Raw genomic sequence first — 234,612 nt, 5'->3', positions numbered from 1 at the left:
AGACAGAGGGTAAACTAACCTAGACTCAGATTACTCACTTTATTTGTAGAGCAGTTTACCACCCACCACTTGTCCAATGTTGATTTCCTACATTCTGACTGCACCATCATTCAAATAAATGGCGAGAGAATAGGTGAATGAGGAGGTAACACATTAAAGCTGCTCTCTAATGGAATTTACTTTTATATTAGTGTTTTTAAAGTGCCATTACCTCAGGGGATAATTTATATTCCTTTTAGTTTGCGGCTGTGGCACTGATAGAAGGCACAGGGGAAAATGCAACACATTTTAGGTCATGCCACACTAATTAATCACATGGCACTGAAATATATCAATGCTGCATCAAACTCCTAATTCTTTTTAGCATGTGATAGCCATTTAAATACCAAATAGTGTTTTTTTTTATCACACTCAAAGCCTAATGCAGAGCATCAGTCACACATCATGTCACCTTTTCCATCCATCATTCCATCGTTGAAACACACACTGCAGAAGCACTTATTGCAAAAATGATTCTGCATTAATTATGTGCAGATAATCGTCCATTTATCAGAAAGCATCCACCACGATCATTAAATCATCATCATCAGCACCGGGGCATCATTAAATGCCCCTGCAGCGTCTTTGCATCACCGTGATATGCTGACATATGCTAAAACAGCTGGGCGGCTACAGGAAGAGAGCCTCAGCCTGGAGAATGTCTGTATATTTTGTTGTGCCACCGAGTTTCAGCGCCGTCAGTGTTACATTACAGGCTGGAAAGTCATCATCTCAGAGCTGACAATACAGCATCAACACCATATTTGTCTTAATTAGCAGAGGGAACACAAACAAGGGAGTGAAAGCTCCATCAGCGGGCGGAAATATTCTCTTGTTTACAGATTTTCCTATATTACAACTTAACAAGCGAGACGTTCGTACATAAACAAAGCACATAACGACTGAGAGAAGCATCCATATGCTTGAAAAACGGATGTTACGAGGCCATTTTGGTGATATTTTTATGTGTGGCTGTAACTTTGATTCAACATCTGATCCATCATTGTGGCAGGTTTATAAATAGTCATTTACTTAGCTTTGAACAGAAATGCAGCTTCAGTCCGTCAGACATGAAAAGTGTGCTAGATTTAGCCAAGACCTTCTGGTTGTAGTAGCAACTGATAACTCGCAAGATACGAAAGGACTGCCAAGCCAAGAGATTCAATTATTTCATTATTCAGTCTGTCAGTGTGTGTGCCTAGTAAGCAAGATTTGCATTTCAGCTTCTAAAATTAATATCCTTAATCCCCCCCACCCCAAACAAATACTTTAAATTTTGAGGATTAATGCTCATCCTCCATAAAAAAAAAACAAAAACAGACATGAAGAGTTCAGGTAATGGACTGTCATAAAAAGGCAGGTGAACATTTATAGCTGTTGAACTCATAAATCTTTACAAGCATGTGACAGATGGACGGAATGACAAAGAGCAGCAGATGAACGAGAATCCTTTTATGTGGGAGCCAGAGCCACTCTACATAAATGCTTCTCAGAGTGAAACACTGAGAGGTGGGGCTTCACAATTATCCAAATCTCTATCCGAAAATGAGTGACGTGCCATTTGAAAGGACTCTAATTCTAGTTTCTGACAGTAAAATCACATGAAGGATGTGGAACGACAACGTGACAAATATCTAACAGAGCAATCAGGTTCCTGCAGGCTTCCTCCCACTTCACTAACTGCAACCAAACAATATTTTCTTGAGGCATCATCTGTTGTGCCCACTTGAGTATCCCATATGGCTAGATATATATAATTTAGGACATCATAAATATACAATCCCTGCCCTCCTCTGAGCAAAAAGACATGGGTATGAGGATCCAAAAACACTTATCACAGTCTGGTGTGCTCGGTAAATCCAGCATGGCATTGAGGTTTTAGTGGAGCACCAGTGTCTGTGACACCCAGCTGTTAATTCAGACGGACAACATTCAGATATCTGGCAGACTAATGGCAGATGGGGTTTGAATCCGAGCTTTGTGCAGATAAACCGTTCCCCCTCAGGAAGGAAAGGGGATGGAGAGGACCAGAAAGAGAAGAAGGTGGGGGTCATTCACTGTTTTGCAGGATGAAACAACATTTTAGAGCTTTTTAAAATGTAGAACAAATTATTTTTATGCCTGGACATTTGGATAATTTTGCAGCCAATGACACCTGAAGGGCCCAGTTTTTCCTGTATTTGTATCATCCAAAGGCATAGAAAGTAGTAAAGCATAAGGACATCTTTAGAGTTACTTTCCTGCCACATCAGTATTCTTAAAAGGCACTGTTAATAGTTGAATCTAGAGAGAAAAGCTACTCATCTAGCTCAGTTTAAACTTTAAAGGAAAGTAATTATAGCTGCGACTCAGAAAAAAAAAGGCTTGTCAATTATAGCTTTAATTTTGTTGTTCTATTGTTTCCACAGTGAATCTTCTGCCTGCCAGATAAGCAATTTAGTGTCGGTTTTACGCCTGTCATGAACTTAAGGGATGTTATTTGTTACATTCTTGTGGAGGAGCCTCCTGCACTTCTGCTCCCTCCCAGCCAGTTTCTACTCATCCACAGGATCGTGTCTGCCCTCCAATGGCTGAAACAGGAAACAACAACACACACAATTATTTATTATAATTGCAGAGGGATTAATTTGGCTGTGCTTGCGGCTGTGAAAGGTCTAAATATAACTATGGGAGGATCTGAAGGTGGATTCTGGTTTCTAAATAAAGCACAGCAGCTCCAGAACTGATTGTGTTCCATCATCAGAACATTTCAGATATAAAAAGTCTTCATGGATTATAAAAGTTTTGGGTTGTTTTTTTTTTTGCTCAATGATGAAAGGCATGAAGTAACACAAATTAGTCATAACACACACTAAAAAAGGCCAACCAATCGGATCTGTCCTCTTGGTCCCAGATCTGAAGGGTAAAAAAAAACAGCAAATGACGTGTGACTGTCATCAACTTTGTCCCTTCTGTTTGCATAAACACATGTAGTCATACACTCGTGGCGGGGCTCTGAGTAGGAGGATCACATACTGTCCTGGTATTAAAGCAGAGCAGGTAGACACACAGGAAGAGGCGAAACATGCTTTTTATGACTCTGTTCTGTCTGGTTTTGCTGCGGCCTGGCTTCAGCGCCCTAATGAGTTCTCCATTGGACGAGGTAGGTGGAAAGCTGCGGGTGAACAGGAGCACTGTGGTTAGTAATTCCACTGCTCGGGACTTCTGCAAAGTACATTGAACTCTTCAACTTTAAACTGTTTATCATCCTGTGAAAACCCACATCCTACAGGGAGACATAGCTAGGTTTTACTGGCTTTACATGATGACCATTAACAAGCAAAAGATTCTGATTTTTATGTAGTATTTGGGCCACATATCTAAATTTAGTTACAGTGGGTCAAAGTTGCTGTTTTAAAGGAAGTAAAAAATGTCCTTTGTTCCCTACAAAAGCTTTTTCATCACTCCGCCAGTCAAAGACACATAGTTTCCTATCGTGGTTCTTCTCCTGATACCTCAGGTATGTGTTTCAATTGCAGTTTGAAGACACATAATGGAATAAGAGCTGTCTTCTCTCTCTCATGGTGTAATAAATACAGTAAAATATCATCAAATAGTGCTTTTTTAAGGTTTTAAAACAGTTGTAATGCACATGCTGAGGTTATCCATGTGTCTTCTTCTTGCTCATAGTTAGTGGGCGGCTGCGTCGGTCGGCTCTGGTGCCTGATATCACACATCTGGAACTCCTGGTGGTAGTAGGCCCTGATGTGCAGCAGGTCCACAAGCAGGATACAGAAAAATACATCCTCACTAACCTCAACATTGTAAGTCTGAACTCAAATGTGCAGTAAGGGCATCTAAGCTGGATGCTATGACAAACTATGGATGGATAATCAATAAACAATGCATAAAAATCTGTTGAGATGTTGTTCAAAGTATGTCAAAATGTTTCCATAACTAGCTCTAGAGTGCAGTGCAGTACTATAGTCTTGTTACATGCTGAACATGGTGAAATATAATAATCTGGCACATATTCTAATTTCCACCCAGGCCTCAGAGCTGTTGAGAGACATGACCCTGGGCGCCAACATGAGGGTGCACCTGGTCCGCATGATCATCCTGTCGGAGCCAGAGGTAAGTGGTTTCCTGCTGTAACTCAAATTTCAGGAAGGAATATAGTTTTGTGCAGCAATCAAAAAGTCTTATAGTTGTGGCAGTTAAACATTGTGCTACTGCAGTTATTCAATCAGAGCAGAAATTGATTTTTACATCTTGTTCATGTGTTCGTTCTTCTAGCCAGAGATCCAAATGTCTACCAACATCACCTCTTCTCTCAGAAGTGTGTGTGACTGGGGCAGAAGAATCAACCCCACCAATGACACAGATCCGCTACATGCTGATCTTCTGCTGTACATTACAAGGTATGCTAGGTGCATGAATCTGGCTGAGTCATAAGTAGGTGTTTTATATTTTATGAATGTGCTGTTTTGTGTTTACTATGACTAACAGGTATGACCTGGTGCTGCCTAATGGGAACAAGCAGGTCAGAGGTGTAGCCCAGCTGGGTGGAGCCTGCTCCAGTGAATGGAGCTGTGTGATCACCGAGGACACAGGCTTCGACCTGGGGATCACCATCGCTCATGAAATTGGCCACAGGTAAAACACAGTCAAACAAACGATCAGCAAAGAACCTGTAGTGCACACGATATCTGTTTAAAGCTTTATTTGCATATCTTGATTTATGTGTTTGCAAGTTTTAACTAATTGTTAAGTAATTTAGTAATTATGAGGAAAGCAGAAACAGTGTTAAGTGAGTACACTCGCAATTGCTTAACCCACATTAATTGCTTCCATAACCTTTTAATCAGTTCACAGCAAGTCAGGTAAGCAAGCAAAATGATAATTTCATCCTCATTTATGTGGATGATTAGCAAATATAGAAAAACAATGCTCAATAATATAGTAAATAAGTAAAACTTCACTTGCTTTAATTGAAGGTAAGATAATGATAATTTGGATATGCAGATCACAATAATCAGTGGCATTATTGGACCCTGATTAACTGCTCAAATAAAGCAAAACTCACTTTTCATTTTTATCCCTGTAACAGCAGGTACAGGACTGGTTGGAAATGTGTTGCAGCTGGGGTGAAAATTTGAAAATATTTGTAAATGTCATCAGTCATCTTTAACAGCTTCAGGACAGAAGCGTCCCACAATAAGACTACTTCAATATATTTCACACTTTATTTCCTTTCACCCAGTTTTGGAATCAACCACGACGGTGTCGGAAACACCTGCAGCAGGAGCGGCTTCATGATGGCCTCTGACGGAGGCTACAACAGTGTGGATCTGACCTGGTCCCCCTGCAGCAGGCAGCAACTTCTCACATTCTTCAGGTGAGCTCAGAGCAGCTGTGCATGAAAATCTCTTTCATTCATCATGCAGACATGGCACTGTTGACAGGACATTTCATCTATTAGTCATAATGTTTTCACCTTAGATTAGTAGAGTTGCTGGCCTTTTCACATTATGAAGGATTTCCTTTTGATTTGAGGCCCTTTAAAGTCTAATTTCATGCTAAATGTAGAAAACCTGGCTAAATCTTTGAGTGTGATAGAATGGGATGTCACATGTATTGGTGTTCCCAGTGAAGGGAAAGCTGAGTGTGTAAAAGATCTGCCTGCAATGGGAGGCTCCCTACAGGACTGGAAGCCTGGACTGTATTATGGTGTTGATGACCAGTGTCGTATAGCTTTTGGTAAAACTGCCAGAGCATGCTCCTTCACCAATCCAGACCTGGTATGTCGCCTGTAATATGAGCTTGAAACCACCAGGTGGCATTTCATATCCAAAACATACAATATTAACACATTTCCAATCACGTTTTTAATATTGGCCTCCTTTCCCATCAGCCAGCTTGTCGTGTTCTGTCCTGTCACATTAATCCTGATGATGACAGCTCCTGCAAACGCCTTCTTGTTCCTCTTCTGGATGGGACAGAGTGTGCTCCTAATCAGGTACTGCTGTGAGATCAATGAACAATTTTGGTGCAATAATTTTCCCGGGCCTTCATGAGTTGCAATCCTCTCTTGCAGTGGTGTCTCAAGGGTCGTTGTGTGTCTCCACATGACCTCAGCTCTCCTGTTGTGGTCCACGGTTCCTGGTCCAGCTGGTCTGAGTTCTCTTCCTGTTCACGGACGTGTGGTGGAGGAGTTACACTCCGCACACGGCAATGCAACAACCCAAGGTAACAGATGTGACGCAAGCATCAGTCAGACACAGTGTTCAAGATCTTTGTTTGGAAAATGTCTGCCATGTCTAAATTGCAGACCTGCATTTGGAGGGAATGCCTGTGGAGGTCCAGATATTGAGGCTGAACTTTGTCACCAGCAGGTAAGCTCTCCCTGGGTATGTTGACAGTGGGCCTCCATACAGTAGGTCAGTGTTATTTACTCAGTGGATCACTGTACTCAGAATTCTTCCAGTTCTAAGGATCTATTGGTAGTAGTTCACAGCCTGTGCTCCTATTAGAAGCCTCAAAAGCATAAGCAATGATTGAATGATTTAGAATTAGAGGCAAAGAAGTCATTTAAAAGCAGGAGGATGCACTGCACTCAGTGTCTCTACTGCTGTTTGATTCTAGGGTTGCAAACTAGTCAGTGATTGATTCAGACATATTCAACGACAAGCCATACATTTCTGTATTTTTAAATCCTATTTTGTCACTAACTATGTTGCTGTAGCCTTGTGAGTGCACCCAGCTGGATTTCATGGCAGAGCAGTGCTCGAAAACAAACCTCCAACCCCTCTACCTGCAGCCACACACCGCCTCCTTCTACACCTGGATCCCAGCTCTAGGCTTTGCACGAGGTGGGTTTAAAGAACATTTTTTTGATGCGTAAAGAGACATAACCGAGATCTATAACACTATTAGAGAATGCTTTCTCTGTGTCAAAACCAGGGGATGAGCAGTGCAGATATATGTGCCAGTCAGATGGAGAAAGCTTCATAGTGAGCCGTGGCTCTCAGTTTGTGGATGGGACTCGCTGTGAGTCAGACACACCAACACCTTTTGGCACCACAGCTGCTTGTCTCAGAGGCAAATGCAAGGTAGAGATGGCTAAATGAGACGACACACGAGAGAACAGATGCAGTTTTACTCTTAATCACTTTTTAAAAATTTTTTTACGCTTAATATGTTGTCTGGTCAGCTGTTTGGCTGTGACGGTGTGCTGCACTCTGGGAAAGTGAGGGATGTGTGTGGAGTGTGTGGTGGGGATGGATCCTCCTGCAGTTTGACATCTGACTCCTACACTGGTGGTCAGGCTAAAGGTAATACACGGTGTAGAATTACTGAACATGCTCATATAAGTAATTTATGAAGAAAATATGCCAAACACCGTCTAATTCTTGCTTCTGACATACGATCATTTACTTCTGTTTTCAATGTTTTGAGACAATAAATCTATCTTTAGGGCATTGGGCTGTTTGCAAGAAAAAGATTTGTGTTTGTTATTGATTGTAAAAAATAATTAACTGTCCTTCACGAGTTATAACTCAGGTTTTCTGTTTCAGAGTACACCACCTTTCTCTCTCTGCCAGTAAATGCAACACAGGTTCATGTTGTCAACAGAGCACCTCTCTTCACTCATATGGGTGAGTGGCATCACTGCACAAGAGATTTCATTTCTGCAGCACCACATTAACAGGATTAAAAGTTGGAGTTATTTTTTTGGCCTTTGCAGCTGTAATGGTTGGAGATCAGTATATTGTGTCTGGAATGGGCAGCATGGCGCTGAATGTGACTCACCCCTCCCTGCTGGATGAGAACCGCTTAGAGTACCGCCTCCACCTCACACCTGACCTTTTGCCTGCGATGGAGGAGCTGCTTCTGCCCGGTCCACTGCAGCAGGAGATGAATGTACAGGTCAGGAGAGGAAAACATATATTTTGAAAGAAATATTTAAAGCTGCAATAGGCAGAAATCTGAAACAGAACAGCCCGGAATTGAAAATTCCGCCCTTTTCACCCATATTGGACAGATTTTTCCCTTCTCTATCCAACAGTCAAGCCAAAAGTCAGCATCATTTTCAGCCTCACTACGGACTCAAATCCCAATTTATCTGAGTAAAGTTTTCTGTTGAACCCATTCATCCACTTGATACTACCACTATTGTGGATTTTGTTGCTCTTTATACTATCTATAATATATACTATTATTATCTAAAAAGGCTTGTGATTATGAGAAGTCTTCCTATTATGGGCAACATTTCCTGAAGCCTGAAAACAGGAACAATAAGAAGTGCATGAGTCCAGTTTCTTTTCAGACCTTTTGAATTGCAATATGCTGGAAGATTATTATGGAATTTTCACCAATAATGGCATAAAAATACAACCTACACAAGCCTTTAGAACTGATCTCACACTTCAATTCAAGCGCGGACAATATTCAAACAGCAATAATGTAGCTTTCACATGTTACAGCTTAGATATTAATCAATTTGATATCTAACATGATATTAATTGAATAGAAACTGCAAGAAAATACAGGTGCGTGTGAAGCAACTGGCATTTCTGAATGTTTTTCTGATTGCAGATTTATCGCAAATATGGAAAAGACTATGGAGAGAAAACAAATCCAAACATTAGCTACCAGTTCTATGTCCCTAGCAGAAGAAGCGACTTGACAGACATCACACCTAAAGGCAAATGGACCATTTTTACAACACCCTGCTCAGTGTCTTGTGGATCAGGTCAGTAACTTAATGCTGAAAATATATATATATTATTTTAGAAACAGACTGACTACACATTGCATCATTGTATTTTTTGTTTAAGAAGCTGATGGCAGTTATGAGATTACAAATGAGTATTGCACATAGCTGCCCTCTCTTACAGGTGTACAGAAGCAAATGTATGCCTGTGTAGATGAAGCTACCAACAACCATTTGGAGGAAAACAACTGTGAAACATCTCCTCCAACCACACCTCCCCACACAACCTGTCAGCTCTCACCCTGTCCCCCCAGGTAAGGTTCACACTCTTTTTTCCCCCTCTCCTCTGACATACAGCTCAGCACAAATGAGTACACATGAATAATTTACTATTTTCCAGATGGGATGCAGGGAAGTTTGGGCCTTGTAGTGCCTCCTGTGGTGGGGGAGAGAGAGTGCGTCCTGTAAAATGTGTTCAGAAACATGGATCCGATGTGGTAACGGTTCCAGATTCTGAATGCCCACCTGATACCACTCCACACACAGCTGAAAAATGTAACCTGCAACACTGCCCTGCCAGGTATATACCCTACACACTACTCTTCACATTACTTACTAATTACAGCACATGTGATCCTGTGTGCACAGAATATGAGGGCCTTGCTGTGTTATTCTCCTGCCTCAGATTGAGTTCTTATGTGCGTTCACAGATGGCATGTGTCTGAGCCAGGGGATTGTTCAGCGGTGTGTGGGCCAGGGGAAGCCAAACGAGTCGTGTCATGTGTCCGGCCAGAAAATGATCAAGATGTTGAAGTGGATCAAAGCTTCTGTTCAAAGCAGATCAAACCACTTGATTCTGTGCCGTGCGTGGTGGATGTCTGTCCCATTGGGTGGGAATCTAAAGGAGAGGTAAAGTCAAAAATAACTCAAATCTCACTGTCATGTCAGAACACTATGCATCTCTAAACACTGTCTTTGCTGACCAGGAACAGCCCATTCTAAAGTCTGGTTTGTTACCGCGCTCTAGACAGGCTCCGGTGTATGTGTGGAGCCCTGTTATTAGCCACTGTTCAAAGACCTGTGGCAATGGTATGTTAAAAAAAATTAAAAAACCAACACATTCACTTATGATATACTAACTCAAGGCTCAATGCTTCTGTACTGTAGGAACCCTGCAGGTGTGGTTTTCATGCGTGGACCACCAGACCAGACAGGGAGCGCCCGACTTCCACTGTGATGCTTCTACTAAACCTCATCCTCAGTCTGAGATATGCAACACTTCTCCCTGCCCTGCTATGTGAGAAACCATACTAAACATGTACTTAAGATACAGGATGTTTGTATGATATGATGCAGCATTTCTACATGTTTGTATGCAACAAATAGGCTGTGACGTCTATCTGTTTTAGAGAAACAAGTTGTGTTGCAGCAGTGTATTTTTTCCAACAACCAGGTGGCGCTCTAAGCAAGGAGTCTGCAGTGTAACGTGTGGAGGAGGGGTGGCCAACAGGGTGCTGTACTGTGCAGGAGAAGCAGAAGGGGAGGAGGTGGTTGTGGAGGATTCAGAGTGCAGTGACTTTCCCAAACCTTCAGCAGTGGTTTCATGTAACACTCACAGCTGCCCAGCAAGGTAAACCACATACACACAAGAAAAAAACACGCAAAAAGGTCTGAAATCAAAGGCAAAATCTTCTCACCACCACTGTCACTTGTCCAGGTGGAAGGTAGTCAGGTCGTTGCCCTGCTCTGCATCCTGTGACCTGGGTGTAGCTCAGAGGATTGTGTCTTGCGTCCAGTTTGTCCATGGCAAGGAGAGTGTGGTGTCAGAGGAACTCTGCCATGCAGCCATGAAACCAGCCACCACAGTGCCCTGTTTGGTGCAAGTGTGCACCTTCAGGTGGGAGGTGAAGCCGTGGAGCCAGGTACATTTCACAGAACAAAGAATGGAAAATGAAGATAAGATTAAATCAGATTAGAACACATTGGACAATGAATAGATACAAGCTGAGATGGTTTATTGAATAGCTCTCTAAGCAGTTTTTAACCTTCTGCAAGGGCATGCAACCCTGTTTTATTTTTCATCTACCCACTGCCTACCTGAACTTTGTTAATTTTGTCATACACTACCAGTCAATCAAAAACCAAATCAAATCAAAAATCGAAAGTTTGGACACACCTTCTAATTCAGTGGTTTTATCTAATTATTTTATACATTTTAGATTAATACTGAAAACATCAAAACTATTAAAAAATTTTTTATGGAATTATGTTGTAAACAAAAAAGTGTTCCTCTTCAGTATTAATCTACAATGTAGAAAATAATACAAATAAATAAAAAGCACTGAATGAGAAGATGTGTCCCAACTTTTGACTGGTAGTGTATATTATCTGTTTATGCATGTTGCGACTGAATCACCTGTCTTTGTGTTCCTCTTCAGTGTTCAGTACCCTGTGGATATGGGATCCAGTCCAGAGCTGTGTCCTGCATGGGCCCCTCTAAGCCTGATCCCCTCAGCCCCCTGTTCTGCATGCACATGCCCAAGCCAATCACTATTCAGGGCTGCAACATGGGAGTCTGCAGTGATGTGCTGTCCAAGTCAGATGTGGCCTCTGATAATACCACTGCAATAAATACGGTCATGAGGGTTAATCTCACAGAAAGGCCTCTCCTGTCTCCAACCGTGACCAATAAAGATACAACACAGAGTCCGACAGAGGCCATCAACATCCCACAGACCACCACAGCAACCCCAACACCTAAATCCAGTTAGTAGGCATAGATTCTTTGAGTGCTCATCAAGAGCTGAAGCAGAGAGTGATTGTAATAACAGAGTGTGCTCTTTTCAGGTGCATGTGGACAGCTACTCCTGGAGGAATCAGGCACGGTGGATTTGAAACATGTAACCAGCCGCTGCACGGTATCCATAGGTCGACCCCTAGATGAGGTCATTCACATCAGAGTGCTATCTAGCTCCTTGGACTGCACAAAAAGTATGTTGCAATCAATATGTAAATGATGCCATTTCCTAGGGAATGGCTACTCCAGCAAATTAATGTCTGTAACTCTGTGTTCTTACAGAGGAATACGTGGCATTTTTTGACCGACTGGCATTCTTGAGGAAGTGTGTGCAGGTAGCTGGTAGTGAACTGATCAGCAGAACAAATGTCCTGCTGGTGCGTCAACATCTTCTCCCAGCTGGGAACGGGATTGTTTTTACCTACAGTTCACAGAAAAACATGAAGAGGAGCCATCACCGGGGTAAAACGGCTTGTTTGGTTATCATATGGGATTTATGGGTTGTATACTGTCTCAAAAGATAAATTTATTGTCACTAAAAAGATGCCTCACTTGCTATTTAAATGAATCCAATCGTAAGAGAACTGAGAGAAATGTTAAGAGACTATTGCAACACAAAGGCTCAGAATCAAATTTTCAGAGATGTATGAAATAGTGTGAAGACATTCACAATCTAATGCAATTCAATACAAAAGCCCTGCAATCAACTCAGTGAAGCTGAACAGATTTTTTTGGGTTGGTAGAGTGGTATTGTTCGATTAGACTTTCAGCTGTACATGTTGTGATGTTTTACCCCTGCTCCATCTTAATATAGCAAAAAGAATACCCTAGAACTGAATCTGCAGCTGACAGAGTCTCAACAAATGTTCCACATTTTCTGCTGTAATATTCTCTGCTGGGCATTTACACTAAACTGTATTTGATTGTGCAGGTGAGGTGAATTAAATGTACCTCATATTTGCCCCACAGACTGCGACATTCAGCTGTTTTCCCCCAGCGGTGTCTTTGAAAATCCCATAATGTCCAGCACTAACCACACCTGTCGAGTGCTCATCAACGCCCCTCCCTCAGTGAAGATCAGAATCCAAGCGCAGCACATAGGATTAGTATTCAACGCCACCAACTCCCAGTCTACATACATTATGGTGCGATCAAGCTTTTCAACACGTGCTGTTTCAGTACGCTGCACACTTAATAGGAAATAAGTGTAATAACTCCTGCAATATTCTTCTGTTTTCTGTTCAGATCCGGGACATGGATGTCCTAAAGACCAATGTGTTTAAAGGCCAACAGCTGTTTCTGTGGCACTCCTCTGGAAATATGGCCGAGATTGAATTTCATGGAGACTACCTGCATTCCAAAGGGAGCTTTAGAGCAGAATATTCCTTTCTGCGTCGCTGATGAGAAATATTAACTATTTTGAAGAGGTTTTAATCGATGTGTATGTTAAGTTTATGATACTTAAGTTTTTGTCACAGCGACTAACTTCTGCTCTGATGAGCAAGAAAGACTTAAGATCCCTTATCATGTGATTGTCATACCTATGTGTGAATAGTTCTGACCTGAAATAAATCATAAACACATCAAAGCACTCAAAATCTTTAAGTCATTATGAAGACCGCACCAGGAACTGTTTAAGTATAAACAAAGAAAAAATTGTTTATACTATTACAATTCTCCATTTTATATATATTTATATATATATATATGAACACAATATATTCAAATGTAAATTGCTTGAGAATTGCTTCTCATCTCAAAGGCAGTGCATTGACAGTCACATATTACATTTCCCACATCCCCTTTGGTAACCAGTTTCCCCTCAGCTCAAACACACTCAGTACATTGTGCGTTTATGCCAGCGTGGCATTCAGCCAACGACTCCGGCAACGACTCGGTTCGGTTCCAGCTCCCATGCAGCCTGGTGGGACACGAACACCACGCCAGGCTCCTGCGTGAGATCACTGCTTGGCTGTAGCTGTGTCTTCCAGGAGAGCTCTCATGTCCAACAGCGCATCCTCTACAGCCTGGGCAAACTTGGCAGCATTCGTCTCCTCACAGCTGTTGAAGGCTGTGATGGCGATGTTGATGTGCTCATCCATGGGATTGTAACAAACTCCATAGCCATCTGGCACCATTGGACCAAAGCACATCACACAGTCTGTCTTGGAGCCGACCTGGACAAGGCAGAGATGAGGGCAAATACACAAGTAAACGAATAATGACGGCAAAAAATCATTTGCTCTGTAATAATAGACTGTTGGTTTTGTTAGATGCAAATATACCTGGCTGGTGGAGAGGTTATAATGATGAGCCACCGCAAAGGAGGTATCCATGAATATCTCAGGCATAGAGGTCAAGTCTTCAATGCTCTGCCTCTTCAGCCCGAGGAGGTGTCTGTCTATGGCCTGTCCATGAATTGCCTAAAAAAAAGAAAAGTTGAATGTGTAGAACTGAAATTAATCAGATATTTAAAAAATATACTATTTCTGATGAACTACAGCTCTCACATCGTATGTCATCTGCTTATGTGTCTGAACAGCCTTTTCCAGCAGTGCCAGCCTCTCTGTGTTCTGTGGGAAACATTTACTGCTCAGTCAGACATCTTACATGTTGCACACACCGCAACTGTTGGGGAAAAAAGCGGTTGAACATTACCTGTTTAGCTGGGTCCTGCATTGCCTGGACAAAGTGCAATGATTCGACAGTAGTTGAACGGATTGCATCTGTTCGCCCATACTTAAACATTCTTAAAGATGCGCTCTCATAGGTAGCACAGCAAATATTATACATCCTAGAATATAAAAAACAGCACAACAGGAATAAAACACAATACTACTTATAATATATGTCTAGCATAAGTTTCATTACAAGAAAAGGGTCATTACCTGAAGTAGCCAAGTTGAAGAGCCATTTGTACAAATGCATCTGGACTTAGCTTATATTGCTTTGGCACATTTTTCCCAAAATGAGAAAACATAAGAACCTTCACATCCAAGTCATGTACCATTCTAAGAAGACAAACAAAAGAGGGAGTTAAATTAAATGTCTGAGTCAGAATCTGAGGCACTAATACCAATCATCAAAACTGTACTTTACATACATGTTCATATTCTGTTTGGCTTTCTCAATGTCTCTCTTGACCTCGGGTGTGATGTTAAAACGCAGTTTCTGAGGCATGGACAAGGGAACCATGGGAGAGCGAACTACTTCATTCCTCTGCCTGTTGAGAAAATGGGAACCACTGAGTCCATTTGAATGTATTTAAAAACAGGCAAAACGCTTCTAAAAACTGAAAAAAAAAACAACTTACATGTATTTAACAACGTAATCGATGAGAAACACAATGGGTGGACCCTCAGCAGGTGCATGCTCATACACCAGTCCACATGTACCGTCTTCCCCAACAATGAACTGAGGACGATTTGTAAGTACATTCAAATTCTCAACCACTGCTAAAGTCCTGTTTATTATTTTTAATGTTAAGTCATTTCTCTTAAACTTACCTGTAACGTCTTATCAAACCAGCGGTTGCCGCTGTTCCACCGAGCTCCTCCTCCATGTAGCATCTGAGCAGCCACACGGCTCTGATAAAGCTCATCTGACACTCGTGGCATTGGAGCATCTAAACAAACTGTGAAGATACTTTTCTGGATGGCACGGACTGATTCCTTATTCGTCTTATCTGACAAGAAAAAGAAAGACATTGACCATCAGCTATTATCTCTAGAATACCGAGAAAATGTACATCATGCTGATACTGAAGCGTCTTCCCCTCTGCTGCTCACCTTTAATCAGGTTGTTATAGGCTTTTCCCCAGGTGTTGCGATGCTGTGATGTAAGGATGCCAATCGGTTCCTTGTTAGTCTGCAAAGAGGAGTTCCAGATCTTCTCCAGCTGCATGTAAATCTGATCTACTGTTAGTCGACTTCCATCGCTGTTGTACACATCCAAGACAAAGAACTAGGGAAGAAAGGCCAGGTTCATTTAGCCACAGATCCAGTGTTTCTTCAGCAACTACACAAATGATAATACATTGTACTATCAAAGTGTCTTTCTGGGATATTGAGAAGTGCAAAAATGAGGAACAGTAGTGCCATCTAGAGTACCTGGAAGTTGTGGACCACAGTGATGTGGGTGGGAGGTGTTTTTCCTATGGCGTGATTGACAATGCTATCTCTCTTTGGTCCAGGAATACGACAGGAGGACAGGATCTGGTAATACTGGTCCATGCACAGCGGCTTCCCACTCAGATACTCTACAGGCAGGGTCTCACTGTGACACAATAGCTCACATTATTTATGTGTAGTTTTGTAAACCAACGGCCATTTACGTTGATAATGAGCTCTCTATGACAGCAGTAAAATGGCTGTGATAAAGTAAGGCAAACTCACGTGTCAATCATTTTTTTAAAGTCCAAAACTCCTGCAATTAGTTTGGCAGCAAACCTGAAAATAAGAATCATGTGCATATGGTGACTCAGCTTGTGTATTTGGATTAAAGCTCCAAAGAGTGCATACGGGTGGTGAACAGAGATCACAAAATCCAGTTACTAGTAATCAACTCTGAATAGAGGCATTCACGAGTAAATACTAGAAATATTGACGACAGTATTCTGGAAATTCATTCTTTTAATAACACCATAATAGAGAAAGTGCAACACTATAAATATTGAGGCATTTATGTCAATGAAAACTTCCTTTTGGAGTGCATATTGACTAGCTGTTATCAAAGCTGGGATTCAATTTTGGCATTCTTTTGAGAAATAAATCAGGTTTTCCTTTATTTTATTTTTAGAAAAATGATTGTTGAAGCAGTTTTCCTCTTGGTGTTGGAATATGGGTTTGTTATTTATGACCAGGCAGCCAGTTCCTCTCCCAAACCTTTATATACAGTATATCAGTCCACCTTTAGATTGATCACTGCAGATAGCTACAGAACGCACCGTTGCCTACCATATCAAAAAACCTGGCTTGTCTGCCCTGTCAGTGAAGAGAGATCAAGCATTTGTTTTCATCTATTTATAAAGCTTTTTCTTTTTTTTTTTTTTTTTTTTCAAAAGCTCCCTCCCCGTCTCTTAGCTCTGCTCTCTTGGAATGTTGGTAGCCATCGTACTCGCTCACAAACATGGCTCACCTTGCAGGTGTCAAAAATTTAGTCCAGAGTTCAAAAGCCCTGCTTTCAGGGGCTGTGCCCTTCATACTTGGAATATGTTTCAACAAGACAAAAAGGCAGACCTCATTAATAGCAGTGAGACAGTTCCACGGTTTAGTTGCTGCTCTTAGTGAGTCTAACTGCTGTTGCTTTATAATATTCAACTGTAATTCCTACACTAGTTAGCATTGTTAAATTTGGTTTTACAGACTGTACCATGTGTCCATCTTTTATCGCTATTTGATTTTTAAAGTGTCTGTATTTATTGTCTGTCTTCACACCATTGTCTTTCAACGTACTCTCTGAGGTTTTAAATAATATTAATGAATGATCTAATGGTACCACTGCAGCCCTAAAACTCTAGCACTTCCTTCACTAGAGCACCATGTATTCTACATGTATTAAATTCTTATGATGCATTATATCTCTATGCACCCACTATGTTGACTGCATATCCCATGGGTCGCAGTGGTCAAAAACAGCTGAGCCATGGTATGAGCAGCCAAATGGCTTTAAATAGCCAGCATGTGGAGGGAAGACTTTGCAAAGGTCAGTTTGAAACTCCAGCTTCATACGAGCCTATTTACACTCTACTTCAACACAAAGTAAATCACAGCTTTATGACTGTGCATATAATCAGACAATTAAGGTTTATAACTGATGGCGGCAGAACCCAGATAATTTACAGCATCATTAGAACTCTTCTTTTATGTGACGATAGAGATGTGTTTAATTTAAGAAAAGCGGTTTCGATGGTTTGTGTGACTGGTTTTACAGTGGATGCTGGATTCTCACCTCATCTGTCCTTGGCGATCGTGAAAGCGCATCTGAGGCAGGACAACCCCGGGACTGGTGTAAACTGCCACGGGCATACGGCAGTCTAGATAGGCTGATTGCATCCACCATTCTGACAGCTACACATAAACAGCAGTAGAAGAAAATGGGATATTATATGGTTGAATATTTTACGACACGGAGGCACAAAGATGTCTAATACAGTTAAAGATTGAGATAAAAAAGAATGGCCTGCCACACAGAATTAAGGCCAGATTAGTCTTTGTTAGTGCTTGCAATTACAAAGGACCTTGATTCACACTGAGCAGCAAGTGGCCTCTAGTTTATTTAATCAAGACACTTCAAACATTTACTTTCTGCCACAGAGGACTTTTACCCTCAGCTTGTCCACCTCAATAAATAAAAGTTAAATAAAAACAAATATATACCCAGTTATCTGTCTTGCGTGCACGCCGTTCCAGGCCCTTCTGAATCCTTTCTCCCACGCCACCCTTGAGGAGCTCCTGGACCAGCTGCCGGGTGTGTTCCAGCTCCTCCTCGCTGACGATGGGCTCTAGAGCAGCCAGGTAACGCTCACACGTTTGCTTCAAGGGTGGCACGGGCAGCTTAGGTAAACCCTCCTGGTGCACCAGCGACCTTTCTTGGATCTGCGTTACCGGTCTCACCAGGCGACATGGCTTCACCGAGCCTGGCCGCAGCTATAGGACACAAATGTGTTAAATGCAATCAATCCTCTGCAATTACAGATTACAGAGGCAATGTATTGGAGTGTCTGGAATCTAAAAAGTATCACAAATGTCCAACTGTGGTCAAATAACAGAACTGACTACACAACTATAAATGACTCACTGGGTTGATACAAAACAGTAGGGTGACCAAACATCTGGTTTCCCAGGACATGTCCTGTCCTGGCCGTCCTGATTGTTTTGTATAAAGTGATGAAAATTTCTTGGTTTTCATTTGTTTTTCGTTGGGCCACTAAACTGAACTAAGTTTTTGTACATTTGTGAGAGCTATTTAGTTAAAGATGGATTGCTAATATAGCAGAGGTATTTTGTAGTTGTTTTTTTTCCCAACACAGAAAAGACATTATTTCTATCATTATTCCATTCGTTATTTTTGAAACTTGTCATTACAAAACATGTTGAGCAACCTCTGAGAAACCTGTCTAAATGTGTGTCTTTGGTTATAGATAGTATTTGGTAATATAACAATTTTCTATCCATACAGAGGAGGCATACTTTAAAAATATTGAAATTTTAAGGCATCTTCGAGTAAACTTTGAGTATATTTGAGTATCTCATTGCCAGGCCGAGTGTCTTGGTTTTCTGTAATCAAAATATGGTCACCCTTGAATAAGAAGATTAATTGCACCACAGATGTCAGTGGCCTCACAAATCTCAGTTGTCAACATGTTGCTAAGTGCATGCAATGGAAGAGTGGAACAGTAATAGGTTTAAGAGTATTTCAGAGTGTTAAACTAAATTTCTAATTATTTACAAGGGCATATATTTCACAGTCAGCTCCAAAGCTAGAACTAAAACAGCTGAATGAGGCAGTTACTATTTGTTTGGACCCACAGGTGAAGACTCTGCCAGCTTATAAATAGAAGGTTGACACAGCTGAACCTTTGGGGATGGCAGCTCAAACAAATATACAGGCAAGAAATCTGTACGTGCACTTGTGGCAATTAAAATTAACTCGTCATCTGATCATACTCAAGTGAGAATGAACGCAGAAGCTGTGGTAAATAAATGCTACATCATTAATGGACATGAGTTTGAGCTGCATGTGAATACACAGCAACCTTCAGGGAACACTGTGTTCACAACAAACTGCGACTTTCTGCAAAAGACAGCCGTCAGGGAACGTTCAGTAAACGTTATTATTACTACATATCACGCCAAAGAATAAGTATAAACCCTGATAACAGTGAGAGTGGATTCTGTACCGACTAAAACAGCTTCTATATTAAGCTACTGTCCTTCCAGCAACATTAAGCTAACGTCAACACATGCTAACGGCTACATTAAGCTAACATGTTGCAAAATGTCACGCTGCGGAGCTGCTAAAAACGCACAATTTAACCTCTGCCGAAGCAAATAACGTGCATTTGAACACCATGCATTAAAAAAAATAGCTCTATATGAGTCTAATGTTGTTGCTGGTGTCCTGTGCAGCGCCCCACCCCTTTACTAGGTCCCATGCCCAACAAGCAAACGCTACGTTACTGCGCTCCTGGCTAATACGCACTTAAAATACATGTTAAAAAACACAACAGCAGACTCACCACGGCTCTGACAAAAACGCCCAACATGTTGTCAGAGAGACGCGCTGAAGTGTTTGACTGTCCTGGATGTATGGATGGGAAACCTTCGGGCAGTCATTTCTCAAGGACAAGCTCACCGTCTATTCTCAGCTGTCCGCCCCCCCCCGGACCCACCGAGCACAGACAAGCGTGATCTTGGCTGCGCTAAAAGTCCTGTTTTTTTGACTGGACTTTGGTGCAGCTGAAACTTGCACTTTAAACAATTATATTCAGCCCATATTTTTCAAAAGGCTTCCCCATTTCATTATTTTATTATTTTATCAGAGGAATTAAAGCCCTAGAAACATCAATTAACGTGTATTTTTTTACTTTAAATATTAATAGATTTTAAAATTATAAATAATAACCAATAAGAGCGACGAAATAATAGCAAATTTTACAAAATAAGCCTACATGGTCACTATAAAGTCCACATATATAAGTTAAGCACGTGTGCACACTTGAGAAGAGGCCCAAAATCAAAAAATAAAAGCCCAGACTCAGTGATCAGGAGCAGAAGTTTCAATTTAAAGTCAATACATCAGTGTTTCTTTTAAATTCTGTTAGTTTTATTGATTACTCAAAGCAGGCCCTGATATAAATAATACATTTACAGACTGATACTCTGTGTGGAGCTGGAGCATGAGGCTGTACAGATCTTTACTGGCCACATGATGGTGCTCGTCCAACATCTTTCCAGAGAAATAACTCATTTCTTCAGGAAACACAAACCAAAGACAGACTCCAGTTCCCCCCAACAAACGAATCACCAGAAAAATAAGATACAATGAATTTATACTGAGTGAGAAAAATAGATAAATTGGCACGAGAAATTGTCAGTGTGCAAAGGTAATCCTAAATGGATATGAAGCTCTCACATTTCAGCAATATTTTTCAATAACAGAGCAGAGAGAGAGGATTGCAGTCGTGTCATGGTTTATTTTCAAAGCAATAAAATAAAACGATACAAAGAAAAAACAGTCATACAAATCAAAATGCTTCGATTGCTCTGGTCCAGCCGCTGCCTGTTAACAGTGTATGTTTTAAACAAATTGTCTGAGCGGCGAATATTTGCTCAAGGTCCGTCTGCTGCCAACTCACAAACTCAGATAGTCCACCTGAACCCAACACTGAGATCAGGTTGGAGATGTTTGTGCTGTCCAACTGCTCCGAGTCTGAATGTGAATCATCCTCACTCCTCATCCTTTTGCACGGCACCGGCCCAAAGTCTGGCAAATAAAACTCTGGATCAACAATATGATAACTTGTGTCCATCTTTCGCTTCTTTGCGTAGCACTGCGCGCCCTGCGGCTGTTTTGGCTGCGCGCAACAGTCTGAGTGGAAGTATCCATTCGTGACAGTTGTCACCACATGGGTGTCCAAGTCCAGGACAGTCTTTTGGTTGGCTTGCGTGTTCGGGATAGGTAACTCCCAGGAGGATTTGTCCGCACAGCTCCAACAGGCTTCCGAAACCATGAGGTCAGAGTCACTTGGTGCGACCATTGCGCAGGCAGATGCGTCTTGGTGCGCCACCTCTGCAGGCTGGCCGTGGGGTTGGTGCGCTCCGCAGTGCCAAGTGTCCGACTCAGCCCCAGTAAAGTTGCAGTAGAAGTCATCAGCCAACTCCGTAAAGCTCCCAGTCAATTCAAGGTATTCTTGCCTCTCGCGGACCGCCGCTACATCCTCATACGGATGCGTCCTCTGCGTCTGCGACAAGTTTTTGCTCATATAAAACTGCCTGGCGTTTCTCAGTACGTACGTTACCAGTAAGTTCTTGTGGAGCTTGATGCCTCCTCTCTGCGTCCTGGAGCTTTGGATTTTCCTCAAAGAAATGGAGATCAGATTCTGTGCGTCAAATGCACACTCCATCCTCAACCGGGCCACCCGTTCTTTCCTCTCAGTCTCTCAAATCAGTTGTTTCCTAACTGAAGAAATATTTAAGCCTTTAGTTGAGATTCCTACTAGATTCGTGTAGACTGTGTCCATAGCGCTCCATGTCTTCCCAGTAAGGGCATGGATTTGCAACTCTCATCTTTCCTTGCCACGCCCTCACGGAGACATTGTCCAATGGGAGGGAGGCGGTGCTTCTGTTATACGCAAATATCACTACTAGCCTCATTCAAAATGCACGTAGGAGCGGGCTGCATGCTGCATTTCACTAAATGTGTTCTGATCTTTAAAAAATATATCTCAGTGCGCACTAAAATCGTCGGACTTTATTGTCCATGTAGAAAAGAAGAGAAGAGAAACAGAGGAATGGAAAAGAATAGAGCAGAATACAACAGAACAGAATGGAAGATAGAAAGTAAGAGAACAGCAGAGCAGTAGAACATAGAGGAACCGTGTTATAGAATAGAATGTATCAGACAAGAACGTGTAGTAAGAGAAAAGTTTAAAACTGAATAAAACACAACGCAGTTTAGGAAAGAGCAGTGAAAGAATAGAAGGGAATCAGCAGATAATCGAATATGGAAAAGGAGAATTTGACGGAACAGATCAGAGTAGAACATCCTGTATGAAAGAGTCATAGAATAAAGTAGAACAGAATAGAATAGAACAGAGTAATACAGTAGAATAGAACTCACTGTAAAATAGAGTGAAATAGAGAAACAAGACTTAACAGACAAAAAAGTTGAACATAATATAATATACCACAGTACAAATTAAAGAACAGAATCACCTGATAGAGAGAACATCAGAGTTGAATAGAATTTATACCATATTATAGAGGAATAGAACAGAACATACTATAATACAAATAGAGAATAGAACACACTGTAAAACAGAGTAATCGAATAGAGTACGAAAGAGTAAAAAGACTTAACATTCAAAAGAACCTAACAGAATAGAAGATACCATCGTACAAAGTAATAGAATATGGCAACATGACTTTACAGAGTAGAACAGACTAGAAAAGAACACAATATAGAAGAGAGTGAAGGGATTTAACAGAGAACATTATAGAATTGAATAGAATAGAACATATGGTAGTACAGCGTAATAGAATAGAACAGAAATTATACTACATTATAGAGAAATAGAACACAATAGCAAGAGATGTAGAGTAACAGGATTAAACACAGAACAGAATAGAATAGAATAGAATAGAATAGAATAGAATAGAATAGAATAGAACATGCAACAGTACAGACTAACAGAATAAAACAGAACATACTATGATATAAGAAGAGAATAGAACACACTGTAAAGCTGAATAATCAAACAGAGTAGGATAGGGCAGCAAGACTTAACAGGCAAAGGAACTGAACAGAACAGAAGATGCCATAGTACAAAGGAATAGAATAGAATAGAATAGAATAGAATAGAATAGAATAGAATATGGTAACATGAATTTACAGAGTAGAATAGACCTGAAAAGAACACAATATGGAAGGGAGTGAATGGATTCGCAGAAAACATTATAGAACTGAATTTAATAGAACATACTATAGTACAGAGTAACAGAACAGAACAGAAATTATACTATATTATAGAGAAATAGAATAGAAATTATTCTCTATTATAGAGTAAGAGACTAGAATAGCAAGAAATATAGAGTAACAGCATATAACAGAATAGAACAGAATATAACATACAATAGTATAGACAAACAGAACATACGATAATACAAGTAGAGAATAGAGCACACTGTAAAACAAAATAAAAAAATTAAGTAGAATAGGGAACAAGATTTAACAGGCAAAAGAACTGAACAGAATAGAAGATACCATAGTAAAAAGTAATAGAATAGAATAGAATAGGGTAACATGACTTTACAGAGTAGAATAGACTAGAAAAGAACACAATATAGAAGAAGGTTACAGGATTTGACAGAACACATTATAGAATTGAATAGAATAGAACATACTACAGTATGGAGGAATAGGATAGAATTCAGAGTAACAAACCAGAGTAGAAGAACAGAATAGAAAAAATAGTAATAGTATATACTAAAAAATGATGAATATAAAATAGTCAAATATAAAGTAAGACAGCAGAAGTAGTACAAATAGAACTGAAACAGCTTTCTAGATCCATAAATGACAGAAACATTAAGAAAGTTGAATATAAATAATAGAGAATAAACAAGAAAACGGGGCATTCAGAATAACAAGGTAGACTTCAAGCTTGCACTTGAGAATGTCAGTATTTCCCCTTTACTTAGATCATCTGGATGACTGTTCCTTAAAGGCAGGGCTGGTGAGTACAGCTTTTCTAAAAGGTATATCATTGTTTTACACTCATCTATACAATATAGTACCATCCATCCTACAGTATATAGGAACTTTTATATGTATTTTATCTTGCACCACAGCCCACTACGTTGTACACTACCCTCAATAGTTTATGAAATACTATACTATGGTATGCCATGGCATGCCATGCCATACCATACCATACCATACCATACCATACCATACCATACCATACCATACCATACCATACCATACCATACCATACCATACCATACCATACCATACCATACACTATACACTATACACTATACTATACTATACTATACTATACTATACTATACTATACTATACTATACTATACTATACTATACTATACTATACTATACTATACTATACTATACTATACTATACTATAGGTTAGCCATACACAAATATAGGCTTAATTTACACACACACCTTCAGTAAATGCACTGTCTAAAAGTGACAATTATGTCATTAGGACTACTTCTGACAACAGAAATACTGTCAGTGCACTCAGAGGTGTGTAAAAGCTCTTTGTAGAGAGATTATCTGTCATCTGTGTCCCACATCTGTTTGTATGTACACACACACACACACAGATGGCTGACATCATACTGAACACCTGGATACGACTTTGATTTCCTGCCAAATAGGTGAATAAGGGGGACAGTCACTATTATGGTTATCATGCTCTGATAATACTGTAAATTGGAGTCTGACACGTGCACTCTCTCTGGAATTTGGTTTTAAATGACAGAGAGCAGATTGATGTTGTGTTTTATGTTACAGAATGGCACAGGGATTGTAATAATGACAATAATGATAATAATCAATTTTATCTGCTCTTGAGCACCTTTCAAAACCAGAGTTACAAGGATTAAAAAAAATCACAGTGTGTTGCAATGCAACACCACAGTGTTGCATTGCATGACATTTATGATGGTATAAACTGGCATTTTAGATTACAGACTTATTTTGTTAAATATCATGGAGCATCTACAGAAGTATAATCTATAAAACAAACTTATGGTAAAATATATACATGTCTAAATAAAACAAATGTGTAGGGTAAAGCTGAAGGTATATAGTGATGTTCTTAAGACATACCTGATGGATGAAAGATCTGTAAGGAACATTATCAGTGTACAGTTTGTTTGTTTTGTCTTGTTCATTAACTGTGTATTACTCCATAATTTAACCCTATTCAGCTTGTTGTAATACTATTTAGGCTAATACATAAATAAAAAGATAACGTATGTTAGCATATGACAAAACTATTAATACATGCTGAATGTGTTTAAATATAAATACATGTTCTTCTACTGTCTTTAAAACTTTTAGAAACTTCTCAAAATTTAATTGAGAAAATGAATCATATTGTTATATTACAAGACAGGGTCTTCATCTTCCTTTTTACAAGACAAGCACGGCCAGTATGCCCTCAGATGTCACAGTGCAGAGATATGGAGTTACACACTAAACATTATTAAGAGTTCACTATCAACTGACATTTTTAAACAAAATTGTCGTCACACGTATTATTTTTCCCTTTCACATTTCTTTAGTTTTAAATTATCCACAGATTTGGGTGCTCTATTATTGTCATCAATTTCCTCTTGTTGCATTTCTTTCTTTTTCTTACTTCTTCTCTGTTCTTTGTTTGTAAGTCGACCATAGGAAGGAGTTTGCTTCATTTCTTTAACCTGAGGTTTATGCTGTTTTATACAGTTACAAATTGTTTAAAAAACTCTTTCCTAATGTTGTGATACAGTACACCCATAATGAAACTATTTCATCATCATCAATTAACAATGAAGCAAAGGATATAAAACAAAGACTCTTAATTGTTAAAACCAACTCAGTTAATCAGTTACAGGTAATAGGTTTAGTAGAGACTGCAGTTGAAGTAGAATGAAACTGATGCTGTATGGTGCAGCTCAGTGTGTAGTTAGGTATAATATATTGTACAATGGAGCGGCTTTAGCATCAGAGCAAGGCTTGAAATGAAGTATCATTTAACACTTTAATGTAATTATTGTAACAGCATAAATCGAGAGAAAACAAGTAACTACACAGGTGGGAGCTATATGTTACACTGAGATCAAAAAAAGATGCAAGTGCATCAGGTTTCACATTAAATGGTACATTATGGATGTCTGGCTAAATGGCCATATGAGCAAATTGCTTGAGGGGGAAAAAAAACGTAAGGTGGATGTGCCAGAATGTCATGCTGAGGAAAAAACAATAAGTGCAGAGCTCATTTTACTGAGCATCAGTGGCAAGAAACCACAACCTACAATCAGCAAGAAAGAGTCAAACCCAAAGGTCAGACCAAATGTCAAATGGGCCCAGTATCAGTTTTGAAGACATCACTGTACTTGCACACTCTCATGTTAACTTAAGTGTAAAAAGTCATGAATGTAAAAAGTCACTATAATTTCTTGCTATTAATGCTGATCAAGTGGACCTCTCAGTGTGCATACAAAATCACCTTGCCATTTTAAGGGTGAATAGAGGGGAGAATTCTTTACATGTTAGTGCATTAAATGTGGAAAATCAACTAAAACTATCAACATGTATTACTTTTGGACATTATTTAGACCTTTAATTATGCAGACATGATTCCAAATCTCCAAAACATAGATGTCATTGTAACTCTGTGATGTGTTTTTAATGAAAAAATGATGCTGGCAGCTTTTATACTGCAGTACAGTCTAGCATGGGTATTATGCAACAGTATAATTTTTCGGATGAGGCAAAGATGAGGTGAAATGTCTTGCTGTTTTCTCTCCATATGACCACATTCTGGTCCGATTACCACTGAGACTAACTGAAACTGAAACAAAAACTGTCAATCAGTTTTTGTAATAAGTAAATGATGATAGTCGTGCTAGGAATGACCACAAGTTTACGCTGCATGTTGTAATGCCTGCCAGTGGAAAAGTTCAGCAATAATATTATGAGGTTGTGAATTTTTCAGTCATTGAATAAAGATGTTGATTTATATCTATGCTGCTTTAAAAGTTGCAGGTTTCATTGTATTTTAAAACTGAATTTCTGATTTTTTTTCCTTTCAGTTCTACAAATGATACAGACAAAAAACCAAAAATTAGAAACACCTTCCATAATGCCATTTAATACACTGACCACAAATTACAGTCTGAAAATATGCAAGTAAACACTAAAGTATAAACCTCATCAAAAACTAACAATAATGTAGGCATTACTTTACATGACATCATATATGCTGTTGCATTTTTTTCTGGTTACTACATACAGTAAAACTGTTGACGCAGTACAGTACAGTGTTGTGTTTCGGTTACTATCTGAGTTTGTAAACATTATCTAAACAGCATTTTGTTGAAGGACGACCCTGAAATTAAAACAGCTCAGGGATCCAGTGGTGCTTCTGCAGTCAGTATGGTACTGATAAATAAAATAAACTTTGTTGCTCAAAAAAGACGAAGTCTGTTTTTTTAAACCACACATGGACCACACTTACAACAACAGAGTTTTTTCATATATAGTTGTGTATTTTAGATTGATGTGGACTAAGATCTTCAAGTACTCCCAGATTTTATTTCCCTCTTCACTGAAATGGTGATTTTTGTTTTTGCATCTCCTTCCATTGCTACGTTCTGGAGTTTTGTAAATACAAGAAATATCACTGCAACTTTGAACAATAAATTCATCTGATAATTAAAATAACTGAACTCTGTGCTAAAATGAAACAAAACTGCTAACATCTCACATTTTTAAATATATTTACACATGTATGAATCCTTAAAAAAACATATTATAGCTGCTTTAGCATCTCTTTGTTAATAAATGACTGTCAGCATCTTAAATTCCAGATATCCCAGACAAGAGATCCGGCCCCGCCCATGACCAACTCTTTCTGAACTACAAGAAGCTGAAACAGAGCGATATAAGACTGCACTTGCGATGCTTTGCTTATCAATCAAGGTATAGTTTTTGTGGTTTGTGGACGAGCCCAAACAGAAAAGAATCACTGCTAAACAAAGAGAATTCAGCCTCTCCATAGTGCTTCTTCTTAAACACATAGCTGAGATATGCAGCTCTGGAGAAGATGCACACAATTACTTCAGAGGCGGGGTGCTTTATTTACATATGCAATATGCATAAGCAAGGTTACTGTGAGGGTGAAATAACCGCGAGATAGAAGGAAAAGAAAGAAGGAGGGGTTTAGTTTGTGTGTGTGTTTGTGTGTCTGATGTGTGTACGTGCTTGTGTGTGTGCCGGTGATGGAGAGAGAGAGAAAGTGTGTGGGGTAAAGGGGGGGAGGCAGAAAATTGGTGTTATCAATATTTAACCAACCCTTCCAGCATATTTATGGCAGACAATAGAGCAGACATGCAACTGTCTCATATGAGTGGAAGTGTATTTATTACAGACTGAAATAGAGGCTGTAAATAGGGTGTTCATTGATATATCCCTGCTACACTTGCATGGAATCAATGAGGAGCCCACGTCTCGGTGCGCAACTTTAACCAAAAGAAACTATTAATATATCCGCTAATTGCACGTCCCAATCGTTGAGAGCATCACAAATATTCATTAAGGAGATATTTCTACATGTGGCAAGCAGATGTATGTAATTCAATCAGTTTGAGAGAGAGGGAAAAAAATAGAAGAACCTAAAAAAAAGCTATGAAAAGAGGGAGAAGAAATAAAATGTCTGGTGCTTTTTTTTCACAGACCCATGGCCTCTCAGAAAATGTTTCCATGTGTTGTGTCTGAGCACACAGAGAGCAAAGAAGGAAAACATTCTCTCCTCCAAACCACATGCAACAGATTCTTTCTGAAGCCAAATAAATCAACCCTGTGTTTCAGATCATGTGACACTTTTTGTGCTTTGTGTTATTCCCAACATATCCTGTTTCACCCCCCCGCCCACCCCCCCCACAACACACACACGCGCACACGCGCACACACACACACACACACACACACACACACACACACACACACACACACACACACACACACACACACACACACACACACGACACGCACATTCAGAGTTTCCATATCCTGTGCGTAAGATCACCTGTACAGACAGAATGGCGTGCTTCAATGCGACATGTTCAGGCAGGAAAACAGGAAAGGGAGTTCAAGGGTGTCCAACATGAAATACTCACAGAGTTAGGGGAAACCCAAAGCTCATGGCAGCACTCCAGTTTCTGAAGACACTAAGTAAAAAGTTTCACTAGTGCACTTTTTTTTTTTTTTTTTTTGCTTTAACACTGCCATCATGCGCTCTACTTTTGCTTGTGCAAAAATGTTCCAGAAGTGTAAAGCATCTGCCTGTTCGGGGACAACACGTACTGTATGTTTCGGTGCAAGTTAATTGGATCGTGCAGCAGTTCAGTATGCTTTAGGAACTTTGTATCCGTTGCCTCTTAAGGGAAAAGTTTTACTTTTTACAAAACACTTTTTTTTTTTGCTTTCTTGCAGTAAGTTGGATCTCAGAGCCTAGCTCTTCACTACTGTAATGTCAGTGTGATAACTATGTTCCCAACAGATGGTTAGCTTAGCTTTGCATTACAATTGCAAACAAGACTTAGGAGGCATTCCAATATCCATACCATCATACCATATAGTTTGCTCGAAAGACAGCCAGTATCTTCCATTATATAGTACGTCAAATGTAGTATGTCAAAAAGACCTGAATGTCCAAGTACGTCTGGTCGGACTATACAGCATACAAACCTGCTCGCTTTTCTGGCCATTCTGACCCACAATCCTCTGTGTAGTTACGCCACTTACGCCACTGTGTCTTGCACGAATATGAACAGGCTTGAGCCACTGACAGTGTGCAAACAGATGAAAGCTCATTTCACATGACAGCTTTGAGTCAAATAGTATGATGAAGAACTATGTCCCAATTATAAGCATATGCATGAAAACAGTATCTTCTTTGTTAGAGCTGCTGAATTACGTACTTAAAGTAAAACGAAAAAGTATGTGATTTGAAAAGCAGCCTAAGAGTCTATTATAGACTGTATATAAAAGATGGATGCAGCCTCTGGTTCTGAAAAGTAAAGCCAATGGAGAAGTGCCTTAAACCTGTGTTCTTTCTAACAGCAAGCAGGGAGAAAATCCATTAGCTGCATCAGGAAGTTTGATTGTATAGAAGTCCATGAAAAAATTACTTACTTTTCATTTGATTTGTTTGTCCAACCATCCATCCATCCATCCATCCATCTTCTATACGATGCTTTATCCTCTGTAGGCTCACTGAGAGGCTGGAGTTTATCCCAGCTGACTTAGGGTGAAGGCAGGGGACACCCTGGACAGGTCACCAGTCTATCACATGGCCACACATAGAGACCAAACAACCAAACAAGCTCACATTCACACCAAAGGACAATTTAGAATCACCAATTAACCTCAGCTTTGGACTGTGGGAGGAAGCCAGAGAACCAAATGAGAACCCATGCAGGCACAAGGAGAACATGCAAACTCCACACAGACAGACCCTAGGCTGCGAAGCAAACCAGGGATCTTCTAGCTGTGAGGCAACAGTGCTAACCACACAATGTTCATTTGATAAATTTTGATCTCATTGAGAACAAGAAAAGCACTCAGAGAGTGCAGTACTCCACCAAGGTTGTTCATTCTCTCATATACCATTGTCAGAAATGCAGCATATTTTTGTAGAAATGCAGCATTTTTTTTGCATTTTGTTGTTGATCATCAGAAATCACGGCAACATAGAATGTAGCCATTTAATACCGATGATAACCGAACTACATAGTTTTGGTGCCAAATCTAACCAAACAGTAAAAGAAAACCAAAAGTAAACAACAAATGAAAGCAAGAAAAGCACTCAGAGAGCGTTGTACTCTGCCAAGGCTGCTCAGTCGTGTCATTTTCAGCGGCTGAAATCTTGAAAAAATTTGTGCCAGAAATCATGGCACCATAGAATGTGGCCATTTAATATAGATGTACCCACAAACAAAATGACCTTGTGCTGAGCACAGGCATGTGTTATGAATGTGTACGTTATGTATGGATACCGAATTGCATGACTTAAATATGAAGCGGGCGGCGGGAATTGATGGAACTCGGAAAAACCCCCACAATTGAATCAACTGTACCTTGTATCATTTCCGACGGATAAGTTCCGATAAGTCCGCAGCGGTCGATTTGTAGTAGGATCGCAATCATGTGATCGTCATCGGGCAGCTGACGTAGCGTTCTCTTGTAGACATAGTAACAGTGACACCATACCGCTATCTCAAAATAAGAAATCCTTAACAAATCCGTGGATCCAGGCTATAAGCCGCATCATTGCAAAAATCTAATCAATTGGTGTTTGTGTCATTTCTGACCTTCCTGAAAATTTCACCCAAATCCTTTAGTCCGTTTTTAAGTAATGTTGTGCACAGACAGACAGATTCACATACGCCAATTGTCACATAACTCCACCATGGTGGAGTAATAAAAAACACAGTAAAACAGTGTACGTTTTAGAGCAGTTCACCTTGTGTTTCACTGGTCAGTGTTGTACTGGAAGATGAAGAGTCCTCAAGTTCTCAGACGGCAACAGCCAGATTGCAAACTTGAGGGCCAAAACAGTAGTTCATGAACTAATGGGTGACATCACTTTTATATACAGCCTTTAGAGTCTGTGCAGTTTGGTGCAGCTGTACTCTAACTCTGATTTTTAGCTAAATGCTAATGTAGGCGTACACCGGTACTCTCAGTGACAGCACTAACATGCATATGTCCAGCAAGTGTAGCATTTAGATGCTCTTGATAGCAGTATCTCCATATACTATGTAGTAAAAAACATTTACTGTCAGCTATGTTGTTAATCGTGTAACTATACATAACGCACTCAAAAATTCCACAAATATGTAAAAATACCCCATAACCCAGATTCCAAACTTTGCTTTTACTTTTAGTATGCTCTGCTGTACTCCTTACAAAGTTGAAGTCAGTATGCATACAACTGGGACATACTAATTCATCATAATATTGTACCTTAAGCTTTGACCATCTTGGTCATACATCCATCACAGTCTGTCTTATGAAATGAGATGTCACCTGTCTGTGCTCTCGGCAGCTTAAACTTGCTTGTACTTGTGTGAGACACCTTGACATATGTGACGGATCTTGTGCAGAGGATTGTGGGTTTGAATGGCCAGTAAACCATGCTGGCTTACATGCTGAAAAGTGTATGCTGCAAAAATATTGGGACTTACTGAATCTTTCTCTAACATAAAAAACAGTAAGGTAGTAAGCCTGGGTGATAAAACAACATCAACATGCACCAGTGACAGACATTTTATTGAGAATATAATAGCAAAATTGTTTGATAGTGTCTTCAGCAGCTACATTTAAAAGCATTAGAGGCAAACTTCCACTGAAAGTGAAAGCACATAGCAAAAATGCTAAGTTTGGTTGCATAAACAAACTCTAAGCGTGCTCACACCCTGACTCATAACCAGCTATTGTATCTTGATGATACAGACCCTTCACCCTTTATTACTCTTTCTGTTGGCTTCTGTGCAGGTTTCCCAAGGCACGCTAGTCCGTGACACCTTGGACTGCTCTCAACCTTACTCCATTCGAGTTCGCAGACCTGCTCTGGCACAGGTTGCACCCAGCAGGGACAGGCTTCACAGTTAAACCCCAACACTTCAACCCAAGTAACACACTCCTGGCAGCCTGCTCTGAGGGCTGATGGACTTAACTTGAAGGTGCTTGCAGAGACTGGTACGGGGTTCTATATCCTGTGATTCCCGGGCGTGGCCAGCTAATACAAACCTTAACATCTGTACAGCAGCTTCACCCTGTTCACTGTCCGTACAACTGCAAGTTTTAATAGTTTTCTTTATTTAATGTGTATTTAAGTGAGATGATCCCTTGATCCTTATTTATGTGTAAATACATTTATGCATTTTTCATTGTTGTGTGAACATACTACTATAACTATTACCTGGAAACCTTGATAAAAAGGTAAAAGAGGTTAGGAACTTAAAAGAGGTTTTCTCCTGGTCTTTATCAAACATAGGTCATTAAAATTATCACTAATTATAAATACAGACTGAAAAAAACACATTTCATTATGATAAACTTTTCAGTTATATTGTCCAGCCCTATATGGTTGCATGGTTATTGTAACATACCCATAATATCTTTGCACTCCAACAATCTCACATTGCAACACGTGCATTTCACAGATGCCAAAATGACTGCTGTGGTGATGGTGATGATGTAAAATGACAGTAATTAGTGTATGTTTGTGTGTCTTCTTGCCGAATTAGATGAGGAGATTGATAAAACTGGTAAATATTAAAACTGGAGCCAACAGCCACCCCTTAGCTTAGCTTAGCAATACTGGAAATGGGCAAAAATAGGCAGCCATGCTCTGTTAAAAGATAACAAAATGTGCTTACCAGCATCTGTAAAATTTACTAATCACTACATTTTATTTAATTGACTACAACATACAAAAGCCAAACAGGAAACCAGGGTTTTGGCCAAAATGTTAAATATTTCATATTTTCCATATTAACATACATTACCATTTACTCCTCATTTTTCGTTCTCTGATCCGATCCATAGGTTTTACTTAGTATGCACTATTGTAACCTTGTAGTTCTTGCTATATGTGACATGCCATACTGATCAATCGCCGCTGTTCTCAGTGGGGTAACACAGTGTTCCCCAGTGCATCTGACAGCCATCCCCAGCCCATTTACTGTCAAATGGGCTCTGCTCTCTTTGCCGGAGCTCAGATGCAGATTTATGCCAGAGCGATGCCGGTTCTTGCATATTAGATGAAAGCCTTGTTTGCATATACCCGCTCTCTCTCTCCCCCCCTTCTCCTCTCCTCCTTCCCCGTTCCCCCCTCTTTCTCTCTCTTCCTTTTTTCTGAGGCGTCACTTTAATATGTATGCAAATGGGCTGCGCTCCACGGGCAGATATGTGTGGAGTCCTGTCCTGCAGTCAGGAGGTGTAGGAGAGATTGTGTTTGTATTTATGAGGCATGGGCCCTGCCGCTCTTGGGAGAGAAAACGCTGCAAGTAGTGTGGTGGAGGCTCTGCAGTGCAGGCAGAATGCAGATATGCCAATAACAGAGGTCATGGTTGTCACTAATGATAAGAGGAGACAATTAGACAATAGCATAGCTGTAATGTAACCCCCCCTTACACCCTCTTATACACACACAAACAACCACCTAAGCTATCGTATCCCTGCTCTGGTATGAAGCGAGTGAACAGACTCTTCTGGAATGTTCTATATATATTGCAGCAGCAGCAGCAACAGCAGCAGCTCTCCTCCTCAGCTGTGCCCGAGTTGGATGGGGAGTGCTGGGTGATTGGTGCGGGTAAAAGACCAATCTATTGATCCTGTGCATCCCTCAAGGGGGTGAGGATCACTGTCGGGGGCTGAGGCAGAGGAGACAAGGTCAGGTCACCTATGAGAGAGGCACCCCTAACCCATTTCATCAGTCTGATGCTTCCCAGACAGGCCTCCAAAGACAGTGATCAATAATGTCTCGGTAACAGCAGAAACGGGAATAAATGAACAAAATAAGGGCTCGGAGTCCGTGACTGGGACTAGCGTGTGTTGTGTAAAATTTCCTGTTACATGTATCACAAAATCATGGGAGAGATCTAGTTTCAAATAAAAGGAATTCATTTCACATGAGTGTTGTAAAATTACACTGAAAACTGAATGAAAATAACAATGAATGCCTAGTATTATGTTCAAGACATAATAATATCTTGGCTTGGTGCCAATCAGTGATCTACTAAGGCAACACACATAAACGTACACGTACACACAGAACTGTGTGCAAATCAAATGTCTGTTTCCTCTCTCTCTCTCTCTCTCTCTCTCTCTCTCTCTCTCTCTCTCTCTCTCTCTCACACACACACACACACACACACACACACACACACACACACACACACACACACACACACACACACACACACACACACACACACACATCCCCTTCCTCCATCATGAATAAACCATACTGTGTCTATGAGTCATATACCACCCCCACATCTCTCTCTAACCCACTCCCCCTATTCGCTGCTGCAAGAGTAAAAACGCTAATTAACGTGATGGCTAGCTCCAGCTCCTGTCAGCAGCTTGTGGGGGCCTCTCAACCAGCCAGGCTCCACTGGTCTCTGGTTTTAGCAGCTCTCTCCCCAGCCGCCATCTCTGGAGAACCGGGGCCCCTCATTCATATTCAGCCCCAGTCACAGGCACCTGGAAGCCGCCAGCACCACCTCCACCAGCGCCACACAACCCCCATGTAGTGTCTATCACCAGCCCCCCAGTTGAGCCCACCTCCTGTCAGTGCTGGGGTGTCCCCCCCCGACCCCCCGACCCCCCACCGCCACCCCTTACCGCTGGTAAGACACCCACAAAATCCACCCATTAGCCCCACCCACACACAGAGACAATTATTCCATTTTCTCAGACTGGAATCCAACTGGAACACAAGCCCAAACTGAGAAACTCCATTTAGGAGATGTGGGAGCTTGAAACTCCATCTAGGAGATGACACAACCCAACTGATGGGTTGAATCACCCAACGGTGGAGAGGGAGAGGGCGAGAGAGAGAGAGAGAAAGAGAGAGAGACAGAGAGAGAGAGAGAGAGAGAGAGAGAGAGAGAGAAGAGCTGCGTGCCTTGGTGGACTAGCTCGGTAACCATGACAACGCAGCCGGGAGAGCAAGAAACAGGAACATACAGAATCTGTTTCTGCTGAGACTTGCACATGTGGCACAGTACTTCTTTTCCTCCGAGAAGAAATGAAGGGGAGGCGTGTGTGTGTGTGTGTGTGTGTGTGTGTGTGTGTGTGTGTGTGTGTGTGTGTGTGTGTGTGTGTGTGTGTGTGTGTGTGTGTGTGTGTGTGTGTGCTGGCCCTTATGAAACATGCATGCCTGCTGTCTCTCTAACCAAACTCACTTTCCTACCCTAGTCACCGAATGAGTCACTACACAAAAGATATTATGGTGAAACTCAAGCACACAACCCAGTGTTTAGTGGCAGGCTTTTGTCTTTTCTCTTTTTTTTCCCAGCTACTGACTACACTCAGTTATTGGTTGGCCTGTAGTAAGAAGACAAAAAGATAAAACACAAATAATGTAAGCAAGAAAGGGCAAAATTTTCCCTCTACAGCCGTTGTTTTTGCCGATTTTCCTTCCCTGTGCCTCTCCGCCGCTCCCCTTCTGCCTGTCTTTTCTCTTTCCTCTTGCTCCCTCTTTCTACAGGCTCAGTCTAACCTCCCCCTCCCCTTTCCTCAAGGGAATAAAGGTCGTAACGCAAATGATTACTCAAACCCGAGTTGCCATAGAAACGCAGTCATGTGACTCGAGCAGGCATGCATAGACCACAACAAAGAGGTGGATCAGGAACCAGCGCTGGAAAGAGCTGTAGCTCGCCTTACTGGTGCCTCAGTGCATTTCACTCAAATTCAAGCTTTTTTAAAAATAGGCGAGCAGCATGAAACGCAAGGGGGAGAAAAGCAGAGAAAAACGACACTGAAAAGAGCTAGGAGCTAGGACGAGAAGCTGTAATGAATCTAGGCTGTAACACTGCAGTGTGCCATATATTCTACCATTCACTAGCATACCAAGGGTGTGTCCTATTCATCATGTCCTTCTTGGAGGCAGAGCTCAGGCGCCAGTTGTCTGGAATTTCTGTGAAATGGCGTCAGTTGTAGAAATGTAGAGGGTGGTGGATTTTGTGTGCTTCTAAAATAGGAGTTGGAGTATGGAACTGCAACTTTTTGCCGTGCTACATTTTCAAATTAGTCTCCACTGAGAGAACAAAAACAGATTTGTCCTAATACTTGTATACGGCAGTATGGTTGCGTTGCTTGTCAGAGCTAGTTGCCGGAGACACATATGCTTAACAAAAAAACACCAGATTTTAATGGCATCTATGCAAAATAGCATCCAAGAAATACTTTTAAATCTGAACATATTCTGTATCCAAAAGTACCAAACAAAAAAAATCTACAAATCCCCCTCAATTTAATCATACAGCTTTAAGCTAAATCTGTACCGGCTGCTGAACACAACAATCAGTAGGCCGATGTGTCAACTAGAAGCAGGAACCAACACCTGGAGCAGAATGAGAAGGTGGCCTGCCCCAACAGGATTCAGTTATCCTGCATCCAATCCACCCCCACTGAGATTAGTCGCTGCCCTGGATGAACCTGGCGACCTGCGACCATCTCTCAGAGACCAACCAACCCCCCCCCCCCCCCCCCCGACAGAACACACGCGTGCACACAAACACACACACACATCCTCACACCCAGTGAAAGCTCCACATTTAAAAGTGCTCCAAACAACCATATTCTTGCTGGAGGTAAAATTATACTGCATGGAAGCAAGTATAAGTGCAGAATGTGTTCCAGATTCGTCTGAATGTTAACAGCCATTAATTTTGGTGCGCTCCATCAACACTAGCGGAGCTAAAAGGACGGGGTACATTTTTTTCTGATGAAGTCACCACATCTGCGGTTATGAGCACTGTGTGTTTCAATGTCTACGCTCCCTTTCTCTCTCTCTCCCACACACATCTGAATCCATGCTTGCCTTCACACCAGCGCGCACACATACATTACAGAGATGTATGGGCAAACACATAAACTCGCAATCTGGAGAGGGGTGTGAGCGCTCAGTGTGACCCCCTCACTGACTGCTGGCCATTTCCCTCCAAAGTCCACCTCAACTCCCATGAGGCTTCAGGCAGCAGCTGAGCGTTCAGTGATGTCTGCAATTATCCCGTGTCTAGACAATGTCTAGTGAAAGACAAGGAGATGCACATTCTGCCCGGGCTGCGCTCTATAGAAGAAAAGGCCTGGAATAGACCACACTGTCTTTCAGTTGGTGACGTAGTTGTTAATGAAAAGGTTAAGGCCGGACTAGGAACTCAGCCAACAAGCGCAGACATAAACAACAACAACACAAAAAAACCCCCAGCATTCATATGTAATTTTAATGAATTCCAAATGATTCTTTTATATGCTCATTGCTCCTGGCAGGCAGCATGTAGAATAGCCAGCTAGTTCTTTAGTTTATTTTTTTACCTTGCTCACAAAAGCCTGGTTTTATTTTACTTTTATGAATTTATATCCTTAAAATGAGTGCTATCTGGAGTGACATAAACAAAATCAATTTCATGTGGGTTTATCCTTCAAAACATCTACTCTACTGTGCAATGTCTTGTCCTTGTATTTTGTGTTACTTAAATGTAACATTGATCAAGCTTCTGTAGTCTTTAGCCTGTTGTGCAGAAGATAATGAGCTGAAAACAAAAATAATATAATGGTTAAGTAGAAGACACGGAAAAACATAATAATTAGCATAGACAATGTATTTTAAATAAAGAGGGAAACATACTAAGCATTGAATATAAGGTTTCTTCATTTAACATGCTGTACGTTAGTTTTGATATAATTCCTATCACTTTGCAGACTATAAGGGATGTCGTAGTCTTATTTTGTGTTTCCTGCCTTCAAAAAAAACACTTACTTCTTAACTTTCTAGTAGAGACGATCAAGATTTCATTCTGGAATAACATCACCATAAGACAAAATAATCTCAAGTAAATAAAAGACACACAAAACAAGCAGAAGCACGCAGAAGCTTGAAGCAAAGGTTGAAAGATACAATGGGCTGTGGTGAAAGAAAAGGCTATGAGAGAATGAGCAGGTGTGGTGGGAAAGACCCATGGGCTTCAGGGAGAGAATAGATCAATAACTAATTTCAGTACAGAGCTTCACTCGCACTGTTTTCCAATAAATGCTGGATGGAGAGTTCTGGCTTAGCCCTCCCCCCCACTATCTCTATTCTATCACCTTCTACTAGCAGCGATTGGGCTCTATGGAAGAAGCCTGTTTTTTTTTTCTCCACTGTTGAGGTTGTTGGTTGGGTGGATTATGTTCCTACAGCTAGTGTGTAGTATAAATGTAATCCAACGTTGCCATTTCCGTGTGTCATCCATGAGCGCTCTCGCAAACCATTCGACATATGCCGTGTCTGTTTTTTTTTTTTTTTTTTAAATTCACTGTTCTGCCTCCTGCAACCCCCTCCCCTCCATTCCCCTCCCTCCTTGATTCGACCAGGGCCAGTGTTGAGGTTTTGTCAAGAGTATGCAGGGAGATTCAGACAGACAGGAGAGTGAAGCGTGTGTCATGCAGAGCTGCTGCTGCTGCTGCTGCTGCTGCTGAGGCTCTTCTCCTCAGAGGCTGTGACCTACATAACCAACAGGAGCTGGAGCGCCTGCAAGCCTTGGAGCCACTCCAGCTTCAGCAATGTCAGGAAGGGGTTAGTTGTGTAACACAATGTCCTATTTAGTTTGCTCGTCACACACACACACACACACACACACGGACGCAAACACATATGTACCCTGTGCCATTGTAACACGCTTCTTTAAAGCACTGTTTGCCTGTTACTAAAGCTAGGATGAGCAGAAATGGGTTTTGCACATGTGAGAGAGTGGAAGGGGGAACGACAGGGCCCCTAAATTCATCAGAATTTAAACATAAGCATTAAGAATGCTTGGGAAAACTTTCTACTCCACCAGCCACTGCAGCTACATTATGTCACACTAAAACCATGTCAAAACATCTAGAGGCAAACTCTCCCTGCTGTGCCGGAGCATTTTATTCCCGCTGCTTTATTCCAGCATTCACGCAACTGATGTTTGGTACACGAACACAACCATGAGGTAAATATGTGGCATCAATTATTCCCTCATTACAGGTAGCCTGTGAGTGGGGAAGCCACATTCAGCGCTGCACTGCCACTGCCTGGACAATTATAAGCAGGAACACGTTGGCAAAAGCAAAATAATGTCAAACTGCTACAAATAATAGGTTATCAGGACACCGTGTGTGAAACACACACCGTTTTATTATTCCACCTTCATGTTAAGTAAGGAGATGCACACATTCCACAATTCACCACCATCATGTTGAGGAGATAAAATATAGATGGACCCGAGTGTGCTGGAACAACTTTAATAGGCTGCACTGTGAATAACTAAATTTTGACCCTGACATCTGAGCTACTTCTCATATGCAGGAGCAACACTGCCATCTGGTGGCTCGCTTTTTTATTGCAAGCATCCTTTATGAAGTCATTTGGTTCACAGTAATCCATCCATCCATTATCTATGCAACGATTAATCCTCATTAGGGTTGGTGGGGGGGCTGGAGTCTATTCCAGCTGACTTAGGGCAAAGGCAGGGAACAGCCTGGACATTGGTGTCTACTGTCACTCGTCCGTCACAGGTTGACATGTGGAGACAAACAAGCACCCTCACATTCACACCTACAGACAATTTAGAATGATCAATTAACCTCAGTATGCTTTTGGACAGTGGGAGGAAGCCGGAGTACCTAGAGAAAAGCCACACAGACACAGGGGAGAACATGCAAACTCCATGCAGAAAGATCCCAGGCCCAGGTCGGGGATCTTCAAGCTGCAAGACCGAATCACTGTGCAGCCCCCGGTTCACAATAATAGAGCAGTTATAATCATAACAGTGAACAAGGGCTTACTACTCAAACACTCATTTGTACAAAATAAATGTCAATTTGGCACAGACAAAACAGAACAAGAATTCAACAAAGGCCTCGATGGTAAGTTCGATTTAGCTTCATTTATGGTCAAATATTTCACATAAATTATTTCAAGTATGTTCAGTCTTTTATTTCAGATTTTAGGGTAGCACAGAAACTAGCCAGCAGTTCGTCAGCGCTGGCTCTGCTGGGGCTTGAAGCAATCCCAGCCAGGCTTTGGGGTATATGTGTGCTCGGGATGAAGAAAGTCTTTCAGTATGTGTGGTAAAGGCAAGGCTTTGACTCTGTCTTCCAGGGGCCAGGGCTGTAGGTAGCGCCTTATGCATACCCTACAAAGGCATTGAAGAGTTGGAGGGCTTGCTTCATGCTCTACTTCACGTTCATGGAGGTCTACCAGAGCCTGAGCATGTGGGTGAGGGTCCTGACCGGGCACGGGGAGCTCCAGCCTGCGAGGGACATGCAGCTTGGGGAAGTTTACCCTCGCTAGGTCGAGCAACATCTCAGCTTGCTCCAGCAGCTCAGTGGCTTGACTTTGATCAGAGCACTGCTTCAGGACCGTTTGGAGCCTCTGGAAAAGGAGTCTGTAACCCGACCAACAGGGGTAGCTGTGATAGACGCAAACCAAACCAACTCCGCTCTGCATTAAGAGCACAGCCAGAGGGAAGAGCAGGTCAAAGTGCTCCAGGCTCGTCTGCGTCAAGGAGGGCTCACCGTGATGATTCAGACAGCAGCTGGGGTCCCCACCGTGAGCCAGCAGAAGACGTGTGACTTTCAAGCAGAAGGCACCGATCTCAGCAGCCTCCTCCGCACTGGCCTTCAGAGCCTCCTTTACCAGAAACACCAACGAGGACCGAACTGTTTCACCGTCTGCAGTTGCAGCATTAATGTTGGCACCTTTAGAGAAGGAAGCATCACTCAGAACCGTATGTGTGACCAATTCTAAAACAGCTGGAAGCTGTGCACATCAGGGCTTATGTATTTAAATAGTGTAAATGAAATAATGAAACAGTTGGCAAATGGACAGTATTATATCAATGACGACTGAGTTGCTGCTTGGGTCATTTATAAAAACCGTAAAAGATTTCTCGTCACAGCCTTTAAAATGAGCTTTTGCTGCTTACATTATTTATTTAAACAAATTTGGTATTGTTTTTCCATAAAGTTGTGGGTCCAGATAGATATGTTTTATCAAATGCAAAATTAAAGACAGAGCACTGATATGACTCACTAGATTCGACATTTCCTTTCCTCTCACAGATGCTTGTTTTGGGAAGACACACATACGCACCTTTTGGATGATTTCTCATATTTCTGACAAAAGGTGTCATGTGAACGATAAGATTCTTTGTCGCTGTTTAGAAGCTATTTTCTTGTTGCCTATTAACGTAGAGGCAGCTCTTGTGTTTTGGTTGGTCACAACTAAGAAACTTATGCCAGATCACTGGAAAAAATCAGTCTTTGATCAGTAGATGAACAAAATGCCCTCCTCATTATGCTTAGAGAAAAATTGCTATGACAGAATTGGCTGTAACAAAAATTACAGTAACATCTGGAGGGCTTTTTTTAAGTGGACAAAGATATCTTGCTTTGTTAAGAATATGAAGGTAATTATCTTATGTGTAACTCATCAGGTCCTGTTTAGTCTTTTGGTGTGAGAACCTGGTGTTTGTTACAATTCTTTGGAAACACTTGAAACCTAAAGGACCTCAAAGCAAAGCCCCCTCTGTAATCACACTGTATATGAATGTCAGTAGACTATAGAGACGTACGACAAGCTTAACATTCTGCAGACATAAGGTAATACATTTTATGTTCTCATCATCCTTGTTAAAAAACTTCATCAGTCAGTTGCTTCATGCCTGAATCACAGGACTGTTTATAATTCATTTTCAGTTGTGGTAAAAACTGTATGTGCATACTTTAGCCTGACACGGGCCGCTTACTTTGGTGTTAAAAGCGTGCAGGTGGCGATAAGATTCTGAATGTAGCGCTTTAGTTGTGATGTTGTTTAAGGAAATATTTGAATGACCAAAAGCAGACAAGAATGCAAAGTAAAGATGAAGGGCATTTTAAAGTCAGTACCTCTCTCAAGAAGAAGCTCGATGTTCTCTGTGTTGCGCTCAGTCAGTCCACAACTGTTTGCCAAGGCATGGAACAAAGGTGTTTTTCCTTTTTAGACAAAACCAAAGCATTCACCTTTCAGAATTAATGAAGGAGTGTATGAATTAACATTTTACCTATTAGGTGGACCAGTTCAATTATACCATGTTTATCTCTTGCATTCACAGCAGCTCCGAGGTCCAGCAAGGTGAGCAGGCAGGGGAGTCGCTCTGACGTCTCACTAGCAAGGTCCAAGGCACTGTTCTCACGGATCTGAAAAATAACATAGAGTACATAGTATTAATACCTAAAAATAGAGAAAACATCAGTTGATTGAATGAGAGGACAGAGACATGCATTAATTTACCCTGTCCCTCTTTTCAATGTCAGCTCCATGTCCAACCAGCAGCTTCACCATGTTTGGTCTGTTCCTTAAAACTGCTACATGTAGTGGATTGTAGAAAGACACTGGGTCTATAGAATGGAAAAAAAATATCTATTATTATTATTATTAACCAGAGTCCTCATGATAGAGATGAAATATATCAGACAGATGAAGATTTGACAATAGAGCATATGTCATTTCATGTGATTAGGCAAAGCTACACAAGCGACTGCACAAAGGCACTAACGCTGTGGCTACACTGAACACGTCATGCATGCAGACCATTGATGGAGCAGCTGCTCCAACACTATACTTCCATGAAAACCAATGAAACTGGCTACACCACACATGGGAGCAGCATGTAAGCAGTACATATGTGACATGGAGATCAACTCTACAAACATCAATGTGGGCCTTGCTTAAATTTATATTTTCTACATGACATGTCTTTGGCCTATTTTTATATAAAAGCACATGAAACATACTTTTTAAAATTTACCTACCAGCATACATGAAATCACAACTTTGAATCATAAAGGGCTTCCACTTTGGGGTCTTGATCATCCCATCTGTATTTATTTAGCCAGTATCAGCTGTCGGTTTCTGAGTAACTTTATCTTACTTGTCCATATTACACAAACTTGGTGAAAAATTTATAAAGTTTCACAGCGCTGTGCTGGCTTAAACAGCAAAAGACAAAGTAATCCCAGGACCAAAGCTCAGTGTCATGTCTGTACGTGTGCTGCAGGTGTAGAAAGTAACACGATGACTCCACGGCACATCCGCTCTGCAAGCGGTCCGCATACGTTACATGTTCAGACTAGCTAGACCCCTGCAATGTTCTTGAGAAAACACTATCTAATTAAGAAAATACCCACATAAGCTGAACGTAAATACATATTACAATTACAGAAAAAGCCAAAGACATACAGAAACACTAATAGACCAACACTACATAAGGTCAGAGCGGTTTCTAAAGGAATGAGTAGTAAGTGCATGTGTCTATACATATGTCACTGACACACTGTCTTTTCTGTAAAGACTGTGATCCGAGTCCATAGAGTGCCATATAAAGTACAAGTATTGTCATTATATAAGCACTTGCAAACAAGTGCCTGTTAGATAGCTGATAGACTGAAGTATAACCTAAAAGAAAAGAAAGAATGGCAAAGGCTTTAAAAAGTGAAACTGGAGTGGTTTTTGCATGCTATGTGGACCATTTGTCAGTGTTAACTTTCTGGAAAGAGGCATTCAAGAAATGTGAAAGATGAAAGAAGCAGCCTCTGCCAGAATCCTCTAATTATGTCCCTGGGGAAACACGTCTAAAATCACCAGAGGTCACCACAGCAGAGTTTGGCTGAGTTCTGGCAGGTTTCATCTTAGTAGCAATACGTGCTGCACTTTGCATGGCAATTTCCTACAGGGAGACTTACTCTCTCGTGTATATCGGTGACAACTTGCTCATTATACATATGCATTTACTTCTGTAAAGTAGAGAAAAAGCAGTCCTCTCATGCTTCAAAGTACAATCTGTCATTAAATGTTCATTACAAATGTAGAGCATTAACAGTTATGCATGTCGCTAGGTCCCAGCATCATGCATAAAAAGATGGAACAAGATGAATGTTCGAGAACTAATTATCTTCCATACTGAGCACACACAAAAACACATTTACCTTTGAAAATAATTTGTAACAGCTGGCGAACCTATTCATCACCAACATAATATAGAGCATGAGAGTCACAATTTCATTATTTTCTTTCCCTTTGAAATCAGTGTGCCATTATGTTGTTCATTTGGTGTAAATGCACTGCAAGGGACAAAGAATTATAAAGCTCCAATTCCATGAAATTACTTTTTTCTAAATATAAATTGACATTTTGAGCTGTAATTTGGCTTCCACCCAACCTCTACCAGGTCCTCCAAGATTGAAAGTCAGCTTAAATGTATACATCTGATGTAATCAGCTAAAGTTTCAGCTTTAGAACAATGACTTGGAGGCTTCATAAAACAATAAAAAAACTAAGACTTAGAGTTAAAAAATACTGGCAGTATTAGCTAATATTACTACTAGAGTTCCTCATTCTAACAAATAAAACTGGCAACAAATAAAGCAATCATGTAAACATACAGGCTGCACCTAACTCCCAGTTTTGAAGTCTGCTAGGCTGACCACACCTAATGCTATTCTTTTTTATCAAATCAATAACACCCTCTACACAAGCTACTGGTCAGACTACAGATTGCCTTCAGTCGGAGGTAAATTGTTGCCACCCGCTGCAATAGCAACTCACATTAACTGCTCTCTGTGAGAGGAGTCTACGCAAATTAACTCTCTGTGTAGCAATACACATTGTGTACAATTTGCATTGAAGTTTGCACATTAATGGCAACATCTACCTTTTACTCAACAAGTCTATTTTCATTCTTCTTCGATATTTTAACGTAGTGTAGTAGTTTTTGAGGCATCACAGTGGTGCAGTAGTGAGCAAGAAAGGTCTGGGTTTGAACCTGCAGGTCAGCTAAGGCCTTTCTGTGGGTGCTCAAGCCTCCGACCACAGTCCAAAAGTAATGCAAGGTAGTTTAATTAGTGATTTTAAATTTGCCAGGGGTGAGTGTGACTGTGCACGGTTGTCTGTCACTTAGTGTTACCACTGTGGTGGGGTAGTGACCTGGTCAGGGTATTTACACCACCTTCTGCCCACCATCAGCTAAGTCAACCCTCCACAGGACAAAGTAACTAAGTAGCTACAACTAATGAATGGATTTATGGCAGCTTCTGTATTTTAAAATGAGTCATTTATGTGGATTGCTGCTGCAACGCTGTTATTTCCCCTTGGGGATGAATAAAATACTCTGTCTATCCATCTACCAGCAGTTGTTAAAAATGACACATTTTTGTCACATGGGTATCATTAAAATTAATATACCAGTGTTGTAGAGTCAGGAAAGCATCTGTCTGAAACATCCAAGTCTGTTTACAATTTTGAAAGCCCATATGCCATCCCAGATGTGTGATTGGCCCTTAACTCTTGTAAAATCAAGGTGTACCACTGAATACTACACATACATAGCAGCGCTTTACTGATACTACTGATAAGAGTACTGACACTGAAAATGGTGTAAGATACCTGTGGAATAAATAAGTCAACCATGTTTTCAATGATTGCAGTGCAGATAATTTGTAAAGAGAAAAAAAGTTTAAAGTCATAACACCAACTGTTCAAATGAACATAAAACTTAATTTACAAATAAGCCTTATAAGCCACACAGCTGTTACTCTATGAATGATGCATTATAGAACACATGAAATTAGGCACAGACACAGTAATATTACACTACTCACACTTTAGTAAAAGTTGTAGAAAATACTGTAGAATGTGAAGTAAAAAACATATATTAAAAGTGCAATAACAAATGATTACTCACCTTGAAAGTTTAGATCAGCTCCAAAGCGTAGAAGGACTTCAGCTGCGTAGACCAGGCCCTGCTCTGCCACTTTAAACAGGGCACAGCTGATACCTTCCACAAACACTTCTGACTTTGACTCTCGCTCCAGAAGCTCCACCAGAGAGTTACACACCCTGGACTCATCCTCCAGACCTCTGATATGAGTAGAAAAACAGCTGCTCTGTTTCATACAAACTGTATGAAATGACACCTGTGTTTCAACCAAATGCAGTGTGCACTAGTAATGGGTGTTATACCACAGAATATGTACAACAAATCGGCCACTGAAAATGAAAATGTAGACATTATGAGCTACATTTCCTACACACAATGTACATCACAGAAGTGGTTACTTTGTTGTTGAAAACTATGAAGTGGGGATGTAACTAACGATTAGTTTCATTGTTGATAATTTCCCAATTGATTGATTAGCTGTTTAGTCTATAAAATGTGAGAAACTGGTGAAAAAAACGATCAGCATTTCTCAAAAACCAGGAGGACGTACTGGTGTCTTATTTCCTCCGCGGCCCAAAGATATTCAGTTGACTGGGGTAAAGTTTAGGAAGCTGGAATAAGTGAATTTTGAGCTTTCTTTCTCAAACTGATTCATCGACCAGTGAAGTAGTTTACGATTAAAAGTCAACAACTATTCATCATTGCAACTCTACTGCGAAATAAATTTTGCATTTGAAAGTCACCTCTGTGAGGAAGCAATTAGTTGTTGCAGTGAGAGAATAACAGAATATGGTGGGAACTGAACTACCAATCAGACAAAATGTATAGCTCCAGTATTACCTGTCCTGTTGACTACCATCGGCTTCCTCCAGTCCAACGACACGCATCACGGCATCCACCAGCGGCTGGTACTCGTAGATGATACTTCTAAACCTGTAGGGAAAAGGCATGGCTCTCATGCTCTTGTGAGTGCGTAACTGTAAAAACACCAGAAAGTTGTAGCATCAGGGTGCGTCGTAAACAGCCGACGTGTATTTTCAAAACGGGTGAACAGTAACGGTAACTTAATAACGTTCTGCGCTTTTTACAGAACGTTGTAATAATTAACTGTTATTCAGTCAGCGGCAAAGTGAAGCTGTCGGATGTTACCAATACAGGAAGGAACGAAAGGTAAATCTCACATTTTTTCTGCATAGAAACTGTGACATTACCGGATAAGTGATTTATGTACACCTATATTGTTTTTTAGGGAGACGGGTTTTTCTATATGGAGTTTTATTAAATTATATATATTCTGTTGGAGCCATTTTAATCAGCAACCAGTGAGTGGTGCTGTGAACTAGATACCTGTTTATTTGAAGGCCACACTAATTGACACAGGTGTGGCGCATACGGGAGGTGTATTGTGGCGTGGACTGTCGGGAAGACATTGCTCTTTTTTGGTATTGGTGAACTCCAGACGGTAAATAAATTGGTTTCATATATCCATTCATAGTTATGAGTGTGGACATTTACTTTTTGTAAATATAGAAACATAAACTCTATTGGCGTTATTTTTGCCACGACGAAGTACAAGAGCACGTCAGAGCAGCCAGAAGCCACGCGTTATTAATTAATATTCCACAGCCTGCAGGCCATGAGGTCAGCGCATAATCAATATAGTTAATTGGCTGAGAGAAAAAAGAAATGTGACTTCGAAGAGGATGCAGAAGAAGGTGACTGTGTTTGAAAATCCAATATACATTAGACTGAAACAAGACTGAAAAAAGACTTGATTTGGAAAATTAATTTTATGTGAAAAATTGAACATACTGATAACCCAAACTATGGAATGCATAGACTGTACATGGCGGTGCTTTGGGAATAACGAAGGGGTTGGACATTTCAATCTGTCCAGGTCTTAAAAGGGGTCTGATTCACTCCTCAAACGGTGGGTTTTTGAGAGGAGATTAAGCTATTACATTTGCCATTTGGAAAGAAGTCAGAGAGTGAACACATTTAGGTAGAATTAAGTTTAGATAGATTTATTTACATTTCATACACTAAATAACACTCATAGATACATACACATAGATTCACACATACACAACACATATTCATTCATTCATAGAAACACACTACACATATAGTAGAATAGGTTATAGATAGGTACATAGAGAGTAGTTTGAGTGGTTGAAAGAGTGTGTTGTGAGTTGTGAGAGTGCAAGGTGTCTATCTGAGCCCTACCTCTCCAGAGGAGAAGACCCGCTCACCTACTGGGCATCACGTTAAACTGTATCCAAACCTCTTCAGGATGGCCAGAAAATATCTCCACATGCCAGCAACATCTGTGCCATGTGAGCGGGTCTTCTCCAAAGCTGGAGAGGTAGTCAGCCACAAAAGAAACAGACTGAAACCATGCACTCCCTGGTTTACACCCCATTTATACTGCCACAGTGGCAAAGTTGCAGAAGCACTACTATTGACTTCCACATCACATAATACTAGTGTCCCACACAAAGTAGCACAAGCACTTTCCTGTCCCCCAGTACCTCTATACACACCATATGCATGTATATCTACACACACACACGCACGCACACATTTAAATATATCTATATTTACATACAAAAACACATATACATGCATGCAAACAAACATATATACCGTTTTAAAACATTTATTGCAAGTACAAAGCAGTGTGAGACAAGCAGTCCTGAGGCTTTTTCAGTTTTCTCCACTTAGATGCAGTTCTGACACAGAGCCAGCAGATGTCACTCTTCTGGTTGTGTCAAATGCTTCGAAGCGGTGTGTCGTTCTTGATGCAGTTGTGTCAAAGTGGTTCATTGCTTCATGAAGCTTCGATTTCACCATCACTATGTCACAGTCAATATTAGCATTGCTGGCTATTTTTTTTTGTACCCACTGACCTGGTTAAATATCAATAAATGCGAATAGAAGAAACTCATTTATTTGCAGACAACTGACGCCAACGACTCTCCCTCCACACAGGAAGCCTTCACCGAAGCCACATCAGTCCGCCGCTGTTTACATTCCCAGGTAAAACACACGACTGACAAAGGTTCCTATTTAAACAACTGACAAACGACAAATTGACAAATTTTTGGATATGTTGGATTTTTCAGGTATGATGTTGTAGGGTCTGGTCTTTCATTTTAAATTAGTCATGTCATTTGGTAGCATACATTAGACCTTAATATTTCAGTTAGTTGGGTACATTTGTATGGAGGACTAAAAGTGCCAAAATTAAATAAATAAATACATCATTAAATAATTAATTAAATATGTCATTAATTAATTAAAATTGGAATTAAATATTTCATTAATTAATTAAAATTGGAATTAAATATGTCATTAATTAATTAAAATTGGAATTAAATACTTAAATGTGTTATTAAATAAATATATCATTAAATAATTAAATATGTCATTAATTAGTTAAAATTGGAATTAAATATGTCATTAATTAATTAAAATTGGAATTAAATACATAAATGTGTTATTAAATATGTCATTAATTTATTAAAATAACAATTATTTTAAGTAAAAAACATATTTCATTATTTCACGATTTAATTAATTATTTCATGGTCCTTGTGTTGCAGTGGATCATGAATTAATTTTATCTGTCAACCTCGCCCGTCAAAGTCCATGGGCGGGACTAACGTGAATCTAGTCTAATCCACTGCTTTTGTCTGCCTTGAAACCGGAAGTAGAAGTCTTTCTAAACATGGAGGCTGTGTAGAGGGAGAGTCGCTGTGAACTTTCTAGAGAGTTGGTGAGAGATATTTTAGACCTTGCAGAGTATGTGGAAGCAGGACCTGCTGACCGCGAGCATGTAGCGTGTAAAGCAGAGGAATTTATTGAAGTTGTTGAAGTTATTTCCGCACTTTCCGACCAAGATGTTGACCGTAGAGTGACTGCAAATTTAGAGGAAGTACTCCGCCGGTTTTCTGGTACCAGGGTGCAACAGGAGCACACACAGGGACCAGGGCGTTTGGCATACCGAGGGAAGTTCTGGAACATCACGTTCTTTGTGGATTACCAGCCTGTCAAATTGCAGCGATGCTCGGAGTGTCGAGCGCTTTTCCTTTAGGACCTACTCGGCGCGGCACGGCTCCGCTCGTCTTTGTTTAGCCGCGATTCCACAAGCATCTACTCGGCACGGTACGGCTCGTCTCATCTTTGTTAGCGAGCGTTTCCATACGGACTAATTTTCAGCACCTTCTCGGCTGAGGTTCCCAGCGAGCTGAGATGAGCCGATAATGTGGCGTTTACATAGTGCAGGCCACTGATTGGACAGGGAGTGACGACACAGAGCAACTTCAGCACGAAAACAAAATCCTGCATTAAAAAATGACTGTAAACAGCGACGGTGTGCATTGCTCTTCACGAAACTCTCTGTTCTTCATAATTTTAATATGACAGCCAGACCTGTACCGTGGGTGAATGAAGAGGTCGAGACTTTGTCTTTGGTGGCGGACCAAAGAATACAGAGAGAGCTGGACGGAGAAAGTTTATCAGGAGGTCTCTGAGCGGATGGCCGCTCACATATACAGTAGACTGTATATAAAGAGGACAGAAGCAGTGTAGGGAGAAGCTGAAAAAGCTCAAAAATGACTATCGGTCCACCCAGGACCACAACGGCCGGCGTGGGTCAACCAGGAGGTGTTGGAAGAGGTTTAATGGAAGCTATTTACTGGCACCGCACCGGCGAGCAACAGGAGGGAGACTCAGCTGCTGCATTATTGGAGACGTTCGAGGACGGTGAGTGTTTTGTGACTTCAAGAAACTTATACATCATTTATTCCATTGGTGGCAAGCTTTTTTTAAGCAAACAAGTATTTTTAGAAAGTAACGTCGTTGTCTCCTGTAGCAGACAATAAGATAGCTAGTTAGCCATCGGCGCTAACTCCGTGCTCTGCTTGTATTTCGTGCTGCTGTTTCTAACGTTTAGCTCTCAGAAGCTAATACTTCAGTCAGCATGCCGTGTTTTTCTTGTACTTAGAGTGAGTGTTTATTTCTGTTCAAGAATCCCTTTCCACATGCGAAGCCTACTCCAGCTCCGTCGCGGAGCCCCCGGCTGCCCTGTCTCCTCTCCACCACCAGCAGCAGCTCCTCTCCAGCACCAGCTTCGACACCGACCCTGTCAACAGCAACGTCTTATCACCGGTAAGACACGGTAAACAGAGAGCATGGTTGATTTTCGCATTATTATTATTACTACAGGTGTAAATGCCTGCAAGCATGATCAGAACAGTGAGACCAACGACCAAGAATTGAGGCAGGTGTAAATGCAAACTGTGCAGCAGCCAGCTCAGGAACGCCTGATGAAAGCTACATGTAGCTACAGTGACACATAAACAGAACACATTCAGCTGCATTTATTTTCCATTGACTTAACAAGTAAGTCACTCTAATTAATTTACGTTCTGGTGCAGTGTAGTATTGCAACCATTCTTCTTATAGTCACTAGGTAGCTGTGAAACTGAATGAAAATATACATAAAAATGAGAAAACACAGCTCTTCTTAGCAACTCCAAAATGTGCACAGGATGAAGTGAAGTTCACACCACGTCGTTTTTGTTTGTGGTGGAGGAGTTACTGCTTGTGCTTTGGTTAAAGCAAAGAGTGCCAGAAGTTTATTAAAGTATCAAAGACATGATCATGATTGAAAATGGATGGACGGGTGGCTAAACACATCACATCATAGCTGTGGAGTCCTTCCAGCTCCTGGGGACTACAATCTCTCAGGACCTCCTGAAAAAGGCTCAGCAGAGGATGTATTTCCTACAACAGCTGAGGAGACATGGCCTGCCACATGAGCTGTTGATCCAGTTCTACACTGCAGTCATCCGATCTGTCCTGTGCACCTCTGGATCAACCACACAGCAGGACAGAAACAGACTACAGCCCATAGTACGGACTGCAGAAAACATCATCAGAGACCCCACTCACCCTGGACATTTGGACTACAGAGCCCTGTACACAAAAATCACCACTACTGTGTTTATAGCAATTACCATTTTGCTAATGTGTTCATACATTCCAGTCTAGCTGTACATTTATGTTTATATTGTGTTCTATTTTACTATTTCTTTTTCCTCCCTGTTCCTCTTTCTATTGTTTATTTTTTATTATTCTCTTCCATATTCCTAGGATGACACCAACAGCCGAAACCAAATTCCGTGTATATTGTGTACTTACTTGGCCATTAAAGCTGACTCTGATCACTTTTCTGTCTTTGGTCTAGGCAAGAGGAAAGGGGGCCACAGAAAACTGGACCTTCCTAGCGTACTTGTGGAGATGCAGGCTGAGGAGGAGTGGAGTCATGCCCAGCATGATGAGAACATCTGGTTGCTCCTCAGCGAGGCAAGAGAGAATGAAGCGGCCTTGCAGCGGGAGGAGATGGCCCAGAATACTGCCTTCAACCAGTCATTCCTGGGTGTGCTGGGGTAGCTGGGTAGGCAGTGGGCAGCCGGCGAGTGTGAGCGAGTCCACCTCCCATAGACTTGAGATTTACAAGTGCTGGTCATATAATTAGAATATCATGAAAAAGCTCGTCTTTTGGACAACTGTCAGGTCAGCAGTCTTCCCCATGATTGTGTAGCCTACAGAACTAGGCTGAGAGACCATATAAAGGCCTTTGCAGGTGTTTTGAGTTAATTAGCTGATTAGAGGTGTCTTCAATATTGAACCTTTCTACAATATTCTAATTTTCAGAGATACCAAATTTGAGATTTTTGTTAGTATTCAGGTATAATCATCAAAGTTAAGAGAAATAAACATTTGAAATATATCAGTCTGTGTAATGAATGAGTATAATATACAAGTTTCACTTTTTGAATGGAATTACTGAAATAATGAACAACTTTTTTCATGATATTCTAATTATATGACCAGCACCTGTAGTTGTATATAGTTTTACTTTTAGTCCTCCACTGTAGGAGAGGCCCACCACAGTTTGTACTTTGCACATTGTAAATAGTTTTGATTTTGCTGCTGACTAATAAACTATTTTGTGACTTATGTGACTGCATCATAACTTCTCATTTTGTCTGTTAAGACACTGGTAGAAAAAGAGTCAACAGTCTGAACCAAACAATTCTATATTCCCTAATAATGTATTTGTGTTTAATGGGATTTAACATGTTTTAACACAAACTCCTTTATGGTTCATAATTCTGGTGACTGAATTACACCAAAGCAATACTGATTTATCAAACTGGAATTTTCTTAAAACAGCTGTTTTAATGTTTTGGCGTTTAATTTTTTATTTAATCTTGCTAACCTTCACAAACAAACAATAGTATAGACACATCTACAAAAGTTTATTGTCAGAATTGCATTAAAGAAAACAATAGCGGTCCGGGGACCGAAAAACAGAAGTATAACAAGAAGAATGTCTAACTTCTGCATGACACGTAGTGCATCAGTGCATCCTGTACATCTCTGCCCTCCTCCTCTACACCTTGTGCTACTGCAGGCTCATGTGCTGCTGCTTCAGGTAAATCCCATGAAGTCTCATCAGAGAGCCATCTGAAACACATACACAGCATACATATTTTAATACCTAATAGCGACAAACTGCAGCCATTACAGGGTCGTTCACAGGACTGATACACGATAGCTAGCGAACTAGCATTAGCTTACCCTCATATGTCGTCTAGTTCATATCCTCTTGTCTTCGGCTTGATACTGCTGCATCGCCTCCCAAACTCTCCTGTGTGTCTCCCCAGTGTTTCGACTCGTCGCTCTCAGCTTTCTCCGACTCTTCTATTACTCTGAATCTGACAGAAAGCCACAGACCGAGCAGCAGGCGTACTATCGCCTCCATGTACATTGTTGCATTGCGTTTGTGTCGCACAGAAATGACGGTAAGGGACTTTCGGGCCACCGTGCTATGACGACTCCACCCACGATGAGGTGGTTCTCAATGTAATGGAAAAACAACTAAACCGAGACGAGCCGTGGCGCGCCGAGTAGATGCTAAAGGAAACGCTAAAGGAAAATTTGTCTTGCACCGCATGTATCAACATTTGGGAAAGAGGACCGAGTCTTTAGCGGTTGCTAATAAAGTTTTGTTTTATTGAGTATCCAAACCAACGTAGAGGTGAATAGCGCCACCCAGTGTATCGGAATGTGTTCACAAGCTCTGCGTCAATCCATTATCTGGAATCGATTTGCCTTGACTTGATGTGCAGGGTAACCAATCAGGTGTTAGGATCCGCCCACCGACTTTGACGGGCGAGGTTGACAGATAAAATTAATTCATGATCCACTGCAACACAAGGACCATGAAATAATTAATTAAATCGTGAAATAATGAAATATGTTTTTTACTTAAAATAATTGTTATTTTAATAAATTAATGACATATTTAATAACACATTTATGTATTTAATTCCAATTTTAATTAATTAATGACATATTTAATTCCAATTTTAACTAATTAATGACATATTTAATTATTTAATGATATATTTATTTAATAACACATTTAAGTATTTAATTCCAATTTTAATTAATTAATGACATATTTAATTCCAATTTTAATTAATTAATGAAATATTTAATTCCAATTTTAATTAATTAATGAAATATTTAATTCCAATTTTAATTAATTAATGACATATTTAATTAATTATTTAATGATGTATTTATTTATTTAATTTTGGCACTTTTAGTCCTCCATACATTTGTATTTTATTTATTATCGTAGGATTTTAATTGTAACATTTACATCAGTCAAGGAAATTCACAAAAAAAAAAAATATTGTAGGGTCTTAACCTTAATATCGGTCTATTCAGGCAACACCAATCTTATAAAGCGTCTAATCTTAGAAAGCGTTTTGCCTCAATGGCTGTTGCTGTCAATATGCTGTATCAATAAATGTAACCTGATGTGACCACTGAGTATTTTTTTAATGAACATTTGAGCACTCCATGGACTCTTTAGTTTTTCTTTGTGCATCATGTGTATTTTATTGAGCATATTCAGTGAAAAAATATTTTAACAATTCACTCTCAATTTGGTCTCAATAATATGAATATTTAGTCAGCGTTGTTTGCTGTGAGTAGCTTGGAATGAAGTATGCAGTTGTCCTAAAACAACAGTGCTGACCAATTCAACAGCATCTGGCAGATAGCACAAAATATGGGACTTATACAGTGGATTGTCAGCTACACAGTTAAAGTAGTGCTATATATGTAGTATATACAGTGATGCTTGAAAATTTGTGAACCCCTTGAGTAATATTGTATTTTTTTCTTCTAGAAGGAGAAAATATTTATATCTATGCACTGTCCATTGTGTGCTGCTCTCCTTTTTATTCGGTTCTATTTACTGCTGTTACATTGTAAATTTCCCCGCTGTGGGATCCATAAAGGTTTAATCTATCTATCTATCTATCTAATCTATCTATCTATCTATCTATCTATCTATCTATCTATCTATCTATCTATCTATCTATCTATCTATCTATCTATCTATCTATCTATCTATCTATCTATCTATCTATCTATCTATCTATCTATCTATCTATCTATCTATCTATCTATCTATCTAGTTTAGATGTTTCTCTTGTTTTTCCATGATGTCCTTTTTATATCACCACCAGTCAGGTTTATGTTTATCAATTCCACGTAGTTGTTCTGAGGGAACTGTGTCAGTAGCCAGTAGGTTATGCACAAAAGTAAGTGAACCCCACGTGCACTGGTAAAATCAAGTAGGTAACAGTCTCAGGCAAAACATATGTGTGTGCTCAAGTAATCATTTAAGCAGACCAATCAAATGAGACATCCTTAGGAAAGGTTTTGAGCAGCACCGATTAAAAGAGAGGGGAAACTAACGAAAGCACCGTCGTACCAAGGCATAAGGCACAGAGATCAACAATGCCAAGAGGAATGGAGACATCCGAGAGCATCAGGAAGAAGGTGGTGACAGCCCATCAGTCTGGGGAAAGTAACAAGACCATCGCCGAAAGATTCCAGCTCCATCCATCCACTGTAAGACAAATCAGTTTGAAATGGAGGGCACTAAGCATGACTGCAACTCTGCCGAGAAGTGGACGGCCATCAAAACTTTCACCAAGAAGCACCACAAAAATAATAAATCAGATAAATCCAACCCACACATCTCCTCTAGAGAGTTACAGATCTCTCTGGCAGCATCTGTAGTGAATGTAGATGCGTCTACAATCAGGCAAAAATGAATAGACATGGCATTCATGGGAGAGTTGCTTGAAGGAAGCCTCTGCTCTCAAGCAAGAACAAAGTTGCCCATTTAAACATGGTCAGACAGCACTTGGACAAACCAGAGACCTTCTGGAAGTCCATTCTCTGGACAGATGAGTCCAAAATTGAATTCTTTTTTGCCATAATCACAGGCGCCATGTTTGGAGAAAAGTCAGCACTGCATGTCAAGAAAAGAAACTCCTCCCAACAGTGAAGCATTTTGGTAGAAATGTGAAGGTCTGGGCCTGCTTTTCTGCACAACTTCATATTATCCAAGGAACCATGAATGCCCAGGCTTATCAACAAATTCTTGACCAGACTCTCCCGCCATCGGTCAGGGAGTTGAAGCTGGCACAGAAATGGAGGATGAAACAAGCAAAATTACTAAGGAATGACTTAAGAGAGAAGAGAAGAGATTTGCACTCTGGATTGGAAAATCTGGACCTCAATCTCATAGAAATGATGTGGCAAGATCTGAAGTGGGCGGTATATGCCAGATGTTCCTACAGCCTCTCTCAACTGGCTGAGTTCTGCAAGGAGGAGGGTGCAAAAATCCCCATAAGCAGATGTGAGACACGGGTTAGTGGTTACAGAAGACGTTTGGTTGAAGTAACGGCTGCAAGAGGGGGTGCCACAAGCTACCAACTAAAGTTAAAAGTTCACATACTTTTGCACATAGCAGTTTTCAGGTTTTAGAGAAATAAATTACTTTTGTTGAATAAATAATGAAAATATAGCTTTTTTTCTGCATGTTCCTTATTTGGGACATCTGCATTACAGATTGTGATTTAGATGTTCATTTCATACAGACAGCTAACAAATTTTAAAGAATTATCTGAATCCGATCACCCTTAAAGTGAATCGATCTGGTGCCCCTGTCATGCTGTGGTGGGCAGTTTGCTGCCAGAATATGGGTCCACTTGTTCCTTTAGAGGCAAGCATCACTACAAATCAATAGAAAGATGTGGTGAGTGATCACCTGCATCCCAAGATGAAACGTATCTATCCTGATAGTAGTGATCGCTTCCAGAGTGATAATGCTCCCATCTATAGGGCACAAGGGGTCATTGACGGGTTTGATGAAAATGATGTGAATCGTGCTGCTGCCTTTACAGCCACCAGACCTCAGCCCATTTGACCACCTTTAGAAGATTTTTAACTAAAGTGTTAGATGGTGCTGTCCACCAGCATCATCCAAGGACCAAATGAGGAAATATGTTATGGAAGAATGAAGTTCATCCCTCCAGTAGAGTTCCATAGACTTAGAGAACCTATGCTAGTCCTTGTTGGTTTTTATATAATTTGTCACCAATGTCAGGCAAAATGAATATGCTCTATTAATACTCACAACACAATCAGCAAGTATTGTCTTTAAAATCTTTTTTTTTTTTTTGCCTGCATCACATAATGTATTATATGGCAATAGGTAGAACAGACAATTCACAGATCATAATTCTTAATGCATTCTTAAGTATTTGACAGTCTCCACAATGTATTTGTCAAACCATAGTACTGAACAATGTTTCAATATGTTAATTTCATACACACCTTTAGTCATTAATTCGCATTTGGCATGTTTAGTTTGAGTTACTTAATGACCAAGAAAATATTTTAACACCAAGACAAAGAGTAATAACTAGCCTTCTTTGGTCCATATGGCACATTAGTCCAAGATAGCAGCTTTCAGATTATTTAATTTTTTTGACAACTTCTCCAACATGCCAACAGCATCTGGTTCTAACCGTCGCCTTTGTCCTGTTTAGCAAATAAACCCCTGTGGTGTCTGAGTTTGGTGACAGATGGCTCGCTTTGAGAACCACTGAGGAGGGCTCTCTTACAAGAGTCCATTTTTTATCATGCATGTGTCTGATTTTAAACATAACCTGGGTTAATGTCAGTGCAGCTTGACATAAGTTCTTACTGACATAGTGTGTAATTTATCACGTGGAGCAAATGTCTTATGAGGAAGACAAATGAGTTGAACTGATTCATCTTTTTCAGGACTTCAAGAACACAAATGGAAAGAAAACATGTTTTCTTTCCTTGAATGGTGAACTGTAGGAAAACTGAGAGGCTATAGAGGCTTTCAAACAGACTTTTTTGAACTTGCATGAAAAAATATAAAATATCCAGTTTCACTTTGCAGCTATTTTGGTGACTGTAATGCTGTGCTGTACGAAGAGAGTGTGAAAACTAAAATCTTTGGATTGTCTGGTTCTCTGCTCTTTGTTTAAAGCTCGTGAGGTCTTCACCTTATTATGTGAAGTGCTATGAGATGACATGTGTTGTGAATTGGCGCTATATAAATAAAATTGAATTGAACTGAAAAATCTGTTGGGATGACTCCTTAATTTGAATATTTACAGCACCGTTTGCTGTATGATTGCTGACTGAAATGGTCAATTCAAACTCTGTCTTTAGGTGGCAGCATTGCAGCACTGACGCATAAATGACAGCCTGGAATAAGCAGAGCACAACAGTTATTCCACACCACATGCATGAGCGAATGGTTCTACATGCATGAAAGCAAACATAACCCATCATGTAAATGTGGACATGGGCAGAATGTCAAACAAACAGCACTGGGAGAATCTATTTTTCACACTGAGAGCACCTCCTTTGGAGTGGAAAACAGAATGCAGTCATTTAATCAAATAATGATTAATTCTAATTTTGTCACTTTCAAGACAATTGCTATTTTCACATCCAAGTAACCTGATCAACCCACCCGTTGTTCCCTCAACGGATGACAGCTTGCTCATAATCTCTCTAACGTGGATGAGGTGCTATTTCCAACCACTTTTAATCTACCCATGATTTTGGAGCCATGTGCTCATGAATAATCTACTTTACCTTTCCTTTTTTACAAAACTGCCAGTGGTAAGTTCTTAAGTCTTTGTACACACACCTCTCAGGGCTCCCCGGTGAAGCAGACAATCTCTTTGTCCAACTGTCGCCATGTGTGCACAGAGCGTAGTGTTTCTCGTTAGTCGACAGTAACAGCAGGTGGCACAACACATCCAGCATTAGACCATGAAAAAAAAGGTGTATTTCAGCTGCAGGGCCTCCTCCCAGGTCTCAGGCTCAGCGTTAATGCAGTTTCCCGAGGAAGTTTACAAACCTCACTGTAGCACAGCAAGCATCACTGTTTTTCACAAAAGCGCTGCATGTCAACTCCCTGCAGGCATCAACATGTGAGATTTAAAGTGATGGTTATTTTAATTAGAGCTGCTTTCTTGGTTTACTTATTTATTAGGTTTTGAGCTTAAAATGTGATGCCACAAGCAAAGAATTCATTTACAAAATCACAACCATTTCACAGTGACACAGTAATGGAACCTTTCTATATATTGTTTGCTTGCGGTGGAACACCTCACCAGGATTATAGGTACTGGAGAGTAATGGTGGTAGTTAAGAGGGAAGCTTTGTCAAAAATATCACCCTTTGCGCTGTTTGTCCTCTTCCTGACGTCTAATTTTGAGGCGGATTGTCGGATGGAGGCAAAGAGGGGAAAAAAGAAGGAAGATAACGGCCGTTCCATTCCTATACGCCATACAAGTAAATTGGCTCTATATTAAATTTTGACCTCATCCATCAATACAAAGAATGGTATCGAAATTACTTTGTTGGCCACAAATCGCTGGCAACAGATTGAGCCTCTCTTGAAACAAGGCCATCATTTATCTGGTTCACATTTCCTCCTGAGGTGAAAGGAAGCAGGACACAATAAGACTTTTATTTGTTCCCTGGGTGATAGATGTGACCCCCCTTGAACCTCTGATTACGAGATTACCACAAGTAAAATAAGAATCTATTAAACATTTAGACCTGTTGGTTCTCTTTGGATTCCCTCTTTTTTCATAATATAGTGCTGTCAGGGGAGCTGGAGGCGTGGGAGTCTCCTCACACCGAGGAGATTTACACAGCTACAGTATTCTGGGCTATGCAAATCTGTGTAATTTGTCCCAGGAGGGTGATGCATAAAAGAAAAGTTAATTACCATGGACACAAAGTACTTTTAAGATGTAATAGAACAGAACACACCGAGAACTTTCCAGCTCCTGTGAAGGTACACCTTCTAAGGGGAAAGGTTATAGAAAACCTGTGGTAAAGGTGAAGATGGAGGCAGTGAAATGATAATAGAGTGGTGCTGCATTGTGGTTTTGGTTCCCTCAGCACCATATACAGAGAGCTGGAATTATCAGAGCAGCAGGTCTGGGCCTAATATCCTTTTGTGCTGGCAGCATATTGCTGAGTGAAGATTGTGGATGGAAATAATCAGCCCTTTTAAAGGTCAGAGGAAGTTAAGCACACCCAAAGTAGACCATGACACATTCTAGCAGATAAGAAATAACTATCTGTTTATAGAAGAATGAGGAGAGTTCACCTTGTCCCATTTATGCTATCGTGATTGCTCAGCTGTCAGTCAAATGTACTGGCACGTATGCAGTTAACCCAGCTGCAACTATGGAAAACGCTTCATTCAGACCCAGCGTACTTTGAGGCAAACAGCATTGATAATGCATTGAGGTACTAGAAGTGTGGTCACTGCAGCTCAAAAGCATTTTGTCTTTTAAGTGTTACAGAATGGCAGAACAGTCTAAAACCATCTACATAAATTGCAGAGGTGATGGGAGCTATAATAACCGTCAACACAACAATGATTTACTTCTTTTTACGGCTGCAGGCTATTCTTTTTTTTTTTTTCCACTTGGGGGTTACAGGAACATATCAGGTGATACAGTCATGCACTTCATTTGCATTTTCAAATATTTGTTTGCACTTGATGCAGATATGAAGCAGCATTAGCATTCAGATGGAGCGATGTTTCTGTGTAAATTTCTAAGGCTTTTTAAAAAAAAAATAAAACACTAAGTGTCCTAAAAACTGGGCTTATTGAGGTTTTTGTAAAGGTTTGTTCTTCTTCATTCATAAAAAATGCTTAAAAGTAATAAATAAGATGCTAAAAAAATAAAATTTAAAATATACAACTCTGAAATTGAGTTTTGATTAAAAATTTGTAGTGCTCTTTATTACATGGTTTTATGTGATGGTGAATAGCAGGTCACATGACCACAGGTTAATTAAGGGTCACACTTGTGGCATTATTGGTCAGATGCAAAACGGCTGCAATGCTAGAGAGGAAAACTCTACGGTCCTCAAGTAACTATTCTACATTCGTCCGAGAGTTGCACATGGTGATTTGGGATTTTTTTTTAACTTTTACTAGTTTCATATTTGTTTGTCGAAGTGCTTTGTATGGACGCCTTAATACAGTTGTCGTTGCAAGCTAGCATATTTGGACCTGTCTATCAACTGGAACTAGCTTGAAAGACTTACTGTTTGAATCCGTCTAATTACAGACGCTTTCTTGGGAAAGAACTGAACAATATATCTTTGAAATTATTGTTGCATGTCCTTTATTTTGGTAGTTTTCACGTTGTCTCCTGACAAGAAGGGAACATACATGTTCAAAAGACATCTGTATTATGTGTGGCATTTATTTCATCTTAAAAAAATAAAGTGTCGTATAACTTTTGTAAAGGTTAAATAAATAAGTCTTCGTGCTAAGCTAACCTGCTGCTAGCATTCATAGTGAATATTTCCAAAAATGCTTAACTGCTCCTTAACTCCTTTGAAGAAACATCCTCTTATGTCTTGTTCTATTTTCAGAGTTATTAAAGTGTCATTGAAAGGTGCTAACTCTGCTTTCAGTAGAGTTCAGGCAGCAAAATAAAGCGCAGATCATTTGGGACCGGTGACTTACAGCACTGTAGGCTGTGGGAAGGTCACTCTTTGCCTTCCCTTTGGGCATCAGTCTTGAAAAACAGAGTGACGGCCCCAGAGAGGCTGATAAGTAAATACAGTTTTAATGGGCTGTGAATGGCTGGTGGTAATCTGCGCTGGCCAGGAAGTGGGCAAGGCACAGAGGGCGACGGGGCATTCTGCAGCCGTTATTATTAATGCTATCATAGATCAGATAGGCCAGAGGAGGGGAATGAAAGGTGGTGATGAATTTGGGCCTCCTGTCTACCAAGTGAGTGGAGGACAAGCTACTGAAGCTGGTTAAGGTCATAGATGAAGGATACCATCCAAAAGAAGGCACAAGGGACGATTCATTATGTATAATATTGAGGGCAGGATGGTATATGTCCCAGGGGACTGCATCAAGGTCATGGGGTGGCAATGTGAAACTAAAGAATCACTGCCTCTAGTCTGCTTCTGCTCAGCCGTTGTGCATTCTAAATATCTGAATATCCAACATATTTTCTATACAGAACTCTGACTAACAATATTCATAATGAACTGTGACTACTGTTGGCCTCGAAAGCAGAATTCATTCTTCCAGGTAGACTTTTTAAAGGTGCTTAGCAGGAAGGTTGTTCTGCAGTTCTGTGGATTTAGGTTGTCTCAGCTGCTTTCTTCTCTTCGTGTAATCCCAAACTGACTCCAAGATGTTGAGATCAGAGCTCAGTGGGGACTATATCATCTGTCACAGGACCTTTTCTTCTTCTTGTCACTGAAGATAGTTCTTTTTTTTATCTGTGGCTGTGTGTTTGGGGTCGTCAAGCTGCAGAATGAATCTCAGACCAGTCAGACCCTCCTCTGATGATAAGAATCTAACCATCTAAAGTAGCTACAATGTTTGTGCAGTGCTGTATATTATACATCGGTAACTGTGTTATGTGTGTGTTTGTGTGTGGATTCTCGTGTGAAATTCTTTGCCCTTGCAGAGAGCAAAACTGCTTAACATTCCGAAGTAAAATGTGTTGATAGGTGTCTGAATGTGAAAATACAGTTTGTTGTATCCGAACGTGTCTGGCATTTCAGTCTTCGGTCTATTTTCAAGGCATGAAAGCTTCCAGATCCTTTTTGAGACATCAAAGCCTTGAGACCTTTTTCCAGACATCAAAGTCTTAAGACCTGTCCTCGGAGAGGTCTGCAGATCTAAACGGCACATCTGTCAAGACACAATCACTTGCATTTTTTGCCTCCTAGACATGTCTTCAAATAATGCCTGCAATAGTTCTACCTGTTTTTAAAAGTCCCACATTTCCAAATGTTATGCGTCTTGCCGTCTTTAAGCAAAGGAGATGGATGGTGTGTGAGTTTTTACAGCAGTCAATGTTTTGGTCATTTAGCCCGGGAAATGGTCTTACCATGTGCAGAACTGAGAGGGGTTCAGCTTTTTTTTAATGACTCGCAGCTACAGGCGATGTAACCAAAGCCACCCCGGGTCTGTCTGGTGCTTGCTCTGATTTCCAGCAGCTGAACGGACTGCAGTGTAATGTGGGCTTCAAGGGATTTGACTGAGTGTCGGGCTCTAGAAGGGGCTACTTTTGGACGGCTACCAACCATTGTATGAGTGATGTTCCAGCCCACCGTTACATCTTGGGCAGTGACTGCTCTACATCAACACTTTTGTCCTCCCTCACCTCTCTGATGCTTTTTGCAGCTATATGAGAGTGAACTTGTTTCCAGGATCAAATGGCACACATTTAGGGGGAAGTTGAAGCTTGGTGCCTTAAGGAGAAAAATGGAACTCGAAGTGGACCAGAAAGGCTGGTTTTAAAATTAGGACAAATCTAGAGGCTGTAACTATTACTTAGTGGTCAAAGGGTTTGTAGACTCACTCTTACTATTGAAAACACAGCAACTAACTAGACCAGCATCTAAACACTGTGTGAGTGTTATCCTGATGTCACTGTTTCTTTTTGCCAGGCCTTTCTCATGCATACACACCATATAGAGTCACTTTTGTTTATGGCGCCACTTTAAGACCACAGCTTACTTTGCCGGTGCATTTTAGGTTTGCCTTTTAGTTCTCTCAGCTGCAACGTTATGTGACATATGTGCTAATCTGACTGACAGCATGTGACGGGAGGCTAAATGTGGAGCCTGAAAGCTCCAAAACTCAAAGAGCGTATATTGAAATTACATAAAAAGGGTGCTTTGTGGTAAACAGAATGCAGTGTTCCTGTAGTCAGTCTATCTGTCTCTATATAAAGTGTTGTTATATATTTTATTGTTAATTCTGTCTGTATTTAAACAATTAAATGATTGAGTGTTGATTACTAATATTGACTTTCTTTATCAAAAATTCCCAATTGTTAAATTAATTCCATCCCAAAATGACACAGATGTTTTTTCCTACAATCAAAATACCAAACAAATTAGTGTTAGGTTCTGTCATACATGCATCACAGAACTGTGGCAGCTTATATAAAAGAAAGATTAGACTTTGGGTGACTCATCTGATATTTCTGTTCACCTTTATCTGTCTGCGTTAACACCATGAGACCTGCTCAGGAGAAAAAAAAATCTGCAGTGAAGCTCCTGGTTTAATCAGTTACCAGATTACAGTAATAACCCAGATGTAAATTAATTTTTAAAAATCTGTTTCAGTTGGGACGAATCCATCAGCAGCCACAATTACATTTAACAGTCCCAACAACCACAACAGTATCAAATATGACCCAATACTTGATATAATACTATTAAAACTAATATGATCATGCTTATTTTTCCTCCACTGCAGTGCTTTGGGAATAGTATTTGTAATCTTATAGGGAGGTCCGTTTTTATTATATTAGAAGGCTGCTATATAGACAAAGAAAGACTGCGGTGGAACAGACCATATGTCCCTCATGGCCTTGAAAAGGAATAAGAATGGAAAGTAGAATGAATAAATGAATAAAGATGGCTCAGTAGAAATTGTCTGAAAATGCAACAAAGGCGCTAGAAAGTCGCTGAGCACCGCAGCCAGAACTGAACCTACTGCAGTGATTGAACGCATCTCTCTCAGGATAACCTGGCAGAGTCGAGGCACAGTCATCTGAATGCTTTAATTAATCTTGTGGTTGTTTTTCCACTGTCATTTACTTTGCAATTTGTATTAGTATTCCTTTGTCTAATTTGCTATCCTCGTTATTGTCCACAGTAGTAGGCCTACATGCATAGATACACATTTATTCCAGTACACAATTATTAAAACGAGCAAAACAAAGGTATCCAGTTCGGGTCTGGGTCCACACGGGGTCGCTCGTGCCTGCCAAGTGGCGCAGTCATGCAATCAATTGGACATGTCCGGTAACAACTTTTAAAGTCATTCTTTGTGTACGCAGAGGGCAGCTGTGTCAGTGGGGAACTATATATTTAGTAAAGGTGTAAAGATGTGTCTTTGATTTAACGGGGGAAAAGGCTCTCTGGCAGTCTTGTTGTGGCGTGAGCAGTTCTCAGAAGAAAATGCCTTTGGGCTTAATGTGAATATAGTTGGTTAAAAGTGAGTGTTTGATGAAAATATCAGAGCATATCCTGACATCAGTGAGGTCTGATGCCAACTGCCTCCCGAAGTGTGCCAGTGGCAGTTACTGTCATTGCTACAGGCTTTCTACCCCTCTGCTTCTCTCGACGCGCATTGGACGGACAGACAATGCGTAAGCTCCACTGAAACTGCAGCCCCGTAGTACATAAACACAGAAAGATCGGAGCCGGAAACCGGACCTTCGCAGAATATGTGAACCACCTGGTGCTCATCTAATTAGAAGTGGCAGCTGAACACTTGGCTGCGCGCACAGAGCTCTGCGCGCTCCGCTGTGGCTGCTGCTGCCGCGTTCCTCTGGAGTTGCGCTCAGGACTTCACGGAGCGATAAGGTTTCCAGGGTGTCGATGTACATGCTTGACCTTCCTTGTTGACTTGAACTTTTCTACTTTTTCTGCGTTTCGTCATACATGATGCCGGGCGGGAAGTGCTTCCGTTCGTCCCAAGGTGTCGGACTTTACGCACTACACAGCAGCCAACTTCAGGAACCTGGTGATGCAGCAGATACAGAGCAGGCAAACTGAATAACTGAGGAGAGAGGATTGAGACTGTTTTCAATTTGGTTATTTTTTTCTTTTTGTTGTTTTTGGATGAAATTGATTTAGTTTTCATTGGGAACCGCTGTATCACAACAGTGCTTTTACGCATTTTACGACTCATCCAAGCGTCTAATCACCAAAAATGCTGGAAAGAGTGATGCAAAGCTGCGCGCAAGTTCCTTCGCTGCAATTCTCGAATTTTCGCTACAAAAACAAGTAGATTAGACCTTTATGAAAGAGGCTTTTAAAACTGTTCACTGGAACTATGACTGTTCAGCATTTTGCAAATCTCTGGATGAGGCATGGCATTTTCACCAGAAGAGATGCGTTTTGATTTTTCATTAACGATGCTGCATGTAGGATTTTTTTCTTTGAACTGGGAAGTTTTGGCTTGAATACTCATTTTGAAGGATTTCTTGTTTTTCTGACAGCTCCAAGAAACATGTTGCATATCCTTGTGCTTCAGTCGGTGGCGTTACTTCTGGGAGGTAAGCACAATTTCAACCCATTCACCCATGTGTCTGCTGGTCCACTCTTTCAACTAAGAAATGTATTTTCTTAGAAATAATGTACAGAAGTTGAACAGAACTATAGCCGTTTATCACACATCTTCAAGTGTGTCTTTGTCACATCTAAGGGATAAATCCCACCTGAGACACACAGGGATGCGGGCAGTTATCATCCTGTGAGTCACCGCTGTGTGAAGGTGTCTGTCTGCTATATCTGAACAATTCTATACTGCATGATATTTAATTAGCTCATACGTCCTGACAAGAATTAGAGTTTATATCTGTTTAGTCGTATAATATATATTCTGAAGTGCCCACTGCTTTGGCTTTGCACCTGTGCAACATACCCAGAGCAGGTCTGGCCTTAAATAACATTTATCTCATGAATATTTCAATATGACAGGGATTCTCTTGTGCAACAGAAGCATTGGGGTTTTATTACCGCTTGGCTTGTCAAGTTATTAGGCTAAACTAAAGTTCATCTTGGAGCCCATAATTATTTAATGAGAAAACTTGGGAGTTGCAGTTAGGAGAGATTTTCATAGCTCAAGTCACAACATGACAGTGACAAAATACCTGTGAGTTGTAAACAAATACCTGCTTTTGGCAAGAATCGGTCCTTCTACATGAGTTTTTGCTAAATTAGAGCTAATGTAAATTTCACTTTCTATGCACATGACATTGCATTAGGCAGCTCTGTCCTGGGGAGGAAAAGAGCATCTACTGTGGCTGCCCTGTAGCCGGGATCTGAGGCCAGCTGGTGGTCTGGCTAATGAATCTCTTTTGTCTTGTGGGAAAAGGGTTTAACCTAAAATGCTATTTGGAAATTATATCCTGCCTGTGAACATTTACTCCAGATGATACCTGCATTTAGCAGCTTTCTGTCTCATCAAACACAAGGAACTTTTAATGTTATGTCTTTAATTTTAAAAACAGAACGCTTAGTTTTGCAGCTGCAAATAATCAGCAGTGAAAGAACAAGCAAATTTGTATTTTAGTCTGTATCCTTGACATCAAGAATTATCATCTGATTGTATTCACATAAACGCCTACAGCCAATCATGTACCAATTATGCTCTAAATAAAAGAAATGCACTGATTTCTCAGAGAATATAAGGTCATACATTATCAGAATAATTCTCTAACACTATAATAAGCATTCTCAAAGTGCACCTTATGCCTCCATTGTGCGTGTCCACCTTCATGTTCCTTCTTTCTTGGTGCTCAAAAGGATGAGAGCGCCGCCTCACTGGCTTGAAGTGTGCGGTAATGTTGTTTGCCATATGTCAAGGCCTTCTCAGTAACCATACACAGTATGATCCTAATTGAGCGTTGTGTGCCATAAACCTGCAGGACACTGCTGCTCACTGTGAATAGTGATGAAAATGGACAAGACACTCCAGGAAATGAGAGGATCAGATCTGTGCTAGAAAAATGTCTGCACAGCATAATGAAGCCATAATTTAAAGGGAAATCTTGTATTCTGGTGTGACGGTGACCATCGCCTTTGTTGGGAAGTATAAATGTTATCAAGGTTACTGGGGTCTAAAATATTACTTCAAAATCTGTTGAATAAAATGTCACTGTGATAAAGTGAGGATAAAGACTGAAGATCTTTTTCTGTTTTCAGAGATCTGGCTTTTTTTCCCCTTATATTTGAAAAAGTCTGTCCTCGCTTCTATTAATTGAAGCCGCTAGGTGTGTTCCAGTGAGACACCTCAGTGGGATTCCTGAGAGGAATATCCAATCTTCCCTCCCTTCGTCTTATCCTTGAGCTTAACAAGATCCAAAAGGGGATCAAGCAAGGCTAGCCTTCAGTCTACATCTTTAAGTACTAAGCACACAGCCCATGCTGTCTTGTCTCCGCCATGTGTCTGTCCTCATGCGTCTATATCCCTATCATGGGGATGTGACTTGTCCTGTAGGATTTATTTTTTTAGGGGAGGTGGGGGCAGGAAACACCAACATTTTATCAACCCCTCAGAGACTCTGAGGCTCTTTCTCAGTGGAGAGTTTTTATCTGTAGTTGTCTTCAGAGAGATCCACTGCTGTGGTCCCTCACCCCAGTGCAATGGCACACTTCCAGCTCCACTTAGTTTGCCCCTGGCAGTCCTTTAAGCCCTGCAATTCATGTCCTTGAGCAGGCAAGGACCAAGAAATAAGAGAGAGAGGGCGAGAGAGACCACATACTGGGTGCACACAAAATGGGGTGTTTTTAAAACAGAAAGGGGGAGTCCAAATGTCAATTGTGCAAAACATGCTATCAGATTGATAGACTAATATTATGTGTGTGTCGTATTCATTTAGGCTGAACATCGTGTAATTGAAATTAAACTATAAGCTGGACTGTAGAATTAAAAAGGGTGACTACTCAAGCAAGGCGCCTGATTTCATCAACGGTCGGTGGATATTTTCATTTTAACTTAACTCTGAATCATACTGTGTCAATACACCACAAGATTTTAAATCACGTCCAGGAAGTCTCACTGAGAACTTCTATTCGTAAATTCCGTTTCAGACCTCTGACAGCTCATTAATTACACTCCTGTATCAGGAGCATATGGTCGTTAAGTTTTAAATGAGCCTGTGTCTTAAATGAGCTCGCATTGGATAAAGACCTGTAATGTAATTTTGTTGGTGTTAGCTCAGTTATAGTGTTTATTTATGGATCAGAGAACATGAAAAGAGCCGTAGAAATCCCTGGCTTGGTGGTATTTTTATCAGGGCTATCTTGCAGCTGTGCTTTGGGCTCATTTTGGCGCACTTCTGAGATTTGCGACAGAGGACACTGATAAAAAGAGGCGATTTTTTTCCTTCTCGCAAATGCAATTTGTGGTGGTTTGGGTGGTTTCAGTAGTTTTCCTTCATGGAAGGAGAAAGGAAGAGAAAATCGCAGCAGCAGCAGCTTGGCATAAGCTGTGAGTCGAACTTCTCTGCTGTTAAATTTCCGACAATCACAAATGTTTTATACCATATATTTGCATGTCAAACTGTGCACCTTTGTTTGCTTAATGAGCATTTTTGAAACACACCGAGTAGGTGGACTCTCATCTAAATCCCTTGCGCTGCTCTTTCATACTCATTATACTTAAAGTGTGTGTGGGAGGCATACATTGTAGCTTTCCAATCAGTGAGTCAAAAGAGGGTTTTTGCCCCTGTATATTCAAATATCATCAGTATAATGTCCTGTAATATTTCCACAAAGCATGTCTGCCCCGTGTTAATTGGCTGTTTGTATCTGCTGTGATCCCACATTCAATTTAATCAAATTTCATAATTAGGGGAGGTGAATAGGGGAAATCTGTGTAAAAGCTTTAAGGGGAGGGGATGTGAATGTGTGTGTGCTCGAGGAGGGGCATCATTGTAGTAATTGACAAACATGCTGATGCAGTGTTTGCGTGTTCTCTCATCAGTGGATAGTTGTGTCTGAACAGGGGGCCTCTTCCTCATAAATCTGTCAGGGAACTTTCTGTGAGGTTCTAGCTGTGGTGCAGTGAAGGGAAAACATTATAAACTGCTTATGTCAGACTGCACACCGTTCCAAAGTCATTTTTTAATGTAAAGGAAATAATTTACTTTCCACCATGAACCCAGGCTGCGATTTCAATTTAGAATGGAGCTTTTTTAAGGCTGTACTTAGACACTGTGGTGTTTTGGGCTAAATGCTAATATTATCATGCCAACAAGCTCTCAATGACAGTGCTTATGTGTTGATGTTAAACAGGCAGTGTTTACCGTGTTCAGCATCTCATCAAGTTTAGCCTGTAATTTACTAATTAACACTAAACACAAAGTGCAGCCAAGGCTGACCAAATGTCATTAGTTTTGCATGCATTCTGTTTTAAACCAAAGAAACTACAGGTCAGGAGGCTTTAAAATAGTGACAGTTCATTGTTACAGCATAACAAATATGTGCATCAGTAGCTATTAAGAGATTTCACTCAAAACCACAAATCTTGACCTTATTGCTGGACTATAGGAAAAATCTAGGGATCACCAGAGTTGGTTGGAGTCATCAAAGGGGCCATGAATGAAAATTTAACATTTTATGCTAATCTAGCAATTGGATGTAGAGATATTTGACTGGATGAATGTAAACCTATGGGAAGAGACCTTTTAATTCAGAGGATTAATAATATATATATCAATAATTGATCAGGAGTCATTGTCCGGGGACTATGAATGTCTCTACCCTAGTTGGTGATAATTTTTGGCAAGGGTGGGCTTAGCTCACCCAAACATGCATCTCCTCTCTTAAAACAGACAGTTGAAAAAACAGCAGTACCGTTTCTAACGTCTGATTGAATTAGCAGGTTATCGCCAACATCCCCTCCTGCAGAGTGTCTATCAGAGCATGCAAAGCAGGTAAAACCACAAGAATCATCCCACTGTGCATGGAAAATCTCACACTCAAGCACATAACCTGCTCTAAGTCGTGCACGGATTGGAACAAATCGGTATTCTAAATGTTAGTTTAAGTTTTTGCTTGTCAGACATTCTTCTGTCAGGGATCATATATAACCACTAATTTCAAAGGAGAAGATGTCAGCTTCTGGCCTCAAACCTCCAAAATGTTGGTTCAATCTCTTCTCTAACTTCTCAACTACCTTCAGTCCAAGTTGCTCTCTCATTATTTCTTCCAGCTCACTGTAATACAACAGACACAAGAAGTCATTGTTATCCATCCATTAGACTTTCTCCTTAAAGGGTCACATTAAACATTTGATTCATCCTCTGGATTCCACATTGAGTGTCTGTACCTGGATTAAAGCACGACTGCGACCCCCAGAGCTTCACCACAGACAAGTTGCTTAACCAATATCATTTTCAGTTTCCTCTTCATATGCTTGTAATCCTGAACACCAGAATAAAATTAGAACTTTGTCCCCCTAGTTCTCCTCATCTTTCTGAGGTTCACTAAGCAACAGCAGTGGTTCTCTGGCAGCCATGACTCCCTTCTTAAGTGACCCCCTCCTGTGGTCACATAAGCGCTGGATCAAGTGCATACTTGCAAATGATGTAATATTTCTGTAACACAAGAACTGATGCTTTAACAGTGCTTACTCAGAGAAGAGTCAAATCATAGACAGTTCATTAGTAATGATTTCAGCTCAAGACATACGCCTTGATGTTTCCTTTTTTTTTTTTTTTTTTTACTTTGCTCAGTGGACTTTAATACAAACGCAACAGCGTAACTATAAAAAACGTTTTATAACTAAGTGCTGAGAAACTCCCTCTCAGTTTCTCCCATGGCCACTGCTAAGACATCTTAACAGTGTTGACATATACTTTATCCCCTGCACATAAAATCCCTTAAATAAACACAATGCATTTACTGTTTTTATACTCTAACCTGCTTTCTTCCTGCAAATGTTTTGCCACTATTTTTTAAGAGCTCAACATTTTTATTTTGCTTTAATGGGAAGGAGGGAAAAATATTTTGCACTGTTTACTGAAATGTGAAAGCTACTGAATCATAGGTTATTCAAAAACACTAGACCAAGAAATGGATTATGGTTTTATTCAATACATTAATAAAATGTCATTAGCCTGGGAGCTTTCTCTGGAAACAAAAACTGCCACGACAGCATCCCACAGTATTAGATATTTATGTAATATATCCTGCATTAAGGCTTAAACAATATGAACACAATGAGGAACTTTATTTCCTTGCAAGCACAAATGTGAGAACAAAAATAGCATGAATGGTTTTGCAAAAACTTCAATTACAAACTCGAAATATGTATAATGCGGATCAAATTTTCATTTCCTAGTCGTTTGTGATATGGACTGTTTCTTTGCAGAGTCTTTCTTCTTTTCTGTCAGCCTGGTGATGCATCCATAACGCTGATTGGTTATGCATTTTTGATTTGAATAATCAGAGGTAGGTTGCTGGACAAAGAGCTGTCACTCGCTCTGAGAGACTGTAGCACTTGGTTATGTGTGGAGCTGTCGCTGCCTATCAGGGGCATCAGACCTTAATGCATTAGAGGCAATGATCTGACAGGTACATATTGTCAAGGCCCATTGACTTCTTTGTGGTGTGGCTGATTGATTGTTGAGATTATATTAAAATGGGAGTCGTGCGCCTCTTTGTGATTCAGAGTGGTGTGCTCATGCGGTAGAATACTGAACAGCTGCTTTAAAACTACCATTGAATTTTAATTTTAAAACATATTAGTTTTATCCCTTGAGCAGTCCGTTCTGTTTGTGAATAATCACTGTTGTCTGCAGCGGCTGGAACAGACCGAGGAGTTTGTTGTGCCCTCTCATGTATGACAGAAAACCAATGTACAGCTGTATGACGAATGAATTATGGTGGATGGAAAGGTGCTTCTGACACAGCACATTTTATAACTCAAAACAAAGAGCATTAGTCTAATATAAGCCTCTCTTGATATGAAAAAAATCCCCCTAAGAAATCAGCATATTTATTGTCTGTGAGGCGGCTGGGTTTTGTCTTTAGTGTGGCATTGCAGATTAACATTTTAGCTCTGTGTTGACTAACTTTGACTTTTGTTCAAAATAATGACTGTTATTATATCTCAGACACATTGATATTATATTTCCCTGTCTCTTGTTACCACCAATAGCAGTGACCTGAAGCTAATATTTTATTATTTATTCATGTGAAGCAACAAAACACCATTGAAGTCCCTCTCTGGTCGTTGATTAATCCCTGTAAAACTCAGCTCTGTGTATCAAAGTTCATATTTAGAATTAATTTTTTCCACTAAAATGATCACTCCTGATTTTTGTAATGGGTTAATTGCAGCTCTACACTTTGCTTTATTTTAGAATTCACGGATACATGAAGATACTGCTTCTACCCAGTCATGAATCCATGTTTTTGACATGGTCATAAATACGCTGTAGTTTCATCAACTGCTTATTTCACACACAATGTGTCTTTCAAAAAAAAAAGATTTTCACCATAGTCCTCCTTTAACCCCCAGAGCTTGATGGATGCAATTTAAGTCCAAATTGCCATCACTTTACCTCCATTCAGTTGCTCTCAAAATCTTTGTATCAAATGAAACTGCACAACTGATGTTTGAAACAACTGCAGTTTCTTATCTGTGCGATAAAGTGTCAGCGAGAAAAAATAGTTTTGAATTCACATCTAATTTAGTCGTATTTACAATCTGCCTGCAGCTCTGCATTCATCTTCACATTCATTACTCTTGAATTATTCGAATTAGTTTTTCATTAGTTTGCATTACTCATGAACTCGTCATTGCGTAGTTATGTTAATATGTATGCAATGTTTATCATTGCATACATATTATAAAACATAAACATTTGCCTGTTTTTTCACCTTTGCAAGCAGATTAGGAATGAATATGCACATGCCAGTTATTTCTGCACATATTTTTCACAATTCTGAAAAAATATAACAATATATTGCCAGTATTTTATGGTGAGACACACAGGGACGTGGCTATTTTATGGTGAGAGACATGTACAGTAACAATTTCCCAATATGACATTTTTCTATTGATAGAAAGACTAAGCAAGCATATCATATCTAATGATGGAGATCTGGATAGTCTAGACTGTTCTGAAAAATACAAGATGTAGCATGTATTGCTTATAGGGTTAAGACAGTAAAAAAAATGCAGTAGAGAAAGGTCACATAATGAGAAAATATCTTTATATTACATATTACACATGTCCACCAGAGAAACTTTACAGAGCTATGCACAAAATACAACATCCTCAGAACGTGCATTCAAATTGGAGCAACTGAGGGAGAGTTGAAATCACTTGTGTGGAACTCATTATGGGATGTTTCTGTGCTCCTTTGATTTTAAAGACAATACTCAACAGAAATACCTCTGCAGAACAATCATTTGTTCATCCAATACAACTCAGTTAAATGTAAATGACCTGAAGTACACTTTGACCATTGGCTAGATGGTGCTTGGTGTAATTGGAATGCCAGTGTATGTGTGCATCTCCAATCAGTCTTGACACAATCACTGGTTCCTAATCAGTGTGAATGTAATGGCCACCGCAGCGTACAATCAGTGTACAAGTTAGTCTGGCAGGAGTGGCTGTAACTTAATGAAGTCCCTTGAGTGAACTCACTGAGTCAGCGTGACTGTGTAGTCAGAGAGCACAAAAGTCCTTGTAGGAACATTAATTTTAAAGATCTAAAAAACATTGTCCTGGTATGTATTTGTTCTCGTCTACAGATGTAGCAGAGGCATGTTTTCATGTTGTCAGTTTGCCCTTGCTGGTGTCCAGAAGCCTCCAGTTGTCAGTGTTTGGCAGCCTGGAGCATTAATGTTGCTTTGTTTTTCCCACGACAAGGCACAGTGAGCTGATGACGAGTGAGGATTAGAGATGTCCAGGCACAACACAGACAGTGTGACAATATTGAGTCATTGGTCCTGTGGTGCTCAGTGGTGTCACCCTGGCCAGGAGGGGAAACACTCGCTGTTAGCACATTCTGCAACAGCTTGTTCTGAATCACATCTGTGCCTGCAGATTCTCCTCTTAACCCCAAGGCCCTCAATTTCACACAAATTGGAAAGAGCCACACCAGGCTGAGACAGAATGACCCCAATGATAACGAAGGATTAGCCCAAAAAATACTACAGTTTAATTCAAATTGGGAATAAAACTATATAATGATTTTAATGGAACACGGAATGGTGTCTTTTCTGCCTGCTCAGAATTTTGATTAGTCGTATCATACTTTTCCTCCGATGGCAGGCGAGCCGTCATGCACCTTGCATGACAACTGTGCTGCCTTTTGTGTGTGAACGGGTGAATAAGAAAAACATTTAGGGCTGCAACTAACGATTATTTTAATAATCTATTAATTGGTCAATTATTTTTTCGATTAATCGATGAATTGGATAAAAAAAATAACACATTTTTAATTTCCGCCTCTTTATTCAGAAATAGAAGATTTGGACTGACAGCGCAAATAAGATCATTGTAGTGAAGAATTTGTCTTCAACCATCGACAGAGGCCTCATGTCAGTGACCATCATGTTGAGGATGCTGTCAGTCAGGACAGCTGCTTGCTGTGATGTCTTTCTAATCATGAAGCCTGTCATTTTTTGCTGTTGATGAAATGAGAAAGATAGTATAGTATGAGTATGTATTATAGTACAATTTACAACAACTCAATAATTATCTTGTTTTACAAGCACCATAAAAATATTTCATTACATAAATTGAGGTGTAAGAAATTACTTTAACCCCTGTTTCAATGCTAAATGCAATTCATCCTGCCTCACTCCAACACAGACCAGTGTCTTCACTCAGACTTTGCCAGAAAATTAAAACTTGAGGCTTAATCTTTAAATTATTACCACCATTGTGTGCAAGTTGTGTTTATTTATAAATCATATTCAAACCCTGCTTAAGCTGATTAAAGTGAAATACAAAGTATCACACACACGTGCCCTATCACTGTCATTAATCAGCTAACAAAGGCTAGCATCAGACAAGCTACCAGAGAGACTAACGTTATGTTTCCTCACTTTAAAAGGAACAAACATAGGATATTGTCATGACTTACGTGCTGTTGAGCTCCGTTCATCCTCATTGGCGACTCCAACGTGTTTCCGTATCATCGTCATGGTGCTCCTGTGCCATCTTGTATCACTTTTGTAAAGGTTGCATGTTACGCATGTTTTTTGTTTTGCGAAGCATGACATGCTCCCACACTTCTGAGGACTTTGGTCAAACCGTTTTCTCCGTGTCGGTCACGTTTCATTTGTTGAATTTGCTTTTCCTTTGAAAATACCGCCTCCACTCCACCTCGCTCTGTTCAACTCGCTCTGCAAGTGGAGTTTTTTTTTTTTAAAACTTTATTTCAGTTAGCAAGCATTGACAAAGCTCTGCAGGTGAAGTAGACGGCTCCGCGACATGGCAAGTGATGCATGAATCGCGCGACACAACGAATCAATAATGAAATTCATTGCCAATGCTTTTAATAATCGATTTTAATCCATTTAATCGATTCGTTGTTGCAGCCCTAAAAACATTGTAATGTGTAATCTTTGTAGAACCTAGCTAAGGTTAACTCTTTGATGCACATGGGTCAAGAGATAACCATTTTCCATTGAATATGAGTCACTTCTGACCCATGTTGTGCATCAAAGGGTTAAAAGGCGCTATATATGTGCAGATCATTAACCATCATTATTTTAACCCGTGTGGGTTATTAAGTTAAGGCAGTGTTGGCTGGTCTGGACTGAAATATCTCATCAATCTTTGTACAGGCTTTCATGGTCTTCAGATGATGAATCCCAATGACTTTGATGATCCTCGAACTTTGGTTAAGTGCCAACAGCAGGTTAAAATGTCCATTAAATCAGTGAAATTTCAATGTCTAGTGGATGAGTTGACAGCATTTACAGACATTTGCCCTGTCATTTAGAGGATGAATCCTAAGGGTTTATGTGAAATGTCTCTGCAGCCATTGTTTTTCATTTAGGGCCATCATCCTGTCAACAAAGAACCTGCAAAAAACATCACATTCCCATCAGCTTCAGCTATACTTTGTGTTTAGTTACCAGACGTTATCACACTAACACACTGAACTAGCAATGTAAACATTATCCGTGTTAAACATCAGCATGTTGCACAGCCTCACAGACGTACTAGCAGACTTATAATCTCAATAAGCATTTTTCTACAAGAGTTGCGCCATGTCATGATGTGACTGAACTCTGATAACTTTAAGTCCCTCTCCTGGCATTGATTAAACCCCTAGAATGCATTGCTTTTACATGAACATAACCCATTACTGCCATAAACGGGCTTAGATGTATCTTTACCTCATTTAGAATGTATAGATCTACGAAGTCTCTGCCTCTATCTCCATCCACCTCTCCACTATTCACTGCAGCTAAAGCATACATATGCTTACCTTAAACTCTGCTCAAACACTGTAGTACCACTCTAGCTACACAGTAGTACATACAAGTAGTATACTAGGTGGAACTGCTCAGCCATGGTGCTGAATGTTCATTGTGCTCATGATGTGTCTTCTAGTGTATGAAAACACCATGTAGACACTGAAGAAATAAAGAAGCATCATTTTCACTGGAGGGGGTCTTTAAGGTTTATATACTGACAGTCCTACAGGTGACTGTTACTAGGTGCCATATAAGTGCAGACCATTTATTATTTACTGTTGTTTTTAAAGCCTGCATGGTTTAAGGGAAGGCGATGTTACATATTAAGAGTGTTTTTACATGAAAATAATCCCTTCCTGCTGTCATATGTCTTAGGTATGACATTACACCGTTGCTTCGTTGAGAATGTTCAAAACTATGAAACCTATCCTAACCTGAATCGGTGTTTTGTGGCTGTCATCAATACACTGCAGTTTTAAATTGCAAAAAACTCTTATGACTGCTTATTTGGCTTTCTACATCCAGCAGAAAGCAACACCATGAGGAAATGTTAGCAAGGTAAAAACACCTAATTTTTACTGCAGGGGGTCTTTAAAGTTTGACAGACTCAAAAGGAAATCCTAATTTGTACAACAAAACTTCCACAAATTAAGCTGGAGGAAAATTGACTGTGCTGAAAGTGAGTAAAACATCAGAATTTACTCTAAGCAGTGAACCGATAGCTGAGTGGTTAAATTGTAACACTGCAATCTCCCATCTATCTTGTGTTTTTCATTTACAATGACCTTTTCAATTCCTCATGCTAAAACAGTGGAAAACAGCTGCCCTCTCATTCAACCTCCTCCATTTCTGGCTTGGATCCACTGACAAGGATGGAGGTCTTGATATGCTTCGCTCCAAGGACATGTTAACTATCCCTTGTAGAAAACCGAGATAAGTGCAAACAAGCAGTTGGAAAGTGATTTTTTGCCCTGCTGGGCTGTATTTGATTTCTATTGCTGTCTTGTTTCATGCTGTTTTTGTGCAGTCTCGCAGAACCTTGAAGATTGTTGTGCGAAGGCCCTGTAATTAGATGTTCTGGGACTATGGCAACTGCTGAAATTCAGAGTGATGTAATCTGCTCTCCATCCTTAATTGCACATGCCATGTGTAGGATGGCTAATTTAGCCTGCAAGAGTGAAGAAACCACAAGCTTTTTCTTTCCTCCCCAAAATCATACCAAATATGGGATTTTTCTGTCTTGTTTTGTACAGAATGTCTGGAACTAACAGTAGCATATAGTGCTATCTCACAAACAATGTGTTCTTGCAGCAGGCGTGACCGCTCATACACTATACATGCTAAATGACAGGGAAAAACAGTGAGAAAACACCGAGCGTAATAACGATAAACAGACTTATGGAACTATGAGCACATCAGGTTTTGTACTTACAGTGTGTGTTTTTTTTTCATACAAGGAAGTCTGTGTCATTCATTCAAAGCAGCGTTCAGGATCTGACCTGCATATCGACAAGGCTACTTCAGTTCAAATGAGAAATATGTCTGAAAGTGTATTGTGAGCTGACCAGCGCAGACAGGTGGGCTGATCTTTGAGACAGCAGCCTCCTGTGAATGAAGACAGATGAGAAGTGAAGAATCACTCTCTGTTGCTGCAATATGACACAGCAAACACAAAGTCACTCCTGAGACAAACACTAAGAAAACTAAACACATAAGTAGGGCTTGTCTCTCACACAAAACACATACACAGTACATAAAACCTGAAAACGTAGGATATGGGAGAATTCTATCAATTATTTGATAAGGGATCTAGAGTCGTGCACAATTTCACAGAGGGAACTGGGAAGTGAACTTGTGATTTATTTCTGGTATATCTCTTCATGTAAGAAATAAAGCTATGCTGTAACACCTGGGCAGCGGCGATACAGAGCAGCAGAAACCCAGTGTTGAAGCAGAGTTTAATCATATTAATGGCAGTGGTATGACTGAACCAAGCGTGCATGTTTATATGTGCTCTGGTTAGAAAATCTTCAACATGTTTCCTTTTATCTGCTGAGTCTGTGGAACACTTTGCAGTTTCTTATTCAACTCACACCATCAAAATACATCTAATGAAAAGTGGGTTGGAAACTTTCATTATCCGTTTTTGTTGATTAATTCACAAATGGATAATTGTCTCCCAGATAATTTTTAAAATTTTCACATTTGGGTTGCTTCACAATTACATTTTGGAACAACATTAAAAGATTCATTTTCCTTTTCTACTTTTTTGCACCTGTGGTTGGACTGTACCATGAACGTTTTGGGGAGTCAGCCCTGAAATCAGCATTGTATATAGTATGTAGGTTATCATTTGACCGTGCAATGATTTATCAGCTAGGGTTTGGTGATGTGCATTGCTATTGTTGTTCAGATTAGAGTAACAAATACATATGTGAGTCTGCAATATTGCCTAAAGCATTTTATTACTGTCTAGTGTAGCTGATAAATTATTGCATGGTTGGGTTCACCACATAATAGGCTATATAATGTTGTTGCACCACTGGATTTGTGGTTGTTTGTAGACTCCCCTGGGAACTAATGGTACAGTCCAACCTCAAGCACAAAACACAGAAACAGGAAATTAGTATGCTGAGTCATTTTGTTTTTTTTTCATTCAGAATGAAATTTTCAGATTTGAATATTCAAAAGTTAAACTGAGAGAAAATTTATTGTGAACTAATCAGCACAAATGAATAATGGAAGTTTCAGTCCCATTTTTTATTTGATTTATTTTGATGGTGTGAATTGAACAAAGCACCCCTTAACCACAGATTCAAATGACTCTCTCACCTGAATAAAAAACAAACACATCAAAAACAGCACCATCCTAACCTGCTCTGATGCTGCTGTCGATTTAATTAGGTTCATTTAGACTTAAATTTAATTTGAGCTGGAGTGCAGGATAAAACAACCCCCAGCAAAAGTATGGCCTGATCCATTTTCAGTTGAACTGTGTTGTGATGTGGTGATGCAAAGCTAAATTCCTTGTTCTGGTGAATGGAAACCAAATGACAGTACTGCTAACAGATCCAAATAGCTGCTGCATTTAATAAGTTAATGTTCCAGGAGGTGATTGTTGCATCTTCTCAAACATTATCTATTTCACTATTACTTTTAATAGGATTTCACTGTCTTCTCTTGTGTGCAATAGTCATAAAGATTTTTGGCAATGCTGAGACTGTTTTTATAGCATGATTTGGGAAATGGATGTGCAAAATTATGCACTTAGACATAACCTATTTTAGCCCTGGAAGCGCTCTCACCACAGATCATGAGTGACTCGGGAGAAGTAACCTATAAAGTTGATAAGGAATAGGTAATAACATACTCTCCCACTTGGTTATTTACAGTTTTCCAGGAATGACGGAGCATTTGGAATGCTGTTTTATGCATTTTCTATGACTTGATTTTTTTGAAAATACATTTTGGGGTTTCCTCTGACTGATGCAGACACATAAAAAGCTTTGGGTAAAGATCTGTGATTAAAGAACTCCAAATGTTTTCAAAAGAACTTATATGTGTAGTACTACACACTGAGGTTTATTACAATTAGGTCGGGGTGTTGATTTTGTTACTTCACTGTTTAGGGATAGTTATGTTTTCTCTTCTTCACTGATTAACTTTTTAAATCACAATTGTCTTCATCAGTCAATCTGACCTTCATATTGCAGATAAAATCTCCTGCTTCTTACAAGCAAAGCAGCTCCTGAATTAGAGGAAATTTCTTTGGTTGAGTCTCTTGTTGAACCTGGCTGAATCTCAGTGGGTGAAGTTGGCTGACCATAACGAAAGGACAAACTGTTCAGAACACATGTTAGTTAAATGAGAAACTTCAATGGCAGAGATGGGTCTCTATTGAGAGTAAAGGCAGAAACTATACTGTAAGGTGACAGACTTTCCTTCCTCCTGGCTGACCCCCGCATTCATTATCTTAAAAGAAAAGCTTGGATGAACCTGACAGGTAAGATATGTGTAATGGCTCACAGGGTTAATTGAATATGCCAAGTCTACCGTACTTTTTCTTCCCTTTTTCACAGCAGGAGTGTAAGGCTTCATGATAGCGGCTGTCCCCTCCCTTCTGAGCTTGTCACTTGAACATTACTTAGCAGGGAAAAACCATGCTGTTTAAGCTCAGCCTATAGAGGATAATTCAAACGGTGCTTTTTATTTTTACCTGCAGAGCTGCTCGTGCATCCAAGAAATTTTTGTAGAAGTAAATTTCTAATTAGCTTCTGCATTGTTACCTGTTTTCAACACATTAGAAAGCCTGTATAGTTGGCTCAAGAGGAATTGTTTAGTCTTCAAGGATACCATCACTCTAGCTGGAGTGGGGAGTGAGTTGCTGTCAATCACCGGAATAAAGTTCAGCTTGGCAACTGGACAGGAAGGCTTTGAAAACAAAATGCACCCCGCATAACTATTTGGAAATGTTTCTTTCAAACAAACAGCATTTGTCAGCGGTGTGAAAGCTGCACTGCTAAAATCTGAAATCTGAAATAGAAACATTTCTCTCCCTTTGCTTTAATAGCTTTCTTTCCTTGGACCCAAAATAGAGCAATTTGTTCATGGAGTTAGTTCCCACTTTGACAGGTTTTAGGTTAAACTGCAGATTTAAAGCCGGTCCATCTGGAGCCGCAGTAAAAGCTCTTTTCAGAAGGGAACCAGGCAGTGTGGGGTGAATGGACACTTCTCCTACAGAGGGAGAGGGAGATCATCATATTTTATTTTATAGGGTCACAGGATTAATAGTTTTAGTATAGAACTAGTTACTAGCACTGACTTTGCTATATTTTCAGTAATGTGTACACAACCCACTGGAGACCAAAACTCACTTATGTTACAAAAAGAATGACGATGGTTTTCGATGTACATGCATTAGGTTTACATGTGCACATAAAGAGCCATACCTCGATATAGCATTGTTAAGGTAATTTAATGCTGATACCTAAGTGGCCTTCTCTTCTCTCTGTCGGTACAGTTTAGTGGAGAATGTACAGCACTGAGAAAGGACCTTGACCTGTTTTCAGAGGTGAAAGACAAGAACAGAGTCATATGGCATCTTTGCAGAGAGCTTTACTACTGTTGTAGTCACTACAGTCCTGAAATAATAAGGATAACGTATCATTGCAACACATATGTTTTTCCACAGGAATGCACTGCACACTCACAGTGCAGAATTAGTATGTGCTGTAATTGTTGGAAACAGCTTGTGTTGTTTGGCTGCCAACTGTCAAATCTCAGAAGATGGAGGTTTACACAATCACTTGAATGCACCAGCAGGACAGATGGTTCGAAGTAGTCCATAGTTTGATGTGATTGTATGTATACAAAACTGAACCATTTTTTTCTCTATATGTATCAGTTCACACACTGTTTTTGCTGTTATTAGCAGTAAACACCCAGCAGATGTTTCTTTCCTGAAGCATTACAGTTTAGTCGTGGCTGTAGCAGCATAAACCAAACTGTTTTCATAACATACCCAGAACTCTTCAGTAGTTTTACTTATTTTCCACCAAAATAATTCAGTCCTGCTGTCTGTCTTTGTGCATTCCAGAAGTGGTAACATATAATTTAGGATTGCAATGAATTTCTGACTCCAGCTGAAATATTTTCAAATTAAGCAGGCAAATCTTCTCCTCAGTCTGCAGCATCCAGAGTGAATCTGCACCTGTTCTCCTCTCAGTCTTTCAGTGAATGCGTTTGTACTGCCTCCAAATATTGCTTGGCAATTCATCTGAATGCAGCAATCACCCATAGTAAGGCTGCAGTATGTAGAAATCCGGAAAAGGCCATAAAAACCCACTAGAATTTGAATATACAGCCCTCCACTTGAAACTTCATACGTGTTTCATATGGATGCACAACACTAACTTAACAATACTGCTTAATACAGTAACCTGACATGAATACTTGTCATTTATTTCAGCCACCCTGACTGACCATGATTGCTGTCCTAGTGCCAAGATATTAGGTTCCATCAAGTATGTACTAGACTGTGCCAATACAAAATCCACTTCTAAGTAATTCCTTGTGCTCCTGCCACATTTGGAATGCTCTCTGAAAATCCGTCTCTCACCACTTGCAGACGTGCATTTGCGATTTTATCATGGATTGATCTGTCATTGATAGAAACCACGATTTAGCAATGTTCCCTTAACACACGAGCAAGCTCTCATAGACAATAGGTGGTGACTTAATACATCCCACAGAACTTGAACCAATGTAACCAAACATTACTTTGAAAAAAGTGAAATAAGGTGTTGTATATGTAGGATTTCTCCAAGCTGAAATCAAATAGTTTTGTCTACATGGCCTGTTTTTGAATGAGTAGTTTTCTATGAGTTGAGCATGCGTCGTAGATATCAATATTGCAGTTGATTATTTTCACTTAACTTTGGAAAGCTAAAATCGTGATTGTGATTAATATTGTAATCGTTGTGCAGCCGTCCATGTGCCTTTACTTGTCCAGGAGAAGAATGACAAGCTCAGAATCCAGCTTGAAGCCGATGTATTCGTGAAGTTCTCTGCATCTCTGAAACTCTTATTTCTAAGCTTACTTTTTGATAAGTCTTCCTATTTTGGGTTGCTTTGCAGGCTAGAAAAGGCAACTTTTTCTGCAGAAATGTCTTTCATCAAATCAGGCTTTCCACTGTCCGGACATGCACACATCTACATTTGTTGAACAGCTGATAGGAACGATGCCCTTCCTCTAAAAAGCCTATCACTGGCCAAAGCCTCCTGCCACAGACTACATTTTCTAAAGCTTGAAAACATCTAAGGAAAGGTGCAGAATCTAGTTTCCTCCGAGGCCACTTGAATTTCCATTTTCTGAAAGGCTATTATTTTGGCCCAATGGTGGCATAAAAATACTGCCTACATCATCTTTAAGTACCCATAATAAGTACTACAAGGTATTATCCAGTTAAGAGCAATTATCTGCATTATCTTGTACAATGAAACATGAGAAAGAAAAAGCTTATGTGGTATTCATCACACCCTGTACCCATTGCTCTGTGGCTGCATTTATAGAAAGTGAGCCTTGTCAGGAGAGCTACAGGCAGAATTTATCATCCCATATGTGGGTGACCTTGGGGAGAGGTTTACCAGTAGATTTGGGGAGGGAGCAGGCCGGATAAGGAGGCACTTAAGCATGCAGAGACACTGTGCTACAGAACTCTTTCATTTACTGACTCAGTTCTTCACACCTTGCTGAAAAATAAAGGGATTTAGTAGAAAATCTTCCCTCTGTACTGACTATATATACTGATTTAATTAACTTACTGGATTTTACTGCTATCATCCCTCGGTTCCTGAGCAAACCCCTCTAAAGCTTCACGATTTTGGCTGTAAGTATTAACAGTTCATTAGGAGATTTTTGGAGTGGACAACAGTTGAACTCTAAAGTTACATTTGCTGGGCCTGTAAAACTTTTTTTTATTAATGTGTCTTGACCCTGGGAGAAGAAAACATGTTTTGGCTCGATTCACACCCACTTTCATTATCAGTAGTGGCCTCTTATTCCTCACAGTGATCAGAGAGACACAGTGCTTTATTCTCAAGCAGCAGTATCACAGACAGGCGTCACCATCCATAATCAGTCTCCTTTACTTGTGTTGAATATTCACTTGGTTTCCTTTGGTCCTCTGTTTGGTGCAGTGTTAACATGATTACTGGGTAATCACATTTTGAGTGAACTGCATTAGTGCAGAAGAACACGGGGATGCAAATTACAGGAATGCATTTTTATTTTTCAGTGATACACTGATTGTTATAAATGACCAGATAATCACACGCAATATTTGCCGTGTAATTGTTGTATAGGAAAAAGTCCTTGCTGGATTTGTGTTCACTCGCTCCTCTGTCCTTTCAGGGCTAACTCACCATTAAACGTCCCTCTGCACTCACAAAGAGGCCGACTGACTCTGACCTGCGAATGCCTCTGTATTTAGACTGATTTACGATATCGTTTTGCAATAAAGGCCAGTGTGAGGGGGAAAAGATTCATTAAGGAGCCCAGTTTATGTTTTAGAGAAGTCCGGAGGGGCCATGGGAATACTGATTGGCACACAGATATGCGCTTGTCTCATCCTCAAGACTGAAGCCAAAAGCTCTCAGGCCCTTTCCCCTCGAGCCATGTGCACGGGATGGCACAAAGGAGGTGTTGTTCGCTGCCAGTAGGATACCCAGAGTTCTTGCCACTCAGTCTGCAGTCTCCTGCTGTGATAACACTGTTCCAGCCTCCTTGCAGCACCTAGAGGCCCTCCTCAGCATCCCTTAATGACATCCCCACTGACCTTCCCTGCCACTAACAGCAGCACCTCCTTGAGTTCATCTTTTCCATCCACAACTTTACCAAATAGGCCAGCGGCACGGCATTGCAGTGTTTACTCTTCATCGGTCGATACTCTTTAATCCCCGAGATGATGCTTTCTCTCATGAACTCAAAATAGCTCTTCCTCCTCCCCAGCGAAGCCACAGGCCCATTACTCTTTATTAGCTCTTAGCGTCTTAAATGTGGCCATCCATTAGAAGCGTGGCAACAAACATCCCCAACCGGTCCCTCAGTAGGCTGCCAGCATGCACACACACAAGCATACACTAATTTAAATTGACCTTTAATCAAGATCAATTATTCTGCATTGAATTTAGCTCATATTAAAGATAAAGAGTCACCTGAATAGCCTGTTCTCTTTGAAGATATCCAAACTGTGCTGTGCCTTCCTCCTCCATGACTCTTACTTACCAGCGAGGCAGACTCCACAGACCTCTATCTGCCTGAATGATTTCTTTTCTATGGAGGATGACATGAAGTAATACCATACTGTGTCATGTATTGATTCCTTTTCCAGTCCTTCTTTCTTGAATTTCTGTGTGGCTCAAAAGCATAAATCATCTGCAAATGATCCTTGAAGGAAATATTGTATTTATTATTCTTGACGCATGGTCACAAATTCAATAGCCCTTATTAATTGAACATGGTGAGAAATATGATGTGGGTAATTCAATGGGACTGGAAAGCTCACTCTCATCCCTCATATTTAGGACTGTCCTGTTTGGCATTCATGGCAGAGTCCAACAATGATTCAGGGTCACAGTGAGGGTCAAAGAGAGTGTAATCATAAGCCTCGACAAAAAGTGTTTCTCTGTCGTATTTGCAGTGTTATTCGCTGTTTTCTGTTCTTACAAATCTACACGAAGACTATCAATCTCTGAAAACCCTTTTGTATGTGAGGCTTTATTAAAAATCTTATATTATAAACTGAATTTCGAAGCAAATTCAGGCGGCACAGCAACACTAACATTTTCTCTATGACTTTGTTCATTGTTGCTCACGATGTACTTTTTGAGCTCTCTGTCCTTGCTCTTATTTCTTGTCTGTTTTGACATGTGTGATGAAGCAAAAAGACAGGCAGCTGAGCAGCCAGCCACCCAGGCAGCCATTCACTGCTGTGTCCACCCATACTATTACAGCCAGGAGTGGGCAGCAGGAGCGTGGCCTCTCCTTCCCCGGTGTCCTCTATTGTGGCTGTTCATTTACTCAGCCTCTGTGAGTGTGAAGGCTGCTCTCCGCTCCGCCAGTCCTATTCCACCTCTACATGTCCTCGTATGGAGCCTCAGTGGTAGGATGAGTGAACCTGTATGAGGCAGGGTATAGGAGGGGTGTTGCTTGGCTAGTTAGCACACATCTGGGACCTGCCATTTTCCTCTGCACACCTCTACACCGACACACAGTCACACACAAAATCTCTCTGGCTGGTCACCTCAGAAACTGAAACTGGAATTCTTAAATTGACTGTAGTGCAGGAGTGGCATCAGATATTCTGACAACCAAAGTAATTGGAACCGAAACGTTTTGTAAGGCTATTACATGCTGCATGCTTGTATACTGCCTTAGAAACTAGATCACGCAGAGAATAGACCAGTGCTGACACAGATTCTAAATCCATTTCTTCTGAGCAACTTTAAGATTGTCTTCTGCTAAACTCTGGTATGTCTGACTTTATCAGTAATACATCTTGGTTTAGGCGACTGTGGCGGTCTGCAGGTGACAAGTGAAATCTGTACCTGAACAAAACCTGAACCATCTATAGCAGCTTCAGCCACTAGCTGTGTTAACATACTGTAGTTGTCATGTTCTACTTCAGCGTTTCAGCATGCTGAGTTGTGTCCTACAGTACCACGTTAATGGGTTGGGGAGGTATGTGGAGCCTAAAGCCAGAGTTTTCAGTGCTTATTTAACCTGCTAGATCATTGTAGTAACTTATGCTGTAAGAAAACAGCAGCTTTTCAGCAGTTCTCTTCCTGAAGATATTGTCTATTAGTCGCTCGGTTACCCTGATGCAAATTGTATGCAACATGGATCCAGAGGAACCAACATGCATTTAACTGGTGATGCAGAAAATGCCTAAATAATTTTAGATGCTTCCAATTCCATTTTATACTGCTGGTATTGCAACTGACACAGATTAGAAAATGAATTAGTCTATTGGTATTTATCATACTGAACATTCAATCACATTCATTTTACTTTGATTTGGTCAAAAACTAAAGTAATTTACATGTATTCTTCTTTATGGGACAGTGTCAGACATGAATGCACTTCTTGAGTATCATGTTTCCATTACATTTTTAATGTTTTTAATTATATACTGCCTGATCCCGGAATGGTAAATTCTCTTTTTGTATATTCCAGCTTGTTTGGAAGTTGGGGTCAGAGTACAGGGTCAGCCACACTAAGGCGCCCCTGGAACAGATCGAGCTAGGTGGCCCAAATCCTTAACCACTGCGCCACTACTACCTATAAATACATGAAGTTTAAATTAAAGAGCTCTAATGTACATTGGAAATTAGCAGCAGGCATTGAGAGTGCACTGAGTGCAGCTTTCTACCAGCCTTCCTCTCTGGCCTTCTCTGCAGTTACATTGCATTTTGCTGCAATAATTTTATGTTCTTTACACCTCTCCATTAAAACAATCAGTTCCTTTTGCGTGAACTAGGCAGCATGTGATTAGTCAATTTTGTGCAGAAGAAGGGTCAAATGACGGCCATTTAATGGGAGTGCTTCACAAAAAAATTTATAACCATACCTATTTTCTCTGATTAGATATGGCAAAGCAAGCCTAGCTTTGTTAAACTTGCTTTTTATTATACCTCTCTGCGGTGTCCTAATCAACACTAAACGTGAAGTACAGAACATTTTATTAGTTTTGCAAACATTTAAAGTATTGAACAATATTTGAACTTGAGGATGGTGAAAAATACAGTTCTCATCAAAGTTTTACATTTATCCCAGAGAGAGATTTAAATAATTGTAGCAAATTCGATGATGTTCCAGCTAATAGTTGTTCAGTAATTTTACTCAAAACCAGAAATGCCAGCCTGCAGGTGATGCAAGAGGAAAAATCATGCACATACCAAAATCATTACCATGATACATCACTTTAGAACCAAGAAGGTTTATCAGATTTTATGGTAAGCAACCACGTTGGTGAGTTTTTTGCACTTAATGAAAATATCTAGATTATTAGACCATCATCTGGACATTGTGTACGTTTCTACCAAATTATAAGCAAAGTATTTAAAAGCTGCTGAGATACTTCACTAAAAGCTAGAAATATCAGACAAGTCAGACGTATACAAAGTCATCAGAATGAATGTCTGCACAGAATTCCATGACAATACATCCATTAGTTGTTGAGATATTTCAGTCCAACTGTCCCCAGAGCAAATCATTTTTTAGAGCTGCTAGTGTGGCTAATATTGTAATACCTGCTTTTGAGCAGACATATACTGCGTTTTAATGCCCACTCACGTGTAACAAAATGAAGCAACCTTTGCATTTATTGATTGCGCCAATCACCAAGGTCTCATCAGCGAGCAGTCCTTTTCCATGAGCCAAACTCTCAACTGTGTTTCCATGTAGAGAAGGGGAAGGGAATACATTTTTTATTAAAAACTGGAAATGAAGAAAGATTCAAACATTTGAATTTATCAGGCTCAGCAGAATGTGGGCTATCCGTTTACAGTTTAATGCCACATTATAGGGAGTTTTAATTATACATGATGTGGATCATAAAGTGTATGCTGAAACAGACATTTTTCTCAGTTGAATTATCATTATTTTTCTTTTGTCTTTGCATTTCTCTGCCAGCTCAAAGTTCTTTGTATCCCTCACACACTCCACCCTAAGAAATATGATTTGAAAATTTTATATCTTTCCATATTAATAGAACAATTACTGCAGAACAACTGCAGTTAGCAGTGCAGCTGTCGGATTCTGTATTAAAGACCGACAAAGAGCATGAGACAGCCAACCCACATTTTAGCATTATTTATTAACCACCAACAGCTAGCTTAATGTTAGCCCCAGTGAATGCACACAACCATTTACAGCAGCTCCGAACACATCTAGGCCATTCTTAAATGTAGCCTGACATGACTTTTGTTTGAGGTTAACCACTTATTCAGCCTCCAGTTCCTCCTACTAGTCTGTAAACTGCAGGCAACAAGATCAGGTGGATAACAACCCTCCTCCAAACTGGTGTGAAAAGTAAAACTAATGTGTCATACTTACAGCCAGCAGGGGGCGACTCCCGAAGTCAGCTTGTGTAGAACTCTATGAGAAAATGAGCCAATTTCTCACTTGATTTGTTCCCTCAGTAAAACCTTCTCTAGTGAGTTTATGGTCTCAATTGTTTTTTTTCCAAGTCTAATTTAGTACAGCATGTTCATTTTTGTAACGTTTGCTCCCCTTTAGAGTAAAATAGATGATAAAATCAATGATGGCGTGCTTTAGAGCAGGTCCAACTCATGACCAACAGGTTCCTACAGCACTGTTGTGTCCTGGAGTTATTGCTGAGATCCACCCATTGCTCATCATACACTGTTTCCAAAGAGCAAGATGGCAATGAGGAAAGGCCAAACTGGGGGCTTCAAAATTGCAGTCTACAAACCAGTGGGTGAAGTCATGTCACTAGGTTCATCTTTTACATACAGTTTATGATAAACCTCCAAACTGTCAAAGTAGTAAAGTGTTTGTGGGATTATGAATTCAAATTTAAAGTCATTAATAATGTTTAAAGTTTTTTTTTTTTGTTTTGTTTTTTTAAAGTTTTTATTTTTTATTGTTTATCTTGAAAACGCGTTATTTATGTTATACTTGATTTAATTTGTTACATAAGATTATGGGCTGGAGTAAGGCATTACAGTTTCTAGCATAAAGCGAAAAAGATGAAGGGCTAGTATGCTTTACAAATGTAAAAAAATCAATTCAGTTCAATTCAGTTATATTTATATAGTGCCAATTCACAACATATATCATCTCACATTACTTAGCCTTGTAAAGTGAAGACCTTTCAAATTTTAAATGGAGAACCCAACAATCAAACGTTCTCTTTAGATTCCCTATGAGCAAGCAGTTTGCGACAGTGGGAAAGAACCAAGGAAAAACATCCCAAAAACAAACCCTTTCACAGGGAGGAAAAATAAACCTCTGACAGAACCAGGCTTTGGGAAGGCGGCCATCTGCCTCGACGGTTATGGGTGAGAATGGAGATGGAGAACAGACAAACAATACAAAAAGAATAAAAAATGTACTCCTGAACCTCTAAAAATAGCAACTAGCATTTTTTATATTTCAGTTTTTGTAAGCAATAAACAGATTAGATTAGTGAGTTTAGGTCTGGGTGAATGAGACAGACAGAACCAGGCTTCAGCATTATTATAACCATATACGAGTATGTATGAGTCTTCTCAGCTAACGCTTTGAAAGAAAGCTAATGTCTAATATCCATACATTCTTCTATTATCTGTACCTGCTTTATCTTGTAGAGGGTTGCAAGGGCCTGGAGCTTATCGCAGCTGACGTGTGGCGAGAGACGGGGTATAACCTGGACAGGTTGCCTGTCCATCACATGGCTAACACAAGGAAACAGGCAACCCAACCATGCACACTCACACTTACACCTACAGCCAATTTAGAAGCAGCAGTGGAGCTACCAGGCATGCCTTTGGACTGTGGGAGGAAGAACCTGGAAAAAACCCACACAGGCACAGGGACATCATGCAAACTCACACAGAAAAGCCCAGAAGCTTCTTTCCATGAGGCAGCAGCGCTAATAGCTGCAGCATCAAGCCACCAAAATGTCAAACGTCTGTGTTAGAATACTTTTAACACAGGTAATTCTGTTGCACACCACTGTTAAAGTGCTAATACTGTGTGAAGTGAAAAGTGGCCTGTCAGGGACATTTCAGTGGCAAAGCACAAATAGGCATCAGCAGGCCTTCATATAATCATTGCTGCTTATCATAGAGTCAAGAGGCAAGATACTATGACAACTACAGCATGCTGTAATTATTGTGCGAAGCTTTTACTGTGCGGTTTTATGATGTTATTTCCATCACAGCTTCTCAGTTCCTAATTATACCCAGATCTTAAGACAAATGCGGAAAGCATTCTTCCTGTGGCCTTTACAGTGAGACAGGATTACCGCATTAATGTATTTCAAAAGACAAAAAAAATCAAATGAAACCTCACTGGAATCTTTTAAAGTTCTATCCGAGAGTGAAGGTAAAGTAGTTTGTAGTGCTACTTGATACTGTTGCATGACAAGCAGTGCTATGAAGCTTTTCAAACTTCACATCATAATCAAGGAGAAGTATTAAGCTCCTTATAAACAGAAAAGTCAGGATTAGACCCTGCTGTCAACATCACACTGACTGATGGGTCTAAATACAGGCAGTATTAACTTTTCTGATGCAGCTGAAGGTTTATTTCCATCAGTAAAAGTCATCAGAACAATAGAACAGTAACGATATTTCAAAATGTATTGCAAGTAGGGTTATGGTGACATACTGGTACTAATGATTACTATGATATTTAAGAAATCAAATATTGATATCATGTTGTGCACTCATGATAATATCAGAAATAATGTCAATAATACACCAGTAACTATATGGATGGTATATCAGTATCATGCAGTACAGTTACAAATTCTCTCCACCTCCCTAAATCCCATTTTTTTAGTATAGAGAGACAAAACTCTCAAAAAACTAAATTAAAGAAGAATTTGATTGCTGCCATATTTTTTTCTTCAAATTGCCTGCAGATGTTGCAAAATTATTGTCATCCTGAAGTGTTTTGATCAAGATAAAGTTGTATAGTAAAAACCTGGTATTGCCATAGTCCCAGTTTCAAGCATCTTAACATTTCAACAATTTAAATGATATTGCACAATTCTCAGAATGCGCAGTATGACTACCTGTTTTTTGTTTGAAAACCCATTTCACAGTGTGAACTTTTCCAAATGGATGCTTGAAATGACTGTAAGTAGCCATCTGTCACCTCTCAGAGGGGTGCAAGCCGCTCAGAAGCTCGAATATTGTTTTAGATGCAAGATACAAGTCAGTTAAACAATCTTTGCAACCAACAATAACATTAGCATGTTGTGCTGGTAACTGTAAACATTTTTTAAATTCTAGGCTTTGTGAAGACCCTTCCCATGTTGAACCCCATAGTATTTTCACCCTCACTAGAATGTCCCTCGATATTATAAATAGAGTAAATTCTGTAAATTCAGGAATTTTGAATAAGCTCATGTAAAATGGAAGACTTGTATATCCCATTGGATTTACAGTACCTGAGAAATTGTGACTGTCCCTGTTATTATTGCATCAAGTCCGGTCTCTGTTGCAAAGCAGTGGAATTTCTAGTGGGTGGAAATGGTGACGGTTGTGCGGGTTGCAGCTCATGGAGGGCCCACACAGATTCAAAAGGAATCATTTTATTAAAAACGAGGGCCTTAAGCAATAGTTTCTCCGGGGGTCCAGATATGTGAGTTACATCCCCGCTTCACAGAAAAACAAGGAAGTGCTGGAATTGGAAAAGTAGGTTTGAAATGTGCTGTTCAATTTCTCTTCCCCAGAACAAAGGAACAAGTTATTCATCTTGAAATAGCTTTGCATGATTTATTAATTCCAATCCATAACACAGACTTGCTGATTCTGATTATTTTGGATTTGCTTTTGGAGACTTCTAGGCTTTGTTTGGATTTAGACAGGATTATTTTCCAGTTCATGAATTCAGTGTCAGTTCCCAGACACTCGTCCTAAACAAGGTTTGCATGCTCATGCTTACACTAGGTGAAGTGGCTCTCAAATATTTGTTCACATGCAGACACTGAAATACACTGCAAAGACTGCTTGCATTATAAAACTCCCTGATTTGACTGTCTTCATTAAAAGTAGTGCAAGAGTTAGAGACGATGTTAAATGCCATGCGAGTCAATGTTATTTAAACCTTGTTCATCCCTGATTGTCTAGTTCAGTAATTACTACTCACACTTCGTGTTCCTGACACAGTAAGAGTTTGGTGCAGACATACTGAGGTAGTAATTTGTATTGGATTTTCCATTTTCTGTCCCATTTCCTCCTTTCCACTAGACTAGCTACTCATTTTATTAAGAGATGACTGCGCTGTTAGATTTTGTTTGTACACAACGTGTGCCACATTGATTTTCTTTAAATAGAATTCAGTTACTTGGTAGGTATGCTGAGTAGTTTGGCTAAAGTATGTCTTGGGCAAGGTCTTGCTTCACATATTTTTATTCAGTCTCTTTAACTTGCTCTTATGTTGCACTTGTAAAGAGTTACAGACTCATTCATTGTGTCTGGTTCTTGTTTTTTTGTCATTTGCTAGTGTTAGATACTATCAGTGCAGCCTTGCAGAGATTCATAAAATCATTCAACCTTTTAGAATCGTTGTAATGTTTAGATCACATGCTAAATAATGGACCTTTTGATGCCAGTCGATGTAGTGTTTTTTTTTACAGCAAAAAGAAAATGTTTTATTGTCATTATTTTTGTTTTATTTGGTGTATTTTGCTGCACGATGTAAAATATAGAAGTCATGTAAATACAATGCTATAGCAAGTAAAAAATTTGTATTTTTTTCATGGTCTATAATGAGACGTGAGCAGTGATCTGTGTATGTAATCTTATGTTTTCCATCTTGCGTACATCAGCACGTTTTAATCCTTTCTGTCAACTGTGAAGACAATAAATCACATTTCAACCACATTTCACAGAGACTGAGGTGCTCAGTGGTGAAAGCACTTAGCTTTCACCTCAGTCGACACATGAGGGCTCCGTCACCAGAGTGAGAGTAATGCTACTACCCAGGAACCCCGAGATCAATTTGTTGCTGACTGTTCTGTCTTTCTGGGCGATAAAGCTATTCATTTGCCAGCAGCGTAATGCCACATATATAACAATACCTCATGCCAACATTCAACACAAAGCTCCCGCTTGTTCTGGAAAAATACAAATTACCCTGCGCTGTTCTGCTGCTCAGAAGGCCATGTTGCTTGTCGAAAAGACAAAGTCTGTATCTGCACTCAAAAGCAGCTAAGTGATTCTTCAAGTCAGGCCAGCTCTGTACATGGTTTGAGGTTTGGACTTTTTCTGCTCCCTTATATCCCTCAGTGGGACAGCAGCACTGAGGCCAGGAGGAGCATGAATCACAAATCCTCGTCTGATTGGGAACCTGTTTCGACATTGATTTACAAGTGTGATCAGAGGAAAGAAATCCTCCAGCAGCTAGCATGAAAATGGGAGTGTGCAGAGGGAGTGTAATCACATAGCAGATTGCTCTTGAGAAGAAGGTCAAAGCCCACTCTTATTGCGATTAAAAGTCTTTTTATGCATGCTGTGCAGTTCTTCAACCAGTAGGGTCGTAGGTGATAACAAAGGAATTATCAGTGTGTACCGTGAACATGTTTCTTGTGCTTTGAAGGGCAAAGCTACACAGTGGTTTTAATTGTAATTCTGATTTTGCCTGTAGTTTCCCTGTAATTTCATTACCAGCCATACTGATAACATCTCCTCCTTGTGTTTGAACATTTACATAGTATATAAGACTGATAAACCAAGAATTTACTGCTTCATATTCCTAAATAACTCAGACAATTACCCTACAGCTTATGTAGTATTATAGTAGAATTATGGCAACAAAATCCGGAAATGTGAACACACAACGACACTGCAGAAAATGAAGAGCTGGAACCAGGGAATACACTTAATTAACTGGTTGAAAATGCTGCTGATTATTTTTTGTGGATCAATTAATTACTTCATTGTTTTAGCATTAGTTGTAACAAGTTGCAGATTCAGACAATGGAAAATCTCAGTCTCTGTAATCTTTCCAGATGCCTGCGTCTCCTCGTTGTCCTTTTTATTTAGGATTTTTTTAATTATAGCATGCAGCCACTTATATAACTCCACAACCTACAGTAATCCCATTGTTGATTGCCAACAATGCATACAATGGAATGAGTCAGAGATTATAAATGGCATACAAACACATCCATAATAATCCATCTTAAATAGAACGCCATGCTACACTGTAAAACTCAGGAAATTAGTGCAATTAACTAATGTTTTCTCATTAACTTAAGGTAAATGTATAGCCATTTGTAATTTTCAAGGTGTTTTCCTGAAGATACTATATTTTTTTCAGTTGTTCTTACATCTACTAACTGTATTGACTGAAAATGAGGAGTTTAATGAAGGTATTCTTTGAGTTCACTGATTGAGCAAATGTCCCAGCATGCATTTCTTTCCAGGGTGAAAATTCTCGAGAGACCCCCCTGTTGTGTAGTCTGAAGAAAAAAATTATCATGATCACTTGCTGCATGCCTATATAAATACATATTTAATTAGTCATGTTGTTTCTTCTAAAAATAATGTTAACCATGACTAAATTTACTGAATTCAGTCCCTCTGTGCCTCACATGTGGTCTTTCAACGGATTCTGTTGCAAAGTGCTTCAAACTAGAACAGCCACATCTGTGAGTTCATTTCAAATGATGAATAAACTCATCAAACTGAGAAAATGGAAAATATGTCTGTCTTTACCATTCAGTTACACTGAGTAGTTGTTGATTTAGCCTAATAATTAGTTCAAATGAAGTTAGCTCTACTGGTTTTACATAAAAAACAAAACAAAGAAAACAAATCAAAACACCTTTGGACTGACGCTTGAAATGATTGAGTTGAATGCAGTAAGAATGTGTGCAAAGGTGCAAAACAGGAGGAATCTGAAGTCGCACTTCCTCTATGCGTGTTTGTGTGTTATAGTGTGTTGTTGAGTTTAATGCATGTGAATCCCTCCCTCTGAAACTGTTGGTCCTCCCCACACTTTAAATCAGACCCAGAGTGACCTTCCACACCACTTAGAAGATCAAAAATGCAATTCAGTACTTAGCTGGTGCCCCAAACGACCAAAATCAAAGCATTTTTTACATGTTATTTATCTAATTTATATGCACTTATTTCACTTTAGTTCAGTATTAGCAGGTGCTTTCCAGTTGTCTTCTGCTCCTCCCTCTCCACTTGTACCTGTTTGGCTCTGGTCTTTGTGTGTCTGTTTCCACTCATGGGTCTGCTCCCGTCAGACAAAACCGTGGAAACAAACATATATGGAGTGGAACGGACACGAGTTGAAAGAGGGAATGGCAGGTGAAGTGAAGCTGACATTACTCTTTGGCCAGTCAGTGTTCTTCACAATTCTAATTGTGGCCAATGTGCCTGGTTGTTTAACTCTGAGATGCAGATACTCAGTGCAATGTCCAGTGGTTCTGAATGTTGGACAAAGAACTTTTAAATAGTTTCCTGCAGCCTCATATGGTTGTCACTTACTACAAGACTATAGTTTGCTTAAAGTCTTGATAAACAAAGTGGTGTTTGACAAAGTATGTTATAAAAAGTGATTCGATGGTGAACCTACCCTGACCAGGCTTTTCTCTTTTGTCTTTTATTAGCCGACTGTCGAGTCTTAGAGGGATTGCAGCGATATTCCGCCTTCCCCACATACCTGCCTGTCAACTATCAACTGCTCAACGTGGATTTGGCATTTTTCCTGAAGGAAGCCAACCAGGACTTCATGAGGAACTCTAGCCTGATGTCACGAACTGAGGCCTTCTTCATCTACCAGGCCAGAAGTTTGCCCTCTGTGAACACTAGCTATGGGCCTCTCTCTGTGGAGCAGCCTGTCCCATTAGAGCTCCTACAGAGCCCAGGGACATTTCCTGCCTCTTCTGTTTTTACCTTCAACTGGAAGGTGCAGACCTTTATCATGAACACCCGGATTCACTTGGCCAAGCCTAAAGTCCAGGTGCTGTTTTATGTTGCAGGCAGAGACTGGGATGACTACAGTGCCATCGACAAGCTGCCATGTGTGCATATGTTTGCTTTCCATGAAACCCAGGAGGTACGTGGCGCTTGCCAGCTGAGGGGGGAACTAGGGTTGTGTGTGGCGGAGTTGCAGCCGCTTGGCAGCTGGTTCAGTCCCCCTAGCGTAGTGCCAGGACGCCAGAGGAACCTCGAAGTGTCCGAGGGGACCCCGGTGGAGCTCTACTACGTGCTGCAGTCCACGGAGGCAGGAGAGTGCCACTCAGAGGAGTCCAGGAAGGACAACTTCATCCGCTCAAGTCAGGAAGGGCTGTTTGGTTCCTACACTTCAACTCCACTGAGGAGGATTGGAGGTGTGAGGCTCTACCAGAACCCTACTGAGCCCCCTCTAGCTGAACACAGACTGGATAATAACTTCATGGTCATGGTGCCAGCCACACCCACAAGACAGAGGGAAACTGTGTCTGCTTTTATCACGGTGTCGCCATACTCTCCTGTGGAGATGTTTACTCTACGGTAAGAATTCATCTCTTTTTTGCTCTTCAATAAAGTGTCTGGCTGCAGTCTTTTTCTGTCAGTCTTAGACGGTGGAATTCTGCATTCAGAATCTGACATTCGCATATTCTTCTGTCATTATAGACTTTCATAAGATTTCGACAGTATCCTCACAAAAGATTAAAGAAAAAATGTCCACATTGAAACACTAAAACAAAAGGAACATGATTTCATCCCTTCTATCTTCTATTGCAACGTCTGATTCCAGCTGGTTAAACTTTGTTCTTTCCCATCATGCTTTGCACAGTCACCTATATTGTGTTTCAATACAATTTATCCTTTTTTTCATTCATTCTTTAAAGTCAGAGTCCAACATAACGATTTGAACACCTCCATTTAATCAAGGTGAACAGTAATTGCTCTGCTGCTACACTGAGTTGGAACAAATAATTATTGACTGTGAAGTTGACTGACAACATAAATGTAAAACACAGGTTAATGACAACAGCTTTACTGTGTGACCAGTTGGGTTGGAGTTTAAAGAGTTAGAGGGAAGCTGGCTTGTTAACTTTACTGCCACACAACACACAACAAATGTCTGTGAATGCTGTGGTAGGAGAGTAACAAAACTCCACCCCTGCACTCTGGCAACACTCACTGATGCTCTAACTATTTAACAGTAAAGTGGAAAGCTCTAAATTGTAATATAAAAAAAGGTGCAGTTTTATAGAGAATTGTGAGCTCGACAATGTTTTGCATAGAACTGATTAAAAAGAAACCAAGGCAGGAAGCTACTGTTGTTTTTGTTGTTTTTGCAGAAAGGTAACAATCTAATGGAAAACCTGAACTTTTGACCAGTAGATTGAGGTGATCCAGTAGCTCTGTTATTTTTATTTGCTGACATAGTTTGGGTCCACATGTCCCCTTAGAGAGAAGGATTCCTCCAAATCAATATAAAGTTGTTGTGAATGATGCTTTTTATCTTGTGAACAAATATTTCTATCCAATGGGACAGTGCTCCCATCCATAGGGCATACGGGGTCTCTGAATGGTTTGATGGGAATGAAAATAGTGTAAATCATACGCTACAACCCTCACAGTCACCAGATCTCAACCCAACTGAGATTTTGTACTGATGTGTTAGACAGTGCTCTCCACCGCCATCATCAAATCAACAAATAAAGGAATATCTTTTGGAAAAAGGGTTGTTCATCCCTCCAGTAAAGCTGCAAACACTCAGAGGATCAATACTAAGGCATATGGAAGCTGTTCTAGCAACACACAGTGGCTCAACACCTTACTAAGACACTTTATGCCGTTTTTTTTCAGTTAGCAAATTTATTATTTTGTCACCTGCATGCAAATAACATATAATCTGATCTTAAAAAGTCTCAAATATATAAGCCTAAAGTAGCATATTTCACTTAACTGGTAACAAAATTTAGCACTATACATCCCACTCCTACTATACAAGTTATGTTCTTATGGTTTTAGTAGATTATAGGCTGTAAAAAATTAAGATTTATTGTCATAGTAACTTGATTATAAAATTACTATAACATTACGAAAGCAGCAAACAACTCTCTGCAGTGTGAGATATGATGGAGTAATGGCATCTTTAGCAGAGACTGAAGTCACATTACCAAGCAACCAAGTAAGTAACCAAACATTTCTTCAGTAGTAAAATACAGGAAGCGTTATCTCTCGGAAATATTCAGTGAAGCTGCTGATAGGTGCTAATTACAGTGAACAGATGAGACAAAATGATTTAGACAATTAACATGCGATGCAAATGAGGGTGTCATTAATTAAAATGCATGTCCATTAGTGTAATGACTGAAGCCGATCTTAATCACACCAGTTTAGAACATTTATAAACCTTCGGAGACGCTCAAATGCGGGGTCAAACCAATTCATCAACCTGTGTAAAAGGCAAAACAAGCTGAACGCTGAACTCAAGTGTTTTCTGCTTAGGCAAGGTGAAAAACACAGAAGCAATTTTAAAAATGAAACATAGTGTTTATATCATGTTGTACCACCCTTACTTTTCTTTTCCAGTTGTTTACTAATGAAGGTAATTTTCCCAGCTTACAAAAAAGATGCACAGAATGTGCTTCAGGCTCAAAATTGGAACCAAAGTAAACAAGTTAACAATAGCTGTGAAGTTTTAACAGCCCAAACAAATTCTCCAGTCTTGTCCTTCCTGTGCTTCATTTAATTACCGACTAGTTGTCCTGAAGTGATAAGGCATTGAAAACTTTTTCGTTTTCCAAACTGAGAATGATTTCTTTCATCAGTCAAATTAACAGGCCAGGCTGGCCACAGAGGCGATGCCTGTGGTGTTTTTATTTGGCAGCGCAGCACATGGCAGGCGCAGGTTGGCCATCTGAGAGCGACAGATATGGAAAGGCCTCTGTGTGCTCCTAGGTGATAAGGCTGTCCTCATACATGCATTTGTTAGGACGCTTAATCACCAGAGCGAGAAGACTTTGATCTCTATATTCACAACATCATTATCATCTGTGTGCTACACACTTCTGTGTCAGCCATTGTTGGCTGTGTCCATGGATGCAGGATGAGCTTATGATCCTGTGAAATCTGTCAAACAGACCTTCCGCTACTTTAGTTTATTAGATCCGTGATTTTTAATAACAAAGTCCAAGGCCAAGTTCTTCATTTTCAGTTTCTTAGATATATAGATTATTCAGCGTGAGCGTGAATAAACAACGTATCTTTTAATAAAATCCTCACTCTCTTCATATACATGCATGAAAAAGGGTAAATTTAAAAGAAAGTTAAAGCCGGCCACTGAGCCCTTCAGTAATTCTTTCCTCTCCTTCAATTCACTTTTCACCTTCGTCTGATCCATTATGCTGAAAGGCTCATACTGTGATAGATGTTATGCAATGAAAGCTAATTTCACATATTTTTAATAGCCAATCATCCGGCCAATTTATTGCATTGTGGCTGCCCAGCAGGGTATAGCTTGCTGGGGTATTTCTGTGTTGACATGCTACTTTTAATTTGATGGCTTCTGATTTGATTTGACCTCCTCTGCGTTAATAGGCTCTGTCACTCAGGAACGAAGAAGTTTTGCTTATTTTCACTGTAGTTTGCTTTCCTCAAATGTTGAGAGATGCTGCTGTGGAGCATTAAATAGTTGCTACTTTGAGTCAGTGGATGAGTCATCCTGACATATGAGTACATTTCTATTTACTGTCTTAGTTCTCTTTGATAAGCCATCACCCACTTTGGAAGAAATGACAAGATTTAAATGTGATGTCAGTGTGGGTACAGCCTGAATTATTATAGAAAATGACTATTGTGTTCAACATTTTTAAATGCAGCATCACCATCTTCTACGTGAGCAAGCTGGATGGATCCAGTTTAGAGGCGCTCATGTTTGAAAACATGCCCCTGGTATTGCAATTTATTTTGGAATTAAAGAGTGTTCACCAAATGCTCATAAGAGGATGTTTTTTTTTAATTAGATAATTTCTCATTTTACTCTGACTGTTTCTTGAGATGTGTTTGCCCACTGCATTAAAAAATCATTTCAGGAAGCCATATGTCCTTGAACAGTCTAATCTGTGATTGTGAACATGTTTGTGAAGATTTGCTGCCATATGAGCTTTAGTTTGTAGCACCATCTGAGCTCTCCATTCAAAATTTAGACTAATATATATTAAAAAGAGATAGAAGTTGTTCTTTTTTTAAGTGCTACCTATTTAAATATGTAGTGAAAATATTAGGTGTCCAATTAAACCACACAAGTTCTCACCAGTTTCCAAAGAAATAGGGAAATTGGTGGGTATGGCATAATTTACTGCACTCTTGTAAAGCAGAAGTGGAAGACACTGATTGAAACAAAGACTACAGCTATTAGTATAATATACTGTATAGCTTTATGATATAAATCATTAACCTTCAGCAGAGGTGCTATTTAAAGTCCTCCTCTGGCTTTGATTAAAATTCTAAAAGCTCATCACTGTGTATCAAAATGACATATTTACAAATTTTTCCCCATGAAAATAATTCCTTCCTGCCTTAAAATGGCGTACATATATAGCACCATGCAAAAGTATTTACACCCCAACAGGAATTTTACATTGTTGCATATTTCTCGAACTTAAATGTTCCTGATCATTAACCTAATGTTTCTATTTATTTAATGTTAGAGATAACCCACAAAACTCAAAGTACTGTTTTTAAATTATATTTTTTTTGAAGAATTATGGAAAATCTATATTACCCCTGTGAAAAAGTAATTGAACCTAATAACTGATTGGTCCGTTGGCAGCAACAACTGCAGCTAAATGTTTGTGATAGCTTGTGATCAGTCTTTTACATCTCCATGGAGGAATTCTAACCCACTCTTCTCTGCAGAACAGTTTGTCGGCCACATTAGATGATTTCTGAGCATGAACAGCCCTTTTAAGGTTTTGCAACAGCATCTGAATTGAATTCATGTCCAGACTTTGACTCGGCCACTCCAAAACCTTAATTTTGTTCTTTTTGAGCCCCTCAGAGGTGGACTTGCTTGTGTGCTTCTGGTCATTGTCATGCTGTAGAACCCATTGGTGTTGAGCTTTAGGTCATGAACTGATGGTGGATTTTCTCCAGGAGGATTTTCTGATAGAGAGCACAATTCATGGTTCCATCAATTATGACAAGTCGTCCAGGCCCTGTGGAAGCAAAGCAGCTCTAAACCATCACACTACCACCACCATATTTCACTGTTGGTATCTCGTTTTTCTTGTGGAATGCAGTATTAGCTTTATACCAGATGTAACGGGCCCATGTCTTCCAGAAAATTCCCCCTTTGACTCATCAGTCCAAAGGATGTTATCACAAAATTCTTAGAGCTCATCTGGATATTTTTTTTGCAAATGCCAGACAAACCTTTATGTTTTTGGTCAGTAGTGGTTTGTACCTTGCAACTCTCCCATGGACGCTGTTTTCTCCCAGTGTTTTCCTCATTGTGGAATCATGTAGATGGACCTTAACTGAGGCCAGTGAGGCCTATAGATCTTTTGATGTTCGTCTGGGTTCGTTTGTGACCTCCTGGATTAGATGTTGATGTGCTCTCAGAGAAATGTTGGTAGGACGGCCACTCCTGGGAAGGTTCACCACTGTTCCATGTTTCTCCATTTGTGGATAATGTCTCTCACTGGGGTTCTCTGGAGTCCCGAAGCCTCAGCATTGACTTTGTAACTCTCCAGACTGATAAAGTCAGACAGTGACTGTTCTGCATCTGTTCTTGGATCTCTTTAGAAGGTGGCATCATGTGCTGCTGTTTGAGACCTTTAGCTACTTCACAGTGCCAGACAGATTCTGTTTAGTGATGTTTAGATTCAACAAGCCTGGCAGTAATAATATGTGAGTGTAGATCGTGAAATTGATCCCAACTGCCAAAGGAATTTGGTCATTTGTTTGATTGGTAGCCAAGGTGGGAATTACTTTTTTGCATAGGGCAAGATGCACTGGACAGCAATTTTCCTTTAAAAAATAAAATCATCATCTACAAACTGCATTTTATCTTTTCTTGGGTTATCTTTGCCTTGCATTAAAATTTGTTTGATTATCTAAAAGTTCTACATGTGACAAATATGCAAAAAGAGAAGATTTCTGTAGGAGGGCAATAATTCTACATTGTTACTTCTTCTAGATTGTGCAGATCCATGAAGCGTTGATTGCTTATTTCGCCTATGATCTGTCTAACACATCACCAACTGTGCTATGTATAGAAAATAAATTATATTGACACAGAAACTAGCTTTCCTTAAACATATATTTATCAAATGAAATAAGTAGCACTATAAACCATTACTGGGAGATTGGTTTGACCTAAACATTTGTCAGGGTTGTAACTTGGCACAGCATAGTGAAAATTGTGTTCTATACTCACAGCAGAAGTTGTAAGTCATTAAACTACTGTAAAAACTCTAAAATACTTTAGCAAATGTAATATTGCTCTGGCCTTACACCATCAACCAGTTGCATACGTCAACATATTTCATGATATTTTTGACAGGTTTACTCACCCTGCAGTCATTTAATTACTACGTGATGTGAATCCTGTGGATTTATATTAAATATGCTGTAAATTGCATTATACAGCGCAACGCCTCCATTTGGTATAAAATGTCTTGTCAGTGTCAAAGGACATCATCAAAGAACAAATGATTTTGAACAAACCCGGAGTAGGCAAGATGAGCTCTTTGATTGCCCTGTATGCCTTTGCTGTATTCCTACTTTGATATTCCGCTGCTTTGTTGTGCTGGATGAGACACAGTTTCACTCCATATTCCACTGTAAGGCTGTCTTATTGAGAGCAGGACTTACTCTTTGTAATGTCTTGAAGACATTTCTGCACACTGGCAGATTTTGCCCACTTGCACAGGAGTCAGATGAAGGAAAAGACATTGAAAAGGCACTTAGGACTTCAAGGCTATTAAATTTAATATGCAAGTAATGTATAAGCTAAAGTCATTATCATAATATGTTTTCTGGTATCACTGTGCAAGCAATTTAGATTGTTATGTGTCATTGATAATTCATTATTACCTCTTAGTATTATATGGGTTCATATGCAAATCAAATGCAATGAAGGAAATGATTTTAAGGGATATTTTCCTCCTGCAGTCTCTAGTGGCATAAAGAAAAAACCCAGAGCACAAAAGAAAATTGCTCTATTTTCTGTCTTGGTGCAGTGCTGCCATACAGCATGAGTCACTGTATGATGAAGGCCATTACATGTACATTGTCCTCCCTGGCTGTACCCGGTCATTATTTTAACAATAGTCGATTTAAGTAACACGTTTCATCCTAATATACTGGATTTTCCGTGTCTTTGTATATGTAGATTACTTGATAGACAAAAAGTCTGCTCTGTGCTGTAAAACAGAACAAAGCAGCACACACAACGCTGACAAAAGTCTGGATATACAAACTGTATGAATATTACTCTTGTGGCGAGTGATGCTGTCTTCTTTCATGCAGTACCAGTGATGACAGCAACTTGACCAGTGAGAGTTGGTATTATGCCAGTAGCAGAAAATGTAGCTTTGCTTGTAAAGCTGCACCTCCAGATTTTTGTTTTTGTTTTTGTTTAAAAAAAACAACAACAAACAAACAAAAAAAAAACTTATCTTCAGCTTCAAGTGACTCAGGTGACTTGAGGTGCTCACTTGAGGCAATTTATCAGATTTTTAGCACAGCTCCCTCTTGGCTTTATACAACTTTTAAAATTTTTTTTTTCCCACATATGCAGTAATACTCCTCAAATCTAGTAAGACTTTGATGTGTAAAATCGGAGGAGTTCCTCTTTTATACAAAGAAAAACTGCAACAACACATATCTGAAGAATATCTAAAATAAACCTGTATTAGTACAATGTGTTCTCCCATTAATAACTAAAACAAGGCAAAGCATGAAGAATTTAGGAAGGAGTACCACATTTAAAACCTTAACATGTTAGCTGAACTGTATTTTCCACATATTTTGTATATTGAACTTTTAAGTTTAGCCACCATAACACATATCAGAAATGAAATAACAAATTGCTAAAGTTTTAGCAAAGACTCCATAAAAACAGGCTGCTATTACACTGTACTTCTGTTTTTGGTAATGATGAAGAATAAGGTCAAGGAATGACTGTGTATTGGCTGGTACAAAATGCTTTGGAACTTTGCAACATCTCTCTTTGTACAGGTGTCTTCTAGCCCAAATCTTGACCTTTTCTGAACCCTAACCAAGTAGTTTTGGTGGCTAAAATTAAAAGTTCAATATACAAGATTTTGAACATTGTTAAGGCGTTAATACAGCAGCAGACAAACATCTGCTATGTAAAGATAAAGTGGCGTCCTTTGCAGAGAATGAAGTCACGCTCCTGTGTGTGCTGTAAACTGAACTCTGTCTATGTTTTGGCAGCCATTACAGCCACTCATGCAAGTTAGTGCCTGTGAGCCCCTCCAGTTGAAACCATTGGCCTCCCCGCAACTTGTAAACAGACCAAGAGTGACCTCTTACTCTGTTTTGAAAAAGCAAAAATGCAGCCATGAGCATTCAGCTGGTACTGCCCAAAAAACAAAGAATAGAAAAAAAAATGTATTTGCTTCATTTCAGCTCAGTCTGCTGCTGTTTTGAGGCTCTCCTCTCCCACTGCTGCTTGTGTCTATTCTGCTCAGGTCTTTGTGTGTCTCTTTCTGGTCTGCTCCAGTCTGAAGGATTATGGAAACCGACAAACACAGATTGGAAGAGACACAAGCAAGAAGAAGTAGAGATGGAGGTGGTCAAGAAAACATTATGGCAATTTAAATATAGTCTAATGGTTGTGGCTGTATCATTTTTGTTGGTGTGTACACAACTTTTCTGATTTAAAATGAAAGTGAAAATGAAGGGGTGATGTTGCCGACAGTCCCATTTGTTAGATGTTATTGCTCCAACAAGATTTGGTGATTCTGAATATGACACAGAACTTTTAACCAAGTGGTTCTGCATCATAATCCAAAGCCACAGCCACAAAAGCGACAAAAAGTACCACAAAGTGTAAAAATATTATATGATTCAAACTCAGTCTCCAATGTGAAAATCTGTGTTTAGTTGAGTCTTAGATTTGGTAACTGACACCACCACCGCTCCAGCCTCCCAATGTGGACTTTGTTGGACGTTTTTTTGCAAAGTGAAAAATACTTGCAGTGATGAAGATGCAAAATAAGAAGCCAAAAATAAAAATGTAGCAATCTCACAGTTTTACAGCCTGTATTGTGAAATGAGTACTTTTTTTTTTGTTGCTGAGGACCAACATTGCCATTACACATTTTGTTGTGATGTGAGGACTGTATTGGGTATGTTGTAAGAGCACTGCATCACTATTACAGTTTTACTTTTGTGCAATCAGCAGCTTAATTATGTTTGAACTGATAAAGTGCGCCAACTTGACAGTGACCTTACATTTAGATCTTGCTAGATCCACTAAAAAACTGTGTGATCTCCCTTCCTTGGCTGCCACAAGGTGAGCAAATGGCAAAAATTGGAATAAAATTGATGGTAGTGGTACAAAATTTGGTGCCGTCTGTGCAGAGAAAATAACTGTTATCGTTGTGGTTGTACTTTCATCTACATTTTGTGTGTGTGTGTGCTTTTGTGCGGTCAAATTAGATGGAAGCTGAGCTACTACGCTTGTATCTTTGTATGTGTCTGCGTGTGCTATGCAGATGTGTGACAGGTGCAGGTGTGCACACTTGACTGAGTACACATGCCTGTTTGAATGTCTCAGCTGATGTGTGTACCAGCCAGATAAACACTGCTGATCTGCTGCATGCAGTTTGTTTAATAGTGTGGCTCCCATGGAGAACATTCTCCCAAACATTTGTTTGCAAACAGATTTTAATAAAACTGTCAGCCTTTTGCAATAGCAATGTGTAGATGTGTGTGTCTGAGTGTGTGAGGAAGCATTTGTGAATGTGTTTGTGCAGAAGTGTTTGCGCATGTAAGCTGGCATGTGTGAGCACCATGCTATGCTCCCACCATGAATACCAAAAGTACCGTATGAGTGGTGTGGTGGAATCAATTTGTCTCATCTTTAAAAGGCAGTGCATCAGTGAACAAATTATCTTCCATTACGCTTCATTATGTGTGCTGATGGACAACAGTGACTAATCTATTCAAGGAGCTATGACCTAAAATATCAGCTGTGGTGGGACAGAGAAAATCATTTCCCCAACAAGAGTTAAGGCCTCATCTCAGGTAGGTTATCATTAGGGTGGGCCATATGTTAAAGTCTTCAAACCAGTCAATGTCCAACAAGCTGAGATTGCCAATATATTCACAGAGGTGTCCGACACTATTTGAAAAAGACTTTGATGGCGTCAGAGTGTTTCCCATACATTGATTTATTTGTGGCGGCCTGCCACAATATCAGCATTGCACAACACATTGATTTTCACTTTTTTATTATTTAAAATGGATGAAATCTTTTTTTTACGGTAGAGCTACGCCCTGCGCTGTCTGTCTGTCTGTCTGTCTGTCTGTCTATCTGTCTATCTCAGAAACACATTGAAAACAGACATCCATCTGTGAACAGCACTTCCTCTCTTTGCACACTCCATGAGCGGGAGGAGCAACTGTTGCTGGCTTTTCCACACAATGGTCAGTATCACAAACACCTCGCAACACATTTGTCCGAAAGTGACTCATTCAAGTTAACTGATAAATGATTCCATCTGTTCTCACCACAATGCAATCAGTCAGGGAGGCCCAGATTACTAGAGACTTGAAAGGAGCAATGTTACCCTGACAGATCCTCAGCTCCTCATTTAGGCGTAATCCTTGATTGTGCTCTTTTATAGTTGTTGTTATTGTACTATCTAGTCCATCTGGAGTCTGACATGCACAGTAGGAACATGAGCGCCCTGCTGACCGTGTAAGATAGTTCCTGCATGGACACAAATTTTGATCTACACATGGACTTGCAGACAGATGACGAAACATGGACTCTTGTGGATCTTTGCATATGTGCACCACAAATAGTATAACGTTGGCCGAAGTGTCTTTACTTTAGCCTGCCAGTAGCTGCTAACTAGCCTTTACTGTTTAGACCAACTCTGCAGCAATGAGGAGAGGTAGACTGACATTATCATAACACTGCATGAACCGGGCATTTATTTTACTCCTCTGGGGCAGGGAACAACATATGCACTCTGATTACTGTTATAAGGAAATTTTAGGCTTCCTTACAGACTTCATAGCTGTAACTCAATCTCCTCTCTTGCCATGATGCAAATCACAGTGGCTGCAGCTTTGTGCAGCTAATTTGTTTCTTACACACACACATGGTACTACCAGCTACTATTAACGTACACTTAAAATTGTACTTAACAGATAAATTATTTACAGACTTGAATTCTCAAGGAAGAAGACCAGTAATTAGCAAAATAAAAAAAAAAAAAAAATTACCCCCAACGTGAAAACAACAACCTGCGACGGATTGTCAGTTACAGATAACTGATACATTCATCCAATTGCTTAACTCCAGTTATCAGCCCAAATACTTCATACACTTTAAAACACAATAGGAGTCATAAACAGTCTAAGCAATTAACCTTCTTTCCATAGCTTGTGTATAATAATAAATTAATATTTTTGTAGGGCTGCACAGTAGTGTAGTGGTTAGCACTTTCGCCTTGCAGCAAGAAGATCCCTGGTTCGCGTCCCGGCTTTCCTGGGATCTTTCTGCATGGAGTTTGCATGTTCTCCCTGTGCATGCGTGGGTTTTCTCCGGGTACTCCGGCTTCCTCCCACAGTCCAAAAATATGCTGAGGTTAATTGATTATTCTAAATTGCCCGTAGGTGTGAATGTGAGAGTGATTGTTTGTCTCTGTATGTGGCCCTGCGACAGACTGGCGACCTGTCTAGGGTGTCCCCTGCCTTCACCTGAGTCAGCTGGGACAGACTTTAGTTGTTCACATGTGCTTACATGGAAATTCAGTGTCAGGAATATTGGATTTCTTCCATATTTCTCTATGTATTAATTTGCACATTAATAGCTTCATTTGACCTCGTAAATCTACATCTCCTAAGCATATATTTTGTATTAAAGACAGACAGAATGGCGAGTGAGACAGTCTTTAAGCATTCTGTTACTTCACTAATAGCTCGAGACAAAAGTCCAAGTAACACTCATCCATCCATCCATCCATTATCTATACACCGCTTAATCCTCACTAGGGTCGCGGGGGGGGGCTGGAGTCTATCCCAGCTGACTCGGGCGAAGGCAGGGGACACCCTAGACAGGTCACCAGTCTGTCGCAGGGCTACATATATAGACAAACAAGCACTCTCACATTCACACCTACGGGTAATTTAGAGTAATCAATGAACCTCAGCATATTTTTGGACTGTGGGAGGAAGCCGGAGTACCCGGAGAAAACCCACGCATGCACAGGGAGAACATGCAAACTCCATGCAGAAAGATCCTGGGAAAGCCGGGACGCGAACCAGGGATCTTCTTGCTGCAAGGCGAAAGTGCTAACCACTACGCCACTGTGCAGCCCCGAGTAACACTCATGCTTCATTGAAATAAATGAACAACTGCTGAAGCTGAGAAATAGACAAGAATATAAATGCTGGCATGAGCCAAGCGGGAGACCTCCTATGTTCATAGTAGACCACAGCACGCAGATCGTCAGTGGTCACAAACTCATATCTGATTCATTATAGTGCAATCTCATTTGAAAGCCATCATCACCCACTATAAACAGGCAGTGAATCAGCAGCCACTGGGGTGCTTCTGCAGGGGAGAGTATGTGATGAAAGAATAAGAAAATGCCTTGTCATTTATTGGCAGGCGCTGCAGCCATAAGCCATTTTCTTAAAACAGCTTCTCCGTTTGAAAGTGGGAGAAAGAAGCACTCCAGGGACCAGATATAGATGATTAAGACTAAACGTATCGGAGAGAGCAGCTTCCAACATGCATTAAATAAATCTTGTCAGATGTCTCCTAGTCCTTATGAATAATTTCTTTGTAGTTTGTTTATATTTAGTCTGTGAGCAGTTTCAGCGTGATTTGGCAACCTGCCGCAGATTACTTGTGCATATCCAAAACCAGCTGTCTTCTCTCCTGTTAAAGTGACTAATAGTGTCAACAGCAGAGGGTCTGTGGAGCCCTCTTAGATGTGGTTTCTGCTAAAATGGAAAAAAATAAAATAACCCGTGTGAATTTTTGCAGAGCCATTTTGTTTATAGTAAAACCAGTCTCCTCGCGTTTTCATCACACGGCCGCGACGAGGTGTCAAACGTGTCTTATGCTGAGCTTGCTGATTTAAATTTGTCCCATTGCGTTTGTTACATTTTTATTAGCTTGTAGAGAGTGGCCTTCCCAGCGGCTGAATGAAGTCCCGTTAACAAACAGAGCTGCCAAACCTTGGGCACACAGAGAGGCTGCGGTGCTAAAACAGAGCCGAGTTGGTGGATAGCTCCCAAATGTAGCCCCCATCGCTCCCACACAGCTCTATGGGGGGTCCTGTCATCTTGCAAGGATCCTTCTATTTGCTGTACACCCACGAATAACATTCATATCTAATTAGATAGCAGCGCATACACCACTGCGTGTACAATGCGACACTTTGAGTCCAGAAAAAGAATCTATTTCTTAAATTTTTGGTTGTGACCATTACAGGATGCTACAGTTTTCACATTACAGTAAACAGTGCAAATGCGTTTCAACCCAGCGCTTTTAAGCACAATAAAGCTTGCTCAGCAGGGCTGACGCACAAATGTACGGTACAAAACAGCAGCTATTTTAGGGTGCTTGTAAAGCTCTCTGTAAGCTCCCTGTAGAAATTTGTGCACAATCTCCTCCTGTTGGTGTTTCACCTTCATCTCTTGATCTCCACCACTATAGTGTCCTCTGTGGACAAATCCGTGGCTGGCACAGGTTCAGGCAGGAGTGTAGACACAATTCTATACATAAGTAGCCTCTGTGAGTCCATTCCTGAGCCACATCTTTTTAAAATTGTGAACCAACAATTGTATGCATGAACCTGTAGTGGTTATTGGGGTGGGAGTCTGCTGTAAATAATGTGGAGAATAACTTAGTAACCAGTTAAAGAGCTCTCCTTGACTGTCGTCCTTGGTAACAGATGAGGAATCTGTCACTGCTCCTCTCCTGGTGGCTGAAACTGAAGGCCATGCGTTTCATGATGCTGGGATTTGCTGTGACATTGTAGCTAGGATACTGATTCGTTTATGAGCGCTAATTGATTTGTTATTCAATGCAAACATGCCCCAAGCTACATTCTGACTGTTTTCAATCAAACCATCTGCTGATATGAGCCTGGACCATTTTATAACAGTGATAGTTGTACTCACCTTTTCTTTTGTAAGAAAGCAGTTGTTCTGCCTCAGCTTACTTTCTTTCTCTTTTCTTTCTTTTCTTCTTATGATACACTCTATCACAGTGCACACTGGTGCGCCACCATCAGCAGTCAGTCGGCCAGATTAGAAACATCTAGAGAAAAATCGGTGCAGGGGTGAACTAAACCACGGGTGTCTTTTTTGTTTGGTTTTGAAAACAAAATTCAGCCAGTTTTAACGTAGTAGTGACACTGCATACTTGGCAGTCTTTTGAAGATTACCAAACAAGACTTTCTTTTCATGACAGGTTTTTTAAGGCCTCCACTGGGGCTGTGGGTCATCAGTACCATTTTCCCCCTCTATAATGCCCCTGGGTCCATGTATAAGAAAGGAGCTTCCCTGTTCTTCTCTTTAAAAAGATGTTGGTAATCAGATTGTTGGAATATTACAAGGAGATGATAGTGAATTGGTCAGTGGACGCGCAAACATACAAGCCATTCATAACTGTGTGGCACAAACCTTCAGACTGTATAATTGCAGGGGTTTGCTTGTGCCCAGAAGAGAATCATACAATGGGCTTAACATGTCTCACCAGTGTGAGATCTTCTGAGGATATGTATCAGTTTGACAAAAACAGCTTCCATGCATTTCAACATCAGAAAACATGGTTTACTTGAAGATTTTTAAAGGAAGGTAGGGAATGAAGATACTAGGGAGATAAATGATTAAGTTGTGACAAATAATCTTAGTTTTACAAATCCCAGAACGGTTTAGGCCCAGAATACATCTGTGATATGTTCAGAGAATATAAACCTAGCAGGGCTCTTAGATCCAAGGACTCAGATCAGCTAGTCCAGGCCAGAGTCAGGACTAAACATGGAGCATTTAGCTGTTATGCTGCAAACAAGTGGAACAAACTGCCAGTGGAGATTAAACTTTACTAAATGTAGTAAAAACCAACCGTAGTTGTTCCAAACTAATGAGTCACTATAAACTCACTCAGGCCGCCCAGTTATCAGCGCACTCTGACAATATGGGCTCAAGCATTGCCATCAACAATTATGCAACTTACATTCTTATAAAAACATGCTTTGGAAGTAATGGACAAAATTTCTGACGAGTTTCTTCACTGTCACAGTCTGAAAAGACTATTAACCTTTGAGAGTTTCAGTCCAATTAGTCTTCAAATGTATGAACAAATTAGCCTCAGACCCTTTTCTCACATATATCCAGAGACAAATCAGTAACACAGTAACTAGGAGCATTGTGAATGGCAGCTGTGAAATACATTGTAGATGTAAATTTGGACAATTAGCTTTCTCAATAAATGGCTGCCAACTCTGAACCACAACTGAAATAGATATAAAACCTTCCGCAACAAAGGCTAAAGCTGGGTTTAAAACAAACCAAATCATTTAGCTAATTGTACTTTTTTATGTCTTGCAGTTAATTCATTGTACTCCCATGTCTGTGGTGGATTGTGGTTTTCTGAGAGTGAAAGCTGTATATTTTAATTGGACCGTGCATGTAAGAGCTCAGCTAGGAACGGGAGCTGAAAGTTAGTAATACAAAGTCTCTGCGCAGCACATCAGTTTCATGTTCTGTATTGGAACTACGTTAAAGTGCACCAACCCTATCAAACAACTATAAATTTAATCCAATTCAAATTGAAGTTGATGACAAGCCTGAATGTGTTCCTAGCAGCTCTGCAAAGAAGAACAAACAGAAATGCAGGGAAAAAGGGAGCGTCTTTGCAGCAAATCAGAAGTTGACTGAAACTGTTCAGTTGGGCTGAGATGTGGTTACAGTTCTACTAATGAAAAGCACAGTGAACAAAGTGAATAAGCAGAAAAAGCATCAAGACGAATGGTTAAATGTCCTCTTAACAGCTCACAGTTAAGACACAACTATAACTCAGTAGACGAAACATATATACGGGTGAATAACTCCAACACTGTCTCTGCCGTCATCTAGAATTTTCTTAAAGATTATGTATCTTTCTGTTTGATCCAGTGATTACATTTGTAACCCCCCTGGTCCACAGTTACCGATAAGATTAACATGCTAATTAAATGTTGATGAATATTGAATACATTGAACCTCACAATAAAATATCTTGCTGGAAGGCTAATAGAGGCCAAGCTCCCTCTGCTGATGAATATATTGACAAGAAAGGAGCCTCAGAGATCACAATACATTTCCCGCTCTCTACATTATACATGCAGCGGTAATTATTTCTTTGTACAATGACTGAATTAAATTACAGTAACTCCTTCTGTGTTATCCAGTGCTAATTAATGGGTCAGTTTATTCAATCCCCAGTCTTTTACCTACACTTTCGTTTGGCCCTCATGCTTTCATTCTCTTCTAAGCGTAAACATGATCAAAGCGTTGTTCTCAGAATTAATTACAGTCTCTAAGCTACACCCCGTTAGCTTGTAGTCATATGTTTAATTTAGTGTCAGTATTCTATGGAATTTTCCAGGCTTATAGTAATAGTTTCAAAATTAATACAAAGCATTTTTTGCAAACATATGGCCCTTTATTGTTATAGAGTAATTATAATACTAAGTAAGCCAATGAATGATAGTTTAGATATTTTGTAATACACTCATCCATGGTCATATGCATTATAAAACACAATTCAAAGAAAAACAGCTGCAGAAAAGAGAGGGTTATTTCCTTTTTTAAGATTATACTAAAAGAATAAGCATCTATCGCTCTGATGTTGCTCCCAGAAATACAGTACGGCTCGCAGACTACACTTAAACCTTCATTCTTTGGCCCAGTTTGATTGTATTGTCCATTAAACTGTGAATGATGCGCAGCTTATTAGCAGTCGGGAAGTGCAGAGATATGATTTAATGCTGTTTCTTGGAGGGAACACAATAAGACTAAATTGAATGGTTTCCTTATTCATTTTCATGGACTTTAATGTGCCCTTAAAACTCTGTAATTGGCACTGTAACTGGTTATATTATATCTTTCCTGACACTTGTAGCAACTTGTTCGCTGACAGTGGCTAATTATCTCAGATAGTTGCGTTCTTGTGATGTTATGGGACGTAAATAAAAAAGTAATCAGCGGCTGGAAACATGGCGATTCTGAAGGGCTCTCTCACTCCTCTGTTCTTCAGACATCCACATAAGAAGAGGCCCAGATAAAACTAATAGGATTATCTTTCCACCACAAATAAGGACACATTTACCATGATTAGTGGATGTAAATGTGGAAGATACAACACCGTATTTTTGTATGCGGATGCTTATAAGAAACTTTATCACCCTCATGATTGATTTCACAGTCTGTCCTTAGAGGAAGACTTCGCATATTTGGATGTGTTTTCTTTTAAAATTTGTTTTCTTGCAACTAGTTGAAGATCAATGTGACTTTCATGCCTGTACATTAAATCAACATCCAGTTAGCGTAGCTTGGCTTTGCACAGGTGGAAGCAGCTAGCTCAGCTCTGTTCACAGATAAGAAAATCTGCCTACTTGCCTCTCTAAAGCTCACTAATTAACACACTATCTGTTTAATCCGTTTATAAACCACACGTTGTGTTTAAAGGTGGCTATCTCAACAAGGCTTGGTAAAATCTTGGAGTCTTGCTTTGGCTTTTGTATGTATTAAACAATTAATGAGCTTTCAGCGTGGCGAAGGTGGATTCTTTTTTGGTTTTTGGACAGAACATTCTAGGTGAATCCCATTTCCTGAGCGTAAATGCAACAGAGATGACGTCGAGTTCTGTCTTTCTGGTTTAATCATCCAGCTGAAGACAACAGATTTCTGTTTTGTAATCTTTACTCTTCAAGCTGCAACTGAGCAATCTGCACATCTTATTACAGATTCTACTAAAAGATAGAAAAGGTTGCTACAATGCAAGTACTTTTAGAGCTACACTCTCATTATCAGCCTGCTTAAAAAGACAAATGTGTCCAATTGTAAGTTTTAAATTTCATTGCCCTGGCTTTTCTGTTATTTAAATTTGCTTCGTGATTTAGCCTTTCAGGATGCATAATAGTGTGCAATGTATGAAAAGCCCAAGGACACAAGCTCTACTGGGACCAACGTAATCAGTGTCTGCTGTATTTTTCTATTGATTTTAAATTCTAAAAAGCACTGCAAGTCCAGCCAAAAGGCAAAGAGGGACACTCTACACTTATTTTGCCCGCTTTAACCTCATTGTGTTGATTAGTCTAGTTTTGGGACTGAAACGTTCATATTGCAAAGTTTTGTTCACTGTTGCATTTTATTATACAGGTTTGCATGACTCATCTAGTTTTATCTCGCTGTGGCAGAGGCAGCGTGGCATTTAGAGTGGATGTACCTCCCTTAACTGTTCATGATCTTCAGGTTGGATTTCTTTGGCCTGCAGGTTATCCTACCAAACTGACACTTTACACATAATCTCTGTCCGGATTCCAATGACCTCTGTGCAAAATCCTTTTGGAAACCACTTCAAATGTAGGATTTGCTCAGTTCATCCCCTCCTTGTATGTCAATTAGTGTATGTCTGGCTGCATCCTGAGATCAGAACATTCGAATGTACACCAAGCACCAGCTCTGCCTTCTACAGACAGAAATATAGCCCCTTTGTGATCACAACCCCCTGCCATCACAGTCTCCCAGCGCAGCCCCACCCCCTCAGATCCGCATCAAATCAATGGTTTCAGGCAGAGCGCCATTATACCTCCATACAGTAGGATGCTTTTTCCCTCTCCCTTTTTCTTCCTATAGCTGCTGTCCAGAAGCAGTACCAAGCTTTTTGTGAATGCATAGTAATAAACTCCCATGACACTGAAATAACTAGTTTCTAAATGTATACTTGTACTGTACAACACTCCATTGATACTCATATGGTAATTAGGAAATGCCAGAAACCCTTTGTGTTAAGATGGAACTCAACCCTTTTAATTAAAAATGAATCCCAAGTGATTGTAAATTCAAACATGTTAGATTTTTTTTTCATGTTTCCATAGCTACAACAAGCAACAAGCGAGTGGGTCTTCAGAGCTATTCTTTACCGTAACCAGTGACCATTATTTAAAAAGCAGGATTTTCATGATATTTGATGGTGTTGCACTAGCGCTCAGAGCTTAGGCAATGGAGTACTGTTTTTCACATTATAATACAAAAATATGCAAGATTACACACGTTACGTAAAAATTTCACCTAATTTTACTTTTTCAAAAACATTTTCAATAGCCATGCCAAGCATCATTAATTTTACAGTCATTGTGAGTTATTGTTTTTTTTTTTTTACATAAATCTAAAATTAAATAATTTAAAAACAATGTGTGTTTCTTTTAAAAATAAGCAATTGTAAATCTACATAATCATGCTATTATTTGTCAGGAAATTACAATGTACACACTATTTACGCTACACATATTTCATAGATACAAATAAATACCAAACTTTCTATTATACATGTAGTCACTGCTAGTGATTATGTAACATAAATGCATTTTCAACTGCTGCGCCGCTAACGTCTCCCCATCAACATGTTCCCCTCCAGTGATTCGTCCCACTGCTGCATCTTGCTTCATCTGTATATTTATGCACATCACACATCTTCCTGTATTTTGAGGCGTTCCTCAGTTGTTTGTTTGTCCCTAATTTGTTCCAAATGATAGAACTGTGAAAGATAATCCAGGTAAGAACTTTTCATTGCATGTTTAAATCAAATTGGAAAAATTGATTCTTGAATGTCGTTGTGCTGAATATGCTTTGTTCCTGAAACAGGAAGTATTGAACTCAGTGTTTTGGATTGGTGCACAAGTGGCTGCTGGGGTTTGGAGCATTGTGTCTGATTCTTGTGCGTAGGTGAGAACTGCCTCGTTGGTGAGCTTTGAGCTGAATTAGCGTGCTAAAATGGTCACAGTGTCACTGCTAAGATGCTGATGTGTAGCCTGTGTAGTATCTGTGTAGAGTCATCCAGGATATCCTAGGATTAGCAGTTATCATGTTAGTTTAGTGTGTGCTTGTGTGCTAGATTCGCTAATGAACACTAAACACAGAGGACAGCTGAGACTGATGAGAGTATGCTCAGTTCTACAGTTCTGACATTTACGAAATAGTGGACAAATTAATGGATAATTGAATGTAAAACATGAATACATTTCATACTTCTAATGAGATACGGATATATGAGGCAATTTTCATGGCAATGCATCCAGTAACTGAAGAGATATTTTAATTGGAATGAAACTTTCAACTTCTTTGGTGGCTTTAGAGGAAAATCTTGAAATCAGGAGATCACTAAAAGTCCTGAGGCTTCATCCTGCATAAACCAAGAAAGTCTTTATACAATGGGATAGGAATCTGTGCAAATGGTGCCTAGATATTTCAGTTTGGACTGCCTGACTGATTGACAGCTCACAATTACCATCCCTGAGGCTATGCTTCAAGTATACCATGACTAAAAATGATTTAACACTCCCCATTATCAATAAAGGCAAGCTATTGGTGTAAAATCTAAAGACATATGTGTCAGAGAAGGGCACTGAAAAGTTGTGAGCTCCAACATGCTGTGACTTTGATACTTGAATAAAATAATTAATATTTTGCTGATAACGTACGAGTATGAACAGTGTAACCAGTCACTATACACTTACGTTTACTTCCCTGCACACATTAGTTCTTTTCATTCTTGCTCTTGCCTTGTCGTAGTGTGTGACTTGAAAGCTGCTTCACTCAATGACTACGGCCAGTTAGAGCCAGTGAGGCATGTAAGGACGTGCTGTAAAGCAAGCATATGATTGACTGGAAAAAAGCCTGGAACTGAATGTAGGTGCTTACAACAAACGAACGAATGACAGTTTATGGTATAGGAGAAGCTGAAACACTCCAGAACTGAAGGTACAGAGTTTTTGATATATCAAGAAACCCCTACCTCAGAGGGACTGAAATACACCATCTGCTGGTGTATTTAAAAACTCAGGTTTGTGATCAAACACAAATGGTTATCTTAAATAGTTTTTTTGTAGGATTTGTTCAATAGTACAACTTTAACTGGTGCTATTTTAATATTCTTATCACAGTGCTCTGTGGATTAATACAGTATAGATTTACATTAGTCATTACTACTTCAATTCAGTCCCATGTACTTTTGTACAAACAAAGGTGCCTTTCTCTCTGCTGGTTTGTATTTATTTGTTTCCTCTGTCAAATCACCTTTTAAAAAAACATAATGTCTGTTGGCCTTACAAACATAGGCCTCCATTATTGAAAGCTCCATGCTGACTCCAGGAGGAGCTGCTGCTGACAGGGCCACAACACTGGCATGATAAAAGAAAATCTACAACTCTTCTTCCCCTCTTCAAATCAGCAGCAGCTCTGCTGGAAAACAGCGGTGACTTGAGAAATAATGTCATCAAGGAGGAAGAGTGTTTGCACAGGCTGCCTCAGTGATTAAAATGACAAACTGTTTATGCTCACAGCTTGATTGCTGACCATCTATAGCTTGGGGGAAGCTTGGCTCGGAACCTCAGAAACAGTAAGCACTCTATAATCTCCACAGTACTTTTTCTTACCAAGTAAATATGTCTTTTAAATTGGTGGCTTAGTTCCTGAAAAGGGCCTCAAGGTAAAATTTTGGGTTTCATTTCATCTTTATTTTGTTGACATGTTGTAGATTTTGGACCAAAGTTCCATTTCAGCCAAACACTGTAGGAAAACAAAATAGAGCAAAACAAATATCAAACAAAACAAAATTGCTTCAGTGACCTGGTCTTTCACAGCCACACCATTTTTCCAAGGGTAAAGGAAAGCTCTGGCATGTCTTTATTTTTTAAAACTAATCACAGTTGTTGTGGACAAGACTAGGAACAGGATGCACCAACAGTGTTCACTCAAAATAGTGGCGGTGGAAGATTTGCATGTGAGGAGGCAAGCGTTGTTACTAAAATGAAAACACAAAACCACCAAAATCCCTAACAAAACTTAAATTTTTTACCGTAGTAAATTGTTGCCTGGTGGTCTCTGTTGTTGCAGTTTTCGATCATGAAGTAGGTTTTTGAAAAGGGTAGCATTTAAATAGCAGAAAGGGAGAAGAAAGTTGCATTGATATGGTAAAAATACATTGCTACACAATGTCAAATTGTAATTGGACTAATTCAGCTTTACATGTTCAAACCAGAAGCTGATTCTTAAGATAAATAATCATATGGAAAGCCCCATCCAGAAAGTTGATAGTATTGTTTCCTCAAATTTGTTACATGTGAAAATGTAGCTCTGCAGTTTGAAGATTGTTTACTACTTTTTTCAGTCATTTTATGTCTTCCAGCATATAAAAACATTATATGGTTAGATGTAAAAAACATGGTTTTCAGTGGACATTTATTCTAATTTATTTATTCATTTTAATAAACCATTCCTATATTCAGCCAGTCCCTAGATGGAAATGGAGCAGAGCTCTGCATTATCAAAATGCAAGCTCCCTTCTTTACATTTCATCCTCTCCTTCCTGTAATAACCTTTGGAAGAAACTGTTATTAACCTGAGAAGACCCATTCTCGTAAAAGGAATATGGAGATAGAACGTGAAATGATTTAAAGATTAGATCTTATGCCAGGAAGTTGGGGTGGGATAATGTAATATTTGGCTTGAACCTACAGTATGATGCTGGGACGCCTTGTTTCAGTGACTGATTTGATGGAGATGTTGTACCTTGATTGAATAGCATGTCTTCATAATGCTAACATGCTCCCCGACTGTAAATCAGATGTTATTCTTCTTGCGTTTCAGTGCACCAGAGCTACGTTTTGCTCAGTATTTACAGCTTGTCTCGCTCTCATCCCAACACCCTGGGATTTGACCACTCAGATACCGAACTCTGGCATTTTACAGGCAGTTCCAAATTTGGTTGTGTTATTCAACTGTCTGGCATTTCCAAAGGTCACAACCTTTCCTTGTTCATTTGGTGCCTTCGATGTCAATGTTTCTGTGTTCAACATGAGTTTTCCCGGGGCAGATGTCAGAGGTCTGGGCCTTGTTAGGGCAGTAGAAGGGGCTGATCGGTACCATCGATCAATTCTCAGCAGGCTGTCTCTGATCTTTTCTGCCTGTCACAGCCTCCTTGATCTTCCAGGCCCAATCAATGTAGCTACCTGTTTACCCCACAGGTTACAGGATTACAGGTCCAGCAGATCTGTGGCAAGATGCGCTGGTACAAGGGACTCTTTGACAAGCCCACAGACACCAAAACAAGAGAAAACAACTTATTACAATAGCTGATCCCAAGCGTTTCACTGTCAGCTAAAAATTCAAAACCACACTTTTGCTGCGGTTCGGCTCTTTATAATTCACTCTACAGTGTGTGTCTATCCTACAGAGAGCAGTTCTGTCCTCTACGGTATGTATCTTCCATAGACAGATACTGTGAATATGACAGCTCCTCATGTAGCATTAGGAATTATCTGGCAGTGGGGAAAGAGAAAGGGGAGCAAAGTGGTTGGTCTGAGTGCCTAAAGACAGAGCGAGCTGAACCATGGTGGCCTTTATCTCTCCTGTGAAAGGAGGCTGGGCCCATCCTGCGGCAGGAAGGTTAAGGATTCATCATTGACCAGAAAATTCAAGTGTGTGTGTGTGATCAGGGTGGCTGGCCCAGCTCTGGGCTAAATGGAAGACTAATGGGTAGAGGGAGTGAGTCTGACGGGCTCTGAGGAGCCCTGTTCTCTCTCCCTCCACCTGTCATCCATCACATTTCCAGCTGATACTGGGAGATAGCTGTCCCACACTGGTGGGAGGGGGGGCACGGGAGCAGGCAGAAGGGAGAGGAAGGAGGGAGTGGGGGGCACCAGCTGGCTGAGAACAGAGACAGGGATGTGACTGCTACATACCATTAGGAGCAGACAGTATTTAGCAGCCACTCTCATCCACAGATGGAGGCAGAGAGGAGCTGTCTGTTTGGGGAGGGATGATACTGCAGGCTGTGCTCTAACTACAAGTACTCTAGCAAGACTAAGTTCACAATCGGTGCGCTCAAACAGCATTCAAAGGACATCCTCTGAGCTAATTTAACTTTTTAAAACATTCATGGAGTAGCTGTATTATCATGCAGCACCTAAAGGGAGGAAAGAGGCTGAAATGTCTGACAGTGACGGCAACGCATGGCCTAAGGACCATTGGATTAGCACTGAAGCTTACGTAAGTGAACTAGAGCATTTTATGTCATTGTCAGAATAAAAGATATGATAATATTCATAAAGCAGGGTGAAGGTTCAGTTGATTTTTTTTAGTGAGGTGTCTTTATATCTTTCACATAATCACTGGCTCTGCTTTTTCTTTGTGGGACAGAGGACACCAGGGGAAGTTCTTACACACACACACACACGCGCACACACACACACACACACACACACACGCACACACGCACGCACACGCACACACACACACGCACACACATACAGAGCAAAAGCCAGTGAAATGGCTTTTTGAAAGTCCTTTTATGTCAGCTCAGATTAGAGTTCTTTTAATACAGATGTCACCTTGAGGGCAAAGAAAAGAGATTATGGATTTTTTGATCACCTCTTGACCAGGAATCGCCTGCCACACTAGATTGATATAACAGTAATGATAAATGGTATCCCTCTGAGATTAATGCTTACTTTGTGTAAATAAAATATGGAAGAAGTCATTACAAATCTTGATCAGTTGAATGTAAAACACAGTTATACTAACCAGATGGAAGAGATGCTAAAGCCTCCTACTGGTAGAAAATTTAAGATAATGCTTCTTGGCAGTGGACATCTGTTAGGTACTCAGTGAAACATGTGCTGATATTACATTTTCTTGTAAAATTATCTTGTACAATTGCACTTCGGAAGGAAATAAACAGTTTCTAGTTTTATAGTGAACCTTTTTACTTGTTTTTTTCTCATATCTCTTTAGACAGCGGGTATCAATCTCAGACTGGGTTGTTGGTGATCCTTTTGAAGGGGACACCTACTTGTTCCACATTATTTAAGCTTTCTGAAGATTAAAGGCACAGTATCATGCAATGTCCTAAAAGAGGCTCGAAAACCATCAATATGTCAAAAAAATTAAGAGAAATCATTGAAAGAGATCAATGAACCTTTCTGTGTGATTGGAAGAATAAACACGTTTCATCAGGTCAATGCTTAAGTGCTGTCTAGGTGGTAAAGTAAACATTTGAAATCTGAGCCTGCTCTACATCCCCGTGAAAAAAACACAGAAAATATAGGAATATCACCAGAGATTGAGTGCAACTAAAAAGGTAATTCCACTCATATAAATAAGTAAAAGGCGGATACAGGAGCTGCCCTCATATAAAACAGGACAAAGTACACCACATACACTACCTGTCAAAAGTTTGGACACACCTTCTCATTTAATGTTTTCTTCACTCTTGCCATTCTCTCGATGAGCTTCATGAGGTAGTCACCTGAAATGTTTTCACGTCAAGAGAAAACAACTTATTACAATAGCTGATCCCAAGCCTTGTCAAGGTTAAATTGTGTAATTTCTTGTCTTCTTAATGGGGTTGGGACCATCAGTTGTGTTGTGCAGAAGTCAGGTTGGTATACAGTTGACAGCCCTATTTGACGACTGTTGAAATCTATATTATGGCAGGAATCAATCAGCTAAGTAAAGAGAAATGACAGTCCATCATTACTTTAAGAACTGCAGGTCAGTCAGTCCAGAAAATTGGAAAAACTTTGAATGTATCCCCAAGTGCAGTCGCAAAATCCATCAAGAACTACGATGAAACTGGCTCACATGAGGACCACCCCAGGAAAGGAAGACCAAGAGTCACCTCTGCTGCTGAGGATAAGTTCATCCGAGTCACTAGCCTCAGCCTCAGAAATGGCAAGTTAACAGCACCTCAGATTAGAGCCCAGATAAATGTCACACAGACTCCTAGTAGCAGACACATCTCTCCATCAACTGTTCATAGGAGACTGACCAATCAGGCCTTTATAGTCAAATAGCTGCTAAGAAACCACTAGGAAGGAAAAGCAACAAGTAGAAGAGGTTTGTTCGGGCCAAGAAACACAAGGAATGGACATTAGACCAGTGGAAATCTGGGCTTTGGTCTGATGAGTCCAAATTTGAGATCTTTGGTTCGATCCCACAGTAAGTGGATGGTCTCTACATGCATGGTTCCCACTGTAAAGCATGGAAGAGGTGGCGTGATAGTGGGGGTGCTTTGCTGGTGACACTGTTGGGGATTTATTCAAAAGTGAAGACACACTAATCCAGCATGGCTACCACAGCATCCTGCAGTGACACGCCATCCCATCTGGTTTGTGTTTAGTTGGACCATCATTTATTTTTCAACAGGACAATGACCCCAAACACACCTCCAGGCTGTGTAAGGGCTATTTGACCAAGAAGGAGAGTGATGGAGTGCTGCATCAGATGACCTGGCCTCCTCAGTCACCCAACCTAAACCTAATCCAGATGCTTTGGGATGAGATGGACCACAGAGTGAAGGCAAAAGGGCCAACAAGTGCTCAGCATCTCTGGGAACTCCTTCAAGACTGTTGGAAAACCATTTCAGGTGACTGCCTCATGAAGCTCATCCAGAGAAAGCCAAGAGTGTGCAAAGCAGTAATCAAAGCAATGGTTGGTTATTTTGAAGAATCTAAAATATAAAACATGTTTTGACTTATTCACATTTTTTGTCTACTACAGAATTCCATACGTGTTCATTCATAGTTTTGATGCCTTCAGTGAGAATCTACAATTTAAATAGTCATGAAAATAAAGAAAAACCATTAAATGAGAAGGTGTGTCCCAACTTTTGACTGGTAGTGAATATAAACAAAATAAGATGCAAATATTAATGTCTTGAAATTTCCTTGAGATGCACTATCTTTCAACTCTTGTGCGTATTCTTGTAAGAATCCAAATGTCTTTGTTTGTCCTTGGGGCTGCTCTTTTTGTTGATTTTGGGGAGATAAAGTTCTTTCTGTGTACTCACTGATAGCACCAGAATGCAACTTCTTTTTGTAATTTGTCTCCAAAGAATGTAAATTTGAGCCAAGACTGAGATGTCTCTCACATTTAGCTCCACAGTAAACACTAAATCTAATGTGTGGCCATTATTGCAACTCAGACTCCTAACATGTTGACAAGGTTCTAAGATTTAGTGCTATTAAAAAATTCTGTTTGTCGTCAATATGGAGATTAAAGCCTCCAACAACAGAAAGTTTGCTGTAGTAAAGAACAATGGAAGATGGGAGTTCTGAAAAAATCAGCTAAAACATGAGATTTTGTGAGAAAAATTGCTGTCAGATAAATCAAAAGTAAGTCAAACTAAGAACTCAACTCAGGATTCTTTAGAGCCTGAATACCATCGTCCACAGTTTAATAATGCGATACTCCTGACCTTGCAAGTAACAGGACGAGGCCCTCTACTAGACGTGTCTATGGGAAAAATAACAACTGATGCTGGCCATTTATGTACCTGAAAATAAGTGAATCAGGTAGTGCATCAAGCTGCAGTTCAGCACTCCTTAACCAGAACTCACAAAGAGAAACTCTTACAGTGGTCTCAGAAATGTTTATTATTCCCTGATGAACGCTGTGCTTCATTAGACGGTCCAGATGGATGGAGTTCTGGTCGTCCATGAATGACCATCCCGTTCCAACAAGACTGCAGCGTCAGCTAAGAGGAAGCAAAGTGATGATCTATTGGGAAGTGAGATGATAGGGTGTCATACCGACAAGATTTGTGGAGCTCCTACAGTGTGACCATTTCTTATATTAAAAAAAATGCAGAATAATGGAATGAAATTTGTTTCATGCAGGAGAACACGCCATCCCATGCTTGACAAAACAGCAGTGAGTCCTCCAGCCTACTGAGAACCTGTGGAGCATTATTAAAAGGGAGACCTATGAGGGCAGGCAGGCAGCAGCTTGTCTGGAAACAACAACTCTGTTGGGCAATACTGGACATCCTCAAATGAACTGCAGGCAGCAAATGTACTGAACTATATGGCATCTGCATAATTCGTAGGAGTTAAGTGTGAACTTTAGCTTCATTTTTATTGCTTCACTGTCGAGTATTAGAACATTTTCAGTTGGTCAATGCCATTTTCAGTTTGTGGATTTCTTAAAAGTAAAACATCGGCATAGAGTCAGAATAAATACTGACTGATGAGAAACAGATTCAATTTAGCTTCTTCATCTACATCTCTGCCGACAAATTCTTGCCTCCCCCACTACTGTTTACTTTCATGGGAACTGTGTTATGCTGAATAACCAACAAAATAAAGACCCTGTATGCTGAATAGCATATATGCAATTCAGGTCAACAGTTCCTTAATAAATCCCGCTGCCACGCACACCCACTGAGACTGCATATATTTATTAAGCACAGGTTTAATGGTACAAAACACTCACCAGTACATATTGATAGCTCTTTTGGCTACTTTAATGTGTGAATCACAGCTCCACTGGGGTTTTCACAGCTTATATATTGATCTTCACAGTAACACACCCAAACAACCCAGTGCAAATAAAGCTCAGTGGTCGTGGCAACACATTTTGCATCACTGTTAGGGAACCCCAGCTTTTACAGTGCCAGGTTTGATGTGGTTTTCTGTCTGTTTTTGTATATTTGGAAAGTGACGGAGAATAATTTTTACCACAATATAATGCCGTAGTGTTGTATTTAGACCGGGTGAATTAAGGGTCGCTTTTGCTCACATCGCCAAACATTTTTATTTTCAAAAAGTTGGAATACATACCTGCAGCTCATCAGCCCTCTTGGCTTATAATCAGGCCTAACTAATGTGGATGAACAAGGCCAGCTGCTTCTTCACTCAATCAGAAAATGTACACATTTTCACATTAAACGGTGCTATGGCGACTCAAAAGTGTGCAACTAGCAAATAAAACCAATGAGTGCAATGAAAACAACAGCACTTAGGTTAATTATTTGTCTCACCTTGAGTGCTTTGAACCGCTTCAATAAGGAACTCAAGCAGAATCTGAACTCATCAAAATGAAACAATCTCAATTTGTAGTTCGAATAAAGTACTAATTAAAACTGCATGACATTTAATCCTTTAAAATTTTAGTGAAGGCCACTTAAGAAATTGTTTGTGCACTAAATGCTTTCAGCTTATAGTACAGTTAAGAAGGATTTTAGGAAAAAGATGAGAAAGACAAAATTTGCAAAGTAGACTTTTCCCACATTCCTACGTTGTAAAAGCTGCCCTTTTATCAATGTATTTTTCACAGTTTGTACTTGTGCAGTGCTTCCCTGTAGTTTTAGTCCTGTCTGACAGCTGAAAGAAGTTAAGCAGGGACATTTATGCAGAGTAGGTGTAAAATTGCCAACATATACATTAAAACCTTCTATGATACGTTTCCTCGTGTGATTTCAGTCGCCCACCAGTTTGCACCAGAGTCGGGATCCCTTCACATATTGTCTCCCTCACCTCTTCCTGGTTTTCAGTGTATCATCTTGTATGGCAGTGGCTCTTGACACTTTTGTGTACTGTGGCTGTTAAAATGCAAATTTCACAGGATTCAGCTTTCCTGTTCTGTCGGCAATTTACTGTGTGACGTCCCCATCTCCTTGCCGCTGAGCAGAGGACGTGAGTGTCAGCTATACCCATCCTCCTGAGCCCTGGTAAAATGCTACGATATCTTTTTGCACAAACTGCAGCATTTCTCACATGCCATAAAGCACAGAGACCAACACGGTTACAAGCAGCTTTGCTATCCAGTCTCTAATGTTTGAGGCCCTGACATTGTTTGCACGTCTGTTGTACACGTTTAAAGCTGATGGTGGCTCCAGGAAAACCTGAAGGTGTGCCGTTTCCTTGTTGCAGACAGGTAAAAGCTGAAGATATCCTGTGTAAACATTGTGGGGAGGAGATTTCAAGACCCTTTTTTACGCCACGAATAAAATTTGAATGCTTCTAAAAGGCAGGCGGGTGATAGTGTATTCATGTCACACTGTTTTGTAATGCCATGCGAGCATTATGCAGGGCACCTTGACACCTTTACATATCGTACAAGAAGGGCAGGTCGCTGTCTTGCAACTATAAAGTTTTTGAACGCAGATCTGCCACATTTATTATACATGTGGTGATCAGCTCGGTGCGAAAGTTCTAATAAAATTATCTGCTCCTAAGAGACCAGTGTCTTCTGGGACCTTTTCCTTAACCTGTTCTCTTTGCAGTACCACTATCTCCAAGGGTACATCTCTGTCTCTGTGGAGTTTGCTGCTGCTCTTGTATAAAATTTCATCACAGAGGCTTCAATGGCGACAACATCGGCACTTTGTAAACTAGTGGTATTAACTGTCACAGGGTAATTAACTCACAGTGTACGCAGAGTAAACAGCCTCAGCTACGGTGAAATGGAGCATACCACAACAATGTGCACTTAGTAGCAAGTGAAAACACTGTGCATATATGTGTGTGTGTTTGTTGTTGTGTGCATACATACAGTGGATTGGCTTAAGGTTGCTCGCAGAAATGGAAATGACAACTGAATGTCAGATATAGAGGTGAGGATATGGTGAGGGAATGGAAACTAAATAGAAGCCCAAGAAAGAGACCGAATTAGAATAATTTTTCTCTCCCCTTACATTTGGTCATAAATCAGCCTTTCTATTAACACACTCCTGTCAATGAAATAACTGGCCATGACATAAGTATCAATTTATGTGCATCTTTAAACCATGCACAGCAGGACATCCACTTGTAAACAGACATTGTGCATCACCTCTCCTCTTGAAGTGTACATACAGTATAAGCTGATCTGAATAGTGTTGGGTTACCTTGTGTTGTGCAGCTCCACCTTTCTCCGCCCTCTGCCACGTCAGACTACAGATTGCGTCTTTAATTTTGCCTCAGTGAAAGCCTTGAATAATTCATGAATTACACTGAAACCTGTATTCAGATGTGCTTCATGTGTGGTAATGAGAACGGGAAATGAGAAGCAGCTAAACAGCGGAATTGAGTAAGTCAGTTACATTGAAACAAAGATTTTAACCTTCAGTGCAGCGTAGAATCTCTCTCTGTGATCATCGCATATTTCAGGCAGGAGACACCAGAACAGAAGAAGCTATCGTAGCCTAGTATTCAAAGAATTAGTCTCATTTTGGTAAATACAGTTATTCACTTTCTTGCAGACAGAAGATTAATCCAATGTGATCAGCGTGCAGGGTGGTCTAAGGCGGCTCATGTTGACAGCGGTGGCAACATTTTGTCACGAAATTTCTGCGCATCCTGTTTTTTCTCAGACACACAGATAAACATTCGCTGTGCCACTTTCTGTTGTCCTCTGTGGTTTGTGTTGACTTGTGCCATGTAATTTACTTAAACCTGCAATAACCAATTGTATTTTAGCCACCTGGAGTCTGTGGAAACAAGGTGTAAATACAAGACTGGTGTATTGTCATATTACCGGTTTGATATGGCAGAGCTGGTAGCAAACAGTTGCATATTTACACTTTCAGCAGATGGAGAGACAAACACTGGTATTTATTGGAGTCACGTTGTTTCTAGATACCTGCTAAAGTCTTCTATTCATTCATATTTTTGTTTGATTCTATATTATCTGTTGGTGTGAATGCGAGCACGGTTGGAGTGTATCCTGCTTTTTGCCCATATGGCAGCATATTGTTGTCTCACCAGAAAAAGAAAAACAGATCACGAAGATGCTAAAATGTGAAAAGTTTACTGCTACAACATTTGCACAACTGTTTATTTTTTTTGCATTATTACAGTGTCAAAGCTTATGTCAAAACAAGAAGAATTTGTTATTACATTCATATTGTAACATCTCTATGTATTGTGATAACATAAAACCTCAGGGTTAGGATTATAACATGACAACTGATATTGTTATATTTCACGTTGCAACATGACTTTTATTGTGAAACCACAGACAACAGATGAATTGATGAAAAATGCTCATTCACACGATTTAAGTTCACCTTCAGTTTCTGCTTTATGCTTGGCTTGACAAAGAGATTCTGTTGTTATTGAGCACAGTGGATGATACTATGGAAGCAGCTCCAGCTGATCAATGAGATATTATGGTACCTCGGTTTTACACTCATTCAGCACTCCTCACAGGCCCATGCATTCTAAAATCTAGCTGAACCTTGCCGTGTTTCAATTTTATCAAATGATGTACAGTAAATAGGCCATATTTCTCAGTTTATTAGTTTCTCTGCAGTTTTTGTTTAGAAATGCAGCATTTGTTTCTAAGTTATTGATGATCAGAAATCACGGCACTATAGAATGTGGCCATTTAATATAGATGTACCCACACACAAAATGACCTTGTGCTGAGCACAGGCATGTTATGCATGTGTATGTTATGTACCGATACCGAATCACGTGAACTAAATATTCAGCAGGTGGCGGGAATTGATGAAACTCAGAAACACCCCCACGATTTAGTCAATTGTTCCTTGTATCCTGTCCGATGGATAAGTCCTGATAAGTCTGCAGCAGTGGATTTGTAGTAGGATCGCAATCATGTGATCGTCAGCAGGCAGCTGACGTAGTGTTCACTTGTTGTCATAGTTACAGTGAAGCCATGCTGCTATCCCACAATGATACAGAAATCTTGAACAAATCAGTGGATCCATACTATAAGCTGCATCACTGCCAAAATCGAGTGAGGTGGTCCTTGAGTCATTTCTGACCTTCCCTGAAAATCTCGTCCAAATCCGTTATTCCGTTTTTGAGTAATGTTGCGCACAGAATAACAGATGGACAGACAAACGTGCGCCGATCATCACATAACTCCACCGTGCTCCTTGGCAGAGTAACAATGTAGTCTAACAAGATAAATATAGATAGAATATAATTTTCTATGTTATTGTAACTTTAAGACATCTCGTTACAACATGAATCTAACTTGTTGTAGCATGAACTTTTCTCATCGTAACGTGAAACTGATTTGTTTTTCTTTTTCTTGTGTGGTCGGAATACACTAGAAGTAGTAGTTTCTCTCCTAAAATAACCATGCTATCCCTTAGCAGCTAAATGCTTTTATTAGCTAGTTTCTAACTCAGACTTTATGCCATTTGTTTCTACTTTAGGCAGGCAGCAGTTATTCTTTTACTATTGACTTCGTGTTGTGTCTGGAAAGAGCTCTAATGAGAGTAGCAAGAATGAAGCAAATACATGTAACCAAATAAGTAAACTAATGGAAGCTGAGAGACACAGACAGAGCAGAGAGGAGCTGCACTGCTCTAGTGATAATTACCTGTGAATTTGTCACTACGAGCAACACCTCACTTGATTCTGTCCTGATGTAAAAAATATTGATCATAGCAGCTTTGATAACACATACTTTGATGTAGTCTATTATCTGTCAAGATGATTTGTTTGCAGTCAGTGCAGGAACCATCTAATCTTGTAATGAAAAAATATATCATGTACATTCCTAAAAAGTCGTGGTGTTTCAGGCTGCTGCTGTAGAAAAAGAAACTGGACTTCTTTTTTAATGGTGAAATTCTGTGTGTACGGGCCTAGAAAGAAACCCTTGTTCTTTGATTCTGTCAGCCTTTTATGTAAAATATGTGAGATTTAAAATGCCTGAGGGAAGATGTTTCATTTAAAGATATTCAAAATGCTGGTAATGGTGATTACCTTTGTCTCCGCTCTATCTTTTAAGACCTGTGCTGTCATGCTTCAGTCGCTTCAAAAAAAACAAGTGCACGTCTGCAGTGCTGATTTTGATGTAAAAACCACATGCAGGTGAAGCACGCTAGTAAACATGGGAGAGTCGGCGGGCAGCTTTCCTCTCGTCTCTTGACGATGGCGTTGCAGTGTCAGTGCATGGTGTCTGTGTGTGAGGGTGTGTGTCAGACTGACAGTCCTGAAGGACACTTGTCCCCCAGTGGGATGGGATGGAGCATTGTGCTCTAAGAGCTGAAGGACTGCTGCCCTATCAGGTGAGTCTATCAGCTGTTCTCAGCTCTCTGACCACATAAACAGGACAAGGACACATCTTCTCCTGCCCACTTCAATACACTGTCAGCTGGTCTGTCAAAGGCCGCGTCACTTGTCAATCCTGGCTGAGTAACGCGTTGTCAAGTGCACAGGCCAAGGGCAGCACCAGCTGTGGTTATAATTAACTCTGCAGAAGACCTTTGAGTCATATAATAGGGTTCAGCACACCCCACTGTAATTTTGGCATTAGGTAAGAATCATCCTCCACGAGGAGCAGCGTGATTAAAATGACATACTGCGGGCTTCTAGGCAGCAGTGATGGGGTGGGTGGTAGTGTTCATCACTTCTTGTTAGGAAGATCATCTAGTTGTGGTGCAGAAAATATCCACAATGGCTATCGTAGAATGAGATCCGGCATCAAGTTTAAAAGGTCTTGTAACCCTGTTGATGACTCAACATACTTACACATAGTATAGAATTACATGTAATCAGATTCCAGAAAAATAGGAAACTATAATTTGGAAGGATGTATAATTATAATTACATTGTCAAGAATTATTTTATTACTTTTTTTTTTTTACCATCTTTCAAATATGGCAGTTTTAAAATGGAGAAGCTTTTTTACTTACACGGGGCAGAACACACAGGACAACTGTTATTTGTGCCAGTACTGTTGTTGTGAAGATAATTTGATTTTACTAACTGTAAAAGCTGAATATGAAAAATGTGTTTTATTTGCAATTCAATGCTTTTGCAAGTTTAAAGAGAAGAAAGAGAACATTTGTGGAACTTGCAGTATAAGGTGGAGTATTTTCAATGTTTCGTTTCACAGCAAGCCACAGGTTAGATTACATGTTTTTGTACTAGAGTGAATTATGGCAGTAGTTTGAAAAGATTCTGTCATTTTTTCATTAACTGAATTCATTTCAGATTAATCTGACTCAACCTTACTTGCAGAGTCAAATAACGTACATTTTAAAGAGATCTGAATAAACTATTGAAAAGTTGATTGCTATCACTGCATCCTGAAACGTGGTCCATTTTGGCTTTGTGTGTGTATATCACACACATTTTATTATGTTGCATACAATTTATGATGGGCAGAAATGATCACCAACAAACATTGGCTACTATTGCATTATTTTGAGATCAAACTAAGCAACTTAGCGATGCATTCGCCCTTTCAAAATTCACTACTGGGAGGAATCGACAGGTTACATGTTATATCAAGATGTTCTTCAGTCTTTAGAACAGATAAACTTTATATTGTTATAATATATGTGATAACTTATCAGAACAGATAAATTGAAGGAACTGTCAGTTACATGGCAGATTCTGCTGTTGAGCACAATGGATGATGATGCATAATGTGATAAGTCATGTTTCCATGGAGTGTTCAGAGCCTCTCCAGCTGATCAATGAGAAATGACCTACCTGCAGAGGGTCACACTCACTCTGTACAAGCCTTTGCATTTTAAAGTCTTTCTTTGTGTATGCATAATATGATCACAATATCATCCATCATGGTCAAGAACAGCAGAATCTCAGTCTCAACGCAAGCATGAAGTAAACCTGAATCAAACTGTGTAGAAGAGCCATTTATGCCATACCGTTTCCTCATTCAAACATCATTCTCACATTATAGAAATCTAGAAAATATCATTAGACTGTCCTGTTATTGCATAAATCTTGTTATAACATGGAAACATCTGGTCATAACAAGAAACGACAATCTAACACTGACCGGTTTCACATTTTCTGGTGCAGCAGCAATCCACTTGCATAACAAGCTATTCAAATTGAAAAAGAAGATGCCAGTGTAATACATACTAAAAATGCCATGATTAAAATATAAATGAGTCAATATCTACAATTCTATCTCAGTATGTTTTGAAATAATCTGTCAGCTGCCATTTAAAACCAATGAGAACATTATTAGCTGCTCAACAGCCTAAATTAGCAAGGCAAGGTTAGGTTCTTCTAGAGTAAACCATTTAAAATTCAAACACATAATTTAAAACAGAACAAACGCATAATGATCCCAGAGACACAAACCTCACTCTAAGATGAGCTTAAAAGTTGGTCTTTATATATTGATTTATTTGGGCATTTATTTATGTACTTCATAAGATTTTTTTAACTTATTCATTACTGGCATATTTATTCCCATTAATTTGAATAAAATGTTTTTCTTAGTTTTAGGAATGCAAGGAACTCTTACTGTTTGAACAACAACTCACAAACTGATGTCCAGTCAGACTTGACTTCTCCTCTTCAGACCAGCTATTGTGGCTCTCACATTTGTAAAGCTGAAGCTCATATTTGACAATGACAGGTGGAAGGAGAAGTAGTTCATATCAGTCTGGTAAAATTAGACTAGATCCTGCTGTTAGCAGTGTTTATAAAATCCAAACTTTACATGTCAATCTTTTAGACTCAATCCTGGCAGAGGAAGTATTGGTATGGGTTACAGTAAGAATATCAATCATCACACCACAAATATAAACCTAACGTCCACATGCAAGCTTTTTCCACATGCTGATAATACTAATAATCTCTATGACAGCTGAGCAAACATCCACTGATAAAGATAGCAATGTGTAATTAAAAGCTTCAGGAGAAAAATAGGGTTACATAACAGGTAGAGATGAAAACAATAGTTCAGGTTGGGCTGATCAATACTTTTTCTATTTACTGTTAATTAAATAAGTGCATGTAATGTGACAGGGCACTATGTCAATTATACTGATGATCCAGCAGAGAATTGTCACCTAAGTCTACACTTTCTCTCAGCTCTGCAGAGCATTTTTAGCACCTCATAGTTTATTGTTGTGGTTTAATGGCCCACAACTTTACTGTTTTGGTTTAATCTTATTGCATTCATCATTTGCAGCTACAGCAGGCAGCTGCCAAGCACTGAACAGCACACTGACAAAGCTAGTCTACCAGTGAACACAGCAATAAGTGCTTTAAAATTATTTTGGTGAATTACTCAAAACTACTCCACTTTCAAGATTAATTGTCTTCACTCACTGAAATGTCATTATTTGTTCTGTAAAAAGTGTCGTCAAATGTAGCTGTGTACAACACAGTCGCGATCCAAAATATGTAAAAGCTGCATTGGTGTATGTCACGTGACTCAGGGGTTTCATTCATTTGACACTGAAAAAGATTATCAGGGTCCAGATTAGAAAGTAGGACTTCACCCAAGAGAATGGAGTTTTAATCCTGTGTTGAACCATTCTTTTTTTCCTATAATTTTGTCACTTTTGTGGTTCTTAGGTCATGTTTACTTTCATTTTCGGTTGCTGTTTTATGTCAGTTCCAGTTATTTGCTTTGATTTGTATTCCAAAACTAATCAGGTAATTTTGCCACCAATACCGCTTGGTTAGATTGAGAAAAAGATCATGATTTGGGTAAAAATACATCAAATGTCTACCTTGTTCTTTTCTAGCTTTCTAGGATGACTAGAATAGAACCTAATGAGCGTCTCACAGTTTTACAGTGGTATTTGTGAAAACACAACATTTTGCAGGAGCAGTGTAGCTATTACATGCTGCACACACAGATGTTGATCCAGTATCTACAATCTTTTCATATGCAATCCTAACAAAACTCATGTTGCGTTGTCTTTCATTCACACAGTTAGTTCTAAGTGAAGATATCGTCATCATTCCACCTAATACTCCGTGCAAACAGGCATCAGTTGTATGACCGAGTTTCAGCAACTTAGGCACCGATTTTGCAGAAAGGAATTGAGTCTTTAATAAACTGCAGTGCCTCCTCTCTGTGCTGCATTTGGCTGTTAGTGGCTCTCTGTGGTTTTGCATGATTTGGAAAGTTATGTCGTTACATTAACGGCCAGTGTCTCCTTCTAATCTGCATCCATTTGCCTTGTGGTTACAAACAAGGTGCCAGCAGAGCCACTCAGCTGAAAGAAAAGGGAATCCATGCTTTGTACGAAGCAGCCCTAATTCAATTGACATTACTGACTGGCCTTAATGGATTTTACCTGGTGAGCCTGCAAATTGAATATTTTAAAGCCTATGAACTCCTCTGGAGTAACTGGAGAGAAGAGGTGCAATTTTCATTTCGTGAGCGTTTGGTAACGAGACAGTGACAGGCAGGAGATTATAATCTCTTCCTCAAGTTTGATTTGTTTGATTTGTCTTCTGTAAAGCTACATCCCTCCTGTCTCTGGTTTGGGCTTTTATCTCCCTCAAGTCATTTGATGTTTTTAACCACAGTTTTTTTGTCAGTGGAGCAGACACACACACTCTGTGATACACACTCGGATGCACAGAAGTCCATTCTTTTGTACACCTCAACTCTCCCGGCTGCAGGCGTGTCTTTCTGTTGAACCCTTTGCTGTGTCATCTCATTGAGCTTCTCCGGTTGTTATTGTTTTATCTCTCACGTTTTATCTCTCCTCTCTGTGTGAGGTGGGCGGTCGTCCTTCCACTGCTCTCTGCGTAAAGGTCAGTGAGCTGCAGATGAAGTTGTGCCGATCAACCGTAGACTGACACCTAATTTTCATCAAAGCATCTATATAGTGGGGGGTGTGAGAATCGCAGTGGGCCCAGGATTCTCCACTGCTTATCGGACTTACTTACTCGCTGTGTGGAGATGGTCCTGTAAACAGCTGCAATACACCTGTAACATCCCTTTATAAGGGGATAAGTGAGAGGAATTTTCCATTTCTAGAGCAACCTTGTCTGATGATGTACACATGCCACCCTTTGTTACTCTGTTCATTTTTTTAGCCTCTTTCCTCTCCTATTCCTCCCCACCAGTATTCTAAACATGGTTTGCATTGATTTATTCTCTTCCACCAATTAAAAGCAATTTTGTGAGCATTAGAGTAAGCCATGCCGGGGGCCGTTTACTGCGGCAGGCTGTTCATTACCTCATTGTGTGTGTGTCTGCCTCTCGATGTGAACTCCTGGGTGCCTCTGTTATGCTTATTTCATCCAGTGAATGTGTCTGCACAAGCATGCACGAGCATGTGTGTGTGTAGAAACGTGCACGTCACATTCATGTTTAGCTATACATAAGCAGATGGGTGCGGGTGTTTATCAGAGATTCCCTGCACGTGCGGGGCATTAGTTCTCTGCTTGCAGGCTAAATCCTCATGTTGTTGAAGCGGTGTCAGTTGCCTCTGCCACGACACAAAGCTTATCTTTTACCAACTCCCGTACCCCCTTGGGAAAGGGAGACATCGGGGTGGGGTGGGGGATGAGGGGATATGTGAAAACAGGCAGGAAGCCACGGGCTGGTGTAAATAACCCTGGGCTCTGGGGGAAGGTTAAGATGCCAACTCCACACTGAATACTGAGTGTTATCCCTGAAGGACCGAGAGCCTCTGCACCCATCCTGTCCTCCCCACCCAGACGGAGCTGGGTGCCGCTGTGCCAGTCATCACATCAGTGTGTCACTGCGTGCAGGTCTGTTTGTCAATCACATCCACTGCCGTCATACTGCTTTTGATGGACACCTGCAGATTAATATTGCTTTGGTACACCAACAGGTGGCAGACTGAATGTTTTCTGATTTCAGTGAGGGGACAATTTTAAACGCAGGTTACTTACATCACTCTGTACTTTTTGGCAAAACTTTTGCCTTTTAGTGCAATTATGAAAACAGATTCATTAAGGTCTTGTGAAACTCATGCTGTCTTTGTTTAGGTTATGCAATTTACTGCTCATTTGCTTGTTCATTTAAAATGTGAAACATCTGCAGAATATTCACTACATGTAATGTACTGTATGCATTGCTTATCTGAACACTGTATGTAAAAATCTGTTTTCATTTTGACATGAAAGAGAGTTTTTGGGGTAAATTCTTGTCAAGAATTTCAAAGAATTACTCATGGTTCAATTTTGAAAAGCAATGGGATGAAAAAAAATCAAATTGGGGTGAATACTTTTGTAACAGGACACAGAACTGCATTGTCAACATGGAATGATTATACTTCTTCTGTATCACAAAATTCGTGTCATTGTACCAGACTGTTAAGATTTGGAAACAACCTGTAGCAAGAATTAATTTATATATTTTCTCAGGCAGAATGCAGCATTAGGAGCTCACAAGAGACTGAAAACTACTTGACTTTGCAGTTCATAGGTGTGCACTTGTCCTGTATGTGTATATAAAGTATGTATGCCCATTTTCAAACTACTTTCAGATACCTCAGGTAACCATGGTTACGTATTGCAGCTGTGAAAGCATTCAGATGACCTAGTAACATGTTTGAATGAGATCAACTCAATAACTGGTGCCTTTTTTTTTTTTTTTTACATACCTTTGGAGGGCCTCCACCTTTGACCCAGCACTGTCATGTCTGCAGATGGGTGATTCCAGCTTGGTGTGTGTACTATTTGTCCATACAGATTTGCTTGAAAGAATCCGACTCTTTACATAATCTACAGAGGTCATGAGTTAGGAGTCTCACCTTCACATAATCCACCCCTTTGACTCTACCCAAAACACTGCACAAAGCCAGAGATGAAACATCAGTATGTGAGCTGCAGAGAGAAGCCTTCTATATAACTCCTCATTTACTAACCATTTCCTCTGGGCTTGTGACTATTTATTCTCCCTATCTTCTGAAAACTGGAAAAAAAAAGAAAATGAGGAGAAAAAATAGAAAAAAGGGAAAAGTGTGCAGTTAAATCTATATTGCCAAAAGCAGCATTGTAACATTATCTCTTCGTCGAGGCTTAACAGAGGCCTGCCCCTCTGCTCCTTTATGAGTGTGTGTGTCTTTGTATGTTTGTACATACATGTGCGAGCCATACATGCATGAATACATGTGTACATTTGCATTTATGCATGTGTGTACTGGCACATTTTCCTGTGCTTGTGCTTTGTGTGAGTTTTCAGAGCATTTGCCGTTGTGCTCAGAATGAAAGGCATAATGTTTACCTACACACACGTTCATCTGCAGATTAGCCTGCGGCTGTCTGCCTGCCCCCATGCAGGAGAGAACGGAAATACACACTTTTACCAGCAGCCCTTTGTGGAGCCCCAGTACCTGCTCACAATAAATCAGCCCCTCTCAAATACACTTTAAAATCCTCCAACGAGGGATGATACTGCAATTCACAGTATTTCACAAGCTGTCAGACAAACTGCAGTGAGTCATGTGGCATTAAAAAAGAGACACATTATTGCATCTTATTAATTAAAAATTGAGTGAAGTTTGATTGAAAACCTTTTATGTGATGAAGCACAGGAGGAAGATCTCTGCAGACATTTTTTAAGTCTTAAAATATCTTAGAAAACACATCCGAGTAGGCTATTATTGACTCCTTCTATTTCACATCATCTGCTTTTTTTTTTTCTCTCTCTCTCTGGCAAGGCTTTGCCTCTGTTGGTGTGCACTTGGATGTCGTGAAAATCCAATTAGGTGGACACATTCTGTGAGAATACCACAAAACCGCACTCCATGATAGCAATCGTATGAATTCTTCATATGGGATTTTAGATGCTCCCCTCTCTTTGCTCACATCGTGTCTACACAAAAGATAGAGTAATTGGCAAACAGATCTCCATACAAAATGCTTTCCTCCTCTCTTTTATGGCCTCTTAGCATAACAGTGGGTAGTTCTGTAATCTCTGCTGCGTGATTTAGGAATGAGAAAGCGATGAAATGTGTCTTCTTGCATGTGGGGAAAATACCGCTGTAGGTAAAGCATATTAGCAGCACTTCATGGCTCCCCCTTCGACACACAAGCAAAAGGCACATAATAGTCCAGTGCAATGCATTGTTTTAAACTCTCATTTTACTGAGTCTTTTTGGCCGTGCCACCTGCTACCACAGCCCTGTTTTACCAAATTAACGCTCAAACATTTGTCTCTATATTCTGTAATAAATGTTAATATTTGTGCAGATGTAGGTGGGGAATCCTAAATTTATTCTTATCATTCATTCTGACATAGCGGTGCCTAAAAAGAGGGAGCAAATGAATTATTCATAGCAAAAGAAAAGGCCTATGTGAGGCCGGTAGAGTAAAAATATTATGTTTAAGCGACCGTGCTGACAGCTGGCAGATAATGAAGGTCTGTCTCTGCTTCAGGTTTCACACTTAAATGTCAAAAATGTCCTGTCATTTCTACTAGTATCATATTTTTGCAGAATTTTTCCGTGGTAAAAATCTCTAAGCCCATGTGTTCCGACAAACAGTGTCTATTTGGATTATTTGTCATCCATAGTATCAAAGCATCTGCTTTCCTCTTCTGCTAAGTGACCAAGATGAGCAGCAGCACAGACGGATTTAAGTAACTGCAGTGTAGTCGCACTCTCTTCCTGCAAAATCACTGACTCAGTCACTCAGCCTCTTTCTTAAATCTTTCTCCTTTTCTTTCTCACTGTATTTACCTAAACCTCAACCTCCCTTTGGCCTTAGCCACAATATTTGTTTTCTTTCTTTTGGGAAAGAAAATGAGCAAAAACAAGACTGTGCTCAAAACTGCCTACAATACTAACAGTATTAGCTAATATGTAGTATGGAGCATTCAACAAAAGCAGCTAAGCCTGCTTTAGCATACAGCAAAATAAGACCATTGACCAGTGTGCATTCTGCTGATGAACATAGTACATACTGCATGCTATATTCATCGGTAGTATGCAGTTGGCAGTCCTGCATACAGTTTAAGAGTATACATGCTACCAGCTTTGTGACAGCAGTGCTTTGACATTTATGTCAGCTAACATCAGCACTCTAACGTAGTTATAATAGATAAATAATAAAAGGTAAAACTCTTTGTGCCCTCATTTAATATGCCAAAGTTACTGCAAAATATAACAGCTCAGCTAACACAAAAATACTTTATTGACAATTATTTAATATTAAAAAGTTATTCAAAATGGTAAAATTAAAAATAAATTCCCTAGTTTTGTAAAAACAAACAAAAAAAGCAGTCATGTTGTTGTCTTCACCTCCAGACAGCATAACGTATACAGTCTATGGTCAATGCCATATGACGTTAGGAAGAATAACTGCACCTGCCTCAGAATGTTGAGGATCGGTTGAGGATGATGGGAATGTCATTAGTGTTCCTGCACATTAGGGCTGGTGTTGCTGTGCTCGTCACAAACTCAAGGTAAAGTCAGGGGATCGCTGTCCCTAGAGTAATTGGGCCAAATTGTTTGGAAACAGTAAATTTCCCCGTTTGGTAGCGTTGGATGAAAAATCTGAGATGAGAAGCCTCTTGGTATTGTGGGACTCTGTACAGAACTGCATGGCTGTATGCAAGAGTTGTCAAAATGCTTCAGTCAACATCCTTGCAGCTATGATGCTAATATTTGTAAAAACAACAGCGACAACAAAAAGACTCTAATTTACATATAATAACAAACAAGTGGGACAGATTCCTGCTCAATACTAACTGCTAAAAGGCAGGGTAGAAAGAGTAAATTAAACAATAATATCAATATTTATTAAACGTGACCCTTTCTATACATTCCTAGCATTAAATTTTTTTTTAATTTTTATTTTAAAGACTTTTCAAGTCCCCATATCTTATTGTACAGTAATGAAAAACAGTTAGTTTTTTTTGATATGTCACTTTGGGATTGGAGTGTAGGCGTTCGGCCTGATTTATTTTTATTTTTATACGCATGCGTGCATGCCTGTGTTCATTCTGATGTCTGCTTCTAAAGCATTTATGGTCTACGAAGCAGCAGACTCATAGATGAGTGCAGTGCTTTATACTGTTCCATTAGCTGTGGACCACAAACCATTGCAAAGTACTGTCCTCCCGCTGCCTGGTTGTCATTCCCACACGCTGCAGATTCTCTTTTTCCCCTGTTCCCCACTGAACTGTTGCATTCCCTGCACACTGTTTATGTAGGCGGGATGGCACAATAAAACAGGGAAAGCTTCCTCGGGGAGCTGCTGATTGTGGATGCATATGGTTCTCAGAGGTGTCAGTGGAAGGACTTGGTCAGAATAGGTCACCAAACCCTGGGATGCATGTGAGCCAGGAGCAGCCCAGCGGAGTCACATGGAAACGCATCACAGAGGTAACTGCAGTGCAGCTCCAGTCGCAGGACACAGACCACTGGCTGGGGACTCCCATTATCGTCCAGCCTCAACCTTATTGGATTTCCCCCGGAAATATTTATTTCTCTCACTGTCCCACTGAGAAGTAGCTCTCCTACTTATCTCATCACTATTTATTAAGGGAGCCCCTGAGGAGTCCAAGCATACAATCAGGTCTGAGAGAGAATGGGGTGGTGGAGCGAAAGCACAGGCACAGGATGGAGACAGAAAACAAATGAGAGGTTAGAATATACAGTAGTTACAATGTGATTTTCTTCACTTTCATCCAGGAAAGGGTCATGATGACATGAAATGACACAGCTGTTGGGAATGCACCACTCTGTGTTCTCTGATTGCCTCTGTGCTACCTGCATCCACTTCTCTCTCGTCAGAGACATGCTTTAGCTCAGACTTACCATGACGCCAATGAAGACTCGTCAGGGTCTCTTATGATTGCTGACAGTTTTGAGGAGTTGCATCTGGTGTTACTTTAAAATGTCAGCTAAATGCTGTTTCCTCTTTGCAGTGTTCCCTTACTTTCCTCTGTGGGCTGTTGCCTTCTAACTTCCCCTCTAGTTGACTAACATTTAGTATTCAGAACATTCAGGTGTGACTGTAGATTTGTGTCTTCACAGGAGATGTATAGAGACTGAGGGAAGCCCAGGTGCATTGATATAAAGTGTTTTCTCCCTCATTTTTGAGCGGAGTGTCAGCTTGTCAAACTTAGAGGGGAATTGTTGTCTAACTTGCTCTTCATTCTGTATGTGTCGACGAATACATTCAGCAGCATCTTAGAGCTTACTCGTATTAAGTGTGTACACAAGAAAGCAAGCTTAGAAAAAGACACAGCTAGCCTAAGCATAGATCGTACATTTGCACATTATATCAGATATTTTTATCAACTGTGTTCGTGGATGGGATGGCAGTGTCACTTTGTTGGATGAGCTCTACTAATGTGGCAACTCAGTGACTGTCCACTACCACCACCAGTAGATGGAAACCTTTGGTTTTCCTTGACACATCCTGAAGGGATTAGCATGGAATTTGGTACTGATATTCCTGGTCCCCTGAGGATGAATCATAGAGATTTGATAAACACATTCATTTATTTCTCCTTCAGGATGAATTGTAAGAATTTTAGCAACCCTTCATGTTTCTTTTAGTGCCATCATAAGATGACATTCCCATCAGCCTCTGCTGTATAGTGTGTTTAGTGTACTTAGCAAGCTTCAATGATAAACCAGCAGTTCTAACACATATGCCAATTGCTTGTCTATATAATAAGAGCTCTCCAGAGCCTGTCTGAGGCTTTAACATGAATGTAAAAGCCACTAGGTTTGCCTGACTGCTATAAGGGACTCAAGCATCGGCTGGTTACAAGGCCAAACTGACCATTAAGTCAATAAAGGACACTTCAGCCCTACTCCAACAACTGCTCTGTGAGACTGGATATGGTCAGTGGAGTAATGACTGGTTCCCTTTTGAGACTCAGCTCAGTTTAAAACATTCTGAAGCCTCACTGGAAGCCACTGATAGACATCCTGGTCACTGAAGTGTAACGAAACCAGATACAAGACACTGCTGCTCCCACTGGGACCAGTGGAGGACTGAACATGAGCTTCTTGTGTTACAGTCGTGTGCTCACTGCCAGTAAGTTTAACCTCAGCACTTAGTTCCCCCCTGGCTTTAACAGCTGATCTACCATTTAGTGGAAAAAAATCCACAGTTGGATTGACACTATTAGTTTTTATATTGTGGAATACGACGAAACATAAAATCTTTTCAGTTATTTTTAGTAGCCACTTTTTCTCCACCAAAGGACTAAGATTAAAGTGATGTCCTACTGTTCCAGTGTGTTTAAGCAAGCAGGAGAACCTGCTTGCTTAAACACAGCTGAAAGAAAATGAGAATATACAGACTTGTAGCCAAGAATGTGGATTTGGGTGTTTTTAAGATTCCAAATATATTATATTGTGGCTGCTTTGTATTACTAGCTATTGATCTTACTGTAGTGGGAATAATCTGTGTGTGTTATTGTGCAATAAAACCCTGCTTAGCCAGTTGTTCAAAGACTTGCAATTAACAGAACTAAAACAATAATGACTTTACAATGAACAACAAAGCTGGCACAATATGTGCAATACAATTTGTATTTATTTATTTATTTACTTATCATGCAAATGGCCAAAAGTGAGAGAAATACTATAAAAACCAAGTTTCAATCCAAGTTTCTTAAAAGATTTTTTTAAGGAGCCTTTCTGTGATTTAGTATTGAACTTAGGCATTTACAGGAAGTCAGACAGATTAAAGTCCCTCACTGGCCATTGATTAAATCCCTGAAAACTCATCTGTCATATTCAAAATGCTTTTTTTTCTCCCATCAAAATGAGCCCTTCCTTCCTCAGAATGGCTCCACACTAACTCTACAGCATGACTTTTAGATTGATCTATGAAATCTCTGCCTCTGTCTCCTCCCATCCCGAACTACTCACTGTACCTCGAGCGTACTGGTTCACCCACAATTCTGCTTAAACACTGCAAAACTACTCTACACTACACGAGACGATGAAAGTTACATTACTGGTCCCCGTCCAGTTGAACCAGACATGTTTGTACTGGAGCAATGATACAGAAAGCCTGACAGGATTGGTTTCTTGGATTTGTTACGAAACTGTATTTTTGAGACTGTTATTGGTACACTGTAATCCCAGCCATGGTACTGACAGCAAAAAACAGACTAAAATACTACTTCCTGCATCAAAATGAAGGAACTGACTCTTACACGCCTTACTCTATTTTGCATATGATATGTTTGCTATCATAAAAAAAAAAAAAACATCTTATGGACTTGTTAAGAAAGCGAAAAAGCAACTTATTTTATTTTTAGGCTCCTTTAAATTTTTTTTTAACCAAATCATGACATTAGGCACTGAGTCATCCTCACTATTAGACCCTGGTGGGAGCGAAATTCAGTAAAGATCGATTTAAACCAAAAATACAGGAGTCTACGTGTTCTATGATAAAACCCGCTGCATCTTTATATTAGCCCTTTCTGCTAGTAAATTTCTTTCAACCTCCATTCCCCCAGAAGTCATTATACAACTTTTAGACACAGATCAAGTAATACTCAGTGACCTTCATGGGTAAAATTGCAGATATTCACCTTTAAGTGTGTTTACAGTACAGTAGCCTGCCCCACTTATTACTGCAGTCTTCTGCTTTAAGTCTCCCTCTGGTCACTGATTAAAGCCTTATAAACTCATCTTGGTATTAAAATGATATTTTTGGAAGTTTTTCATGGACATAATCCCTTCCTGCCTTATGGCTTAGATGTTACACGAACCGTTGCTTTCTCTGGAATGCACAGAAGTCCCTTCCTCCATCCACATCCAACAACCTGCCATTTGCTGCAGCTCGAGCACACCAGCTCACCGACAGCTCTGCTCAAACACCATAGAACCACTTTAAACTACACAATGGCAATCTGTAACACTGGAGAAACTCAGCCATACATGATCAAAGAATAATGATACTAAAAGTCTCACCATGGAAGTTGGTCCCTTAGTTTTGTTACGTACGTATGAGACCCTAGAAGCCCGATTCTACGTTTTTAAAACAGTCATTGGTGTATGGCACCTTCGAGGTGGAAATACTCAGCGATGGCTTTGACTGCTCATTTTGCTTGTAATGTGTCTTTCAGCATATAAAAAGCACCATATGGACACGTTAAGAAGGTTAAAAAAAACCTTGATTTTTACTGGAGGGGGTCTTTAAAAGAATCAATCAACTCTTTTATTAAATGATTATAGATATCATTCAGTCATCGTCCTTTACTCTCTCTGAAGTCTAATGCTTCCTTCGGACCGCACAATATCAGTTGAATAATGTTCCAACCTGACAAGTGTGGCGTAAAAATGGCAAAGAGTGTGACAATTACTCATTTTTCCAGAGTAGAGTGTCACAGTGGAAGACTAGACGCCCATTTCGACAGCTTCTTGTCATGTCCCATTAAGTTGACCCACAAGAGCAGAGAGTGCTCAACAGTATGCAATGAGCAATAGCTTTAATGAATCTCACCTGTGACTGCAGCATCACATCCTGCACACACACTGCATGCAAGCTGCTCATCTACTGTATACAGTCTCTCTCTTTGTGCTGACTGGGAAGCAAAAACAGCACTGCTTAGTGATGATGAATGGCTTGAGATTTGCTTTTATTCACAAGCCCAATGTTGGTGTTTGTTGGTAGAACACTAATCTTACGATTCACCGCACGCCGAGCTGTGATTGATCTGTGTCCAAAAACATTGCTTAGTCTGATCTTACTGTGAGATAAAATGTGAAGTTGTGACAAAATCTCTGAATGTTTTATGCAACTTCATTCACATACACGCAACACAGAGGGACGCAGCTGGCAAAAAAAACATCAAATCATCTTACTGTAACACAAAAAATATTCATTACACACACCTCAATGTGTGAAGGAAGCACACACACATTCAGAGTGACCTTTACGTGTGGTGTGCATCTTTATTCCAGTGACTCTGTCATATTACACATGTTCAGTTCTCACACATAAGTCCTCGCACAACATGGTAAAGTATCACATCAAAGAAAGAGGTTTGACTTGAGAGGGCAGATATATTAATTGTCACAGAGAAAGGCAATTGCATGTTAAAGTGAAGCAACAAATTCGAGATGAAAGCAAAGCCCTATCTTTGGTCTCATCTGCCAACCTGGTATGGATTGGAAAGGGAAAGTGATTGGGCCTTCTCTTATAATTTAGTCTTCTCTTCAATCTTGGACCTTCGCTGTCACACTCAGATGAAATCACACGGGCCTTTGACTACGTTATGTTATGGAACATTAGTCTAAATCTATTTTATGTCAGCACCTTTACCTTTAAATCAATCTCTGTACGGTGGATGGACTACTGTAATATTATGGCCTACATCTAACTGAGACTTTCATTTACAGTTTCATTTTTTTCTATTGACGACTTCCTCCTCTGTACTCCACTGAGCCAAGGACATTGATGCTGTAATTTTGCCGCAGTCAAAGAAACCTTTTCATAATGTCCTTTTCAGGCTGCAAGAAAGTGAATCTATTACAGATGGAGGTAAAGGAAGGAAAGGAGCAGCATAATGGGATAGTCACATCCCACTTATATCCTAGTTTTAAGACAGCACGCCACACACAGCAGATGGTAGATCCCAAATTGTAAGAGTTTTTGCTTTGTTCGGTTTTGCAACATTTTGAAGCAAACCTAATGAGAATTTAGCGAATATGCACAGTACACCAACAGTGCTCAGGGTGGCACAAACTGCACGATAAAATAACACCAGATAACACACATTTTTGCAACAACCAGTTGTCCTCACGGGAGACAAAAATAGTCAGATCAAAACCAAGGTAACAGCTGGGACACCCTTTGAAGGCAAATCGGTGCAGTGAACCATCTGGATAATGTATTACCGGACAGAATGACAAAAAAAAAAAAAGTCATTGCCTTTTCGGATGCAGATGCTGCACATGGTTCCATCCAGTGACTCGTTCAAATGAAGATAATCTTGGCAAGAGAAGCTGCATTTATGTACATTCACGAACATGTCTTTTCTTTTGTCTCCACAGAGTGAAGTTGAAAGAAGGAGTGACATTTCTCGGGGCTCGTCCCAGCAACCCCACTCAGTGGATAGTTAGCCAGGACGTGAGGAGTGAAGGCCACCGAGTGGTGACGCTTCACTGCCGCAAGAAGGAGTCCAGCTACGATCAGCAAAGGTCAGCACATAAATTATTTCACTTCAAAGGAATATATCAGGCTTTTGGAAGCCTGGCCCATTAGTGACCTTTTCTTGGCAAAAGTAAGTAAAGAAATGAATGAAGTGGTTTTGTTGTTGTTGAGAATAAAACTAAATATTTGCAGACACCTACTTGATGCACAATGATAATGCACAATAGATGTATGAAAGTGTAACCAGTGTTCCTTACTGTTTGTTTATTTTATGCAAATCTGACCAAGTTTGGAACATACTTAATTCCATAACTTGATCTCCAAAAAGATTATACCATCATTTTACAAGGTACTATTGATGATTATTCACATTTTTGCAACGGCCAGTCACTGAAACAGAGTAGAGTGTAAATGGTTATCTAAGTGATGCTCCCTCTGCTGAAATGACACATTTGACATGAAGGCCATGTCTGTTGAGGCCACTGCGGGGAGAGAAAAGTTAATCGACTTATTGCAGTATCTCCTCCCCCCTCGACTCATCGTGCCCCACCCTTGCTCTCTCTCTTCATATTTGCGTACTTATTTCTTCACTGCCAAAGCCTCGAAGTTGTTTTGGCCATTTCCTATCTGTATTCACGTTCTTAAGCTAATCTGGCAGATAGGGAAATGATCGCCAACACGAGGAAAAAGGTTGCAGCGTTAATTAAGGCCTGATTGAAGGCCTTTGTGTGTTTTAATGGTTTTTCCTTCTCAGCTCAGGAAGTAGTTTTAATAAATCTAACTTTCTAGTGACAGGTGTAATTTTATGGATTAGAGGCAGATTTGAGGCTGGGGAAAGCTTACTTATTTGCTCTTTAGCTTTCGTTCCACTTAGCAAATTCTAAACCACTCCCTTAAGGAAACAAGTCACTTGGCATTGGAAGTGGAACTTCATAATCAAAGTTGTGCAGGGGTTATTTAAGTGTAGAGCCGCCTATGAAACGTGTAATTTGAATGTGTTGGTCTAGTGATTTTTTTTTGACATGCTGCTATTAGTGTATCATTACTAGGAATGATTATAGTCTAACTACGGTGGTACAGCACATAAAACAAAGACAGCTGCGCTTGCCATGGCTGTAAAATCAGAAGCAGCTAATAAAGATTTTCTTTAATAGATGCGTCATTGAGTAATTTGCTCTGTGAAGCCACGGCGCTGCTTTTAGACCGGCAGCTAGGTTGCGCTGCACCCGTTGCAGATGGTTGCAGAGGCATGTTTAGACATGGGCTTAATGTTTTTCACTTCTCAGATCATACAGTGCAACTTTTTTTTTATTGACTTTATTAACAGCCAGTCTGAGCTGCCACGGGAATTCAAAGTCGCCTCCGCACTGAAAACACTTTGCAGTCCTTCCCTTCACTTTGCATAATAAGTTTTGACAGCTCAGTCTTATAAATAGAAAGGTTTTGGTTGCCTTGCAAATATGTAGAGGGATGCAAAATATGCTGGGGATAATCACTGTGTTGTCTACCCTCTTTTTTATTAAAAGTGCTGGTCCGAATATCCAGAGCTTCAGTTCACTTTACTATCATGAATCTTTGGTAGTTGGTGTCAGAAGTTTACTGAACTAACATGGAAATACAGAATGAGTGAACATATTTACAGCGGCTTTTTCCTGGAATAACATTATGTTTTGAAATCCCACAACACTCTTTACCAACTTGAATGTGTACGGGGTCTGGCCTAATATGTCCAAACTGAATTCTTGGCCTTTAATGATAACATTCTCATGGATCTAATGCTTGTGCGTGGCACTTAACAGAGCCGCAGCATTTTGGGGAACATAAATAGGAGCTTTCAGCAAACTGCAGCAGTGGGCAGCAGCACTTGGCAGCCGGCTCCTCCTTCCCTCTGGAGCCCTTCTCCTTTATAAAGGTATAATTCTCTGCTCTGTGCCTTGACCTCACCTTCTCTCCCACACACACACACGTGCTCCATTACTGTGGTAAAATCATGTTTTATTGATTTGCTAAGTGAAGAAGCAAGAGACAAGACTGAGTATAACTAGTCTAATCCCCGCTGTTTGGGCCATGTTCGTCGTACTGCTCTTTAATTCCCACAGCTGTCAAATTCACTTCACAGAGAGGACCAAAGACACCCCGTGATGGCTATATAATACACAATGCTCCAATTTTCCTTTCGCCTGGTCCTCCCCGCTTCCACTCATTTCAATGGAGCTCTTTTAGAAGAGGATTAGACATAGCTACCTCATCTGTTGAGCTGTCATTCAGTCTGCTTTCTTCCCTCTGCGCCTTCCTTGAAGATACGATGATGAGGTGTGTGAATGCTGTAGGTCAAACAAGCGAGGAACCTGTTTGCATTTTAATTTTTGTTTTTTAACAACAGGACGTAACATGATTATCTATTTAGCTGCATTTGTGAGTGCTACGCAAACATTCAGACTTTGCTTCTGTTCTGACAAGCCGTCCTTCATAAAAGTAAAAGCCTACAGTTTTAGGTGTTTTTGAAAAATAATTTTCTTGTCCAGTTTGAAAAATGCTGTCCAAAATATTGTGTAAGGTACAGTTCATGATTTAGCAGATTTCTCCAAATTGAACAGCTGGTCACTGCTGCCCCTCACCATACAACAGGTTTCTAGGATCACAATATCCTGATGTAGACGTTTATGTAGACGCAATCAACAAAGCTCAGGACGTTTAACCTTCTTTAGGAGCTGCTGATCCAATTCCGCACTGCGATAATGCAGTCTGTTCTCTGCACTTTAATTACTGTCTGGTTTTGATAAGCCACCAAAAAGAACAAAAACAGACTACTACAGACAGTCAGGGACTGCAGAGAAAATCATTGTGGCTGACCCTGACTTAAATCCAGGACTTATAAATGTCCAGAATTAGGAAACAGGCAGGTAACATCACTGCAGACAAACCTCTAGTAAGCCGTGTAATGCACTGAATGAACAATACGACATAAAACCAATATCTTCCTACTTTCCATCATTCTAAGGGACATTTAAATCTGTCTCTAATGAGTGGAAGAACTTGTTTTTTTGCTGTTCTTTTTTTAAATCCCTACCTCTAAATCACTATACACTGTAAATCATGTATGTACTTAATAAGATTTCATTCCACTCCAATCCTGTTCCACCTACTTCATGTACAAAAAATGTCAATAACCCTGTATTTATTGGTATTCACTGTATTTATTCCTAGATCATGAGAATCTGCACACTTTGCACTGAAGTTTTGGTTCACTTATGACACATTTAGTAGTTAAATACTTGTCTTCTTTTCCTTAACTTGATGCTCTTATTTAAATGCATGTTGTTAATTGTGTAAGTACTTCAAGAGCAAAGTAAAAATCTAAGTCAGATTCCTCCTATGTGTACATATACTAGGCCATTAAAGTAGATTCTGATTGTGATCACTAAAAGCTGTAGCAATCACTTTATTGGAGTGCTCAGAAACTTGCAAGCTGTTAAACAGTCACATTTCTGAAAAGCATGGATGTGTTGGGTACAATTATTTTATTACTCAAATTCAGGTGCTGGTATCAGTGATGATTGGATGATCTGTAAAAATAATTTAAAAATTATGCTGCGATTATTTTTTGACAGATATTGCAATTATGATAGCTTTAGTGAAAGACTAAATTTGGAATTTCTTTTCCTCCATTAAAAAAATACAAAAACAATGTTGAGATTTTTGCTGCAGACTCTTACCACAGCATCTCTGTGGCACCACAGGGCTTCATTTAAAATCATATATTGTGACATATTTTATCTTTATCAAAAAAAAATTCTGGCGATTTGGATATTGTACTTGTCCATGTTTAAATTTTGATAATATTTTAAGTAATGGTTTCTCCATCATCAGTCCTTTGTTCTTATAGTGTCCCAGACTTTTTTTTTATTTATCATTGCACTTTACTGCATTGCAAGTGAAGCTATAAATGGTCAGAAATATAATACTTAAACCACTGGGATGCATCCAGTTAACCTGTTGATTGGATGGGTGCAGGAAAAACAGACAGAACCACTTACATACTTAGGTTCATACAGCAGGAAGATGGTTATACTGAGAAATCCTGCAGCTACAACCTAATGATGAAATAATTCATATTCTGGCAATGGTGCATTCAATACATTTAGATTGTCATTCACTCTTCAATTTAAAATTGTTTATTAATAATAATTTAAAATACATTCATTCAATTTATAGTTTTTAAATTGAAATTTATTCTGGCATATGCGCACAGCTAGAGCAAATTGTCTGCAGATGGAAGCATACGAGTTGCCCAACCAGCTCTGCAGCTGTTAGTAAAATGAGCTAATGACACTGGCAAACATATTAGTCATCAGTAACTGCTCTCATGATTTCAATGAGGTTGGATTTTCTTCCTCACACGCACACATGCATGCACACACACACATAAACACACACACACACAGACTGAAAATTGGAAGCAGAGTTCAGATAAACAGCCGCAGTACAAATGGATCATTGGCACTGTCACTGAACCTTGAATTGTGAACTGGACTTAAGTGTTTCTGAATAATGTCTGCAGGACCGCTAATTGAGGCCTGTGTGTACATATGCCATGGTGGGAGCCCAGCCCCACTGCACGCATGAGAGCACAGCATTACTGCTGGGTCAGGTGTGCTCTATGTGCTGGTTCAGCTAGTCACTTAAAGCTGCTCACCCCGTCCAGCTGAGCCTCCATTCTGCCCATTCACTGCTGATGCTCCAGCCACACCTGACTCACCATGAACAGAGACAGATGACTGTTTGATTCAACCCCTCATATTGTTTATCTTCATTCTACTTTACCACTAAATCTAATAAAAACTGCATTCATCAAAAAAATATCAATTTTGAAAATATTCAACAAACAGCACAATCTTTTCAGGGATCTGACATTTTTTAACTCTCTTCTAAAGGCCTGCAGACATGATAATTTTCCTATGGTAATGCAAACCTGCACACTTTCCCAGACTGGCAGCTTCCTGCCTAATAAAAGCAATACTGAGGTGACAGGTTTTCATCAAGGGCTGCTACAGTGTGAGGACAGGTGGGGCTTTTGACTGAAAATAATACCGATGAATTCACCCTGAAGGAAATGCCGCTGAACAGCTGATGTCAGTTCTTTCCAATTCGATGAAAGAAGTCTATTGGGTATGCAATAATGAGTCAATACCCGGCATTTTGTCATGAGGTGTTTTAATCTGCTCCAGTTGTAAAGCGTGACGGGTCGTACACATTTCCTTAAAGCTCAAAGACGTGGGAGGTTAGTGTTTGTTTTATTACCATTCCTAACCCAGATTTAGAACGAAAGTGTAAGAAATGAATAAAATTTCCTTGAATTCAGCTGAAATAAGCAGCCTGTTCATTTTTTTCCTTCTGTATGAAATCAAACATGCAAATTTTTAATAGTAAATGTGTCACTTCTGTTTGTGCAGACTTTATATGTGCCGTGACAAAGGGGAATGAGGCTCGGTTCTTATTTCATATTTTGCTGAATGCTGTTAGTTATTTGTCATCCTGTGTATTCTTAATGAATAATTAACATACTGTAAATTATTGCGTGTATAATTTCCCTTTTATACACACATGACTACCTGCTTTTTGTATGAGCCTGCATAATGAGAAACACCAGTCTTGGATTTTAAGTCTGCCTTTGTGGCCTCATATATATGCAGATGATGTTTTAACCTCGCATCATATTTTGAAGGGAACACGCCAACCTTTTTCTTTGACAGGTTGGGATTTTGAGTGAAGCTGCTGTAGTACGTCAAAGAAATTGAAATGAGTCCCTATAAAATGGGACAAAATTGCTGCTTGAAGTACACATAATATTGGCTGAAATGCACTCTGGTAGATTGAAAAGTTCACTTTGTCACCATTAAAGGGAAGCCCATTCAAAACAAAAGCAGTCCTGCTTCCTCAGCATGTCATAAGCCATAAGTGGAGGCCTCAGTAAAAGTGCCATGTCTGGGTCTTGGTAGTTCATTAAGACTGTCTGGGTGCAGATGGATCTCCCTTGTGAGCCACCACTTCATTAATCCCCCACACCACACCCAGCTGAGGGAGAGCATTCAGTCCACTCATTACACTCCACCACAGAGCCAGTCCTGGTGGGAGCCACTGGGTGGGGAGGACATATATATTTAAATCTCCTTTTAACTTTTCAAACTTCAAACGACCCCATCATGGCCTGTTTTGCATTGTCGGAATCAAATCTACATAGAGTTCGAATTAATATAATTAAATTCAGCGTACATTAATTTCACCATAAAGATACATGACTTTTCCACTAAAGCAGGCTTGTAAATCTCATCAGTGTGAATGCTTAGGATCCCAGAGGGAAAGAACTCGTACAGCTGTGTAATAACGGGTGAGATTTGGCAGCGACCTCACAATTTATCTCAATTTCAAAGCCTGGAAAACCTTTAAGAAGAAAATTATTTATAGTTTGTGACATTTACAGCAAAACTGAAATGAAACAAAGGACTCAAGATCGCTTTTATGGTCCTCCAGGCCCCTGGAAAAAGATTAACTATACCTGGTTGTGTCATTCTTTCTCTGATATCTTAGGGTCTCAGAGAAATTTGTGCTTATATGCACCTTGCTCCAGAGATATGAAAAAGTCTTGTTGCATTACGAATGATGAGGCGGCTTTAAGGAAAAATGAAAAAAAAACTATCTTCACAATCAGGATAGTAACAGAAAAGGTCAACGCTGTGTCTGTATTTTTTTAAAGCTTGATTTAATTTGAGATTGGGCTTTAAACCTTCTTGATTTGTGCATGAATCAAGTTTTGTGAGGGTTCAGCACTCCTGAGGATAAGCCACATGATGTAGGCTTTAATGCTGTATGATGCTGCATAAATCAAGTGTGAAGTGAAATGGCCCAATTACATTACATTACCAAACAGCACTGTTAACTTGACAGCCTTAATGCTAACACCTTTAATACTGACTCAGCCTGTTCTCTCACTGGAACCTACCCACAGCTGTCTGCACCACTCTATTATTTTGTTTCTCTCTTATTAACAGAAATGACATGTGATCAATATTCGTGTGTGACAGCAAAGACGTGTCACAGCTTTTTAAAGATACTCTTGTTTTTTTCACCCAGACTGAGTGAGCACTGTTATTAAGTGCCATAATGTACGTCTGATGACAAAGGATCATTCAAATTGCTTTTAATAGAATAGATGTGGTTTGGTTTCCTTTATCAGGAGCTGAGCAGAGATGTGACATATTCTGTCTCTCCAGGACAGCCAGCTGATTACAGCAGTCAGCCCAGATTACGTCTGACTGTTCAGGGTGCTCCTCTCTTCCATCGGCAGTGATACAGTATTGTAAAATTATTCCCCAGTGTGCCTCATTGCACTTTTCCCAGTTCACCAATCAGACAGTAATAATACTCAGTGGGCTACTGATCTGTGTTACATACATCTGCACCAAATGACCATATTGTTGCCACGGTAACCCTTGTCAAAGTTTATTCATACAGTACATTGCGCTGGCTTTTTAAATTTATTTATTTTTTATCCTGAAAAGCTTTTCAGTGATACAGAGAGATGTTGGGTTGCGTGGCAGCTCACATTCACTCATATCACGCCACAGTGGATCCTGTCTATCAGAATTTTGTTTGCAGCCAGCACCATGTGGTGGAGAGCGTATGTGCAGAGCAGAGACAGATTGAGGTTTGCATGTGTTCCAGAGGGTTCATGTGTTTCAGAATTATAAAGGTTTATGCGTGGATATCCTGCTCTTAGAGGTTAATCCTCTGGAGGATTAGATCATGTGCTAGCAGTGTTTGAAGGTTTGCATTACTATTCTTTTTTTGTCATCTGGTAGATTAAAATAGTTAAAACTGCTTACCTACTGTAGCAAGCAACAGCACTTTTATGTAGATAGACATCTATATTACACTAGTTTTGGATTTAATTGCATTTTTATACACAAAACACAAGTGAAAAGTCAACTTTAGATATTCAGCTGTATATTAAATGGAACAAGCAGTTCATCTGTTTAGTTGCACTTACTTTTTGGATCATTATGCTTCTGTATCATTGTTACAAGGGGACAAAATAATCCAGAATGGCAGGGAAAAAAATATTTTTAAAATGGCTATTGCTTTAGAACAGTTATGTGTAAATTTTTCAAAATTATGATAAAATACAGCTGAACATAAATATAGTCTTCTGATCATTTAACAATCAAAACAATGGTATAATAGAAACTAACAGCTTTTATGCACCATTAAGACAGTCTGGACTCTACTGAATAAAATCACTGCAACAATTTGTACTTGATTTGTTTGGGTTAATTTCACCCTATGTTGTAAGCGAGGAGAATCTGAATGCGGCAGCTATGAGTGTTCCAGGTAATGAAGTTTCTGGACTCAAAAAGCAGAACACGGTGTTCAGGCTGCAACAGTTCAAAGCTGTTTGATTAGCAGCCTGGAGTTGGAATCCAAGTCAAACCATGACTGGCGTCAGTGCAGGAAGAGTAGGCGTGGAGGGACAGACCAATGCGAGAGTCTTGAAAGGTGAGCGTTTGGCAGACGTGACGAGGTAGGAGGCTGACTGACCATTTGTAGACTTAGGAAGCTGAGCGTGTCGTCCAGCAAGGTGACTGGCTGCCTGATTTTTGGCTGAAGGAGCCGAGCTGGATCTGAAGTAGGCTGGCAAGTAGACAGCTGGAGAGGACGGAGGACCTGAGACGCAAGGAGGAAAATTAAAGAAAAAACAGACAAAAAGTCAGAGGTTGACTGATGATTCTGCCGCGTAGTCAGTTGGAAGGGTGTGGCGAGCAATAAAGAGAAGAGCCAGCGTTTCAGTACTGCTGTGGCTCGATTACTGGATGAATCTCAGGTGAGTAGGAGGATTGCCAGCAGGAGGGGAGCAGGTCGCCACGCCCAGGCACACAGACGGAGGACAAATAATATTGACAAGAAACATAGTGGAGAGGGGGGAAAACAACAGAAACACAGGGATGTGAGAGTGGCACAACCAAGACCTTGACAATGACATAAAAGAAATTGCTACTTGATAAATTACACAGTTAATTACCTTTAAATTAATAACTAATATTAGCTCTTGATTGCAAGAGTGTATAAATTCATAGGGATATTCAGCTACATTGTTTTCAGCATGAGTGGTGACTCACTCTTGGTGGAGATCAGAAAAGCAGCTTGAGTTTCCCATCACAGCTGCTTCCTTAGCAACGCAAACGGCGTCATACTAGCAACACTTGTCTGTACTAATACAGAGATCATAATCAACTCAATAACCCACAGCACCCATTATGTCCAAGCTTCACTAACATAAGGGGGAACACTGCATGAGCAACTGAACCGTACACATAATGGAACGACATATTACAGCATGCTATAAAAGAACACGTGGAACACTTTTCATAAAGTTTTGCTGCTGCGAACCTAGAACTTCCACAACACACCCACTCAGGACATAACAATAGTCAACTATTCATCTACTTACATATTAACAGTTATTCAATAAAAATTATTACAGATTTGTTAATCATGATAAGTTAGCTTTACTCATGGAAATACTGTCAGACACAAAAACCAATATTGTTAAATATATCTAATTATAGGCTTTGTAATTAATTAATCGCAATTAATCGCATTTTTGTCAAAGACCAATTTTTTTTTTTTTTTTTTAAAGTCATTTTTTCGACTTTTTAGCTGTTATTGGATAGGTGCAGTGGAGACAGACAGGAAAGGAGGTAGAAGAGTTGGGGGAAGACATACATCAAAGGGCCGTGAGCAGGAATCGAACCCAGGCCGTTGAGCTATCCGGGCGCCTCATCAAAGACCAATATTTGACACAATAAGCAAAGTTTTTCAATTCTGAATCGATGAAGACATATTTGTGAACTTAACAAAAATGTTTCAATTATATTTTTCTGTGCGTTTTTTTTTTGTCTACTACATTCACAGAATACTGCAAACTCAAAGTGCAATTATAGCGATTATATTCCACATTTCAAGCAATAACTCGAGCACTTTCAATGTTGGGCTGGCTTCACCGTTTGTCAGTACCAGGACTGTCGTAGCTCACGTATGGTGTGTCGCCTGGACCTCATTTACATTAAACAGTTTGATTTATGCAAATGCGGCACGGGAATCGGATGTCTGACGCATCTCAAAACTTTAAACGTCTAAACTAGCTGTCGTTGAAATAAAACCAGGACAGACTCAGCAGCTCATTTCTCACCACAAATACTTTGAGAAATACTTTTTGCTGAACAGTTTTGTTACTTAAAGAGAAAGTTTGCGACTGAGAAGCCATTCTGGTCCGACACTTCTGCACCCCTCCAGGTTTTCAGTAAACAACAAAAAAGTCACCACTCTGTATCAACATTACAGCTTTACAAGTGTTTTTCAATTTTTTTCAATGAAAACAGTCTTTTCATGTCTTAATGACTAGCTTCACACTACTGCCTCCTTAAGGATGTGCAGATCTATGAAGTCCCCGCCAATGTCTCCACTCACTCACTGCAACTCAAGCACAGCAGCTCACCTACAACTCAAAACATGTAAAACTACCCTATGCCACACTATGGCAAGTTCTAATTCTGGAGTAATTCAGCCATACAGGGCGCCGACTGCTTATTTGTCATGTGTTATTGAGCATACTAAGGTAAAAAAAAAATGTACTTTCAATGCTGAACTTTTTTTTCAGAGTTAAATTTTTTGATTTAACTTTCATTTTCAATCATTCTTTGACTACTTATTTCAGTCGTAGTGCTTCTTCTAGCATGTGTACAACACCAGAAGGTCATGCTAACAACGTAAATACTTTATTCAAGTGATTTGTTTGGCCTGTATTTACATCTACATTTACATTTCTTATTACTATGTGTCTGGCCGTGTATTGGAAGCATCAATACAAACCTCTATTGGAATTTATTGGACGAAATACACAATAGTGAAATAGGAATGCAAAGTACTCACAAATCACATCTGTGTTTTTATCAACTTTTTGAGCATGCGTGATGTAATCCATCTGAGCGGCGGCTGTCAGGAAAATGTGGGCGAATGCACCCTCATTATTGAATAAGTCCTCTGTATGTGGACAATAAAACCAAGTAGTCACCTGCTCACCCTCTTTAATCTAAAATGTTGTTTGTGTCCTTTCTGAAAACAAGTTTGTATCACTTAAACCCTGTTCTTCTTCCCAGATTTGCCTGCAAGTAAACAGTACAATAATATTTTCTAAATATTTGCACTGCAATATGGGGACTGTTAAGGTGATAAATTTAACAAATTGCTAAATCATTTAAAACTCATTAGTAAACGTAGGCACAGCTGACTCATAAACTGTAGTCTGACTACACAAGTGGAAAGGGCAGACGACTTCTGTGCATTTAGAGCCTCCTCCTGTGAAAGATCAGGAGCTTCTGCTTTGAAATGATTCAGTGTGAATCGAAAGCCACAAATAAGCGCTGTTGATTTATTTCCCTTGCTCTTCCCCCATAAATAAATGTATGACTGTTACCCTCTGCAAGAAATTTCCTTATGTTTTCTAGGCAGACTGACACAGTTTTGCTAAAATTAGACTTGCAGTCAGATTAGAATTGTTGCTATTGTTGCGGTGCTCGCTGCAGGTAGCACTCAGCCACCGAGGCAAAGTGGGCTGAGATGTAAACATGCAATTGTCCACATCCCCTCTGACAAACATGCTGGTTGTTTCTCCTCTAATTACGTTTTTGTAGTGTCGATTGAATAAGTACTCAGTACTTATTCAATCAACCATAAGGTTTGCCTCATTCAGCACAGCACACTGAACAGCTGAACAAGAATAAGCTCCATTTGTCTTTAATACTGCCATTCAAATTTCACTCAAAAACTCCTTCCCCACAGATTCATCTAAAAGAACCCTTAGCCCTCAGTTGGCTCCAATTAACCTCACTTTAGTTTGGCCTTCATGATGATTGGCTTTTATACTGAAGCCTATTCCACTTAAAGAAATGCCTGGTCTGGCACCAACACTGTCTCATTTTTCTAACCTGCACAGGAGAAATATTTAAATGAGCCTATTAAAAGAAACCCTGGGCTGTTGAGAAATGTACAGAAGCTGGATTTTAAAAGAAAAAAAATACAAGAAGGGGGTTCCAAATGCACAAAGGAAGGGCTGTTGAAGGGATACAAATGGGCAGCTCTGCTTTCAGTCAGGAGCAGGTTCAGTCAACCAGGAGACAAACTGAAAAGGTTGGAGTCACATCCTCTCATCTGCACTACAGCACGGGCTAACACTGACAAGCTATCTTTCGCCGTCCTCTGTTATCATTCTGAGCCTAACAGGTTGAGAGCAGAACTCTGTCCAGCTGATAACGTGCACGCCAAAGTAGGATGCCACCATAGGCGCTCCGCTTCCTGCACCCTGGCGCCTGTTTAGCAGGACTTACCAGCCCTGACATGTAATCAGGGAGTGTGTGCACCTCAACGCGCCACCGGGGTATTGGAAGCTGGACCCCGAGTGCCTCAACACAGCGGGACCAGCGAACATGTTCATGCCTCCAGATGAGATGCCACACTCTGTACATGTCACCTCTCACACACACAGATTCACGTGGCGGCGGAGCGATTCGGTTTTTAACCTCAGGGGACAGGGGAGCATCTGAAGCCGTCCTTGGCTCGTGGAGGTCGCTCTGAAAAGACATCCACACAAGCTCCTCTGCGAAGCGATGACATCACTGCTCTCACTGCCATTTGTGCCAAGACCATATTCATGATTTACTGTTGTTGGAGGATGTTGATTCATATCTGCATGTTTTTCATTGATGAGCCTGCCAGTGACAGATAAAGCCACAAAAGTATCTCGTTGTGAGAGCAGCTCTTGCTGATGCCGTCAGACATTTTAGACACTTGCCTTTAGCCCATCATTGTGTGATCTAACTCGACTCTTCACAGCCTCTGGATCAACCCTCCATCTCTCAGTGGCTGTAAGTCAGCGAGCAGCGTTGAATCACTGCGCTGAATATGTAAATGGATGCCATTAAAGCTCTCTTTCTTTAATTAGTCTTTAGATTTCATGACTGAGTGCTTCCAATTATGGATCAATGTCTCATTTCTGCACACAGACTCCTGGGTGTGTGGAGGCAGTTTTTCCGTTACAAAATGCTTTATAATTTCTCCTCTGCCAAGACGACCAGTCACATCACACTCCCTAACTGCTGATCAATGAGAAATTTTGCTGCTGTAAGCCTACTCATATGAGTGTTATGTGCACTGGTGGTATTTTTTTTTCATGTATGTGTGATCAAATTCCAGCAAATACACATTTTGATTCATGAAATAGGCTGTCTGAATTTGCACTGTTGATGTGTGTAGAGTGGGAAGTATAGGGATTATGTGTGTGTAATTGCTCTGGTAGTAATTTAGCACTGAGCACATTAAGTGGTGCATAAGAGTGGACTAAATTCTGCTTAATATCTAAATGTACTCCTGACTGGGAGCTGGGGGTACACTGGAAGGAGGTGCTGATGTAGCGCTTTGAGACGGTGAAATGCTACTCATGATTCGTAAAAATGGCATGCAGGGTGCCTGGATTCACTTGGTGGAGCCCATGATAGCTGCTCAGAGGATTTATCAAACCAAAATGTCAAATAATCTTGCTGTTAATTGCCCAGCGTGTCCACATTCAATGCTAATGCTCATGTACGCGGGGATTTTAAAGGCATTGACAGACGTGGGAGGCTTTCATTTCTCAGTTTTTTCATTTTTATACTAATGCAGATTGAAAGTGACTCCTGAGATCATTCAGTTTCTAAGTCTAACGCATACGAGGTTAAATTATATTTCCTTAAAGACTGAAAGGGAGAAACTCTTCCTTTTAATTTACATTTGTGTCCATGAAGGTACAATATCAGTTTTCAATTCAAGATTAATCCAGCAAGTAATCACAGAAAAGCAATATGAGTGTTTTTATATTAAAGGAGCAGTCAAATCCCTGTTATATTGTTCACCTTTTGTGAACACTGGTTAAGCTTTTCAGCAAGCATAATGAAGAAGTTCAAATTAACATAATCAGTTTTTGGTTTGCAGTGAAATATTAGAAGTCCTGGACAGAGAAGTTATCTGAATTTCCCATTTATAAGTCAGTTTTAATACCAGGTTTGCACAAAAGGGAAGGTATACCAAAGGAAAACAGATTTTTAATATGAGAAGTATAGCCAGTGCGTGGGTGATGGATACATTTATTTGAGCTTCTGAATTAAAATAAATGTTTAAAGGACTCCCAAAGAAGGTAGGATGTGTGCAGCAGTTGACTCTCCATCACTACCTCTCACCTCTTATGATCCACGAGACTCTGCATTAAGATCGAGGTAGAAGGCAATCATGCCCACACAGCTTCCACATCATTTCCTCGCTGACACTGTAATTACCACAAACAAAGCAGGTCTGTTTACACATTTATGGTTGTGGTACTAAAACAATGAGAGTGTAACTTGTATATTTCAACATGTGCATGGGAACCTATCTTTACCAAAATATACATGTTTCTATTTGCTGTTATGACTGTGCATGTTTTATGTTTGGCTTTTGGAGGATTTTTTTTTTTTTTTTTTTGCATTACACTAAAAGGCCTTTGCTGTGGTTTGAAGTTAAATACCTCTCCTTTCAGATCTATTTTTTCCTAAGATGCTGGCACTGATCTCGCTCAGATGTTAACACAAATTCGACATCTGGCTCTGCTGTCCTTATTTACCACTGACCTGTTTGCAAAAACACATGCTGTAATATCGAGCTGATTCCTTCTGGGACACGCTTTTTTGTGTCTCACTGAACGGGAGCTTAACCTTGCACATCCCACAAAACAGGGGTGGTGAAGCCTAGGTTGCAATAGAGTGCCATTGATCCTTCTGTACCCCTCTGGTCAATGACTCTTGTGTGTGCTCCAGGTTCTGTTGCCATGCCAACGGTGGCGGAGCCGAAAGGACCCAGGTTTTGTGGGTCTTTAAGGACTTTCCCGAGGAGGACAGGCGCTGCCAGTGTCGAGGCACCTGCAGGTGTTGGTGCAGGCCCAGGTGGTCACATGATGTCGCCCACAGATCAACCAGGGGGAGCCTGCAGAGGGGGGAGGGAGGCAGGGATTAGTTTATCTGCACAAACATTTGCATCCCCGCCCCAGGGCTCAGTGTCTGCTGCCCCCTAGTGTGTGTGTGGATGACTTATCGGCTGCTTTAATGGTTGTTCCCACTGGTTAATGTCTGTCATCCAGCCTGTAGATCAGGGCCTTGATGTCGGGAAAATTAAGCAAAACTATCAGGATAAGTATCAATTTAGAATGCTGCAGTTTGCTATTTAGATAGCTTTCTTATGAATGAGACAGATATAGAGTGCAACTGACTGAGAACTGATATCTGATGCTAAAAGGTCTGAGGTCACCGGTGATGATAACTACCATCATTAGGGATCCATTACACTACAGAGCCTACTTCAGCTGATGGACTCTAACGATGCTGCGCTGCAGAAAAGCATTTAGTTTTGATTAGACATCGGTGGAATGGTGCATTTCATTAACTCCGAGATGAGATTTTGTTGTCTGGGAATTGATGTGCCACTGGTTGAGCTCAGGCTAACACACTGACTGTGCCCTGCTTTCCTCAAGGCGATCTGGAGCAATATGAGAAACAAACGTAATGAAGGAATATTCCCCTCCTGACACTCCTCTGCCTTTTGCATCCACTAGCCTGCCCTCTTTATTCCCCCCCAAAACAAACTGACTTTATCTGGCTTGACAGTCTGCAAATATTGTCTCTCCTTTCTTGCCAGAGCATATTATTGCACTGTTTAAATGTATGTGTAAAATATATGGCAGCAGTAGTTTACTTTAAATCTCTGAGCAGAAGCTGCTCAACTAAAGTAAATGATTTAGGAGGCTGTTAACAAAGCAATGATAAAAAAACACTTCTGCGTCCAAAGTCAACATATGGCAGGCATTTACTTGACAGAATGAAATCTCAATTTTTCCGTGAACGTTTAATCGTGTGTCTGACAGTTTGCCTGACTTAGTGAGGGAGCAGGTCCAGCTGAACGGAGAAGGAAAGCAGCGAGTGTATGTGGGAGTTGAATATTTTAGCTGATGAAGGCTGCAGAACTCTGTTCAGATAATCAGAAATTTGATCCCCTTGTTGGGTTTGATGCGCACAAGCCAGAAGCCCTCTGTTTGCATCCATGCTTCTTTGTAATCGCATAATTAATAGAACTCCGTCCTTTTGTCCGTGTGCATGGGTAAGGAATAAATGATTGAATTAAAGGGAATCTGATGATGATTAAAAGTGGGTTTTCATTTAGACACTGTAGGTTATTTGAAATGTAAGAGCCCAGGCTTTTGTAATGCGCTCCAGGAGAAAAGGATCAATGAAAAGTACATTTGCAGAAGTATTTCCTCCCGATCAGCAGGAACAAAACAGTGCAATGTAGCACACCTTTTTAAAGTCTACGTGCATTAGTGCATTGGATTATTGCTTTTTTAAAAATTTAAGGCATTGTAAGACTTTACTGAAAAGCTCAGCAACACTGCAGCCATCAGCCTCAAAAGTCTACTTTAGAAAATGTTCTGACTTATTTTCCAACAGTGAATATAATTACAGCATAGAGATTTAGTGAAAGAGAACATAACTTTATGTATATAGGTACTTTAACAGGTCGTGTAAAACTGTGATTGTGAAAAAGTTGTATAGTTTTTTGCTGTTTCCGGAGGGAGTTTCTGGAAATCCTATAAACTGCCTGAACATGCGTCAGCTCGAAAAACTGATAAATCTGTTTTTTCTGCATTGATTTTTCTTTTATCTTAATTTAATCTTAATCAGTGAGGAAGATATGAATATTTACCTCAGGGTTAACTTCCAGGCTGATTTTCTAAAGAAAATAATGTCAAAGTACTTACAGATAAATGGACCACTTTACCTTACGGAAAAGCTTCCTGTAATTTTTCAACATCAGTGTCTACGGAGCAACGGAAATTATTTCCAGACATGACAGTGTGGATTGTGCACAAGAAGGATCTGTGTGCCAAAACAGAGATGTGCTAAAAGATTTATGCTTCTCACAGTAAATTTTAAAAGACTGTTACCACAATCTGTGTTTTTTTCCTCCCACAGTCCCATAACAACCTTTAAAACAGAGAGCGTCTTTGAACGGCCCTGGGTATTTCCACTATTTTTGTTCTGCTGCCAGTTTAGAGACGTATAAATGAATGTCAGTTGACGGACCATAAATCAAAGGTATTGGTTTAGTATCTTGGAGGAAATTATAGCAACATGAGGGATGCTCCGGCTCGTGTGATTGTATCACCAGCCATTCATTGCAGCTTTCATGTAGACAGCACTTGGACATGTTTGAAATAGAAGAAGCTTCCACGCAGATGGATTTATATAAACACATGCCTGCATACGTATATTCCCAAATGCTCAACAGAAAGCCATACATTCAGTGGCAGCTCAGTATGAAAATTTTATCAAATGTAAAATTGGCTCTATTTTGAATGTCATATTGACTAGGTAATGTTGGGTGCTGCTGGCTCCCGGCAGCAGGCACTTTGTGCAGATGGATTTTTATAGCTCAAATCCTGGAGAGGATGGAAAGATCGCTCATAGACTGGAGAAACATATTGTTTCTGTCAGGTAAAAAGAGAAAAAAAAACACTTTGAATTCAGTGTTCTCTCACTACCTGATGTCTAATCCATAGAGAAATTTTCCGTTGACACCTTCATAACCAAGGCACACTTGATATCTTTCAGAAACCTGCCAATGTAATTCTTGATTTTCGAAAAATATGACTCATTTTTCACTCTCATCCGCCACAGCGACTCATGCACAGATTTTAAAATTAGGTCAGACACAGGTGATATATTGCCTGTGGTTATGACGATCGGATGGTGTTGCACATATTTTAATTCATCACATGAATCCACTCTCTTCTACTCTTCCATTATCTTAGATTGTCTGTGTTCTTGTACCATTTCTTCCATCTGACACTCGCTCTCTAGAGACCACTATGTACAATATATCTCAGCATAACCATGAACCTCCACAACCACAGAAGCAGCTACACCTCACTGACATTTATCACTATTATTCTCATTCCTGTCTTCCCTTTATTTGACAGTGTTTCAGGTGGTGTTTACACCTTTTTCTCCTGCTGTCACCATCTCTCTCTTTTCTATTCTGGACAAGACTGAATTGAAATGGTCTGCTGGGTATAGGTGTCTGAGGGTGCTTTTTCTCCCACACTTCTCCCCACCTCCAGCTCGTTGGCTCTGCTCCTTTTCAGAAATATATTGTATTTGGCTTGAAAAAATTCTTTGGAGTATAAAAATACTAATAGATATACCATATGGTACGTTTCCTCTGCCTAACTTGCAGAAATGTGAGAATCCTCTTGGAACATTCTCCACCTCTGCAGTCAAACTCTTTGGTGAAATCAACCTAATTGTAAATATTGCATGAATAATTAGTATCCATGGCAACTCCAGTCTATATGTGGAGTTTCTTCTCTTTACTTTTCAGATTGGTGCTGTGTAGGTTTCATTGGTGTCAATACTGACGTTTTTTGGTTTTGACTGTATCCATGACTACAGTACATTCAGTAATCTGCTTTGATTTCAGAGTGGCTAATCAGAGGGCCATGAAAATGTGACTGATCTCTGCTTAGGACTCGCTCAGAACAGAGACGGTGCATCATGTTGTCACCAGCGAAGTCCATCCTCAGAAATCAGGCCTAAAATGCGTGTCTGACCACAGAGGTGGATGCTCATTGGAAATGGCTCAAGGTATTTCACTTCTAATGGGCCCCCCTCAGACTGGGAAACGAAACTCCACCCACAGCTTAGAAAAACGTGACATGGGACAATTCCATAGACTGTTGTGTCTATCCTCTTAGTCACGTCCGTGTAATATTGTTGCTGTATCTGTCCATAGTTACCTCCCTCCATTTTCTTCCAGAGCTCTAAAACGTAATTTAAGGGACCCATTTCCAACACTTAATTAAATGGTTGCAAGATAAAGAAAAAAAATCTAATTTACTGATTTAGATAAAACCTTTTAAGTTACAAACATTATTTTAATGGGTTGGATTGGCATAATGATGTTGAGAATTGCATCAACTTCATATTGTGTGTAATTTAAACTCAAATTTCTGTGTTACTTACTTTCAAACTTAATTCAGGTTGATGTAACGTGGAATCAGCTTCCAAGTTGGCTGAAATTGGCTTGGTAGCAAAATTTTTCTGCACCTTGAGTTCAAACCCTCGCCTCTAGGTCAACAGGCAAATGGTTCAGACTGTTAATTAAAAATAGCTTCCATTGTAGAGGCTCAGTGGAACTAACTCACTGTCATTTTCTGGTTGAACATATTTTCATTACAGGTTGTTAGAACTTAGAAATATTGGTTTCTTTTTCAGTCCAAGCATTCTTTATGTGTTTATCCACTTAAAATATTCTATATGACTGAATGACGAAACTAAATTTGGAACTTGACACACAAAAATGCAGTGAACTGTTATTTTAAAGACCAGCTAAAGACTTTTTGTTTTTAGATTATGGATTTTAGCTTGTGTGGTGCCAATGGTTTTGTCAGTGGTTGCTGTGAAAATGAAGTACTGGAAACCTAATTGAAAGTTTTGAAAATACATCCACATGCATAGCCACACTTTGGCAATATGTTATTAATCAAACCTATAATTCATACATTAATATAAATGCAGCATGGAAATACAGCATCTAAGACAGTAGGAAGCTCTGGAAGGAACATGGACCTCTTGATCACAGAATCCAATACAGGTGAAACTATTAGTAATTATTCATTCATGTAACAGAAGAGTGATATGCATCTATTTTCAGAATCAATAAAACAATAAGGTAATTTTTTCCCAAATAGTTTTTTCAGTGTGAATGTGAAGATTTTTCAGGTTTTGTAAAGTGAAAATCTAGAATGGATTTTGGATTTTCGAACGGGCAAAACTAGGTGTCTTGAGAACACTGCTTTGGTTACATTTTTTTTCTGTTTTCTGAGTAAATTATTAATCAGGAGAAGAATCTGCACATTCATTTCAGGGTTTAATCTATCAAATCAAGGGACTTTTGCTTGTTTATCTTGATTTGTGTGCAACTTTCTAAATCCTAAAATATCTAAATATTTAAAGTTGTGTCAGTGAAATTTTAAATTGATACATCAAGTACTTTCTGAGTTAACTTTTTATCCATGATAGTAGTGGGGCAATGCATTGAGCTAAATGTGTGGTGTCTAAAGTGACTGAAAGCAATGGTGTGTGATTTTATTCAAGAATTATCTTTCTTAGTTGCATTTGGAGAACCATTTTGAACCTCCAGAACTCAGTTCTACTTGAATTAGACTATATAGCAATTGTTTTGTTTAAGTAGTACAACTTACCATACCTGGTCAGTCAGTTATGAAATAAAACACAGATAACTTTGATTTAATTTTTAAAAGCATTCTATATGTTTTGTTTTGTAGTGACTTGGAGCGACACATGGTTCAGAATTTTTTTTCATATTTGAACTCACTCAGAGACTATTTGATCTACTTGTTTAATATTACAGTATTGCATGAATTAATCAATGACATTATGAGAAACAGCAATAAACAGTTCAGTCTTTGATCTTTAAAAGGTCCTCAAATATTGCCATTTAAACCTCAAATTTCAATGTGCTGAAAGTTGGTCAAGGAGTAATTTTAATTTTTTCTCTCGGAAAGCATTTATTTTCTCAAGCTAAAGTTTCACAAATATCGTGATGAATATCTTTATTTTTTGCTGTACAATTTTCAGGCAAATCAGAGATGGTTAAACAGAAATTGTTTAAATTGAGATTAAAAGACCCTGGAAATGGAGTTAACAAACAGATAAGTGTAGTTTGTACTGGACATGTTTAGCTGTGGCATGTGGCAGAGGACTTTGTGAAGATAAACACACGTGTGGCAGTTGTTATGTATATTTTATGGCAGAACAGGTGACAAGTTAGCATGTCATAGTTTGTTACTGTATGTGTGTACTGCATGTTTGGATTCCATTTTGAAAACTTAATCTTGCATGAGTGATGAGGTCCACAGTGTGCGTGCAGGCACAGATTCATGCATGGATGCTCCTGTGTACAGTATGTACTGTGTGTGTGTGTGTGTGTGTGTGTGTGTGTGTGTGTGTGTGTGTGTGGGTGTGTGTGTGTGTGTGTGTGTGTGTGTGTGTGTGTGTGTGTGTGTGTGTGTGTGTGTGTGTGTGTGTGGGGCCAGGCTTCATTCTGCTGACTGGTTTATTGCTGTTCCAGGTGACAGAGCATGAGAACAGCAGAGTTTCAGGGTGCTGTTTTCAAGCACCACTGAAGCCACAAATTTGATTATTTTTTTTTCATCCACAAGTAGTTTAGAGTCCCATGCATGAGGCGACCCACATACACACATACACACACACACACACACACACACACACACACACACACACACACACACATGCACGTACACACACACACTGTTCTGTGACAGCGTCTCCTCTGGTCCCATCAGCCTGCATTATGCATCTTCATCTGCCATTCAACATCTCTTGTTATAGTAAATCCAAAGTGTTTCCTGCTGTTTTTCTGATGTTCGATGTGAACCTTTCTGGTGTAGTTTACTCCTTACATTATGTAACATATGCGTGACACATAATTTTTTAAAATTAAAAGTCTCTCCTGAACTTAAAATGTTTTGCCAGACATGGGACTACGTGATTCTGTTGTTCTAGTGCTACCACAATACCAGACAATGCCTACGAACACTTGAAACTGAAAAATGAGGAAATTGGACCTGAAAATGTCACTTTATTTATCCAACAAAAGCTCCTTGCCTATCTCTCTCTCTTATTCTCTAAACCCTATGAGGCAGTGGACACAATGATCCTATCACATCAGAGGGAGATTAAACAAGGAGTGTCACAATGACACAGTGAGTTTGATAATGGGACAATAGAGGCTCTTTCAATTATAGCTCTTTCTCTAGAGAAATCTGCTTAAAAGGAAATTCTCACAATAACTTTGTCTTGTCTCTGTTTATTCATTTTGACATTTAAATCTATCTTTCTTGAACTTTCTTGCAGACTGAAGTCAATAGCTTTCTAACATGTGCCCTATCAAGATAAGATGGAGCTGAATCACCTCTGTGAAGAACTTTTTAGTCTGTGTAATTTGTGAAGACAGAAGTTAAACACTAGGAGTTTCAGTTTGTTGATAACACGTTGTGAAAGGGCAGATGGGAAGAAGTTATGCTAAGCTAAACTAAATGCACAAACCTGAAAACTATACCTCCTGCCATCCGGTTACGTAGCCTAACTATGAATTAATCAACTCATTCAACTGAAAATGAAGCAGCATCTGTCTGGACTTCTGGTTTAAGTCATTTTTTTTGAGCAGAAATGTTAGAGATTTGATGCTTTTCACTGTTAGATATAGCAGTAAATGGAAAATACTTTGGCCAAAAAACAGTAACTGTGTTCAGAGATGTACGAGTTAGGTTCGTGATTGACATAAAGGTGTAAATGTGAGTATGATGCTGTAAAAAAATAATTTGTAGTAAGTATTATTCTATTCTATGAATAGACTGAAAGATGGACAGAACATTCTGGTCTGTAAAGTGAAACCAAAGCACAATTGATTTAAATCTGCATTCTTTCTAACAGCCACAAGGGGCGACTCCTCTGGTTGTAAAAAGAAGTCTTATTGTATAGAAGTCTATGAGAACATGACCCTACTTCTCACTTGATCTGTTACCTCAGGAAACATTTTCACAATAGTTTCATTGTCTTAATAACTAGTTTCAAGAGTTTTTGAGTAGAGCATGATGTTCATTTTGTAAGTTATGGTTGCATTTAGGGTAAAATAGAAAATATAGTAGGGTGTGGCTAAGGGTGGGGCTACCATGTGATTGACATCTATTGGTGTCCATATTGTCCTCACGTTCTCAGTCATATCCAACCTTACGTGTTCCTTTTAGTGTGAAAAGATCAAGATCACGTTGACCATATTCCAAACTTGAAGCTTCAAAATAATAGTCTCCAAACCAACAGGGGATGTCACTGTTGTTATGTCCATCTTTTATATAAATTCTGTCTGTCACATCATATAACAAACAAGCCAATAGTAAGCTTTCACAGGTAAAAAGAAACAATTTTTTGTATGTCTCTTGGAAGACAGCTCCTTTACCATTGTGAGAGGCTACAGTCCCCATCTGTCATAGTCTGTTATATATGACAATGATTGTCTTTAAGTTGTCATTTTGATGGAAAAATATGCTACGCATAGCATCTTCAACAAATCCATTATGATGCTAAGCTTCTCACGTATGTTTCATTGTGTGTCACTGCATGTCCTACAGATCTGCTGGTGTCACTGTGATTAATGGGCATCCTGAAAGCGCCTAAACAGCATCCTCTCAGCCATCTCTGTGCTATTCTCAGTGAGTCTGTTGTCAGCCCTCTCCAGCAGCACCTTGTCAAGTCTGATTTCCTCTCCGGTCCGGTCTCCGAAGCCAGAGGCCCAGCTGCTTCCGACTTTAGGGCCTGTATTCTACTGAGCCTCTCTATCTTGCCTTTGGGTGCCCTCTGGTTGTCTGTCTGGCCTCAGATTTAGTCAAACCACAGCTAGCTCAGAGATAATTATCAGGCTGAGGCCAGCTGTGTGACACGCATCCATGGCCCTTTGTTGCTAATTGAATTAGACCCCATGCTGGAAGTGACAGAGAAATGAGCAGTTTCCCCCAGCGAGCCATGTGATTAGCAGACTTGGAGAGGGGAGGTCGACTCAGGATGACATGCTGGTGTATTTGGCTAATGTCAGTGACTCGGTGTCTGCGTCGCATTCACCCTGACACGGATGTTTCTGTCAGGTTTCATTTTATGACGTGTGTCAATGGGGGTCAACTACAGCAGACAATCAGAAATGGACCGCTGCCAGGCTTTCTATGGGAGTTTAAGAGGACCAAATGTCTGTGTTTAGCTGTCCCTCTTTTTTTCTTTGCTTTTATTTTTGCCATCTGCTTTACAACTTTTTAGGGTAGTAAGATATACAGCCAGCAACAGCTTTGGTTTTTAAGAGTGATCATAAAATATGTTATAAATAAGCCATTTTCACCATAAACATTGTATTTACAGCTTTATGCGTGGAGGACCTTCGTGATTTATTCCTTAAATCTCAAACCCACACCTTCATATAGTATAGTTGTATGCAGATGTTTCAGTATCCTTTGACAAATTATTACATATGTACTTGATTTTTGAGACGAAAAGACATAATTACAGACACACAAATGTTAAAAATTAATCTTTCCACAGTGGCTTTTTATTTCAGGGACAAAATTTGGCAGTAATTGTAACGTATGCAAAAATTTGGTCACCTTGCCAAGGCTGAACTTCATAAACCCCCAATATAACAGCCTGCAAATGTTCTTTTGCAGCCAGCAAAGAGTCTTTCTGTTCTTGATGTGGACATTTTCGTTCATTCTTCCTTGCAGATCACTTCATTCTAAACTTACATTTTCAATCTACTTGCAGATTTTCAGTGATGTTCAGGGAATAATGAGGACCATTCGAACAGCTCCAGCTTGTAGTTCTATCATAAAGTTAGAAGTATGCTTTAGATCATTTTTCTGATGTAGAACGCATCCTTTTTCTGGATTCTTGACCAGCCCAGTCATATATTAGACTTTGCACCCTGGTAAACACTATAACCTTCAGACAAGTTGTGAAAGAATAGGTGTATTTTAACCAAAGCATGACATTTTCCTAAAAATAACCAAGTAGTTTTGATGCTTGGACGTAGTCAAACAGTGAGTAAAAATGAAAGTAAACATTAAACTAAAGTCTAAAAATAATGATCTCACATGGGACACAAACTCTTGTCTCCTGGGTAAAAGTCCTGTGTTGGACTAATGCCACCATCTTTCATCATTGTTATGTGAATTCTATGGTGCTTTAAAAATTTCCTCCCACGTCCTACTGTAACCAGACCATTTCTATTTCTTTTAAATGTAATTGAGAATGCAGTTTAGTTTTATGAGAGCGTAATTTTTGAGAGGCAGGGTTGTCTCGACTGACTGTAAGATGTTTAGTGGACTCCATTTTTCCCTCTATATTTCCATCCCCAGCTTGACAGCTCTCCAGGTGTTCTTTTCATCAAGCGTTACCTCGTTTGTCCTGCATGCATACCTGCTGATTCTGGCCAGAGACTCAATTTTTACTTCATCTATCCACAGCACTTCATTTCTGAATACCTTTGGCTGATCCAGATGTTGCTTTGCATACTTTGGACACTGACCTCTGTGAGGCAGTCGTAGGGAAAGGGTTCGTTATGATGACACTTCAACACAATGCTGCACAGTGGAACAATGCACCTCCACCCCGGCATCAGCTACACCTTCGTCTAGATTCGCTGCAGTCATATGCAGGTTTTGTTTTGCTTTTCTGTTCATCACATACAGACTTTTATCTGAAAATTGGTCTTCCAGATCCTGTCATGACCTCCATAGATTCCCTTAAGTTCTATTTCTTTTTGACATTTCAGACAGTATGAATTTCAAGCTGGATACCTTCCAGACTTTTGTAAATAACTGTAACCTCCAGTCCATACAGTGCAATATTTCCATTAACTCCTCTGCTAAGGCAAAGTCAAAGAAGGACCACAGTGAAGTGTGCTCCTTGTCCGACAGCAAGATTTTACTTCTTCATTTCACTCATCCTTGTTTTAATCTTGCTGTCTCTCAGGTCTTCTTTTGACATTAGACACTTCTGTCACAAACAGGCCGCATTAACAGCATGTCAGAAGGACTATTTGTACAGTGTACATTCCTATAACCTCAATATTTAGTTGGCACCTTTACTGTAGGAAGAAATATGAAAACCTCATAAAATTCAGAGCATTCACAGCTGCTATTAAACTCTGCCAACTGGATCAGGCGAGGCGGGAAATAATTGACATCTCTGAAGGAGGGGAGAAAAAAAGCTAATAACACAACTTTTTCTGTCTTTTCTGGAGGCCGTTTAACTTTGTGAAGGTGTGTGTTTGATTCTTGTACCTGGTAGTGTATGTAAAGTACAATCAAACCTTTCTGCTGCACACTCACTTTCATTCTTTTGCTCTTCTTCCTTGTTGCGTGCCTCAAGTGTGTGATGTTTGCCAGCACAACCTGCGTGCAGCAAAAAAAAAAATTGCCTGTGCTGAAGAAACTAGGCCATTTGGGCTGACAAAGGATTTGTGTGACACTTGGTTACTGTGGAGCGCTCAAAGGTTTATTTCTGGGCGTTTAGTGCATCATCTATTTACTTTATTTGTCTGATGAACCTCATGGCTTTACTGGTCTACACACAGAGATTAGCATCTGTCCTTTTCCACAGCATTTTGGGACAGTTATGTAAGTTCATGTTGTCGTACTACATCTTCAACGGCTCGCTACTCTGACTGGTACGATGTTATGAAATGTGACACAACTTATTTGGTTGTCATCTTAATTATTTATAAAAAACCTCTGTTGGATGTGAAAATTGGGTTGTTGTGCTCTGCTGTGCAACAAATCTTACAGTCTCTCAGTGTAAAACTGAATAATATGAGAACGATGTGGAAATACTGTCCTATGAGAATATGAGAGCAGCGGATAAAACGTCTATTATTTATCGTTTTACTGTTTTAGTCCCCTATTCATAATTTAGAATGTTATACATTTCTTTTGTTGTCTTTTGAAGATGTGCCACATATGTATTGCCTCTCTTTATAGCAACATTTTGCTTGCTCGATACGTAATTTGGCTTTAAAAGTCCCCCTTTTTCCGCCTCATGCTGCACAGTATTTTCTACATGTTACATGCATGAGGTCTCCTCTCTAAACAAAGCACCATGTGGATTTATTCACATGGTGCTTATTCTCTCCTCTTCTCTCCCTCACCACGCTCAAATTACATGATGCTGTTTTGTAGCGGTGTGCCACAGAGACCGTGCATGAAATTTATTGGCCCAGAGTCCTGCCATTTGACACGCAAGACGTGGCTAACAGATTTTGTGCCATTTCCCATCTCCTCCAGCTCCCGTGTAAAGCTGACCTTTCCTGCCTCCAGGCTATATTTAAACCACGAGCACCAGAGACTTATAGTGCCATGAGAAATTTTATTACCAACGCTCTCCATTTGTCTGACTTAATTCAGACCTGCCGTAGATCCTGCCGTAGCATGCCGTATATTTACACTCGGCTACAGCAAACAAGGGCACTGGTGACAAACCCTACCATCAACACCTTAGCAGGGGTGACACCGTGTGAAACATTCCTATGAACTGCTCTGAGGAGCAGCCAAGATGTTACACTGTAGGTTCTATTTACTGAGCACATCGCTCGTAGTCAAGTGCGAGAGGAGTAAAGAAAAGGGGGGCTGACAGTATTCCACCAGGTAGAAGGCTGACCAGAGAGTCAAACCCAAAAGGACTTGACATTTTTTAACAATCTCAGCTGGTAAAATGTCATAGATTTCAACCTCAGACACATTCATCAGCCCGTACCATTTGTTGTCATTAAAGCAGACAGCGGGTTGAATGAGCTCACGAACACACATGAGCACATCCGCACGTTCTTTTTCAAACTCCTGCCCAGCCATCTGCTTAGCCATCCTCTAACACTCTCTTCTTTTGTGCACACTGGTAGGTCTGAGATGGGAGTTCAGAGGGTGCTCCAGGTGGATCTGAAAATGGAAAGCTTCCCAGAGCCGACGGGCAGCCGCTGGATGGCCTGGCAGGTGGAGTACCCGGCCAGCCGTGCTGCCTCACAAGAGGTGGAGACGGAGATCCGCCTGGCACAGGAGGACCTGGCGGGCATCGTGCCCCTGGCTATGGTGAGTGATGCCTCTTCCAGCTCAGTGCAGCACCCAAATAGATGGCTGCACACTCATTACTCTGAATGTGAAGTGGTGCATCCTGGTAATGTGTAAATTTACACTTTGTACCAACATTTGCACATGTTTTTACAACATGGAAGAAAATACATAGCTTTAGAAACGCAGTTGCTTTTAACCATGATTAGTAACAGCCTGGAGGAGAATGATGAATGAATTCATGATCTGATCACGTTTTGCACAGATTTCATAGATTAGAAACAAACATTAATAAACATTGGAATAACAAGCAGGATGTTTGCATTTGCAGCAAAGGGAAGGGAAAATTATTTAAGTGACAAAGAAATACTTCTGAAAGTAATGCATTTGTGTCAATGAAAGGATGACATGGTAATGATAATGCTTCACGGGCACATCGCATTTATTCAGGTAGTGTTATTTTCTGTGATATTTCGTTTTTCCTCTTCACTTCATGTCAAAAGGAAATATCGTGCTCTTCTGTCACTACATAAATCTGACAACTGCAGTTACTCTACTTCTTATCCACCCATTCATGACATGTACTCAGTTTATCCTGTAGGGGGTCACAGGGGACTGAAGTCTATCCCAGCTGACATTAGAGGAGTGACTGTGTAAACCCTGGACAGGCCCCAAGTTCACCACAGGGCAAACACAATGAGACAGACACTCATGTGTGCTCATACTTACAGCCTATTTGAAATCACCAGTTAACCTGCCATGTGTCTTTGAACTGTGAGCGGAAGCCCACAAGAAAAATCCCACATTTACAAGGAAAACATACAAATCAAAGGCCTCAGCTGACCAGCAGGTTCCCACCCAGAACCTTCTATGCTGTGAGGTGACAGTACTGACCTCTGCACCACCACGGCACCATTCAGTAGCTCCCTTTTTGGCTTCTTATTTTACATACAAAACATGCATTTACAAAATTGAATGTCTCCATACTCAAACAAATGTAAAATCAATAAAACATGGGAATTAAAAGCATACAAGCAAAATGCTTGATACAGTCTGTGGGCTTTTGTTAAATAGCTTTGGGAAGCAAGAGTTTAACTCACCTGGCAAAATAAATAAAAACAAGACAAAACAAAGAACAAACAGAAAAAAACTGAAAACCAGTACATAAAATGGTAAAATCTTGCTCCACTTTGACTATGGAACCACACCAGTGTAAACATGCCAGTGCATCATGTATTTTCTATAATGATACTGAGATAGGGGACATTCTGCATACTGAGGGCTTCTACTTTTAATACTTTAAGTATATTCTGTTGCTAATATCTAATAAGTATGTTGTCTCTTGCTTTTGTTTGTATCAGACTACCTTCAGATTGTAGTGACTATTTTTGCTCAAGGAAAGGATACATCTGAATAAGTCTTCTACTGCTGACGCTTAGAGAAAGCAGAGGTGATAATGTTGGTTGTCCCACAAAGAGTGTTCAGGAGAAGGGCAAGAGGAGAACATCAGTACACTGTTAATTATTTCAGGTTCATAACATTATGAAAAACAGTTATATCTTAATGTAATATATATGAATGACACAGATCAAATTTCCAGCATGTCTGTTTGCTCATACTACAAGAAGAGACTGTGGGGAGTTTTAACTATCTAACAATGCATGCTCAGAAGCCTGCTAATTCACCAGTTTAAAATCTTATAGATAAACTTAATTTCATTTAAATGAATTCTCAGTTCATCCAGGTCATCGTTTTAGGTCAAAATGCCACAAGTTAGAGTTCCTTGAAAAGAAAAATTGGAATTTTAAATTGCATTAACTAGCAATTAACCGAACTTATATGGGTTGCAATCAATAAGGTCCATGACTGCTTCTTAATAAAAGCAAAAACTTGACCTGATTTAAATATGGCAGCTGTCCAGGTCTTGCAATCTTCTTGTGTGGTGATACACTGTTCACAGTGCTCCTGTTACACTTGGGATGCTCCTTGGAAGTCATGTTCTGACCACTTGCAGGTACGCATTTGCAATTTTACCACAGACTTTAAACTTCCTCAGGAAGCAAATATCAAATTCTGTGTGAAACTGTCCCAACCTTTATGTTTAGAATCATCACTGGTGATGACAATTGGGTCTACAGCTACAACAACAGAGACCAAACAGTCTTTAGTAGAGGAGCTCACAAATTCATGCTCCAGGGGCAGATTGTCAACACTGAATTCTACTGTGACATCTGAGGGAAAAGTTTCAACACAAATCACTGAAACTGTGGTGTAAGCTAGTATGCCAATACAGGCCTCTCATAACGCATTTAAAATGGTTAAGCTTTTTGGCCATATCAACACAACTGTGTCTCCTCACCCAACCTACTCACCACTATAATTTCCCTGCAACTCCTTCCTCCTCCTTAAAATGAAATTCATGTTTAAGGGTCACCATTTTGACACAGTAGTGGAGATCCAGAGCTGTGCAAATGTTGCTTGACACAAATGCAGAACAGGACCTTCCAGGAAATATTCTAAATGTGGCAGGAGCACTGGGAGCAGTGTATTGCTGCACAACAAAAACTAGTTCAAATAGGGATAGCTGTCAAATCAGGTATGTTTTTTTCTATTTATTATCACAGTCTCAGAACTTGCGGATTGCACCATGTACAATAAATCAACTAGGGAAGATGAGTAGATTTGACTAAGCTGTGTATTATATTTTACAGCGTAGCTCCCAGCAGGCCTCACATGGAGTCTGGAGGCTGGCTCTGGCCTGAGGGTAAGCCTGGAGTGGTGTGTCTCCCTCAGTGAGTCACAGGTAGACTGTTGTGTAGATTAACCCCTATAGAAGTTCACATAGGAAGGCTTTAATGCATCTTTGTAGCTTTGTTCATCAACCCAGAGAGCACCAGGTTGTGATTTAGATCGAGTGTGTCGACTAAGTAGAAAGACACAGTGTCACTTCAGCACTGATTACTTAAACAAAGTCTGCATTCATTTCTATTTTTGTGCTTCTGATCTGCATGATACAGACCTGACTGTTGTGTCATTGTTATTCTCTAAGTATTGCCCGTAGCTGTGTAGATGATAGATGCCTGTGGGTGGCTGTTCCTGGATTCAGAGCAACGCGAGGCATCCTCATCCACAAATCCATTCTCAGGATAATTGAAGCTATGTGTTCATTGCTCCAGTATTGTGCGGGTTCCTTTCCTCACATCCTTTTCATGTCACTGATGTATCAACGGCCTGCTTTCCTTGCTCTAGGAATACATAGTTTGCTTCCACACCTTCCTCGGAAAAATACTGCAAAGATGATTTGCATGATTATCTGGCAAAGGCTCTGCTTGTATAAAAAAAGAGATTCAACCAAAAAATTGACTTTTGCCTGCTCGATGAAAAACACACATTAAATAAAATCTTTATTTGACTAATTTGATTGCATTTAGCTGTTGTGGGAGGCTGTATGAGTGGCAATATTTCTTTCATAGTTTTTTGTAAAATGAATTCTGTGAATGGGTGCACACTCCGCCAAACTCTAACATGCAGTCATCAATCAATCCTACAAGTGTCTGCTTTTTCACCCTGATTATTCCGCTCATTTTGCATAGAAGGGAAGTTTTTATTGCTCGCTATAAATCACATAACATTTTGTCACAGTGGCAAAAATCTATCTCAATTAACCCAATATTACAATTATTTGCCAAACTTGGCTAAATCATTTAGAAGCAGAATAGTTTTGGGTGGAAGCCTCATAGGAGATAAAGATGAATACTTCGTCATGTGTACTAAAACAGATGATGTCCTCTCCATGTACCAAAAAGCTTGATCTTCCCTTTTCCTTATCTTGATTTGCTATTCTGTCCAGAGAGCTTACCAGTGAGGCAGTGGAGCAGCTGTTAACACGTCGGGGAGTGTGTCGATTCAGTGCATTGAAAGGAATCGGGTTCACTGATCAGCATATATGTTTGACTCTAACATTTCAAACTTTTTTATCACCAGACTTTTTTTTTTTTTTTTTTTTGAAGAGAGGCTGATTAGGACACTTTCGTTTCGCTTTATCTTGCTTTACCATGAGGCTGCACACTCTTCTCTTTGCTGCCTAATTTTCTTCCAAATGCATCTCACGTGCAGACAACTTCCGAAGGTGCACAGCATCTCCAGGCTCCCCGTGGTGCACTACTTAACACACAGCACAAATACTTATACATGGAGACACATTCAGAACTCATTAACTCTGTCTGTCTTCCTCTGTCCCCTTTTCTCTACCATCTCTCTCCCTACCTCTTACACGCGCACACACACACACACACACACACACACGCACACACACACACACACATGCACATGAGGCTTTTGCAATCTGCATGCACTAATATGAGGGAAGCACACAAGCGAGAAAGAGGAAGGCTGAATTGGATTACTTGGGATCACTGTGGCATGAAAAGGCCCACAGATAAGTTCCTCTCCCTCCTCCTTGCTACACTCCTCGCTGATAGAAAAAGGAAGTAAGGTAATGTAAGAGCAGTGCTGTCAACCCCCTTCTACACACACACATGCAGACACCGTCAGCACCTTCCTTCCACAAGAGAAAACAAAGTCCAATTCCAGAAGAAAGCAGGTCTCTGCTCACGGATCTGAAGTCACCATAACAAGCGTAGCTGAGATTGGGGATGCGGCAGACTTATATATCTATGAAATGTGGGATGGAATACGTAGTAATCTCATGCCCAGGAATGATGAAGTTCTTTGATTGTAGGATGTGTGAACTGTGAGATCAGGAAAAGGATGTGTCTTCAGAAAAAACAATTATGAATGACGATAAGGGGGCAGTCATATTTTTGCAATCCAGGAAGACTGCAAATATTACACGAGCAGTGTTCAGATTTATCAACTCCAATGTGTCCTCCCACCTCAGTACAGCTGCCGCTTTATGTTTTTTACAATTTTGGTTACAGACAGTTGGTTGAAAACATCCGCGAGTTTCCTTTTAGAGGCAGTGTAGCAGAAGAAAGAGTGAACTAACTTTAGTGCGTTTTTCCACTATTTACAGGTTCAGATTTGGACACAGAACTGCATCGTTATATGGAGTCCTCGTACACAGTATCACCAGTTTAAGCTACACTGAATCCTTTCTTTAAAAATGGAGATTTCATTCTCTTTTTTGTGTTTACGCCAGCCATGAGGCAAACATGCAGTGTTCCTTTTAGGCTGCATACAGCATCCCTCTCCCAAACTCCTTCAGTTACACAGAGCAGACTGCACCGTATTTAGCCTGTGAGGAAGAAGCTAAAATCGCAGCTGCTTGGTAAGTGTTCTCTCTGAGCTTAGAGTAGTGACTACCGTCAACTGAGATGAGTTTTTATCCAGCTTGTCCCCCTCTTCCTATTATGTCCCTGGTACAAGTTGTCACAGAAGTGAAGTTTAAATTCTCTGACAATTTCCAAGTCTGTGGTGTATTCATCATCTGATCTGTAGTCCGTCAATGTTTCCCTTTTGGCAAGCTTTAAACGCTGCTGATGCATCCAGCAGAAAGAGCAGCACTGACATTCCATCAGAGTTCTCACCACCATTTCCAATTGATGGTGGAATGTAAGTCCAATATTCAATTGCGTGTTTGCCTCCTTGTTTCATCTCTCTAGAGCTCTGAAAGAAATAACATCTTGCTGCCTTTGTCATTAGCTACAGAACTGTAACTCTAAGACCTAAAAGCTTTTTTAATGTAGTCTCTTTGGTGCCATTGTTATTGGTATTATATATTTTTTGTTGCAATATGTGTAACATTTCTGTGATCAGTGATGTTGACAGTATATCAAGGTTACAGATGAAAGAGAGGAAAAAAGAAGTGTGTAGAAAGGGTAGAAACAATGAGAGGAAAAAAGGTGGTGTTTTTAGAGTGCAGAGGGAGAAACATCCAGGGTAATTCTCCAATCTTTTTTAATCAAGTTAAGAGGGGAGACTTCACAGAGCATGCTGAAGGCATCTGTTGACACAACAGCTTCACTAGAAAGTCTTTTCATCTGTAATTAGCACTAATTAGTCTAATAAGCCAGACTGAATTTTGTCATAATGTAAAAGCTGCTGTGATTGTATTTTGACCAGAAATAATCTTATAAACTGAATGAAGATCCATAACTGACCATGTCTCTAAAGGTTGTAATGTAATAAAGCTAATGACTATTAGTAATGGGAAGCTTGTTTTGAGTTTGATCACATTTATGGCCTATTACTTCAATGCTCCTCAGACCCATCCAGGCCCATTTATGGCGTATACTAAATTATTTTGCCCTTACTGAAATTGATTACTATAAAAAGGTCTTTTTATTGCATTACCCCAGCCGAGTGATAGGCTCTGCCACGGGTGACACTTCTGGAAAAGCAGCGACATCGTTTTGAAAGATGAGCTCTCTCTTTTTTTCCTCTTCTCTTTGAAGAGGGCTCCTCCTGTGTGTTGTCACAGACCCACCTGCATGAGGAGGGCTCAGAGTGTTGCTCGCCACTTTGTCACCAATTTCAAACTGTGAAGCAGGAGTTCTGCAAATGCAGCAATTATTTCAAACGCAGAAAATGAAATAAGCACTCAAAAGTTTTGGTCGGTTTAGAGCGAGGAAATGCCTCAGAACTCTTTCTGTCGGCTGTAGTATCACTTGCCTTTTTTTTTTACCTTGTCTCTCCTTCACCTGTTTTTTTTATGTTTTCTTCTTTATTCTCTGCCTCTTTCCTCTGTGTTTTTTTCTGCTCGCCCCCAACAAAAATCCATTAATATATTAACAATATAGATTAATTGCCTCCCTTGTCACCCTCCGCCTCCTTGTGCTGGCATCCTCCATTTCACTTAAAGTGTGAAAGAGCTGTTTTTTTATTTTTTTGGGTCATCTTGAGATGAGTTTTAGGGGCAGTAATTGGATGCCTGAGCAGATTCCCCTGCACAGTAGGAGGCTGGTCCATTATCTTTTACCATCGTGAAGTAATATGCTCCTGTCCAGGCCGCCCTCATCATCATTACCCATGCTGTGGATGCCTGGTGATGGAGAGGGAGCAGGAGGACAGGGCATACATCATATCTGGAATCATCAGTCTTCCTGTTCCAGACGAGACACCAAACTGTGCTCACTCACACGAGCATTCGCTGGCATAGAGATGAGGAGAAATGAAAGCAGCCGTTTGTATTCACGTACTGCTCCAATGTATTGTTAAACAATACATCATCACCCCGGCCTTCTCTGGCCACTTCTGCTCTCACATGATAAAGTCATCTATCAACATCTTCCAATGAATGTTTTATTTTACTGCTTTCGATTCCATTCCCTCTGTCGCAATGCACATCTTTTCTGCCAGGCAAGTGAAATCTGGAGAACCATTTATCAAACACATAGTTAGACATGAAGACATGAGCACTTACATGGCGGCTAATCCTGCAGAAATGCATTATGGGCGTAGGTAATTCCATGCAAGCTGTTTACCAAAGAGCATGTACTTTACATCTTGTATAAACTACCTGATTTTGGTCGTCTAATAAGTTTAGCCACTTTGTTCCACCACTGCAGAACCTCTGCTGCCTGCCCCTGCTGTTTTAATGGAGCAGGATAAAGCAGCGGGTTTTTTTCACATGGCATGAGTCATACAGTTTACACTAAGGGCTGATGGATGGAACTCAAACAAGTAATCCATTAGCATCTACTACAACTTAGAGGCAGATGATGAAGTGGCAGCGCTAATTGAGGCTGCTGACATATGCACATGTGGCATATTACATGTGATGCTAATTAGGACGATGGATTGTGACAAATGGTCTAATGCAGACCACAATCTGAGTTCTTTTGATTGCATGGCTTTGCATTTTTTATTTTCTTTAACTCCTTTGTCTTTATAGGAAGTAGAGGGTACTTAGAAGGACGCACACTCATTTTCCCTTTGACAGCATATACAGTAAGAAGTGAACCAATGAGTGGGTGATCTGTTTGATGGCACTGTATTGGGAGCTACTTTCAAAAAGAACAGACACACTGAGGTTTAGTGGCGATTTCAATGTCACTCAGCAAGTCTATGTACTCTGAAATCCTTGTTCTAATTGAAAGACTAGAAGTGAATGGGATGGGTTTGTTACCTTTTAAAGCTTGCTCATTCCAGTGACAAAAATTATCAGTCACCGCTGAAAGCTAACCTTTCCACACTGATTTTGAAAGATACTCGAGAAGTGAGGTCAAATTTCTTGTTTACTCTGCCATTTATATGAAGATGACCTGCATAATTCATGCATAAAACACTGCATTTATGTAAAGGTTTATCATGCCCACAGAAAATGACTTAGACTTGTATTCTGTGGAGCCACATATATTCTAGTGTCACTAATGAAATGCTGTGAAGCTTCATCCTTGCCTCTCAGTTTTCATACCTCTGTCGGTTATGTTGTAAAAAGTTTATACAGCATGGCACAGAATGCAGTGATGAAGTGAAGGGTAGGCTGCAGACTGACAGATCAATCTCCGAGTGACATATGTCCATATCTCACATCTCCCAGTAACTGCTAACGTCCCACTTCACATTCTGGCCCAGCTCTGCTCAGTCTGACTTTAATCCTTAACCACTGAGGTTTGGGAGGAATGTGTGTATTTTTTAGCAGTAATGGACTCTACAATGGAGCTGACCTTTGTGCCTGCTGAGAGAGGTCTGTGTCCAGAGGGCAGCTAAGCCAAGCTAAGCCAAGCTAAGCTGGCAGTATGGATCTCGATCAGAGACGGGTGAAGAAATCAGACAGAGATCAGGAGGTCATCCCCCTACAGGCACGGTTGGCTGTTGGTGAAGAACTCTTCATCGATCGTCTGTGTGTGATAGATATTGGGCTGAAATTGAGCAGACTGGCGCAGACAGGGTTGTTTCCCTGCCTTCTGGCCTCCGGGCCCGGCTCAATGGGCAAACAGCGGGGGCACACACGAGGCATTGCTGTACCAGAGCCAGCATCAGTCAAAGCGCCCACCAGCTACCTCCCCTGAGCCCCTGCAGGTCTCTCACTCATCTCTAGGTCAGCAGAGAGCTGGCTGTATCCCTGGTGCCTGACCTTGATTCTTCCACAGCTGAGTCTGAGTGTTGTTGAAATTCACCAGGGACATCTGCTCCTCCCTTCTGACCCACTGATCTAGATGTATTACAGGTATGATATTCATGAGAATTACAGAGGATTCGTCCTATAGACTTAAAATATAGAACTTCTCAGCCAGCTATGTTTTATTCACATCCTTCCTATCACAGTGGGAGATGCAATTCATGGTCACTGGGCTCTGTATGGTGCCTCTGCCCCTTCAGTAGCAGGCTATAAATTTATTTTGCAAGTACAGACAGTAATAAGCTCTCTGTAAATGTAGTGTTGTGGACAGCCAGGTTTACAAGAGATGGCCTGAAGATGAACAGCACAGAGCACTTTAACTGCATGACCCTTTGCTATGTCGTATGTCATTGGAAATGTCTTTTTTTACACTTGGTATGTCATTTTTAGAAATAAAATCTTAACAATATTTTTAATAGACTCTTGAGCAGACCCTTTACAATGCAGAAAGTGAACTAGATTATCAATGAGCCACGTAGACTAAGGAGACAATTCATTATGTAATTAATATTTGAGGAGGGATTTATCCTGTCAGCAGTGCCATTGTGACACTTCCCCATAGTCAAAGTTTACCCATAAATCATATGCACTCATAAATAATTTACAGTCGAAAGCAGTTCAGTGTGACTACAACATCAATACTGTCCATGAGCTGTTGTGCAAATCCTCTTGCATAACAGTGCAGGCAGCTAATATGAATGAAGTTGCTGATTTGTCATTGGCGGCCCTTCCTTTGAAGGTTGTGACAGAAACGTTATAAATCACTCCAACAGTGATTCCACTAAGAGCAGAAATTTCTGTCCAAGTTAAAGCAATTAGTTTTTTTTCCAGGTACAGCATGAGTGACTTTTGAAGTGTTTTATTTCCATCAGAAACATGACCATCTAGATGATAATATGTTCAGAATTAGAAGGGAAAAAAATGTTCTTTAAGGGACCTCAAAGAATCTGAGCAGCAAATAAGATTCTTCTGAAGAACGTATAAATAAAGGAATTATTTGATGTCATGGGAAATGTATTTGCTGTATTGCTACAAGTAAAGATTATGACTCTACAGTAAATATGAATCCACAGCCAGTAGGTTCTTGGTTCAGCAGAAAGAGCAGAAGAAGAGGTGAACAGATATGGGTACAGGGGTCATGGTTAGTAAGGTTGTGAATTTGTGAGGGTTTATTTGCTGGACTGTTTCATTTGCAGCTGCAGTGACTTCTTGGAGTCTTTTGGCACAAAGAGGTTATGAGGTAATCAACAGAAACTTTAAAGGCACTGCCTCTAGCCAAGAAATAGTTCAGCAAATACCTTGACTTACAAGACCAGGTCTTGTCTTTTCTTGTCTCACTTTTATATGGATTTAAGAAACATGACCCGTATCTTCTTTAGTGACTTTTTGAAGTGCTGATTAATGGATTTTTTTTTTCAGACAGAGCCATGCTAGCTGTTTTCCACTGTTGACAGGCTTTAAGCTAAACCTGGCTAAAAGGCTGCTGGTGGTCAGCATATGGTTCCTGCACAGACATGAGAGTGGTATCAATCTTCTCATCTAACTCTGGGCAAAAGGAAAATTCTAATCACGTTTTCTCATGTAAACATGCACATTAAATCTTTGTTGACCTGTGGGGTGGTGGAGTGGACAGCAAACAGCTCTGACATGGAGGTACACCAAGCAGCCACAACATTAAAACCACCAAACGGTGAAGTGAATATTATTGATTATCCCGTTGCAACAAAATGTATTTATGGTAAACCTTGGGTCCAGGCATTCATGTGGATGTTACTTTGGCTCTTACCACCCACCTAATCATTGTTCCAGAACAACCACATGTCCCTCATTGTAATGGCAATCACTGATGGCATTTGTCTCTGCCAGCAGCACAATGTTCCACACGGCAAAAATTGCTTAGGAATGGCTCAAGGAGCAACATAAAGATCCCCAGGTACTGATTCTCACTCCAAACCCTCCAGATCCTTATCGGATCAAGCATCCATGGGATGAGCCACAACAAGCCAAATCCACGAATGCCCCACAGGACCTAAAGGATCCACTGCCAGCGACCTGTGCCACACACCACAAGACACCCAGAGATCCCATATCCATGAGCCAATGGTTCAGAGTTGTTTATGTGACATGAGGATAATCTACACAATATTAAGCAGGTGGTTTTAATGCTGTGGCTGATCAGTGTATATTAGCAGGGTCATAGTCAGAGGTGTTGGGTTACAATGCTCATATACCACTGCTTGAATATTATTAGGACATATCATCAGCTGATGGCCATGCAAATAATTGAGCGAAATGATGATGATAAAGTATGAACAGCTATTCAGAATCAGCTAATGGAAGAGAGTGCTTTTTATGCTATTTTTATCAAATGAAAGGAAGTGAAGTTTTTCAAAAGTTCCATGTTTCATATACCTCCTACTTTAGAAGATTTGTGCCATGAGCCACAGTCTACACTCGTACAGCCCTCTATCACAGCAGCCAGTTTAATAATTCAGCATTTTCACATGCTGCCACTTTTGTGTGGTTGATATCTATTATGTCCATTGACAGATAGTGAGGTGCCCTTTCTGTAACGTCTCCTAATTACTGACTGAGGTACCGACTAAAGTGGTCCTCTACACTACCTCTAATTCTGAGGTGCCAGTCGTTCCTGTCCATGTGCTCAACATGATCTCTCATTACATCTCCTTTTAAACTGAGGACATCAACTATCAAAGAAGCCATCGAGTTAATCTTCTCTCTGCTAGCCATGGCCAACAGTAATGAGCGGATCAGATCTCTGACCAGCATGTATCTCAGACAGGGCACGGCTACTAAGAAACGGCTAGAGGTGTTTTAAGAGGCAGTGAGGGATGACCACCAAGTGGAGATGGGTCTCGGTGTGCCACATACTGCAGCCACCTTCATCCTGTCAACCGGAAAAAGACAAGGGAAAGAGGAAAATGAAGACAGGAGAGTAACTGGTTTCTTTCTTGGAAGAGCAAAAGTGGGAAGAGAAGAGATGGGAGCAAGAGAAAGACCCTCATTAAAAGGCAGTGTGTTGGCTTCACTACCATCCCACCACTTCAATGCGCTGTCATGCAGTGATGTATCGCTCTGCATGGTGCTACCAAGGCCTTTATTCCCACTCTCCTCCATGTTTCTCGCTTCTAGCCAATTAAACGCCCACTGGAATAGAGGGGAGGAAGTGCCACATTGAGCATTGCACAATGTGGAGAGAAGAACTGATGAAAGGACGTGTCTCTTTTAGTGTGCTTAATAGCTCCAGGACACTGTCTGAGTGGCGTTTAATGTCTACAGCATATAATTCACTATCCATGTGCTCCCATTTCAGTTTCCTCACGCGTACACACACTTTATCACCAAGGGATGAAAATGTTTATCAGAACTATGAATATTTCATTTACTATATAGATTAGTTGACCATTGGCTTACTTGATAGCCCTTTTAATGCTTTTGTTCTTGAAATGACATGAAGATCATAAAGAGAACCGTGTCTGATGACATGTCATCAATCATGGTAGTAAAAGCACCATAGTACGCATTTGGCTTATAGGGGTTTTTTTTTCACCGCTGTGGCTTTTTTTTTTTTTTTTTTTTGTTTATCTCGACAGCCCGTTGGCTTTGGGACAGTCACCACAGTGTGGGGCTGACATGAACAGGTGTCCACAGGAAGCATATGGTCTGTTTACCACCCTCTCTTCTTTCTGCTGCACTATGAATAATGCAGGTTCTAAAATCCTCAACTTGACACTATGTTTGACCTGTTCATTTGTAGCTGTAGCCAGGATGCTGGGGCCAGAATGTGGATGTGTTAGCGCTGGGTTGACGCAGAAGCTAATCGCAACACCAGAATGGCCAGCTTTGCTACTTCTCATGCTGCCCGTGTCACTCAGGCTGACACCATAAATCTCACTTATTTTCAGATCCAACCGAGACAGAGGGAGAAATTACAGCCCAGAACACATTACCAGCCACAGCAGCGCGCTGAATGCTAACAGAGAGATCCTTGATAAAGCAGACAGGCAGTTCACCTACAGATTATTGAACAAAAAGACTCCTATCTGTAAGAGTTGAGGGGGCAGATTGGCAAGTAACTAAAGCACAAACACCAGCGTCAACAGGTGAGAATGAAATGAACAGGCACCCTGGATGCTCAGAAATACCCTTAAAGATAAAAATCAAGGCTTCTACACAATTTTCATCTATATAAGTTTCTTACACATACTCAGAGGAGAGAGTGGCAAAAAGGATACCATGATGAGAGACCGAGGGGAACCTGGTTCACATTAAATATGTTCTGATCAATTCTCATATATCAATGCTTTCCAAGGAGGCATAAATACTGTTTTGCTGGGTTTGTGTTCATTTCAGATAACAGCCCAGCTTTTATGCCGCAAGCTCATCACCTTGTTAAACCAATGCTCATGATAGGTTACTTGTTTCAGCAGTTACTAGGCTACAGCTTCTTTTTCTCCTACTTGGCTGGATTACCATTTGGCATCGTGGGCCGTTTAAGAGTCCCAAAGGCTCCGGGGTCACTGTGTGTTGGCTGTAGCAACCTAATTTATCATAAACTAGTTTGGAAATATTCTGTAAATCACAAAAGAACAGTCAATTAGGGATGACAGAGGCCTTTAATGGGACATAAGGATTGTCTGTTTTCTAGAGCATCCTTACAAGAGACCCTGAAATATTTTTTCCTACTTTTCTGTCCAAAGAGTATTTTGGCCAAGAACATGAATAAGCAATACACTGTATATTTTGATCATAAGTCAGTGGCCACGCTTCTACATAAGTGAGATAATTCATCCAGACCGCTGTAGTTATGACACATATTGCGCTCGGCATGGTGCATTATCTTGCAGCCAGACTGTCTTGTTATTTTCCGATAAGTGCATTGTTTGTCATGGATTATCCACTGCCACATTAATCTTGAAACAACAGACCATAACTGTGTGCAAAGACTTCGCCAGCAGGCTCAGGTTATACTGCAATTTACATGATGTGTTCTTTTGTTAGATTTGTAATCAGCTGGATTATCATTTGACGCAAAGGGAAATGGCTTCATAAGAGAGAATTGGAACTACAGTTACTTTACAACTTATCTGCATCCCTGAACATCTGCTCAGGCTACTTTATGTGAAATGTAAAATATGATGGATGCTATCGAGGACTTCCATTACCTCTTATCATCTCTAATGCAGCATGAATAAGGTATTTAGTAGCATCTTTACACACTGAAAGCAGCACACTTTAGAATCACAATTGCTACATGCAGCAACTTTAAACTTTTGAAGTTACAGAAGCCACAGAACTACAGCTAAAAAAATTGTTTTTACTTCCCTTTTAGGATATCTAGCATCACAAATGAGACCCTGACTGTAATAAAACTCATCAGGTGATAGACACGTTTTTCCAGTTCCAAAGATCCATATTTCATTGTGTCTTCATTCAGACTTCTCTAAGCTGCTGATGTGCACCACTGGTCTCCATTTTGTGCTTAATTGCGCAGTCTATGTCAGAGTGTGTGGACCACTGATGCATCACTGTGGGATCCCGCTGTGGCTTATTACTGGCAGGCTCAGCTTTCTGCTGCTCTCACCCTGCTGGGTCATCTCCAGCTGATGTAATCTAACATTAGCCTCTGCTTTCACCAGGTCCCTACCATTTACCCCATCATGCATTATAGATGACCCTCTGGAAATGGAGGAATCCCAGCAGACATAGAATTAATTTACAGCAATCCCCAATTTTAAGGGGAATTGAATCAAAGTCAGCGGCACACTCTGAGGGGGGTTTATATTGCTATATAACACTGTCACAGTCTATAAAATTGTAATGAAAAGCCATTTGAAGATTAAGTGTTTTTTGTGATTCATTGGTATCTCTTGGCTCAGCTAATAATCATTTCACTCCAAAGCCAAATGGTCTCAGAAACGACCAGGCTTCTTTCAATCAAACTTAATCCTCCTTTTCTCTTTTTCTGAATGAGTCTGATTTGCAAGCTCACAAACACATGGGGAAGTCTTTAGAAACCCAGTTGACAGAGCGGTGCACAAATCTTGTGTACTTCCCCAGTGACTATGGAATACATTTGAATATGGACAGGAAGTCAGACACTCTAGATAGGCCCTGTCTGTGCTTGTCAGATTTAGCAATATTACTCTAAATAAATGTGACACTTAATTCAACAGGCATCACTCCGGAGTTAGATTTCTCTGTTAAAAGAAAAAATAATAAATGTATTCAGTGCTGGCAAAGCTTCAATACAGCGGGGACAAAAAAGGATGCCTTGGGGCTCCTGCCTATTGAAATTAAGGAAATTGGAGCAGGGCTTTTGTGAAAGACCATGCCAACAGCAGAATGAAAACAGCTCACAATGAGAGACTTTTGTCATGCTTTACAATTAGCTAAAGTCATTTCAGTTCACCAATCACAAGAAGCCTATGTTTGTTGTACAGGACAACTATTGAGAAGCCCACTTTTACCTCTGTAGCAGCTATTTACTGCTGTGGCCAGAGTTCTACAGCAATCTGTGTAATTGAAGCGCAATTTCTTTGATCTGAATGAGCAGAAGAGACAATCCAATGTGCATTGGCGACTTTAAAGAGCAAAAGTTACCTCAGACTTATCTTAATTGGCCCCAATTATCTTTGTGACAATGGTGGTGTGTGTGACTGTGTGTATCTGTAATGAAAGGTTAAGATTTCTGTTCGGAGTAATGAAGCTGTGCCACAGAACTTAAAGAACCACGACTGTCTAGACTACTGAGGTCATTTACTGTGAGTACCTCTATTGCAGTCCAGTTGCAAATTATGCAGTAGCTTTTCATGCTTTTTACATAGAGCCAGACTCTAAGACTGATTGGACCCTGATTTACACAAGATGGACCTAACTAGTCTTGGCAGCTTAAGTTTCACTGTGACTTTTGTGAAATACCAAGAAATTATTATTCTGTTTTACACAGCCAGAAAGCAGTAACCACATATTCTTGTCCTTTTTTCGGACAGGAGGATTTGTTGGTGGATGCTCCATCTTCTCCTTGCATTCTGTGGTATTCATTTAAATGCAGAATGGAGTATAGTTAGTTTAGGTATTATGTATGTTCTGTTGCAGCACAATGACAGCAATTACACATACACAACAGGAGGGTAATACCAACCACATAGACAACAAAGAGAACCTTCAAATTGCAGTGTGTCCAAGATTACATGAATAAAAGCTGGAACAACCTTGGCAACAGAAACACTCATTGACGTCATGTTATATTTCTGATGATGTGTATTAACAGAGAGGGAACTGATTAGTGGAAAAATTCTCGTATAAAAGAGCATGAATAATGATCCCATATGAAATATAGTTATAAGGCAATTAAGTTCATCATTTCATTCTCCTGTCAGCAATCAGATTAACTATGAACTTTATCCTCTGATCTACAATTATGGTGCCGAGTCAACCACTCAGCATTGCAGTGAGAGAAATGCTTTGACTCGAATGATTATACTATATTATATATAATAGTTAAGATGATTTGTTTAATTTCAGATTATAGTGGCAGTGAAATGCTGAATATTGTCCCTTTAAAAATGTGTGAAATTCTGTACTGGAGACCAAATACCCAAAGTTAAAGCTAAGTTCCAGTTGCACAGTGGACCAGGGAAAATCTAATCTGATCTAATTTGTCACTCTCATCACTAACTGAGCAGTGATTATACGAAACCTTATTAAGTCATTGTCAACGAGTCTTGTAGGTGTGACTTTTTCTGTCCTTTCTCAGCTGGTGAGTATGGATATGTCATTGTGTCGATTACAAACCTGCAGACGTTCAAGCAGAACTTTGCTGACTTCTCTTCTTCCCTTTCATCGTTAGGACTCTGAGATTTTGAACACGGCCGTCCTGACTGGAAAGACAGTGGCTGTCCCAGTGAAGGTGGTGACCATTGGAATAGATGCCTCTGTTACCGACGTCTCCGAAGCAGTGAAGTGTCGCTCGACAGACGAAGATGTGGTCAAGGTCAGTGAGATGAACCGCTGAAAGAAAAATGAGCCACTACATCTCTGCTTTCATAAAACCAGCTTGCCATCAGCTACTTCAAATAGGCTTTTGCAGGTGTTTTTCAAAGACTAGCATAAATTCAAGTGTTTTACATCAGCAGCTGAAACATTGTGCAGCATGAAGGTGAAGCCATGAGTAAATATGATCAAGAAAACATGCACAGGCACATTGTTACTGTTACTATTTTTATCAGTCAATCAGAGTGTGGTAAAAAGTAAGTAGAGTAACATGTACATGCACATTTATCTACATAATACATTTAACTGATTAATATCTAACTAGTTAAAATGAGAAAATGAATGATTTCAAATGTGTGCTGTCCGTTTACAGTAAGTGTCGACACTTTGTGAGTCAATCCTTGTTTTTAGAGAAACTCTACTGCAATATTGAGCAAATCATTTTTAAAAAATGTAACAAATATTTGAATGTAATAACTTGTTTGAGGCTATAGATGTTGTGAAGCTTTGCAGAAATCAATACTGTATAAGTACTATGAGATGATAAGATCTTCCATGTCTAGCACGTCTCTGTGAATCTTCCAGAAAGGATAAAGAAACACTGGCAAACAACATGAAGGTGTATGTTTGACATGCAGTCACTACTCACATGTTTTCTTTATTTTTATGGCCCCTTTCATACCTGAGGCACAAACCACAACAGAGTAAAAAGGCCTTACCTGCATTATAAAGTTGAGCCCTTATTGCTCTGCAAACAAACAAAGTCACTCTCCACCAGAATTCCAAAGACTTAGTGGAAACATGGAGAAAAAGAAAAATTGCATCTGTCTGTGGTATGTGTTCTGGTTTTGAATGGCTGAGATGTTACTCCTTGTCAAGAAACAGCAAACTGGTGTAACAAGGATTTCCAAGATTAATGGACAAAGCAGGGCTGCACAGTGGAGTAGTGGTTAGCACTTTCGCCTTGCAGCGAGAAGATCCCTGGTTCGCGTCCCGGCTTTCCCGGGATCTTTCTGCATGGAGTTTGCATGTTCTCCCTGTGCATGCATGGGTTTTCTCCGGGTACTCTGGCTTCCTCCCACAGTCCAAAAATATGCTGAGGTTAACTGATCATTCTAAATTGCCCGTAGGTGTGAATGTGTGAGTGCTTGTTTGTCTATATATGTAGCCCTGTGACAGACTGGCGACCTGTCCAGGGTGTCCCCTGCCTTCGCCCGAGTCAGCTGGGATATACTCCAGCACCCCCGCGACCCTAGTGAGGATTAAGCGGTGTATAGATAATGGATGGATGGATGGACAAAGCAAGTAAAACCAATGCAATAAGCACTAAAAAGAAATCAAATGAATGAAACTAAATCAAATCCTTAAGTAGAGGAGAAGACTTTGCCACATTGAACCACTTCATCATGTCTGATATGTGAGCCAGGGGTAGTTAACTGTGTTCTAGAGGGAAATTAAGCAGACACGAATGCTTTTTTTTTTTTTTTTGAAGCCACAGCTATCGCTAGGTTAGAGCATTCACCCTGCATGCTTACTGTTGCTCACTTTTCTAATCGTAGCCTTAGATCATGTACGTAAACATGACTAATTTATCTAATTTTGACCCAGGGAATTAGCGATAAATAAACACAGAGTGACATTCAACCTGAATAATGAATCACTGCGCGCATTAAATGGTCCTTCCTCTCACTCCTGCTTCTGTAATTACAGTGAATTTTAAACAAATACCTCAGGTCCATGCTTTTTCTTCAAACCTCTTTGGAAATTTATGTTATTACACTAATGTTGTGTGACACGTGCAGGCAGAAAATGCTGTGCCTGTGTTCTTTTGCATGCGCATCTTGCTTTTTCTGGATTAACATTTTGACAGTTAAGTTTTGGGCCAGTGTGTGTAGCCTGCTTCACTGCATGGGCTTCTTTCAATGTGTTTGTGTGTATGTCTGGAGGGACAGTAGGGCCTCCTCTGCTTTCCGTCTGCTTTCCTCATTATACAGCTTCCCATTTTGGACATTTTCAAGCAAGCAGTACATTTACAATGCATCACAAGAGTGCTTGTGTGTCAGAGGGTTCAGTTCTAGTGATGCACCCGCAAAAAGACATCACCCAACTCTGCAGTGAGCCTCAGTTCTATGCAATATTTTAGCATATCTCAGATCAGTGCTTTGCCTCTCAAACATGGTTGGCCTTGCAGGTCTCTGGATGCTTTGTGCTTCTATATTCTGGCGTTAAACAGTTGCTCTTTCAGGATTCAACTCTGACTCCACATTCATACAAACATACAAACACATTAAATAGTTTCCAGGGAAATTATTCCCTCTTCATATGTTAGCCTGAACTCATGGTTATGCTATAAGTGGGCTCATACAACCCCTGCAACTATGGAGCAGGGCTGTTTGGATACCCTTGCATAGAAGTGAGTGCTGTAGCTTATGCAGAGTTGCCCGAGCAGCTTAAGTGCTTCTGTCAAGGCAACTCTGTGTACAAGCCAGAGACAGACTCACCCCACCGTCATGCTCCCTAGTCCCATCGCTCATATCTGCCGTGGATTGTATCTGTCAGGTGAGTTGTTAATTTCCTGGGCTAGATCCAGAGACAGCCTTAATGTCCTCTGTAAGTATTCTCCTGTTAGCTGCCTAATGTGTCTGATTAATGTGGCAGTGGATCCTCCTGGACGTTTATGATACTTTGCGAAGCAGAATGACGGAGAGTGTGTAATTCACAGAGACAGTCCCACCCTGAGTCTGGCACAACACACATCTGGCAGGGAGGGTGTATGAGGGGTTAAAAGAGCTGCTGATTAAGTGGCAGTGTCCTTTTAGGTTAAAATATTGATTTGAGGCTGTGTTGGCCAATAAGACAGCACAGCAGGAAGGTGCAAGCACGTCAGTGTAATGTGATGGGAAGGCTGGATGTCAGCTGCCATGTTTCCCATAATTGTTTCAGCTTAGATTGTTTGGTAATAGATCGAAGAAATGCCAGCAGGCAGTTAATTTCCTTGTCATGAGACATGCTGTAGCAGAGCCGTATGTTAATAAATCCTGCATTCATTTACAAATTCTTTTTGCTGCTACAAGAAAAAGGGTAAATTTCAAATATGGCAATAAAATAAGACTGATAAACAGATAAGCATGTCTGTCAGCAGCATCCGTTTTATTGATCATTCATATCACCACTAGATGTGGTCGATGAGGCTTACTTGGAGCCCAGTCAGGTGTTACACAACCTGCAACCCAGCTCTCTTGCACATAGGTTGTAGAGCCTTGACTAAGAAAAGTCAGAGATGAAGGGGCTGTCAAAGGCACTTCAGTCTCAGCAGACTGAGTGTGGTGAGAGAAAAAGAGACGAACAATGAGAGCTGATAAGGAGCAGGGACTCCTCTGACATCTTTATCAGTTCAAACACACTCTCTCACTGGGAGCCCTGATGGAGTCCAATCTGCTCCATGACTGACTGTAGCCAGGGGAGGGACGCCGCCCTTGTAGAAATGTTCAAAAGCTTCATTAAGCAACTCTGTCAGTCCCTGTTACATTGCAGTGCCGTACAGAATGGTGCGCTCAAGGTACTGCATTCTGTGTTCTCTTTGTTGAGTTTAATAACCGAGGAAATGTCCGCTGATCCTGCGTGTCTACTTGAAGTTTTGTGGCTTGGCCAGACCTTATGAGATGCTCTCTGATGGTCGGTTGTAGCCTTGAAGGATGCCCTGCGGCATGTTTTTCAGCTCCCTTGTGGGGGGTTTTAGAGCTCCTTGGTCTCAGGACATAAAGTCCACGGCTTCTGTTAGACTGCTGTAGGATGGGACAATTTGTACAATTTCAGAAATGGTTAACTCTGCAGGGAAAAAATATGCTTTTGGGAAAAAAATCTAAAATACACCTTTGATGAAGAATAAATTCAAAATTCTAATCACCAATAAGAAGAAATTTAAGCTGTATTTATCTTTCTGCTGTGATGGTGCTCCCTTCATTGGTATGCTGCTGGGGGTGGGAACTTTTGGCTCTGTGTGACAGTGTTCTGTAATGCTAATTTTATTGGTGCAATATCTTTGTGGGCAGACACAAAAAGTACTTTATTATATCACCTCAGTTCCAAAAGCTACACAGGTGAAAACAAACTTCTACTTTAAATCATTGTTAATATTAGCAGGCTAGGGTAACTGGATTCCACTTTTTTTATTCAGCCATTTATCCATTTAAACTTTATACTCAAGAGATGATTCAACTGATTGAAGTATCCAAAGTTTTGAATGTGGAATGCGGTAAAGTTACACACATCTGAAGGTCATGTGGTGTAACAAAGAGGAAAATAGCATCTCTGACCAAGGTTGACCCTCACATGTATGCAGGGAAAAGAAAGTGAAAGGGAAGGAGAACAGCCACCAGAGACTTGAGGTGTACAAATATTATCTACAAATATCATTCAAAAACTCTTTGAAAATTTAAAAAATGTGCCCAGTTGGGATTAAGCCACATACCATCCTGAGCAACAGATTCCCAGTTCAAATTCCTGTCCTCCCATCCCTTTGAAAGTAAATACAAAAGCCCTGAAAGCAAATCTGCATGAAAATATGCACAAAAGCTGCAGTATTATCATTATGTATTTTCTTGCAGAAAAAAGTGCACGTTTTTCAATATTCAGTCAAACACTAAAGTTTAAAACTTGGCAGCCCATCTTCTAGCAGATTGCAGAAAGACTATGTATTTTTTTTACTTTATATATTCATATAGCATCATTTAGTTTCTTTCTTCAGCTGGCAGCAGTTTGTTTACACTTACATGTCTCACAGATGTAAGCAGAAGAAATCTACTGGAAAGTCTCTAATGACTTTTGATCAAGCCAACATTGCCACACACTAATTCTTTAAGAATGCTGCTAGTTTAGCCAGGAAGCTTGCATTTGTGCAAATTTTAAAATAGATGCAGCAAATCTCCCATTATCTGCTTTTCTTTCAGCCCAACTTCATGTACACAGCACCACGGGAACTTTAGAGCTCCATGCTAGAGGTGAAGTGCAGGAGGCCTTCAAAGTACAGAACAGAATCTGTCACACGGAAAGTTTTCTTCCTGGTCACAGAGGATATCCTGCCACAGCTTTGTGATGAATGACTGTTTATGGTTTTATCTCACTGTGGAGAAATAACTTGGAAGTAGAAAAAAAAAAGATATTTCCCCAGACCATCTAATTCCATCTGGTAGCAGCCATGCTAGTCTGCTATATGATGGGATCAATAAGATTGACAAAATGCCCAGAAAAAAACCTGTGCAACCTGGTAGAGGATATACTGATTAATTACCTCTGTAAGTGTGAGTGTGTTTATCCACTAAATATTCCTTTTAACAGGGTTTTTCAAATATGTTATGTGTGGCGCTTGCACTGCCATATTGTAAGGCTTTTTCAGCAACAGAGAGAGTGGATTCTGGACAATAATCAAACGCTAGTTTGAGTAAAGAACCGAGGGTGGGCTTTAAAGAGACGGAGTCAAAGCAACAAGGAGTTGTGTCTTTCGATAGCACAAAATTGGCCCACTCGTTCCTTTTGTAAAGCAATTTACCAAACAGATGGCTGTGAGTTTGGTCATTTTATCAAGAGACAACTGCTCTCCTCTTACTAGTTTCCATCTGTTGGTTCTTCTTTTAGCTGCAGGCTGAGTGATAATAAAACAGCAGACCACGACCTGTTTTCCCTCCGGTTCAAAGATGTCCTTGCTGCCCTTCTCCCTCTTTTCCTGAGTGTAGAGCAGATAGAGGACCTTTCATCTTGTTCAAAGTAGTTACAGGAATACTATATCAGTGGAGAGCTCAGAAGTGTAAAGCCTTATAATCAACTCGTAGGGACTGGCCTACATGGTGTGCTTTACAGTGTATTGCACTGTGTAATTCACTGTGTAGTCATCTAGTGCAACTGTCAGAAGAGCTCACCTTAAATGCTGTCCTTTTTAATCGTCTCCTCTCCTCCTACACAGGTGTCTGACAGGTGCGACTATGTTTTTGTGAATGGCAAGGAGATGAAGGGCAAGGTGAAGATGATGGTGAACTTCACCTATGGATACCTCAGTGCTCAGCTGGAGCTCAACGTGTGGATCCCTCGTCTCCCCCTCCAGATTGAGGTGTCAGACACTGAGCTGAGCCAGATCAAAGGATGGAGGGTGCCCATCGTGGCCACCAGTCAGAGGTATAGTGGTGCTTGTACCTGTTAGATGCTTTGTGACTGTGTGTACTGCTGTTTTATTTACCAAATGTGTCTGATCTGTTACACCAGACTACACCAGAGGTCTCGCCTAGCAACGTGATTAAGTAACATGTAGCTTCTTTATAATTTCTCTGGATTTGTCAGCAGAAATCGGACCAGAGAAAATAATTAAATAGAGAGAAGATGTTAACATGTGTTTGGAATTAATTGGAAAGCATATGTTTACTAATTGGGAGGGTTATAATTTACCTTATAGACTTAACATCTTCTCATTTTCTCACTTCAGTTTTTGTTTCATCTACAGGGCTGTGTATAGCAGGCATAATTTACACTTATCCAATGACAAAGCATGAAGGTCAACCTTTAATTTGAGTAGATCGGTGTTTTATGAATAAATGTGTTTATTTCTTAGTACTTTTGACGCTTTGACAATATTGTTTTGAAATTTTACTCTTGGCGTCATATAAGTAATCACAGTCCTTTGTCCTCTTTTGCTGCAGCAATAGCTTGGTTTAATAGAACTACATATAGCCTTTATTTCAGGTGATATACTTGATTATAGTCGTGGCAAAGATGAGATAATGATGATGTGTGACTGAACATCACTCCACCTTTCTACTCCTGACTTCAGTCCTACTGACAGGTCTCGGCTGATAACAAAATGGCTGACCTGTGCAATACAGCTTGTCATTGTGGCTGGCTTAAGGTGGCCTGCCATTGTGTCTTTTAGGTGTCAGTAGGACAGAACATTATTAGAGCTGTCTGGAGGTCAGACCTCTCCCCTGTGGCTTCATCACTGCCAACACCTCTGCCAACACTGCTGTGCAGTGCTACTTTGCAACTGTTGAAATCCATCAATTGATGGAGCAGCTATCAGCCTACCTGCAGTAATTACTTTTGGAAAAGCATTGAAGTTGGACTCAGAGTCATCCCACGCACCAGTGTGGCTACTCTAATTATCCCTGCTCCCCTCTTATTTTGAGTGACAGAGGTACAGCATTCAACTAATGCCACGGCTAGTTGAGGATGTTGCTTTTCCAGCTGTGTGCTGGTATGCCTTTATCAGTGGCGACAGCCAAGCTGTGTTGTCATTGTTGACAACAGCACCAGTGCTGATGGGCTGCAGAGAGCTTTGTTTTCTGCCTGTCTTCCACCCGTCTTTGTTTATCAGGGGATAACAGGCGTGACCTTGCAAAGTAGCACTGTGCCTGTTGGTGAGAATGGGCCTTGGTCCACTATCCATAAGCCCACAAGGAACTAAGCCAATGAGCAACAATAGCAAGTGGTGGGACCTTCCTCTGTCAGACAGGCTGGCAAGTTTTGGCAATGCTGCAGGGAGAGTGAGAAATAAAAAATAAAGAGACATGAGGCCTGTTATAGCTGCAAAAGTACTCCTCACACAGTTTCTGACTGGCACTGCCTGTATGGCTCACCTCTTTCCCTTCCTAAGCCCTGTCAAAACAGGAACAAGATAAGCCTTTGCAGACAGCAAACCTAAGTGTAGGCGTAGCATTCAGGCAAGAGCCCCTCCTTTAACACCTATTTCAAGATATGTATATTGAGATTCCATTTTTCCTTGTTTATTACCATTTTAAAAATTCTCTTGCACTTACCTTTCATTACTCAGTTTTTAATGTGATTTTACTGAGTTGTCTTAAATGCGTTCTCTCTCTGCTGTAAAATAAACAGCTGTGTTAAAATCCCTACAAGATTCAAATAATAAGGAAAGCAATCAACCATTGTCAGACCAAGCTGAGTCTGTATATATATATAGAAACAACACTGTCTATTTCTGTCCAAATGACCTTCATCATGTTATTGTAGCAGAAAATAAAATGCAGCAAAATGCCAGAACAAATACAACACATGATCCACGGGGCACAACAAAAATAAGCATGACACACGCATTAATATGCAGTATCTCCTCTGAAGTCAGTGCTGGGCTTAAAAGTGAATGAAGCGGAAAGAAAAATTGCTTTGTGAAGCAGGTTGTTCTCAGCACCGAGTGTGATTTGTTTATTAGATTAACCTTAGATTAGATTTTGAGATGGCTCTACAAGCATTGGCATATCAGATTTATACCGGAGCTAAAATGGTTGGACTTCACTAGCACCTTGTTTACTCCTGAATCCATTACACATGACTACTATCTGCATATATAAATGTCCTTATAAATGTAGTGCTTAAACACTGATTCAGTCAATATGTCAGGACATAATCTGCAACATCAGTGCCATTTGTCATTTCATTGACTGTGAATGTCAAGTAATAGATTCTGTTTACGCTCAAAAATACTCCTAAAATGATTCAACAGGATTAATCCAAAGCAGTCATTGATGACAAACTTTCAATTACTGCCACTGAAACCATAAGACAATGACAGACGTTATTGGCAAGTGGTTTCCTCTCCTGCATGTAACATGTAAATGAGTGGAGAGAGAGACAATAGAGGACAGGAATTTATGAAAGGAGAACAATGAATGTTTGATCAAAAATGTATGAATTACAAACCTTGTTAGTCTGTTGGAATAAATGCATCTGAGCATGTGTTCCATTTCATGTAGCTGGTAGCTCTTTTATGTATATGCGAATTCGAAGGTTGGCATTTAATTGGTAATGATGAGCTAAGGTAACGTGGGGAGAAAGCTTCATGCACTTGAGATACTATTGAGCAGAATTAATCAAATGCCTTCCATCTCAGGAATTTGGTCCAGTGTGCTGCTTAGAAACACTAGTGTTACAAGCCTTTCTAAAATAGTCAATTTACCAATGCCAGTTTTGTTTATATGAGGCCATTTCACAACATATGTCACCTCATGGCACTTTGCTTAGTAAAATTAAGATGAATTCATATAAAGAAACCCAACAAATCTAAAGTTTTCATTGGATTTTCCTTTTGAACAGCACTTGGCAACAGTGGGAGGAAAAAAAATCCCTTAAATAGCAGAACCAGGCTCAGGGAGGGTGGCCATCTGCCTCGACCAGTTGGGTTGAGGGTAAAGGGGAGTGAGAATCGGATAGCAGATAGAAAACAGAGAAACAACGCATGAGAGAACAATAAACACTTTAGAGGTCAGTGATCAGAAACATGTAGCTCCATAGCCAGAGATACCTGCAGGGCATAAACACAAACTACAGGAGGCAGATGGCCCCCTCTTTGAGTCTGGTTCTGGTCTGTTGAAGTTTTTATTTATTTATTTATTTTATATTATTATTATCATTTTATTTATTTTTTTTGTCCTTTTCAGTAAAGGGGAGGTTTTTGGTTCCTCTACACTGTTATAAAGTGCTTGCTCGAAGTGAATCCGAAGGAAACTTTGGAATAGTCGGGTTTTCTGTTTACATTTTGTAACTATGTGAAGTGCTTCATGATGACATATGTTGTAAATTGGCTCTATATAAATAAAATATACACCTGAATTGAATTGAACAGTGACATGCACTCGTTGCATATAAATGTATGGAAATAGAAAAGTACAGAAGAAGAGAGGAGCTCAGTGCATCATGGGAAGATGGTTTAGGTGACCCTGAGCCAGCCATTACTACAAGTTTTATCAAAAAGGAAAGTTTTAGGCATAGTCTTAAAAGTAAAGTGTGTCTGCTTTCTGATCACAAACTGGGAGCTGATTCCACAGCAGAGGAGCCTGAAAGCTGAGGGCTCTGCTTCTCATTCTGCTTCTGGAAACTCTAGAAACCGCAAGTAAGCCTGCAGGCTGAGTGCAAAGTGATGGGATAATATGGTACAAAATTGGTTAGGGTAATGGAGCTTGGTCATTAAGAGTGTTGTATGGTAGGAGAAGGATTTTAAATGTGATTGTGGCTGTTACGAGGAGCTAATGAAGAGAAGCTAATATGGTAGAAATACGATCTCCTGCTGGTTCCTGTTAGCACTCTTGCTGCAACATTCTGAATCAGCTGGAGAGTTATATGGGCATCATGATAATAATGAATTATTATAGTTCAGCCTAATGCATGGATGAGTTTTTTGGTATCCCTTTGAGAGAGGACAATTTTGACAATATTACGCAAATGAAAGAAAGCAGAGTTAAAGAAGATATCATGGTCAAAAAGAACTCCAAGGTTCCTCACAGTTGTACTGGAAGCCAAGGCAATGCCAGTCAGAGGAACTGTATGGCTAGAAAATGTGTTTCTGATGTGTTCAAGGAGAAATACCACAACTTCAGTTATGTAAGAATTTAGATCATATTAATTCAATATTTAAATGTATAAAATAGTGTTAAAATCTAATTTTGAAATACACTGTTTGTACAGTAGATGTGACCAGTAATCAGCCATGTCTTGCATGGTGATCAAACTTGGACTGATCAAATAAGACTGTTGTCCGTTTGTGATCTCTGTCTGTAATCTGTGGTCAAAACTACAATGACTTTGGCTGCATCTTTATGTTGGTTCAGTTCTCAACTGGGCAACATTTGCATGTCATTCCCCTGCTATCTTTCCGTCTTGCTTCTGTCCACTGCCAATATCAAACAAAGGCATTAAATGCCCCAAAAAGTAATCTCAGGGGGGGAAAAAACAAATTGACACATACTTCTGTGCATTAATCAGGCTTTGGCAGCATTTCAATCAAAATCCGATGACAGTTGGTTGATTGTTTGGGTCATGTTGTTGGAGATACGCTGATATTTTCAGAAGCTTTTAAGATTACAAGACTCAACATTATAATAACATGTATAACTTCTTCTAAACTTGATTTGTTTTTGTATGTCACTGCAGTCAAAATTCAGTGGTGTCCACAACACACTGAGATGTTGTCTCTTGGCTGGATCACATGAGATGATAGATGAATCCTGATTATAAAGGTTGTCTTTTAGTGGAACAATATTCACTGCAGAATAATTTCCTCTGTTAATGGCTGTCATTCAGTTGCATGTGAAATCAGTCCCGCCAGCAAAGCTTTTAAGCCCTTAACTTCAAATCTCTCTCTACCCCTGGCTTTCCTCTGGAGCGTGCATCTAACATCTTTATTCCCACTGCTTCACATGCAGTCAGATTTCTCAGGGGATTCAGACAGAAAGAGACAAGCAGAGCGGATAATCGCAAGAAAAACAGTTTAAGAGATTAATTTCTTTTCTTCTCCCCTTTATCATGATCACAACCTTTGCTGGTGTGTGTGTGAGACAGAGAGAGAGTGAGACAGAGGAGCAAATGACAATGATTAGACAGAAAGGTGCATGTCAGTCTGCGGTACCGTGCATGATTAGTTGTTGTGTTGACAAAGCGCTTTTCTGTTTGCAAGCACCCCAACTGTGCTCCGGTGCAAGACTGAAGAGCTGTTACAGCATTTATTCTCCCTGATCAACCGTTCAAACGTTGCTTTCTCAACATCTCGGGGTGCTTTATCTGTTATTTCTACAAAGGTGTTTGTTGAGGCAAAAATAAAAAGGCAGTTATGGACAAAATCTAATGATATTGCAGCTGCATTGAAACCATTTAAGCCCAGTTTGTCATACTCAAAGCAATTTTCCTGGTGAGAAAAATTTGTGCCTCTGTTGGCTGATTTAATACCTAAAGTAATAAAATTAGATTTGCTCGCAGCAGCGCAATCAGGGAGGCTATTAAGCAAAGCAGTAAGGAGGTGTGTGCACATTCACAGTCCAGAACACGTGGTGCAAAATGGTGAAGAAGAGACGCACTGAGGAAGAAAAATGATAGCCATTCACTGAACTGATCTTCCCTTACGTGTCTGATCAACACAATAACCTGATCGTCATGGAAACATCCCTGTATGACTTCCACCACTCTGTGTATGTTTGACTGAGAGCAGTTCAACTTTGAATGCTGCGGAAAATACTACAAAACACATGTAAATTTAGAGTTTTTTCTCATATAAAACATATATTTAGAAGATACAGTGTGCACACTTATTGTAGATTAGTTTTTGTAGATTCTGCCTTTTTTAGATTGTATACAGCAATTACTATCAAGCGCGCTGAATTCCATTATGTATTGTAATCATAATTGAATACATGATGTAGAGGATTAAGTGTCTGCAAACATGTTAGTGTAGGCATGCTAACGTGCTCAAATGTAAATACAAGCTTGCAAATGTGTAGTGGGTGTAATGCTCGTAATGTTTGCCTTAGTTTAGTTTACTGTGCTAACATATGATAATCAGCACCAGTCACAATGCAATCCAACGTTAAGTCTGATGGGAATCTATTTACTTTGACATAAAGCAAAGTACTGGATAATTCAGATTCTGTACTAATATTGGTGCTACAACAAAAGCTGAAGAAAAACTCAAATTATACCAGTTGACCTTGATGGAATCTGCACAAGAGTTAATGCTCACATCTAATAAATTACCACAATATGCGTCATCCCAACAAGGAAATGTAAAGAGACGCCTTCTACAAATACAGACAACTGCGAGTCACCTGACAGGTGAGCTCATCTTGATAGGCGCAGAACAAAACGGCCACAGCATATTATTACACAGAGTATCTGAGTGGAAACATAAGTTAAAATACCAAAAATAGCTGTTTATAAAATACATTACAATAACATTTCAACACGTGTTTTTATCAGAGTTTTTTTTTTTTAAATGTACGATTGTCTCAGTGCCGAAGTGCCACACTCCAACACCATGTCAGAAACAAAAGGATGCAGACTACTCTTAAAGTTTCAGAGATAAAAGTACAAAAAAATATCAGAACAAACATCTGTCAAAGCTGACAACCCAAAGGAAACATGACAAATCAAGCAGTTTATTTATGTCAGAGGGCGAACATCATGTCAGAAACAAAACAAACTTCTCTTAAAATTACAAGGACAACAGTATAAAAGTATTGGAATAAAGGTCTGTCAAGTATGACAGCTTGAAACATGACAAACTCAGTTTTTCCTTTATGCCAAAAGGCCCCTCTGTGTTTAAAGTGAGGAACCAAGATGACTCTCTGTAGAGCAGTGAGCTCATGATGCCACCACCTCTGGGAGAGATGCAGATTTTTTCCTTTTCCCTAGAAGTGTAATGATACTGCAGTGGTTCATGTCTACATAATGTCGGTCAATAGCATAATCCATGATATGTGTATGCACTGCAGTCTTTTGTTTAGATATGTAGCTATTTAATGCTCTTTGTATTTGTCCAACGTACACCAAACCATAGGAACATTTTGTCATAAAGACCAAATATTTTTTTTGCCAGTACGTATCTATTCGGAAAAAGACCTACAACAGTATCAAGGGCCGGACGCCAAAAACATCCCATGATAGAAGCATCAGGTGTAAACTATTAGAAATACAACTGGTATCAAGAGAGTGCCACTATGAGGTGGTTATTTACCAGATACAGTATTTATTTGTGGGTGTCTTAGTTCTTTTCAGATGAGAACATATACATTTTTGTCCAACACCAAGAATTCATCACATTGACATTTTTTATGAATGTGTGTTCCACATTCCATAGCACATCGTATTGCAGTTGTCATTTCATTTTCACAATTCACTAAAACTACTAATGTCAAGGGTGACACTGAAGGAAAAGTCAAAGGAGCTCCAAGCTGCAGGAGTCATTGTCTGGGGACCATGATTGTCTGCACCAAATTGCTTGAAGAGGTCAAACCTTCAGCAGTGCTTGTAGTGTGTGGATCAGTATTGCCAATAATGAGGCATTTGCTGGAGTTTTTTCTCTTTCAGATTTTCTCTTTGCTGTGCACCTTGGGTGGACATAACATTTTGCCAAGAATCTCTGTTCCACTTCGACTGTACCAACTTTCATAGGAATCCACACAATTTTTATTGGTTGCCGTATATCAGTCAGTACTAAAGTAGTGGACCAACCATCACTGGCATCTCTAAAGTCACACCACTAGCTTTCCAGTTTGCACATCAGGTTGTTGTTTTGCTTTTTTCTTGCCAGGTCCACAAGAGACAGCGAGGACGAGGATGATGACGACAGACGAGGACGCAGCTGCACTCTGCAGTACCAGCACGCCATGATCAAAGTCCTGACCCATTTTGTAGCCGAGTCGGCGGATCCTCGAGGCCAGACCAGCTACATGCTAGGCACGGACTGGCAGGTGGATATTACAGAGCTGGTGTGGGATTTCCTCAAGGTAGAGAGACCCCAGATTGCACAGCTGCTGGACAGGAGGATTCTGGTGGGACTCGACGTGGGGATGACCACTATCCAGGTGAACCATGAGTTAACTCTAAGTTTGGACTTTTTTGAAGTTGGTTTGTATGAGGTATTACCGCATGGCAGTCCACATAATCACAGTTTGGGAAACCACTGGATGGTGCCAGCAGCAAAATGTATTTTAGCTTCCCCTAAAAAAAATCAATATTCGTTTAAATGCAGCTGACATTTAAAATATTTTCGCTTTACCCAGCCAGTTCCAAGAGGGAACTGAAGCTGTTTTATCTATGTATGTTCTCTTCAGAGATGGAGTACTGTGACAGAAGCAACAATCTTCTATCAAAGAAACAAGGGAGTTTTCTGGCCTACTGCTGCCTGAGTCGATTAGTTTGGTTTTGTTATTACATGACTTTGGTGTTTTAAAGGCTTAGTCATATCCCAACTAATTTTTTTTTTCAGGAGGGCTTTTTAAGGGGACTACAATGCATTTTGCTGCTGCCAGCAGCTACAGGAGTCCAATGGTTAGCTCGAATGTTGCTAAGACTACCTACATCTTTAAACAGGGGTGTACCGACCAACACTGAAAATAGATAAGTATCTCATGTAGTGACACTTTTAAAAACAAGAAACTAACTCTTTATAGTGGCATTACATAAAGAAAAGTTTTGGCTGCCATTCCTTTTAGTAGTAATACAACTGACAGTAAGACTTCTACACTTAAACTTGATGGCACAAGACAAAATATAAATGTCAGTCAGTCAGTCAGTCTAGGGTTTGGAAACAAAACCTCAGGTTAGTCCGAATGATTTGGAGGAGCGTGACCTGTAAAATTCAATCTGAACTGTTCATGCAAACAAATTACAGTCTACACACCATATATCTTGTTCAGCTTATATCTGTTGTATGTCTATACAGTAGTTTACTGGCGCAATGTGAAATTGTTGTTCACATTTTGCAATGCTTACTTTCAATTATAACACTGATTCAAACAGTCTGGCTGAACTGTTGGCTTGTTTACAGTCTGTCTGCATGTTTTTTTTACCCTGTTGAACCTCCTTGTAGAAATGTGCTCTCCAGATGTTAGCAGCTGCTTTACTAAGTGAAATGTTGTTGTCGTAATTGATGGATGAAACTGTGAAAATAATACCGCAGTAATAATGTGCCTGAGTTTTGCTTCAATTCAACAGTGGTCCCTAAATATGGAGGAAAATTGTGTTGGGTTTATTCCTGTTAATCATGCAGATGCTCTGAGGCGTTAGTAGTTTAAGTGTCCCAGAACACATTTCCAATGATTGTTGTTGCTGGCTGTCTCAAAGAGGGTCAAGCCACTTGTCATTCTGCGTCTCTATCTATGCTTTGTGCACAACAAGATTGGGATCAGAAACAGCTCCTAACAGTAGTGGAATGCATTCAGTCTGCAATCTGCCATCGCTACAGTCACTGAAAGCTTTGGTTGTATTTGTGTTGTAGGATCCGCACCAATCTTGTCACTTGCTTGGATCTGTTTTAGTGATCCCAATGTATTATGTGGTAATTATTCTGATGTCTATGAATTTTTAAGTATCACTGAACTAGGATCATTCATTTATTTGAAATACTGGATGCATGTAGACCTTACTCAGCTCCACTGTGGTGCAATATTTTGTGGACAAAAGAAAAAAAAAGAATACTATAATGTAGGAGCAGGAACCTATTGTTTATTCGAAAGACAATAACAGCTGCCAATGTCGCTGCTTCAGCTTGACTAGTACATCCTTTTGTCTGGAGCAGACAGGTGCTTATGGTGTGTCACAGCCTGTACTTCAGGACCTCAGCAGTGAGTGGGTGCTCACCCCTCGGCCCTTTGGTTTGTCAGACTCTTCACGCTAACTCAATGAATATCAGCTTCTCCGAGAGCGGCGTCGAGGACTCACCCGTCTGTCTGCGTGCAGACGTGTGTTCACCTCCGCAAAACCCTCCACGCTCTCACAAAACAAGCACGAACCGGAATGCAGGATGAGTGCGAAGGTCTGACAGCTGTGACTACCTGCGCCACGCGTCACGTTTGCTCAGACACGAGGAGATGCTTATAAAGATGTGCACGCAGAGGAAGCCACACACAGCTCACATGGCATTCGTCATATGCACAGTTAGACTTCCTGCTTCTGTTTTGGGGGGTTCAAGTGCATCTCTCTTCCAGATTACCAGTATTAATCAAAGGGAATGGATTCTTACCTACAGGAAGCATGGGGGCTGGATGGCAGCCAAGTTGAGTTGTTGTTTGATCTACCCAGCCTGAGCAAAGAGAGATAAAATAAAAAAAGTAGGTTTTGTACATCATTTTGCATATTGCACAGGAGCCTGTGAGCCTTTTTATGTTAGATGAAACATTTGGAAAGACATTTTCTTAAATCACCTGCAACTCAGTAATCCGCTTTTTTCATGTCGGTGACGTAATGACCGTCAAATGCACACTGATGTGATGTTTCTGCATTCTTCTTGCCAGGAATCACTTGTCAATCAAGCGACGTGACCAACAGTGACTTTTTTTTTTTTTTTTGGCTTTGGAATTTCTGTTGATGAAGTTCCCCGTAGGCATTGCTCTTTTTCTGTATTCAGCTGTGTTTGCTGTTGCTGCTGATTTCTCTCAGGAAAGACCTCCTCAACCCCGGGTCTTTAGAACAGGAAATGAAAAAGCTTTCATAAACAGCCGATGCAATGGGTTGAGTCACTGTTGTTGTAATTGTTTGTACCAGAATGTCACATTACTGCTCGGCAATCATGTATTGTTATTGGAAAAGAAAATCTAACTTTTCATCTTCTCCTTTAAAAATTGCTTCAATTACACAGTTGTAATCTGTAATCCTTCCCCCCCTCGTTTTTCCTCGCTGTCTTACTTTTGCACCTCCTAGGTGCTGTCTCCGCTGTCAGACTCCATCCTGGCAGAAAAGACCATCACAGTGACAGATGACAAAGTGACCATCGCAGACCTGTGGGTCCAGCTGGTGACAGGCCTCTCCATGAACCTGCAGCTCAGTCCGGGAAGCAACAGGGCCATTCTAGCTACGACCAACACACAGGAGGTTCTGCAGAGCCCCAAACAGGTCAGGATGCTGTATAAGCAGGTGTACAAATGCATTCATTCATCAATCGATTAATTGACCAAAAAAAAAAAAATCATGTTTGTGAATATCTATGAAACGATTCCAAACATTTGATGGTTCCAGCTTCTCGGTTGTGATCATTTTGTTGATTTTCTGACAGTAGACTGAGTATCTTTATATTTTTGAATGTTGCTCAAATCATACATCACATGATCATCAAATTCACATTATTCTAGGAGGCAGGAAATTACTGTCAGCTTTTTTCTTCTGTCAATTTCTTCTGACAATTTACAGACAAAAGGATTAATGGATCAATTGAGAGGATAATCGGGTTAACTGATAATGAAGATAAGAGACTGGAACCTCAATTGAGCTTTGCATAGTACTCTTTTCTTTCTTAGCCACCACAGTTTAATATAATGCCTCCTTTATTAAAAAAAAATGAGTGGTGATTCTTATCTAATAGATTAGAAGCAATTCCAGTAATTTCACTAATTATTTGCACACCATTTAGCCAGATCTGATTAAGAGAGAGAATGATGTTAATTTGTACCAGTAATTGTTATCTCCTAGCATATTAAATTACTCTTTATTTGATGAAAGAGAGAATTTTATATATCTGCTGAAGACAAAATAGTGCATCCCGCTGCCTGGAATGCTCTGATTTACAAAACAAAAGACTTACATCCAGATTACATGAGAATGAGCAATTTTACATGCAAGGGAAGTGTGAGTGTGTGTGTGTGTGTCCTCATGTACAATTGTCTGTTGGTTCCACAATATCCCAAACCGTCTTAACTCCAAGGTTTCAAAGCCAGAGTGTGACAGAATTTATTTCTCAGGGTATGTAATAGAAATGGAAGATTAATCTCAGCACATGTAAAAGCAGCATCACAGCTACTGTACAAAAAAAAGACTTTTTCATTTGAAACTTGGCCCTTCTGTCATGTTTTGCTTCCTTTTTTGTAATTTGCCGTGGCTACTCTCATTGTTGCCTCTTTGATGTGCCCATCATGCCCTCTCACATGTCCTCTGAACTGCTCCTCACCAACCCACTTTACACTCTTCCTCCAACTGAGGAAGGACATGAAGGCCATTTATCTGCCTGATCTCCTTACCAAAAGCATGAATATAAGCAGACTGCACTTTGCTGTAAGTCCTCTGGTGTCAGTAATTAGGGAGCACTGACAGACCGCTGCAGGGATCTGCTTGTGCGCCTTTGGGGATTTGTCCTGTAGTAGAAGGCAGCCTTGCATGACATGTTCATTTGCGTCAACAATGTTTCATATTACCATTTGATCTTTTCCGTCCATCTTTTAGTCTATATCCCCCCTCAGCATAGTAAAAATAGCGGCTAAGTGAGCAGAACCATACAACTTAGAGGGCCTTAATTCAACTTACAATATTATCCACAAGTAGAGCCCTCTGTATGCTCTATGTGGTGCACTGACAAAGGGAATATTAAATAATCACTGTGTGGCTCATTTGTACAATTTACCACACTCCTGAGAGTAAAAGCCAGAAACAGGAAAGAGGATGTTATTACTCAGTGAGGAGGCCTTGCAATTTTCAAAACTAACTGTTGAAAATTACCTGTTTCATTCTATTTCCATGAAATGAGATTCAACGCAGTATTTCTGCACGATAATTTCCATTTCTTTTATTACCAAAATGCTCTCATTCATGCTCTTTGTCTGCATACTGTTGTGTGTGTGTTGCTGCAGGAGGCCCTGATCAGCGCCTGGCTACAGTTCAGTGACGGCTCCGTGGCTCCGTTAGACCTCTACAATTCGGACTTTTTCATCCTGACAGCCACGTCCCTAGATAAGGAAGTGGTGACAGTGAAACAGGACCCCTCGTGGAAATGGCCTGTCATTGTGACGGAGGCGGAGGGTCAAGGCCTGCTGGTCAGGGTGGAAATGACCGTTTGTGAGGTCTGCCAGAAGTTCAAGCGCCGCAGCATCCTAGCAGCGGGGAACTGTAACGTCAGGGTGAGGTTCGGTCACGGTGACAGCTCAAGGGGAGGGAGTAGCGACTACGGACCCGACGGAGATGATATGGAGAACAGAGGCAGACTGTCCTCCTCCCAGGACAGGACCGGCCTTGACACACACTACTATGGCAGCTCCATCTCTGACATGGAGGATGGGGTGTTGAGGAGAACCACCACTACTAGAAGCGCAATAATGCGGCGACCCAATGGGGATAAACTCTCAGATGATGGAGGCCAGAACATGCCAATTGACTTTGCCGACTTCCCTGCACAAGTAGACCTGCCCCGTGGTCGCAACATGGACGATGACCTCGTTCAGACGGCTCGTGGGCTCACAGACCTGGAGATCGGCATGTACGCCCTGCTGGGGGTCTTCTGCCTCGCCATCCTGGTGTTTCTTATCAACTGCATTTCCTACACCCTTAAATACCGCCACAAGGAGCTCTCCATTGAGGGCCAGGAGAACATGAACCACGCCCACGACTGGGTGTGGCTGGGGAACGAAACAGAACTGCTGGAGAGCCAAATCAGCCTTTCGCCCCAGCAGGAGGAACACACCTCCATGATGGACTCGAGCAGCGGCCTTGAGGAGGGCAGCCACTTGCTGAACGGAGGCTCTGCCCAGAAGAACGTGCAGAGCCAAGTGCACCGAGCGGCGGACACAGGCGGCATAAGCAAGGACAGCAAAGGAGACTCCCCCACCACCAAGAGGAAGCGAGTCAAGTTCACCACATTCACCACCATCCTCTCAGACAATAGCTACCCCACTGTTAACACACTGACTGGAGGCCACAGCCAGGACATTAAGTGGGTGTGCCAAGACGTGCAGCTGGGAGACTCCAAGGAGTTACGTAATTACATGGAAAGGTTAAACGACAGTGCTTTAAAAGAGGTGGCATAATGTCCTGTGCGCACTTGTAACAAACTCACCCTTATGCCTTCCAGAGGAAAGTGGGTCTCAACAGAAAGCGGACCCATAGTTGGTGAAAGAGAACATTTACGTCAGAATCACCCCAAACTGCCAAAGGGTCATTAAATTTATGACGACTGTCATAATTCCACAAGTGACTGATGATAAATCATGACGGGGAAAAAAAAAAAGGAGGACGAGAGGTGTTTTTGTTTTCATTTGTTTATCAGATGATTACCTTTTTATCATCCTTTTATTATTACAGGGTTTACTGTCAAGTAATGATCCCAGGATTGATCTGCAGTGTTGAGGACCTGTGATATTCGGACAACAGACAGATTTCAAAACGAACAGTAACGTGGCTAGATAGGTGTTCTGAATGTGTGTGCACATTAAATGGCTTTGGAGGTTTTGTATCAGTTTTGGATATTAATTTCTTACGTCAGATCCATATTCTGTGCAAGAGTTATGGAAAGGCCAAAGCAAGCCAAGAGAAATTTCTGCATGTCGTTGGAAAAAAAAGGCACAACTTTCCAGTTCATTCTCATTCTCCTTAGCAAGGCAGAAGACCTGTTATGTATATACTGAACAGTCTCCAAAGCATTGTATTGTTGCTCTGTATATTGTATTTTCATAACATTTAAGGAATACACAACAATCTCAAGAGCGTGTATCAGTTTTTATTGACCGCAGCATCATAAGGTCATTCATTTCAAAGTCCCTCCAGGTTAAATGAGGAAGATGGTGGAGGAGGAGGAGCCAATTATACATTCATTCAGGTGCAATTTATCCACAAGCCGCAACATAATCTACTCCCTTTTAATGCTGTCCGGCGGAGGGAGGCAGTAATACTCTCATCTCATCTATTAGAACACAGCACCCTGACAGGACTGCCAGTGTGTGAAGGAGGCTTTAAATATGGCGGGACAACTTTATAATGTGACATTTCCTGTTGCCACTCCCCAGTTTAAAGTTTTGTGAGCATTGAAGAAAATGCCAGTGAATGCCTCGTTAACGTCTGTCCCACAGCAAGCAGTAAAGGCACCACTGATGGACAAACTGAAATGTAATACGCTCTCCATTTCTCAGCGAGTGCGCAGACACAAAAGGAATAATTACAAGCAAGGTGGGAAATATTTTCTTTTCGGAAATGAGTCTTTTATTATTCAGATAATTGCACAAATAATAATCATCTCTAAAAACTTCCTAAACAAAGGCAGTCGGCTGAAAAATTGCATTTTGCTCAGTGAATGTTATTATCATCACAGAGGTGTTGGCTGATTGTGATTTTCTTTGTGTGTGCGCGTGTGTGTTGTTATTTTCCATCAAGCGGGGAAATGTTCACATTATGTGAACTGTTGCTGCAGTGTGGATCAGATTGTTAATCAGCAAAACTCATAATATTACCTAGAAGAGGGAAGGTGAGATACTTCAGTAAATAGTAGCACTAGGTTGAGTGCAATTAGGGATACCATTTATGTCAGTACAGAATGGAGCCTCTCCAGACACCTGCATGGAGGTTTGGAGGCTTTTCAGGTTATATTAAATTAGCTCTATCAGCTTGTTGATTGATTTCCTTTTGTACTTCTGTGAGGCTGCTATTGATGAGTTAAAATCCCAGTCAGGGCATGAACTAACACGACAAAATATCAAGAAATGGAGTTCAGATAGAGAGATAAGAAATCATAGTAGATATAAAGATAGTAAGGAGTCGTTCAGCATTTTGGCTTTTTGGTATTTTTGCGAAGTCTTATATTAAGACAAGATGGCTACCAATCTTGTTTGCACATCTAATATGAAGTGACAGCCATCTAATAGGTAGCTCAGATTCGCCTAAAGACCATCAATGCAGGGAAACTTGACTTACTCGATCTTGTTAATTTAAACAAAAACAGAAGTGTAAAAATGACACATTTTATGAGCTGCATTCTCCAGTGGTCTGTTACTTCATGTAGATAGATTAGGATATAATGTGTTATTTGCTAAGCCTTAAAGGTACCATTTTGTGAACAGAATGTGTCTTTAAATTTTTAGCTCAAAATACTTCAAGCAGTTCATTAGACCATCAGTGCATACTCCTTGGCTTTAGCCCGGTGCAATTTGGGCTGTTTCAGTGTTTTGAATGAAGCTAAACTGCTGCAGTCCACATTCCCTTCAGGAAGAAGACTCACTCTGCATGACACTGGGACACAAAACAGTTGGTGGGTCAATATATAATTGTGGGACTTTTTTTGACATAGTTGACATTTTTGCTGTTTTCAGGCCTAAAATCAACATAGCCGCCTATAACCAAACACCGCATGGCTTTTTTACAGAAAGATTCTTTTAAATATTATATGTACAACTGAGTAAAATTCAAATTCAACGTTATTTATAAAGATATTGTAGTAAACCTGTCCACACTTGACAGGTGTGGCCCACACACTATATTAAATAACCAAGAAAAAAGAGAAAGAACATACCTTGGAGTCTTGCCAGTCTTTTCTTCAGGAGGAAGCGACATCATGTGGAGCAGGTCATGTGATCTGGAATTAACACACTTCCTTGAGAGGTGTTTTTGTAATGGGTTGCTTAGTTTAAAGTGATTTCTCAGACACAGATACAATTTGTTATTTTCCATAAAAAATTTGATATATTGCCAAAAAAGAAATATGTCATGAATATCTCAACTTAATAAAAAGAATACAATCAAAACATTTTTTGAATAAGCTCATTTTATTATTGTTTAGCTAATTAGAAGGTGGTTGTTATTAAATTCGGATGGTTATTTAGTTGACATTTTAGTGATATCCAGTAATTTTTTATTAATAAGTGATTGTTTCCATAATACATAATTAAGGAATTTGTAAAGACATGATCATAATGAATGTAAAAAAACATCAAGATATATCCCATGGACTTCAAAAATTCCTCAATTTTATATTGACCTGCTCAGCAGCGGACACAAATTTAAATTAGTATGTGAAACCAAGACCTACTATCGCTTCTAATTTCTCTCTGAGTCATCATTTTACATTATAACATTGCCGACTTCACAGCACCATCATTGTTTGAACTCTGTAGAGCCACCGTTTGGAAATGGCTCTGAAGTGACTGCTGGCTAACATGTCGTCTTAATTGCCTGTATTCCATACACTATTTTGCATTTGTTCTGTTGTCTGACAACAGAAGTCAAAAATATGTAAATGAGAACAGTTTTATTGGGAATTCAGCTGTATTAAAATGCACTATATGCATGGTTTCCACAATTTCTGAATATCACTCAGCTTTACAATTTCCACAGAGCTCTGACCTCAGGGCATCTGATCAAAGCCACAGTCGCTGCATCAGCCACACAGCGCGCTAACGCTGGCAATTCTGTTGTTGTGGGCCCTTTGCCATCAAAAATACGTAAAAGCATTCCACAGGGCCTTCAATACCTGAGATGCTGGGAGTGCATAAAGACTCTTGTGTTTACTCTTGCAGCCAACAGCAGAACATTTTGTGTGCTTTGGTCGGGGCCGAGACATTGTAGAGTTAGCAGAAGCAGCTTTATGAAGTAAATAAGCCTGGCAGTCTGTGATACAGCTGCTCATTCTGAATAACTCACCTCACGACCAGCAGGTGAGCAAGTGAGCAGGCAGGATTATACAACATTTGGCTTGATATCTATTGGTTCTTCAGCTAGAATTTAGTAGTGCAGTAAAATTCTTGCTGTGAATCTGAGGCTGCTACACAAAAGAAACATCTTCATATCTTAACAGCTTCTGCTCTACACCTCCAAGTTTATAACAACCTCAGAGCACAATATGGAACCTTTAAAGGTATTGATAGACATAATTTGTTACCTTCAGAGTAAGTAGCTGTTTCTTCTGTTTCCAGTCCACTGTTATCATCTTTTTTCGTCTCACAAAATCACCATTCACATAAATTAAAGACACAGGTTCTATTGTATTTTCAGCTACATCTACATGTAAAATGATCGCCCAGATAGAAGTGAAAGACAGAATTTTTGTCACACAGAGCACACAGCATCCATCTCAGACCTTGGCAACATTGTTAACTCATGTCTGTCAGCTGTTACTCTGACACTCGCTGAACAAAGAAGATACTGAGGGGTCTTCCTGCAGGGCTGTCATCTGCTGAAAAATGGCTTCGGCTTGTTCCAAAAGTAGTTAGATTCATCACTAGTTGTTTTTTTTTTTTTTTTTAAGGTGCTAAAAGGCCCAGAGAAATTGTTAAATGTGTTGCTGCCTACGTTGGCAACCATGTTCCAGTCTGTGCTCAGCTACACTAGCTGCTGTATTTTATGTGCAAAGAGGAGTAGTATTAATAACCTTAGCTAGTCTTGACAATATTCATTCTTAGCACTGATTTTAAGTTGTAATCTGAACCAAAACAATCTAATCTCAGCTTCACCGATCCATTTTTAAAGTCTTGATCCACAACACAGCAGGATAACTGTGAAATCAGCTATTGGCAGTGCAACTCGCACACACATGCGTGCACACAAACAAAACGCTCTGGCCTGATTTTTTTTTTTCTGTGTTGTGATTTACTGTCACCTATGTGATTTTCCTGCTTCTGTGACTCTGTCGGTGGCTGCAGGGGACCGAAGCGAGGTCTGTGCGCTGGGAATGTGGCTGCTGCATTCAGCTTGTGGACTGTGAAGGGCGACGAGAGCCGGGGTAGATATGGGAGGGATTTACCTGTCAGCCACATGGGGCATGATTGATGGAGGGCCCGATGTAATTAAAACACCACTGTGACTCTCTTTCCATGACCATTGTCGGTGGCTTCAGCCTCTTCAGGTAAGAACAGAGCAGCACAGCCCATTAAAGACCCACCGTTTCCTCCTCTTGGGCTCCAGTTTTAGATGTTTTCCTACCAGCTGGGATGAGGGAGAGGAGATATCATCACTTAAATTCTTGTAGCATGGCTACTCAAGACTCATTTTTGTCGGCCTTGAAGTCTTGACTTCCCTGAAATGGAAAGGAAAACTTTCCCCAGGCCTCCATCTTAAATGGATTTTTAATTAAATTGATGATGTGAGACCAACAAACTCTCACTAATGGTTGGCTGTGCTCCCTGTGGTCCTAATGCGCCGGGCCTGCATTTGCAATCTTCAAATGATTATTCGCCGCTTGATTTATGTTGCTTCCTTTGAATTCATTTTAAAGTCACTTCATGGTAGTTGTACAGCAACTCAACGCACACCGACATGCTGCTGTAACAGGAGCAAAGTAGCGGCTGCCAAGGTCGACCAGATTTTACAGACGGAGCCGCGGGGAACCAAACACAACATTGTTCCTAAACAAAACCCTTGTGCCAAATCTGTGTCTTGTAAACACAATCTCCCACCTGACCAGTGCACCACAGTGGGAATACAAACACCAGAGCACACACACACACACAACTGTTCACACACAGACACACAGGAACTTGTCTCACTATCTTTGTAAGGGCTCTTTAGTGAATACATTTAGGCTAACCTCTTACCCCAACCTCCCTGAAGATGGAAAGCTCCAAAGAAGAAAAAAATGAAAGCAATTTTATTACTAGCACATTGATTTGGTTTACTTTTAGCTGCAGATTTGTACACAATTAGTACTCTAGTGACGGCGTACTACAGTACAGTACAACCTACACTGCTTTTCTTTTTGTATATGTCACCTAGTAAGTGTGTTTTCCATTTTTTGGACAACATTGTCTTCTTTCTTGCTGTTTCTGGGGTGTTTAATATGTTTTGTTTTGTTTTCCATTTTCTAGATTTCTGCTTACTGCAGCCTTAAAGGTCTCATGTTGTGTCCTTTTTGGTGAAATCATGAAACTCTCAGTTGTCCCCAGAATTTTTTGATTTTTCATTTTAAAATAGGGTTAATTTTTCCATGACTGTATAACACCTGGTTTTAGTCTGAGTATTTTAGTGTCTGTAGCCTTAAACACCCGTGAGTTGCTAATGTCAGTCCACCCTTCAGGAAGGAGACTCTCTCTGCATCTGTGATTGACAGTGCAGAGAAAAACAACTGACCACACAGCAGCTGACTGACATCAATATGTGTGTGAGATCAAGACTTTCTATCGCTTTTAACATTCTCTCCAACCAATCATTTTACATGAAAACATTGCCAAATTCACATGACAGTTATTGTTGTGTGATCAAGAGTATGGTGAGTTTGTCAGACATTGCAGTCACAAAATTAGTATTTTATTGGTGCAAGGTTGCAGCGGGAAAATGGCTTTTAAAGGGATTGCTGGTTAACGTATCGTCTTAATGGGCTGCATTTCAGTCACTTTTTAATACTTGTTCTGTTGTCTGACAATAGAAACAAAAAGAATTGGGCATGAGAACAGTTTTTAATCAGAATTCCACTTCATTAAAGTTTTGTATATGCAGTCAAGCCCAAAATTATTCATACTCCTAGCAAAATTTGACTTAAAGTTACTTTTTTTCAACCAGCAAGTTTGTTTTTTTTGTTTTTTTTTTTCATTGGACACAGGTGTTTCCCAACAGATAATAAGATGATATACACGAGGCATCATTGTGGAAAAAAATCATTTCTCAGCTTTTATTTACATTTAAAAATAACTTTAAGTCAAAATTTTCTAGGGGTATGAATAATTTTGGGCTTGACTGTATGTGCACAGAGAGCAGGAAAGAAATGAAGACTTGCAGAGTTCAAGTTGCACTGAACGAGACAAGGTGCACCAAGGTCATCATGTGGGACCGTTAGTCATACATATTTTTTTTAAGTTATTTTTTGGGCCTTTTTTGCCTTTGTTTGATAGGTGCAGTGGAGACAGACAGGAAAGGAGGGAGAAAAGTGGGGGGAAGACATGCAGCTATCCGGGCGCCCCAGTCGTACATTTTGATCTTTTAACAAGTTTTTTGACAATACGAAAATACATAGAAATACTTTCAACTTTGTGGAGTAGCTTGTAGCTGCCCTGAATGCACCAGCAGAGAATCTGCTTTTGATTCCCTCAAATTAATATCAGATCAAACTCATACATCTGTACAAACAGATGCGCAACAAAGAATATCAGCGAAAACCCAAAGGAAATAAAGAACCACCGTAACTAGTGAAGCCCCTCAGCAGCATGACTTGAGCACCCAACCATGTCATTTAGATATATTGGCCCAGGAGAAGTAGCGGGGCACCGTGCACAGGGAAGCGACATATCAGGCAGCACTCCGAGACAGACTGAGGTATTTTTCTGCCTCCCGGAAAACAGCAGAAGGTCAGGGGGCTACCAAGATGCAGCTGGCACGAATGGTATTCCTCAGTGTGGCTGAAAAAGATTTATCTTGATACCTGTGCTGTTTCATGGGAGTCAAGTCCCATTCTGTACAAATAAGATGCTCTAAACCACAGGGCCTGCATGTAATAACCAAGGTTGATGTGTAAATCCAGATGGATGTACGCTGTTAAAGCGTTTTACGGTTGCTTATTTCACAGATCATCTGTCTGAACGAACACCCTTAACCTGCCGCCACGCTCAGTCCCACAGAAAACAGCCTTTCAAGTGACAAGACAAGCTCATTTTCTGGAACAGGGGATTGTGAGAGGCTCTACATATATTTTTTCCATAGCTCATATCCTCAGCATGACTTGATTGGTGTATCATGTCATAAACAGATCAACATGGAGTTAAACAACATGTCTCTTGTTGAATTTGGAGTCTCCTACAGAAATGGCTCGAGGACCGACAAAGATAGTTTAGTTTATATAAAGCAATTAGGTCGATGTAAATGTGGATGATTAGTACATAGCGATGGCTGATATTTTCTTAAACATCGTGTCTTAGCTTATCTTAATTAACATACGATGATACCTCCTAATCCTCCAGTTACTGGAGCAACATCTTTGGGAGCATCTGCCAGCTGCTCATTACACAGGTAAGATTCAGAAATGCAATTAAAAGCAGCTTAACATTCTCATTAGACGACCACATGACCCCGAAAAGTCAACGACATACAGAAAGGACAATAGCCTTCATTAAGCAATATGGAAATGCACACGATAGCATTCATAAACAACAAGCTCTTTACAGTATTTTTATATAGAAGGCACTTTGGAGACCTTGGTGGCTTTCTTAATTTCCCATTTTCTCGTAATCTTTTCTGCGGAACACATTTTTGCCTGAGGATACTCAGAGAAAGAAGTGCCTCTCACTGAAATCTGTTTCAGTCTGCTTTACATATATTTACTGTCTCCATTTACACCATATTTGCAGTCTTGTACAAACCATTTTTTAAACTTAAACGCGCAGTATGTAATTTCTGCTAGTAGGGGTTTCTTAATCAAGACAAAAGTCTCATTGGAGATTAACTGCACCTCCCCTGGAAATCAGCTGAGAGCAGGCGGCAGCAGCAGGAGGCAGAAGCAACACACTGCACTGAAGTCGGACAACTGCCAGCAGCCTTCTGTTTGTACAGAAAGTAACACAAATGCTCTTGTTAGATCTGATTGTGATTTAATAATCACACCCATACATCACTTTGTATGTAGGCTCCAATAGTTTTGTAACGACAGGATATCCTATTGAAATACAACACAGGCAATCTGGGATCTCTGTTTATTGTTCAACCTGCATTTTACATGAATTGTCATTTAAATCAGCTGAGCAGACTTGTCCCTTTCACACTGCATACATAAAGTGAAAACATTATTAGATAGTCAAAAACAGCAGAAAGAAACAGAAGGCAATGGCTATTATTACTATGTCATATATTTAGAATGTCAGGGGCTCACATCTGTAGAGACATTATTTAAGAGTCTTTACATTCCCTACCAGATGTTGTTGTGTTGTTAAATATGTAAAATAAATCAGTCCAATTTTAATATGCGACAGACCAGAATTATAACTTACATATACCTTCAAACAAAAAAAAATCTAAATCTCTCAGAAGTTTTGATCAAACGTCACATTGTTGATTCAACATATACACCAATCAGCTGTTAGATCAGGTGACAGCCATGTGTTTCCCGTCATTTCCTGAGGTTGTGCAGTTGATGGAGAGAAACTGTGATGCTTGGCTTCAAAACCTGCAGCTCCTTTATCTTGCAGGATCGGTGCCTATGTTTGTGTGACATCAGAGCAAATCAGTCTGAAATCACTGATGATTCATTCTGCACAGACTTGGCTCATCTTGGACAACCCCAGTAACAAAAGATGTAGTTTCTGTAAGTGAGTAAAGTAAATAAACAAGGGCACATATATCCATCCATCCATTATCTATACACCGCTTAATCCTCACTAGGGTTGCGGGGGGTGCTGGAGCCTATCCCAGCTGACTCGGGTGAAGGCAGGGGACACCCTAGACAGGTCACCAGTCTGTCACAGGGCTACATACATAGACAAACAAGCACTCTCACATTCACACCTACGGGCAATTTAGAATAATCAATTAACCTCAGCATATTTTTGGACTGTGGGAGGAAGCCGGAGTACCCGGAGAAAACCCACGCATGCACAGGGAGAACATGCAAACTCCATGCAGAAAGATCCCGGGAAAGCCGGGACGCGAACCAGGGATCTTCTCGCTGCAAGGCGAAAGTGCTAACCACTACGCCACTGTGCAGCCCCCAGGGCACATATATATATATATATATATATATATATATATATATATATATATATATATATATATATATATATATATATATATATATATATATATATATATATATATATATATATATATATATATATATATATATATATATATATATATATATATATATATAGCACTGGGCTAGATGATTTATAGTCATTTTACAGTAGAAATGCTGCATATTATATGTGTAGATATCTGACTGCATGCGTCTGGCATGAAAAAATAGAGATACAGCCACGTTGGCAGCTCTGAGGTTGAACTTTGCAGTCAGCCAAATGCAAATGACTGTCTGCTCATAATGACGACCACACGCTGACGCTTATCTGGTATAATATTCATCATGTTCCAGGTATTTGGACATAAAACAAAGTATTGGACAAACTGAAAATGTGACTCATTGATAGTCCTAGATGAGTCACCAAAATTATCATCTTCATCCGGAGAGGGACATGGCTGCACAGTGGCTCAGTGGTTAGCACTGTCACCTTACAGCTAGAAGATCCCTGGTTCTCGTCCCGGTCAGGCCCCGGGATCTTTCTGGCTAGAGTTTGCATGTTGTCCCTGTGCATACATGGGTTTTCTCCAGGTACTCCGGCTGTCCTCCCACTGTCCAAAAACTTGCTGAGGTTAATTGATGTTTCTAGATTGTCCATATGTGAATGTGCGTGTGATTGTTTGTCTCTGTGTAGTCCTGTGATGGACTGGTGACCTGTCCAGGGTGTCCCCTGCTTTCACCCCAAATCAGCTGGGATAGACTCCAGCCCCTCTAAGACTCTAATGAGGATTAAGCATTGTATAGATAATGTTTGATTGACTCCTGAAAGGGGCATGAATACAAAATAGTTGTCCATTTCACTTAAAACCGTGAGTTTTTACCTCTGTGATGCTAGAGAGTCCAAAGGATCACCAGTCATCAGATACATCCTCAGGGCACACAGCATGAAAGTACTGAATTCTGCCCCATTGTTTTAATCCATCCAAAAGACGTAGAGCTACTTCACAGGATAGATGAAAACTCAAACCTTCTCGGTGGTGAAATGTCGACGGGTCACAAAAGTACCGTAATAAAGATGTTTGCACAAAGTTTCATGTCAGTCTGATGTGAGCATTGCCCTACATAACCATACCCTCTGCTACAAGCATTGCTGAAAAGTGGAATAACATTCAAATTCATCAATTATCCAAATAAAATTTCTGTAAATTTCAGAGGGTAAGCATTAACTTGGCACACAGAATGAAAGAGGAAAAATAGCAGCAGGTTTAAATATATACACATATGGAACAGTTGTTTGCTTAAATTCTGGCCCATGAATCACTTTAAAATATGAGGAGTCTACTACCAAAACCATATATCTCAGTGTTATTGCCTTGTAATTCTGCCTCCCTAACCGCTTCGATGTGTCAGAAATTCCTCTCAACATGAGAAACAAGCCGCCACACTAGAATTATGACCTGGAGGCATTGTGTTGGTTTCAAACATCAAGCTGTCTGCTCAGTCACGGCTATGTGAGCTCTCTGACCAAATTAAACAGGAAATGGCCCTCTTCGAGCCCCATGGCTGGGAGGCCTCAGCATTAAAAAATGATCTGTGATGATGTTGATTTCAATCTGCGTCTGATGAAACTAAGAAGAAATATGCCTCCTTCCCCGATGGGAAAGAAAAATGAGGCTTTGCACCTCTGTGTTAGTAACCTTTTTCCCGACAGCTTGCCACGGGGTGTTTTTATTATTTATTTTTTTTTATTCTTTTGTAATATAAATAATTTAGGCACTCTACTTTGAATTTGCCTTAGGACCAACAAACCATAACCCTAATTATGAAAGCAGGCGTTAAAGGCACAGTCCGTGATTCACATGTTCAGAGTGTCACCACATCGCTTGAATATAAAACACAGGACTGGAACATGTTCTCATTCTAGGTATTATTGCATTTTGATGCTTCAAATATTAGTATTCATCAGTAACATCTGTGGACAAGGGAATAAACCTATAGATATGCACTCTATGTTTACAAATAAAAGCAAACTGCTGATTTTTCAACTATAACTCATCTGAAAACCTGCAACAAAGTTGTGCTATCTTGCAAGATAAAAATATAAATATGCATAAGAAGAGACTACAAAGACAAAGACTGAAGGAAAAGGCAAAGTGCTTTTTGCAGTCATTGTTTTAAGTGTCAGGTAAAGTGATGTGGCAGATGTCTTAACCAGCTTGGCTGTATTTAGGCAGTGATGACGGTCCGTGTACGGATCTGGTAATTGGATTTTCCGTTCTGAAACGGGTATTGAAAAACAAAAAACGAGTGGTTATTTGATTTTCGTTTTAAAATACAAAAATTTTAATTGAAATACAAGGCGTTTTTCCTTTTCATGATCAAAAAGGCATATACGAAATTTTAAAAATGCTTTGATTTTCATTTTATATTTAGAATAACAAGAAAGTAAAATCAGTAAGAGACAGAAACGAAAAAAGGTCCGTTTTTCATTTTCTGAGACCGGAAGTGGTCATCAGCAAGTGTGGAGCCAAACGACAACAAGATTCTCAGAGGGCGGAGCCAGAGAGCAGCGATTGGTCAGACCATAGATAATATAGAAGACAGCGCGCTAGCGTATCTAGTGTATGTGTATCTATGGTCGGTACGTCTGGTAGCATCTCTGGCTGCTGTTGACCTTGTTTTTGGAGTAAAACACGGTAAAAAGATAATTACTTCTAACCTGTAGTGTTGTTCTGTTGTACGTTAAGGCAGCAACTTGTGAAGAGTTGTGTTTTGTCGTGTTTGAGCAGTTGGTCCGGACGCGTTAGCTAGCTAAGCGGCTAAGTTAGCTAGCGGGCTAATTAACACAGGTGGCTAACTTACCGCTGAACACCTGTGTTAGTTGCTGCCACAGCTGTCCTCATTGTTAGAATGACCTTCTCAACCTGTATTTCTCTGCTGTGTATTTTAGCGTTTAAAAAAGTTATTTTACTTTAAGGTTAACTGAAACCCGTTGAGCTGCACTGAAGTTTAACATTGAGCTGGTTTGAATTAAACCGCGCTTAACTTAACATTGTGCAACATTACCTCTCTGAATCTCCATAATTTCATTAAATTCCTTCTCTGTTCCACTACTGAAGTTCAATCCAGTATATAAAATGACATTAATAGTGAATAAACTAACAACCAGCCATTGCATTTATTTATTACTGCATGTATTTGTAGTAAAACATGAGTTGAAACATCCTATTTTTGGATCTAGAACTGCACAAGCCGTTCATTTTCAGTCACCTGACGAGTTAAACTCCCCTTGTTATGTGAGGTTGAAGCAGAAAGTCTGAGTTAACAAAGAAAGTTCTTTATAATTTGCGATACCTGTTATCTCTGACTGAGGCTTTAGTTTTTGTTGAGCTGATTTACACGTAGAAACTTTGTTCAGGAAAATTTCTCAGTAGCTCAGAGGACAGGCTGCTTTTTACACAACCTTGTAAGAGAATGTCTGTCAATGCTTTCAGCAGAATTTAGAAACACAACACTTCCTAAACAGATATTTTGAGGCTGTGAGGTTGAACGTTTGAGAGTATATCAGTGTGTTTGTTTGTGGTCTTTCCGTTTCTAGGTGGAAGCTGAATTAGTGAGGATGACTCCTGCTCCTGTCATCTCTAAGCTCCTCACACATCTTTACCTGCACATGAGGAAAATCACTCCTGTAGAATGCAGGTATGTTTGTCATTATTATAAAAAGATGTTGCCTGGTGACCTGTCAGAAACCCATTATACAGAGTCAGCCAAAATAATGTTTACACACATCAGGAAAAGAAAAACTTGCATAAGTATTTCAATACCAAATTTATTCAGACATCACAAGATTAATTAAAGTTATCTTTGGCCTCTACAATTACAAAAGGTGCTCAAAGTGGTGGCCACTGACTTCCAGACATTTCTGTTGTGTTGTAGACGTCACTTGTTGATGCTCCATTCATGAGGGTAATTCCATCTGTTGGGAAAACATCGTACAACAGGACACAGAGTTACTGTGATTTGATCAAACTTAGAAAGAGGAATCTATATGTGTAGAAGTACTTATACAAATGGAATATTTATAAAAGTTTTTCTTTTCCTGATGTGTGTACATTATTTTGGCTGACTGACTCTGAACTTAATGAGAACAAAACTGTCATTTAATTGTTGCTTTGAAAGCTTCTTTAGTGAAAACCAGGCTGGTGTTCTGCTTTGAAACAAACTGCTGTTGAGGTCTGTGTTTTTAGGTTTAACCCCACAGTTTCTGAATGAACTGATAGTTTTTTTTTTTCCTGATCAATGTGGACGTTATAATTGATGGTAACATTTACTGATCATATAATCAGCATGACAATATAACAGTATAACATTCTGACCACCTGACTAATACTGTGTTGGTCCCTTTATGCTGCTAAAACTCCTCTGACCCAGTGGTTCATCAGAACCTCTGGGGATGTCCTGTGGATTCTGTGGATGCCGTGGGTTGCAGGGTGGGTCCTACCTAGACCAGGCTGATCCTGGACCATCCCACAGATGCTCCATCAGATCTGGATGTGGGGAGTGTGGAACCCAGGTGAACAGCTTAGCTCTGTCGTGTTCCTCGGACCACTCCTGTAGTAGCAGTTTTAGTTTGTCCTGCTGAGGGAGGCAGCTTGCATCAAGGACTGCTGTTGCCATGGAGACTAGGGGGTTGTTTGTCCTGCAGTGTTTAGGTGGTGGTACATGTCAAACATCCACATGAACGTCAAGGTTTCCCAGCAGAACGTTGCATTAGAACAAGATGATGGATGTTGTTCTCTTCAGCTGTCAGTGGTCAGAATGTTGTGGCTGATCAGTGGATCTGTCTGCCTTTACTCTGACATCCAGAGTTATACAAAAGTGGAGTATGTGTGCAGTGCAGAAGAGATTTACTTTATTGTATGCAGTTTTTTTTTTTTTAAAGGAAGAGCATTTTTTTTATCTACCTGAAGAAGACCTAATCTTTCCCTTCAAAGGATAGTTAATTGTTACTACGGCTTCCATAGTGGTCCCATCAGAGAAAATCATATCCATATACAGATTTTTATTAATTCAAGGGCTGGTTCAGTAAAGATTATTATAATAACTACATCAGATAATTCTTTGTCGCAGTTGGAATTTTGCAGCCTGAGAGACGGTTGAGAAGGTTTGCAGTTCTTGTTTTAGCAATATGTTATAATAGAAGATCTTTATTGTCATTGTACATGAAATTATCTGCAAACCAGCAAAGTATATCAGTCTGAGGTATCTAAAAATAAATAAGTAAAGAAAAATGCTTCTAAAGCCAATAATAAACAGAATATTTTGAGGGAATATTCTAAAAAGGAAAGAAAAGCTCCATTCTCACTCCTCTCAGGATAAACTGTCATTAAAATTGACTTTAAATTTAGCTTCAACACAAGATAAAAACATTTACTTTCATTACTGATATTGTCAAGTTTTAATAAAGTTCATGCTACTTTTATAAAATGATGAAAGTGAATAAATTGTATTTCTGTGATCTGTGTTTGATTTCTGTCTTTTCTCCTGTCATCCAGATGTTCAGAGGGAGATGATGCCACATCTGGTCCAGACGATGGAAGGTCTTGAAGTTCTCTGACTGGCCTCGACTGAAGATGGTCGTCTCACTGGATTTAAGGTTCAGATGCTCAGTAACAAACTCCACCAATGAGCCAACAGGGAAGCTTTAGGTTTATTAAATGTTGCTATGAAGGTATCGCTGTTTTTCTTTGTGAATGCAATGTGCTCCAACTGAAACTTGAATTAGAACTTAGAAGTAAATCCTTCCATCTGAAAGGATTTAGTTGCATTAATAACCTCATAACATTCTAATTTTTATTCCAGTCTTAGTTGGAAATAGAATCTCTGTATTGATTCAGGTAAAAACTGAACTTCACAGCATGTTGGAGCAAAACAACCAGATGAAAACTGTGATGGTGTTGGATTGTCAGACCGTAATGTTGCAGCTCAAAGCAGCTTTTCTAGCTCAGTTCATTCTGACATTCAGCTATGAATCAACACAGCAGATGGTGATCCATGCTGTGGAAGTCTCACATCTCCTGATTTAATGGAGCTGCTTTGCACTTTTTACACTGTTTATTCACCAACACTTTATTTAATAAAAGTCCCATCTAGTTTTCATGAGGAATGTGATGTTTTAATTTCTCTGTGAATAACTGCAGTCTAATGGAACAGCTGGAGTTGTAACATCTGTCCTGATATTGATCATGAAGTATTGATCAGAATACTTATGGTCAGCAGTCATCCTTGAAGTTTTACATTAAAATCTTTACTTGTGTTGTGAACTTTGGTAAGAAGCAGAAACGTTAGCGTTGCCATGGATACATGAGTGTTAAATTCTGTCCATGTTTCCATTTTGGGAAATGCAGTCCAGTTCCAGAATGTGGAGGAATTTAGTCTCACAGACAACAAATATTATCTGAAAGTCGGGTTATTGTTGTTTATCAGCACAATACAAAAAGATTAATGTTAGAAATATTCCAGTTAAGACTCTAGAATATCATGATTTATGTAAATTTACCTCAGTAATATGAATGTTCAGGTTAAGATTGTACAGTGATATTTATTATGTAAGTTTAGCTGATTAAAGTTTATGACTCTGCACTAAAATATTATTTAAATTGACATCATTATAATATTTAGGGTCAGACCCAACAGTATTGAGATTAAGAAATCAAATATTCTATAAAATGTAAATACACTGAACTCATTTGGATATATTTAAGTGAGACTCTACAATATTATTTGGCACAAATCTATCTAAATCAAAATTTGAATTTCACACCAAACATTTACTGGACTGATTTAAATATTAAAATCACTCCTTTCTAATCCTCTGCTGTACGTTCAAACCTGAGGCCTTAAATAGAAACACACAAGTATCTGATTGAAGGAACTTCTGCAGAGTCCTGGTTCTAGAACATGATGATAGAATTATAGACAAACTTTAACAAAAGCTGCCTGAGAGTTTACAGGTTTTTATGTTGGATTTCTTCAGTAATTTAATGAGCGTTGTCAGCAATAATCAAGTGTTCATTTGATGAACTTGATTTCCTAAAACATACAGAATTGGAGCTCATATCTTTGGCAGCTGTAAAGTTTCTGCTCCTTCAAAGTTTACAACACAATGAATGAATTCCTTAAACACACTCAGTGCTGGAGAGTGTTTGTGATGCTGAAGCAGTGACCAGTTTTTCTGTTTCTTCTCTGGAGATGCACAATGAGGGACGTCTGCAGAGACTGAGAAAGAGTCTCACCACATCCTGACATGAGGAAAAAGACTTTATTGAAGACTACAATGAGAAAAACTAACAGACAGCAGACGGCTGCATTCAAGGTGAGCTCTGAACATTTGATCTGGAACAGGAATTCAATAACAGCAGCATGAGCTTCATTTCAGTCTGTCGCTGCTGAATTCATGGATGAATCATCTGGCACTAGAGAAGAAGACCATCAAACATCCACGTCAGCTGATGGAGGTCCAAGAGTCTCACCGAACAACCAACCTACAGAGTGAAGACCTTGAATCTGATTGGACGGCCTCCTATTCAGCCACATGTGTGAACAAATGCCTCTAAGTTGATTTGTTTTCTAAAATAAATCTAGTTTGAGTCCTAATCTATACCTGTGTGTTTGCTTCTTTACACCGCTGTTAATAGTTTAGGCTGTTACATTGTTCCAGATAAGACAAGTACAAGATACTTCAGAGCCGTTCTACCACGAGCCTAACAGGAAGAACTCCAACAGCTACTGAATGTTCCTGTGGTCCCCTCAAGGCTACAGGAGGAGCCCTACGAGGACGAGCCGGTCCACCTGATGGTGGCCAGTCGCTGCGGTTCAAAGCCAACACCGACTACATGGACTTCTACTGGACCACACGGAGGCCTTCAAACCGGACCAACAAGTTCAGCGACTCCCCGACTCGTGGGTCTGAGGACGCCGCCGAGCCTCGGTCCAGCCGGCCTCCTGTCTGTGGGTGTTTGAGTGCTGAGAGGTTTGTGGATGCATGTGAACATGTCTGTGTTGAAACAGCAGCTTTGGACTCAGTAACGCCGGGAAAAACCAAGAGCTCCTTTATTTGTGACTTCCACTAAAAAAACTGAAGAAAATAAGTTTGCCAGGGTTCTGACTGATAACAGATTATTAAATAATGAAAATAATCATTTAAATATTCCTTTAATCAATCCTTTTAGGTCTACATTTCCTTTACACTGACGTCTTGGTATATGTACAAGTATTTTGGGTGGAATATACCATTAAGCCTGATGTTCAAGGGTGCTTCTGGGAAAATACCATTAAACCAGCCTTTTAGGTAAATGTTCCAGGATGTTGGGTAGAATATACCATCAGATCAACCATTTGTCATTCTCATCCCTGAACATTGTATGAGATTGATGCATATTTTAGTCTTGCAGCCAAATATTTTAATATTTAGTGCATGTGTGTGTGACCATCACCAGCCCTCCCTGAAAGCTAAGCAGATATTCTTTATTAGAATTCCCTATTATGAGCCAGGGAGGGCAGTGCTACACCTCAAAAAAAAAAAAAAAAAAAAAAAGTTTATGTTCAAGGATGTTGGGTGGAATATACCATCAGACCAACCTCCAAGGTCTACAGTAGTGAATTTTAGGTGGAATATACCATTAAACTCACCTTTTAGGTCTACATTGGAGGATTTTAGGTGGAATTTTCTTCCAAACCATCTTTTAGTCTACATTTAAGGATGTTTAGGATGGTATATTCTTCCGAACCAACTTCTCAGGTGTACATTTCAGGCGGAATATTCCTCCATACTAACTTTTTTGGTCTACATTGAAGGATTTTTTCTAAACCACCCTTTCAGGTCTATATTTGAGGTTTTAGGTGGAACATTCCTTTTAACCAGCCCCTCGGGTCTCTTTGAGGATTTTGGATGGAATACTCGATTAAACCAACATTTTAGGTGCATGTCCAAGGATTTTTGGTGGAATATTCCTTTAAGGTGGATGTTTGAGGACCTTGTAGGTGGAATACTTCCTGAAACCAACCTTTTAGGTCAACATTCAAAGATTTAAGGTGGAATATTCCTTTAAACCAACCTAAATTTCATGTTTTGATCATTATCAAGTGAGAAACCTCAATCCAGACTCCTCATAATGATGTTTGAGATTTATGCTGCTGTTATTTGTTTAGTCCAGACTAAATGACAGAAATCCACAACTGTAATTTTATTTCAGGACTCGGTTATTAAATGTCAAAACAATCCATGTGACTCTAAAAACTCAACAGCTTTACAAAGTCTAAGATTAAACTCTCCACAAGGATCCAAAACAAGTTGGACTTCTACATGAGAGCTTTAATTATTCTTCATCTACTTCCTGAAAAGTTTGGTCAATAAAAAAGACAAAAACTAATATTTTCAGCTAAACTGAAGACAGACTTTGTGATTTTTCTGCTCACATGTTGTGTTGTTGTAAACTTACACTTTCAAATAAATAGCCACCTAACCCCCTGGAAACCAGCGTCTGTCCTGTTTTTGTGTTGCTCCTCGGCGACCCTAGACAGCCGGGTCATAATGTTTTTTGAGCAACACACCATACTATGATGTTTTTACAATGATGGTTCTACTATGGAACCAGTTTGACATGTTCAGGCATTCTTTGTGTGAAAACTCAGAGAGTTCAGGTATCAGAACGTGGTTTTCAACTTTCTTTGTTAACTTTCTGCTTCAACTTTAAACTAAATTTCCTTCACTAACCCAGCCCTCTGGACTTCCAGTAAGCTGTGTTCCTATTGGCTGTCCAGGTGGCTGCTTGGTGTTATCAGGAACACCTGAGCAGCTCAGTGTCTTCCTGCTTTATTTAGCTGCAGCAAACATTTCCTCTGTTTCTCTTCACCACTGAACCGGGTTTGGCTCCATTGCTTTAGTTTGTTCTTTAGGCGTTGACTTGCAGCTTCCAGCAGTAAAATCGTCTTTAATGTGTTTCTTGGTGTGTTTTAGGGCTTTGTACTGGATAGTTGTCTTGGTAAATGTGGTTCTTTAGCCACAGTTAGCACATGGTGCTAATGTGTGCAGTGATTAGTGGATTTGGTGCAGCTGAGTTGTGTCTTTATCTTGGCTGTAGTGAGTCTTTAGAGGTTTTTGGTCAGACACATTCTGAATTCTTGTTTGTGAACCAGTGTTGGTTGTCCAGAAGGTAAGAGTTCCTGTCCTGATTCTCTGTTCTCAGAGGTTCTCTGGTAGGCTGCAGGAGACTTTAGCATTTGGGTTGTGTTAGTTTGGTTTTTGTATGGTTTCATTTGGACGACTATCTTGAGGCCCCTCCATGTGGTTTAGTGAGGTTTTCTGCAACAGTTCTACAAAGCAACCTGCAGCAGAAGAGACTTTGAGAGTTTTTAGGAAGTTCTGGAGACCAGACTTTAGAGCAGCAGAAACATTTGTCAGCAGTTTGAGCAGGAGAAGGTGAGCTTCAGAGTAGAAATGAGACAGAAACCTTCTTGACCCATGTGTTGAGGTCCTGTACCAAGAGTTTGAGCAGGTTGTGAAGAGTCTGTAGTTCTTTGGTCTGAAAGCACAAGAAAAGTCGACTCATTAAAGGAGAAAACAGGAGATATTGTTGGTTCTTCTGTTGCTCTGCAGTTTCCTTAGACTGAATATCAATTTTATATTTTAAATGATTTCCCATGTGAGCCCAAGAAAACTTCAATAAACTCCCTCCATCCCCTGGACACAACATATTTTATTACCATGTTAAATCTTTTTTTTTTTATGTTTTTGAGTTTTAATCATAGTTTTAGCAGTTTTGCTGGTCATCTGTGTAAAAGGTGCTAAACAAATAAAGTTGAATTGATAAACTGAATAATTGACTAACTCATGATTGTGACAACAGAAGTATTTTCACTGTGATTTAAGGGTTTATTTCATTTTTAAGGTTGGGGTTAAAATCTTGACAGAAAAAGAAGATTAAAGAAATAAACTACATAACGAAAGCAATTAAATCAAAGGGAAAAAAATTAATACAATAAAACTTTTAAAAAGTTTTATTATTAAAAAGTATTTTGTAAATGTTTAATATTCTTCTTGTTTAATTGTATTTTTTAAATGTTTTAATATTCTTGTTTAATTGTATTTTTTAAATGTGTAATTATCGAAAATATTTTATCTGTAATTTTTAATATTTGTATTTTAAAAATTTTGTTTAATTTCTTAATGACATGTATTGTATCTTGTTTAATTATCTAATTCAATATTTTGTCTATTTAATATCATTTAATTGTATTTAATGTTTAACTATATTAAGCAGACAAAATATTTAATTAGATTAATAAACCTTTAAAAAGACAACATTCAATTAAAAAATTAAATGTTTAATTAGAAAATTACATCTTAAAGACAATAAAACTTCAAATAGGAATTAAACAGAAAATACAATGAAGCATTTAAAAAGAAAATTAAACATTAAAAGGTGGTACAACATTTAAAAATAAAAACCTTAAAG

General features: G+C 40.0%; 5 protein-coding genes and 2 long non-coding RNA genes across 9 annotated transcripts; 3 read left to right on the top strand and 4 right to left on the bottom strand.

The window, feature by feature from the left end:
- Window positions 1-3,007: 3,007 nt before the first annotated feature.
- adamts13 (ADAM metallopeptidase with thrombospondin type 1 motif, 13) lies at window positions 3,008-13,122 on the top strand. 2 transcript variants are annotated; one of them, XM_023296128.3, is made up of 29 exons: window positions 3,008-3,181; window positions 3,472-3,538; window positions 3,709-3,842; window positions 4,069-4,152; window positions 4,315-4,439; window positions 4,528-4,674; window positions 5,282-5,416; window positions 5,669-5,819; window positions 5,933-6,037; window positions 6,116-6,267; window positions 6,350-6,413; window positions 6,764-6,890; window positions 6,982-7,130; window positions 7,232-7,352; window positions 7,596-7,676; window positions 7,766-7,947; window positions 8,617-8,773; window positions 8,919-9,048; window positions 9,135-9,314; window positions 9,445-9,643; window positions 9,721-9,823; window positions 9,902-10,031; window positions 10,188-10,364; window positions 10,452-10,656; window positions 11,173-11,500; window positions 11,582-11,725; window positions 11,814-11,993; window positions 12,501-12,676; window positions 12,777-13,122. In XM_023296128.3, the coding sequence occupies exons 1-29, from the start codon at window positions 3,104-3,106 to the stop codon at window positions 12,930-12,932; spliced, it is 4,167 nt and encodes a 1,388-aa protein (XP_023151896.2). In that variant the 5' UTR covers window positions 3,008-3,103; the 3' UTR covers window positions 12,933-13,122. The 2 variants fall into 2 exon arrangements, with proteins under 2 accessions (XP_023151896.2, XP_054867628.1); XM_055011653.1 differs by lacking the exon at window positions 12,501-12,676.
- On the bottom strand, window positions 13,115-19,932 carry LOC111586481 (carnitine O-acetyltransferase-like). The gene is made up of 14 exons (XM_023296248.3): window positions 19,771-19,932; window positions 17,909-18,178; window positions 17,481-17,599; window positions 15,926-15,979; window positions 15,641-15,806; window positions 15,320-15,494; window positions 15,038-15,216; window positions 14,845-14,945; window positions 14,635-14,754; window positions 14,420-14,542; window positions 14,190-14,325; window positions 14,042-14,104; window positions 13,817-13,954; window positions 13,115-13,708 (listed from the first exon to the last, which is right to left on the bottom strand). Exons 1-14 carry the CDS (start codon window positions 19,795-19,797, stop codon window positions 13,493-13,495), a joined length of 1,887 nt encoding a protein of 628 aa, XP_023152016.1. The 5' UTR covers window positions 19,798-19,932; the 3' UTR covers window positions 13,115-13,492.
- Window positions 19,933-20,335: 403 nt separating this feature from the next.
- LOC111586988 (immediate early response gene 5-like protein) lies at window positions 20,336-21,800 on the bottom strand. Its single transcript, XM_023296847.3, has one exon. It carries the CDS (start codon window positions 21,655-21,657, stop codon window positions 20,779-20,781), a length of 879 nt encoding a protein of 292 aa, XP_023152615.1. The 5' UTR covers window positions 21,658-21,800; the 3' UTR covers window positions 20,336-20,778.
- An 18,646-nt stretch (window positions 21,801-40,446) lies between these two features.
- asb6 (ankyrin repeat and SOCS box containing 6) lies at window positions 40,447-47,541 on the bottom strand. Its single transcript, XM_023297293.2, has 6 exons — window positions 47,339-47,541; window positions 46,523-46,698; window positions 43,075-43,181; window positions 42,872-42,980; window positions 42,690-42,776; window positions 40,447-41,501 (listed from the first exon to the last, which is right to left on the bottom strand). The coding sequence occupies exons 1-6, from the start codon at window positions 47,455-47,457 to the stop codon at window positions 40,780-40,782; spliced, it is 1,320 nt and encodes a 439-aa protein (XP_023153061.2). The 5' UTR covers window positions 47,458-47,541; the 3' UTR covers window positions 40,447-40,779.
- A 6,267-nt stretch (window positions 47,542-53,808) lies between these two features.
- Window positions 53,809-55,182, bottom strand: LOC129349067 (uncharacterized). The gene is made up of 2 exons (XR_008601909.1): window positions 54,152-55,182; window positions 53,809-54,037 (listed from the first exon to the last, which is right to left on the bottom strand). It is a non-coding gene; the product is annotated as an uncharacterized LOC129349067 (long non-coding RNA).
- A 10,726-nt stretch (window positions 55,183-65,908) lies between these two features.
- On the top strand, window positions 65,909-214,164 carry si:dkeyp-14d3.1 (transmembrane protein 132C). The gene is made up of 9 exons (XM_023295245.3): window positions 65,909-67,083; window positions 97,850-98,735; window positions 148,153-148,299; window positions 175,958-176,144; window positions 193,082-193,225; window positions 199,184-199,392; window positions 207,296-207,569; window positions 210,406-210,597; window positions 212,322-214,164. The coding sequence occupies exons 1-9, from the start codon at window positions 67,038-67,040 to the stop codon at window positions 213,489-213,491; spliced, it is 3,255 nt and encodes a 1,084-aa protein (XP_023151013.2). The 5' UTR covers window positions 65,909-67,037; the 3' UTR covers window positions 213,492-214,164.
- An 11,332-nt stretch (window positions 214,165-225,496) lies between these two features.
- On the top strand, window positions 225,497-230,752 carry LOC129349077 (uncharacterized). 2 transcript variants are annotated; one of them, XR_008601925.1, is made up of 3 exons: window positions 225,497-225,792; window positions 226,695-226,795; window positions 228,652-230,752. It is a non-coding gene; the product is annotated as an uncharacterized LOC129349077 (long non-coding RNA). The 2 variants fall into 2 exon arrangements; XR_008601926.1 differs by lacking the exons at window positions 225,497-225,792; window positions 226,695-226,795 and adding an exon at window positions 227,307-227,669.
- Window positions 230,753-234,612: the final 3,860 nt, after the last annotated feature.

Source organism: Amphiprion ocellaris, chromosome 6 (genome assembly GCF_022539595.1).
Source record: "Amphiprion ocellaris isolate individual 3 ecotype Okinawa chromosome 6, ASM2253959v1, whole genome shotgun sequence".
NCBI lineage: Eukaryota > Metazoa > Chordata > Actinopteri > Pomacentridae > Amphiprion > Amphiprion ocellaris.
Note: the sequence above shows the minus strand (reverse complement) of the source record. Positions and strands in the feature narration are given on the sequence as shown.

Excerpts from the sequence above, each read along its gene's own strand:
- adamts13 (XM_023296128.3), top strand. The coding sequence starts at position 3,104 with ATGCTTTTTATGACTCTGTTCTGTCTGGTTTTGCTGCGGCCTGGCTTC. Across the intron at positions 7,131-7,231 it reads GTCTCAGAGGCAAATGCAAG|CTGTTTGGCTGTGACGGTGT; the intron begins GTAGAGATGGCT and ends TTGTCTGGTCAG. Across the intron at positions 10,365-10,451 it reads ACTCACAGCTGCCCAGCAAG|GTGGAAGGTAGTCAGGTCGT; the intron begins GTAAACCACATA and ends TCACTTGTCCAG.
- LOC111586481 (XM_023296248.3), bottom strand. The coding sequence starts at position 19,797 with ATGTTGGGCGTTTTTGTCAGAGCCGTG. Across the intron at positions 15,807-15,925 it reads TTTAAAAAAATGATTGACAC|TGAGACCCTGCCTGTAGAGT; the intron begins GTGAGTTTGCCT and ends ATTGTGTCACAG. Across the intron at positions 14,543-14,634 it reads GCCAAACAGAATATGAACAT|AATGGTACATGACTTGGATG; the intron begins GTATGTAAAGTA and ends TTGTCTTCTTAG.
- LOC111586988 (XM_023296847.3), bottom strand. The coding sequence starts at position 21,657 with ATGGAGTGTGCATTTGACGCACAGAATCTGATCTCCATTTCTTTGAGG.
- asb6 (XM_023297293.2), bottom strand. The coding sequence starts at position 47,457 with ATGAGAGCCATGCCTTTTCCCTACAGGTTTAGAAGTATCATCTACGAG. Across the intron at positions 43,182-46,522 it reads AGCTGATCTAAACTTTCAAG|ACCCAGTGTCTTTCTACAAT; the intron begins GTGAGTAATCAT and ends TCCATTCTATAG. Across the intron at positions 41,502-42,689 it reads CGAGCTTCTTCTTGAGAGAG|GTGCCAACATTAATGCTGCA; the intron begins GTACTGACTTTA and ends CCTTCTCTAAAG.
- si:dkeyp-14d3.1 (XM_023295245.3), top strand. The coding sequence starts at position 67,038 with ATGTTGCATATCCTTGTGCTTCAGTCGGTGGCGTTACTTCTGGGAG. Across the intron at positions 148,300-175,957 it reads TCCAGCTACGATCAGCAAAG|GTCTGAGATGGGAGTTCAGA; the intron begins GTCAGCACATAA and ends GCACACTGGTAG. Across the intron at positions 210,598-212,321 it reads TTCTGCAGAGCCCCAAACAG|GAGGCCCTGATCAGCGCCTG; the intron begins GTCAGGATGCTG and ends GTGTTGCTGCAG.